General features: G+C 40.6%; 5 protein-coding genes across 24 annotated transcripts in view; 2 read left to right on the top strand and 3 right to left on the bottom strand.

Annotated features, from left to right (window-relative positions):
• The first annotated feature begins 641 nt into the window (after positions 1 to 641).
• PPP1R13B (protein phosphatase 1 regulatory subunit 13B) lies at positions 642 to 97,713 on the top strand. Of its 11 annotated transcripts, none has more exons than XM_089522630.1 (19): positions 642 to 731; positions 28,104 to 28,251; positions 31,461 to 31,580; positions 35,747 to 35,811; positions 59,851 to 59,952; positions 62,858 to 63,032; positions 64,628 to 64,824; positions 72,575 to 72,715; positions 73,397 to 73,577; positions 74,323 to 74,475; positions 80,758 to 80,856; positions 83,590 to 83,756; positions 84,346 to 84,847; positions 87,547 to 88,334; positions 89,367 to 89,504; positions 89,590 to 89,723; positions 89,871 to 90,037; positions 92,275 to 92,474; positions 96,174 to 97,712. In XM_089522630.1, exons 1-19 carry the CDS (start codon positions 723 to 725, stop codon positions 96,213 to 96,215), a joined length of 3,528 nt encoding a protein of 1,175 aa, XP_089378756.1. In that variant the 5' UTR covers positions 642 to 722; the 3' UTR covers positions 96,216 to 97,712. The 11 variants fall into 11 exon arrangements, with proteins under 11 accessions (XP_089378756.1, XP_089378755.1, XP_089378757.1 ...); XM_089522629.1 differs by having other exon boundaries at positions 72,575 to 72,739; XM_089522631.1 differs by lacking the exon at positions 80,758 to 80,856 and having other exon boundaries at positions 72,575 to 72,739.
• A 1,947-nt stretch (positions 97,714 to 99,660) lies between these two features.
• ZFYVE21 (zinc finger FYVE-type containing 21) lies at positions 99,661 to 123,047 on the bottom strand. 3 transcript variants are annotated; one of them, XM_089522626.1, is made up of 8 exons: positions 122,866 to 123,047; positions 113,174 to 113,224; positions 111,358 to 111,526; positions 109,729 to 109,804; positions 107,987 to 108,078; positions 105,353 to 105,406; positions 101,358 to 101,500; positions 99,661 to 100,407 (listed from the first exon to the last, which is right to left on the bottom strand). In XM_089522626.1, the coding sequence occupies exons 1-8, from the start codon at positions 122,995 to 122,997 to the stop codon at positions 100,372 to 100,374; spliced, it is 753 nt and encodes a 250-aa protein (XP_089378752.1). In that variant the 5' UTR covers positions 122,998 to 123,047; the 3' UTR covers positions 99,661 to 100,371. The 3 variants fall into 3 exon arrangements, with proteins under 3 accessions (XP_089378752.1, XP_089378753.1, XP_089378754.1); XM_089522628.1 differs by lacking the exon at positions 99,661 to 100,407 and adding an exon at positions 103,556 to 103,620 and having other exon boundaries at positions 101,414 to 101,500; XM_089522627.1 differs by lacking the exon at positions 105,353 to 105,406.
• Positions 123,048 to 123,845: 798 nt separating this feature from the next.
• On the top strand, positions 123,846 to 140,729 carry XRCC3 (X-ray repair cross complementing 3). Its single transcript, XM_089522625.1, has 8 exons — positions 123,846 to 123,872; positions 124,505 to 124,590; positions 126,696 to 126,833; positions 128,747 to 128,947; positions 131,091 to 131,245; positions 136,209 to 136,421; positions 138,774 to 138,820; positions 140,391 to 140,729. Exons 2-8 carry the CDS (start codon positions 124,536 to 124,538, stop codon positions 140,626 to 140,628), a joined length of 1,047 nt encoding a protein of 348 aa, XP_089378751.1. The 5' UTR covers positions 123,846 to 123,872; positions 124,505 to 124,535; the 3' UTR covers positions 140,629 to 140,729.
• A 2-nt stretch (positions 140,730 to 140,731) lies between these two features.
• KLC1 (kinesin light chain 1) lies at positions 140,732 to 205,370 on the bottom strand. Of its 8 annotated transcripts, none has more exons than XR_016281029.1 (17): positions 192,707 to 192,852; positions 190,022 to 190,283; positions 189,636 to 189,866; positions 185,245 to 185,323; positions 183,923 to 184,148; positions 182,750 to 182,837; positions 181,683 to 181,784; positions 173,209 to 173,382; positions 172,232 to 172,331; positions 170,161 to 170,210; positions 170,009 to 170,076; positions 166,812 to 166,920; positions 164,530 to 164,691; positions 156,222 to 156,352; positions 149,782 to 149,848; positions 146,212 to 147,197; positions 140,732 to 142,664 (listed from the first exon to the last, which is right to left on the bottom strand). XR_016281029.1 is itself a non-coding variant. In XM_089522621.1 (16 exons), the coding sequence occupies exons 2-16, from the start codon at positions 190,280 to 190,282 to the stop codon at positions 147,132 to 147,134; spliced, it is 1,914 nt and encodes a 637-aa protein (XP_089378747.1). In that variant the 5' UTR covers position 190,283; positions 205,260 to 205,370; the 3' UTR covers positions 145,207 to 147,131. The 8 variants fall into 8 exon arrangements, 5 of the variants coding, with proteins under 5 accessions (XP_089378747.1, XP_089378745.1, XP_089378746.1 ...); XR_016281030.1 differs by lacking the exon at positions 140,732 to 142,664 and adding an exon at positions 144,940 to 144,958; XR_016281028.1 differs by lacking the exon at positions 140,732 to 142,664 and adding an exon at positions 145,207 to 145,498.
• A 30,062-nt stretch (positions 205,371 to 235,432) lies between these two features.
• The window catches only part of COA8 (cytochrome c oxidase assembly factor 8), an 11,835-nt gene continuing 3,474 nt past the window's right edge, over positions 235,433 to 243,793 (bottom strand). The window contains exons 3-5 of the mRNA XM_089523618.1: positions 243,405 to 243,468; positions 242,450 to 242,540; positions 235,433 to 237,107 (exon numbers count right to left, since the gene is read on the bottom strand). Of these exons, the coding sequence (XP_089379744.1) occupies positions 237,014 to 237,107; positions 242,450 to 242,540; positions 243,405 to 243,468 (249 nt within the window). The 3' untranslated portion in view covers positions 235,433 to 237,013. The remainder of the gene's footprint in view (positions 237,108 to 242,449; positions 242,541 to 243,404; positions 243,469 to 243,793) is intronic.

Below are 243,793 nucleotides of genomic sequence, written 5' to 3'. Positions count from 1 at the left end.
AGTTTGGGGACCAGTGGCCTAAATTAAACATTAATAAGGGCACATGTTAAAATACAGCCGTGAACCCAGGCCAAGTTAGCACAGGAGTCCGCGCATGCGCCGCGGGGAGCCCACAGAGTCAAGCATTCAGTCCACCGATAAACGAACGCATACGTCGCGCGGAATCCACACAAACCTAGGTCGAGCCAGTAGAGGTGCGCGCATGCGCCACGCAGAGCGCACAGACCTAGGTCAAGCCGGCAGAGTCTGGTGCGCATGCGCCGCGCGGAACCCACAAACCAAGGCCAAGCCAGTAAAGGCGTGCGCGCATGCGCCACGCGGAGGAGACCGACGCAGACCTAGCAGAGGCTTGCCGCGCATGCGCCGCGCTGAGCCCACAGAGTCAAGCCTTAAAAGTCGGCAGACGCATGCGCCGGATCCACACAGACCCAAGCCGAGCCAGGAGAGAGGCTTACGCGCATGCGCCACGGTCCAGGTAAGCCAGTAGAGGGCCTTGCGCATGTTCACATCCCTCGTCCCCTCTCCTCCTCTTTCCCAGGAAGCTCCTCCCCCTTTCTCAGCCAATAGGAAGGCGCGTTCTTTATTAACCCTTGGCGGAGCAGCGCTGAGGGTAAAACTGTGAGGAGGAGGAAGGACGACGGCGTCGAGTGGAGCGGACGGTGCCTCAGTCGCCGGGGAAAGGGGCCTGGCTTGGCTGGCTCTGGAAGGGGGCAGCGGCGGAGATGATGCCGGTGAGCGGAGGGCCTGAGGAGGAAGGGAGGGGGCATAGGGAGGCTGCGTCCACACGGGGGAGATAACCCGGTTTGGTTTCGCTTTTACACCTTATTTATATCCCGCTTTCCATCCCAAACCTTTGGACACGAAGGAAAAGAGCAACGCAGCCGAAGAGATACAGAGACGGGCATTGGCTGCGAATCCTGCTGCCTTTTGCTCTCCAGAAACAGAGACGGATAAGAATAGTGATCACGATAGAGCTCCTAGGGCCAGGAACCAAGGAGGGTCCGCCGAGCCCCTCTCCTCCCCTCTCCGGCCCCTTTCCCCTCCTCCTCTGTCGCGCCGTTTCCTTCCTCCCTTTCCTGGAGCCCTTTCCTGTGGCTGACAGCTGGATATTCATTCGCCTTTGGCTGGAAAAGGCAGGAAAAGCTTGCCTCTTCTCCCCTTCCTTTCTTTTTTGGGGGGAGGTTATACGCAGGTTAGCTGCTCTCTGCCTTTCCCCTCCAGCCTTCTCCACTCCCCCTCGAAAAGGTTGGTCAGCCACAGAGAGAGAGAGAGAGATTTAAGCTGCTCCTGTGAAAAACACACAAACCCCCTCTAATCCGTGATTATTTCCAACACTGGCTCCTTGGGAGCTTATTGGGGGGTTTGTGTCTTTGTGTGTTTGTTGTTGAAGGCCCATTCCTATCTCCACTGCTGCTGTCATCGCTATTATGACTGTGCTCTTGATTTCTTGTTCCAGGGGCCCTTATGGCAGGAGGGGCCTTCATTATAAGGAAAGGGTGAGGCATAGATGCCTTTGGACCTTGCGATCAGGTGGCCATACATGATTCAGTCCCCAGGATACGCACCAAAGAGACCTTGGAGATGCCTGGCAGGAGTAGGACCCGAGTGAGATGCTTGCAGCCTGCGATCCTTGCCTGCGAATAAAATGCAGGTTGCTGAATGCTTTGGCCCTGCATATTCTTCCTTAAGAATGAACCTCATTGGATACAGTTGGGTTTAAATCCGGTGAAACATGCAAGGATGGAGCTGCAGAGTTCCTTCTCTGCTTGCTACCACAGTTATTTATCTAAACGTAAGCTCATCTCACCTTAAAAGAATATGGCCTGGCTTCACTGCTTTGACGTTTCTTGCACTGGGCCAATGATTTATCTCAATAAACGATTGTTTTCTCTGAAAACATGTCCCTTCTTGGTGAGGATTCCTTCTAACGCAGAGGAAAATAATGTACTGCTTCATGTTTGTGTATTTATAATCAGTTCTTGAGAGTGATGAATTATTCATTTGTTTGGCTGAGAGAACTGCTCCTCTCCCCAAATCCTTCTCCAGTATTTGAAAGGAAGGGCTGGAAGAAGAAATGAAAACGTCCCAAATAATTTGACCTCTTAAAAAAGAAAAAGGAAGGGGATTCCCTGCAGTGCTTGATATTAAGGATGCAGGAGACACTCAACTATGAGTAAGGGAGGACACAGCAGGTATAATGTCACTCTTAAGAAAAACGCAGGAGTAGGATAAAGGTCTGTGTGTCCTGATTTAAGACAGCCTGAGAACTACAGAAAATGCCTGTTTTCAGCATAAATAGTAAGACAAATGGACCATCCTTTTAATTTTCAGGAAGTGATTTTTGTATTAGAACTGGCAAAAAGGAGATGCTACAATGAATGGAACTATAGAACCTGTTTATGACTTAAGCCTCTGAACTGGAAAACATTGGAATGCATGCTTGTAATCTTACTGTAGACTCAGTTTGTTAAGCACTTAAGAGTATCTCTGATAACTTCATTGGATCTATTAGTTTTCTGTGGTTTGTATTCCACAAAAATGTGTGGACATATTGGATTTATATCCTGCCTTTCTCCCCAAATAGGATTTCCATATCTAAGAATTTTAGCTATCGGAGCTTTAGCATATAAATGTAAGACACAACATATGTTTTTAAAAGGTAGCTGTAAGACCTCTGGCAAAGGCCTGAATCCTCTTGTTAATTCCAAGCAGAATAAACCCATTGCATTAATATGATTTACTTATGTTCACTTGCTATTTTACAGTTGATTAACTGGGTCTGCTCCTGTTGGGACTAGTCACCAGGGTTCAGACAACTGGGAGTATAGCTTGCATCTTCTGAGGGATGTATAGACTGTATTTGATTTTTAGGAATGGTCCTGACAAACTGATACGTTTGTTATTTTTTGTATTTAGTCATCATTTCCTTGTTGTATTAAAATATTTTTGTGCCATGTGAGACCTTATTCACATTTATGATTTTGGAGTGTTGCTTCAGTACCCTTTATTTTAAGAAAATGATATTCGACAAAGCTAATTTAAAATTGTACTTGTGGACATAGCTTGTTTAATATAAGCATTAAATTGTGAGAATGAGCATTGCTAGTCATAAAACAATGTCTTTTATTGTGTCACAATGCAGATAATTTTGCATAGAAAATCTGAAACTGTTGCAGTGCATCTCATGACCTTCAATGTTGTAATGCTTCAGCATGAGTGCGATATGTAAAAACTTCATCCAGTTGTTTGATGACCTAGCCTTGTGAATAAAGGACTGAGTACAAGCAGAGTTACTTTGATTTGACCACAGTAGTTTTGAGCCTTTGGCAACATTTCACAAACCACATAAAATAATTTAATTCATTTGAAGTCATTGTGACAAAGCTTCATTAAATACTTATGTTCTATAATAAAAAGGCTACTATCATCAGATATCAGTCTTGTTGTACTGCAATACCATAATACCTTCAGAGCATATAGCACCACATAGAAATTTGCAGTGCTATATGCTGCTTGGGAGGAAGGAAGCCTTTGTAGAACAACGCTTTACTCCAAATTCTCTGCCAGTAACCCACAGATTCATCTTCCAGCAATGGAGGAGGAAGCATCCTGTTGTGGGTTGCTCCTCCCATTTAGACCAGTTTTACTTTTCAATCAATGTTGGAGCTTCATTTACTTTTAATAATTACTTTACTACTCCCAGGCCTAATTCTTCCCAGCTCATTCCCCCACTTCAGTATTTTCCAGTCCCTTGCCACCCACATAGAATAGGATGAAGGAATAAAAATAGGCTGAGAAAACTACACTGTAATTTTTTGACAGTGCAAACTCCTACAGTAATTTGAATTGAAATGTATAGAATCATAGAGTTGGAAGAGACTGCAAGGGCCATCCGGTCCAACCCCCTGCCATGCAGGAGCTCTCAATCAAAGCATCCCTGGCAGATGACCATTCAGCCTCTGTTTAAAGATCTCCAAGAAAGGAGACTCCACCATTCTTCGAGGGAATGTGTTCCAGTGTTGAACAGCCCTTATTGTCAGGAAGTTCCTCCTAATATTTAGGTGGAATCTCTTTTCCTGTAGCTTCCATCCATTGTTCTGGGTCCTGTTCTCTGAAGCATCAGTGAACTCCCTCCTCAATATGACAACCCTTCAAATATTTAAATAGGGCTATCATATCACCTCTTAACCCCTCTCTTCTCCAGGCTTAACATACCCAGTTCCCTATGTCTCTTCTCATAAGGCATGGTTTCCAGACCCTACACCATTTTGGTGGCCCTCCTTTGGACATGCTCCAGTTTGTCAACATCCTTTTTGAATTGTGGTGCTCAGAACTGGACACAATATTCCATGTGTGGCCTGACCAAAGCAGAATAGTGTGTCACTATTACTTCCCTTGATCTAGACACTATACAGTCACCCCTCCTTTTTTGCGGGGGATCCAATCAGGACCTCCTCATGAAAATGAGGGGTTCCTCATTTCGCATATATTTAAGCCCCATTGGCTTGAATATAGGTGTGGGTGTGTGGGGGTGTACAGGTGCGTGCCCCATTCATTCTTCCTCCATTCATCCCTTACGCATAAACAAGGGACGGGAATCTGAAGACCATGAGAATGGAAGGAGGACTGTACTTCTATTGAGCCGGCCTAAAATCGCGTTGGCCTTTTTGGTTGCTGCGTCGCACTGTTGACCCATGTTCAACTTGTGGTCTACTTGGACTCCTAGATCCCTTTCACATGTAGTTTCATTCAGCCAGGTGTCATCCATCCTATATCTGTGCATTTCATTTTCCTGCCCTAAGTGCAAGTCTAAGCTTAAGTCTTCTGGGGTATTAGCTACTCCTCCTAATTTGGTGTCATCTGCAAATTTGATGAGTATGCCCCCAATTCTGTCATCCAAGTCATTGATAAAGATGTTGAATAGCACTGGGCCCAGGACAGAGCCCTGTGGGACCCCACTGGTCACTTCTCTCCAGGATGAAAAGAAGCCATTGTTGAGCACCCTTTGGGTTCGGCCAGTCAACCAATTACAAATCCCTGAAACAATTGCCTTCTCTAGCCGACATTTTACAAGTCTGTTTGCAGGATGACATGGGGAACCTTGTCAAAGGCTTTACTCAAATCAAGATATGCTATATCCACAGCATTCCCTTCATCTACCAAGCTGGTCATTTTATTAAAAAACAAAACAAAACAAATGTTCAAGTTAATCTGGCATGACATGTTTCTCTGAAACCCATGTTGACTTTTTGTGATTATGGCATTATCATAATGGAGATGATATCCATGGGAAGAGATCTGGAAGGGAAGAAAATACCATACTCTGTCCCATTTGTACCCCTCCTACTGAGTTTAGGCTGGGTAGGAAAGTATTTGAGGGAAGAAGGGGCATTTCTCTCTTGTTAGGCCTTGTTGTGTATTATTAGTAGGTTGTGTATTGGTGTATAATTGTTACAGTGCTATGTTTACCTTTTTGTATGATTTAAATTTTATGATGCAATCTTTCAAATATGTGGAAATATTGTTTTTGATTGTGCAGTTTTGGTGAAGTTGCTGTAGTGTGACCCATTTTGAGCCTTGGGATGAAAAAGTGGTGTATAAATAAACAGAAGGTTGGGGATGCATAACTCCTAAGTGTTGGATGTAGTTAAACTGTTAAACATATAATCTAACTTCTCTTCTATATCTCATTTATCCCCTAGAAACGCCCGTTCATTATTTAGCATTACAAGTCTGGGGAGGCCATATTGCTAAAGGCAGAGGAAGTAATGTATTACGCTATTCTGAAAGCATTACTACTGTAGTCTTTCTGTTGTGTTTAGCAAATCTTAGAACAGTGGACCCCAAACTGTGCTCTTTAAGGGATTTTGGACTTCAGCTCCCAGAATCCTAGACTATTGGCTGACATGGCTGAGGCGTCTGGAAGCTGAAGTCCGAAATCTCTTAAAGGGCACAATTTGAGGATTACAGTCATAGAGCTTTCAGAATACAACATGGCGACAGCTTCCTGAAATCATAGAATTTAATATGTGGTAGGTTTGAGGGTTATTGGTTTGTTTGTTTTTATAATTACATTGAAGTCTTACCAGAATCATATTTTGTAGATACTTGCTTTTGTGTTTTGTCTGGATCGTCAACATCTGGATTAGAAGACATGTTAACATCATTTCCTACTCTAGCGCCATTGAAAAAGATGAAATATAGATTGGCAGTACATAGATAAAGGGTGAGGTTAACACTACTAGTTCTGTGGGAGAAAAAAACAATTTTTTCTACAAACATTTGGGGAGTCCTGGGAGCTATAAAAACTCATCTGGGAGCTACACGTAGCCTGGGGCCCACACTCTCCCAATGCCTTTCGTAGGACCTCAGACAAGCAAGGTGCAGCTTGTAGGCTATGTACATGCCTTAGGGGCTGCAGTATGGCCCAATGAGTCAATAGTTTACCAGTCTTCCCCCAATTGTTCTGCCCCCACTAGAAATGACTTTGAGGTGCTTCTGGTTCTGGAAAAAAACCCTCCTTGGATTAAAATCACATGGAAGCCTTGTGACATTGTTCCCCAAGGTGGTGCAAGAAGAGGTTATGCTATGCCCAGTGCTGTGTATGTGCTGCGTTTGAACATAGGGAAAGTTGGCTGCCCCAGCTAGGTTGAAATAAGATGTTAGGCAAACAGCATTACTTAAAATTCTCTAGGACTACATGGTGCCACGATGTGTACAGTGTTATTAAATCAAAATAGAATTTTGTTACTGAGGGAGAAACAGGTCATAGTTTTCAATATGTGATCTCTATGCCGCTTTGCTTGTAAGAGTGATATTTGCTGAATATAAAAATACTGAATCTCATTGTTTTAGTTTTTCCAATACAACATGGTTTTCTAAATACTTTTCAAAAGTAATTGTAGGGGAGCATTCACACTACTGAAATAACCCAGTGTGAAATTGGGTTATTTCTGCGATGTTCAGACTGGCCCCAAATATACCTGGCACCGTTTGTGGGGAGGGAGGAGGCATAAAAATCTGTTAAACCCGATGCATTTGACACCAGGTCCCTTACCACATCTTTCTTAAAGTGCTAGAGCGATCTGGATCCTCAGTAGTGTGAATACACTACCAAAGTGATCTCAGTTCTCTACAGTGGGTGTTTAGTGTCAACGAGGACAAGGTTTAAATTGCCTTGGAGAGCTTTGGGGACTTAAAATGTAGTGAGAACATTGCTCTGGGATTGCATCACTGCGGAGATCCGGATCTCTGCAGGACAATAATGTAAGTATGAATGATTCTAGATAAAAAAGAAAAACTGCAATTCCTGTTTTTTCAAGCATTTGGTAAAAAATAGAAGCATGTACACATTTATACCAATGGAGTTTCTTCTTCAAGAAGAAGCACAAGAGAATCCTGGCTAACACTGAACCCTCCTGTTCTCATGGCACATTCTCTCCATCACAGTACTTCAGATTGCCAAGCACTTGCATAGACTGCAAAGTTTTTAAGGAGAGGTGCATCCATAGAGGTGATCCTGCCTATGTAGTTATAGGTCTCCATTACAGCTGTGCTCCCCAGTCTATCAACACAGTTGGTTGAAATGAGAAAGGGGAAAGGAGAAGGAGAATGGAAAGGAAGTGGGTGGGGAGCCATGGAATTAAATGGGTGGGGAATTATGTGCTTGCTTAGCCACCAAGGAGTCATGGTCTATACAGAATGTCAGGCCTTTTAAACCTGAAAGGTTGGTATTCCTCTTCCTGTCCTGAGGGTGTTTCTGCAAGTTGTGAGACTCCCTTCAATTCTCATCTATTGATTTTATTCAGGTGTTTATTTTATAATATTGTATATTACTATTTCGGATGAGGTGCAATTTTTCTAAACACTTGCCTTCCCCATGGCTGTTCAGAAGTAAATGCCAGTGAATCCTTTGTAATCTTTCGTTATTTTTTTAGCCAGTGATGACACTTGCATAGTTAAGTGGATTTTCCTCCTTTCCTCTCCATCAGCTTTAGAATAGGCATGAGGAAGGCAAGGGTTTACTTAAATTACTCTTTGGGCATGAAACAAATAGTTTCAAATCACCAAGCACTCTTGGCTTTTCTTCCAGAACATGGCCACATAGCCCAGAAAATCCACAAAAAACTACTCATGGCTTATTCCTTCCCTCTTAGTTTTTCTCTGTCTTCCTCTCCAATTGTATTTTTCACCCACCTAGTTCTTCAGTGGGTCATACCATTCAAGCAGATTGATGAAGGTGGAAATTAGGCCCGGAATATGCAGATAGTTAAATTCTCACCTTCCCAACTCTCCTTATGTCTTTCATTAAAAATATACTGACAGGTTCCATTGAATTAATGAGAAAAATATGGGCTGCATCGCTGATCTCAGATCATGTTTCTTGATATTGTGTGAGGGAGCAGAGATTTCAGTTGTGCAAGGCGTGATGAGTCTGTGATTCACTTGTGGAGAAAAACATTCTGCATTTTTAATTAAGAATTCTTGATTCACTGCCTGATCTTTGTAGCTCAATTCTATTTTAATGTTCACTTTTGTATATTTTAATTGTGTTCCTCTAAACTGTGAGACACTTTGAGTCATAACTTTTTTTTTGGGGGGGAGTGGGATATAAATAAATATAATAATAATAATGATATCAATAATAGCCACTTACTGTTGCAATGATCAGCGTCCACTGTTGAAATTAACACATCATTCTTCACTGCACTTTAACATTACTTCTCATTAACCTTTAATAAGCAAGACATCTGAAGGCAAGTGGACAATGTATATGTTGACAGGGGATGTTGGGGAGGAGGAGAACATGTTGAAGATGAGATCCCCTACTTTAGGATAGCTTTCCCAACCTGATAGTTTCTAAATGGGTTGAAATCACACTATTCCTGAGTAATGCTTACATTAGGGGCTGTGTAGTCCATCTGAGTGGGGAAATTCCAGGTTGGGGGATAGCATCTGTAAAAAAGAGAAGATCACTTTTGATGGTATCAGCAGAATCGTGATAAGAAACTGGTATGGAGATGGCAGAGACCTCCCAGTGCTACTCTGTGATAACCTTACTGCAGATAGAAGTGGAGTCAATGTAAGTAGTGTTGCCAGACTGAAAATTGGAGATGGCTCCTGTATCTTTAATGTTTGTGTAAAGGGAAAAAAAAATAATCAGGTCCTGCTTGTCATATGTAACCAGGTAACAAGCAACTCCTGCTTAAATTCTTCCTTCTGCACAAATGTTAAAATTACAGGAGCTGTCTCCAATTATTTTCTGGCAATCCTAGTTTTAATACAGTGCCTTCTGTATCTAACCAACTGTGTCCATTTAGGAGGCAGCCACTAAGAAAAAGTCAGTGGAATTGAAAAGTACAGTATTGCATTCTGTTCCTCTGTCTTCCAAAGCAAGTAATCAGTCAGGATGATCAAGGCTGCTTCCTTGATCTGTCCAGGATGAATGCACTGTGCTGTGTGTACAGATTAAATAATATGTTCCAGACAATAAGTTTAAAAGTGCTGTAGCCTAATTCTATAAATCTAATTTCAGAAAAATAGTTTTCTAGCATTCTAAAGAAAAGAAAATAATTGCTGAGGCGTTTCCTGTGTTGGTGAGGGAGTTCTAGGGGCTGCCTGAAGAAACATCTTATTGAACATTTAGATATGTCAGATTTGTAAAGGTTCTTAGTTGTCTTTAAAAGAAACAATCCTCTTCAAGAATATAAATATAAAGCAAGAGATGTTGATTTATTAGGTCAGCAGTACTTACACAGAGCTTTAAAAAATTTGGTTAATTTGTTAGGTCTTTCCCTATGTAGGGCTGAATTCCATATATTTCCTGATTTAGTTCTGAAATTAATCCTTCACTTTAACAAATTAAATATTTTAGATTTGTAGTTTTTAGGGGGTGTGATGGTTCTCTTGCTGGTTGAGTGAAAGACAGGAGGGTCCCTGGAGAAGAAGGATTTACATTGGAGGAAATGAATGACATAAGTTTGTCTTTCCTCAGTTTCCCCTTGTGGTCTTTGTTCTTCCTACACACTCCCTACACACTCTCTTGGCCATTGATCTTGTTTTTACTAAGAGCTGTTTTTTTTTCTGTGTTGTTGTTACTGAATTTATTTTCTCTGATCATCTTGTCTCTTTCCCACTTGCTTATAATCCCCCTTCCAGATGCCCTGTTCTTTCATGTTTTTGACAGACTTTTCCTTCTGTTACTGTTGAGGCCTTTTCTCATTCAATTTTTTTGGACTGAGCTATTTCTTTTATTCAACTCTTGATCATTTTGCTACTTTGTTGACACTGGTTTGCCAGCCAACTCCCAGCCCCGCTTACTCCTTTTTTGGGTGACTCATGCAGCTCAAAGTATTTTGATGAAGAGGACTATGTTCATTACAGATTCACCCTTTCTCTTCTGTTGCTCCACTGACCAACCAGTAGAATCACTGTTTCATGCTAATGAACATACCTGTCTCTTTTTTTACCTTTAGTTGTCTTTTAAAGCCTGCTGCACTGTAGCCTGTCTGTTCACTTTCTGCTAATGACTTTGCTAATTATTTTTAATACTAAAATTCAAATAATCTGTTGTGATACTGCTGTTTTCTCCTGCTGGTCTCTTGATCTTCTTATTTGATTCTCAGTCACTGTTGGCCCTGGTATTGTCCCTTTCCATCTCCGTATTATTTGTCCCATTCTACTGGGTCACTTCCTTCCTCATTTAAACAAGCCACTGTCTCTTTGATACTCAAAAAGCCTTTCCCTGATCCCGCTTCCTTTTTTAATCACTGCCCTGTTTCTTTGTTGCTCTTGCCTTCAAAAACCTTAGAATGTGCTCCCAATCATGTTTTGTACCTCTGTACTGGATCCATGATTTTGCACTCATGGAGATGACCTTCTTGCCAAGTCAAAATGCATATATAGGTCTTCTGTTCTTTTTCTTACAATCATTCTGCACTTCGTGACATGGTTGATCATGCTTTTCTAGTGGATTCCCATTGTGACTTGGGTTTACCAATTCTGTCCTTGGCTAATTGTGTCATCTTTCAGGCTGCACATTTGCTCTGCAGGTCAATGCTATTATCTTCTTTTCCCCTTTGGATTGTGGTTGAACAGGGTTCTGATTTGGGCCCTGTGTTGTTTTCTTTTTCTGTGTTGTCCCTTGGTTGTTGTTGCTTTTTAAAATAATTTATGGCCTTCAGAATCAGCTTTATGCTGATGATATGCAGCTGTATCTTCCTGCCCCATAATTTAGTTCTCATGTTCAACATTATATTACTGTATATATTTCTCTCAGCTATTTCAGCATGGATGCTTCATCATTTTCTGAAAGTTAATGTGGCGAAGGCAGAATTGCTTATTCTCCTCCAAAGCCGCCTTCCCAATATACATTTTCTATTACTGTTAATAATGTTCTTCATTCTGTGGAAGAAGCACAAAGTCTTTTTTTTACTCTTCTTTGTCTTTCATTTTTCACACTGAGGCTATAGCTACAGTAAGTTATGTTGCTTTTCTTTTTATAATAATGTCAGATCCCTTTAGCTGTCTGTTTCCTTTGCAAATACCTTACTTCATGATTTAGTAATTTCTTATCTTGATTACTATAAGTTTCTTTTGACTGGTCTTTCATTTATTCATCTTAGTCCCCTAATTTTTGCCCAGCATTTTGTTGCTAAAGTTACCTTTTTTGACCCATTGTTTTCATCATGCCAGTTTTGATGTTCCTCTATTGGCTGCCCATTTTATAAAATGTAGCAGAAATTTCTTGTCCTACATAGTTTAGTTCCAACCATATTTCAGCTCTCATTTCTCATTATTGACCTGCTCAATCTTTGTTCCTTGAATGACATGACCCAGAGTTTGTTTGCTTCTTAAGTTGTTTTGGCCTCTCTCTCTTGCTGTTTCATACTTTTAAGAATCATAGAATTATCTCAAATATCAAAGGGTTGCTTCTTCAATTATTGTTTGTTAACATCCCAGAAACATTTGTTTTTGTTTTCTAAAGCCATTACAACTTTGGTTTAATTTCACTGTAAAATTGTATACGTGCAGAATATATGTACCCTAACTATTTGCCTCTTGTATTTCTATTAGTCCTTTCGTTCCCCCATATTTTCGATCATACAATAATGAATGTAGAGATGGCTAAGTGAAAGGTTTTTCTTCATGCCACACACCTTTCCTTCTGTCTTGGCTTCACTCTTCCTTCCCACTGCTTGTCTCAGTGAGTCACACATTTAGTAAGTTTTGGGAAGGTTTTGGGTTATTTGGAGCCAAAAGCTTGAACCAGCTACATTCATGCCCCTTCTGCCTTTGAATTTAATGAGACTTAAACCTAGGTAAGCAAGTTTTTCTTAGGTGAGGAGGTGTTTGTTGTTGTGTGCCTTCACGTCATTTCTGACTTAAGGCGACCCTAAGATGAACCTATCATGGGATTTTCATGGCAAAATTTGTTCAACTGAGGTTTGCCGTTGCCTTCATCTGAAGTTGAGGGTTTGTGACTTGCCCAAGGTCATCCAATGGGTTTCATGACAGATCTGGGAATCAAACCTTTTTCTCCAGAGTCATAGTCCCAACTCTCAAACTATTAACCCACACTGGAGGGGTACACAGAAGCTATTAGAGCGTGGCTGCAGATAACTGCTAAGGCCAAGCTATCAGTGTCAGTGTTCTAGGCTCCTTCAGCATTCATGTATACATCAGTTATTGGGTTCCTTTGAGTCATTTCTTAACTTTTACTTTAAGCAATTTACATGGGTCATTTAACATAAAAACAACTGACAAAATGAATTGGTGAATATATTAATTTCATTATCCTTATAGTACACGATTTAATAAGAGATTTAAATAAATGTTGGATCCTGGACTTGTTTTATAGCAGATCTTTCAAATGCTATATTTCATGGATTGAACTTTGAATATCTGGCTCCTGCATGCAATATGTGGTGTACAACTGATCTTTGCAAATCATGTGACCAAACCAAAATCACTTCTTTATTATGAGTGGGGATTAGGCAGTGATTCAGCTGTCCAAAAAAATAAATGTTTTGCATACACGCAGTGGTATTCAAAATATTGCTGATAAAGAAGTCACTGATTGTTCTTTGTATCAGTTACGTAATACTGCCATTGCAGTGAATCATTTCTTGTAAGTGTTCAATACCACTCCTTTGTAACCTTCAACAAAAAAGGAGATTGAAAGGTGAAAGAACAGAATACAATAAAGTATACAATAAGAATACAGTAAAGATGTAAAGAAGAGAGATGTTTATCAGTGTCAAAATGTAATTGACAGATAGTAAGATGAGATATTATGTTTAAGGACACCTTTTTTGCAACCTAACAGATTCTCATCATCCACAGATAACATTTGTATGAGCTTGCAATCTTCCTGGAAACAGATTTAGATTGAGAGAAGGTAGCTTTCAAACAACAATAAGGAGAGAAGAGCAGCCTGGCACAGCTCCATCATGCCTTGGCCCAGTGGTGGGCAAGAAGCCCTCTCTCCATTCAAACTGCCATGACTCTGGCCTCTGAGGGAGAGAAGAGAAGCTAGACACAGCTTCAATATGCCTTGGCCCAGCAGCTGGTAAGAGGCCCTCCTTTCATGTTCCAACTGCCATTGTTCTGGCCTCTGAGGGAGAGAAGAGCAGCCAGCATCTGCGGGACTTAATCCCCTCCCTCACTGCCATTCCCTTTTCCCTGTATGTCTTCTCTTATTTAGGTTGTAAGTCTGAGGGCAAGGAATTGTCAAATTAACTATTAGTAAGCTGCCTTTAGCTAAAGTTTGGGGTATAAATACTCTATAAATAATAAAAAGAGCTCTTTTGAAAATGCCCATTACAAAGCAAGCTCCAGGAATCAACACTGACAGCCTGCATATCATTTTAAAATTCCAGAACCTGTGCCAAACACTAAGGATTAAACAATGAGTATATTAACATTAACCCAAGAATCATTTTCACTTTTTATTCATGTTCATGGCAGCAAAAGCTTCCAATTTCAGATAGCAAGCATTAGTGTTGAATCCTAGCATTCCAGGTTCTCTACTTACACTTTCCTAAACATATCAAAGAAAATAATGGGGGTTGGCTATCCATGTTCTGACAGATGCAGAAATGATAATAAAAGAAGAAGCTGTCCCCATCTGTTTTATTTACTTACATTACCGTGATAACCATAATGGAGAACAGTGGGGTTTGGCACTTAGCTTTGTGGCTCCCTAAGAGAGGATGAGACTGGTCCAGGAAGAGACTTCTGCATGTTCCAGTGCATGGGTATAGGCTACTATGGGCACTTATGAGTTGTCAATGACAAAGCATTCTGTACTATTAATAGTTTGATATGTAGGGATTGCAAAGTGAGGCTTTTCATGGTACAGGTGTAAACACATCTAATGCCTTATGGTTAAGCTGCTGTTAGCGGCTTGTGAACAGTGAAAGATTAAAAAGTTTGCTCCATTATTTATGATCATTTTTGGAAAACCTGCCCACAGTGATAATTGAAAAATAACTTGATTTTTAAATTGTTGCATGGATTTAATACGCTAGAGGTCAATTTTTGTGTACAAAATGAATTCTGCAGTTATAAAACAAATCGAGCCTGAACTCTCCCTAGAAGACAAGATGACTAAAATAAAACTGTCATACTTTGGACATGTCACTAGAAGAACATGTCACTAGAAAAGACAATAATACTTGATAAGATGGAAGGCTGTGGGAAAAGAGGAAGACCATATTGTAGATGGATAGACTCAATCAAGGATGCATTGAATCTCTTCTTTGAGTTGGGATGTCTGTTCCTATAGTTCAGGGGTAGGCAATCTTTTTGAGCCGGGGGCCGGGTTGCTGTCCCTCAGACAACTGGGGGGCCAAAGCCAAAAAATAAATAATTAAATAATTTTTTTTTTTAAAAAAAAATTAAATATATAAATAAACCAGGACAAATGTAGGACAAAATTTTCAAATGGAAGACACTTTTTTTAAAAAAATGGAGGACACGTGAAAAAATTTGCTGATTTTTAAAAAAATGTTAATATAAATGCATGTTTCTGAGGCTTCTATAGACAATTGCCCCCCAAAGGCCCAGGCGGCAATCGGTGGCAGGACCAGGCTGGGGCCGGTCCTAAGGCCTTGCCGGGCCACATCCGGCCCGCGGGCCGCAGGTTGCCTACCCCTGCTATAGTTAAACAGGGAAGGTTTCTGTTAACACTGTTGTAGGGAGTCAAGTTTAAGATAAATATACAGTCAGGCCTCCATATCCACTGATTTTTTATCTACGAATTCAAGCATCCACGGTTTGAAAATATTCCAAAAATATATAAATTTTAAAAAGCAAACCTTGATTTTGTCATTTTACACGAGACACCATTTTACTATGCCATTGTATTTAATGGGACTTGAGCATCCAGATTTTGTTATCCACGGGGGGGGGGGGGGGGGTCCTGAAACCAAACTCCAGAGGATACCAAGGGCCCACTGTCCATACTCTACATTCAGAAGCTGACATTGCCAGGCTTCTCAGGGATTAGGCACAAAAGGGGGCTGGCCAAACCTATTAGTTAAAGAGAAGATATTTGAATGAAAGGCGTACGAGAGGCAGAACGTAGCTTAGAACTAAATGTGGAAGGCTTAAAGTAGACTGCTGTCCAGGCAAAGATCCAGTGGTTCTCAAACTTTCTCTCTGTGGGTCATTTGAAAGTTGCTGATGCTGTATCAGGCTGGATGTTATCAGTATGCTGATGACACCCAAATATATTCCCGATCATCAGCGACAATGACAGATGGCATCTGTCCTCTCAACCAGTGTCTTCAGGCAGTAATGGATTGGATGAGGGAAAACAAGCTCAAGTTGAATCCAGACAAAACGGAGGTATTTATGGTAGGGGCCCCCAAACCAGGTATTGGGCTGCAACCTCCAGTCCTAGAGGGGCTCACGCTCTCCTCAAAGGACTGTGTTCGCAGTCTGGGGTTGCTTCTTGACCCGTCGCTCCAGATGAGGAATCAGGTGAATGAGATGGTCAAGAGCGCCTGTTATCAGCTTCGGCTGATACCCCAGCTGCGCCCTTTCCTGGAGAGGGGTGACCTCAAAACTAGTACATGTGCTGGTAACCTCAAGCTTGATTTTTGCAATGCGCTCTACATGGGGCTACCCTTGTGCATAGTCCAGAAACTCCAGTTGGTACAGAATATGGCAGCCAGGTTGGTCACAGGAACAGCAAGGAGTGACCATATAACACCAATATTGAAGTCACTCCACTGGCTGCCTATTAGTTTCCAGGCACAGTACAAGGTGTTGGTTATCACCTTTAAAGCCCTACATGGCTTGGGCCCAACTTATCTAATGGATTGCCTGCTTCCATATAATCCGCCCCGTACCATCAGGTCCTCTGGGAGGAATTTACTACAACCCTTAAAGACCAGCCTGACGACGACCTCCCAGAGGACATTTTCTGCAGCCGCTCCCAACTTATGGAATGGCCTGCTGGACGAGATCCATCAAATTACCAATCTAGAGAGCTTTAAAAAAGCCATTAAGACGGATCTCTTCTGGCAGGCCTTCCCAGAATAAAATAACTCGGCCACGAATAAGACTTCCCCTCTATTGAACTCTGCCCATGATGATGATTATTTTGATTAGTTGGATTTTAATATGTAGTTTTAATCTTATACTGTTTAATCTTGTTTTAAGGGGGGCATTATGTATATATGGATCCATTTTAACTTGTTGTATGGAGTTTTGATAGCCTGGCAAAAAGTGGGATAGAAATAAAAAAAATATTTTTTAAATTTATTATTATCACTTAACACCTTTTTGTTCTGCAAATCAAAATAGCGTAAAGCTAGACTTGTACAAGTCTTGGTAACTTGTTCAGTAATTGTCCCTGGTCAAAATTCCCTCTGTCATTATAAAAAGAAAGAAAGAAAAGAAAGAAATTGTGGGGTCCAGTCACATATATTCTTAAACACAAATTGTAAATTTCTGCTGTAGTTTGACCTAGAAGGATGCAAGGCAAACCAGTGAATAATCTAGACTAGCAGTTCTTAGCCAGGAAAGTTGTAGATGTTATTAGATATCAGCACCCATAATCCCTACTATTGGTTATGGTGGCTGGGAGTTGAGGTCCAACAACATCTGGAGCCTGCAACAATTATGCCTGCTGTAATTTTTAAAATTCTGTGGCATTGTTTCCCTTTGCTTAATCCTTTAGAGCCTTTGTTACTTATCCCTAGGTTTTACCCTTGATTTACCCAAGGGTCATATCAAAATAGCCCCAAATCTGCCTTCAGTATATACACGAGGTTGATTTATAATTGAATATATACAATAATTTACAGTTAACATGCATGAATTAACAATAATTGAAATTTCATTGGCTATCCCTGTTTGCCTAAACAGTAGTAAACTACTTCCTATAATTTTAACAGAAACAATTAAAAATGTAATTTCTCACCATATCTAAGAAGAATACAAAGGAGTTTCACAATCATGCTGTCTTTTTATATCTGAAGCTAATGCCCCAAAATGGATTTTAGCTGTGGCACCATTGTTTAAAATATGTTTAAAATACTCTTCTCCATTGTTAGAAGACTTCAGTTCTGATTACATAGATGGCTTCAACCATGAATGCAGTAACTATTGCTTGGACTCAAAACCAATCACATTTTTCATTTACTGGACTTTGCTGCCATGTTGTGTTGAAGGAACTAATATAAATGTCTTGGGCCATTGTTTAAATAAGCCATTAAATCATCTCCGCAGATTTGTGTTTTGTTCCTTTATATAGCTGCTTTGCCTCTATCTTTTATAAAAACTTTTGTTATAAGTACAGGCTTAGATTTCTTGATGCAGAAAAGAAGTGTAGTTGGGAACCTAGTTTGTAGTGTGTTTGCATTGCTGTTTAAAGATAAATATATGCATAAACAGAGTTTGTGTGTGTAACATTTGGCGAACTGGCAACCACAGACATAAATATATGAAATCTGGGATTTGTAGTTTTGTGAGATATTAAACCTTCTCTGTCAGAGTTGTGGCTCTGGTGCCACAACAAACTACAAATCCTGGTGCTACAACTATAAATCCTGGTGCCACAACAAATGACAAATATATGTGTAATCTCATATAGTGGGAAAATGTGGCCCCAGCATAAACATACTAGTTGGAGACCCATGATTTTCCAAATGCTAAGCAGGTAGGTCCCAGAGAAATTGCAAGCTCCTGGGAGAAGGTCTTCCACTATGTTTCTTAAATGGATCAGGAGACAGAGCCTTTTCATTTTAATGTAAACAGAAGTAATCATAATTTAGCTGAAGTGTAACTACTTTTATATTTGGTTTTAAATACTATAACTTTGAAATGTGGCCAGTTAATACCAAGAATTGTTCCCTTTTAAGAATTTAAATTTCCTAGTATTTTGATGGGAATTTTGGGGCATATATACTGATGACTATCCTAAGAATGAGTGGAACTACAGATGTAGCAAATACAGTACATAGATGTCAGCTATAAAAAATTGCTCTTAAATTTTAGTTCATTAAAGATTTTTATGACACTTTTTAGGACTAAAGTAACAAATTATTAAAACCCTTCCTCATAAAACAATATACTGTAGTAAAACATACAATATTAGAACTATTAAGTCAATAAAAATTCACAGTTCCTAATCAGCACAAAATATCTGCACACTGATGTCAGAGAGATTGTTACATGACTTTATTGGATTCTTAAGCACTTTCCATTTCCCATTCATACTTGTTTCAGCTAAAATAGTTACAAGTTTTGCAATGAGAGCTCTTGGAATAAATTGGAGTGAATGTTACTTGGTTGCCTGCTTCTGTTAAGTAAGTCTGCAGCTAAAACCTACATTAAATATGATTCATTTCTTCCTTACTTAGGGAACCCTGGTGGCACAGTGGTTAAATGCCTGTACTGCAGCCATTCACTCAAAACCACAAGGTTGCGAGTTCAAGACCAGCAAAAGGGCCCAAGCTTGGCTCAGGCTTGCATCCTTCCGAGGTCGCTAAAATGAGCACCCAGACTGTTGGGGGCAAATTAGCTTACTTGCTAATTAGCTTACTTGCTGTTCACCGCTATGATCTTTGGAATAGCGGTATATAAATAAAACAAAATATTATTATTATTATTATTATTATTATTATTATTATTACTGTGATTCCTTGGTAGGTGCTGTAATATACTCAAAAGATACATTTAGCACCAAGAAAGGGGGGATAACCTGTGTGAACCAGTCTAAAATAGTGCCTTCAATGTGTATGAATATAGATGAAGGGTATACTTAACTATGTTTACTCTGAGATTTCTTGTATAAATACTGTTTACCACTGTCATTTCCCCCTCTTACTGTAAAAATGTTAGTACTTTTGATCATGGGCCACAGCAATCACTGTCACTGAAAATATAGGTTGATATTATTTTTTTGTTGATTTTTTCATTGGTAGCCTGAATTGCCCTATGGCTTTGTTAGAGCGTACTAAAATAAGTTGGTGTGAGTAGCAAGGGAAACAGTTTAGTTTTTTAAACTTCAGTAATGTAAAAGGCACAGGATGGCAACAAACGTAATAATAATCTTCAATTTTGCCCATTGTTTAGATAGGACATTTCCTAAAGTAAAGCAGTGGTTAGCACTGAGCATCTGATGAAGAGAACTCCTCGGATAGCCTTACCTAATTAGGGAAAACACAACCCAGCGTATCTACTTGCTGTCACAACTGTGCTCTGGCTTCTTTCATTAGGCTGTCTTATCTTGGTATGTCATTACCTCTTGTATTCATTTACCAGCAGACCAGAAGAATATCCATTTAAGTAGATTCACACACTATACCCTGTGCACCAAAACTAGTTTAGATTCCAGCATTCTGATTTTTTATTTCTTTTAATTGAAATTTACACATGAAGAACATTTTAAGAATGATTCTTGAAAGCGTATTAAACACATCGAAAGAGAATGCGTGGCAACTGGGAAGGAGTGGAGTGAAGCAAAGAAATAGGAAAATAGGCATAATAATGAAAAGAAAGGTGAGAATGAATTAACATCACTAGCTTTATTTTTGTATCATTTTACATAATGTTTTTAAAATGTCGTCTCCTACCTCTGAGCTTTTAAACAAGAAACACACATTTAATCTTTAGAGGTTTATTTCTGTTTTCTCATCCTATGTGTGTTTGTTTTGGAGTTTGTTTCTCTTGCATGGATACATTATGCCTGTTCACTTCTTTTAGGCAAGGATATCTTGTATGCCATAATTTTTGATATTACAGATTTAGAGATATTAATAATAATGGCCACCAAAGGTTGTGAGAAGTAGCCATTTTTGTATCATATTTTATACAATTTCCAGAATTAGATTCTTGATATTTGTAATCATGGCCACAAGAGGTTTGTGACAAATAGCTTTTCCTCGCCTATATCCATATATCACTCTCCTTTTTCCCATACCTGTAGTATACTGTGAGTTACCCTAAACTTCATTTGGTGGATGTATGACAACCATTCAGTGCTGCTTGTGAAAATAAACTGTTACTCTTTTAATCTTAATATTTATATTTAAATGTTGATATACATGAATAAAACATTTTGAGAGAAAATCCTGGAGCAGGAATTTATTCATTTATTACCCTGAAATTCGTGCTCATGCAGATAATACAATTATGAATATAGCAGTTATGTACTTTACAAATGAGGGAATGCTCAAGAGTTCTATGTTTCTTGACACATATTTGTAGGTTTACTAAGCAATGTATCTTGTTTCAGTGAACAAGGGTCTGTATAGGTTAGAGATAGAGAAGATGGTTTTTTTGTAGTTTAACCTTGGAGCACTGATTTGTTAGGTCATGCCGCTTAGGCTATTTTTCACAAGTGAGAGTTAAGAGGTTTTTTTTTTTAAATCCTGTGCCTATGAATAAAATTAAAACATACATTACCTAGAATATTAATTTAATTTTAAACTGGCTGCCCTGCTCTTATGATGCTAGTTCAGCGATCACAAGTGAGGTGTTTCAAGGTGATAGACACATTTGGATCATTTCATTTGTTTATTGCTTTGTGCAGTTAACTCATTTATTGCATAGGATTCCTACCCTTCTTTGCATAGATTTTGTAAGCTTATAATCTTTATATTGCAACATGTAAAATGCCCACCAGATTATTTTGGGACAGTCTCCCAGACTTTGATGGGAATGGGTTAATCTCAAATGAGCTAATTTTAATTTTACTCTCACTTCAACTCAAATTTGAACCTTGGTTCCATTCTGAGCTAAGGTTCCATTTTGGTTATTTTATCATTGGTTGTGCTCTATAGTGTAAAGCAGTGATACTCAGACTTTTTACCCTTGGTACCTTTACATCTACATGCAGATATCACCTCCCCACTTGATGTAGTATATCAATAAAATACTTTGGTTATTTAGTGTGTGTATTTTCATTCACATATTCTTGTATATTCATATTTTAACATTTTATAAAGAAATAACATTGTTTAAATTGGAACTGTTTTGTTTAAGTAACTTCAATATTTAACTCATTGCATGTGTAAATTGTACACATAAAAAAGTTTGAGAGGAGGAGAGGGGAGATCACGGTCTCCAAGTCTTGTGTCCCCCTTGAGCAACTGTCACCAGAACCACTGGTGTAGAGGCTATAGCACCCCAACCTCCATGTGAACTGTCCATTTCCTTTCATTCCCCACCACTTTTCTGGTGGTGAGATGTCCATTAAACCTTCATACCTATGATGACAGTATCTTGACAGCTAACCATAAGAACTACATCTGCCATGGAAATCTGTACCCAGGATGCTTTCATAAAGTTTTTATGACTTGTGGTGTCCCTGCTAGGATATCAGGATACACTGAAACTACAACTTCAGAGATTTATCCCCTGAGTTATTGATATGAAAGCATTGAATGTCTGGTGCTAGGATTCACATTCTATACTCCTCTATAGCTCTCATTGTGAGTTTCCTGATCCTCCATTGCCATTACTAAATCTCACCCTATCTCACTCTCCACAGATTTCCTGCTGGTTTCATGTAGACTCCTCTTTCCCCATTACTGCTTGCAGTGAAGGAGCAGGGATCTGTATCAAAGATCCACAGCTCTGACAGGATTGTTGAGAGACTCTCCACTCCTCAGTGAAAAATATAAATTTGAGTTTTGTGTTTGTTCCCTCCGTGCCTGAGAATGGGCTGCTGGAAGCAAAGAGAGTGCGGGAACACACAAGTAAAACATTCCTGAGAGATGCCTATCCAATTTCCTTCTAAAGGCTTCCATTGACAAATTCAGACACTCTGAGCCAATCTATTCCATTATTAAACAGCTATTACTGTCAGGAAGTACTTCCACACATCTATGTGGAATCTTTTCTCTTGTAATTTGAATTAATAATAATAATAGGATTTATTTATATGCCGCCTAATCACTGGGAATCCGGGCGGCTTACAACAGAGGGGATAATAGATGGTTCATATTAGGTTTCTGGGGAGCAGAAAACATGCTTCTCCATTTTCTATATGAAATCCTTTCAGATATTTAAAGAGGGCTGTCATATCAATCTCTCCAACCTTTCATCTCCCCAAACTTTCATCCCCAAGATAAACATATCCAGCTACTTAAGCTGTACTTTATAGGGCTTGATTTCCAGACCTTTTACCATCTTGGCCACCTTTCTTTGAACATATTCCAACTTCTGTACATCTTCCTTGAATGGGACACATCTTCCTTGAACTGGGTATGATCAAAGCAGAAATGAATGTTACTACTACTTCCATTAAATGGAATTGGCTGTTTTGGCTGCTGTATCACACTTTTGTCTCGTGTTTACCAGATGTTACACATTGGATGTTTGTGCATTTCATTTTTTCTTGCCTAAGTATAATACTTTATTTATTTATTTATTTAATCCATCCCTGTTGAAATTCACCCAACAATAGCATTGTTCCAGCTTATCTCAAAAATATCACAAGGGACCTTGTCAAAAGCCTTACTGAAATCAAGATACAATATATTATATCCATAGTATTCATCTGGTCCAGCAAAATTATAACTCTTTTAAAAAAAGAGGTTAAGATTAGTTTGACATTATTTGTTTTTGAGAAATCCATGTTGGCTCTCACTGCATTCCTTTCTAAGTACTTACTTTCTGACTGTTTAATTAATGATCTGTACTAGAACCTTTACTGGTAATGATATCAGGCTGACTGGTTGGTAATTGCTCAGGCATCTATCCCCCCACATTGGAGATGGGACAACATTCATCCTCCAGTTTCTAGGACTTGCATTGTTCTCTGCAAATTGTCTGAGGTTATGTCTGTAATTCCCATTAGTGAGGAAGCTTGTGAGTCACCATAAGTGAACCTGATTCGACAGTACAGAACAACAACAATAACAATGGGTACTATTAGTTGGGTGGGGCTATGACTTCCTTTTCATAAGACGAAACATGAATAATCTTGGATCCTCATATACCAATTAGCCAAAAATCCACACTAGACTATCCCCTGATCTTGTCTGGAATATATGTAGCCATGAACTCTAGATTTTAAAGTTTTGGAATGGAATCTGGGAACCTCTCTGCTATCTTATTTTCTCACTGACAAATAAACACTCCAACACCTTTTTAGATATTGGCCAACTTTCTTTCTTTCCTTTAAAAAGAAAGTGCCGGAGAAGAAATGCACAAATTCTGACTTGATTGGAGGCAAGGGCCAGTATCAATTAGATGTTCAGTCTGATAGTATGGAGTAAAGATACCAGAAAGGAGTCTGTATACTTCCCATTCTTTCAACACAAGTGTGCAGTTGCCCCTTGGAACTCAAGGGGGATCCATTCTGGACCCCCCCCCCACAAGTTCCAAATCTCACACATATTTAAGCCCCATAGGCTTGAATGGGACACGTACATGTGGGGTGTGTGCCATGGGTGCACACCCCATTAAAGTTAATGGTGGTCACCCCTCCGTGGATTTCCAAGTCCACAGATTTCAAGTCTGCAGACTTGGAGTGGTGACTGTATTTTAAACTTCTTCCCTGTCCTTTGTTGTGGGCAAAGAGGAAAAAAGATTCTTGGTTTTGCAGTCTAAAAAAGAGGACCTTGGAAATTTTCACCCTGGAAATGTGGTGTAGAGACAATGAAGAGAGCTTAAGTAATAAGTAGTGTTTTCATGTGGAGTATTCGAAAAATATTTTATTTTAAATCCACCTTATTGAAGTAGCAGACCTAATTCATCAGAGATAGTTTGTAGTTTGAAAGTAATGTTTGCCTAGTTTTGTAATGATTCTCATGCTCTGAAAATGAAAGACCATTTTGTCAAATTGAACCAGATTGTGTTTGGAGGACGCTGCGCAGCTGCGCACCCACGTGGAGGAGCCGTCACAGGACTTACCATCTGCAGCACCCCAGCAAGCTAGCGCCATTCCCAGGGGCCTGGAACATCTGCAGGAAGGCAGGGAGAGGGGGCATGTAGGTGAGAGCGGCACGCTCATAACCAGCGTGTCTGGCCCTCCTCCCTCGTCACACCTCCATTTGCCCCCAAGGACTCTGCTGTGCTGCTGGGGCTGCTGCTGTGCTACCGGGCGGCCCTCTCTGTTTGGAGGACGCTGCGCAGCTGCGCACCCACGCGGAGGAGCCGTCACAGGACTTACCATCTGCAGCGCAGCTGCGCAGCTGCGGCGACAGCTAGTGGGCAGGAGAGACGCATCTCTGCCGGCTTCAGACAGAGAATGATCATTGTGATCTCTCTCTGTCTTTATTGCTGTACTGTGGGGTGAGGGGGAGGATATGGAAGTGGGGAATGGCTTGGCTGGGGAGGCAGAGGATAGCCCATCTAGTGCTAGCGGAGCTCCTATTGAGGTAGTGTGGGGCAGGGAGAGGTATGGCGGTAGGAAAACGGACTTACGTTACAGGGGAAGGAGAGATCGATGCTTAATATCTATCTCTCCTTCCTGTCTTTCTCCTAACCAAAGGGACCTGAGGGTCATTCCAACCTTACCACAAACCCTGACTCTGCTCCTGTGCAATGCCAGGTCCATCAAAAACAAGTCCCACATCATCTATGACTTACTTGAGGATAACAACTGTGACCTGGCTTGCATTACTGAGACCTGGCTTGGGCCTGGAGGAGAAGCTGTGTGGGCCCAGGCCCTACCTGCCGGGTACTCGGTGAAGGACCAGACCAGGTTAGGTGGGCGGGGGGGGGGGTGTCGCCTTGATCCATAAGAACACCTTGTCTCTCTCCAGGAACCTTGTTCGTCAAACTTCCCATATCGAGTGTATTTACTTGACCCTGAAGGCCAGAGACAGTTTAGGGATTCTGTTGGTGTACCGGCCACCTCGTGCGCTAACAGACTCCCTTAACGAGCTGACACAGTTGGTCTCGGAGGTGCTGCTGGAGTCACCCAGGCTGCTTGTCCTGGGTGACTTCAACATTCCCTTCGCGGCCAACTATGTTCCATCCGGTGCGGTTCGCGAATTCATGGATACCATGACTTCCATGGGTCTGTCCCAACTGGTCTCGGGTCCAACGCATTCTGCGGGTAATGCGCTCGATTTGGTCTTTTGCACGGACATGGAAAATCCGTGGGCAGAAATAACTAGTATTTCCCCCTTGTCATGGACGGATCATTTCCTGGTGAAGGCAGTGATCAAGGCTTCTACCCAGATCCCTCCCGGGGCTGGCGTACCTGTTAGAATGGTCCACCCTCGAAGGCTGATGGAACCCAAAAGGTTCCAGGAAGCCCTAGAGGGGTATATGGTTGGAAATGACGGCGACTCTGTTGATGCCCTGACTGGTATCTGGGACACCGGTCTTTCTAGGGCTATACACAGGATCGCTCCCAAGCACCCTCTCAGGCCTGCTTCCAAAAGAAAGCCCTGATATACGGAAGATCTCCGGGCAAGGAAGCGGGTCCTGCGACGGCTAGAGCACCGCTGGCGGAAACACCAGCGCTTATCCGACAAGACTCTCCTGGACCACCTTTTGGAGGACTATGGAGAGGCGATACGTGCAGCTAAGAATTCGTTCTATGGTGCACGTGTCGCGTCCGCGGAGTCGCGTCCGGCAGAGTTGTTCAGGGTAGTGAGGGAGCTAACTCAGCTCCCTCCTGCCCCGATCCAGATCCTTGAACCTTCTAAGGCCTGCTGTGACCATTTTAACAACTTCTTCGCAGATAAAATCTCTCGGATAAGCGAAGGTCTTGAGGCCAGCCTTAGAGCAGAACCTAGAGTAGAGGCATCCAGAGCTTCCGTGAACTCGGTTATTCTGGATCAGTTTGAGTCTGTCAGTACCGAGGATGTGGACAAGATCCTTGGAAGCGTTAGGAAGACAACTTGCTCTCTCGATCCCTGTCCCTCATGGCTGGCGGCACAGGGGGGGCCGGTTGTGACATCATTGTTACATCGGATTATTAATACATCCTTGAGGGATGGGCAATTTCCAACTAATCTGAAATTGGCCATAGTAAAACCTTTATTAAAAAAGCCCTCCCTCGACCCCCTGTTGCATAATAATTATCGGCCAATTTCGCTATTGCCATTTTTGGGGAAGGTGATCGAGCGGGCGGTTGCTATCCAGCTTCAATCGATCTTGGATGATACGGATTATCTAGACCCATTTCAAACCGGCCTTCGGGCGGGTTACGGGGTTGAGACTGCTATGGTCGCCTTGGTCGATGATCTCCGTCTGGGCATGGACAGGGGTAGCGTGTCCCTGTTAGTGCTCTTGGACATCTCAGCGGCTTTCGATACCATAGACCATGGTATCCTTCTGGAGTGCCTGGCAGAGGTGGGAATCGGGGGCACTGCGCTCCAGTGGTTCCGGTCCTACCTCTCCGGGAGGTTCCAGATGGTGCAGCTGGGGGACGTGTGCTCCGATAAGAGGGCCCTGACATCCGGGGTCCCTCAAGGAGCCATTCTGTCTCCCATGCTCTTTAACATTTACATGAAACCGCTGGGAGAGATCATCCGGAGACATGGGGCGCGGGGTTATCAGTACGCTGATGACACCCAAATAGTCTTCTCTATGTCTCCGACTGATGCAGTGACTGGGGTTGGCGTCTCTCCTCTCGTGGCCTGTCTGGAGTCGGTAATGGGCTGGATGAGGGAAAACAGACTCAGCCTGAATCCGGAAAAGACGGAAGTACTCGTGATAGGTTCTCCCGGTCCGGGGTTGGCGGTGGTTCCACCTGTCCTGAACGGAATCACGCTTTCCGTGAAGGACTCAGTGCGCAGCCTGGGGGTGCTCCTGGACTCGTCGCTCCACCTCACATCTCAGGTGGATGTGACGGTCAGGAGCACCTGTTATCAGCTTCGGCTGATTCGCCAGCTGCGACCCTACCTCGACCGGGGGGGACCTTGAAACTGTAGTACACGCTCTGGTAACCTCTCGTTTGGACTTCTGCAACGTGCTCTACATGGGGCAACCCTTGTACCATACCCGGAAACTGCAACTTGTGCAGAATATGGCAGCCCGACTGGTCACTGGTTCTGCCAGGGCCAGTCATATAACACCGGTCCTTAAAGACCTACATTGGTTGCCTATTCGTTTCCGGGCGCAATACAAGGTGTTGGTTATTACCTATAAAGCCCTAAATGGCTTGGGCCCAGGGTATCTGGAGGACCGCCTCTCTCCGTACAATCCGTCCCGCACCCTCAGATCTTCAGGGCAGCAACTGTTAAGAGTTCCAGAGGGGAAATACATTTCCACCTCTAGGAGGGCCTTCTCCATCTCGGCCCCCACCCTCTGGAACTCGCTGCCCTTTGAGCTCCGCTCAGCCACCTCCCTAGCCCAATTTAAGAAGGGATTAAAAACCTTTCTATTCGAGCAGGCTTACCCCTGACCTTCCCCTGAATACTCTCCCCCCCCCCCCCCTTGGTCAGCTCTGTTCTGCCGGCATGAATTTTATTATTTTTATTGCACTGTTTTAATCATTTTGTATAATTGTATTATTGTATTGTTGTGTTTCTGCTGTGCACCGCCCTGATTTTAAGAAGGGTGGTATATAAATAAAAATTTTATTATTATTATTATTATTATTATTATTATTATAGATAACCCAGAATTTTTGCCACTTTAAAAAGATTAGTTCTGTATTATGTCCTTCTGTTTTGCAGATGATATTAACTGTGTTCCTGAGCAACAATGAACAAATTTTGACTGAAGTGCCAATTACACCTGAAACAACCTGTCGAGATGTGGTGGAATTTTGCAAAGAACCAGGAGAAGGTAGTTGCCATCTGTCTGAAGTGTGGCGAGGAAATGGTAAGCAGACTCTTAGTATCCTGAACAAGTTCTTAAGTGCTATAACTTTTACTTTTTCCAGTGCATTTATGGAGCATTATATGAAATGCATTGTTCATTCTTGCTAGAGATAATTGCAGTTCTAGAATTTATTAGTTCTGGTACCTTCAGAACTCAGGCTGTCTTGCATTTTTAGGCATACTGTATATACTCGTCTATAAGTCTAAAATTTTATGTCCAAAAATTGACCCCCAAATCACAGGTTGACTTATTTATGGGTCACTATGGTAATGTGATAGCAGCTCTTTCAGATTTCCCCATGCGATGCAGAGAAGAGTTTATTTCTCTCTGGAGCCAAGCAGAAAGAGTCCTGAATTGTTGATGGATATTGCTGTTTGTTTAAGAGTCCGTTGCCCGCCCGTCTGGATGAAAGGAAAGCTGAAACAATGAAGCAAAAAGCCTCAATGAAAGTCTCTCTTGTTATACTCACACGTACACACACTGAACTAATATCCAAATTTTACCCTCAACCTATCCGCAGGTCATGGCAAAATCCGTAATTTTGGTCCCAAAATTATAGTTGAGTGTATACGGTAATCGTCTTCCCTAAGCTCAAAAAGAAGTGTTACTTCCAGAAAGTTGACAGAACTTTGATAATATAAAAAATAAGTGAATTACCGTATATACTTGACTATAAGTCTATCTCATGTATAATATAGCAGTAGCAAGTACATTTTTATACCGCTTTTCAGTGCACTCAAGCACTCTCTAAGCGGTTTAAAACTGTAAGCTACTTGTCCCCAACAATCTGGGTACTCATTTTAGCGACCTCAGAAGGATGCAAGCCTGAGTCGACCTTGAGCTCTTTGGCTGGTATTGAAACTCACAACCTTATGGTTTGTGAGTCGGTGGCTGCAGTACAGGCATTTAACCACTGTGCCTCCTGTATAAGTTGAGGGCAAGGTTTGGGGCCATAGTTGATTTGATATGGCCAGTGGATAAGGCAAGGGTAAAGCTTTGAGGTGCCTCAAGTCCATGACAGCTCCTTAACATTTTCCTCAGCAGTGGATGGAGGCTGTTTCTCTGCTGCAGCGAGGAAGCCCCAGAGAGCCCCAGATGCAGCCATTTTTTCTTTGGAGTGGGATTAAACAGTCACAGGTGCCCTCTGACCCTTCAGTCCTGCCAAGAAACTTACTTTTATAGTAGACTCTCTCTGGAATGGAAGCTCTTTACTGCTTGCCTGTCCATAGTTGTTTACAGTGGCCGGCTTCTTTTCTCACAGAGGGTGAGGAGGAGACAGGAGTGAAGAGTCCGTTGGGGGAGCGCCAAATGTAAAAGGAGCTAAGGCAAGGAGGGAGAGAAAGTGTGTGTGTGTGTATGTGTATGTGTATGTGTATGCTGGGCTAGAGAAAAGTGTGTGTTTGTTTGTGACTGGATCAGCTATTGCTTCCAAAGAAAGAAAAATGGCCCTGCACTCTCTTTGCTTCCAGCAGCCCATTCCCAGGCACTGAGGGAAAGTGGGGAAGACGGTGTATGTGTGTGTGTTTGTCACTGAATGATCTGCCATCATCATCATATTGACCCGTATATAAGCCAACCCAGGATTTGGGGATCAATTTTTGCGCATAAATTTCTTGACTTAAAGATGAATATATATGGTACTAAAAATAGAAGTTTGAAATATGTAGGTATTACATTAGAAGATTGGGCTTTTTCTTCTATAGCAACTATTTTAATAATCAGTTTCCTAGATGGCTTTGAACTGTGTCCCTAAGGTGGTTTGCTGAATTAAAAAATGCTATTACATATCACAAATATATGCATAAATTCATATTAAATAAACACAGCAATTTCAAATAAACCTATAAAAGTACCGTTGGCCCTTCTTATACACAGATTTTTTTATACACTGATTCAAGCATCCATGGTTTGAAAATGTTCAAAAAAAGTATAAATTTCAAATATTTCAAACCTTGATTTTCCATTTTTTATAAGGGACACCATTTTGCTATGTCATTATATTTAATGGGACTTGAGCATCCATGGATTTTGTTATCCACGGGGGAGCTTGGAACCAAACCCCAGCGTATAACAAGGGTCCACTGTAAATACAATTTTAATATTCCTGTCAGCAACTTAATACAGTAAAAAACTTTAATCTAAAATCCAGCTAGAGCAGGTAGAATTATCTATCTTTTGCATGTTACTATTACCTAACTACTAAGTTACTACTGGACACTTGGTATTTCTGCTAATTTCTCCTTCCCTTGCTGACCAGCATATGGGACTGATGTACCATTTTATACTATGAATTACCCATTATGCTTCCATCCTCCCAGCATTCTTCCCTTCCATACAAATACCTTTGTCTGAAAAGGGTTTGTTTGTTTGGCATGTTGGTATAATTGGCTGCCCAGAAGATATACTTATTGTCTAGGCCAGCACAACATGTGATCTGTCATGGCAAAACACTCTTGTCTTATGTTATGACCTGCTTAGAGCTTGTCTTTCAAGGAAAGAAAAACAGCAGAGTTAATAAGGTCCTGGTAGATTGCTGTCCTTGTTTGGTAATCTAAAATCCTAATTATGGTTTGTAAAACTGCAAAACCAAAATCTGAGTAAATACCATTATGTGCAAAGACCTCATGTACAGTCGGACCTCGCCTTATGAGGGGGATCCGTTCTGGACCCCTGTGTAAGGCGAATTCCGCCTATGCTTGAGCCCCATTCAAATGAATGGGGCTTGTGTGTGCGGCGGTGCGCACGTGCCATGGGCACACACCCCATTCATCCGAATGGAACGTGCCACCCCTTGCGCTCCTCGCTGCTTGAGCATATGAGTTCAAAGCTGTGTATAGCGCACCCACATATAACGTGGCCGCACTGTATATGAAAACCTCAGTGGCATGAATGTCATTTGTGCCTTGCCATAACCAGTGCTACATAGCACTCATGTGACTTCTTTTGAATACTTGGATATTCTTTTTTAGAAAAAGTTGGAAATTTTTTTTAAAGGAACTTTAAGAAATCATATTACAGGTTTATGTGGAGGAGGGACTAGTTCATCCATTTGGACCCTGCTAATGTTGTGATTTTTAAATACTGAACTTTATTAGAGGAGAGGAGACTAAATTAGTTACATTTTGCTTTATTTACTCTGCTTAATCTTCTTTCAAACAAATGTTGAATGAGTTGCTCTGATACCAAGCACTTCATATTTCCACATCCAGAACGACACATACCCTTTGATCATATGATGTATGACCATCTACAGAAGTGGGGACCTCGTAGGGAAGAGGTGAAGTTTTTTCTTCGACATGAGGAATCCCCAACAGAAAGCAGTGAACAAGGTGTGTATTCCTGTACTTTCATGTGTTTGTTGCTGTCTTAAGAATTGAACTTTATAAAACTTACTTTTTGTAAACTGAAGTACAATATCAATATGATGACAATGCACTGTCATCCAAGTTCTTGACTTTGAAGTGAGGATGGTTAGAGAAACACAGAATCATTTCTATATGGCAGTAGCCCCTTAGCGAGGCCAGTTCTACCGTTGCTTATTTCTCTGACCGCTTTGCTTCAATCTTGTTTTACCTGTTTACCATTACCATTCGTTTTATCCATTATTTACTCTTGCCCTTTTTGTGTATCCTTATTTCTTTCTCCATTCATTACCACTCTGATTCTTGGAGATTATTCTTTTCTGTTCCTCCCCTATGTCTGCCATCTGCCTACTCACCAGGCACATAGGACCTTCTGTCTTGGGGTAAAGCACATCAGATTAATCTGCCATCTAACCAAGCTCTTCCCCAGTCATAATTTCAAATCTAATTGTTACTATTTATCATGACTGTGAGGGAAAGCTTGGAAACTATTGGATCAGATGCCTTACAAGGCTGAACAAAAATCCTGTGTTACCTAATTTTAAAATAATGACAGAATTTGAGGATGTGACAATGATATGTAAATCACTCATGGTTGTAGAAAGTTAAAATAATAATAATAATAATAATTTTATTTATATCCCTCCTCTTCCGTTTGGGGATTGAGGTGGGTAACAACAGAGTTTAAATGAGACTATTAAAATTAATAAAAATAGCCTAAAATGCTTCCCAGTTACCTACTATGAAACTGTATTGGGAGTTTCAGATTATCACAGGTGTTCCAATACCCTTCAGCAGAATGGGGCTGCCAACTAGCTGGTTATCTAGTGATACAGCAACACCTCAAGTGCAGCTGCTAAGGAAAGCAGAACAGGGAGAGATAAAAGATTCAGAAGCAGCAGATCCAGAAGCAAGATTTGCTAGGTAAAAGTCTTGTATAGGCAGGCCACCTCATGGCTTTAGATTCCGGCACAAGCCCAAAAGGGGATCATTGGCTTGCACTACTCCAAAATGGTACAGCTATACTTACTGATGAGATGTTATATTCCAGTCACTAGCCGCCAAAGCCCATCATCAGGGGGTCAGTGTCTAGCTTTTGACATGGCTTATGACTCTCTAAAGGCTGTGCCTTTGTCCCCTTCACTCACCTGAAGGGACCAGTCTTGTAACTGCTGACTCAGTCTTGATGTCTGGTCCTGAAATAACATGCCAACAATGTTTGTGATCTGATTGAGGAACAATTTACCTAAATCCAGAGACCACATAACAGTAGGAAGGAGGTACTCTTAGGACAACTTATCAGGATTAGGATCCTAGAACAATTTATCAAGAATATTATACTCATAAAGCCAAAGTGCTTCTGGCTGTCAGATCCTGAGACACCTTACCATCTATCTGTATCCAGTCCAATATATGTTAATCTTTTAGTTTGGCAGCTACCTGTTGGGCTACAATGACCATGGTAATTTCCCTGAAGTCAGGTTCAGGTAAGAGTGCTGCCAAACAGTGAGAATTCAGCAACCTGTCTGCAGCCTGAAAGGCATAATAAAATATGTTGGCAGTAACTTAGTGGTCTGGTTTTGTCATGCAAACAGATGTTTATAGTACACATTTCTTCTGGGACAGCTAGGTCTGACAGCAATAAGAAATTAAAGTAATATGCACTCATGATAGTTACTCAGTCCCTTAACATAATTGTCATCGAAATTATAAAAACACCAATTTTAAAAGAGTTCAAAATAATAAGTTGTGGGTAATGAGTTGATATTTAAGAAAATAATGCATTCTGTGGCAAAAACAGTTAGTTTCTCTGGGACCTAAAATGGTCCTTTTTCCAATTCTCACTGTTCCGTAGCATTACTTCTCTCTCTTCTAATCTGAAATCCCTGTGTCTCTGAATGTTTAATCCATATCCGTATTCTTCTCTATGCCTTGAATCATTTTTTGCTATGTCATGCTTTTTGGACACAATTTAATTATAGCTTTCAACACTTCACAAAACCTTACAATTAAACCTGTTTAGTCTACATTCCTATTTTTACCAGGGAGTTTGTTCATTTTGTTTTTCTCTTCCAAGTATTTGTGAGTTTCGCATCTTTTTAGGATAAATTTTGGGCCATGTGGTCATCAATGTCCTGCCTTCTTTCAGTTTTACTATGAGTCTTTAGCCGAAGAGAAATCCTGGAAAAAAACTGCAATCTGAGGTTGGCTTAGAGAGGTCTCCTTATACAAAATGAAAGCAGCCACAGCTTTTACAGTGACAAATAACCTTCACACTGTACTGCCTAAAATAGTAGCTTACTACAGTGGTTCTCAGCCTCTTGTCTGTTACCATACCTGACATACCCCACATTATATTTAGGGCTTCCATATTTTTATATCTGAAGCCAGACATGTTCCTAAAGAGGTCACAGTGATCTTTGGAAAATGAGCATTTCCCTTGGGGAGGAGCCAAGTAATACCAAGGTGAAAGTTAAATGGGTTTGCTGATTGCTGCAGCTTCCCTGCCATGCTCTTTGCATATCCTCTTATCACTAGAAATAAAAGGCGAAGGCAGTAAGCCAGTACTCCCTACCTACCCCTGCTGTGTTCCCAGCCAACTTCCTTATCCATTTATTTTGTGGTTGCCCTAAACCCATCGATCGTTCCGGAATCCCATTGTTGATTCCCTAGGAAAACTATCAAGTTTTTGTTACATTGTAAGATGGCACATAGCACCCATTGAAGCTAGGATCACACATATCATCATTACCAAACCTAGTCTCTTCAAACATAATGTGTGCAGAGAGACTCTTCTACTCACTGTGTCTCCCTCAGACCCCATCTGAGTCACATCCCACTTTCTTTGGTCACCTCTTCAAGACAGGGAAATATTACTCTCTACATCCCCAAAACTCCACTGTCCAATTTCCATACCTCAATTTTGGTTAACTCCAAATGGCATGTCTGTTTGAATCTATCATATATTTGATTGCACTCTTATCTATTTTTAAATAAAAATCATCTTATTCACCCAGACTTGGCGTCCTACTCAGTTAGTATTGGTATAAATAGTGGAAATGATGTCAAGTTATCCAGCCTCTCATAAGCTTCTTTGAGCTAAGCAATTCCCCAACATTTTAAAGAGAAGCTGACACGGTTGGTGTCTCCGCCTTTTCCAGCAACCCCACCTTTTCTCCAACTCCCAGAATCCCTGACAAATGGCATTGCTCATTATAGCTTTTGGGAGATGAAGTCCAAAAAATATGGAGAAGTAAAACTTGAAAACCACTGACCTAGATCATCTATTTAGAATTCGTGACTTAGTCCATTTGTTGGGACAACACTGCCTGATTAATTTTCTTAAAATTTCAAAGTTATACTAACATCATACATAACAAGCAGCACTAATACATGAATACAAAATTTAAAGTTTTGTAAACATCTGAAGTAGCTCTTGGTTTTGCCTTTTGACAAGAAGCATAAATCCCAGATATAGGATCACTCTTTATTGCTCCATTATCCATCATATGTTTGCAATATCAAGCCATATGCATATCAAACCATAATCTAAATCTATAGTTTAAAGTTGATTTGTAAATCTATTTGCATTAACCGTGGTGTGTTGTTAGTTTGCAGTTTTTATCTTTAATCCTGGTTGGTATCCCACACACAACAATTTCAAGAGAGTTCTTAATGAGGAAAGTGCTGAGCAGGTGATGGTCTCCAGTGGTTAGTAGAAACTCTTAGTAGTAGAAACCCACAACAAAGTGGGTTTCTGAGGGGAGGATAGAATAGATGAAGTTTCAACAGCATAATTTTCTGGTCTATATCCTGTGTAATGCATGAGGATAATTACTACGTTTATATCAGAAAAGTGTTATTCAGATTACATCAGTTCTAGCATTATGATATTCTTAACTGAGCTTTAAATACATTTTGAAAAACAAACACCTGACCCCACTGAAAAGATGGAAAACATTTACACATCAGCTTTTCAAAATCATAAATTATTTTTACTAACTCAAAATATAAAGTTGATCATGTTTTGAAAATAATAATAATAATAATAATAATTTCTAAGCTTGTATTTATACTTTAAGTAGCTACTTCATTAGAAACCAGTAGTTTAAATGCATTTGTATTATTCTCAGGCCGTCAGACTCAAAATCAAAGAAATGGAATCAATATACCTGTGGAGAAACGTACTGAAAATGGGGTATGTTGCATATTTCAAATAAAATACATTCATGGTTATTTCAGTTTATTTGTATCTCTATACATACATCTTCAATTTAGAATCTTAAATATTTTATCTAGAAGAAGACTTTACTTAGGAAATGAGAATAAGGAAGTTAAAGAACTGTAAGGTGTGCAAAATTCTGGTCTAAATTAAATCAACTAGATGAGAGCCACTGTGATGTAGTGGCTTGGGTGTTAGCCTATGACTGAGAAACTCGGATTCCAAATCCCCTCTTAGCCATGGAAACCCACTTGGTGAGCTTGGGGAAGTCACTCTTTATCAGCCTTAGAAGCACCCAAATGACAAACCACCTCTGACTAAACGTATGATAGGGGCACCATAAATTGGAGTCAGTTTGAAAGCACATAAAAACAAATCCCAGTTGGAGTAAACCCACTGAAACAACTGCCGGATGGTAAGTCAATATGTATGTAAATCCCATTAATTCAGTGGTCTTTTGTAATTGGAACTAGTACCTAGTTGGATTTAGGCTTCTGTTTCTTCTCTGCCCACTGGTTGCTTGCTATTGTTGATAATCTTCACCTTTGTGAAATTGTATCCATTGTAAAATGGATAGGTCACAGCACCTGAATGAGGTCTCATCACTGCTTGTTGATCTGTGGTCCCTGTTTTGTTAAATTGCAGCTCGGCAACACTTGCAGTCAGTTTCTGTGCTACTCTTTATTGTCGGTTCAACATGTTTGACAGCAGTTTTAGATGAGTATAAGAAGAACAGCACACTGCCACTCAACCTTGCTGAATGTTAGTTTAAACAAAAAATTAGAGTGCTTCTAGGGGATATTATGCATGCTTATATTTTGATGAACATCTAAAGAAAGTAAGTTCCATAGCGGAACAGGTAGTTTTACATGGAAACAGTGAAACAACAGGGTTTTTTTTGTCTCCAATTGGATTCATTTAATTTGCCTTCAAGACAGCCTCTATTTCTTAGTTTAAGTTTGTCTTCCTCCTGCAATTCTGAATTAGCAAGAAATGTTTCCTTGTGAGATTTTCATGTGCTGATCATCATCTGCACTCTGCTTCTTTTAAATGGAGATGCAACAGATTGCAGCTGGTGCTGTCTGCTTGCAAAACATGTGCTCTGTAAATGAACTGTGGCCCTGGAGTACTCTCTTGTTCTGTAAAAAAATACACTTGCAGGATAACCATTCGTGGATTAGATTATTTGCAGATTATTATATTTGTTGTCGCCTCTGCTGTTGCCCTAAATGCGACTGAAAAAAATATATTTTCTCTAGGCATTTGTAGGCCCTCCAGTGGGATTCTGTATTCAACTTCCAGCAGAAGAAATGCACTGGAAGACCTACAAATGCCTAAAGACATGCCTGTTGGAAGATTTTTGCATTCTCTCTTCCCCTCCTTAGATAAATAAGATTTTCCTGCATCTAAATCCTGCTGTCTCCCCTCTTGCAAACATCCCATTTTCTCTTACTGAATCACAGGGCAATAACTTTGCAAAATGATAAACAAAGTATGTGATTCAGGGCACTCCCCTTTTTGGGAAGTTCACACACAAGGATTGTTTTCTGAACTGTTGGGTTTTCCATCTTCCTCCTCTCTCAACTTTCTTTGGAAAGATGGTGAAATAAAGACTTCTTCTTTACCTGAACTATTCATTAGCTAGATTAGGATATAGCCTTTATGTATATGTAGATTAAACCCATTAGTTCTACACTTTTTCTGCAGAAGGAAATAGTGATTCTCTTTGAGAAGCTATATTTTGAGGTCTTTCTTTCTTTCTTTCTTTCTTTCTTTCTTTCTTTCTTTCTTTCTTTCTACAGTGCTGGGTTTTATTACTTTATTTTGTTGTATTGTTCATTGGACCATTTACAAAAATTGTGGACTATGTTCTGTTCTTGATTATGGAGCGTGTAGAGTACAGTGGTACCCCGGGTTACGAAAGTAATCCGTTCCGCGGAGCCCTTCGTAACCCGGAAACTTTCGCTAGCCGAAAAAGCCCATAGGCTTTAATAGCGAAAGCCGCGATTCCAGGTGAAATCGCGCCGAAAAGCACCAAAATTTCTTTCGCAACCCGGAATAACCTTCGTAACCCGGAAATAATTAATTAATTGAATTTTTTTCGTAACCCGGAAATTTCGTAAGGCGGCGCATTCGTATCCCGGGGTACCACTGTATGTTATTTTCTGTTTAGCAGAGCAGTGAAGCTCATATCATTTTATTGTTAGTACAGATATGCACAGCCCTTTGAATATTATATTTGTTTCTAGAAGTATGGTGTGACACTTGTAAAGAAATATGCTTCAACAATGGAATTTTATTTGTAACTTTAAAATGAAGGACATTTGAAATGTTATAAATTGTTGCCTTTGCTGGTAACTGATGAAGGTCGGTGCTACTCCAAGTGGTCATATGTGGACTGGTGCAGGCCAAAAACCATTGGCTATCAATCTGCTGTGAGTTTTGAGGAAATTATGTGAATAACAACACTGATATAGTACAAATATGAAATTGGTCTGTTTCACATTGGTAAAAAAGCTGCCATTCTGCCACATCAGATTGCTTGAGAAGTGCTGATTTAAATTATCATTTTTAGGAAGCATGAGGCAGGGTGAGGAGTGCAACTTGTGATTTCCTTTCGAGCTCTTCTCTCATTACCCCTTTCCTCATGGTATTACTTTACCTTGCTCTCTGATTCCAGTTTATTACACCACTGTAGATCTTTGCAATAAGCATTGACATGGTAAAATGTGGTATACAATGAAGAAATGGCATTTCGGGCAAACATCCAGATGTGCAGAAGAGAGAGAACTCAATCTGAAGCTTTTTCTGGACTGTTAATCTTCAGGCAGCTGGGAAAAGAGGCAGTGGGCTGTGCAAGTTTTCCTCTGAAAAAAAGGTTTTTTGATGCAGGACAACAGTATGCTAGGAAGAACAACATGATAAGTCATTCTCTCTGATATACCTTTTTGTATGCAGGGATTCCTTCACTTCACAAACAACTTTTGTTTCTCACCCATTCTTCCATAGTAATGCAGTCCAGGAAAGTTATTTCTGCTTGATTCTGTTGTTTGCCTATATTGGCTGTTGAGAGATTCCAGGAATTGAACCTTTGGCCCTGCGCATACAAAGCACGTTCTGTACTGCCCTTCTCTGTTCTGATGATATAAGCCTAAAAACAATCTGCGTGAAACCTATCATTCTGATGGAGATGTTATAAACTGCTAAAGTGTTTGTTTAAAAGCTACATAATAATAATAATAATAATAACAACAACAACAACAACAACAACTATAATAATAGTATTTATAACCCGCCTCTCCCTGTGTTGAATCAAGGCGGGTAACAGCATATAAAAAAGAAAAAACAATAAAATCAAAGACACAGAAACGGTAGATAAAAGTACACTAGACTCCAGATTCCCACTCCTTCCCCCCCTAAAATTAACGTTAAAAGCAATTCCCAAACAATGGGCAATAAGATCAGTCAAGAATGAATCAGTCTGAAGAGAACAATTTAAGCAAGTGGAGAGTGAGATTAGGGGATCAGTTTGGGAAGGCCAGCCAGAAGAGATCCGTTTTTATTGCCTCTTAAAGGCCTCCAAAGATGTTAGTTGGCAGATCTCATCCGGCAGATCGTTCCAGATTTTTGGAGCGGCAGCAGAAAACGTCCCTAGAGGTAATTACCAGTCTACTTCTCTCTGACTGTAGTAGATTCTTCCCTGTGGATCTGAGAGTGCAGAAAGGATTATATGGGAAGAGGTGTTCCCTCAGGTAAGCTGGGCCCAGGTAGAGCTTTATAGGAAATAACCGACACCTTATACTGTGCCTGGAAGCTAATAGGAAGCCAGTGAAGGGATTTTAGAATGGGTGCGATAGAATCAAATTTGGAACATGAAGATTTGCAGAAAACAGTTTCTATATTTAGCCAGTTGGAAATAAGAGTATATGTCCGCCTTTGCCGTTTGACAACTAAGAGCCTTTCCAGACAATAAAATGGGTGTTTTTGTTTTTGTATACTATATTCAGTAGTATGGAACCAGACACAATATCATGATACTATGTCACTCTATAATAGATCTGAGGACAGACTTAGTTGTATTTCTCTTCACTGTTTTTAAAATGCTATAAGAAGAATTCAGTCTTCAAAGAATAAAAGAAAATATAACATTTATAGCTTACTCACAAAACAGGTTTGTGCAGTTTGAACCCAAGGTTGGACAGAGAAAGAGGCATAGTTCAGAGAGGGCAATATGATCCCATTCCCTACAAACTCTTGCTTTCTTTCACATAGCTAGATGGTACACAGCACCATCTTGGTGCCCACAAGTCATTTTGACTTAAGGTAAGTCATTTCCGATGTAGGGGTTTGATCTTTAGAATCATAGTCCAGTACTCAAACCACCTTACTTTGCTGGCTTTCACATGCAATAGTTATTATTATTATTATTATTATTATTATTATTATTATGTTTTATTTATATAGCGCTGTAGATTTGCACAGCGTTGTATCTACAAACAATAAAATAGGTAAAAGTAAACCTGCCCATGGCATATAGTCTAAGAAATAATAGCATAATACATATAAAAAATAAATAACAATACAGGAAAGGGGTCAATAAAACAGGTAACAAATTAAAAACGTCAAATAGCAAATAATAGTCACGCAATGCCTGGGAACGCTTCTCTGAACAGAATGGTCTTCAACTCAGTTTTGAAACTGGTTAAAGAAGTGATGACCCGTGTTCGTGGGGGAAGGAGGTTCCAGGAGTGAGGGGCAGCAAGTGAAAAGGGACAAATCTGGAATGAGGCAGAGAAAATCCTGGGCTGAGACAGCAAATTTTGACTACCAGAACGGAAGGCCTGAGCGGGAAGGTGAGGAGAAAAAAGTTCTGATAAATAAGGAGGGGCCAGCCCATGGAGGGCTTTAAAAGTCAGCAACAGGAGCTTATACTGAATATGGAAGGGGAAGGGGAGCCAGTAGAGGGATGATAGCAATAACAAGTACATTTCTATACTGCTTATCAGTGCACTTAAGCATTCCCTAAGCAGTTTACAAAGTGTAAGCTAATTGCCCCCAACAATCTGGGTACTCATTTTAGCGACCTCAGAAGGATGCAAGCCTGAGTCGAGCTTGAGCCCTTTTGCTGGTCTTGAACTTGCAACCCTATGGTTTTGAGTGAGTGGCTGCAGTACAGGCATTTAACCATTGTGCCACCAGGGCACTGAACACTGGGGAAAATGTTATATGGCAGGATAATGATTGACTTAAAGATATCTTTCGTTACACAAACCAAATCTTGTGTGTAGTTGAAAAAACAATTGCTGACAAGGAACAGAAGAATAAGTATTTATCTATATTAAAATATTTATGCCCCACTCTATGTCGTGAGTTAATACAAATAACAATTATATTTTGTTTCACCTATTTTAAATATTGTTTAAATATGCATTATATTGTTGCATGGAAATGAGGAACAATTATCAGTCCAGGTATCTGTTGTATTTGCACTTAAGTGTGTGTTTGTGTGTGTGTGTGTGTGTGTGTGTGCACGCCTTCAAGTTGCCTCTCAATTTATAGTGACCCCATAAAATTCACAGTGTTTTCTTAGGCAAGGAATAATCAGAGGTGGTTTTGCCAGTTCCTTATTCTGAAATACAGTCTACACAACTTGGTATTCATTGGTGGTCTCCTATCCAAGTACTAACTGGGCTGGCCCTGTTTAGCTTCCAGGATCAGGTGGGATCTGGTCCCTTTAGGGTATTTAGGCCCTATGCATAGGATTGAGCTGTGCTTTGCAAGGCTGAGGCTGCATTGGCACTGCAGAAACAATCCAGGTTGACACCACTTTAACTGTCCTGGCTCAGTGCTGTGGAATTCTTGGTACTGTAGTTTGTTGTGGCGCCAGAACAATCCAGCACAGAAGGCTAAATGTCTCATCAAACTACAGACTCTAGAATTCCATATTGTTGAGCCATGGCAGTTAAAGTGCTGTCAGTTCAAATACAGCTTGAAAGTTGCAGTATGGGTTACTGTTGAGTAGACATGCTTAAAATTCAATTACGCTTTGTATGCTTGGTTGGAAAATGTCAACACAGGTAAAATGTACATCTTGTACTACTTCACTTTGGAATTTGAACCCTGGGCAGAAAAAGCTTCCCTGCCCTACGGCCATAATATATACATTTGAGGATAATTTTATAGAGTTGCTTGAACCTCTGTATTAAAGCCTATGGTACTTTAGATATTTTGATATTATAATGCCTTTACTTAATGTTAAAATATTTGAGTATAAATCTAAACCTGAGTATTTCAAATTAAGAGGCAAAACTGACTGCCCCAAAGGGGTGACTTCAAGCCATCCCTTCCGAAGGCTGATTGGGGCCACGGCAACCAAATCTGCCTCAAAGCCGCCCAATAAAAGAACCACAAAGAGCCGCTCCTTTTTCAGGCAACGAAAAGGTGTTTTTTTCTGCCTGCTGTAGCCAGAAGCTGGCTTTAAGGTGCTCTAACAGTGTGTAAATGCTGCACCACCAAATTGCCCAGAAGCTATCCCATGTGTGGGAGCCGGGCAGGTGTCTTGGGGGCATGCATTGTCTGTATGCCAAATACCCAAGCAGTCTGAAAGGTGGTCTATAAAGAAATAAAATAGCCAATAAAAGTACATTTTGGCTTTGATACATTGACAAATGGGTATTGGGAGAGCCAGCATGGCATAGTGGTTTGAGTGCTGGACTGTGACTGAAGACCAGGGTTCAATTCCCCACTCAGCCAAGAAACTCATTGGGTGACCTTGGGCAAGTTGCGCTCTCTCAGCCTCAGGGGAAGGCAATGGCAAAGCTCCTCTGAACAAATCTTGCCAAGAAAACCCCATGATAGGTTTGCCTTAGTCTCCATAAGTTGGAAATGACTTGATGGCACACAACAAAAACAACACAGTGCAATTAAAGGACAAGTTGAAAAATCTTTTTGTGTAATAATAAAGGTTGTAAACAAAACATGAGTGTGCTCCTACCTAAGAAATGTGATGATGGTGTGGAGAATGGGGTGAAGGATTTGAATTGCATGTAGCATAGTGAAATGCTGGACTGGGAAAACCCTCATTCAAAGTCCCATCCAGCCATAAAGCTTGCTGAGAATTGTGGATCAATCACCATCTGTTAGCCTAATCTGATTTTTTTGTCATAAATAACATGTTTGGACAAACCATTAACACCGCTAGAGTTATTCACTATAGTTCATTTATATTTTTAATGCATGTGAATATACTAAAAGTAATAAGTGACCACTGTGGCCTAAATCTTCTTTTATCAACTTTAGCTGATAACACCACCTGGATGGAGATAACAGGGAGAGTGGGTGGAGGTATTTTTACTGGTAGTATGCTGTTTACAGATAGATTCTGTCTGCCTTTCTAGATAGAGTCACCTGATACCATCCTTGTTGAGGGCAGGGTTTAAATATAAAGACATTTCTGTTCATTCAGACTTTAAAATAATTTATGTTGGCTGTTCTTCACTTTTAAAAATGTGCTTACATTTTTGGGCTACTGAATTTTGTTTTTTTGCCATACTTCTGCTGCTTCTGATTTTATGCTTAAAATCAAATTATTGTAACCCACCTTGAAAATTATTGTAACCCTGCTTGAATCCCTTTGTGGGGGAAAGGTGGGATATAAATCTTTCAAATAAATAAAATAAATAAATGGATTTTAAAATTGATTTTTTTTCTCTGTTTATGTCGAGAACATTTCTATAATATGGGGCAGGCCACAAATAGTGTAATTCATGAATGAGCACTTTATGCTCTTGTTTTTATATACTTTGCATCAGTCACTTTATTTTTAAAAACATTAGGTTTAAAACACAAATTCAAACTTTATTGTCCTCTTACAATGTTGAAGAGCAACATGATATCTTCAAGGGGAAAATGGAAAATATCTCATAGGTCAGATTCCTTATTTGCTAAACAAATACATTTTAACTAATTCTACCCACCTCTCATTGGGTTTATGCTAGCTACATCTCTTTTGCTCTCCTAGTACCAGAACTGTTTCCAACACAGCTACAAAATAGCTATGTTTAGCTCAATTTTGCTACCTTATCATTAGGTACCCAATGCTGTGTTTCAGTTTATTTTATGTTTTGAGGGGTAGAAAAGCATTCTGTTATGCATCATTCCTGTGTGTTATAAAATATGCCAAAGGCTTTTAATTTGTTTTTCTCCATAGTTGTTTAAGTGTGGATTATTCCGAAAGGATGAGCAAGTGATTTCTACAATTTTCATTTGGAGTCAGAGTGGTCAGGAGATAAATCTATTAAAGCTGGCTGATTCTTTTTGCTTTCTGTTTTTCAGGATGATGCATCCTCTTGGTTTTACTGCTTTTGCTTGTGTGCCTTATTACTAAGCCATTTTGTATGGCGTTCCATTTTACTCTGTGAATGCCACAAAAGCAGCTCTTCTGAAACTGTTTGCATGTTGTATTTATCTTGTCTTGCACAGTCTGCATCTCTTGATAGGATAGCAAGTTTCAGCGCTTGTCAGTCAACATGGCATCCTGTTAACTCTGAAGTGCAGAAAAAGGGTAGGCAATAATGGCCTTTCACCTTGTTTTGACATGCAGTTTAGCACGACAAGTTAATATGAGAAAAAGACAAATTTAAAACTTAATATTCTGCATTGATTGCAAAGTGTTTCTATTTTATAATAATAATACTTATTCATTTATACCCCGCTCTTCAGCCAAGGCTTTCAGAGCGGCTTATAATTTGTTAATTAGACATTTCCCTGCCCTCAGGCTTACAATCTAAAAAAAGAAAAGACACAAAAGGAGAAGGGAATGGCAGTAGGGAAGGGGAAAAGTCCAGCGGCCTGTTGGAGCTGGCTTGCCTTTCTCTCCTTCAAGATGGTGGATAGAAGGAGGGCTCTTCTTCTTTTCAGGCAAGGCCTGATGGAGCTGGATATATTTTAACTTACATCCGTAATTAGCTACAAAAAGAGAGCTTGCTCAGATTTTCTCCACTGAATATGAAAAGTGCAGTGCATCAAGCTGATTAGACCTGACAGCTGGCTTGATCTTGTCATGATTAGGTCTTTCACTGCTGGCAAAATCCACTAGCCTTTTCTGTTCACTGATTGCTGATGAATGCAGAAAGACAGCTTTCCATATTGATAAATGATGAGGGAGGAGGGATGATGGAGACTTCTCCATGTGGTAGGAAAAGATACAAAGTTTACCTGATATTGACTAATTCTTTCACAAATTAAGGATTAGGGATTATCTCATTTAAGGTTGGCGAAAGGGCTATTTGCCTGCGTGGTTTGTAGACAACAATCAGCACAGTTATAATTTGGAAGACTGGGGGGAAATGGAGCTGAACCATATTGAAACAATGCAAGAGTTTACAGATGATGGGCAATGCCACAGGATAAAAGTATGGTCTTTTGCAGTTACATGGGAAAGTTGGCAGCAGGTAATTATTCATTTTAAGAAATTCTTTCTTTTTCTTGCATGGCATATTATTTTATAGTCATTATGTTTTTCCCCTGGTGAATTTACATATTGTTTTAATAAGCATATTTTGTACTGAAAATAGAAGGTGAAAAACATGAGTTGGAATACTTGTTTATGCAACATTATTGTTTACAAGTACAGAACTTTTTATTTTTCCTCCCCCCATCCCAGCTGAATTGTTTAAAACTTGAGCTGTTTAGAGGGGGAACCTAAAAAATTGCATGGGGTTTCACAGCATCAGCATCAAGTTTAGGACCACTATAACCCCGCCATTGTCTTTGTTTTGGGTATTGTATCATCATCATAAACACAGCCTTAACTACTGTGTTAGGAAAACACATAATAAAGTAATAACTATGTTATTTAAGAATTTTGTAATGAGTCTTAAACAGTTATCTTGGAAATAACAAGATGTTTTTCTCTTAATGTCCAGAAAAATCCAGTTTCAAAGATCAAAGAATGGTTAATGAAACACTTCTATTACTCATAATTGTTTTTGAGTAAAGAATTGTGGTAAGCAAATCAAAACATTCATACCTTTTGGTCTGCACTGCTTCTTAAATTTAATAAATGAAAGATGAAAACATCTTTATTTACCAGTTGTTTTCAAGTTCCTATATCTTTGTATATAGTATTTTCATAAAAAGCATGCGTGCAGCAGTCAGCATTAATTTTCACCTACTTTAGAACTATTTGTTTTCATTTCTTTCACCTGTTGAAACTGATTACAACTCCTTCTATTTTTCCTATAGTGTGGATAGATATCAATGATTTTTGAAACTTTTCTTCTGACACCTAGTCTTGATTGGAAAAAGAACAAACCACTTGTAGTTTTGAATGCCCTGGCAGTTACAACTACCCCTTTAGAAAGAGAAGAGAGGCTGTACTGAAGGAAAAGTTGTAAAGTGTAGAAGATTCCAAACAACTGAAAACTGTCCTACTCTCAGTAGTTCCAAGCCTTTGTTATTTAGAAGACATCTGCATGTGATAGGAGAGGCTAATAGGATGGCTGTTTTTGAGAGGATCTGGTTAAATTCATATTGACTAGGTATGCATATAACTCAGTCACTATGAATTTGGTTAGATATTGACTGAGAATGCATATAAAGAGCCTGGACTGTGGAGACCAGGGTTCAAATCCATGCTTGGCCATGGCAACCTATAGGGTGACCTTGGGCAAGTCACAATCTCAGCCTAGTAGGACGATGACAGCAAACCCCTTCTGAACAAATCTTGTCAAGTAAACCCCATGATAGGGTTGTCATACGCTGGAAACAACTTGAAGGCACACAGCAACTGCAGCAACATATGTATAAAATCGGACATAAACAGAAATAGAATTTTGATTTATCTGGATTTGATCACCCTGTCCATTCTATTAAACTAAAAAAAGACTGTTGGTGTGGTATTAATTGTTGACTTTCCAAATGGATTCTGCTGCTGGCGTTTTCTGACCTAATTAACAAAAAGCAAGGCAGAGCTGTGGATGAAACCATTAAACTGGCAATAATGTCATGCACACTAAAACTACACAGTGTTCTCACTCCAACAGAACTAGTTGTACATTCTGTAACATTCAAACTTCGATGAGTGTCATACACAAGGGTCTGTGTGCTGCTGGAAATAGGAGCTGGGAAATGGCTGAAGATGAAGTACACATTTATACCATGAAAAATAAGTATTTTTAAAAACTTGGTGTGGCTTATTCTTTTTAGTTTATTCTTTTAGTTTTAAGCTTAGTTTGTGCCAGGGCTAGTTAACTTTGAGTGCCAATATGCAGCAGGAAAGAAGAAGTGGGGAGTCCCCATTTTACAAACAAAATTGGTTGTGATTTTTAAAACACACATTAGTAAGTAAGTGCTATAGATACCTAAGAAATGTTATTTTAGAGTAAAGCATCTCTACAAGAAAGATTTTGCATTTATTTTGCTCTTAAGAAACCAGTCGCATCTCACAACTGGGAATTTAACAGTATCTCTGCAATACTGGAGTAGAATGGAGGTCTTGAATGAAATGTTTGGACAAAACTCATATTATTCAGTGATTCTTAGAAGTCAAATAAGCAGAAGTGGGGTTTTGAAGATTGGAACTATCCCTTACATTTGGTTGGCCAAGCCACTTGAGATCTAGAAATAGCGAAGTGTAAATATTACACAAATGACACAAAAATGGAGAAACAAAAGATTGCAGTAACTATAGGACCATTGTATTAATTTCCCATGCAAGCAAAGTCATGCTCAAAATTCTGCAGCAAAGTCTCCTACCATATATGGAGTGAGAAATCCCAGAGATTAAGTATGGATTCAGGAAAAGAACAGTTACTAGGGATAACATAGCAAACATATGATGGATAATGAAGAGGACCAGAGAATTCCAAAAGGACTCAGAGGAAGGAGGAGTGAAGATGGGAGCAAGAAACAATAATAGCCTAAGATATGCAGACAACACAATACTACCAGCATAAGCCAACAAAGACATGAAACGATTACTGAAGAAAGCCAAGGGGGAAAGTGCCAAGGTAGGCTTAATTCTAAACATTAAGAAAACAAAAAATAATGACCATTGAAGATCTACAAGAATTCATCTTAAATAACGATGAAATTGAAATAATCAAGGAATTCTCATATCTTAGATCAAAATATTGATCAAATATTGATCAAAACCAATTTCTGCAGTCAAGAAATTAGAAGAATAGGAATGGGAAGGACAGCTAAGAAGGAACTGTACATCCTAAAGTGTAAAGATATAATTGTGAACACCAAAGTGAGGATTGTTCAAGCTATTGTATCCCCCCTCTCCACATATGGAGAGCTGGACAGTGAAGAAAGCTGATAGAAAGAAAATCATTTGCAGTGTGGTACTGGAGAAGACTGCTGAGAATACCATGGATGGCCAAGGAAACAGATGGATTCTAGAACAGATGAAATCCAAGCTCCCCATGGAAGCCAGGATGACTAAATTGATGTTGTTGTAAATAGGCCACATCATGAGACAGATGAATAACTGGAAAAGACAATGATGCTTAGAAAGGAAGAGAACAATAGAAAGAGAGGAAGACTACATACTGGATGGTTGGATTTAGTTTGAGTAGGCCATGGGCATGAGCCTGCAAGAGCAGAGCAGAACAGTGGAAAACAAGGGAATTTGGAGATGATTCATCCTAGGGTTGCCATGGATTGAGGTCAACTTGAGGGCAGTTGACACCATCACCAAGATATTATTTTCAATATTAAATATATATAATTTGTATGTATTGTACAGCTCATTATGATGTATCTTACCCATTAGTTAAATAACTACAAATCAAACATATTAATGGACTTTGTTGTAGAAATGCCTTATTAGAGGATTTGTTTTTCTGTTATGGCCCCACATAGTAACACAGTCTTCCAATTCCCAGTTGCTAGGATAAGCATCAGGTCAATAGCCCTTTTCCCAAACCTTGGCGAGAGTCACACACCCACACACATGCATGCATGTGCATAAACACACACGTAGAATTCCACAGCCAGAAGAAGAGAACAGATAACACTCACCTATATCTTCAGTGCTGAAGATCTGGAAGATAGAATCATAGAACCATAGAGTTGTAAAAGACCACAAGAGCTATCCAGTCCAACCCCCTGCCATTCAGGAAATCACAATCAAAGCATTCCCGACAGATGACCATTCAGATTCTGTTTAAAGACCTCCAAAGAAGGCGATCCCTGCACACTCCAAGGGAGTGTGTTCCACTGTCAAACAGCTCTTCCTGTCAGGAAGTTCCTCCTAATATTTAGATGGAACCTCTTTTCCTGTAATTTGAATCAATTGTTCCATATCCTATTCTGTGGAGCAGCAGAAAACAAGCTTGCTCCTTCCTCAATAAGACATGCCTTCAAATAATTAAACAGGGTTATCATATCATCTCTTAACCATCCCTTCTCCAGCTAAACACACACAGCTCCCTAAGTCTTTCCTCATAAGGCATGGTTTCCAGACCCTTCACCATTTTGGTCGCCCTCCTCTGGACATTTTCCATCTTCTCGACATCCTTTTTGAATTGTGTTACCTAGAACTGGACACGGTATTCCGTTTGAGGCCTGACCAAAGCAGAATAGAGTGGCACTATTACTTCCCTTGATCTAGACCAGCGGTTCTCAACCTGTGGGTCGCAACCATTTTGGGGGTCGAACGACACTTTCACAGGGGTCACATAAAACCACCGGAAAACATATTTCCAATGGTCTTAGGAACTGAATTTTATGGTTGGGGGTCACCACAACATGAGAAACTGTATTAAAAGGTCGCAGCATTAGAAAAGTTGAGAACCACTGATCTAGACACTGTTACTTCTATTGATGCAGCCTAAAATCACATTGACTATTTTAACTGCTGCATCACACTATTGACTCATGTTCAACTTGTGGTCTACTAGGACTCCTAGATCCTTTTCACATGTAGTCTCCTTAAGCCAGGTGTCCCCTATACCATATCTGTGCATTTCATTTTTCCACCCTAAGTGCAGTGCCTTACATTTCTCAGTGTTGAAATTCATTTTGTTAGCTTTGACTCAGCTTTCTAATCTATTAAGGTCATCTTGAATTTTGTCCTCTGATATTAGCTGCTACAATGTGATTTGGTATCATCTGCAAATATGATAAGCATGCCCTCTATTCTTTCATCCAAGTCATTGATAAAGATGTTGAATAGCACTGGGCCCAGGACAGAACCCTTGTTACATTACATTCATATAACAGGCAATGATTTGAGAGGAAATTCCCTTAAAATGATGGCTCTTCTTTCCCCTTCCCTGTTCCTGAATTGATGGTAATAGTTGTTCTGGGATGGCAGGAGGAACAATCTACCACAATTGGGTTCTCATGTATCAACCCAACTAGGCAGGAACCCCAGTTTTATTTTTCAGTTACTGTTCTTGGGACTCCTTCCCTCCTCAGTCATTTTCAAATTACCTATCCTAGCCACCTGACATGGCTTTCCCCTTTTTCAATTTTGTCTGGGTAACATTTAAAGCATTTAGGTAATAAATTAATAAAAATAAACAGTGAAATTTTGATATATATGTACCAGGAAATGATTTGTAATGTATTTTTCTGAAAACAGTGACTCTTTTTTCCTCTTCCCTGTTCCTGAATTGATACTCAGTGAATGACACTAGCTAACTGACTCAGTTTGGCATCAGAACTCTTTTCTGCCATTGCAGATATGGTAACACATTGCTTGCATACATCTGATTAAGTGAGTCATGTGAATTTCTCCATGTGATCTGCATGGTAGATCATTTGAATTTGATATTTGTTGCCATGCTGCCACATGTTTGGCTGACGAGGCAGTTTTCCTCAGACTGGGTGTTTTCTCTCATAGGGTATATCAACACCAACAGGTGAAAAATGTAGCTTGTAATTCTCAGTCACACTTTATATGGCAGAAATGTTTACTGTTCATATACACTAGAGGAAGGATAGCAAACTCCATAAAGCATGATGCAGGGTTACAGGTTAATAAACAACATGTGTTCAGGGGGTCCTTGGTACTGGCTGGGGTTTGGCTTCAGGACTCCTCATGGATATCAGAATTCGTGGATACTCAAGTCCCATTAAATACGGTGGCATACTAAAATGGTGTTCCTTATATAAAATGATAAAATCAAGGTTGACTTTTTGGGATTTATTTATTTTTAAAATATTTTCAAGCCATGGATGCTTGAATCCATGGATTAAAAAAGTTAGTGGATATGGAGGGCTGACTGTATATGCTAGGTGGCTATATCTTGATAAACTAATTTTCTGTTTCATTGTTTATTTTTGGTACTCTAAAAATGGGTAAAAATATGCTCACATGTAAATGACCAATCAGCCTTGCAGCTAAGCTCAGCAGCAGCCTCCTGTTGGCTCAATAGGTAACACTGCTACCCAGTTTAATACCTTTACACTATGTGTTACAAAACTTGACACACAGACAAAGGGCTTAGGGAGGGTAGTAGCATTTTATTTTATGCTGTTCATCATTTTTATGACAAAACAAAGTTTCATTGGCTGCATTCTGGAGATGTTATATACACAGAATCATAGAGTTGGAAGAGACAATAAGAGCCATCCATTTCAATCAATCAAAGCATCTGCTTGAAAACCTCCAAAGAAGGAGACTCCACCATACTTGAAGGCAGCATGTTGCACTGTTGAACAGCTCCTACTGTCAGGAAGTTCTTCCTAATGTTGAGGTGGAATCTCTTTTCCTGTAGTTTGATGCCATTGCCCCATCCTGGTCTCTATAGAGTAGCAGAAACCAAACATGTTCCATCCTCAGTATGGCATCCCTTCACATTTTTAGATATGACTATCATATCACCTCTTAATCTCTTCTCCAGGTCAAACATAACCAGCTCCCTAGGTCTTTCCTCATAAGGCATGGTTTCCAGACCCTTCACCATTTTGGTCACCCTCCTTTGGACTTGATCCAGCTTGTCAACATCCTTCTTGAATTGTGGTGCTAAGAACTGGATAGTGTATTCCAGGTGAGGTCTGACCAAAGCAGAATAGATTGGTAGTATTACTTCCCTCAGTCTAGACATTATACCCCTATGGATGCACCCTAGAATTCCATTGTCTTTTTTACTTGCTGCATCGCACTATTGACTCATGTTCAGCTTGTGGTCTACTAGGACTCTTAGATCCCTTTCATGTGTACTTTTGTCAAACCAGGTGTCCCCCGTCCTATATCTGCATTTCATTTTTTTCTCCCTAAGTGTAGTGTCCTACATTTCTCCGTGTTGAAATTCATTTAGTTCATTTTGGCCCAACTCTAATCTGTTACAGTCATTTTGAATTCTGATCTTGTCCTATGGGGTATTAGCTACCCCTCCTAATTTTGTGTCAACTGCAAATTTGATAAGCATGGCCTCTATTCCATCATCCAACTCTTTGATAAAGATGTTGAATAGCCCTGGGCTTGGCACAGAATGTTGCCCAGATATAAGAAAATGGCAGGCAGAAACAGTAAACACCAATTTTGACAAAGGGTTGTGTTCACAAAATGCTGCCAAATCCAAATTTGAGGTAATACTGTTTTGGATGTTATGTTGTGGAGCAAAATCCCTCACAATTCATATGAATAAATGTAGTAGTCATCAGAATGTTAAGCTTGGAGTGAATCTGTGGAATTTGTGGGAGTAAATATTTTTGCAGAAGGCCCTTTGTTTGTTTTGAGTATACATTTAAAGGAGGAGGTGCATTTTTCCTTGTCCTGGCAAAAGGGGTGTGTGTGTTTTATATCTTACAGGTTAAGGCTTGTTGTGAAAGGCGAGTGATGTCATTTGGGGAACTACTCATAGCTACTATAAGTAGACAAGCTAGTTGCTAAAACTCTTGGACACTACTAATGTTTAGGGACATATACTGCTGCCTTCGTTGAGCGCAGTCTTCTCATAGAGCTTTGTTTAGAATAGCAATCTCTCCTGACTTTCATAATTCATTTAGACTGAAATTTAATAGGGAATTATAATGAATGAGATTATCAGCTTGAACCTCAGTGATTAACTAGACCTGTCAAGAAAGAAGAGCTGTCTGCTGGTGGGTGCTTTTATTAAGTTATCTCTTGTTTAAAGACTGGGCTGCCCTACTTTGAAGACCTAACACATTGGTTCTGAATTCTGAAAATCAGTGCTGAGACTGAAGAGGAATCTTGCTTTTTGAGACCATTCTTTTGCTATGTGGATGAAAAAGAGGCAACCACGAATAAAGCTACAGGTTAGCTGCTCCCTTCCCCAGTGCTATATAATAATTGTGAAAGGAACTGATAGTAAAAATGTGTTTCCATAGTGAATAATCTTATGGAAAGGATATTTCTAACTAGCAGACATTTGTCATAGTTAGCTATTTTGACCTCTTTCACAAAATGTTTCTTTGGAGACAATTTTTAGTCACTTTTGTATTGTAGAGCATTTTATAGTATGCGTTCATATGCAGATATCTTGAAACTGCTACTGAATATTAAAACTGTTTTCCTTTTGTCTGTAAGTTATATATTAACATTGGGGTTGATTTATGTTTCTCTGTCATACTAGTGTGGAGCACCAAATGTTATCTCAGGAAACAGACTGTTTAACTGAAGCTCTTTTATTTTAAAGCCCAGTTGTCTAAATTTTTAAGGCAAATATATGTTCAGGGGAAATAGATTGGATCCGGAATTAGTCTTACTTGTTCCCTTGCTAAAGTTAATGAAATTTAACATGCATCACTTTGGTTTTAGTGCATCTTGTTGTTGTTGTGTTATCTTTCAGTTGTTTTTTTACTTATGTTGAGCCTAAAGTGAGCCTATCAATTTTTTTTTGAGGGGGGAGGCAAGATTCAGAAGGGGGTTGTATCTGCCGTCCTCTGAGGCTGAGAGAGTGTGACTTGCCCAAGGTCACTGTATTTCCCTTTGCTATTTTTAAAATGCTATAGAACAAAGAGGAACTCAGTTTTCCAAGAGTAACTTGTTGTGTGCCTTCACTTCCTTTCCAACCCATTATGGGGGTTTCTTGGCAAGATTTGCCTTCCTCTGAGGCTGAGAGGGTGTGACGTGCCCAAGGTCAACCAGTGGGTTTCTGTGGCTGAGCGGAGAGTTGAACCCTGGTCTCCAGAGTCATAGTTCAGACTGCCATGCTATGCTGTGTAGATCCAGTGTGTAATTAATATTTTATTGCTAGTTTTACTACACTGTACAGTTAAATAGAATAATGTGATGTATTATGATCCTGCCAAATGAAGTACTTTGATACAGATTTGAGACTAGCTTGGCACTTGATATACCTTTTTTGAAACAGAATAGTGCACATTTTAAAGTCAAGTTTCTTAGTTTTAAATGTACATAATGTGATGCCTCTTCTTCTGTATCTCTTTTTGGTGGAATTCTACCAATGTATCCCATTGTGACTGTTATGTGGTTGTGCATATTGAATACTCAGTTGGCCCTCAGACAGTACCAATATCCACCAAAGTAAAGCAAAATACCCTGAAGATATCTAAGTCTCATGGACAGAGTAGCAAATTTGATCACTGTAGCGGAATGGGAATGTCAGATTTTTGTAGTCAGTACAACCTGCTGTGAACAATTTGTTCCTTTGGTATCTTATAAAAGAATATATTGATTTTTGTGAGTAAGATTTGAAAAATGCTTTGATTTTGCTTTTCAGAACAATAACCGTTCAAACATAAATGAACTCAAACAAGTTTAATGTATAATTAGAAGCATGGTGTAAAGTTTGCATAAATTTAAAGTGATACAAAAATAAATAAATGGGGATATGTTCTTTATTCATAAGTTAAACATTAAGCTAGATTTCTAATGACAAGATGTCTACCATCAAATTGTAAAGAGCATGTCACTACAAGCATATATTATTAATTTGCATTTCATTGCAAGATATCTGCCTAAATTTATCAAAGTGGCAATTTTTCATATAATCTGTAACTGATTTTGTGCAAAGAATATATATAGAATCATAGAATCATAGAGTCGGAAGAGACCACAAGGGCCATCCAGTCCAACCCCCTGCCATGCAGGAAATCCAAGTCAAAGCATCCCCGACAGATGGCCATCCAGCCTCTGTTTAAAGACCTCTAAGGAAGGAGACTCCACTACACTCTGAGGGAGTGTGTTCCACTGTCAAACAACCCTTACTGTCAGAAAGTTCTTCCTAATGTTGAGGTGGAATCTCTTTTCCTGCAGCTTGAATCCATTGTTCCTGGTCCTGTTCTCTGGAGCAGCAGAAAACAAGCTAGCTCCCTCCTCAAGAAAACAACTTTTAGTTGATCTATCCAGGGAATGGAACTGTGTGATTCTCCAGATGTTTAATTGCAGCCCCCACCATTCCTCACTACTGGCTATACAGTTTAGAGCATCTCTGGGTTGTGGCTCAACAACATCTGGAGGGCCTTAATTTAAACAAAGCAACATCAGAGGAACTATGTGGCTGCTGACACAGTGGCGAACTAAAGAAATTTGACTAACTGCTATGGCTCTATCCTATGGAATCCTGAGATCTGTAGTTTGTTGTGCCACCATAGCTGCAGAAATTAAATATCTCACAAGACTACAAATCCCAGAATTCTATAGCATTGAGCCATGGCAGTTAAAGTGGGCCTAATTCTGCAGTGTAGATAGAATCATAGAGTTGGAAGAGACCACAAGGGTCATCCAGTCCAACTCCCTGTCGGGGATGCTTTGACTTGGATTTCCTGCATGGCAGGTGGTTGGACTGGATGGCCCTTGTGGTCTCTTCCAACTCTATGATTCTATGATTCTATATATATTCTTTACACAAAATGAGGAACTCACAATCAAAGCATACCTAACAGATGGCCATCCAGCCTCTGTTTAAAGACCTCCAAGGAGGGAGACTCCACCACTCTCCGAGGGAGTGTGTTCAGCTCCTCCTGATGTTGAGGTGGAATGCCTTTTCCTGTAGCTTGCATCCATTCTTCCGGGTCCTGTTCTCTGGAGCAGTAGAAAACAAGCTAGCTCCCTCCTCAACCTGACTTCCTTTCAAATATTTAAACAGGGCTATCATATCACCTCTTAACCTTCTTTTCTCCAGGCTAAACATCCCCAGTTCCCTAAGTCGTTCCTCATAGGGCATGGTTTCCAGACACTTCACCATTTTAGTCGCCCTCCTTTGGACACGCTCCAGTTTCTCAGTGTCCTTTTGAATTGTGGCACCCAGAACTGGACACAATATTCCTGGTGGGGCCTGACCAAAGCAGAATAGAGTGGCACTATTACTTCCCTTGATCTAGACACTATATATATATATATATATATATATATATATATATATATAGTCTATATCCATGTTATTATTTTTGTTCTACCATGTACATATGAATATTGCTCCCACCCTCCATAAAGATGTTCAAGAATTTAGATAGAAGTATCTCACTTTCCAAACCAGAGCTTTCACGCATCTTCATTCTCTTTTAGAAAAGGACAGATCCATGCACATTCCCTCATAAATTACAAACTAGGCAGGGATGAAGGAAAGAATAATCTACAAATGATCTATACTTTTTTCTATGACAGCAAGATGTACTTTGGCCTCTTGCTGTCATATTTGAAATTAAAATTCTGTTGGCTCAGTAGCACAGTGTATCCAATAGCTTGCAAGGCCATTAACATTAGCCGAGACATAATTTGTGAAAGCCACAGTGGCTGTCTGACATAACCAGATCAATATGAGATTCCCACTTGAGGAAGCTTGTCCGTCAACAGTGAGAATTTCTCTGTCTTTTAAAGTGAATTCTAGGAACAACAACAAAAGGCACTGTCTATTGAATCTTTCTTACAGAAAGACTGAATTGTTCACGTAAAGAGGAAATAATCCGTTAGGAGAGAAAAAACGTACATTTAAGAATTAAATGTGTGACTACTTAATACTATTCAAAACAATTACATTTTTTGAAGTGTTCATATTGTCACTGTTTAATTACATTTTTTTTCTTTGTGACAGTCATTTTTCCTTGTCTTTATGACTCGATCACCAGGGACTCCTTGTATTATGTATTCTTCCATCCTGAGCCAGGGTTCAGAGGACTGTTTTGTCCACTTGTTTGCTCTTGGAGTAAATGGCAAAACAGTAAAGAGCAGAGTTGAACTCAGGCAAACATTTAAAACAGCCTTTTAATAATAATAATAATAATAATAATAATAATAATAATAATAATAAGTTTTATTTATAGACCGCTATTCCGCAATGATCATAGCGGTGTGCAATACAAAAAATTGCAAGGCCTCTCTCCCCCTCAAGATGGTGGTCGGGAGGAGGGCTCTTAGTCTTTCCAGGCCAGGCCTCGTCTCTCCCCCTCAAGATTTTGATGGGGCATAATCTGCTCTTTAAAAATTCTTTATGCTTTTAAATGATTTTATGCTTTTTAGAATTATTTGTTTAAACGCAATGATTTTTTGAATTATATCTTAACTTTTATTGTTAGGTTTTTATGTCTTTTTAAAGCTAATTTATTTTTTAAACTTTTGTAAGCCACCTTGGGCCCCATGTTGGGAGAAAGTTAGCACATAAAATAAGTAACAAGAAAGAAAGCATTTCATATCAGTTCACTAATGTCATGAAGACACAGTGTCCCAAAGAGAGTGAAGAGCAGAGCCTGGATTCAGTAGATAAGACCTGACTGAATGCTCAGTCCCTGTTCAGTGGCTCCTTCTGCCAGCTCCTTTTCCTTGCCTCCATCACTTTGGTCCAACAAGTTAGTTTTCACAGGTAAATTGTACTTTCTTGGCAGAGTGAATCTTCTAAAAAACCCTGTAATGTGTGCTGCCTTAGGGAATTCCTGTGATTCCTTAGTCTTAGGATCATGTTTGAACTCATATAATGGCAGAAATGGTGGGGGGAGTGCTGCACGAGACCTTCTTGCTTCGGGGGGGGGGGGGGCGCATAACACCAATTTTTATTAATACCTTTGTGAAGACAATTTCATACTTAACATTCACCAAGGACACCTAAGCCATTATGCATCTGTCATGAATTTTAGCGTGGTTGGAGTTGTTGGAAAGTTTCCTGAAAAACTGCTTGTTCACTGCTCTCAGAATAATACATGAGGTCCTGGTACGTAATGTTAAGTGAAAAGGACCTGAAAATGATTAAGAAATAGCAATTTGGAGTTGACAACAATAAATAGTTTTAGTAAAAGAATGGAAGACACACAAAAATAAATATTTATCAATTGATTTCTGAGAAACTGACATTAAAAAAAATCAGGAGGATTACTTGGATGATATCCAAAGAATTGTCAAATCTTTTTACTTGGGTCAGGGAGATTTAAGTAAGGAACAGGTCTGATACAGTGATAAATTCAAATTCAAAAGTATACTTAAAGTATACTTAAAAAATGCTTATCAGTTAATGAACAAAGTAGTTAATGTGCTATACACCACAGTGTTTGCTATATAGATGCCTGGGAGGGCATTTAAAACTTATCTGCCATGAAAGGCAAGTTTTTAAACCTTTTTTGTATGTTTAATTTTAAACAGTTATTAGTAATAATCATTTCATTTACTGTTTACTGACTGCATCATCAGCCCCCCCCCCCCCCAGTCTTCCAAGGAGTCACTTCCTGTTGAAAGAAAGGCCTCTCCTGGTCCTGAAATGACACAGTGCCCTCCAAAATGTGGATAAAATGGCCCCCAGATTTCTTTCTTCTTGGGGTAGAAGTGGTTTTGTTGTTGTTGTTGTTGTTTGGTATGGGGCTGGCAGCAGGATGTGGCCCTCCAAGATCTCATAGGGGACCAGTGAGACCACTTAACTAACCTCTTGACAGTTGCCCACCCCAATGTAGAAACTTAAGTAGGCCTAGAGGTCTTTCAGAACTGATTGGAGATGGGGTACCTACAGTAGGGTTCTCACTTTGGACTGCAGACCTGTGCATGCTTTTAAGTTCGGTTGACCTCACAGCTTCCTTTTGCATGGGCCATGTATAGGTTTACTTTATTAGACAATTGCAGCTAATCATCTTTGATAATGAGAACTGTTTGTGTAAAAGTGTCTCCTGTTAAAACTATTAAGATCTTTAAACTTTTGGCTGATGTTTATTACAAAAAAGATTTTTAAAAATCTCATTTTGATACTGTGTTCTGAGTTTATGTCAGATCTTGGAAACTTACTTTTCACAGGTAATTTGTTCTGTTACATTAGTGTTTAGAAAATAAATTGTGTTATTGTGTATTGATTCATTCATACCCTTTCCCTCAAAGCGGGGACTCAGTAAGCCAATCCAGTTACTCCTTACTGATGAAAAAGGTTAATTCATTATAGAATTGTTATACTATTTCATTTCTTTCTGTTAGTTTTTGAGGAGGGGGGAACCCCATGTGATAAGAGGATGGCATAAAATTCATAATTTCCTGCACAAATACCTCTTCAAAATGCACTTAAAAGGGCTAGAAAATGTTAGCCATTATACCATCAAAGTAACTTTGTTCTTACTTGTTAGATTGCTTTTAATGTATCTTTGCTACATTCACATTAAAAAAAATAGTTACGAACAACATTATTTGTAATATATTCCTGCTAAACTCTAGTTTCTGGGTTAAGGTAACAATGAAAAATGTTCATTCTTAGTAATAAAAAAACAAAATTTAACCCACGTGGAATGATTTTTGGTTAATTTGCAGTGGGTTAATTGCATATAGTTGAACTGTAAACTGTAAACCAAGTGTTTCCCACATATCTAAACTATAGATTGAAAACATTCATCAGTGCTACATGTGTTCATGATTTTATGTGCCACAGCCACTGGCTTTTTCTTGCAGTATTGCAGTCACTTTGGGAGTTGCTGTAAAAGTGTGTTTGTCTGTGTGATGGGGAAAGGGAGTGGAGGGAGAGAGACATGCAAGTGGGGAAAATTATGTAATGTTCCAGGTTTTAGTAAGAATTTTTTTTTATGAAACATAATCAGCTGTGCTATCTAAAATGTAGGAGGTAAAAATCTACATTCATAGTGTATATAATGTTTCTCTTTTTTAATTCTGTACAGGTTGGGAATCCACGTGTTGAACTCACACTTTCAGAACTTCAAGATATGGCTGCCAGGCAACAGCAACAAATTGAAAATCAGCAGCAAATGTTGGTTGCCAAGGTAAACTGTACTTCTAGTAACAAGAGGGAGGAAAGAACTGAAAATGTGTTAACTTCACAGTAGGCTTTAAATCCCAGCAATATGGAAAATTTTAGACTTGAGAACTGATATTAATCCTGTGTAGGCAATGAATGTATTCTGTCTATGAGTCTCTGTTGCTCTAGACTTGTATCAGTGGACACAAAGCTGGAAACAGATTCAGTCCGTTCCCTTTTCCTTTGTGTTTTAAATGCTGTGGTCAATAGAGATTCAGTGTTAGCTTATTACAATCAGTTTATTTTTTAAAAATAGCTGTGATTGTAAATGCATTCACATCAGTGGAATACCATGTTTTGTGATGTTGCATCAGTGTAGCCAAACATCCAGATATTTATGCTGAGGCGGCAATTCAATACAGCTGAAACATGCAAGCTAGTTTTGGGTCCTGCACTAGGGTTTATAGTGTTCTGTGGGACTGGATTGCCCCAGCTGTATAAGCTAGATAACTGATCTCAGTTCACATTACACTTAAGTGACCCGGGCGTTATTGCTATCAATAGGTTCCACCTATTGATATTCCCACCTATTAATATTTGAGGAGTCACAGCTGCACAAGGATGTTTCTAGGCTGGGCATTAAAATGGCAAATGCGTTTGGCTGTTACCAAGTGTAAATTATGTACTTTGAAACAATCCCCACCCGCCATCCCCAGTTTCACATATTAGCTGGTGTGGAATGTGAGTTGGAATGATTGACCAGGAAACGGATCTTGAGTTTATAAGGAGTAGCTTGATGGAAATATCAACCTGGTGTACAATTGCTGTGAAAAAGACAAATTCTTAATTAGGAAAGGAATTGAAAATAAAACTGCCCAGTATTCTAATGGCTTTATGCACATCTCTAATATGTACAGTTCTGGTTACAACACCTCAAAAAGAATGTTCAGGTGTAAAATGCACATACATGGGAAATGAAAATGATCAAGATGTTGGAGTGATTCTCCTGTATAGAGAGCTTACAAGGTTTGGGGGTTTTCTACTTTTAAAAAGGGCAAGTAAGGGAGGACATGATAAAACTATGTATGGGGAAAGTGGATCTCTCATAATATTAGAACATAGGCAAAGTCACCCAGTGAAGCTAAGCAGATGGAGAGTCAAGATAGATAAAAGGAAGTACTTCTTCATTTAATGCTTGTTAAATTGTAGAATTTGCTTCCAAAAGATATAGTGGGGTCCCACAGGGGTCTGTCCTGGGCCCAGTGCTATTCAACATCTTTATTAATGACTTGGAGGACAAAATTGGGGGCATACTTATCAAATTTGCAGATGACACCAAATTAGGAGGAGTTGCTAATACCCCAGAGGACAGGATCAAGATTCAAAATGACCTGAACAGACTAGAAAACTGGGCCAAAGCTAACAACATTAGGAGGAACTTCCTGACAATAAGGGCTGTTCGACAGTGGAAGACACTCCCTTGGAGTGTAGTGGAGTCTCCCTCCTTGGAGGTCTTGAAACGGAGGCTGGATGGCCATCTGTCGGGGATGCTTTGATTGTAATTTCCAGCATGGCAGGGGGTTGGACTGGATGGCCCTTGTGGTCTCTTCCAACTCTACGATTCTATGATTCTAGTGATGGCCAGGAACTTGGATGGCTTTAAAAGGAGGCTAAAATAAATGTTTAGGGCTATTGATGGCATTTAATCATAATTTATATATATTCTCCAGTATTAGAAATATATTGTTTTTGATACTTTTACTGGGAGATTTGAGAAAATGCAGTTGTACCTAAGTCTCTTGCTCATAGGCTTTCCTGTAGGTGTGTGGTTGGCCTTATAAGAACAGAATACTAGAGTAGGTAGGTCTTTGGTCTGATCTGGCAATTTCATTCATATGTTCTCATGGAATTTACCATCTGTCCCAAATAGTATTTTTGTGTTGATTTAAGGATCAGAAGTAAAAATACAAAGATAAGAATGATGCTGGAGTAAGCTAATTACCTTTAGTCCAGGATTCTATTCATACTGTTGCTGACCTCTTCCTCCTCCTCTTATTTTACTTCTGCCTTTACATCTTCACCTTCCTCACAATAGCTCAGTTGTTCATGGATGCCTAGAAACAGGCCTCTCATGGGCCAGTTGCACGGATATATCCATCAGAAATACTAGCAACTAATAGAAGCATGCATAAACTTGTCCAGTCCCCTTTGAAAGTTGTCCAATTTGGCAGCTATTACCACTTCTTGTGATAGCTAATTCCACAATGTAAATATGTGTTGTGTGGACGTATAGTTTCCTTTGTACTACGTTGAATTGTACTGAACTCAGTTTCTACAGAATTGAATTGGATAGTTTTTAAGTTATATTTGTTGTTTTGTGCAAAAAAAAATCTCAGGAGAAAAAGGAAGCATTTCCTGTATTTGTTCATTCTAAAGAAGTGGCATTTATCTTGATCCTGATCTCCTTATCTGCCTGTTTGTAGTCCTCTGCTTGCCATTGTTTCCTTTGGGAAATTGTGTAATGGAGGGTTGGAACCTATTTTGCTGTAGGAGGAAGCATGTTTGAGAAGGAGGAAATACAAGTTTCAGGAAACTTCACAGATGTGTTGGAATGAATGTTTCACTTGGACTTTTAAAAGTGTACATGAGAGATTTGATCTGGTTTCACATGAAATGTTTGCTATCTTTTGGAGGATGCAACCTAGTCAAATCTAGGTACCTCTTACATAACAGAAGCTTTTAAAAATTAATTTAATGTTATTGTTAATCATATTTGTTTCTAGACTTAGATTAAGTGGACAAATAAAACCATTACCTAGTTTAAAGGCTGGCTTAGTTAATTTTTTCTTACTTCTGGTAAACAGGCTTGTGATTGATAATGCTCTTCTAAAATAAGACAACATGATTACATGTTCTGCTTGTTTTGGTAGGAACAACGTTTACGTTATCTCAAGCAACAAGAACGCCGTCAGCAGCAGTCTGTGTCTGAGAGTGAAAAACTTCAGAAACTTAAAGAGCGAGTGGAGACTCAGGAGGCAAAGCTGAAAAAAATACGTGCCATGAGAGGGCAGGTGGATTACAGCAAGATTATGAACGGCAATTTGTGTATGGGTAGTTCCTTCACCTTTCTTTTAACTTCTGTCACTTGAGCTCCTTGGTCCAGCAGATGATTCAAAGCCAGGCCACTTAGTAACATACTTCTGTGCTTGAGCTGCTCCTACAGTATTCGTTTGTATGGGGAAACGTTAATGTGAGCCATTCTGAACATGGACTCATCTGGAAGTCATTTCCTCAGTTGTGGCTGCATTTTTCCAGCTACTATGCTGAAGCAAGAATTGCAGTTTTATAGTCCAGTTCACTGCTAATCAAAGAGGTGGCCTGTGGCCTAGTGCCAGTCCACAAACTATTGGCTGCTGGTCTGTGGTGTGTTTCTATGAGAAAAAGAAACAACTGTAGTCAATGGACACAAATATGTTGCCAGTCGCTTGCACTCTGAGGTAAAAATCCCTTCTGGTCCCCCACATCAAATAGCGTAAGATGCACTGGTCTAGATCACACTAACATTTTCTTCAGGTATTGTGGGGACATGTTTGGCTAAGACATGGCTATAGCTGACTTCATTTAGGTACAATATGATATGAAATAGTGAAATAATAAAAATATTAACATTCTGAAACTTTATTCCAATTTTAGAATGGAAAAATTATCCTGTATTTGTGTGTTTAGGGATTTATTTACAGTTGTATTAGCAAATGATCAAGAGCCCTTTAAATGTGGTAAAGGGATTCCCAGATTGCTACATAGTAAGCTAGGTGCATGAACAGGAAAGGAACACTTTCTTTTAATAGTGCCATTATTAGATGCCATTTCAGTTTTTTCCCACAGTCTTGCATGTATGCCTCCTTTTAATGTGAGTTGCTTGTATAATTATGGATTGTAGTATGGAACAGAAATTAATTGGCCCAAACTTCCAATATTACAGGAACAAGAAGGCTCATGGCAAGTTTGTGATGTCCTAAGTATTCTAACAGGGAACCAGAGATTGTGCAACCTCAGACCTCAGAGCACATGTCCATGGGAATACTGTATGTGTATTCAGTATTAGCTCCTACATTTGGCTTATGCTACATCTGATCAGTAGATCAGTTTCTTCTGCCTGCTTCATTGCAACCTTCATGAAGTGATTTCAGAGACCCTAAACTGAGGAGCATGTAATCCAAATCCAAATTTAGGTGGCACCAGACAGAACTTTACCCTAGTCACAGCTCTTTCTTTCTGATCTCTATGCTCCCAGTTATTTCGCTCTTATACTATTCAAGTTTTGCAGGAAGAAAATACTATTGTTGATGGTTGGAGATACAGCTTCCAGGCTTAAAGTGGCCTCCCTGGTGGTGTTACCTTTTGTCTTGCCAGCTTTTATCTTAGATTCCATTGCTTCTCTCCCAGAAAGGTTAAATGCCTCATCGCCCATTATTGATCAAATTTCAACCTGATCTTGCTGTGCATCTAGGTTTCTAAAAAGATACCAGTAGAGATTATCTAAAAGCATAACTGCACCATGATGGGACTGCTATTGAAGAGAGGACTATTCTAAATCCAGTTTTACTATTGAGCCAACAGAAGATTCCCCCACAACTGGCTTATTACCTCTCATACCAACTGATAGGTGTATTCCTTTTCCTGTTGTATTTTAATTGCAGCTACTGAAATTGAACACATCAGTGCCATGTTCCAGGAAAAACAACAAGAACTCCAAGCTGCAGTATTAAAAGTGGATCAGCTTACTCAGCAGCTTGAGGACCTGAGGAAGGGGAAGTTGAATGGTTTCCAGTCTTACAATGGGCAGATGACTGGGCCTGCAGCTGTAGAATTAAAAAAGTTGTACCAAGAGTTGCAGGTAAGTAATGAAGGCATGTTTTTTACTTGGAGCATATTAACAAAACTGAAGGTTTTTTCGACTTAATTTTATTTTCCCAAGACTCAGTAATTTCTCTGGGACAAAATGTTTAGGTTCTATCAGAATAAATAAATTTACTGTAGCTTGTTACATACTTGGCACCCTGTTCTGTTATTACAGTCCCAGCAAGACCATTAAAAGCAGGCCGATCATGGAACACCATATATGCCTAATGGGCAGTGTTGGGCTTAGTGGAACACAGCTGTGCAGGTGTGAGATGTATTATAATTAGTAATGCACGTGAGTGAAACCGTTTTGATATTTTAATGTGCATGCTAGCAGGTCTTAAGAGGATGAAAGTTAATATCGTCATGCCTTCAAAGGTCTTACAGCAGAGGTAGAAAGGAAGGTTGTAGTACACTATGTCCCTGCACAATTTTGGCTGTGGATAACCACACCAAGAGAAAAGTAAAAAGGCCCAACAGCAGTTGCAAAAGATCTGGTATATCATGAACTTCCTTCAGCTGTCTAAGCCTTGTGTAAGATGGAGGTTGACCTTTGTTGCCAGTCTACTCAGGCTTAGCACAAATTGAGGAAGGAATGACGACCAGTTTATGTGAGGCCTACTTTCCTTCTGAAATGGGGTAGGCCTGCTGGTTTGGGAAAAGATGGCAGACTCCCTCTGAACAAATCTTGCCAAGAAAACTTTGTGATAGATTAGCTTTAGGGATGCGTAATTTGGAAATGACTTGAAGGCACACCAGTGAGACACAGCAAGTATATAGATTTAAGTTCTGACCTGAACTCACTTCCTTAGATGTAGATATAGCTGAAATAAATTGGGCTTACTTCTAACTAGGCATTGGGTATATACTAAATTGCATTGGTTTGGCTCCAAATAACTGTCTTGAGCTTGGAAGTCACTTGTTACTTCTGTAACTAGTTATGTTTTGCTGTAGAAGCTGGAATGGTTTTATTTATTTATTTTATCTATGACAGTCAGGGTTATAATTGATAGGTTTTCAGTGTAACTAAGGGAGTGTGCTCCTGTAATTTGGTACTTGGTGTGTTCTGATCTAATAGAAGAGGAGGAAGGTTCACATGGATATTGTGTAGCTAGCAAGGAATAAGGGAACCAGGGGAGACACATTAAAACATGAGCTGTGCTAGAGACTCAGAGTAGTTGGAATTAAGAAAAACAACTAATTTTTCCAATTCTGCCCAGTGAAAAGAACAGAATCCTGCTGATGGCAATGTGAGTATATTGCAAGGGGGGAATGCCTTGCCAGGCCAGTGGCTCCAAATAGTGTTACACACTAGGACTGGGTAGATTGATGTTGAGATATGAAAGAGAGTTCAGAGCAGGAGGAGGTATTTCTTTGCACATCTGAGCCCATCTCGGGTATAATAATAATAATAATAATAATAATAATAATATTTATTTATATACCGCTTTTCCAAAGTAGATCAAAGCGGTGTACAACAGGAAGTACAATACAAAGTAAAACAAACAAACAAACATAACAGGCCTCTCTCCCCCCAAGATGGTGGCTGAAGGGAGGGCTTTTCTTCTTCAGGCAGGCAGTTGGAGCTAGCCTGCCTCTCTCCCCCCAAGATGGTGCCTGAAGGGAGGGCTTTTCTTCTTCAGGCAGGCAGTTGGAGCTAGCCTGCCTCTCTCCCCGCAAGATGGTGGCTGAAGGGAGGGCTTTTCTTCTTCAGGCAGGCAGTTGGAGCTAGCCTGCCTCTCTCCCCCCAAGATGGTGGCTGAAGGGAGGGCTTTTCTTCTTCAGGCAGGCAGTTGGAGCTAGCCTGCCTTTCTCCCCTCAAGATGGTGGCTGAAGGGAGGGCTTTTCTTCTTCAGGCAGGTAGTTGGAGCTAGCCTGCCTCTCTCCCCTCAAGATGGTGGCTGAAGGGAGGGCTTTTCTTCTTCAGGCAGGCAGTTGGAGCTAGCCTGCCTCTCTCCCCGCAAGATGGTGGCTGAAGGGAGGGCTTTTCTTCTTCAGGCAGGCAGTTGGAGCTAGCCTGCCTCTCTCCCCCCAAGATGGTGGCTGAAGGGAGGGCTTTTCTTCTTCAGGCAGGCAGTTGGAGCTAGCCTGCCTCTCTCCCCGCAAGATGGTGGCTGAAGGGAGGGCTTTTCTTCTTCAGGCAGGCAGTTGGAGCTAGCCTGCCTCTCTCCCCTCAAGATGGTGGCTGAAGGGAGGGCTTTTCTTCGCACAGGCAGGCAGTTGGAGCTTGCCTGCCTCTCCCCCCAAGATGGTGGCTGAAGGGAGGGCTTTTCTTCGCACAGGCAGGCAGTTGGAGCTTGCCTGCCTCTCTCCCCGCAAGATGGTGGCTGAAGGGAGGGCTTTTCTTCTTCAGGCAGTCAGTTGGAGCTAGCCTGCCTCTCTCCCCGCAAGATGGTGGCTGAAGGGAGGGCTTTTCTTCTTCAGGCAGGCAGTTGGAGCTAGCCTGCCTCTCTCCCCCCAAGATGGTGGCTGAAGGGAGGGCTTTTCTTCTTCAGGCAGGCAGTTGGAGCTTGCCTGCCTCTCTCCCCTCAAGATGGTGGCTGAAGGGAGGGCTTTTCTTCGTACAGGCAGGCAGTTGGAGCTAGCCTGCCTCTCTCCCCTCAAGATGGTGGCTGAAGGGAGGGCTTTTCTTCGTACAGGCAGGCAGTTGGAGCTAGCCTGCCTCTCTCCACACAAGATGGAGGCTGAAGGGAGGGCTTTTCTTCTTCCAGGCAGGCAGTTGGAGCTAGCCTGCCTCTCTCCCCTCAAGATGGTGGCTGAAGGGAGGGCTTTTCTTCGCACAGGCAGGCAGTTGGAGCTTGCCTGCCTCTCTCCCCCCAAGATGGTGGCTGAAGGGAGGGCTTTTCTTCTTCAGGCAGTCAGTTGGAGCTAGCCTGCCTCTCTCCCCTCAAGATGGTGGCTGAAGGGAGGGCTTTTCTTCTTCAGGCAGTCAGTTGGAGCTAGCCTGCCTCTCTCCCCGCAAGATGGTGGCTGAAGGGAGGGCTTTTCTTCTTCAGGCAGGCAGTTGGAGCTAGCCTGCCTCTCTCCCCCCAAGATGGTGGCTGAAGGGAGGGCTTTTCTTCTTCAGGCAGGCAGTTGGAGCTAGCCTGCCTCTCTCCCCGCAAGATGGTGGCTGAAGGGAGGGCTTTTCTTCTTCAGGCAGGCAGTTGGAGCTAGCCTGCCTCTCTCCCCTCAAGATGGTGGCTGAAGGGAGGGCTTTTCTTCGCACAGGCAGGCAGTTGGAGCTTGCCTGCCTCTCCCCCCAAGATGGTGGCTGAAGGGAGGGCTTTTCTTCGCACAGGCAGGCAGTTGGAGCTTGCCTGCCTCTCTCCCCGCAAGATGGTGGCTGAAGGGAGGGCTTTTCTTCTTCAGGCAGTCAGTTGGAGCTAGCCTGCCTCTCTCCCCGCAAGATGGTGGCTGAAGGGAGGGCTTTTCTTCTTCAGGCAGGCAGTTGGAGCTAGCCTGCCTCTCTCCCCCCAAGATGGTGGCTGAAGGGAGGGCTTTTCTTCTTCAGGCAGGCAGTTGGAGCTTGCCTGCCTCTCTCCCCTCAAGATGGTGGCTGAAGGGAGGGCTTTTCTTCGTACAGGCAGGCAGTTGGAGCTAGCCTGCCTCTCTCCCCTCAAGATGGTGGCTGAAGGGAGGGCTTTTCTTCGTACAGGCAGGCAGTTGGAGCTAGCCTGCCTCTCTCCACACAAGATGGAGGCTGAAGGGAGGGCTTTTCTTCTTCCAGGCAGGCAGTTGGAGCTAGCCTGCCTCTCTCCCCTCAAGATGGTGGCTGAAGGGAGGGCTTTTCTTCGCACAGGCAGGCAGTTGGAGCTTGCCTGCCTCTCTCCCCCCAAGATGGTGGCTGAAGGGAGGGCTTTTCTTCTTCAGGCAGTCAGTTGGAGCTAGCCTGCCTCTCTCCCCTCAAGATGGTGGCTGAAGGGAGGGCTTTTCTTCTTCAGGCAGTCAGTTGGAGCTAGCCTGCCTCTCTCCCCTCAAGATGGTGGCTGAAGGGAGGGCTTTTCTTCGTACAGGCAGGCAGTTGGAGCTAGCCTGCCTCTCTCCCCTCAAGATGGTGGCTGAAGGGAGGGCTTTTCTTCGTACAGGCAGGCAGTTGGAGCTAGCCTGCCTCTCTCCACACAAGATGGAGGCTGAAGGGAGGGCTTTTCTTCTTCCAGGCAGGCAGTTGGAGCTAGCCTGCCTCTCTCCCCTCAAGATGGTGGCTGAAGGGAGGGCTTTTCTTCGCACAGGCAGGCAGTTGGAGCTTGCCTGCCTCTCTCCCCCCAAGATGGTGGCTGAAGGGAGGGCTTTTCTTCTTCAGGCAGTCAGTTGGAGCTAGCCTGCCTCTCTCCCCTCAAGATGGTGGCTGAAGGGAGGGCTTTTCTTCTTCAGGCAGGCAGTTGGAGCTAGCCTGCCTCTCTCCCCCCAAGATGGTGGCTGAAGGGAGGGCTTTTCTTCGCACAGGCAGGCAGTTGGAGCTAGCCTGCCTCTCTCCCCTCAAGATGGTGGCTGAAGGGAGGGCTTTTCTTCTTCAGGCAGTCAGTTGGAGCTAGCCTGCCTCTCTCCCCTCAAGATGGCTGAAGGGAGGGCTTTTCTACGCACAGGCAGGCAGTTGGAGCTAGCCTGCCTCTCTCCCCACAAGATGGTGGCTGAAGGGAGGGCTTTTCTTCGCACAGGCAGGCAGTTGGAGCTAGCCTGCCTCTCTCCCCTCAAGATGGTGGCTGAAGGGAGGGCTTTTATTCTTCAGGCAGGCAGTTGGAGCTAGCCTGCCTCTCTCCCCTCAAGATGGTGGCTGAAGGGAGGGCTTTTCTTCTTCAGGCAGGCAGTTGGAGCTTGCCTGCCTCTCTCCCCTCAAGATGGTGGCTGAAGGGACGGCTTTTCTTCTTCAGGCAGGCAGTTGGAGCTAGCCTGCCTCCCTCCCCCCAAGATGGTGGCTGAAGGGAGGGCTTTTCTTCGCACAGGCAGGCAGTTGGAGCTTGCCTGCCTCTCTCCCCCCAAGATGGTGGCTGAAGGGAGGGCTTTTCTTCTTCAGGCAGTCAGTTGGAGCTAGCCTGCCTCTCTCCCCTCAAGATGGTGGCTGAAGGGAGGGCTTTTCTTCTTCAGGCAGTCAGTTGGAGCTAGCCTGCCTCTCCCCTCAAGATGGTGGCTGAAGGGAGGGCTTTTCTTCGTACAGGCAGGCAGTTGGAGCTAGCCTGCCTCTCTCCCCTCAAGATGGTGGCTGAAGGGAGGGCTTTTCTTCGTACAGGCAGGCAGTTGGAGCTAGCCTGCCTCTCTCCACACAAGATGGAGGCTGAAGGGAGGGCTTTTCTTCTTCCAGGCAGGCAGTTGGAGCTAGCCTGCCTCTCTCCCCTCAAGATGGTGGCTGAAGGGAGGGCTTTTCTTCGCACAGGCAGGCAGTTGGAGCTTGCCTGCCTCTCTCCCCCCAAGATGGTGGCTGAAGGGAGGGCTTTTCTTCTTCAGGCAGTCAGTTGGAGCTAGCCTGCCTCTCTCCCCTCAAGATGGTGGCTGAAGGGAGGGCTTTTCTTCTTCAGGCAGTCAGTTGGAGCTAGCCTGCCTCTCTCCCCTCAAGATGGTGGCTGAAGGGAGGGCTTTTCTTCGTACAGGCAGGCAGTTGGAGCTAGCCTGCCTCTCTCCCCTCAAGATGGTGGCTGAAGGGAGGGCTTTTCTTCGTACAGGCAGGCAGTTGGAGCTAGCCTGCCTCTCTCCACACAAGATGGAGGCTGAAGGGAGGGCTTTTCTTCTTCCAGGCAGGCAGTTGGAGCTAGCCTGCCTCTCTCCCCTCAAGATGGTGGCTGAAGGGAGGGCTTTTCTTCGCACAGGCAGGCAGTTGGAGCTTGCCTGCCTCTCTCCCCCCAAGATGGTGGCTGAAGGGAGGGCTTTTCTTCTTCAGGCAGTCAGTTGGAGCTAGCCTGCCTCTCTCCCCTCAAGATGGTGGCTGAAGGGAGGGCTTTTCTTCTTCAGGCAGGCAGTTGGAGCTAGCCTGCCTCTCTCCCCTCAAGATGGCTGAAGGGAGGGCTTTTCTTCGCACAGGCAGGCAGTTGGAGCTAGCCTGCCTCTCTCCCCCCAAGATGGTGGCTGAAGGGAGGGCTTTTCTTCGCACAGGCAGGCAGTTGGAGCTAGCCTGCCTCTCTCCCCTCAAGATGGTGGCTGAAGGGAGGGCTTTTCTTCTTCCAGGCAGGCAGTTGGAGCTTGCCTGCCTCTCTCCCCTCAAGATGGTGGCTGAAGGGAGGGCTTTTCTTCTTCAGGCAGGCAGTTGGAGCTAGCCTGCCTTTCTCCCCTCAAGATGGTGGCTGAAGGGAGGGCTTTTCTTCGCACAGGCAGGCAGTTGGAGCTTGCCTGCCTCTCTCCCCTCAAGATGGTGGCTGAAGGGAGGGCTTTTATTCTTCAGGCAGGCAGTTGGAGCTAGCCTGCCTCTCTCCCCTCAAGATGGTGGCTGAAGGGAGGGCTTTTCTTCTTCCAGGCAGGCAGTTGGAGCTTGCCTGCCTCTCTCCCCTCAAGATGGTGGCTGAAGGGAGGGCTTTTCTTCTTCAGGCAGGCAGTTGGAGCTAGCCTGCCTTTCTCCCCTCAAGATGGTGGCTGAAGGGAGGGCTTTTCTTCGCACAGGCAGGCAGTTGGAGCTTGCCTGCCTCTCTCCCCTCAAGATGGTGGCTGAAGGGAGGGCTTTTATTCTTCAGGCAGGCAGTTGGAGCTAGCCTGCCTCTCTCCCCTCAAGATGGTGGCTGAAGGGAGGGCTTTTCTTCTTCAGGCAGGCAGTTGGAGCTTGCCTGCCTCTCTCCCCTCAAGATGGTGGCTGAAGGGACGGCTTTTCTTCTTCAGGCAGGCAGTTGGAGCTAGCCTGCCTCCCTCCCCCCAAGATGGTGGCTGAAGGGAGGGCTTTTCTTCGCACAGGCAGGCAGTTGGAGCTTGCCTGCCTCTCTCCCCTCAAGGTGGTGGCTGAAGGGAGGGCTTTTCTTCTTCAGGCAGGCAGTTGGAGCTTGCCTGCCTCTCTCCCCTCAAGATGGTGGCTGAAGGGAGGGCTTTTCTTCTTCAGGTAGGCAGTTGGAGCTTGCCTGCCTCTCTCCCCTCAAGATGGTGGCTGAAGGGAGGGCTTTTCTTCTTCAGGTAGGCAGTTGGAGCTTGCCTGCCTCTCTCCCCTCAAGATGGTGGCTGAAGGGAGGGCTTTTGATATGAGATTTAGAGCAATTGTGTATAGAAGAGGTGATGAGGAACAAAGAGGAAATGAGTGAGTGACAGCTTCTGTGTGCTTACTGCTTACCCAAAGCAGCTGTGTGGCCTGGTATGTTGTGCCTGTGCAAGTGACACTGCAGAGAGTCTAACGAGGGTAGTTAATTGAGGATTATGATAATTAGAGATGAGAGACCTATAGAACACTTTTGTGTATTTTTCAGCCCTAACAGTTAAGGAAATGTTAGGAAATGTTAGTTAAACATAATCTAATGACTTTCTTTCTGAACTGCAGTAAGAATAACAAGTGATGATCAGAGTAACAGGTAACATCGTTAGGTCCTTTTAAACATTGAATCTCTGAAGGTGTACAAATTTTTTCCCAAAGAACCTTTAAGAATATATTCCTCCCACCAAACTACTGTGTTTAAAAAGCCAGTTGGAAGCAACAGCAGAAGAGCCTGCACTTAAAATTAAAACAAAGAGAAAGCCATGGAGTACCTCTAGATGTGCCTAAATTTGCTTTTGGATCTTATCCACATAGTCTAAGATGTTTCACCTTTAAAAATAAAATTTGAAATGATGCAAACTCTGAATGATAACCTCTGTATGTTTTGTAGATTCGTAACAGGCTTAACCAGGAGCAGAACACCAAGCTTCAGCAACAGAAAGAGTTGTTGAACAAGCGTAACATGGAAGTAGCCATGATGGATAAGCGTATCAATGAGCTACGTGAACGCCTGTACAAGAAAAAAGTTGAGGCACGTCAAAAAGAAAACATCCCTGTAAGATAAACTATTAAAAGGGCCACATTTCAGTGATTTCTACAAAGCCCATAACACTTCATAAATCTTCCACTTCCATCTGCCCTAGAATGTTAATAATTGCAAATATTTATGTCTCTTAAACTTATCTGTCTTCTGAGTTGCAATGTAATGCTAAAACATTAGTTCTTGCACAGAAATATTGTTAAGGGCCAGACTGAGTATAGCAAAAGGGTGAGTTGATTTTTACTGACACTGTTGAATTATGTTAGAAATAGAAACTGCCTCGATTTACTAGAAAGCTTGTGAATTTCCTGTAATGCTGGCTGCCATTCTTTTATATAGAACAAATAAGGGGAAATAAGTATTTGGGAATGTACTTTCTGAAATAGAACGAACACTCATTAAAATTCATACTGTCTGGCAGTTAACACATCACAGTAGTTGGGAATGGGGTCATAAAAGAGAAGTGTGACTTTCAGAAGCATTGTCTGAAAAGGACACATCTAGAAACATAAAATGCTCAAAAAGGGTACAGGAAGGGGAGGGCAGGAGAGAACTAACCAGTTTTGCGCTTCATTGAGGAACACTGTATGTATTACATAATTGTGTTACCCTTAGACACAATTATCCATAGATATCCAGATACTAACACATCTTTGATTTGTCATTTTTTAGTTAAATCGAATAAATGGAACATCTTCACCTCAGTCATCAATGAATGCTTCAGGCAGAGTTGCAGCTGTAGGCCCCTACATTCAAGTTCCTAGTTCCAGCAGTTACAGTGTGCCTGTTGACCCAGTGAAACCACAGTCTCTCACCATTACAACCAGTGCAACTCATGGAAGATCTAAATCTGGTAGGCAATTCTCCATAACACATACTATTGTTTTTTGAAGTGGAAGTTGTCCCTTGCAAGTGGTTTTCAATCTCTTCTATCAAATGAGAATTAATTGGGTACATCCTTATTTTATTTCTCATTCTGACAACTGGCAGAAATGCAAGTTGGGTATCTTTGTCTTTTCTTCATTTTATATCAGATATCTCTATGGAGTTGCCAGATATGTAGCACAGCCATATATGAACTTTTAATTAAAACTATATGTAGAATTGCAGGAATTGATAGGAACAGTTCTAATGCCTGCTTTGTGGCTGAATATGTAAAAACAGTTTAACATGCATCTTCATGTGCATTTATGTAAACTGTTTCTGTACCTTGGTGTTTTTTCTTGCATAGTATATCTTTTAAAATGAACATTTGGGACTTAGCCATTCTGTTCATAACAGAAACTTTCTCCAAATACTTTAGCACCTAGTTAACTTCAGTGCTATATGAGATGTAGTCCTAGATATAATAATAACACAATCTTTTAAAAATCTGACCTTTTCCCTTCAAAACCTTACTTGTCAAGAGTTTCTGTCTAGCTCCAGTATAAGGCAATGTGAGGTCTCTTTCTTACTGTGTCATTTATCTTACCCCTTATGTTCCTGTTATCTTTTGCATTTTAATCTGTTTTTTGTTATTTATGTTGTAACTTTTCCCCCACATCCTATTTTCTCCTTTTTTCTTTTTCTGTGTGACTGGATCTGGTCATCTTCTATAGATACAGACTATGGGTGTTTGAAAAAATCTCCAGCTCCCTGGAAGATTTCTGATTTAGACATTATAGTGGATCCTATTCTGTCACCTCCCTCTCTCCAATCTGCTGCTCACAATATCATCCATTCAGCATCTGCTCTTTCTGAGATCCTGAACTGTGAGTCCATAGAAGATCTTTGGCAAGCTAAGAAATCCCATATTTAATATGGTCATCTGAGCTCTGGCACACAGATACATATTAAACAGGGATTTTTAGAAATTCTGTCATGTTCTACTGCATATTGTAGAGCAGTGTGAGAGAGTGTGTGTTTGTCTGTGCATGTGTGTGTGAGGAGAAAGTGTATATGACTTTTTTGAGATTTCAGCCAGTAAACAGTTTATTTTATAAACCTTCACATATTTGAAAAAGTGGAATAGTGTGGTAGGGTTGAATATAGAAGGTCACTAGGTTGTGCACATAATTAATGTACAACATCGTATACATTTTGAAGTACCATATATACTCATGTACAAGTCGACTATGTATAAGTCGAGGGAAAGTTTCAGGTTCAAATCCTGGATGTGACCTGTGGATAAGTAGACAGTAAAACTTAGGGGGCTATATGAATGGTGGAAAGGGGGAAATACCACTTTCATCTCTCCTTCTCCTTCTCTGGACCTCTCCCAACCGGTTCCCAGGTGCTGGAGGAGAGTTTTTAACATTGGATTGAGAAAGGAAGCAAGTGGATTTAAATAGAGAGTTGTTTCCATAGGAAGCAAGGTCTTGCAAAAGGGACTGGAGACAGAAGCAAGTGGTTTTAAATGGAGAGGTTTTTTGATAGGAAGTCAGATCTTGCAAAAGGGACTAGAGAAAGAAGCAAGTGGATTTAAATGTTTTTTCCCCGTAGGAAGCCAGGTCTTGCAAAACAGATCAGAGAGAGAAGCAAGTGGATTTAAATGCGGAGTTTTACCATAGGAAGCCAGGGCTTCTAAAATGAAGCAGAGAGAGAAGCAAGTAGATTTAAATAGGGAGGTTTTCTGATAGGAAGCAATGGCTTGCAACACAGACTGGAAGGGGAAGGAATTGTTCTTCAATGGAGATTGGTGTATCAGGTTTGCTTGCTTTAGGACCTTTCTAAGCACTACTGATGTACTGACTACCCAAAATTTTAGGGTCAATTTTGGGGCGTAAATTTCTGGACTTATAGTCGGGTATATACGGTGGGCAATTTGTAACTTTTTAAAGTTGATTTACTCGTATACTTAGATGAATTATGCACAAGTGTAATCTTAGGCAAGTCACACTCTCTCAGCTTCAGAGGAGAGCAAAGGCAGAACCACTTCTGAGGGAATCTTGCCAAGAAGACCACATGATAGGTTCATCTTAAGGTTGCCACAAGTCAGAAAGGACTGAAGGCACACACCAACAATAACAACAACAGTTCCTCACATGTTTAGACTGCTGTCCTGTGCCCAATTATTTAGAAGTTAATTCTCACTAAACATAGTTGGCTTACTTCTGCATACACCTGAATAGGACTGCACTCTACTGCTGTGGTCCTGAACCAAATGGGTAGATAGTAAGGCCAGTGAAACATATTAAAAATTAATTCTGAGTAATCACTGATTATGATATCCATCGTTAGCCTCTCATCCATCCTTTTTTCCAACAGGAAATGGAAATTCAGTTTAAGTTTTTAACATTTTTAACAGATTGTAAGCTGACAATCCTGTTTAATAACACTGGTGAAATCAAATTTTAGATTCCTGTAAAAAGTACAGATTGCAATTTGATAGATGGTTGTAAAAGAATATCTAGTCGGACATACTGTTGTTAAACAGATCACCGGATCTGAATATGGTTTCAGAAAGACAAGTGCATTTATTTATTTTGCCCTATTTTCCTGCTGTAGTTTCCCTTTCAAAATGGACACCAAGGCCTCAAATCTACTTACTGTCTGACCACAGTTCTTGGCCTCTTCAAACTGCTATAATGTCTGATCCTGAGATTGCTTCCCAAATGGTTGAAATTTGACAGCTTAATGAGACAGTTTTTCAGAAACAGGAATAAAATGAATTGTTATAATACCACTCTGTCTCCCAAGAGCTTTGCAAAAATTGTATGTGTGCAAGGTGCTTTTGGTTTTGTCTCTTGAACAGCAGGTTCCCATGTTGCAAGTAACTGCCTGTTACAGGATCTTTGAAAAACACTTTATGATATGAAATTTAGACCATGTATGTGTGTCTGTGTATCTGTGGTTCTACCTGTCATTTAGAGTGGGTGGAAACAAACCTTTCAGACATACTCCTTGAATCCTGGCTGATATAAATCTTGTCTCAGAAGCTTGTTTTCAGAATAAAGTCTTCTTTTCTCTTTGCACCTAACACTACCAAGAGAGTAAACTCACCTGTCTTGCCTCTAATAGATGCTTTGTGTAATACTGGATTCTTGTCTGTTTAAAAATTATGGAAACAAGATGCACAGATAGGCAAAGAAGTCAGAAAAGAAGCTATACTCCAACATATAAAATTTGTATATTTTATAAAAAAAAATTGTGAAAAGCAATAATTGTTTTAAAATATAGATTCCTTAACATGTCAATTATTCAGAGAGTTGTCCTCCTTTTCAGGTGTTGTCTTACCAGAAAAAAAGAAAATGTTTTGTTTTCTGAGCTGTGTTTGTGGCACAGTATGTTTAAATACCATAATTAGAAGGATAACTGGTTTTGTTACTGTTAACTTTTCAGTGCTCACTAGCTCACTTGAAGAGGTTACATAAAGTCTGTGAACCTATTCATAACTATTACTGTCTTACAATCTGTCTCTGCTCCAAAGCCAAAAATAATAATAAAACCCTAAACTTCATTTAGACAGAAGATAAATTTGGATTTACTAGTACAGTTGCCTCTCCTAACTCACAGATCTGAGATCCGTGACCTTGAATACCTGCGGAGGGGCGACCTCCACTATTTTCAATGGTGTGCACCCTATATGCATGAGCCTCTGTTTTTGCGGAGGGGGAGTCCAGAACGGATCCCCACGAAAACGGAGGGCCAACTGTAGATCTCTTGAAAATTTGCGATAGAATGGAAAAGCTTCCTGGTTCCCTATAGATGTATACTTCTTGGTCACTTATTTCCCAGAACATTTTATAGGTGCTCTTCGCTTGTAAAATAGGTGCGTTAAATGGTTACTTTTGAGCTGACTTCTTTGTCTGCTGGCCAGTTTTTAAGTTTTGCATTTAAAATCCCTGTTATGCAGGGTAGTCATGCAGGTTTCAGACTTGTGTATTTTGGCCATCCTAGTCTTCCCCAGACTAATATCCTATGAATGTTATAAATTAAATTTTCATCACCCCTAACCTACCCTTTCTGACTGGAGTATGTGGAAATCGAGCGTATCTGGAGGGCAGTTGTTTGGTGAAGGTCTGTTATGAGATGCAGCGGTTACTGGGAGCCTTTGGTCTTTCACAGTTTGCTTTTTAAAGAAAGCTATAACAAGTGTTAATTAAGTTTCTCCCAAAGTACAATGGAGAAGAGACTACAAGACTACTTATCTTTATATTTCAGATGTAGGATACTACACTGGTATCATTGGTAACCTTTTTAAAAAACTGATTAATAACTAGTAACTTGGTCAGATGGGAACTCAGGCTTTTATATATGGAGAAAGACTCCTTTTCTAGAGCATCCTATGAACTCCTTAAAAGCAGATCAGATTGTTGGCTGGACAGTCCAGCATATGAGTGATGCTAGCCCTCAGATTGGGCAAAAAACCTACACCATATTTGATTTTCAAGTACAGTACATTTATTCAGGAACCAAACAGTGAAAAGTTTTGAAACATATAAATAAAATAAAATTAAGATCCTAATAATAATTCAGACAGCACATCTTACAGGGCTGATGGAGAGGCAGGGCCAACTAGTGACTCCATAGTGTGGCTTAGTATTGTTTTGACTTTTTGCCAACCGCTTGAGGGCTGAGCAATAATCAGTGAAGGAAATTCAAACTGACCACTCAGTAGCATCCACTACTTTTCCATGGTGGTGTGATTGTGCACTTCTTGAAAGCATGACATTATTCAAAATGGAGACGGGTCAAGAAATCAGATGAGGACTAGGACTTGGAAGAGCAGCTAAGAAGGAATTAGACAAGATCCTCCTGTACAAAGATATGTCATTGCATACCAAGGTCAGGAGTGTCCATGCCATTGTGTTTCCAATTTTTATTTATGGTGGTGAAAGCTGGACAATGAAGAAAGCAGATAGGAGATGTCTGCAGATACCCTGGGCTGCCAAAAAGACCAATAAATGGGTCCTAGAGCAAATCAAGCCTGGTCTCTCCCTAGAAGCCAAGATGATTAAGCTGGGACTGTCATACTTTGGACATATCATAAGAAGACATGTCAGTGTGTGTGTGTGCGTGCGCGCGTGCCTTCACGTCACCTGTCAACCTATAGTTACCCCATGAATTTTGTGTGTAAGATTAAAAAATATTTTATTGGTAATTCAATATTACAGAAAAGAAAAAAGAAACACAAACAACAACAAACAAAATACAACAAAGAAATAAATACATCTCTCTGGCTTTGCTTCGCGAACGAAGATTCAGGAAGGACTCATCCCGCGCTTTGTACAAGTGCGTTAGTGACTAAAAAGGCCAATTCGGGATAAACAGGTCCGGTTGCAGAAAGCACAGCAGAAAGTCTCCTTGGGTGATGTTTCCAGGTTGCGGTTCTTTCTGCGTTGTCGTTTCTCTTCGAGGCTCGTTCGGTGTGAGCTTTCGAAGATGGCTGCAGCGTCATGGATAGTGCATCTTCATGCCTCCCGATGCGAGGCCAGGGAGGACCATTGTTGGTGATCTCTCTGGCCAAGCCTGAGATGTTGTTTCAGGGAGTCCTTGTATCTCTTCTTTGGGGCGCCCCTCTTACGCTGACCCGTGGCGAGTTCACCGTAGAATACTATTTTGGGGAGGCGATGGTCCTTCATCCTAGAAACATACCCTCTCCAAATATACTAAATACTAACTCCCGCCCAACCTCCCCCCTCCTCCTTCAGTCCATGGGAAAGTCAGCAGGGATTGACTCCATAAATTTCATAGGGTTTTCTTAGGCAAGTATTCTCAGAGGTGGTTTTGCCAGTTCCTTCCTTTGAAATACAGCCTTGAGCTCCTGGTGTTTGTTGGTGATCTCCCATCTAAGTACTAACAAGGGTTGACCTTGCTTAGCTTTCAAGATCAGACAGGATCTGGTGTCTTTAGGGTGCTTAGGATTGAGAAGACATGACTCATTAGAAAAGTTAATCATGCTTGACAAAGTAGAAAGCAGTAAGAAAAAAAAAGGAAGATTATAGATGGATTGATTCTATCAAGGGAATCACTGCCCTGAGTTTGCAAGACCTGAGTAGGGCTGTTGATGATGGGGTGACTTGAAGGTCTCTCATTCATAAAACTGTCATAAGTCAAAGTCACTTTGACGACAGTTACTGTATATACTCGTCTATAAGTCAAAAAATGTATGCCCCAAAAATGACTCCAAAATCCTAGGTTGACTTATTTATGGATCAGTATGGTAATGTGATAGCAGCTCTTTCAGATTTCCCCATGCAGTCAGGAGAGCAATTTCTTTCTCTCTTGGGCCAAGCAGAAAGAGTCCTGGGTGACTGAGTGCTGTTTAAGAGTCCCTCTCCCACCCGCATGCCTTGCTGTCTCAGGAGTGAAGGCTGAAACGCTGAAGCAGAAAGCCTCATGGGTGAGTGTGCACACATGCACACACTGAAGGAGCCTCCAAGTTTTACCCTTGATTTTATCCATGGGTCATGGCAAAATCCATAATTTTGGCCCCAAAACCTGCCCTCGATTTATAGTTGAGTATATACGGTAACAATCACAAGAAAGTCAGCAGCTTGGGTGGATCTGCAGGGATTTAATTAATGTAAGGCTGAGTCTTAATGGGTAATGTGAAAGGGAGGTCAGTTTTGAATATACAGAAATTGAGATTGTGATGCCAGAAACTGTTTGAACATACTGGGTTGTGAAAGAAGTAGATTGTATTGTCCTGGTACTAAACTGAATATATTTCCAGTACTGAAACTGGAATATGAAGCTTTTCTGCACTGTTTTGTGAGCTAGAGGTTCAAATTGAATCTTTTAGATGAGTGGTCCAAAAATAAATCTTATCTATTATTTGTTTGTATTTATTTTGAGAATTTATGAACAGCCCTTTCATCCAGAAAGATAATTTTTGGTAGTTCAAGGAACCATCTGAACAGCAGATCCTTGTTTGGAAATTTATTTCTGAATTTGGGGGGCATTTGCTGGATAGGGGTGCTTTTGGTGGCATCTATTTCGAATTCAGCTTTAGTATACTGTACTTATAGCTAGGCACAAAGTTAAGATGGGGCTAAGATGGGAAGAATGGAAAATTTCACTTGACTTTCTGATCCTTTGTACTATCCCAGATGATGGTAAAAGAAGGTCATGGACAGTATCAGATCTCGATGTTGGACTTGAACGCAGCTCTTCATGGCATTCAGGAAACAAAAAACAGTTTCTGAACTGTATGTTACAAAAATATCAGCATGAATTATTTACTTCACCAATCAGCAATCACAAATTAATCTATTCTAAATTAATCATGTTTCAACCCAATAAATCTATAGAATCCAGCTAAAATTTGACATGGAATGTTTAATATTAATTTTAATGTATTCTGATTTCATTATAATCCTATCCTACGGCTTAGTGCACGTTATTGAAAGATTAGTCTTTCTAAGGGAGATTTTATTAAACTTGAAGACCATTTATAATTGTTTTCAGAACTGTGCCTACACACATGTACACACAAATACACATTCTATAAAATTACAAAAAAACAACAACCCTGAAACTAGATATAATTAAGTGTACAGTGGGGCCTCACTATCCACAGGCTTGCCATCTGTGGATTTAAGCATCCATGGATAGCAAGCCCCATTGTCCCCAATGGTGGTATGCTCATGCTGCCGTGTTGCCATTAGGACAACGGGACTTGAGATCCTGCGTTTTTTCATATCCATGTGTGGGATGGAACAGACCTCTCTACAGATACAAAGGCCCAACTGTATATGATTATGACACCAGAATCAGGAAACTGTCATTACCAGAATCATAGAGTTGGAAGAGACCAGTATTACCACAATTTCAAAGCACAGTTTGAAGTTGGTTTAAGAATCTGGTATATTTTGATCTTAGCTATAATTCCCTAGTTTAGATGGTACTGGAAACAATGTAAACCCCCCCCCCCCCACGTAAGGGGAATTCTGCGTATGCTCGAGCCCCATTGAAGATAATGGGGCTTGTGCATGCGTGACTACAACTTCTGGATGCGCCGAGGCTTCTTCTGGTGCGGACTTTCAGCGTATGCTGGAGTCCGTGTAAGCCAGGCATGCCCGTGTATAACACGGGCGCACTGTACCACAAAGGGAGTAGAAAAGGGTGATGTGATACAAGGCACACAGTACAAAGTTTACATATAGCTTAGTTTAATAAGCCAAGATATGTGCCTCTCAGTAGAGATCCAGAGCACCATAAAACATTATGTTTGAAAAACATATGCTAGTTCTAGAGCCTGGATTAGTCCAAGCCATTTTGTTGCCCAAGACAGAGCAGCAAATCCTTCCCTTCCTTACTCCCACTACTAAACCAAGGTGCACAGTACCCAAGGATGGCAGAGTTATTTGGGCATCTGAGGCAAAAGTACACAATGAAAGTAAATGTACAATAATATATTAAAATAGTAAGAAGTAGGTAACTTTTCATGATACTCAGCTGCTTTGGGAAATGAACATACTTATATCTAATGGTAAGACCAATTCTATAAAAGCAAGCCAGACACATGTAAAAACTGGGGTCCCTTGAGTATTTTTGTATAAATTTCAGACAGAAAGATGGACAGATAACTATAAGGAATTATTTAGAAACAAGCCAAGGGATAGAGCTGGATACAAAGTGATTTTCTAATCATTTGGCTCCTTCATAATTCTAGTGGATAAACTTTTGATTTGTAAGAGATTCACCATATCCAGTCTTTTAAGTCATCATTAGCATGTCCAGTTACCTGTTTCCGAATATGTCTATATATGTTACCATGTATTCTCAGTTATTTATTGGTGAGAGTTTTGACAGCCCATTTCTAAACACGTTTACTCAGAAGCAAGTCCCACTTTGTTCAGTGGGACTTTTTTCTAAGTAGTTGTACACTGAGCTTTACCACCTTAAAGTTGTAGATTGTAGAAGATGAAAAGTAGACATTTCCTGGTACAACTTTGTATTATGAAATGTGTAATAATAAAGTTGTTTAAGTTTTGAATTTAAAATTTTAATTAAAATTATGATTTAAAAATCTTTGAAGAAAATGTATTGTGTACAATGGGGATGGGGGACCCTAACTCATTCCAGTAAATGCACAGTTTTTTGAAAGGAGAGAGTCTTTATGCCTCCATATATATTCAGTCTTTTAAAATTATTGTTATTGTTTTAAATTGTTCTACTTGATTTTATTGTACACCACTCTGAGATCTCAGTATATATTAAAAAGTAGAGAATTTTCATTCTTAATCCCATTCCTTAATGGCCTTGAGCTGCAAAATGTAGACTGCCTTCTGCACTTCACAATTAAAGTGTAAAATTTGAATAATGAAATACTTTAGTTTATATACATGGACCTTTTTTTAGAGCTCACAGAAGTATATCCCTAAAATTATGAAGTCTTGCTAAATTGAACATAAAAATGTTTAGAGCAGTAACAGCCAATAGGATTTCCAGATTCTAAAGAGGACACAGTTCTGACCATCTTAATAATTATGCAGTAGATGAAATTCTGCTGTGTATAGCTTGTTATGTTTCTGAAATTCCCTTTTCTACACATTTATGAGCCGTTTGGGTGCCCTATCTATCCCCTTCTACATTGGGCTATCCCAGGATATACAAGTACAGTAGTTTCTTTGTAGACTTGTCTTGTGATTCAATTCCTGCATAATTTTTGCCACCTTGTGGCAGGATAAAAATGTAAACAAGCAGAGAGGGTGCATCATTTTGAAGTGGAAGAATGAGGTGTTAATCTCCGCCCCCAATTTGGACCACAGCCTCTTAGTAGTAAATATTAAAATACGCATGTAAGAAATATTGCAGATTACCAACATGTCTGATTTTTTAAATTTTTAATCCTATGTTTGATTCAATTAATCTGAAAAATTGCTTTGCACACCTGGGAATCAGTAACTGTTTAATAAAACATTTCCCTTTGTTTCAAGCTAATGATGGAACCTGGCCAGCACTTAAGCAGAGCTCTTCTGTGATAAAGCCACCACAAATCTCCAATGCAGACTGGAAGGAATCAAACATGGATGCTGCTTTGAAGCAAGGGACTATATCTAGTCAGCCACTGTCGTCTTCAGCGTTAGGAAGCACTGATAAGCTGGTAAGTGTCTCTCTCCCTTCCCCTCTCACCCCCCCCCCTTTTTTTTTTTTTTTGCATTGTACAGTATCAAAAATTCCACTGCTTCAAGGATTAGGTTAACGTATCTCTTGATTTCTTGTTTGCCAAAATCTTGTCTTGGGTCACCTTTAGAGGTTTTTAAAGAGTATTTTAGGGGCTGTGCAGACTGCCCCTAAGGGGTGGCCTGCAGCCGCCTCCATTTTTGCCAAATCAGGGCTGCAGCAACCACACGCCGTGGCCCCAATCTGGCCTTTGCAAGGCGCAAAAAGGAGCTGCAAAAAGGAGCCACAAAAGGTGCAATAGCCATGCTGCTGTGGCATTACAACACTCCTTTGGTGCTACGTCGTGCGAACACAGCACCAGAGGAGTGCTGTGATGCCATGCACCATGTGGAGCAGTGCACGGCCTCACACCAGCCTGGGTGTGGAGTCAGGGCATGCGTCATGTGGACTTGCCCTGACTCCACCCGCAAGCCAGCCTTTAAGGCTGATCTGCACAGGGTCTTATTTTCTGTCTGGGCTAGAAGAACCACCCTGACACCTTTCTGATACTTTTTATTTTTCATTCACAGGGTCTTGATATGGGGAAAGTACCACCAACCATCTCCGGAGTAAGTAAGCAGTTGCCTCAAAATTATGGGACCTATCCAAGCGCTGTTCCTTTAGGAACAAGTTCTACCAATTCTCTGGAAAGACGAAAGGATGGTAGCCTGCCAAGACCTGGCTCCACTGCAGCAAACCGGCAAAGACCTGTGCCATTACCTCCAGCAAGCAGCATTCATCAGCCTAGTTCCTCACAACAAATACAACAGAGAATATCTGTGCCTCCAAGTCCCACATATCAGCCTTCTGGCGTTCCATTATTTCCAGGAGGAGATGGCAGACCTGATCTCCCTTTAACTGTGGCCATCAGGCCTTTTCTTGCAGATAAAAGCTCAAGGCCCCAATCTCCTAGGAAAGGGCCCCAAACGGTGAACTCCAGTTCCATCTATTCAGTGTATCTTCAGCAAGCGACACCACCAAAGAACTACCAACAAGCTGTGTACAATACTCTAAATAAGTCCGTTAAAGCAGGTAGAATAATTTGATGTTTTCTTTCTTTTCTGAAAATGTTTTAAAAGCTGCTTGATAATTACAAAGCTGCTTGTGTTTGATGGAAACTAGGCTTTTACTGTCATAACTTCCTTAGTTCAGATACTTAAAAAGAAATGGAATGTTCTGCAAATTCAGAAATCATTGGCAAACTGAGTACAGAGCAAGTCTGAAACATTGCATCAGATTTGGAGGGTTAATATGAGGGGTGATTGTTAGCGCCATCTCACTTTTCAGATGGTTTTGGTCAGTATTTTTATGAGTGGTTGTGAGGAGTGAAGCAGTTAACATGGGGTTTTATTAGTATGTTTCTGAAAAAGATGTGGGGGCATTAAGATAGTGATGAAACACTTTGGTGAATATTTTATTTACTTCAAAGTAGAACACTTTCAAAGAAGAAGAAGTAGAATGATTAGAGGAATAGGATTATGAGTCACCTCAGCTATTTAGCCTCTGAAGGAGAAAAAATGTTTCATTGTGCAACTATTTTAGAGAAGTCAAACAAAGTACTGTATATACTTATGTATAAGTCTAGAAATTTAGGTCAGAAAACTGACCCAAAAAAGCTGAGTCGACTTATCCACGGGTCAGTGTAAAGAACTGTATCTGGAGAAAAGAAGATTAAGAGGTGATATGATAGCCCTATTTAAATATTTTAAGGGGTGTCACATTGAGAAGGGAACAAGCTTGTTTTCTGCTGCTCCAGAGAACAGGACCCGGAACAATGGATGCAAGCTACAGGAAAAGAGATTCCACCTCAACATTAGGAGGAACCTCCTGACAGTAAGGGCTGTTCGACAGTGGAACACACTCCCTCATAGAGTGGTGGAGTCTCCTTCCTTGGAGGTCTTCAAGCAGAGGCTGGATGGCCATCTGTCGGGGATGCTTTGATTTGGATTTCCTGCATGGCAGGGGGTTGGACTGGATGGCCCTTGTGGTCTCTTCCAACTCAATGATTCTATGATTTTAATTCTTATTTAAAAGAAGGAACTATCCCCTGGTGACAGTCTGGCCTGGAAACACTGACCACCTCTGTTCTCTCATCTATCCAGCCATAAGAGTGAGCACAAAGAGTTGTGCCTGCTGGAATTTTGTAAGTTCTCTGATGTTGTTTTACTTTGCTTCATCTTTTAAATCCTTTGCTATATGCCCCTAAGTTTTACCCTCGACTTATCCATGGGTTATAGCAAAATCCATAATTTTGGTCCCAAAACCTGCCCTCGACTTATACATGAGGTCGACTTATAGTTGAGTATATACGGTACATTTACTTTGGAAATGTCTGGGTAAAAATCCCAGCACTATGAACTCGTTACTAGTAAATCCATGTTGGAAATTGGATGTGTTTGAACCATTACTGGTTTTGAACTAATGGTTCAAACACATCCAATTTCCAACATGGATTTACTAGTAATGAGTTCACAGTGCTGGGGGTTTTACCCAGACATTTCCAAAGTAAATGTACTTTGGTTGACTTCAAAACCACTCATACACTTTATTCCACCAGCTGTTTATAAGACGATCTTACAGGATTGTATTCCTTTGATTATAAGGGAGTTATGTTGTGCTGTATTTTTGGTGGGCATCTTTGAGTTCATGTACATTGTTCCTTTTGTTTATAGCTTGTCCTGGCTGTGTGCTGTAAATAAATTTGTTGTTGTTGTTGTTGTTTATAGCTTATCTTACCTGTATTTCATACAGTAATTTGCAGGGGTCTGACAGGCAGAGAATCCCAGACAGGGAACTAATTTAAGTATTTTTTTACTGGTGAAAAATATAATGTAAAACAAATTAAAACAAATGCAGGGGTAGCCATGTTAACCATAAAAATATTTCTAAAGTATACATTGTGTACCTTTATTAGGCCATGCCAAAGTGATACCTTTGTTAGGCCAACCTAAAGGTACAACATAAAATCACTCTTAGGTTTGAAGCCCATTAGTTTCTTCATTAAGGTGAGATGGCAAAAATTATGTGGGGCAGGGGAAAGTGATGGTGTTAAAGTCACAGGTTTGTATGTGGTTTGCTTGTTTGCTTGAGGTGTTATCCAGTAAGGGCACATGCAGGCAGAAAGCTCATTCCCATGATGTGAGCGAAAAGAAAGCAATGTTTTTTAAAAAGCAATAACATTTTCTTTTCCCATTTGCATCCAAAGAATACCTCCTTTTGAGATCTGGATTTGTCTCTGTCCCATGCAAGTCCCTAGGCTTCTTTGTGCCCTAAGTATGCCTACAGAGAGGCCTGGGGCTTTGCACAGGACAGAGGCAGAGACAGATCTCAAAAGGAGGTACTTTGTGGTGACAAGTGGATAACAAAATGTTTACTGCTGCTGTTCTCAGACACCTAAGATAACATCATACTGTATCCTTTGGGTTCTGGACTTCCTTTTTCAAGGATCTCTGTAATTCCCATAATCTGGGATAGATCTCTAAGACACATGGTATGCCTTTTGAATATGTCTTTTGAATTGTCTGTGTTTTGACAGTGTGGATATAGCTCATACATAGCTATCAAACTATAGTATCTTTAAAAATTAGCAGATTTTTGTAGTTTTCTTTTACATTAGGAAATGTTAGAAAATCAACAGTTATCATTTTTCTGTTACTTAAAGAAACAGCAACACTGAAAAGTTATTCCTTGTCCCTTTAAAACTGTTGCTCACTCCTACTCTTTCCTCTCAGTTTATGGGAAGCCAGTTGTACAGTCTGGTTCAACTTCTCCTTCTCCATTGCCCTTCCTTCATGGATCTTCTCCTGTCAACACATCACAGCCTCCACCTCTGGGCGATTATAATGAGAAAGACCAAGAGCTGGAAAACATTCCACCTGCTGGTGATAATAGCAATGTGGAAAACATCCCTCGCCCTCTCAGTCCCACCAAGCTCACTCCCATCGTCCACTCGCCCCTTCGCTACCAAAGCGACGCTGATCTGGAAGCTCTTCGCAGGAAACTCGCCAATGCTCCCAGGCCCTTGAAGAAGAGAAGTTCTATCACTGAACCAGAAGGCCCCAGTGGACCAAACATTCAGAAGCTATTATATCAGCGCTTTAATACCCTGGCAGGAGGAATAGAAGGTGCTCCTTTCTATCAGCCAGGAAACTCACAAGACTTTATAGGCACCTTGGCAGATGTTGACAATGGGAACACAAACACCAATGGCAATATTGAGGAACCAATTTCAGTGCCCCCAACAGCTCCTCTACCTGATGAGCCTTCATCAGATGCTAATGATAATGAATTACCGTCTCCTGAAACTGAAGAGCTGATCAGTGTAGAAACTACAAATCAAACATCTGAAATAACTGAGGATGATAACAACAACAACAACCCCGCAGTTGTCCCTTCTATTGAGCGGCCACCAAGTCCAACACCTGAGGCCAATTCTCCAGAAGAAGAAGAGGGGGAGGAGGAAGAGGAGATCCAGCTGCCTCCTGATCTTCCTCCTCCACCTCCTCCTCCACTTCTTGTGGTAAGACACTGTGGAAAAACAAGTTGGGTTGCCAGGGGCACAGGGAGATGTGTTAGAAAAAGCTCCAGTGTGAATGTGTCTGTGCCATGTCATGCAATGTGTGGGTGCATCTACACTGTAGAAATAATGCAGTCTGACACTACTCTAAGTGCTGTAGCTCCATCCTGTGGAATCCCGGGATTTGTTGTTTAACAAGGTCTTTAGCCTTCTCTGTTAAAGCATGCTGCTGACTCACAAAGCTGCAAATCTTAGGATTCTGTAGGATGGAGCCCTGGCAGTTAAAGTGATGTCAAGTTGTATTATTTCTGCAATATAGATGCATCCTGTATATGTCCTCTTCATATGCATACTAGTCCTTATAGTAGCTTCCATCCCAGATACTGATTTCTCAGTGTATTCTGATTTTCTCCTAAACATAGTTACAGTAAAATGCTCCTTAAATGTAAGGTAAAATTGTTAACCTAAGGCAGGTACAAAAGCAAGATTCATATTTATTCTGGTATGAATCTGTTTTGACCAAGCACATCCTTATTCAAGTTGTGTAGGTTCATCAACCTGCTGGTTAGCAGCATTTGGCTCAATGGGCCACAAGTTGCTTTTGAGGCCTTTAGAACCTTCAGCTGATGAGTTACAGTTGACAAACAAGTTGTGACTCAAGGTACCTGACTCATGCCAGCTGCATCCTTTAATCAGAAAAAAAAATTGAGCTGGACATCTGTGAGACAAACCTTGGAAGTCCTGAGTCTAAAAAAAGTGAAGACTGGTATCGTAAAGCACTAGGACAGACTGGTCTTTTCAGTTCTATTATTAAAGTGCATAATGCTGGTAATTTTCTGGATGTGTTATCTGCACCAAAGCTAAAGGTCAATTTTTGAAAGTTTTCCAATCTCCTTATTACTGATCTCCCTTCTCCCCACAAAAATTGAGTAGAAATAATGCCCTTTAATTAGCTCCAAAACAAATATTATGGACAGAATGGACTTTAGAATCTTGTGCTAGTAGTCTGAAAATAACTGTCACCTTATTATTCAGACCAAGAGAACCAACCTGAAGAAACCCAACTCGGAAAGAACTGGTCATAGCTTGAGGGTCAAGTTCAATCCCTTGGCCCTGTTGCTGGATGCCTCACTGGAGGGAGAATTTGATTTGGTGCAGCGGATCATATATGAGGTAGCCTAGTTTTAGACTCTTTTGCTGTTTTTTGAAGGTGGAAAATGTTTTAAGTTTGTGCAGTCATTCTCTGTTTTCCTCTTAGGTTGATGACCCCAGCAAACCTAATGATGAAGGAATCACCCCTCTGCATAATGCAGTGTGTGCTGGCCATCACCATATTGTCAAGTTCCTACTGGATTTTGGTGTCAATGTGAATGCAGCAGATAGTGACGGATGGTAAGAGACAAGCTGGAGCACACTATTACACCAGGATGCGGCACAAAGAACAACAGTGAACAGTTAACTGGTGTGATTCCATTTTGGCACATGGGATCATGTGTTTTGTTTCATCTTATCTTATCTTCTGTGTCTGCTTTGTTTCAGGACTCCTTTGCACTGTGCTGCCTCTTGTAATAGTGTTCACCTTTGTAAGCTTCTAGTTGAATCTGGAGCAGCAATTTTTGCTTCAACCATAAGTGACATAGAAACTGCAGCAGATAAGTGTGAGGAGATGGAAGAAGGTTATATTCAGTGTTCTCAGTTCCTATATGGTAGGTTATAAGTCTTTTATATATGTGTGTTAATTTTGATGTTTGAGATCTTTAGTTTGAATTTGTCCTCCATAACTAGTTCAGCCTCTACATCTGTATGTTCATGCTTATATTATAACAAAAATTTAGATTATTAATTGATTTTTGAAAATGTTCAATTGAATAATCCTCAAGGCAGTTTAGAACAGATTAAGAAATGATAATGCAGCAACAGAATAATCCATGTATTTATTAAGTCAAAAGGATATTTAGCTAATCTTTAGAACATTTAGACCAGGATCCTCTTGATAGTTTACACTGGAATAACTCCAGTAAGCACTTTTAGGTGTTGCAAAAGGAGTTTTCCATTACCTCCTTGAATAGCACCAATGCCCTGCTTGCCCAGGAGTAGCCAGAGCCTTCTGGGTATATTGCCATTTCCTCTTCAGTTACTGATTTTCTATGGGGGTATATCCAGGAGTCATCCTGCTGCCCCGAATGCTCTTGCCTCAAGTGTGCAAGTGGGGCTGAGCTGGAGAGCAGGAATGCATTCAAAAGCATCTGGCTGCCCTTCTACATTCAGGGAAGAAGAAGCCTTTGCATCCCAAGCTCCAGAGTAAGTACATTAGTGGAAATTTATGCTTTGCCAGTAGACTAAAGGAATCTTGGCCTAACTGTGGTTTTAGAGAGAATTGAGGTACCAAATTTAATGGTGAACATACAGATCTGCAGAAACAGTGGTTTTCTTAACTGAATCCCTAAGTCAGATAAAAGGGATGGAAAAACAAAGGCCTGATGTAACATTCTGAACTGTTCGCTGGAAGAGCTCTGTCAACAAGTGATTGAAATGAATTCTCTTTTGTCCGTTGCCTCAACTTAAAAACATCACACTCAGCATGTAAGGCCTAGAACAGATGGGCTGTGTGTTTTTAGATTGAACTCTGGAACGTGTGTGTAATGTGTCACTCTGATGGTATGAGAGATTATGATAAACCTTTGTAACTCTGAAGTTTTTTACAGATGAGGCTTCAAATGTTTTCTTCTATTTTTCTAATCCTCCTGTGTTTTCCTGCTTACCACAAAAATGTCTTAAGGGATAGTAGAATAGCTGTACAGCTCCTTTTCATTAGTATTATCAAGAGCCATCTTGACCCAGTATTGAGACTTTACTTGCTAAACCTGGGTTTGTGGGATGATTGCCTTTAGTAAAGAAAGTGATAGCAGGTTACTGTAAATGTGCAAATTATTATTGTGCAATTGTAGCCCAAGCAATTTTACAGCAACTGGCAACCAGATCGGGATTACAGAGCTGCATGCATGCTGATGAAAATTTTCCTTTCTCAAGTGATATATTTCTACAGACTTCAAACTGACCTACTTCACATGTCTGCTAGTGGGGCAAGGAGCTCAGGGCAGCTTTATAATTGGACATAATGCATAATACATATATTCAGTAGAATGCAGTATGACCCTCATATCCATGGGATACCGTACATTCCTGGCCTTACCATGGAAACATGAAACTGCAGATAATACTGAACCCTATTGAAATGAATGACCATAGTGTTGTGTTGGAAGACCTAGAAAATGACTAGAGAAAACATTTTTGTCCGGTACCAGTCCCATGGATCTGGGTGAGGTTCAATTTAATGTCCCGTGACTTGATTTTGGTGTTCAAATGTGAATCTAGGAACATGAGACACACTGCAGGATGGACCAGCCAGAAAAATCAGCAGTAGCAGAATATGTTATAAACCACTCTGGGCATAACATGCTATTTGAAAACACTGAAATTCTGGACCATGCCAACAACTATCAGGTCAGAATGCATAGGGAAGCCTTTGAAATCCACAAACACATGGATGATTCAACAGGAAAGAAGAAACTCTGACAACACCAAAATGAAGACTCAGCATATATAACTGAACATCACCCAGGGTCAGGGGGTTTCCCAGCAAACATTGGATCATTAGACACAGATCCACCTTGCATATCCTCCCACTCTGAGGCCTTGCCATTCACCAGTAGACCAACACACAGATTAACATACAGATCACTTCCTCTCAACCAAGCGTCACATAGTGTATATATAGCCTGCACACCTCCATGCCACCATTATCTGAAGATGTCAGGAATAAATTCTTCTAGAACACAGCCACAAAGCCCCCAAACCCACAAAGAACTAAAGATTGGGTATGTTCAGGGTGGTAGAGTGATTGTTGCATCTTCTATAATCTTTTTTTGCTTATTGACAACAGGTGTACAGGAGAAGCTGGGGGTCATGAACAAAGGTGTAGTGTATGCACTCTGGGATTACGAAGCTCAAAACAACGATGAGTTGTCATTTCATGAAGGCGATGCAATTACCATTCTGAGGCGCAAAGATGATAATGAGACAGACTGGTGGTGGGCCCGTCTCAATGACAGGGAAGGCTATGTGCCTAAAAATCTCTTGGGGGTAAGTTTGACTGATGTTTCATGTACCGAAGGCTTAATATAGTGCTTTTTAGAAACTCTTTTAAGAATTGCTGAGATAGGAGGCGTTAAAGGAATATTTACTTTAAAACAGGAAGAAAAAACCCCAACCCAGACCCATTAGGACAGAATTCTATAGATACCATGGAATCATAGAATCGTAGAGTTGGAAGAGACCACAAGGGCCATCCAGTCCAACTCCCTGCCATGCAGGAAATCTAAATCAAAGCATCCCCGACAGATGGCCATCCAGCCTCTGGTTAAAGGCATCTAAGGAAGGAGAACATCAAAGGATAAATAAATGGGTCTTAGAGCAAATCAGAGAGCCACTATGTTGTAGTGGCTTGAGCATTGCACTTTGGGAAACCATAGTGACCTTGGGCAAGTCACATGCTCTCACTCTTAGAAGGAGCTAACAAGAAAATCATAGAATAGGGTCACCATAAGGGAACTGACTTGAAGGCACATACCAAAGAGCAAACCAGGCCTGTACTTTCAATGTGAGAGTACCTAACAACCAAGTCCTGGTAGAACTGTTTCACCTCAGACAGCAGGTTAGAGTATTAAATTTTTCAGTTTTCCATACCCAGAAGAGAATTTTATACACTTTGAAAATGGTCAGGTTTTCCTTGGTGTGCTGATATTTCATGTGAAAGATTGTGTATTCAAGCATGCAATATCTTGTACCACTTTTTTTTTTTTTGCTTCTTCACATTTTGTCGTGTTACTATTGAGAATTGAAATAGATTGAACTGGCATTGTTAAAACTTCATGTACACAAGGCACTGGAAATGAAAATGCAAAATATTTTTATTATGACACAAAAGGCAAGTAAACAAAAATAAACTGACACTTAGGATCACAGCCAGAAGGGGCCTGATGGGTCATCCAGTCCAATGCCCTGCTCAGTGCAAGATCCCTAGCAGGTAGTTGTCCAGCCTCTTTCTGAAGAGGTCCAGAGAAGGAAACCCCACCATCTCTTCAGGCAGTTGTTGAACCGCTCTTATTCCCAGAAGGTTTCTTCCAATGTTTAACTACATCTACCCTTCTGTAACTTAAAACAAGTAGACCTGGACCCACCCTCTGGGACATCAAAGAATAGGCCTATCCCCTCCTTTCTGGGACAACTCTTGAGTTATATATAGAGTACATTCCTCTCACCCCTCAGTCTTCTCTTCACCTAGCTGATCATGCCCAGTCCTTTAATCTTTCCTCATATATTTTCTTCTCCATCCTACCTATTGTCCTCATTGCCCTACTCTAAACCCGCTCCAACTTGTGACAGCTTGAAAATATATTTCTAAAAAATTCCCAAAAGCAAACCATTTTACTATGCCACTGTATGTAATGGGATTTGTGCATCCATTGGGTATGTGTGTGCCTTGGAACCAAATCCCAGCAGATATCAAGGGCCCACTGTATAAATTATTAGCTAATTTATGTCCAAAACTCCTGAACAAATTAGCATTCCCACCACATGTTGATAAATGCCACTCATTCCACACCCTGGCAACATTTAGATTGGGATTTGCCATCTATAATTGCCATTTGATGCGGTGTTATATACTATCTACCAATAATTTTCATTTGTTGTTCTTTTAAATGTATATTGTTAACATTTTCTTGCAGCCATATTTTATATTTTTCTCTATCAGTAAATCTTTCTTCCATTCTATTGACAACCACTCTATCATTCTATATTGAGCCATTGGCAGATCCTTATAAATTTTCCCTATTAATTCCTTTTCACCTTCTATTTTTTCCCTGATTAACTTTTCTAGAAGCACATCCTGTATTTCATCTAATAATTTAATTATTCCTTATACTTGAATTCAGTATTGCATTCCAACCAATGAAACCAATTCTTTCCCCTCTATCAATTTCTCTGTTCTGTTATACAAGCCTCTAATTATATTAATCCCCTTTGCCTTTAATTTTTTAAATATTTTCCCAAACTCGTCATTATTACTCCTGTTTAAATATTCTATTGGTAACCATTTCCAATTTTTGTACCCATTTCCTGCTGGAAACTCAATTTCCACTCCAGTCCCAGGTCCTTTGCAGAGAGAAATAGGTCTTACTCCACCATTGTCAGGTATTTGGCACTCTCGCCCTCAATCCTCATAACTTTCCCAGTTCCTGCTGAGGAAAAACATCCTCCCAATATGCTCCTCTCATCATCATGCCATGGAGATGGTGTTTCTCAGGACAGTGAACATCGTTTTCATAAGACCATATAAGCCTTTGCTACATGTTAGTCTCCCAGAAGCCTTTTTGCAGACACCAAGCAGGGTTTGATACTAGTTTCAGCAACAGCTTTCTTCTTTCCATTCTTCTCTGAAGGCCAGCTTTATGGAATATCTGGGTGATACCTGTCCATCTGAGCTGTGCATCTGTCCATCCTCTTCAAAATTCATTGGTCTCCTGATTGTTTCTCTGATACCCTCCTTGCCAGGACACTGAGTTTTGATGGACAGCCTTCTCTAGGCAGCATTATGGTTGAACCATATTCTTTCCATTCTCTAACAGTGGATTTAATGATGCTTTCAAAGATGTTCATAATTTAGCATTTTTAAATTCTTTTTGTAACTTTATCCCAGATTTGGTTTGACTGTCTTTGTGATATTTGATTAGGAAAATCTCTCTCAACAAACTCTGGGCCCTTCTAAAAACAGGGTAATATTTAATCAGAGATCATGTGGCACTGCAGTCAGTCGCACACAGGCTGACTCTATCCAACTAGCTTATTTAGGCAAGGCACAGCAAATGGGGATTAATAGTTAATGGGCATGTGTCAGTTTGTTTTTGTTTATTTTATGTTGAGTATTTTGTGTACAACAAGTGTTAACACTGCTCAGACAATCCATTTCAGTTCCAGGTTCTTACACAAGAAAAAAAAATACTTTTGCAAGGCACTGAATTACTTCATCCTCCTTCTAATGGAATACAGAGCCAGAATTGTACCACGTGAATCTCCTGCAGGTTATAATTGGAGCATTTCCCCAAATATTGGCCATTCCTCACAATATTTTCTGCTCTGTACTTTCTGTTACTGACTGAAGAAAATGTTTCATGGTGGTTTCAATCAGAATTCCACTCCCTGGGAAAGTAGAGGGAGGAATTGTGATTGAAACAACAGCTAGTTCACTAGGTACTGCTTCTGTTAGAGATAAAATCATCTAGACCAATGATTCCCAATTTCTGCTCCTCCGGATGTTTTGGACTTCATCTCCCAGGAGCCTCAGCCATCTTGGCCAATAATCTGGGATTCTGGGAGCTGAAGTCTAGAAGGCCAGAGTTTGGGAATCGCTGATCTGGACAAATATCATTTGGTAGAATGGCAGCTCCATATTAGGAAGATTCCTGATTTTAGAAGTACCTGAAGAAATACAGGCTTTATGCAGCTTTCACCTGCTGCCACGTGCATAAGCCCCATTCATTTAAATGGGGCTCAAGCATAGGCATTATTTGTTTTACATAGGGGAGTCCGGAACGGATCCCCCGCATAAACAAAGGGTGCACTGTACTAGTGGACATTAAGGGAACTACTCATACACATAGAATTATAAAATCATTCTTTACAAGGGTAGCCTTCTATCTCCTAGTGTAGTTTGTCAAATGTAAGAACCCTTCTTCACCATTTATAAAGACTGTGTTTAATCATGATTTAATTTTATTACAGTTATACCCAAGGATAAAACCTAGGCAAAGAACTCTTGCCTGAATCCCATCATTTGGCAATAAAGTATCTTGCTGGTAACTGGAAGATGAAAATATACACTGGAAACATTTTCAAGTACATTTCACCAGACGTTAAGCTATACTTGTTTTTAAATGGTGCTCTTGTTTAATATAACAGACAGCGTTTGAGATTTTCAATCTGCAATTCATAAGTGAGGTCTGCTCCATGTTAACTCGCCTGGTCTCTGGGTGAGGTACTCAAACACAGCCTACAGTATTTTCTGCCAACTGAACTTTTAAAACTTGTGCTACATGTTAAAACCTTTGCAAAACGCAGATATGCTATCCGATCAGTTGTAGTCCACAGTAACTGTCCTGACATGTCAAGATGTTTATTATTAAAATTGTCAACTGAGTGTTGCGTTTGCTGTGTAAATCCTTAGAAGATCTCAGCATGAGTTGACATTTTGGAGTACCAACAGTTTTCTGGAATGGAAGGTGTTACTGATAATGACAAGAAAAGCATCAAGGATGAATGGGTTTTGCACACCTCCCAAAACTGCACTTGTTCCTTCACTTGATGTTTTTTCTTGATATTCTGCTTACAGCACCAGTTAGCTTCCCTGTATTCCATTACACTTTTTCATACACACACCCCAAATTCCATCTTCTGGAGAAACCTGCATTCAGATTTAAGGGATCTGTATGTCGTCTATATGGAAGAAAAGTGCAATAGTTGAGAAGGGTAAGAGTCAGGTTATAAAAAAGCTAAGAGGGTCCACTTTGAGGACCTTGAAATCTTATCTGTGAAAGTAGTTGGGTGACTGAAGGACTGATTAAAAAGGCTGAATTGGTTACGTAGAGTGAAGGGGGGAGAAAGAAAAGACTTATGGCAAAGATGATCTGCTGTTTGGGTTGGGAGAGCGTCTGTGGTTCTGGGCAGCCCTGCGTCTTGTGCCAGGGTAAGTTATGCAATAACTTGATCCACTATCTAGTTTCAAGCAAAAAAAGAAGAAGCACTTCATTGGAATAGAAATTGTACATGATTTTATACACAAAAGTCTATTTTGAATTCCCCATTATGTTGTAGCCATACTTGTTTTATAATTTCCTCCCTGTAAACTGTAGGCCAATTGCCATTATTCATGTACACATTGTGCATAATTTATATCCATTGATGCAGTGCTGTAATTTGCTTTTACCACTGTTTAGCATTAATTGTATATATTGTGGTGATAAGAAGTGAAAGGGTAATGTAAAAGAATATTTGCTAAATGAATGTGAGTGAAAAGCCTACGATACACTGCTGATCCAGTGTGCACAATAAACTACTGCTAAGATACGGTTGTGTTTCTAGGTGCTTCTTTTCCCAATGTTAGAACTGTTTTTTCTAAGAGTTCAGTCAGGGACATTTATTGTATACAGTGGATCCTTGTTATACGCTGGGGTTTGGTTCCAAGATCCCCCGTGTATAACAAAATCCGTGTACGCTCAAGTCCCATTAAGTATAATAACATAGCAAAATGGTGTCCCTAATAAAAAATGGAACATCAAGGTAAATTTATACTTTTTTGGAACATTTTCAAACCGTGTATGCTTGAATCCGTGTATAAAAAATCCGTGTATAAGAAGGTCCAACTGTATATCTAATGTAGTATGTCCTGTTAAATATTGTCCACTATGCATTTTTCTTGTTGAATTCTTATGGTCATTCTACATAACCCAAGTGCATCTGTAGCAATTAAAGATTAGTAATAGTATCAGGCTGTTACAGAATAGAGCAGCTACTTCTGTAATGCAATATTTTTCAAAAATGTATGTAGGAACACTGGTGAGTTTTTAATATGAAAGTGAATAATGGTCGGAAAGCTTCCCGCAACAGTGATTAAGAAAGTTCTAGATGATGGGTAGGTGGGCTACTGTGCAAGACTAGGAGGCTGTATTCATCTCTCAGAAGACCCTGAAGGGCTATACAGTACCACCACTGTCTCCAGGGAGGCATTTTCACACCATGTGTTTTGGGCCCCAGAGTCTATACTGTATTTTCTGGCATATAAGATGACTTTCTAACCTGGGAAAACCTTCTCAAAACTTCTGAGCTGGACTGGTCACGGCATATGGTGGGGGGAGCTCAAAAGCGGCCACAGAGCTTCCCTCTGGACCCCACAACAAACTCCAACTCCCAGAATTCCATAGCAAAGAGCCAGCTCTAGCGTTAACGTGCTGCCAAACCTCATTATTTCTCCAGTGTGGATCCAGCCACAGTTCTCCTCCTCCTCTTTCTGCCCCTGGAGCCCATCCTCCATTTCATGCTCCTATGCTCCTCGGGTTCACAGCAGCAGTGGAGGAATGCAAAGCAAAGGCGAAGCAATGGGGAAAGAGGAGCCAAAGCCTCTCCAAATGGAATGCGCAGGGCTGGGGCTGGAGAGGAGCCTCCTTTTTTTTTCTGCCAAGTCCTGGAAGGGAAGTAAAAAAAAAAGGCCTGGCTTTTTGTAAAAAAAAGTATCCTCTGGCCCTTCTCTCACTCACTCACTCATATAGAAGGAAAGCCAAGAGACAGGAAAAGAGGGGAAAGGGTGGACCTTTTATTTTTAAACCCCAGAGTGGGTTTTGTGGTGCTGCAAGGACCCACCTCAGTCACGCCAAATAGTAATGAGGATTTTGCATAGGCAAGGGAGTGTGCTGAGGGGAAAGGGACACCTCTCTCTGAGGCACCTCTTAGTCTTAACATGGCTTGGAAGAGGGGTAGTCTTATATGGCAACTATATCCCAAACTCTATATTTTAACTGGTAAAGTTGGGGGTCATCTTATACGGTAATCACTTCCTGTTTGAAAAAAGTCTCTTCTGGTTCAAAAAGATGGTGAAAATGTCTGTACAGCCTATAGAGAAGTGATTTTCAATTTTTAGGTCCTCCATTTGTTTTGCTTCAGCTGCCAGAAGCCACAGCCAACCTGGCCAACAATCAGGAATTATGGAAGCTGAAAGTGCAAATCATCTGGAGTACCAAAGGAAATTGCTCAGCATAAGTAGAACAAGTGGCATCTGCATGAGAAATTGTTTGTAACTTTGAAGCCACAAATTTCCCCCAGCGTCAGCCTCTGTTTAACTCTGACTGCTGACTTTCTCTGTAGCAGTCCACTTTGCCCTATATCAGTGATGGCGAACCTATGGCACGCGTGCCAGAGGTGGCACTCAGAGCCCTCTCTGTGGGCACACATGCTGTCGCCCTAGCACAGAGTTTGTCCGAGTTTCTTACTAGAAAGCCAGAGGGACGTGGCACTTTGCAAGAAATAAGTGGGTTCTAGGTTGCAGTTTGGGCACTCGGTCTGTAAAAGGTTCAACATCACTGCCCTATATATACCCTCCTACCCTAGGAAAATTTCTTGTACTTATTTGTTGCAATTGTTGCCTACTTCAGCCTGACACAAAACTGAATGCAGAATTTCCTCATTACTCCAACTAGCTACAATCACCACTAACACAGACTTCTATAGTATTTAATAAGGTTTTATTAGCCAAAGCTAGAATTACCACAAAGCATGAATATAAAAACTTCAAAAATCTTGTCTTTCTGGAAGCTTCATTCAGAAAGATCAACTTTACACAGAACATTTTGTGGTATTTGGTAAATATTACTTTACAAAAAAAAGTGTTTAATCTCATGATACAAACCCTCACCATCAGAGAAAGAGTGGCTTCTATAAAATGATACCTAAGGCAGATTTCATATATATCATTTGGATATGAGGAGAAAAAAAACCTGAGATCTACACACCTGAAAAACTATTCTCTGAAGCATCAAACAAAGTCTTTTTCCTTTTTAAATGAATTACCCAGTATACATAATCTGTACTAGAAAAGTTGTGCTATACATTTAGCCGTAGTGCAGGTCACGCTTCATCTTACGTATTGAGTGCAGACTAGATTTAACAAAATAAAGTCATAGATGCAAGGCTCTATTTAAAGCATTAATAAACTGTATACATATTGCACACTAAATAAGTGAATACTTATAGGTCAAATACTCACATTATAATTGGCCAGTGCTCACATGATAGACCACATTTAGGAGATGAGGGAAGTATGTGGATGGGAAAAGAATTCTTATTACCAAAATTTGTTACCATGTGTCAACTAGCAAGGAATAAGAAGCTTATTCTTAGAGCTGATCTTTCCCCCTTAAGTCAGAGAAGTTGTTTATTGGTCCCTAGATTCATAAAGGAGTTTTGCTGCCTGCAATGAAAGAGAAAGAATAGTGATAATTAAAAGCAAGGAGCCATCCTTAGGTAAGTTTTCAAAGCCAAGTCTTTGCTAATTAAAAAGATAAAGACATTAAAGACAGTGTTATATATTAAGATATAACTATTTACAGAAAAGAGGAGAGTGATAAATTCTAGGACAGTTGCAAGAGAGAGAGAGCTCTGTTTCTTCCCTTCAGTTTATTTTGCTATTGTACAGTGGGCCCTCCATATTCACTGGGGTTAGGGGAGCAGGGCACCCATGAAAGACTAAAGGCTGCAATTTAAAAATACACACAATTTTTTAAAAACAGAGAGAACACTTCTTTAGGAATTTCAGTGCAACTCTATGGTCAACCTCTGCCAGACGTTGACCACAGCTTCACACTGGAAGACCTACAAATGCCTAGAAAAGTGTTCTCTCTAGGAATTTCTAGGTCCTCCAGCACAACTCTATGGTTTCTTTGCAATGGATGTTGACCATAGAGTTGCACTGGAGGACCTAGAGGTTCCTAGAGAACATATTGGTTAAATCTGCAAAAGTCAAAGCCACAAATGGGGAGGGCTGGCTGTATTTATTTTTCTTGAAAAAGTTGGTTGCACCATGACAGACTTCAATAAGCCAATGACGCTGCTGTTTCTGTTACTGCTGTCACTATCCACATGAGCTACTCATTAGGAGATAATTCACTTGGCACTCTGGGAGGGGATCAGATTAGGGGATGATAAGGCTATCAAAAGCCAATTGTCTATGAAAGCAACATGCTATCTCTGAGATAAGAACACCATATTTCTGAAAGCCTACTGCTGGGGAACAGCGCTAGTGGCTATATATCTTGTTTTGGGATTTCAGAGAACTACTGAGTAAAGCCAGGTTCTAGAGTTCAGTGGATCTTAGAGATACATGATACATAAAATACTATGCTTAACATTTCTTCTGGTTACCTTATGCATTGCTGCGAGCCAGGTGGCTGACAACTTCTTATTGGAATTAAAATCTTCACCAGCAGTAAATTTAATCTGTTTGAGTTCCTCTGACCCTGGTTTCTTGTACTGAAGGAGCATGCCAGTAGCACGAGTATTGCCTCCTGGTGAAGAAAGGTAGCATCAGAAGGAGAAAATGTTTTAGATTCTTATGGAAATAGATTATGCAAGTACAGTGTGTACTTGTTTTAAGCGGCGGATCCGTTCCGGACCCCCCCCCCACGTAAAACAAAAAACGAGTATGCCTGAGCCCCATTACAAGTAACAGGGCTTGTGCTCACAGCGGCGCACTTGTGCCACAGGCACGCACACCGTTTCTTCTGGTGCATGGCGCCGGAAGAAGCAGCACTGCTTTCAGTGTATAATGCGCCCGCGTATGACATGAGCGCACTGTACATTATGATGCTTCTTGTCTAGATAGTCTCTAAATCACTTTCCAGCCCCCATCAGTGTCATATAGAATCATAGAGTTGGAAAAGACCGCAAGGGCTATATGTAGCTATGAATGTTATAAGAAGACAAACAATGTAGTTGGGATGATAAGTTCATTGGGATAGGCAAAGCCTAACACAGCTAAATAAATATCCAGATTAAGCTATAGGTCACACACTACTTTTCCTTGGGTTAGTTGTAACAACAAGAATGTGCTATCCTGAATTTCTGACACATAGAGAGCATATTGTGAACAGTACATAGTGGAGACATTACACACTGACATTTGTTTTGAAGATGTATGATTTAGGAGTCTAGAATTTAGTAGTAAATTGCAATGTCTAACTAACCTTATCTAGACAGTACTAGTCTCTCATAAATTTGTCTATTTAGTAGCAAGATTTTAGTTCAGTGTTCTTTATCACAGATAAACAAAAGGGAAGGCCATTCATGAGACATTAGGAGAAGGTGGGGTCTGCAGGAAAGGGAAGAAGGGGCACAGATGGAAATAGAACATGAACCATCATATGTTCCACCAAAATTTCTGGTTTTTCATGTTTAAGCCACCCCCTACGACAGAACAGAAATTAAATCTGCCACCCCTATTTAGCATGCACATTTCATAATCTGGGGTTTTTTTTAAAAAAAAATCTGCATCTAGCACTGAATTGAACTGGCCTTAGCTCCTGGGAACCTCAGAGAGCGGAAATTATGTCAGCTGACTTTCAAAAGGGCAATTGTGAAAGTAGTAGTGGACTTTCAGACATCAGTTTGCTTGTCTGTTTTTGAGTTGTGGGGAGGGTTTTTTGGTGACCTCCTGAGGCAGAAAAGTGGTCCCTGGCCTCTCAGAGTTCATTCATTCAGCCCAAAGGTTTTCAGTTGCAGTCCACCACTACCCTTCTTCCCTTTCAGCCCACTAATTCTGCAATAAATATTATGCAAGATGACGTAATGCATTTATTATCATCTTCCCCCCCAGAAGGGAGACTCATGGCAGATCGCAAATATAAATATAAACATATGAACAAAGTGTTTTTTAAAATGTGGTTAATCTCTATAATTAAACACACTTTAAAATGCATCCATTAAAAAGAGCAGATAAAGAAGATAGTTAGCACTTTGTTAACAATCCTTTAAGTCAGTGTATGAATAGAGCAATTAAAAAGTTGTTGGCCCACATAAAAACAAGGAACCCAGAGCTTGGAATGCCACCAAATAGACCTCTCTCACCTCTCTTCCAGACATGGTTGTGGGAATGGCAGGACTGGAAGAAGGACCTCCTCAAAGATCTTAAAGACTGCGCACACGCATATGGGAATTATGGTTCATATTGGGAGGACATCATGTTTTTAGTCTTTTTGTGAGACTGATGCTAACAGTTCAGGTTTTCTGTTATAAAATGTTCTACACTGTACACAAAAATCACCACAAAACAAAAGCAAAAAAAGACTCAAAGGTAGGTCAAATTAAACCTATGTGATATTTAATGTAAACAGAATCAACAGGAATTTTTTCTATGGAATTAACTTACATAGTTTCTGGAAATCAAACTACATACATTCCTCTGGGCCCTAGAACTTTTTTCAAACTATTGCAATATGCAGATAGTTTGACCGGATGAGAACAGCCAAGGAATGTGAGCATCAGGTACACAAGGCACACTGAACCAAAAAGGGAAAAGGATAGGAGGAAAAAGAAGACGGTGGCTCCACTGCCTGATTGTTTACCAATGATGGGACTTATGAATTTTTCTGTGATGGAACATGTTCGTTTGTAGACAATTCTTCCATTTCTAAAAAGGACAGTGTATCACAAAGTATTAAAAATCATATCCCTCATTTACAATAGCAGAAAATCTAGTTTTTTCCAGTTCAAAATGTTACTCAAGTTCCATGTCAACAATAAAAAGAAGAACTGGAAAAACATATTATCTAGATGCATTAAAACTATCCACAAATATAGAGGAGGCTTCCTAGATTTTCAGTCTGAACAGTCCACAGTGCTACATTTGGAAAGGAGACTGGGTAATTCTTAGAACTAGTCTTGTAGATAACTGCTATGATGTGTCATTTCTAATGCAGTGCATCAATTTAGATAATTCTTCAACCCATAGGCTGTAGGAACTGGATGGCTAAACCCAAATTTGGGTGGGTATAAAAAGTGATCCATTTAGAAAGTTATTTATGATCACAAAACAGCAAAACTTCTTTTAGCATTCAGAAGCATAGTTGCTTGTTTAGTTGTTATTTACTGGATAGTGGCAAACACTAGCGGCTCCACTAAGCAGCCTGCTCCACTTCCCCCCTGACTCCCCCAGTAAGTTAAAATAACTTCAGAATGCCAGCTTAAGAGGGGGGATATTTATCCAGGGAAAAGGCCTGCCCTGGTGTATCAAGCTATTTATTTATTTCAAGGATTTATGTCCTGCCTTTCTTCCACAATGAGATGAAAGGTATGGGCCTGAACAGACAGGCCAAAATAAAGCTGCTTCAGGTCACTTTGGAGGTATGCTGTTTAAATGATGCATGCATCCTAAGAGTCTGAAAGCTGTGTCAAAGTCACGCTCCAGTCCTAAAGACTGGAGCACAGCTCTGGCGCAGCTTCTGGCCTCTTAAGATGCAAGTGTCATGTAAACATCATACCTCCAAAGTGGCCCAAAGCAGGTTTATTTTGGCCTGCCTTTTCAGGTGTTTGGGCCTGTATATTTCAGCATAACTACTACTTGTCTCAGTGTTACTCCATCATGTCTGAAATTACTCAGTGGAAGAACCTCTTCTTCACTTAAGCAGATGCAATCAGAAAAATGGTAACCTCCAATTCAAACCAACCCACCCACCTAACAGAAGAAGAATCTCTGCAGTGGATACGAATAATTAAGCAATAGCAATGGCATTTGCATTTCTATACTGCTTCTCTAAGTGGTTTACGATATGTAAGCCAATTGCCCCCAACAAGCTGGGTACTCATTTAACAACTGGGAGGCTGAGTCAACTTTGGAGTTCCTGAGGATCAAACACGTTGTGGCTGCAGTACTGGCATTGAACCAATGTGCCACCAGGGCTTCTGGCGTGCTCCTAAGTGCACATACAACTTAGATACAGCTTGCTTACCCTGAGGAGTGTGTCTCTGTGTTACACAAACAGAATACTTTTGTGGCCCATTCTAAAGGGGGTACTATTGTGGCTTGCTCCATCAAGCTTAAGTCAATTTTTCTCTTTCAGCGACGACTTGTGGTAAGCAAACCATCAAGGGAAGAGGAAACAGTCAAAGTTTGGTTTGAGGTAGCCTTTCGGTTGCCAGCTGGGCCAGTCTTTTTTATACTAGATTCAAGCTGAGTACAAAATAGGATGTGTGCTTCCCTGGTGATATCACAGATAATGATGGACTCTTAAATATATGATCCAAGCAGAAACTCCCATCCCCACAAGACAAATTTATACTACAGCCTGCAGGAGGCAACATGCATTGAGCAGAAGCTACAAGGGAGGAAAACATGCTTAAGAGAACTGAGCTGCATTGCTGACCTTCCATAATGTGTTCATTTTCCAAGAGGCTGGTGTAAGTATGAATGTCTTTTTCTACATCAAGGCGACAGGCAAGCAGTGAGAGAAAGATCAATCAAAAGAAATGAGTAAGAAAATTGTTCTATTTTCAGTATACAGTACACAACCATCCAAGTATTGTAGAAATCAGTAACGAACAGGATTAAGTCAGTGTGAGAAACATACAGCAAGCTAAAGATGAGAGACATCAGGAAGAATGTGGCTTTGATCCCAAACGTTAGCACACTTCACACACTTTTAATCCTTCATTCTCCATTTCATTTTATGAAATCAAGCTTCAACATTCTAAACATTCAGCCAGTCTGCACACGAAACTTATGTACATCCTAGCTAGACATATTTTTTCAGTCTGGTTAAGGGAAATTGTCCTCATTTAGTAGTTGGCTAGGAACACTTAAAGCTTACAAAAACATCTTCAGAAAGAGTCAATAATGAGCAGCTTACCATTTAAAGCTTGGTAAGACATTTAACCTGTTTCAGTAATGTTCTCACTCAATATCCATTTAGAATTCATAACAAGATTAGCTCAACACTGAATAAAACAGAAATACTTTGTGAGGTGGAAGGCCACAAGTTTGAGATAAATGTGCCATTCTTTTATTAACACTAAAATGTTTTCATTAACAAACATGTCATTAGCACTCCCCTACCAACTGCTAGTGGCAACGACAAGTTTCTCCTAGGCATCCACATTGTGAGTCAAGAGCCCATGGTTTCTGGCATAGTCTACAACATACATTTATTTAATTATTTAAAACCCATTGGACATGTTCAGTCCATCATTGAGAATGTCCAATGTGTCATTAAGCCAGTACTTTCACCAAAGTCTCATTTTGTAAGTAATTCCATGGTTTGTACATTTTTTGAAACAAAAAGCAGACCAAGATCAAATAAATTTAACACAGAATAACTGATTTGTCCCTATCATGTGAATGTGGACTTGGGAACAAGCACTTGTTGCCAACCCTTTACCTTTTTTTTCCTCCATGCCCTCAAGCTAAATAATAGGACAAGTGTGAAGTGAACTTTAATTAGGTGTTTGTGTTTGCTGCAGAGGCTGCCACTGCTCAAAACAGGCTGTTTTACAAAACTGGAGTTCTACAAGAGCTAGTATAAAAGACTGTTTTTGGTTACCCGGCAAGCAACAAAAGAGGTACTTATTAATACTCAAAAACAAATTATCACTTCACATTTTCTTGGGCTAAGCTGACTCTATTAGAATAGAGTCTGTCCAAAGTTCTAGCAAACTCAAATAAAAGAGGGGAAGTTAAAGAAGACATATGTTTACTTCCAAAGTCTTGGAGCTTTTATTAAAAGTAGCAATTGTCTGATCAAATATAATTTAGCTGAAATCCTTCATCAGATTTTAGTGTAAACCTCTGTATGTGAAGTTAAGTGCTAAATATCCAATAACTTTCAAAAGGGAAATTTACCTATGTGTAAGACACTAACAAGAGTCCAGTCTTTGTATTTTTGTCAGTAAAAATCTATGACAAATGGCAACTGTGTAACAAATGACAACTGTGTAATTTGAAAAATACCATCCTTCATATTCTTTTACCTGATCCAGGTTTCCTCCTCTAAAATTCATGTAGGCATGACATGTTGAGAGACAGACTAGTATCTGAAGTTAGAGCAATAGCAAGTACCTTTCTATACCACTTATCAGTGCATTTAAGCACTCCCTAAGTGGTTTACAAATTGTAAGCTAATTGCCCCCAACAATCTGGGTACTCATGTTAGTGACCTCAGAAGGATGCAAGCCTGAGTCGAGCTTCAGCCCTTTTGCTGGTATTGAACTCGCAACCTTATGGTTTTGAGTGAGTGGCTGCAGTACAGGCATTTAACCACTGCGCCACTCAGGCTCATCAAGTTATGCGAAAGGTTGACCAAAGCTGGTATCAAACAACACCTGGCAGACAACACGTTTATTCAATAAACCCACACAACATTTTAACAACTAAATATAGCTTGATATAAAAGTTGGAGAAGAGTGCTGAGGAAACGTGGACAGACAGAAAGACAAACAATTGAGCCCTAGAACAAATCAAGACAGAAATCTTCCTGGAAGCCAAGATGATAAAACTGAAGCTGTTGTATTTTGGCCACATTATGAGGAGACACAACACACTTGAAAAGACAATAATGCTAGGAAAGGTGGAGGGAAGTTGAAAGAGGAAGACTGCACACCAGATGGATGGATTCCATCAGGCAGGTCATGGGCCTGAACCTACAGCATTTAAGCACAGTAGTGGAGGATAGGGCGACTTGGCGATGTCTCATCCACAGGATCTCCATGAGTCGGGGTCTACTCAAAGGTAGGTAAGGACAACAAAAGCATCTTACAAAATGTAGCATCTCTTGTCATCAAAGTAGTATGCATACCATGGCATAGTGGTTTGAGTGTTGGCCTAAAACTCTGGAGACCAAGATTCGATTCCCAGCTCAGCCCCGAAACCCACTGGGTGGCCTGAAAAGTGCTTGGCCAAGGTTTAAGTATCAAAGTATTAGAGAAAGAAACAACTTACTCTTCACTGTACATTAAAACATTATGAGACGATACACACAGAGCAACTAATTAATTGAAAGATTTACCTCCAGGAGTAAATCCCTCTGTTAGTATCTGAACCGTTGAAATCTGTGCAATTTCAATTTCGTAATGGCTCTCACCATCCAGAAACAGGTATCTACACACAAAAGAAAAGAACACTGCTTGTTTCATATATGACAGTCTGCATGTCTTGAAATATTAAGATCCACTTGAAAAAAAACACCTTGTTTTACAATTATTGATTTGACTTTTTTATATATATAAAGACAAATGTGATAGAAAGCTAATTAAACTTAGGTCAAATTCAGAGACACAGCCATGTCAGTCTGGAATATCAGTATGTAAAAGAGATCTTGCAGAACCTTTGAGACTGAGTGAACTGAGTGAAAAACACTGTAGCACTAGTTTTTGTAAACCTGGTTTACCTCCTCAGATGCATGGAGTGAACTGGTGCCCAGGAAGGATCTTTATAATCAGATTGTATGGATAGCCATAGAAATGCAAAACATGTGCATACGGTGATGAGGTGACAAGTTTAGTTTTAACTATGAAGGATCAAGGCTGCATCCGCATGGCAAAAATTATCTGGTTTGACATCCCTTTACCTGCCATGGCTCAATGCTATGGAATGCTGGGAATGGCCGTTTGTTGTGGCACCAGAGCTCTCTGAGAGGCTAAATGTCTCACAAAACTACAAATCCCAGAATTCCATAACATTGAGCCATGGTAGTTAAAGTGGTGTCAAATCAGATTACTTTTGCAGTGTGGATGCAGCCAAAAATAAGTCTAATTGTTACTGAAGTGGAAAACCAAAGTTTGAGTTTGTAGTATTGGGAAGTTTATACTCCCACGTTCACATGGTAAATTCCATCATGTACAATTGCTGGAACAGGGCATATGGACACTGTGATGGACTCAACAGATCTTTTCAAGGGAATGGTAGTATGCTCTCTTATAAAGCTTGGCTGGCAGCGAGCTCAGAAGCACACAGTAGCTCAGCTCATGCCTTAGTAGTGCCATACTTTTTTTTGATGGAGGGGGAAATCATAGTTAAATGTTCCTTCATTTAAAAAAAAAAACTACATAGAAAAAACTAAATGTTACAAACAAAGAGTTCTAGCTTAGCAAAATGATGTGCCAAAAGAAAGCGATGGGCAGGAACTCATTTATATGGAGGAATGGTAGATCTTAGGAACTTCTGTTTGCTGTCCAGACCCCAGAGGCAATCTGTCCAGTCTCAAAAAGGGCTTGGTTCTGTCTCGCTAGTTCTGTTCCAGAAAACTCATTACTGGCTAAATCTGGAAGGAGACCATAAACATACTACACATCTAAAGCCATTTCAACTATTTCTTCAATGTAAAAATCATGTCTTTGGCCAATGATACCATGTCTTGCTAGACATTCTTTGAATAATATGAAAAAAGTCTGCTGCATATAATGTAATTAATGTATGAATGGTATTCTATATTTGATCACTACTATATCTTTTAGGCAGAAAAACCAGTACCCATGGGTAGCATAACACATTTGGTGTTTTGCTGTAAAGCTCTACTGTAAACACAGAGATCAGCAATTTCCCGTTCAAGATAAAGTTCATCTGAGATGTTCTGCAGGACAATATTTCTATAGCCTTAACAGCTAGAACACTAGTTTTTTTTAAAACACCTAGAACATCAGTTTTTTTAATTATTGTTGTTCTTTGGAGAGTTGCTTCAATGGCTCTAGTGTTCTAGATTAGATTTCAATGACAGGCACTTCCAACAGTCATCATACCACTGGTTCTCACCTCTGGTTGTTGGAAAGTCGACAGACCATCATCTCTGCCTTTTCTGATGTTTCTGGAGTTACATAAAATGTAGCACCTTAATATCCAAAAAAGGGGAAAGAATGGGAAAAACTGCATTAAAATACCTAGAATAAATAATTAAGACTGCCTAGTTAATCTGGCTCTAAATCTCTTATTAGATGGAATAGTTTATTAAGCTCTCTCAGACTCATTTTGATTAAGGGGGGGGGGGGGGAGTAATGCCATAGGCTACTAAGATAAAGTGATTTAGGGATCCCAGTTTTGTTTTCTTAATAGAAAAGAACCCTGCAGTTGAACCAATACTAGCTCCTTTCAGCCTTGTCAATGAAAAGAAAATGTAAGTTCCTGTCCTTGGAGTACAGTTAAGAATAAGCAGAAAAATCACTATGAGTAATAAAGAAAACTTTTTTGTAATAATGTCTGAATAACCAGGAGCCCTCGTGGCACAGAGGTTAAATTCAAATTCACAAGGTTGTGAGTTCAATCTCAGAGCTCCAAGATTGACTTAGCCTTCCATCCTTTCATAGGTCAGTAAAATGAGTACCCAGCTTGTTGGGGGCAATTGGCTTACAGACTGTAAACTGTTTAGAGAGTGCTGAGTTTCCCTATTAAGTGGTATAGAAATGTAAATGCTATTGCTATTGCCAATAACAGATTAACTATGAAGATTTCATGAAGACTGAAGTTATGGGGAAAAAATCATAAACTTTAGGAGGAATATCCTGATAGTAAGAGCTATTTAATAGTGGGACTGACTATACTTGAAAGCGGTGGAAGCAATGATTGAAGGGCACTTTAGCTATGGATTTCTGCAGCTGCAGATGGCTGGACAACATGACCCTTGGGATCCCTTGCAATACTATGATGAGGCACAGAAATGTCACCAAAATCCAAACAGATCTACTTCTCTTTTCTTCACCATCACCAAATCTTTACATTTCCCCTTGCAACAGCCATGCTATAAAACCTCTCCTAGAAGAGGTGAAAAACAAAACAAACAGTAACTGAAAGGCAGAAAAGGTCAAAGCTATACATCAAAGTTTGCAGACAAATACTAGGTAAAGGAAACAGTGATTCCGAGTAACACTATGTGCTTAGCTCCCAGAGTAAGACTTTTTTTTATGGATGGTACAAATATGAGGATCAGTATCAATATCATTATCATACAATATCAATTTCTATTTTCCTGCCATAATTATATACTAAAACGTCGCATCCTTTAGGGTTCTACACATCCCAACCTCAAGTCTATCAACAGAAATATGTATATCCTTCTTACTCAGAACTTATCTCCCTCCCTCCCTTATTTTTCAGCCCGAGCAGCATTCAGCAGCAAGGTGTGGGAGCCTGAAAAGTGACTGCAATGACCATCTTTAGTAGGGATGTACTGTATAAGTCTCTCTGCAGAGAGGATTTAGTGGCCATTTTTAATAGGGGCTTACGGTATATAAGCCTCATGAGGTTTGGCAGTCTTTCTGAGGCTAGCAAATCACACTGTTGTTTCCAATGTCAGATTAAATATAAAACTCTAAAGTCAAATTATCCTTCCACATATCAGTGAGACACAGTGAAAACCGAATTAATAAGCATCCCTTGGTCAATACTTACCATTCATAAGTACTTTGAGCTGTTTGTCATAGAACTCTGTTTCTTTTTGAGAAACCAGAGCACATTCAGCGCACTGGCGCACAGGATCAACAAAGCACATACGAGGCAGAGGCACTTTCTTGCTGCAGCATTTGTCACAAAAGCACTTTCCACATCTTCTGCAGTGGTGCTAATAGAAAAAGCAGGAAAAATATTTAGTAGAGCTGGAACTTTGCATTAAAAATTCTGGCATATGACAAGTGCCATTGAACAGAACTGAAATACATGAATAGTTAAACATAGTATGGGTATACATGTGGAGGAGAGAACCTTGAGATCCCTAGTTAAGCCCCTGACTGATTGTCTGAAAACCTAGGATAAAAAGAATTATAATCTATGCAATATTCCCATATGGCTTTTCAGTTATAATGCATTACTCCCTGTACAGTACTCTACTTCTCATAAAAGTCTAATGAAGCCAACTACTTTAACACAGTAAAGTTGCCCTCCCTCTTTCTTGTCCCGATAAATCACAATAGAATTCCAAAACAGTGAAATCTGGTATTTTATGACATCCAAGTTTTGTCTGGGTTTTGAAAAGATGTGTAAAGACCAGCAATTTGACCAGCTTCTTAACACACTTAAGAATCTCCACGGCCAGCACAGAACCTCTCAACTCTTTTTCTTTTCCTTTCATTCAAAAGAGAATGAAACAGCAAATTACTCTCCATTCAGCCCCAAAGAGTCCTATTTCTGTTTCACAGACTCATAGCAACGTAGAATTACAAACAGCCTGCTGGGTCACCTCCCCTGCCAGAAATTCAATGCTTTTAAACTAAACATTTTCAAGTGAGGGACATACCTTATAAACCAAGGAATCAACACAATCTGTGATAGATAACAGTTTTTAGACAGATCGGCTAGATGCATAAACTATAGGATAATGATATTGCACGCACCTGAGGAACTTTTAAGATTACTAGGGATGAGGGCGCAAAGCATTCCCAGAGAGATGTCAAAGCCACAATTATGCCTTACAAGTTTGCCTACCCAGAAAGATAAGCTGTTTAAAGTCCAAGAGCCAACATGGTGGAGTGGTTTGAGTGTTGGGCTAGGATGAGGGGAGACCAGGGTTTGAATCCCCACTCAGCTATGGAAACACACTGTGTGACTTTAGGCATGTCACACACTCTCAAGCTTAGGGGAAGGCAATGGCAAACCTCCTCTGAACAAATCTTCCCAAGAAACCCCTGTGATAGGGTTGCCATGAGGCAGAAATGACTTGAAGGCAGGCAACAATAACAGCGAAGTCCATGAATTAGCCAAAATTGCCCATTCCAAGATAAACAGAAATGAGAGATACCATCCTACTAATGATGCTCACTTGTGGTATTGTCTATGGCTCTGAATGCAAGCAACTCTTCATGAATGCATGAAGAAAGGAACCACTGATTGCTTCCAGAGTGTTTACAGTTTTCAGTGAAACTTTTCTTACAGCAAAGGAGACAAACATTGGAGCCTTCCCATCCATGGGTGTTTGGTTCTGCAGATGGGAAAAAACACGGATGCTGAAGCTCCGTATTATTCAGTGGGTGGCAATGTATGTGCACCCACGCCACCACTGAATAACATGGGCCATGACAATTTGCGGGCGGTCAAATCCTTGGATTGCTAGCTTACCGATAAGGCAGGCCCACTGTATATTCAGTTAAGAGAGACCTGCATCATTAGCTCTCTGGAGTTCTCATTAAAATTTACTACCACACTTGTGACTTTGCTAAAGATATTTTGAACAAAGATTAATAGGTCAGTGTACATGTTGTATCCAACCTCTTACCTTTCTGGTTATGAAGTCAAATTTTGTACTGCACTGCATGCATCGGGGACACTGGAAGACAGTAACATAAAAGATGTGAAGATCTGATATAGTACTCTGGGCCAGAGATGGAAAGAATGCATTGCAAGTTACAGAACAGATTTCTCTCTTCTGATATTTTTTTCTACATTCATACACATTTCTTTGCATATTTATACATGTTTCCTCTCAGTCTGTCATTTCTTCTTTTACAGAGATGTTCTTCTCTGTAGAAAACCATCTACAGCTAAGGAATTTGCAGGAGAAAATGGCTTCAAAGATAACCCATACAGGGTATTTCCAGCTAATCTTTCATTCCTATGACCTCTTCTGTAAACCCCAAACATAGTGAAGTTAGACCTGGCATTGTTTAAATTTAGTTAAACAAGCGCTCTTTATTCATGACTTCCCAGGCAGAAAATAGAAAACAAGCTTGCTCCATCCTCAATATGACATCCCTTCAAATATTTGAACAGGGCTATCATGTCACCTCTTAACCTTCTCTTCTCCAGACTAAACATAACCAGCTCCCTAAGTCTCTCCTCATAGGGCATGGTTTCCAGACCTTTCACCATTTTGGTCACCTGCCTCTGGACATGCTGCAGTTTCTCAACATCCTTTTTGAACTGTGGTGCTGAGAACTGGACACCACAGTTTGACCAAAGCAAAATAAGAATGGTACTATTACTTCCCTCCGTTTAAACAATATACTCCTATTGATGAATCCTAGAGTTGCATTGGCTTTCTTGGCTGCTGTATTACATAGCTGACTCATATTCAGTCTGTGGTCCACTAAGACTCCTAGATCCCTTTCGCATGTACTGCTGTCAAACCAGGTGTCCTCCATTCTATATCTGTGTATTGCATTTTTACTGACCTACATTTCTCCCTGCTGACATTCATTTTGTTGGGTTTTGGCCCAGCTTTATAATCTGTTAAGGTCATTTTGAATTCTGATCTTTCCTCTGGGGTATTAGCTATCCCTCCTAATATGGTGTCATCTGGAAATCTGATAAGTGTGACTGCTATTTCACCATCTAAATCTTTGATAAAGATACTGAGTAGAAATGGACCCAGGACAGAACCCTGTGGCTGCCCACTAGCCATTGAAGTGGAGCCACTATTGAATATTCTTTGGGTTCGGTCAGTTAACCAATTACAAATCCACCTAACTATCGCAATGTCTAATCCACATTTTACTAGCTTATTTGCAAGGATATTATAGGGGACTTTGTCAAAGGCCTTACTGAAATCAATAAACATTCCCTTCCTCTATCAAGCATGTGAATCCATACAAAAAAGAGAGATAAGATTAATCTAGCATGATTTGATTTTTTTGGGTAACCCATGCTGACTTTTAATAATCACAGCAATTTTTTCTAAGTGTTTATAGACTGTCTGTCTAATTATTAATCTTTCCTGGTATTGATGTCAAGCTGACTTTGTGGCAATTATTTAGGTCCTCTTTCCCCCCCTTCTTTTGAAGATGGGAAAGCATTTAGTCATCCCTCCATATTTGCAGCTTTGATATTTGCGGATTTGATTATTCATGGATTTCATTAATATGTTCTCTCTAGGACTGTCTAGGTCCTCCAGTGCAACTCTGTGGTCAACTTTAACTAAAAGTTGCACTGAAAGACCATTTGTAGCTACTCCAGTGCCATTCTATGGTCAGTGTATGTTGGACATTGACCACAGAGTTGCACTGGAGGACCTAGAGATTCCTAGAGAGGTGTCCTCTCAGGGAAAAAGTGTTTTGTTATTTGCGGTTTTTCCATATTCACGGGGGTCTTGTTCCCCTAACCCTAGCAAATATGGAGGGACAACTGTATACTCCTCCAGTCTGCTGGGGCTTCTGTTCTCCAGGAATTCTCAAAGATTATTGCCAGTGGCTCTGAGATTATTTTTGCCAGTTACTTTAACACCTTTGGATGTAGTTCATCTGACCCCAGAGACTTGGATTCATTTAGAGAAGCCAGGTATTCCTGTATTACCTCTTTACCTATTCTGTGTTGCATTTCCCCCACTGGATCATCTGCTCTTTTCCCCAGGCTGAGCACTGTTCTCTTTTTCAGAGAAGACCAAGGCAAAGAAGGTGTTGAGTAGTTCTGCGTCTTCTCTGTTCCCTGTTAGCATTTCACCATCTTCTCCATGCAGCAGCCCTACCATTTTCTTCTTTTTCTTTTTGCTACAGGCATACCCCCCAAAAGCCCTTTTTATTGTTTTTAACCTCTCTAGCAAGTCTGAGCTCGTTCTGAGCTTTAGCTTTTCTAACTTTCTCCCTACATGAGCTGGATATTTGTTTGAATTCTCCTCCTCCATTCCCCCTCCCCCTCATTTTTTGTACATGTCCCTTTTGAGTCTTAGCTCAGTTGAATGTTCTTTAGAGATCCGCAGAACTGTTTACAAGACAGGCAATGCAAAATGAAAGCTCCTTACGGTTGCCTCAAATAGTGAAGGAAGTACAGCAACCAACAATGGGGGGGGGGGGGGGAATCTTAAATGGTAAATAGGGGGGGGGGCGGGGTTTCCCCCCACAAATAATATCTCAAAGAATGACGCCTTTGAACAAATAATTTCTTCTTGTTCTTTTACTTCTGCAGTCAAACTGCTATGAAAATTTTGTGAAGAAATTTCACAGAACAACAATGAATAGAATCTTTACACTCATCTGATTTGACATCAGCCAAATCGCTTTTCCAGCATGATGCTCAACAGAAAAACAACAGAGAGCACTCGCTGCTAGTTAGGTACAGGCTTCAGTGTCACAGACATTTCATCAACAATTCCCAGTTGCATAACAAAAATCTTATGCATGGTTCAAACTTAACTGTATGATGGAAATATCAGAAACAGAAGCATTTTTTTACAGCTGAACACACTAGTTTAGATCCAGGATCTGCCTTCCACTGATAGAAGATGCATTCGCTCATCTTGGTACTATTCCCCTTTTCGTGTGCTCTCCCCTCGTACCTTCTCGGCTTTCTCACAGCAAATGCCAAAATAATTCATTCTCTTAGTTCTGACAACTACATCAGTTCTACCCCTAGGACTCCCCAAGAGCAACAAAAAGAGCTCCCTTCCAAAATGAACTGCTTGAAGTCCACTGGCTGGATGTCCACTTCTGGTCTTGGAAAACCATAAAACATATTAAACAGTGCAGGAAGGCAATGCAATCTCTTTAAAAGGTTAGCTGCTGCTTCTGGACTTCTTCTAAGAGAGACAACTCCCCCTTTTCTGGCCAAAAACTGGAGATAGCAAGAGCTGCAAAACAAGCTAAAGTGGCTCCAGGGCCACAGTTTGCTCAGCCCCCCCCCCCCCCCCCCCATAAATACTTATTTTATTTATTCCATTTATATGCTGTCTTGCTCCTGGTGTGGGACCCAAGGCAGCTCACAAACTTTGAACAAACACTTGATAACAAAAATTAAGACACGAATGAAACAGACATAACAGTTCCGCCTATTTTCCTTTGCTATCAGCTATACCCCAAGCACCAGTGATGTACTGAAATCTTTTAGTCCAAGTCTTAAGTCAAGCTTCTAGTCTCTAGTTCAGTCTCAAGTCCTTGCAAGATACAGTTGGCCCTTGGTATCCTCTGGGGTTTGGTTCCAGGACCACCCGTGGATACCAAAATTTATGGATACTCAAGTCCCATTAAATAAAATGGCAAAATCAAGGTTTGCTTTTTGGAATTTATGTATTTTTAAAATATTTTCAAGCTGTGGACACTTGAATCCAAGGATTAAAAAATCAGTGGATAGAGGGCTGACTGTACTTTCAAGCTGAGTTTCAAATCTGTGAGACAACTTTAACAGGAAAAAAAAAGAAGAGGTGATGCATGTTTCTTGGAGGGGAACAACAGACACGTTAGGCAATGGGATTGAGGTGGGGCTTGGGGTCTGCCAGGCAGTTGTTCCCACTACAAATCAGAGAAGCCTTGTAAAGTTTTCCTAAAACTTCTACCTCAAGCTTGGTGCCTAACATTCCCCTTCGAGAAATGCGCCCCATGCTTTTAGAATGGATCCTGCCTACTGCTAGAAGTGTATGACACCATCAAGTAAGTCACTATGGATATACAAGTCTTGACTTGAGTTGAGTCAGTGTGTCATTTATTGCTGAGTCAAGTCCAATTCAAGTCACTGAAGTGACTTACAGTACATCTGAGTCAATCCACTCATGTCTACATCACTGCAAAGCACCCACCCAGAACATGCAAGAGGAGCTTCTTCTCCTTTTTTAAAAAACTATTGTTGTATCTCTCAAAGCTTCTCTCTTTTGTTAAATCCTTCACTTGATACTGGGTTTCTCAACCAGCATTCCCTGGAACTCTAGGGTTCTGCAGGAAATCCCTACAGGTTCCATGAGAGATCATGACTGAAAAAAACAAAACCCAAACACTTCCTTAAAGCTGTACATATAATAGATTTTATGCACGGTTTCCCCATGGTCTTAAAATTATTTCAGGGGTTTAAAGGTTTAAATGTGGGTGTTTTTTTTCCAAACTGTTTAAAGCCCTCCATAACTGCCATCCACTGGCCTGAGAGGGAGTTCACCAGGCAGGTCCAGCCTGAGAGGAAGGAGACGCCACTCTCCATAACTGCCAGCCGCCAGCCTGAGAGGGAATTCACCAGGAAGGTCCAGCTCCATCAGGGCCAGCCTGAAGGAAGGAGACTCTGCCCTCCATAACTGCCATCCGCCGGCCTGAGAGGGAGTTCACCAGGCAGGTCCAGCTCCATCAGGACTAGCCTGGAAGAAGGAAGAGCCCTCCCTCCAATCCATCTGCCTTGGTCCAGGCCTCAGAGGGAGAGAAGAACCACTGGACCTCATCCCCTTTCCCTCCACCATTCCCTTCTCCTTTTGTTTTGTGTCTTTTAGATTGTAAGCCTGAGGGCAGGGGACTGTCTGATTAAAAATAATAATTGTAAGCCGCTCTGAGAGCCATTAAGGCTGAAGGGTGGGATATAAATACCTAAATAAATAAATAAATAAATAAATAAATAAATAAAGGTTGAGAAATGCTGCCTTAACCATTTGTCTTCATCCCCTACTGACATGAAGCATATCTGTATATAACTCCAATGAATAAATGCATCTTTCCTCTTTTACTGCATCTTTCTTTTTCCTATGGCTATGAACTTTTTTTAACTAGAAGCTCCTTGGGGTAGGGATTTATCGCCTTACCTGTTTTCGGAATACCTAAACCATAAACACTGATGGTGCTGTACCACTATTATTCTCATTTTAAGGCAAAGCTCTAATCTGAAAAAGAGACCTTTGGTGAACAACCATCAAATGAGACTAGAGTCATACCAGGAAATGGGAGACATCAAGTTACTGTAAAGAAGGAAGATACACAGATGAGACTAGAGAACAAAAAAGGGAGTGTGTTAACATCAGAGCTGGGGCTGGTTCTACACATTTCAACTGTAGGGAACAAAGTCTATTGCAGTGGTCCCTCCACATTCGCTGGAGTTATGGGTGAAGGACCCCTGTGAATGTGGGAAAACCGCAAATAAAAAAAAGCCACTATTCCTTTTAATCTAAAAGAACACCTCTCTAGGTCTTCCTGTGCATCTCTATAGTCAACATCTGCCAGAAGTTGATCACAGAATCATGCAGCAAATAGAGATGAGATAAGCTCCCCGTGCTCTAACTGGTTTATTCAGTGTTTATTCAGTGTTCAAAAGGCCCCATGCATTTCAGCCACACTAGGCCTTCTTCAGGGGCTGAAAACAAATATAAATACACTAAAAATATAATATTTAAAAAAACAGGACAACACTTGCAAACTATGATGTCCTTATAGATCTTGTCAAAGCTATACATCCTCTTTGAGAGAAATCTCTGGAGTTATAACCACTCTCCAAATTACCTTGGATATGTCTTGGGTCTGGACACAGGGACAAATGATGCAATCTCTCCTGATACTTGCTCATTCTATTCATGTCCTTAAATAACTATATTACATTCATACCCATATCTGCGTTCTGATATATAATTTCTCTTTTCAGATTAGAGATTGTAGGTTGAAATCATGCCTACAAATGCCTAGAGAAGTGTTTTCTCTAGAAACCTCTAGGTTCTCCAGCACAAATCGATGGTCAACTTCTGGAGGACCTAGAGATTCCTAGAGAGAACATATTAATCAAAAGGGTAAATAATCAAATTCACAAAAGTCAAAGCCACAAATGTGGAGGGCCATCAGTCTACAGAGGGATTGCAATAATACTATTAGGACTGTAACAGTGTCTTCTCCCTTTCACATTACACAGCTGTATATATAGATTAAAATACAGGGGAACTGAACCATAAGGAAACAGAGGCTGTTATATAGGCTATACCTCTCCATTTTACCAAAATATGGTGTATACGTCAAACTAGAACTGGAATACACAGCTCCATCTCTTAAATCTGACTACCTTCCCCCCACCTTCATCTCTGGTTGGGCTGGAGAAAAGTAGGTTTAAACAACCTCCAAAATGTTTTTGATTTTGTTGTTTAAACCAGTTACTTGCATTAAAGTGTAGGACTACATCCAGAAGATTACAAATTATAAACCACATTTGTGTTTGTTGTGTTACAGTATTTGTGTTTGATAAAAAAAGAATTAGAAGAAGAAAGAAAATGAACCAGTAAAATGCAGTCCAGATGTCAGGGCCACTTGCTTTAATAATAATTGTTCTTTAAAGTGCTCTTTTAAAGCAAGTTGCTTTGAATGATCTTACGTTAATTGAGGGATCCATTTCTGAATGTAAATTCTTGCTCTATAAAATAACGTGCTTTAAAAGAAGCGACTGGCACTAACCATGAATAACTGCCAAGCTGTTAACACTGAACTGTTTGAATTCAAACATTTGTTGTTGTTGTTCCAGTATGAGCTGTTCAACAGTGGAAGACGCTCTTTCAGAAGGTGGTGGAGTCTCCTTTTTTTGAGGTCTTTAAACCAAGAAAATTAATCTTAACAGAGAGAAATGTAGGATACTGCACTGACTTGGTCAGTAAAAATGCAATGCACAGATATAGGATGAAGGACACCTGCTTGACAGTGGTACATGGGAAAAGGATCTAAGAGTCTTAGTTCCTACTTCTCGGGCAGATTCCAGATGGTGCAGTTGGGGGACACTTGCTCTTCTAAGAGGGAACTTACATCTGGTGTCCCTCAGGGAGCTATCTTGTCCCCCACTTTGTTTAACATTTACATGAAACCACTGGGAGAGATCATCCGGAGACATGGGGCACGGTGTTATCAGTATGCTGATGACACCCAAATATGCTTCTCTGTCTCTCCGACTGATGCAGTGACTAAGGATGGAGTCTCTCCTTTGAACGCCTGCCTGGAGTGGTAATGGGCTGGATGAGGGAAAACAAACTCAGTCTGAATCCAGAGAAAACGGAAGTGCTTGTGATAGGCTCCCCAGGCCTGGGGAAGGAAGTTTATCCACCTGTCCTGAATGGGGTCACACTTCCCCTGAAGGATGAAGTTCGCAGTTTAGGAGTACTTCTGGAATCGTTTCTGCAGTTGACATCTCAAGTAGATGCGACAGTCAGAAGTACTTGCTATCAACTTCGATTGATACGCCAACTGCGACCCTATCTAATAATAAATAATAATAAATGTTTTATTTGTATACCGCCCTTCCGTAAGATCTGGGCCAAAGGGATCTTGAAACCGTGGTACACGCTCTGGTAACCACTTGTTTAGATTTCTATAATGCGCTCTACATGGGGCTACCCTTGTACCAAGCCTGGAAGCTTCACTAGTACAAAACATGGCAGCCAGATTGGTCACCGGCGCATCCAGGTTTGACCACATAACACCTATTCTGAAAAATCTCCACTGGCTGCCCATTCGCTTCTGAGCACAATACAAGGTGTTGGTTATTACCTATAAAGTCCTACATGGCTTGGGCCTGAGTTACTTGAGGGACCGCATCCCCCCATATAATCCGCCCCACACACTCAGAACAACCAGGAAGAGCTTGCTAGAAATTCCACCTTCTAAATATGTCATTACTTCCCAGATGGCCTTCTCAGTAGCGGCCCCACAAATCTGGAATAGTCTTCCCGACGAACTCCGTCTTATCACCCCCCTGGAAACATTTAAAAAGAGGCTTAAAACCTTCCTCTTCTGTCAAGCCTTCCCCCCGGAAAATGAAGTCGTGTACTCTGATCCCATTGACTCTCTACCTCACCCAATTGATTGATTGAATGATTGTTTTTAGATTGCATATTGTACTTAGTGCTCTTGGTTTTATCTATTTTATGATGTTTTTGTAATTGGTTTTTAACTCTATGTAAACCGCTTTGATCTTTGGAAAAGCAGTATATAAATAAAAATTTATATATTATATTTATATATTAGTGGACCACAGACTGAATATGGGTCAGCCATGTAATACAGCAGCTAAGAAAGCCAATGCAATTCTAGGATTCATCAACAGGAGTACATTGTCTAAACTGAGGGTACCACTCTTATTGTGCTTTGGTCAGACCTCACTGGAATGCTGTGTCAAGTTCTGGGCACCAAGTTCAAAAGGATGTTCAGAGACTGGAGTCATGTGTCCAAAGGAGGGCGACTAAAATGGTGAAGGGTCTGGAAACCATGTCCTATGAGCAAGGACTTGGGGAGCTGGGGATGTTTAGCTTGGAGAAGAGAAGGTTAAGAGGTGATATGATAGCCCTGTTTAAATACCTGAAGGGATCTCATACTGAGGAGGAAGCAAGATTGTTTTCTGCTGCTGTAGAGAACAGAGCCCAGAGCAATGGATGGAAGCTGCAGGAAAAGAGATTCCACCTCAACATTAGGAGGAACTTCCTGAGAGTAAGGGCTGTTCGACAGAGGAACACACTCCTTCCTCAGAGGGCAGTGGAGTCTCCCTCCTTGGAGGTCTTTAAACAGAGGCTGGATGGCCATCTGTCAATGGGGATGCTTTGATTGAGAGTTCCTGCATGGCAGAAGGGGGTGGGACTGGATCAGGGCCCTTGAAGCGTCCGTCTCCCAACCCTTCTATGGTTCTACTTATCATTTGATTATTATATTTATTGGCTTTATTGGTTTTATTTATTTATTTATTTTATTAACTATTACTAACAACATTTTATTACTTATAATTTATTTACTTATTTCATTTCATTATTTATTTGTTATTGATTTTTTATATTTATTAATTTTATTTAATTATGTATTTATTATATTTATTTTATTTATTATTAGTTTACCATATTATTATTATTATTATTATTTATTTCATTTATTTTTACTGGGACTCAAAGAGCGGCTTCATAGTTATGTTCATTCATTATATTTATTGCTATTTTATTTATTATTGTTGTTGTTGTTTATTTAATATATTTATTATTTTCATTTATTTTTATTATTCATCATCTATAAACTGGGAACAATTCTGAAAAGCAGGAAAGAGGTGGGCTAAAAAGAATGTATATAAATAGATATAAATAAACAATGCTTTAAAAAGATTACACTGTTAAAACAGACAGCTATGAAAAGAATAAAACACACTTCAAAAAGGGCTCTGGGACCAGGGTTCGAATCCTGCCTCTCTCTCTCTCTCTCTCTCTCTCTCTCTCTGAGGGAAAGGCCGAGGCGAAGCCCCTCCGAAGGAACCTTGCCAAGGAAGCCCCTGGAGAGGGGTCTCCATAATAGCCCTCACCTCCTTGTCGGGGACCCACGGAGGCTCTTCCAGCCCGAAAGGACTCCGCGAGGCCCGGCTTTCGGGAACCATCCGGAGCCCGCTGGGAGAGCGGACCAACTTCTTCCCATCGAGGGCCTCCCGCCCCGACATTTTTACCTCAGGACCTCCACCACCACCGCAGCCGCCACACGGCGACACGCCCAAACCCCACCCCCATTCGTTTCTGTCCAATAGGAACCCAGTAGCCTGCTTCGGTTATCCAATCAGCGCCTCTCAAAATAGACCGACATCTTTTCTAGCCAATGATAGCCGCTGTCTCCACAGGGCGATACGTCCAAGCCCCACCCACTCCCTGTCCTTACTGCCCAGTAGGGACGCAGTAGCCTGCTTAGGTTATCCAATCAGAGACTCCCGAAATAGATAGACGTCTATTCTAGCCAATGACAACCGTCGCTGCACCTTCCACCCCAGCCGCGGGCACGCCCAAACCCCACCCCTTTCCTACTACTACCCAATAGGAACCCTGTACTTTGCCCCATCTATCCAATCAGCGTTTTTAAAATAAATCGACGTGTGTTTTACCCAATAAAAGCCTTCGCCGCCGCTTCCACCACATCCGCGGATTCTACAGGGAGGCACGCCCAAACCCCGCCCTCCTCCATTGCTGCCCAATAGGAAGCCAGTACCTTAGCGCAGCTATCAGATCAGCGTCTCTAAAAGTAGATCGACGTCTCCTCTAGCCAATGAGAGCCGCCTTCAACACAGTAGCGGCCGCCACAGGGCGAAACGTCCAAAACCTACCCAACAAGAAGCTTCAGTCATCCAATCAGCGCCTCTCAAAATAGATCGACGTCTTTGCTAGCCAATGGTAAGCGAAGAGGGGTGGGGGTAGAAGCATGAGGCTTCTCGCGATTGGCTGTAGCGCAACGTCACTGTGTTTTCGCGCCCTGTGATTGGCGCAGGCCTTGCGCGGGCTCAGATGACTCTCGGCGAGGGCGCCGAGCTGCAGTTCCCTCCGTTGTTCGGTCAGTCGCTGCGAAATGTATCTATTCACGCCTTTTGTGTTTGTAGAGGCGTCTCTTAGTTTAATCGAGCTGAGGGAAATCCACGGGATGATGGCGTTGGGGTTAATTAGGCCACTGTTAATTAATAACTAATTAATCAAGGCGTTGATGATGGCTGGGCGATTGTTGCGGTGCTTTGTGCCTCCAGGGCCTTCCTGCCTCGAGTTGTTTGTTGTTGTTGTTGTTGTTGTTTTTGGGGAGCAGGATTCATTTCTAAATAAACAAATATAAACAAACAAACAAATGTCAAAAGCGGTTTATGCTTTTTACAAAATATAAAGCATTTAAGTAATATTCATGTTTACCTTAATTAAATTGGAGCAACGCTCTGTGACTGTTTCTCCTCCCTTGAGGCTGAGAGAGTGTGACCTTTTGCCCAAGGACTCGAACCACGGTCCCCAGAGCCATCTCCCGGCTCTCAGGCTGCCTGCATTCCCTGCCTTCCTGAGCCCCCAGGAGGGCAGCTGAAGCGCTTTCAAACCGGGTTATTTCTGAGCAAAGTGAGCACTGCTCTTTCTAGCCGCCTCTTTCTGATGCTGCTGCGCATTCGCATTCCTTCCTGATCAATGCTTGCTGTCTTTCCTGTGTTGCAGAATACGTTTCTGGCTTTGCAACTGTCAAGAAATGGATTGGGATCAGCTTGACGTGAACCCGAGAGTGATTGCAGCCATTAAGAAAGGTAATCTCTCTCTGGCTATGTATCCCCCTTGTCAGGCTTGCACACCGTACCATCATTATTCTCTTTCTGCAAAGCTCTCAGGAGTCCTAAATAAATAGACACCGTTTTGTCAGCCCTGGGTTTCAGCCTTGATTCTTGAAAGGAGCTGAGCAGCAAGCGCTCAATTAATATGTTGCATTTGAAGGGTAGTTTGTGGCGGCAGCAACAAAGGTGGAGAATAGTCACCACGTCAACTAACCACAGATGAAAGACCTGGCCAAACATCTGAGAAAACACATTGTAGTAGCATTTATGCAGCTTTCTACAAACTTAGTGTGGCTTAACGCAAGAAAAATGCATATGCAAACTTTTACAGATACTATGGCGCATGACAGACCACCCGTTTGGGGCAGCCTGTAACCGGCCCTTTCCCCGCCGGATCAGGGCCTCAGCTGCCACAACGGCAGCCTCCAAGGCCCCGATCCGCCGCTTTCCAGGCCACAGGGAAGCTGCAAAAGGCCGCTTCTCTGCGGCCTGGAAAGGGGTGTCCTTGGGGCTTAAAGCCCCAAGGACACCCGGTGTCAGCGGGGAGGAGGAGAAAGGGGCCACTTGGCCCCTTTCTTCTCTGCGTCGCTGGCACAGGCATGTAAAGGCTGCGCCCAGCGATGCAAAGCTGGAAGGAGCTCCGAAACGGAGCTCCTTCCGGGGCCACAGAAAGGGTGCCCTAGGCGCTCTTGCGCGGCCCCACTACATCACAACTGCGCCACCCCGTTTAGATGCAGCACAGTCGTGACGTAGTCATGGCGGTGCCCGTGTGCATAGGGCGCCGCCATTTTGTACAGACTTGGGCCGTACTAGGGTTAGTGGCGTCAAGAAGTGACGCCCCTTCCTAACCCTAGTACGGACCCAGTTCGTACTTTTATGCCCATTTGTAACAGGCCAATGATACCATGAAGAACTATGAGAAAATGGAGGAAGATGGGTTTTTTCAGAATATGGGACCCATTCAATTTTATAAAAATAATAACAAGCAAATAAATGCACACCATCTTTTCAGCTCGATCCTATGAAGGTTTGTTCAGAAATTTTCCACCAATTTCAACGGGGCATGCATGGATTAACATAATATTGTAAATAATATTGTTAAAACACTATTATTATTCTTAGTGGGTTTAGTTGTATCTGGATCCAGGGGCACCTCATGATCCAGGTGGAGGGGGCACCCACCCTGATATTGTTACATGAACTCAATCACAGTCAATTGGACAATAAGCTGGTGCCTGCCTCTGTATAGGTTTCCCTATAAACAGGCTGCAACCCTATGCATTTTCCTAGAGTAAACCCCAACAACATTTTGGGACTGGTTTATTTTTATCTTATGACACACTTATAAGATTGCAATGTAATCCTAGTTAATGTGTGAATATGCAAAGGGATCGCGTAGCACCCTTGAGATTAACTAACCGAGTGAAAGAAGTTGTAGCGTATGTTTCTGTTGACTTGATCTACTTCCTCAGATGTGTGAATAGTGACGGGGAACATGTCTCTAGAAGATGTTGGATTCCATTTCTCATCATCTCCATTTGGTATGTCATCTAAGTCTGATGGGAATTGTAGCCCAACAACATCAGAAGGATCAGATGTTCTCTGTCTCTGATATGGAAGTAGGTGGTGGTTAGTGTTACTATGTGCCTTCAAGTCAATTCTAATTTATGGCAACTGTGTCGTAGGGTTTTCCTGGCACGATCTATTCACAGGAGGTTTGCTATTGCCTTCCTCTAAGGCTGTGAGAGTGTGACTTGCCCAAGGTCATCCAGTGGGTTTCCATAGCTGAGCAGGGATTTGAACCCTGGTCTTCCTGAGTCATAGTCCAACACTCAAACTACTACACCATGCTGTCCTCATGGTACGAAAGGATAAATATACCTTAGCACAGTCAGCAAAATCTTATACAAATCTGTTCTAAAGTAAGTCCCTTTTAGTTTTTTCCCAGATAACCCGGCATGTGATAGCAAGATGCAAGAAGAAAGTAATAATATATGTGTCCTCCTATATTTTGCAGCTATTACTTTTCACGTGAAAACCCCAACAAAGCTGGTTATACTTTATCACTCTTCTCATTTCAGCAAACCTAAAATCAATTAGAGAGATTTTCAATCTTTCCCAAGCGGATTTGCAAAGGGTGACAAAATTATCTACTGCGGATGTACAGTACTTGCTAAGAACACTTTCTAGTGCTGTGAGAAAACATCCTGTCCTTACAGGTAAATGACTCCACTTTTTGTGTGTATGTTTTGGTTGTTGTTCTTGCTTTTAAAACGTTTTAGAAAAACAACCTGAGTGTGTTCTGTATGTGAAACTACTCTTGATCTTTTTTCAGTTTCTCAGGTCTTGTCTTCCTTTCCCCTGTAAATGTAGGTGGGGCACCTAACCTTTGAAATAATCTCCTTAGACAGGTTCATCTTGTTCCTTCTTTGTTGTTTTTATGAATTGTTTTATTCTAGAGGTTTTTTTTTTAATGTGAGTTCCTCCAAATCATATACTTATGGTTGCTGGCATATTTCATGGCCTAAATCCATTTGCTTGAACCAACTAGAGTAGATTCATTGAACTGAGGGAATTTAAATAAATGTTGACTCAGCATCCATCTATCCTAGTTTGAACTAGCAATTGGATTTAGGCTGTTACATTGCTATTCATTTTTCTTTAAGATCACTTTTTAGCTTGTGATCTTAAAATTTTATCTCTAAAATATAGCCAGATACTTAAAAAAAGAAGAAGTATAAATACAGATAAAGCACAACCACCTAGAATTAGTTGTACCTTGTAGACAGAGAGAGGTATTTCAGGATAGTAGTTCTGAAATAAAAAAAATCCATAATCACAGTTATGTAAGCAACCTTGAGTAGCTTATACTGTTGTCTAACTATTTAGACTAACCACAACATTGTCACAGCTGGGTAGAGATCAGGAAACGGTTCATCATTCCTGTTGCAGCACTGCTGGGCCTCCCATAAAGGCATAAAATCTATACTTGTTTCCTTTTCTAGATCAGCTGCATGAATTGTAATAGTGTTTGTAGGTGAAAGCCTGAACTAGAAAAAGATTACTACAGTAATATCCAAAATCCACACAGCAGTGACACCTTTATTGGCCAGCAAAAATGCACAAAATACATGATGCAAGCTAGGCCTACATTTTGTTAAGATTTTGTTATAAATGTTCTCAGTTAAGATGGTTGTTCTTGTTAACTGTTTTCAAGTTGATTGCAACTCATGGTGAGCCTGTGGATGAGACATCTCCAAGCATCCCTGTCCTCAACTGCTCTGTTTAGATCCTTCAGACTCAGGCCCATGTCCTCCCTGATTGAGTTTATCCATCTTGTTTGTGGTCTTCCTCTCTTTCTTCTACTTTCCCTAGCATTATGTCTTTTCTAATGAGTCATGCCTTCTCATGAAATGCCCAAAGTATGACAGCTTCGGTTTCATTTTCTTGGCTTCCAGGGAGAATTCAGTCTTGATTTGTTCAAGGACTCATTTGTCTTCTTGGCCATCTACGATATCCTGAGTACTCTCCTCCAGGACCACATCTCAAGAGTTTTCCTCTTATGCACCATCTTTGCTGTCCAGCTCTCACATTCATACATGATGATGGGGAATACAATGACTGGGACAATTCTAACTTTAGTGCTCAGTTGTATATCTTTGCCCTTTAGGATCTTGGCTAGTTCCTTCATAGTTCCCCTTCCCATTCCTAGTCTTCTTCTGATTTCTTCACCATTTTGATCAGTGTTTGATTCAAAACATTTGAAATGTTTAACTGTTTCTGTTTTCTCATTATCTGGACAGGATGGCCCTCCAACTCTATGATTCTATAAAGGTATTGCTGCTGTGTGGATTTTGGATGTTTCTGTACTTTGCTGTATGGCCAACATGGCTACCACTGATATATTTTCTAGAAAACAATGAATCATAGAATCATAGAGTTGGAAGAGAACACAGTATACAAAGGAATCTTGTAGCACCTTGAGACCAACTAAAGGAAGAGATTGGCAGCATGAACCTTCATGGCCTTGAGCCCAATTCATCATATGGTGACTTCCCCCACAAAAAAGCTTTCAAACCCTTAAATTTGTTTTGTTTCAAGACTATTTTTCTCTCTTGAATTGCTGTTTTAGCTCTTCAGCTATTCCAAGACAAAAAACAACACAAGAAGTTAAGCCTCGGCTGTCCAGTCTTAGATGGCTTTCTCAAAGGTGGCATCCCCCTGACAGGAATTACTGAAATTGCTGGTGAGAGCTCAGCAGGGAAGACCCAAATTGCTTTGCAGCTGACCCTTTCTGTACAATATCCATATAAATACGGTGGCCTAGAGTCCGGTAAGAAAAATTTACCTTGGTTTATTTATTTAAAACATGTTTACCTTACTTTTTCTAAGAAGGTTTAACTGATTTAAATCTCTGCTGCCAGCCCCAGTGCCTATGAAGTGATTTGCCTGGGGTTGGCAGCAGAGCTGTCCCAGTGTTACTTCCAGTCTTGATGTTGGCTTGTACTGCAGGCGAAGGAGGAATTACTTACGTAAGGGAATACCTCCTTAGGCAAAGGTGCTAAAACAGGGTGGGCAATCGTGCGGGTTGGGGTGGAGGTTTACGCGCATGCGTGCACACACACACACAGCCTACACTAACACAAGAGAAAGTGAAATTCTTTCACTTCCAGATAGCAGCCAAAGTACAGTCGGCCATCCGTATCCATGAAGTCAACCATCCACAGCTGGAAAATACATTTTTTAAACGATCCAAAAAACAAACCTTGATATTGTCATTTGATATTATAAAGGACATCATTTTACTACACCACTGTATATAATGAGGCTTGAGCATCCACGGGTTTTGGTATTCACAGAGGATCCTGGAACCAGACTCCAGCAGATACTAGGAGCCTACAGTGCAGTCAAATTTAAGTGTTTTGGGGGGCATTGTAGAGAATATTGAAGATGAGAGGGACCTGTACTACCAAGGTTTTGTGGTAGTTTGGATGGGTTTTGACCATTTTTTCAGATGCATTTTAGGCCAGATTTGTTTAAAGAATTTGTGGGGTGTCTAAGCTCCCGTTCCCCCATCTCTTATTTATGGAATACAGTTGCCAGTATAAATAGGACTTAGGCTGGCATAACGTCCCAAATAGTATTCTGGCTTATTTTATTTTAATCCTTTTTAACTGTCTGTGCCAGGGATTGTGTTTGGAACCTTTTCCATATAAGATGTGCTCTACTACTGAACTATGGTTGCTCCCCATCACTGTCTGATGTGGAAAGGCCGGTGGTTGACCATAAGAGAAAAGTAAGGTAGAGACATGCTGAAGGAAAAGAATCTTTAAGGAAATTTTCAGAAATTGCAGAGTTAGCAACTTCTTAAGAGTCTCAAGAAAAAACAAATCATGCAGTTACAGAACATTTTGACCCTATTATTGACTGACTGGCACTACCTAGCAATAGCAGTAACAATTTGGAGATGTTAGGGGGAAATTCGGCATGAATAATTTTCATTTGGTGTTTGAGCCCTAACAAAAATAGCTATGAGAACAGAAATAACTACGAGACATAGCTATGTTAGTCTGGAATATCAGTATGCCAAGGGATCCTGTAGAACCTTTGAGATTGAGGAAAATATTTTTTACGGTATTTATACCCTGCCCTTCAACCCTAAAGGCTCTCAGAGCAGCTTATAATTATTATTATTTTTAATTAGACGGTTTAAATCAAAATTAAACTGCTTTTTAAGGATTGGCTAAACAATATCTGTTATACTCCTGTGTGCTGTTTCTGGGTAGATTTGCCAAATCTTTTATAAATGGCGACATATACGTTTGCTTTGGTGCTGGATTGCTGAGTTTGAATTCTGGCTTCTGGACCATTATGCCATTAAATATACTGTTGTCTTCAATTCACTAATGCCTCCATGCTTGAACCCAAATGGGGCTGGGGGCAGGTTTCCTTACATGTCCACATAAGCTAGTAGATAGAAGCAAAACCAGGACTCCTTTTTTTGGCACAAGCCATACCTATTAATAGTTTTTCTGCACTTACCCCATAAAAAATCACTACTATGTCTGTGTTGTTCACACTGACTGATGATGAGAAGCCTGCAGTCTCAAAAATTATCTTCTTTTTGGTTAGAGTAAGTGTGGAGGGTTACATGGGAGGAGAAGATTGGATAGCGTGTGAAGACTGTGTGAAGGAGAAGGGTTGAGTAGTAAATAATAGGTAGGAGGAGAGGAGGGAGTGAAGGTTTGAAAGGTAGGAGGAGAGAGTTGGAAGGAGAAGGAGATAGGGAAGGGCATTAGAAGGAATAAGAGTGGGGAAGATAGGGATGATTATTAGAAGGTATAGAGAAGAGGAAGAAGGGAAGGAGCAGGGGGTGCTAGATGTTTATGTAATTGTATGTGTGTAATATGGTATGGATTTTTGGAATGGATATTATACTTTAAAAATTAAATAAAAAATTATCTTCTTTATTGCAGGCGCTGTTTACATTTGCACAGAGGATGCTTTCCCAAACAAACGCCTGCAGCAACTGATTCAGCAGCAGGCAAATCTGAGAGATGATGTTCCACCAAATGTGGTGGAAAAGATAAAATTTGGAAATGGTATTTTTGTTGAGCATGCAGCAGACCTGGTGAGTGCCAGAACAATTTTTGTTTTGTTTTGGGGCTTCTTGAAAGTATTGAGGCTGAGATCCTGTTCAATAGTTGTGTAAATTTACACTGGCAGAGAGGGACTGGAGTTGCATTGGGTTGGAGTTATACTGGACTGCATAACTGTACTAGGCAATGCTGCTCAGACATCTGTTACTCAGTCCTGTACTTAATTTCTGTAGTGAACATGCCATCTGCAGGCAGGCAGACAGAATCCTTGTTAGCATCCTGGACAAACATTAATAGCTATCAGTGGCAAAGAAAAGGTTAACTTGCATTTAGTAGACTCTGCTAGATAATTTTGCATTAGCTTGGTAGTTTAAGATTGGGAAAAGAGGTGTGACTGTGAGCGTAAAATTTCCTGCTTGTGTTGTTCTCATAGGTCCAAACCACATAGCAGAAAGAATCCAGTTTGAAATCTCTTTAACTGCCCTGGCTAGGGAATTCTGAAAACTAGTTTTCTGTGACATTTAGCCTTCTCTATCAGAGAGCCCTGGAGCTGCAATAAATTACAATTCCCAGGATTCCCTGGCACTGAGCCAGGGCAGTTAAAGCGGTCTCATACTGGATTATTTCTGCAGTGTGTTTTGGACCATAGCTATTGGAATGGGAAATGAGTCACCCCTACACATTAGTTTCCTGTGTTTGCTTCTTCAGTGTATAAACTTTGGGAGTTGCTCTTCCATGGGCATCACTGCAACTGAGAACCCATAACCAACCACAGGGATCTTGAATTTTTGCCATTGCACAGCCTTGTTAGAACTAACCGTTAAAGACCTCTAGTCCCACCATTTGCTGTAATGGAATGCTGACTCCCTCAGCTAAAGGCCTGGAATGCTTTCTCTGTTATGCATGATTTCCCAGAAGTCAAGCTTATAACAGCGTGTTATCAGTTTGGTACTAAACAAAATCTTGGAGAGTCCTTGGAATGATAGCCATATCTAACAGAGTACACTTCCCAACCACCAAACAGTGTAGAACTCTGGCCGGCTACTAGAATGCATAATGATTATCCTGGTGTTACACTGCTTTTGCACCCCAGATTAAGATACCACCCCTGTGCTAACTCCTAAAAAGTGCAATCCAGTGTAAACCACCAAAGGGATTCCAGTCTTAATCCAGTTTATAGACATGTAAATAAGTTGTGGATATAGCCTTGTTGGGGGGGTGGGGTGGAAGCTGTAAATAAACAACGATTATTAATATTTTACCTTCAGTTTTCTGATACTGGCTGATCTGTCTCATTCCAAATGTCAGTGAGAAAACATCAGAAGACCTTGATAAAACACATCAAATTAACCTTTTCTCCAAATTTCAGTAAAATTATTTTGATGTCCAAAGGGCAAGAGTACACATAAAATGTCAACAGTTTGCTTTTTGTGTTCTGCCTAGAATTTAACAATATCATTCAAAAGGTCACTGTCTGTAGGCAGTAGTTTGGCAATTCAAGTATTCATCATGCTGCAGTTCTTGGAGGGCTAGAACAAAACAACATCGGATAACAGATGCATAATTTAGTGTCCTGGAAATCTAGGCTTTCGTAGTTCTCCTCTTCCCACCCACCCTAATAAAAAACAAAACAGCTGTAGAACTCAGGATAGATAAGACATGCTTGAAAATTGATTAACTATTGTCAAAATTCTGGAGGCCAGAGAAGTAAAATTCCATATCCACCTTTCTTAGAGGAAACCCCATTAAATTCACTTAGTCTTGCTTCTGAGTAGATATGTGTAAGAGTGCACTGGGACTAATATTTCTAGTATTCTGCATAAGTTCCTGTTTCTCTTCACAACTAGAAGTATCAGGACAAATTGAATAGTTAAAACACCATTTTATGAATAAAGCATGCCATTTTTCCAAGCTTCAAAACGGAGTTGAAGACCATTCTGTTCAGGGCAGCGTTCCCAGGCATTGCATAATTGTCACTTGCTATTTGATGTTCTTTTGTTGTCTGTTTTATTGAATCATTTCCTGTATTGCTATGTATTTTATATGTATTATCCTACTAGAGATGCCCCTTCCCCACCACCACTCCCTCTGTGTCGTGTCTTTCTAGATTGTAAGCCTGAGGGCAGGGAACCGTCCAATTAAAAAGATTGTATGTACAGCGCTGTGTAAATTTACAGCGCTTTATAAATAAAGGTTAATAATAATAATAATAATAATAATAATAATAACAACAACAAGTCACTGAAATTTTGATTGCAGAACTTACTACTACTTAAATGTAGATTAAGTAGACCAGTACTACTGAAACTGGTAGTCCGTGGACTGGTCCTGCTTCTGGAAGAGTTTCCAGGAAATAAAGAATTGTAGCCAATGGGCACAACTATGCTTTAGTTCTCAGACACACTGGAAAAAGAAAAATGTGAGTCACTCGCGGCAAATACATAGGATAGCACTATATATTTTTTTTATTTTTGGCAGTGGGATTGCATGCTCCTGTGGGGCAAGATGCTATGCTGATGGTAACACTGCTGCTGCTGGAAGTTCTCCCATGTCAGACAGGCTTTTGCTGAGAAGTCAGACTGCTACTGGGCAGTACCCAGGACAAAAGACCACCATCAGGACAGAATAAGAAGAAACAGAATGGTTTCCATTTGACAAGGGAGTCAGGCAAGGCTGCATTTTATCACTGTTTAATTTGTACACTGAACGTATCATACGCAAAGCTGGATTTAGACTCTGAGGAAGGAGGCATGAAAATTGAAGGTACACAACAAAAAGCATAAATTTAAGGTATGCACCAGGAGCCCTGGTGGCACAATGGTTAAATGCCTGTATTGCAGCCACTTACTCACAAATCATAAGGTTGTGAGTTCAGTCCCAGCCAGAGGCTTAGCGTCGACTCAGCCTAGCATCCTTCCGAGGTCACTAAAATGAATATGCAGCTTGTTGGGGGCAATTAACTTACACATTGTAAACCACTTAGGTAGTGCTTAAGTGCACTAAGTGCTATAGATATGTATACATTCAATTTCTTATTTTAAAATGTCTAGCTTCCCGTGTTTATGCTTCTCACATTTCATGTTTGGTTCACCTTTGGGTCGCCATAAGTTGGCGCCATAAGTTGGAAACGACTTGAAGGCACACAACAGCAACAAATGTGTTGTGCTGCTTTGGACTTTCAGCATATCAACAGCTGAACATCCCTTTTGAGTTCAGTTGTGTTATTAACCACAGCACTACTTGTAATTGTACTCTGCAGTACCCCAGTAGCTTGTTGAGTGCCATCCAACCTGGGAGTCTCATCTTCTTACACTATCTCTTGTTTCATTATAGCGTTTTCATGGCAAAAGACATTCAAAAGTGCTTTACTGGTACCTTCTTCTGCACTGTACTAAGAAGTGTTAGCTATGGTCTCTTGAACGATCCACTGCTAGTGTCACTCCACCACTACTACTGCTACCCAGTAGGTATTTGACATGTTTAGTCTGCAAGAGCCTGTCTGACGTGCAGTGCTTTCATCAGCATTGGTATCATCAGCATACCCTCTTGCCTCACTGGCACACACAATCCCACCACCATGAAAAGGGAGTGCCATGGTGGGAGGCTAGAAATAGCCTTTTTAAAAACTGGAAGTAACCAGGGTGAAAGTGGGAAGTCTACATGGGAAGGCTGCATGCAACCCTTGGGCCAAGCTTTCCCCACTGCTGTTCTGTGGCCCCTCTGTTCTACTTGACATTAATATGGCCTGCTTGCCCCCTCTCAATATCAGGCCAGTTCATTTAAGGGGAAAACTGCCTAGCCACACTGTGATGTCAGGTCAATTTGTTCTTTCATTCCTGGACAATTGTTGGTGCCTCGGGGTTGCAACTGGGAGAGTGGGCAGACTTCCCAAATCTGTTTGCCACAGGCAAGGGCACTGGCAGAACACCCATGACAATATCACTGAGACAGACTTAAGGCATAAGGGACAACAGAGCAAACAAGATAGCAATCAATTGTATTAAAAGGGATGGAGAGGACAAAGAAGATAAAGATAGAATTGTTCTGTGTTGCAGCATATCTAGGCCTAAAGCCAGTTGCTAGAGCAAAGCCAGTGGATTGTTACATTCAAATGTAAAATAAAAAGCCCTTTTGCTGGTTACAGTTGCAGTAAGACTGGTTGAATCAATGGAATTTCATAAGCTCTGATTTATTATTTAGCAATTGATCCAATACATCATCTGTACTTAGGACTAGGCAAACAGATTTCGGCCATGCAGTCTTGCACTAAGGCAGAATTTCTGTCCTATCATAACTTACATTGTTCTGCTTTTAAAGAGAGGCTGACAGTAGCTTCCCTCCCACCTGAAAACAAACATTAAATAAGCTCATGTTCAAACAGTATGATAGCCTGCCTTCTTCCCTAAACTGAAACTCAAGGTGACTCACAAGTTTAACTAGAAAGGTAGAGATAAAAATACTAAGTTAATATATTAAAAACAGACCCCTGTTGCAATTCCTCATCACAGCCTCACTTGCTGGGGGGGGGGGGGGGGGGCAGGATTAGTAATGTAATCCTGCGTGTACCCCAATTTGGCAGTTAAACAGACCCCCTTTTGCTCAGTGACGCTGGAGGTGGGCTGCAGGGAGTCATGCTAGGAGACATTACTTCGTTATGTGTCTATAATTAAGTAGCTGATGTAGGATACTGGCGATAGAGCAGTGCAATCCTCTTATCCATTCAGTGAAGTTTGGTGCAGTTAAGTCCCAAATTAATGTGCAGCGATTTGCAGTATTGTAGTCTAATCCCCACTCTGCTTGCTGAGTCAGTAAATCACTCCTGCATTACTATCCCAGTTTGTTGTGCTGGTTTGGCAAGCAAATGCAAGCACAAAGCACTTCTCAAGTCAAGATTACTCCAGCTGTGGCCTTAATTGCAGTCAAGCTAGAAATGTTAAAGGTGTTGCTCTTGAGCTCGTTATCAATCTGCTTTCTGAAACTTTCTTCTTATTGCAGGATGCTTTCCTCAAGTGCATTACTAAGAGGATTTGCATACTGCTCTCCAGAGGCATGGTGCGGCTTGTCATTGTTGATTCCATTGCTGCCTTATTCAGATGTGAATTTGGCGCCAAAGATTCTGTCCTGAAAGCCAAATATTTGCAGATGTTTGGAGCAAAGCTTCACCAACTAAGCAGCAAATTCCAAATCCCCGTAGTATGCATTAATCAGGTAAGGAAGCAGAATTTTACTCTAATTGACTGCAGACTGTCAGGAAGTTTCTCTGTACTAAAACAGATTCTGGCTTATGTGTAGTTTTGCATCTAAACCAGAGCAACTTCCTGGTGGGGAATTTTTGGAGTTGGCGGTCGAGAAGTAATTTTTCCAGTCTAATTAAATCTCATGATCATAGGTGGCATGGATCTGAGTCCTGTCCTGGGAGAAAGGCAGGATAGAAAAAAAGTCGGCCCTCCATATCCAAGGATTTTGCATCCATGTATTCAACTATGTAATCCTGCCTCAATCCACAGGGAGAGGCGGGAAATATAAATAAACTATTATTATCATCATCATCATCCATGGCTTGAAAATGGTTTTTTTAAATTCCACAAAGCAAACTTTGATTTGCCATTTTCTATAAGGGACACCATTTTACAGTGTTACTGTATATGAGACTTTTGGTATCCACAGGGGTCCTGGAACTAGCAGATACCAAGGGCCCACTGTATAATTAATTTAATTAAGGTCAGAAACGACGTTTCAGGTGGACTACCTGTTGGAATATAACTCTGAAGGCTGCATTTCTAATTGTTGCTCAGCCATGGAAACCTATGGTGTGACCTAGGGCAAGCCATAGCCTCAGAAAACTCTGTGATAGGGTCGCCATAACTTGGGAATGATTTTAAGACACCCAACAATAAATCAAAAGTAGGCCTGGCAGACACCCTTTTCCCTGAAGTACATAACCCAGAAGTGGCAGGAAAGATGTTTGTAGATTTGACACTTTCACCATATTTCCTGGGGTAGTGGGTATAGACATGCTTGTTCTTCCTTGAGTACTCTAAGTGTGGCTTAGTTAAGAGTGCTGTACTGTGTTGGGGACTGGAGATTGCCATTAGCTAAACTAGGAAATTCCCTGTGTCACTGTGAGATTGCAGGCCCCTTACTGTACTCTCAGCCTGACCTTCCTCACAGAGTTGTAGTGAGAATAAAAGTGGGATTAATGAATGTTCTGTGAGCTCACTGGAGGAAAGTCAGAATAAATTTGGGATGTTTAAATATCACTTCACATTCTAAAAATCACCAAGAGGACAATTGCTACCGTATTTTCTGGCGTATAAGACGACTGGGCATATAAGACGACCCCCAACTTTTCCAGTTAAAATATAGAGTTTGGGATATACTCACCGTATAAGACTACCCCTCTTCCAATGCATACCAAATAATTTTTTAAAAAACATCAGATTTGATTTCAATATGGTAATTTTAATTCAAATGCTTATGACATGCAGGTACTTAGCAGGAAAACTTGTTGTATACAAAGCCTGCTTGGATTGGTCAGCTCCCCCTGCCTGCCCAGCCCTCCCTGTCTCCAAGACTATCAGAGCAGTAGTGCAAACAGCTCTTTTTTCCATACCCTGCAGCCATTTTTGAACTCCCCCCACCATTTGCGGCGACCGCAGATTCTCCAGTCCGGCTTGGAAGTTTTAGCACCTGCCCTATAAGACGACCCCCAACTTTTGAGAAGATTTTCCTAGGTTAAAAAGTAGTCTTATATACCAGAAAATACAGTACATTAAAATTCACAAAATGCACTTAAAAACTAAATGATAATGAGGAGAATGCAATTACTAACCTTGCTCTAGTAGAAACATACATGGATGCTGAAATAAAACCTTGCTGCACTCCCTGCCTGCTCAAGTTAAATTGTATTGGCCACGATTTACTCTTAAGCCAACACAAGCCAGTGCTGTGTCCAGAGTGTCTGTTTGTGGCAAGGCCAGTATTCTTTTGCAGTGAAGGGGACTGTCCCTTGCAGAGCATCAGGATAAGAGGACTGCTCCTGAACTCTCCTGCAAGAAATTTCCACCAGCAATTTGCCATAATTGCTTTTCCTCCCTTTCCTAAGAAGAAATGTACCATTTCTTTTACATGTTGTATTTCAAGATAATAATCCACACCTATGTTGTTGATTGGGGCAAAAAACAGCATTGCCTGTCCATGAGTTTAAATTAAAATATTGTCCTCCCCAGTATTTTTTGTTCTTTGAAGGGATATCACATTGAAGATGGAGCAGGCTTGTTTCTTACTGCTCCAGAGACTAAGACACGGAGCAATGGATTAAAGCTAAAGGAAAAGAGATTCCACCTAAACATTAGCAAGAGCTTCCTGACAGGAAAACCTACTCAACAGTGGAGCACACTGCTTCAGAGAGTGGTGGAGTCTCCTCCTTTGGAGGTTTTTAAACAGGCCATCTATTAGGAGTGCTCTGATTGTATCTTCCTGCAAGGCAAGGGGTTGGAATGCATGGCCTTTGGGTCTCTTCCAGTTCCATGATTCTAACATTTCCTTGATCTCTTGCAGGTAACTGACACAATGGATGCATCTGGAGACGCTGCTCATAGTCCTGGGTGAGTGCATCTGGAAAGACAGTGTGTGCATGAAGCTTCAAAAACTAGCTTTTTCACTTGTAATAAACCCTGTGTCCCCACACATCTAAGGAGGGACTTTTCATGTATACCAGAAAAGCAGAGCTCTTATACCATGGGTGGAGAGAAGAAAGGGGATTCTGATAGATACTATGGACAGAATCACGTGCAGCAAAACCCCCAAAACTTCAGTGGCATCATGCTTTTAGAGAGTATGAGATAGGAAAAGCTGGTACTATGTACTTGTGCTTGCCCAATGTACTAGTTCAAGGAGAAGTACTGAAGGGGATGTGTTTTAACATTTTAAAGTTCATGGAGTTTGATGGTAATTGAACTCAGCACTTGGAGAATCCAAGTTTAAAAGTCCAGGGTTCCACCTTAAATGAACAATTATACAACCAAGTTTATATTGAATTCTTTAAAAATGCAGTGGCAGCAACTGAGCAACAATAGGCTATAACACACATACAAACTTACCAATAAGGAGAAAGCCCAGTTTTTGTCACACTTATCTTATTTACATTCTAGCAGTAATCAGCAGATGTCAGGATACTTTAGACTATGGATCCAAATGTTTTGTATGTTTAACTTAGGAGGAGCTTATAGCAATTTTTATGTCTGAGCAAACTGTTTTCTTCAACATGGTACCTCATTTATGCCTTATGGTCAATTTCTGACTTTTCCTCTTTAACCCCCTCCTCCTTTTGATCCTTTCCTTTACAACTAATTTTAATAAATCCTTTTATTAAACGTTTAAGCCACAAAGCATTTTCTTATGCAGGTTTAAAGTATCAGCAAAATCACAGCAGTACGTAACACTCTTGAATACAACAGACAAGATAATAGGAACTATGCTTGTCCCAGCAGCAGACTTAGACATTCTACTTTGAATCTTTTTGTTCCACTGTGACAGGCTAGGAAATGTAAGGGTTCATTGTAAACAATGCAAATGATAAGAATAAGACAGCCTTTTCAAGATATTACCTGCAAAACCCAGCACTGTTTTCTTTGATGCTAGATGTCTTGGATTTAATCATCCTCGTTAGACAAACTCCTTCTGTCTCACAGGAACATAAGTAGCCCAGGTCACTGCTTAACTGTCACTAACAGTGGCCTAGAAATAGCAGTTGTGGTCACTGGAGTAAGGAAGCAGCTTACCATCTCCCTCCTACAATGACCCAGAAGTAGCCTCTCCCCACTTGCCCCCATCTCCATACTTTAGTGCAGGATCACAAGGGTGGGAGCAAAGTTAAAATCCCCACCCCACATACAAGCAGTAATGGATTTGGGACCACAAAGGGTTGTGCAGTGATGCATCAATTTGAAAAGCTCCATCTATATGGACTTTTAGGTTGCTAGCTTTTAATTTGGCTCATCAGCTGGGAGGGGGGAATCATTTTCTTAAATTGACTTCTTTCTTCTCCAAGAGAAAAATCAGCCTCCAAAAAGAAACAAGCCTGTCCTCACCTCTGAGTCAGTTCAAATTGTAGCTCATTAATCAGATGGCTTACATTGCAAGAATCTTTTGTGAATGCAGGTGTTTGTGTTTCAGCTGCATAGCTCAGAGAGTTGCTCCAGCACTCGGAATAACTTGGTCCAATCAACTGCTGATGAGACTAATGGCAAGCCGGACAATACAGAGTGCAGACGATGTGCGTCACCACAGCAGAGGGGTCTTACGGACGTTGGGGGTGGTTTTTGCTCCTCACCTGCCACAGACTTTTTGCCACTACACAGTAAACTTGGAAGGTGTGCGGGGAATAAAGGAGGAAACTTTGACAGCAGTATGAAGAAATTTATATAGCAAGAACCCTCTGGTTACTTATTTTTGTATGTGTATATATAATTTTTTATTGATTTTCTCATAACATAAAAATAAATAACATATACCCACCTTGAATCTATTTACAGAATCTACTGTACATTGTACATTGTAATCTATAGTTTTTCACTGTTCTTCCAATTCAACATTCATTCAACAGAAATTGACTTCTAATCCCATCTCTTTGGTTTATTTTCCATGTATTATATAGGAATACAGACATCACACGCAAAAAATTATTTCTAATTTACTTTCTCTTTAAATATAATCCCTTTGGTTACTTATTGACTAGACTGTGCAAGCTGTTTCATGCCTGTACTTGGGAATGAGCTTGAATCCTGTACTTTTTATCGATGCCGATTCATGAGTTCTTACTGAATATAAAAGCTGCTATCATACATTATGGAGATGATGCATAATGTTCTTCCTCTACAGTTCCACATTCCTCCTGCCCAGGGCACACTGCCTCAACACCATGCAGCAGGAAGTGTCTGATATTGTACTCTTGACAGCTGAGTGGATGCGGAGGTTTGAAGAAGAGGTACTTTGCACTCACAAAAAAAATGAATACATGTGCACTCATAAACAGGCAGCATTACAAAGTTTTGTCTGTTCAAGTATTTTATTTTTACAACTTGAAAATGCAAAGGAAGCATTACATGTTAAACAGTTTTATAATGGGCTACAAGTCTGAAGAAAACATGGTGTTTTACTAAGTAGTACAATGCATTCTTTTGTTCTACATTCTAATGCTGTTTTATAAATAAAAGTACTTGGGGAAGTTCAGTGGCAAACCAAAAAATTAACAAAACAGGTTTAGTTTTGTAGATAAAGGCTGGAGTCCTCTATCATGGTGTACATTATGCAATTACATTTGGCCCTTCTTATACAGAGATTTTTTTATACATGGAATCAAGCATCCACAGTTTGAAAATGTTCCCAAAAAGTATAAATTTCAAATAGCAAACCTTGATTTTCCATTTTTTATAAGGGACACCATTTTGCTATGTCATTATATTTAATGGGACTTGAGCATCCATGGATTTGGTTATACACAAGATATCTTGGAACCAAATCCCGGCATATAACAAGTGTCCATTGTACATATACTTAGCTACATAACAGGAGGACTAAGGAATTGTGCTACTAAATTCCAAATACGTGTAATGGGGCACAAGCAAGAGTGTCCCAATACATGCCACTCTGCTCCCCGATGTAGTAAAGTAATAGCCAGAGATGATACTAATCTACCCAATTCTAATTCCCAAAGAAAGAAGTCCCCAACAGGATTTTGGTTGAAGTCAGTAACTGACAACCACTTCATATTTGCAGTAAGAATGAAATTTAGGGTTTTCTTGGTAGCAGTTAGCTGAAATTTGACTAAAATCACATTTAAAAATTCTTTCTCATTCTTGAATGATGTTGGAGGGGGAGGGGAATTGTCCCATGGCCATTTAATGGGATGTTTCCATTTTAAAGCTGAAGGGTAATTCTAACATAACCACTGAAATACTTCCCTTTTCAAAAAACGAAGACATACGATCTTGTCAGCCTTCTATTGCCTAGGGTAGCTTCAGTGCTTTAAAGTGGATTTCAGCTATGTTGTTTACCTGAAACATTCAAAAGATAAAAACGAACTGCATCTGTACTAACATGTAACCTAGACATCCTGACATTTGACCTTGCCTGCATCCCACTCCTTTTGTAGCCAAGATGTCAAGTGGAGGGGGGAATACAAGTTAGATTTGTTGGGACTTTGCTAAGAGATTTGTATACGGTCTTCTATTTTTGACCACAGCCTGCCTTTTAATAGGCAATGTGTCTTATTGTAGTATTACAGGGATTATGTATTTGGTTTAATTAGAGCCTAGAAGTGACATGAACTAAAATTCTTATAGTACACAGCAGTATTTAGTGTATGTATGATTGTGTAGTGAGATACTTTACATAAGCTTTCTTTACAGCAAGTGCTTGTTCCATATCACTTGTACACAAGATAGCAGCCTTCAGAAAGAAACAAAAAACAAATACATTTGTACATTTTAACTTGACAGTATAAACAATTTCAGTAAAGCACAGCACATTGTTTTCAGCTTATATGTACAATATAAACATATTTCATATTTGAAAGTCAAGAGAAGTCTTAATTTTAATCTTAGATATTCCTCAAACTTCACCTTTTCTACATTAATCTCTGTTCTGTTAACTACTGGTGTGTCTGAATTAGTCCAAATATATTCTGCAGACACTAGCAGAAATCCCAACAGCCCTAGGCATGTTTCAACACTACTGGCTTCAGCATTTGTACACAGAATGGAGCTTCTATCAGAAGAACTCTCTCACTTTTATCTGATTTAATCTTTGCCATCATGAAATCTCTCTTGTAATTGTAATGCCTATGGACAAGCTTGTCAGAATATTCATTCATGTGAGTTGTTTTGTACTAGGAACTCGGCACAAGGTAATAGATCCGTTGCCTCTTCTTTTAAGATGTATTTAACTACAAGTGTGGGCATTTTCAGGGTCTCGCCCACTGTTTTTAGGCCTCTAGTTTTTTTCTCCCCAAAGGAAGTGAGCAACTGATCACCCATTTTGAAAATAGGATTGAACAGGTCAGGCAAGGGATGAGAAGGTGTCTCCAACTGCAGCAAAATGGCAGACACCACCCCCTAGAAGGTCTGGACCATTTTGGACTGGAAAATGCATTGGAGAGTGGGATGGGAGGCCTCAACAATGCCTTTGAGGTCCCCTTTCTCCAAAGAGGATGTAGAAACATAGTAGAAGAATGCAGTTGAAAGGACTAATCATATGTAATACTGCATTGCCACCAGTTAATCCTACTGTCTATGAATTTATATAAAATCATGCCAGGTAGTTCAGGATAACCACCACCTGGGTGGTTCCAAGCAAGCAATTAGCACTGGAACATGCTTTACATTTCATAATGCTGTTTGCAATCCTTCACAAGACTTTGTATAGGAAAAATCCAACAATCTGCACAACTTCTGCTCATGTAGTGAAACTTGCCTCCCACCTGCAAACCCTCTTAATTCGCAGGGGCTGCAGGGAAGGGACTCTTCTCTAGATAGGTGCTGTTCCGCTGGTGAATTCAATCACTGGATTCCTTTCACAGCTTTCACTAAAATGGGCATTCAGTAATATTTGTAGGAGCCATTGTTTAACCAATTATTATAAATGAAGCCTATAAAATGGAGACACCTACTAGGGACAGAAACATAAAACATGTTTTGGAGTTTATCTGGAACAAGGAAGGCTGTCATTCATGGCAATATGGCCTCTTATGGGAAACCACTCCAGATGTATAAGGATTCTAGGCCATTAAGTCTGTACAACTTCAAATGATGGTAGCCTCAGCACCCAACACAAGACCCTAACGAGTGTGTGATAGATGTCTTTATGGCTGACTGTACAAATGAAAAGGCTGAGCTGGAACCTTTTACTTCAAGTATATATATCCTCTGTTGAACTGATTAGAAAGGTTGAGAAATCTATGCTTACAGTTTCTAGAACACCATCTCAGATAAGGTGCAATTTAACCATGGTATACAGTCCTCCCTCCAAATTTGCAGGGGATCCATTCTGGACCCCCCCCCCCCCATTAATTTGGAAATGTGTGTATATTCAAGACTCATAGCTTGAATGGCTGTGTGCACCATTAACTTTAATGGAGGTCACCCCCCATGAATAATCAAAACCACAGCTCTCAAACGGAGGAGGGGTGACTGTATTCAAAAGAATGACAGCTCAGTAAACTGGCATGTTAAGCTGTCCATACAGTAGCATGAGACAACCACAGGGACTGTAAATATACACTCACCTAGAGGTTTTTGGGGAGTAAACTGCCTCTAAGCAGGAAGGGAAAAGAGCTGTCCCCTTCCAGTCACTGATGTGCTAAAAAGTGATGTATTTGCATGGCTGACCAATCTGATGACAGCCAAAACTGTTGCAAAGCATCAAACTCAGCATGATTCTAACAGGTCATTCTTACCACCTTGAAGCAAGCTACTTTATAAATAATTGACACAATATCAAACAAGGTAAGAAAGGAATGTTTTCATTGTGCAACCTAGTAAGATGGACCATCTTCAGGATGGTATCCCAAGTGCAGCTGCATATAGCACTGTTTTCTTGTCATCCTGGAACACAGGATCAACACAGAAGGCACTGAGTTGTTCCCCACACATCACTGTGGCCAGCCCAAAGAATGTCACTTCATGCAAACTTGTTTATTCTTAAGCTTCATGGCAAGTTTGTGAAATCTAATCCTGTCCCAGGACCTATACCAATTTCAAAGATAAAACATGAATACTCCATTTGAAAATGATGGCATGTAAAGATGCGGAATGGCATAATTCCAAATGTTAGCAAGTACAGACTAGCGTCCACAAGTTATTCCTCTTGGAATTATACTGCTAAAACTAAATTAAATCAGAAACTAAGGTGCTAAGCAAGCAGAGAGACTGATGAGAGATTTTTTTTCCATCCTTTTAACATACACCCCAGTTTGTAAATACAGAAAAGACTATTAATCATTCATCTAAAATGGTTTTATTTTAAAGCACTAATGCAGATCTAGTCTTGCTTTCTAAAAGATATTTAGTATTGCATATTTACTTATCAACAGGGCTCCAAGCATATGGAAATAGTCCAAATTTCTATTAGAACTATATCAGTGACACATCCATATCATAACAGTGCATTTACTTCAGAGTTTAGCTCTCTACAGGTTATTTCACATACGTGAAGTCTCTTTCAATGTACAGAAGTACTGAAAGCTGTCACATCAGGAAGAGTTTGACCTTTACAGAAGAGAACGCCTGATGGAGACATTATCAAGGAAAAATATCAGCCAATAGATAGACCACAGTTGTCTAACATACAGCTTAGGGATGGACTGTGTAGACCTTGGGCATTAAATGTTTTTCTTCTCTCATCCCACTAATATTCCAAGGCCAATTGAAATTATATGAAGAACTTCAGAGTTTAACAAAACATGGCAAAGAACAATGTAAGAATGTCCACTATGCATATGCAAGTATTTATTTATTTATTTTATACGCCGTCTTTCTCCCAGAGTGAGACCCGGGCCAGCTCACAGAAAGAAGCCGTTCTCCTAATATTCCACTCAAGAGCAATGTGTCTCAAGAGAATGATCACACAATTATCATTTCAGGATTCAACTGATACAAACAAACAGCACAACTTTATCAGATGCATTCTGTACAAGTCTTCTTAAAAACAATTTACAAAACCGGTATTCACTTTTAGTGACATTAAAACCCTAATTTAACAAATTGCCTACTTTCATTCCACAGGCCAGCATGTTAACTTTTATCCACAAATTATATACTTGTTCTCTATCCTACTTGCAAATAATTTTGCAAAATGGAGATAAAGTTAAAAATCATTTATGTTTCATTAGCTTACAAAACCAAATAATGAAACAATCACCTTCTCCTTCCTGGTCCCCTGAGAACAGACAGTGCATCGACCAAGTGTAAGCAATATGTAATAGTATAAAAATTATTACCTAGTGTAATAGTGAAGAAAAATTGCTTTGACAATTTTAGTAGCGAGTTCCTCGATATGGCCCCTTTGCACAGCAGCTTCAAAACGTAACAGTCGAGTATTGCTTTATCTTTTTGTGTTCTCATTCTGAACAGAGATCAAACTAGGAGATAACCATAACAGTATTTCCAGCCTGAAGAAAATATGGAGTGCTCCGGGTGACTGGCAAAAAGCAAAGACTCATAAACTAGCTAGTTTTAGACTATTTCTTGAGCTCTTCACTCCGAGTTAAATATTGATTGCACTGCTTCCATTGATTTTTTGGGCCCTAAAAGGCCACAAGTGATCAGCCAACAAGTGCCACAATCTGAAGAAGTATCTAAACTATCCTATTCTAAGGTATTAGTATCTTGTTTTACAGTTTTAAAGGCTACGAAGCCCAATCACTAGTGACTAGGAGGACAACACAAGTTTTTCACTGTACACAATCCTGATTTTACACAGTAACAAACTTAATGGAGATGTATCTCATTCCATCAACTTTATAAATAGTTACTAACACGCTAATTTTCTAACAGAACATCTAAAGATGCTTTTGCACCCTTTAAAATTTCAGACATTTTCTATTTTGTGGGTTCCTCCTCCCTTGTTTGCTTTTGCAGGCTGCAATACAGGGATGTATAAAACAATTCCAGATTTTTAGCAATGATGAAACAATAAATTTCGCATTAAAAAGGTAGTCACTGACTCTAGGTCCTTTAAAATTCCACTTATTTTATGGCCTAGGAAAAGGAGTCCATTCAACAATGTCTCTAACCTAGACAGCTCTAAAAAGACAATGATGGGGGGAACCTCCCAAAAACTGTAAACCTCAGTGCTTCATAATGCGCAAGGGAGATATATGTATAAATATGTATTTTAGCTAGCATCTGTCCCAGAATCTCAGTGGGCCAAATCAGTGTGACTGGCACTCAGAGCTCTTGAGTCTGTCAGACAATTATTTCGTCCCTGCATGGGGAAAAAGAATGGAAAGAGTTTATGCACAATTCCAAATTGTTCTAACCATTTCAAAATACAAACTCTGAAAAAGCACAAGAAAGCCCAGGTTAACAATACCAAAAGTAAAAAAGCAACTTGATCCTTTCTAATTTCTCAATAGGTTTACTGCAGTTCATAGCAGTACCATTTCTGTAAATGTCAGCATTGTATTCCTGATCCAAATGAGCTGGAATCCAAAGAGCCCACACCCCGATATAGGCCTGGTTCAGAATTAGCTGAATTGTCTCTTCCCATTACAAGAATGGGCTGACTCCGCTATGCAATACAGCCATGAGATCAGAAGCACCTGCTTCTGTTCCCAACTGAATACTGATTTTTGTTTCAGACAAACCAAAACCATGGTCATGTTTAACTCAAATTACCTGAACAAAGCAGGATCTTATATAGCAACAATAAGCTGGGGTGTTTTTTTCCTACTGAAACTAGGCTGTAAAAATGAAGAAACTTGGGGTACACACAAATGAACTTGTGTGTGAAGGGACTGTGAATTCAGCACTGGTAAATCAAACAAATTCCTAAGTCCATAAGCATTTTGTTCTTTAATTCTAAACATATATCTTTAGCACCTAGCCCTGGACTCTCCCAAAAATAAAAGTAGATCCAGCAAACATGAAATCTCCCCACACTGCCTTAATACTATTTTATAGTCATTTTCTGTGTTTATATCTGTTATCCAACATACAGAAAATCTGTATTTAAAACATTTGGGTGATATACAAATATGCTCAAATTTTACAACTGAACATCACATTATTGGATAAGAGGAGTACATGTCATATCAATACAAGAGCATCTCAGACAACTGGTAAAGCCTCTATATAGACTGTGTTTGCTTTCCTTGTACAACAAGACTGAAGCATTTTCTACTTCTCCATGAATTAGTTGCAGTTATTTGTTAGTTAACAGGCATAACACAGGACACTGATAATTTAGGTAAAACTGTTATATGAAGTACTGTATAGGAAAAGGCTGCAGCACATAAAAAGTATAATTCCACACAATATACAAGGTCTACTGTTTTGAGACCCTGGCTTATCTTAAGGGTTTTCTGGGCCTTATCCCAATACTCTCTATGTCAACAAGAACTTCAAAACAAAGTGTTAAGACTATTGCCCAGTTTCTGAAGAGGACTGTGGCTGTGCAGTTACCTCTATTCACCCAAAACCGCCTCTGGTATTCTATCACATGGTGTCAATTTTATGGCCCCTAGTGATGGCTCAAAAGCTACTATGGACCCTCCCTCCAATCTCTTAAAGTACAGCCAAGAGCCTACAGAAAGAAAGGGCACAATTGTAATTCTTAATACCCATCTGTCACTTAGAACTCAGTTCAGTTTGAATCTACAGTCTACATTATTTGAAAAAGGTACAGCAATTCTTGCTCTTGCTGGATAAACTATTCAGAAGTATCATTTTTATACTAAACAGCATTAGAGAATGTAGGTACTAAAAAGATTGTCTAAAAAGTAGGATCTTAACAAGGTTTGGGGGAAAGTGTCAAGACCCTGTATTTTAGAAACTGAGGGAAAGTGAAAACCAAGTCCAGAGTCGTCGTTCTATCTGTTCTCTGTACACAAAGTTGATGGCAGCTATGAATGGGGGCTATTTTGATGGGCGTGAAAGATTACAATATGAACTGAGCAATGCGGGAATCTTAAGAGGCATGTGGAAGGGGAGACTTCAAGAGCTTTACGGATCTTTGTTAACACCAAATCATGGGTGTTAATCCAGTTATCAGCAACACTGATAAGCTGCATCCTGCCTGTCCAACTTACTATGTTTTGTGTCCATATCAAACTCTGACCCCTTATTAAGAGGAGCTTCATACAAAGAAGTAATATAAGTCCACAGAATGAAGGCATGGTTCACATATAGCTGTCTGTATCAAATTAATTTCCATTCTTTATTTTAGGCAAGAAAATATTCATTTTCTCAAAAAAGGACAAAAGCAAGATATGCATAAAATGCTATCACTGCCTGTACTCTGCAGTGTACAATTACAATTTAGCATCTCATCTTCTGTCTATGGCAGTGGTCCCCAAACTGTGCCCTTTAAGAGATTTTGGACATCATCTCCCAGAAGTCTTAGCCAAGTTGGCCAATAGTCTGGGATTCTGGGAGATGAAGTCCAAAAGCCCTTAAAGAGCACAGTTTGGGTACCTCTGGTCTATGGGAACAAGGACCAAGTATACGATGCTTACTGTTTTGGCTGACTGCTCTAAGACTGTAGAGCTAAATGGGCGTATATGAGCAGGAACAGCTTTGAATTACTTTAAAACATCATTCTGAGGAAGAGTTCACAAATGGAAATAGCTGCTGGTGACCACTTCAAAATATTAATTTTGGTGTACACAACTGCAAAGACTATAAAGCAGTTTGCAAGGTGTTGTGGCAAAAAGCTTGCTGTATGGAGTATATGAACCTCTGAAACTGAATAACCCAAGATTGCTGACACTTTACTTTAAGATACAGCTTTTCAATCCAAGCCCTGCTAGTATCATTTAGTTGCGCAAGAATATTGTAGGGCTTCTTACTTGAAAATGATCTTCAGATGCCTTGCCACCCATGTTAAGAACATTCAGTGAACTGGCACGCTTCATGCTGGACAGTGAACATGCAAGGATAAACCAATCAGAAGGGCTGGAAATGGAAAGCTTTGAACACATGCATACAACAACAACTTTATTCTGATACAACTCCTGGCAAATTTTATACCTGAACTTTTAAGATATAAAAGTTTTTAAACATGCTTTTCCTGTTCCTAAACAGTCAACCAAACACTCAATGTTTGTAATTACGCAGGAAACTTTAAATGTGATTCCAGTTGCAGAGTAGAAACTCTGTATTAGCATTAACAGTTAATTAGTGTATTTTATTTTGTCCTAATACCTCCATCCTCAAGGTACTCAGATATATCCCAGCAGCATCTCATTCACTCAAACAGTATTTAACTAGAGCCTTTTAGCAGGCTTCCACAGAACTGAAGCTTTGACTTTTGGAGTTTTGTTAGAGGATTACTTCAATTCCCAATGGTTGAAGGAAGCATGAACCAAATCAGAACTCTCTCTTACGCAGACTGTGAGATCCAGTCCTGGAAGCTTTGTCTTAATATTCTAATAGTAGTCAAACGCTCTTACTACTCAAAGGACAACTGGGCTAAATCCAACTATTACTCCCAACTCATTAAGGCATTATAAGCTTGACAGGTCAACCCTTTCATTCATTCAACAGGCCTGGTCAAATTAAGACTGCAACTGAGCCATTATTGGTAGGTGATATGTCTCTGTATTAAGTTACAATTGAAACAATGGGTAGGCATATATGTATCACATAGTTCAATCTCCATGGCTGTGTCCCCTGATGCCAACCACCCCAAAATCCAGCTTGCAAGCAGAGCAGCCACACACACCCCCAAGGCAGGCATTTCCATGTTGTTGTTGTTTTGGGGGGGACAACAGGCACATTTCCATCTTTTTTCCTGTATCAGGATACACTGCGGGGTCCTTGCAATATGCAAAGCTACAGGAAAATAGCTGGATATGTAGTTGCTGTGCACCCTGCCCTATAGTGATATGGAAATAACTGTGTTGCAGCCACTGAGCTGCTTACAAGATGTGCTGGGGGGTGATTGTTCACTGTGTAGTTAGAAGAGAATGCAGGAAAGATTGAGCTGAAATGATGTATGTCCAAAGAACACCATCATTATTCACCAACTGGATTCCAACCACCATATTATAAAAAACATGTGGAATTACCATGGTGGCTTTCCAAGTTTTCAAAAATGATAAAAACCTCAAAAATTGGCATGTGGTCTACCATTAAGATTTGTAAGTCAGCCCTCCATATCCACTGAATTTTTACTCATGGAATGAATATATATATATATATATATATATTCCAAAAAGCAAACCTTGATTTTGCCATTTTATGTAAGGGATACTATTTTACTATGCCATTGTATTTAATGGTACAGTACTTGGACAATGACAAGGGATTCTGGAAACTGTAATCCAGAACACTGGAAAGCCAGAGGTTTCTTGTGATGTTCTCCAAAGTATTGATCCCCTTCTCCACTGTCATTCCCTTCTCCATTTGTTTCATGTCCTTTTTAGATTGTAAGCCTGCAGGCAGGGAATGGTGTAATTAACAATTTGTAAACTGCTCTGGTAGAAGAGCGTGGTATGAAAACTCTGAATGAATGAATGAATGAATGAATGAATGAATGAATGGTTATCTATTCCAGTTCTACACCTTCACTTGAATACTGTATATACTCATGTATAAGTCTAGAAATTTTAGTCAAAAAACTGACCCAAAAATCCCAGGTCAACTTATCCATGGGCCAAATGTAAACATTGTACTTTAACTCTTATTAAAAAGGGAACGATTCCCTGGTATAAGGCAAGAGTGCAATCTGTTTTAGAAGCACTGACCTCCCTCTACTCTCTCTTCCATCCAGCCTTTAGTATGAGTTAAAACAGTTATGCCTGCCATCATTTTGCAGGTTTTTTGGCATTGTTTTCCTTTGCTTCATCATTTAGATTCTTTGTTACATGCCCTTAAGTTTTACCCTCAACTTATCCAAGGGTCATATCAAAATCCACAATTATGCCTCCAAAACCTGACCTTGACTTACACATGAGGTCGACTTATAGTCGAGTATATACGGTATCTCTATGAGAACACTGTTATTTAAAAACAGCAAACATCTGCACTAATCCTGTACAACAATACAGGGAGGTGGACATTTAAGTTATACAGAGCTCCTTCCTTCTCCAATGTATAGAAGGTCAGTGGCCACAAAAGCAGGTAATGCATCAATCAAAATGTCCAGACTGAACTCTAGGTTGAGCTACTCTCTACTACACTTTTTTTGTCCTGACAGTCTACTTTCTAAGCTAAAGAATGGGTACCTTACTAATAAAAAATGGGTTGGAATCCTATTGGTTAATCCCAACTGAAGTAAACCTATGAAATCAATTGTGGAATTGTGAATCAACATACAGATAAATCCAATTGATTTGACAATCTTACTCTGGTTGGGAGTAACAATAACTTTTAGGCAACACTCTTTCAAACATCCATAGAATGGCAGAGCTACAAGTGTAGTGATCTAAACTGCTTGGTTTTACAAACAAATGATAAGAAAGAAAAATCAGAACCAAAAGTAGATGAACCTGCCAGACCTTTTTGGCAGCCAAAAGGCAAGTGCTAGCCTCTGCAACCAAATGTATGCTCGTGTATGTTACATTGCAAGCATACACTGCCCTTGAATTCAAAGATACAGCCATGTTAGTCTGCAGAATCAGTACCTAGAGAGATCTTGCAGCACCTTTGAGACTTAACTGAAAAAAAAAAAGAAATTGGTAGCATGAGCTTTCATAGGCTTGCATCTGAGGAAATAGACTGAAGTATATGAAAGCTCATGCTACCGATTTCTTTCTTTCAGTTAGTCTCAAAGGTGCTACAAGATCTCTCTGCATACATTACCCTTGTTTTCATACTACAGTCCTCCACACCACATGGCAAAATGTTCATTGACTCAGATTCTCACAAGTGAGGCAGGTGTCTGCTGTTTAGAATAAAAAAAATCCCACCATCATGCCTGAAGTAGTTCTTTGGATCTCAGAGCAAATGTACCACCAATATTGAATCAGCAAGATCTTGCATTCTCAAATGTTATGTAAACATATCATAAAAATCCCAAATTTTGGAAATCAAGAAAAAAGGTTATTAATAAATCTATATATGCTTTTGTAACTGGGGATAATATTAAAACTATATCTGTAGTATCCCTGCAATTATGTTTCCTTTTAAGCAGTATGTTTTAAAGCCTCCAAAAACTAGAATGGACATACATTAAAATGCAACACAAATGTTAGCAACAGAAAGAAGCAGTAAGTCATGCAATGTTGACACTTCTGTGTTATTTATTTATACAAAAATGCAGTAAAGCATATACATGTTAATCTAAAAATGCATAACACCACATAAAACATACACACAAAAACTCAAAATTCTAAATAAAAATAAATAGAAATGTTAAAACTCCACAGATACAATGCTAAAGTGTTAAATAATGAACAAAAACAATGTTTTATCATGCACATTATTTTCCTATAAAAACATACTAGTTTTAGAACAAGAAAATTATACTCCTGTATATAGAACCATTAAAATATTGGCAAGTGCACTTGTACATTTTTCAAGTTTGAGGCAAGCTGTAACAGCAGTTTACCTGTAAGTTTCCTTCTGTGTTAGAGTCTAACACTGGTTAACATCCATACTACTCTCGCAACACATGTCAAATCTCCTCCAAGGAGCTATCAATGAGGTAGGAAAAAAATTCTCTGGGAGATTTGCCTAGTAAAAGTAGTAAGCCACTAGGTGGAGAGTGAGCTTAATTTCTTTAAGTGAGTCCAGTAAAGCATTTGTTCATACTTTAATAGGGAAGCATGGTCCAGCTTTTCAAGTTTAAGGATTAGAGGTTAATCAGAAAATAATATAGTAACAGGAATAGTAGGTAGAAGTTAACAAATATTTGCTTATTGAACTGAGAGTGCAGATTTGCTAGTTTCACTACTTAACTTGACTAATTTCCCACAGCAATAACATGAGGACTTCATCCAAAAAACCATCCAGCCAACTGTAGTTCCATTCAACTATTACCTGTGCTTTGGAAACAATAGTCCCAAAAGTGAAGGCCAAAAAAAAAAAAAATAGACTTATGTTTTAGATGTAGACTATGGTAAGGCTCAGAAGTCTGTTGCTTAAAGTAAATAATTTCACTGGACATGCCCAAATCCTTGCATATGCCTAAAGCAGCTCCTTGGATCCTAGCATATTTTGGAAAATGTGGGAGCATCCGACTGCACAGGCTAAACAAAAATACAGGTAATGTCAGGGTGGGCACTCTAAAACCCTTAATTACATCTCTATTCAAAACCAATATGTTATTCTTCAAATAATAGAATTTTATTTTACAAAAGACCAGTGCAATACTGTGTTTGGGAGGACAAATCAGTGTTCACAATGCAGAATATGAAACTTTCAGTTACATGGTAGATCATACACAATGTAGTTATCTAAGGATCCCTCCTGCCCATATTTTTCCCCCTTATTTAGATCACTAACAACAAAAGAGTAGGAGAGATTCTGCCTTTGGGAACAGGACCCCCTGATCTGATTAGGAAGTCAGACAGAAAAATGAACTGTTGACCAAATGCTTCCAGGTCTTCAGCACAACATTTGGATGCTGCCACTAAGATAAAGCCAAGATACATGAACCCTGCAGCTAGGGAACAATGAACGACTCTTGTGTGTGGAGAATGATGAAATATGTCTATGTAACAAGATAATATGAAAGAATGACCTTTGAATGATGGAATTAACATTGATTTAACTGTTATATGGTTATGTAAATCTGCATTATAAAACTGTGGAATATTTACTTATAAACTGATTTCAGGAGATTAAAAAGGTATGAAATTAATGAATTATAGTACTGATTTGCATATAAAACATTCATTAACTTCTGGGCGGGAGTGGGATTGTGTGGCTCCCTAAATGTTGCTGAACTGCAGCTCTCAAATCCTTACCACTGATTGTGCTTCTTAGGGGAGCTGGGAGTGCAGTACAACAATGTCTGGAGGAGTACAAAATTCCCATCCTTGCTCTACAGGATTGCTTTTTGAACTGCTGGTCTATTTCTTATTGGACTACTGTTTCTGTACTATTGAGAAGCTCTTTATGATTGACTGCTGAACAACTGACTGCTGAGTCACTGCCTACTCAGCTGCATCACTGCCTATTGGACTTCTTTATGCTGCATTATTGATTGTTTAGCTACTGAATGCCCAACTTTGGGTTGTTACAGAACTAGAGCAAGACTTCTGATAAAAAATAAGGAACCCCAAACTTGACTACAGCAGGTTATACTCTATCCAAACAGATCTATGCTATGGCATTTGTCAGCCGAACAGATTATTTCTGGAGTAGATTCCTGGGGACTATGAGGTTTGGTGGAGGAGAGAAAGGAAAAGTCTATTTCCCATCCATCAACATTGGTGATAGCTTTCCATCTAAAGGGGCATCACATCCAGTGCTGCAAGCCACTGAACAGCAGCACCAAATCTGATGTGTTCTCACTTTTAACATCTGACATTTTATTCTAACGAAGCCTGCTAACACTTCCACCACACCATCAAATACCTAAAAAAACCCCACCAACTTTGCAGACTGAGAATACCATAAACCAACTCAAATTATTTCTGCCTTTAGTGTGGAATCTGTAGAACGAGTTCTGTATAACTCTAAAGCTTACATCCTGCATTGTGATCATCAGTGTGTCCTCAAATAGTTACTTTACTGGTCTTGTTGAATTGTAGCTAAATTAGCAGTGCCACCTGCATGCCAATGGTATTTTAAGGCTTATTTGTAAATCTGACAGAAAAATACAAGATGGCTGTTGTTGGTATGTAAAAGCATGTTTGATTTTAAAAGATGCAAATAAGTATCCAGTTAAATATTTTTGGAGTTTCAATAACCTATTCTAATTTTGTTTTATACCTATGTATTGTAAAAGTATGTAATTTTCATCAACCAAATTTTTTCTGAACCAAATATGCCTTAGTCCCATTTCTCAGAATAAAATAAATACCTCATATTTTATTGTTGTGGGGAAACTGCTGAAATTCAGCTAAGTGCATCACTAATAAGCCTGGGTGGGAAGACAGAATAGGCAATGCTGGGATAATTTTCACTAACGTTTACACAATGCAAAAAAATTGCTTTTATGTCATAATACTGTTAGGAGTAACTTTCAAGTGCCAGTATTACATTTCTGCAAGAACTGCAATTGTTTTGCAATTCACACAATTCACACAAATAGTTACAGCAGAAAAAATTCTTAAACACCTTGATGAGCACAACTCAGCTCCTGAGTGTTCCAGAACATCTAGAAATAAATAATTACCCAGGATTCTTTGGTTCACTCTCTCGTGAACTTCCTCCCTTCAGCTTTCTAACCAGCTTCTCACTGCTGCGTCTAATTGAAGCACGAAGTTTGCTAAAGGAACCACTGCGTTTTAGAGATCCAGTGCCATCCTGAAAAAAATGAGCACATTTAAAACTGCAAAAGCTTTTGCCCTTCTATCACAGTTGAGTAATTACTACAACTAGTAATCAGTTACTTATACTTTACGCTGTCATATGACCAAGACCATATTATTTCTTTTAATCCAAACAAAATGTAAAAAAGTAAGTTTGTTTACTCTGTTATGCTTGTTTAATCTAATTATTCTGGGATGTGCAAACTAGAAATCAGTAAAAATTGTATTGTTTACCATAGTTGTCTACAACGTTCCATTAAAGACAGTCCAACATGACCTTCTCCTAAGACAGCTTCATCAAGAAGATGTATTGTCCACACATTTCAATGAAGCTTGCTCAGGAGAAAGCCCTGATGGATTGTGCCTCCTATCTATAAGGAACAAACATTAGAGAAATCTGAACATCTGTTTATGCAGTCCACTTAGTACTAAAGTGCACAATTAACAAATGTATATCAAAGCCCTAGGTACAATCTCTTGCAAAGTATCTAAACATTCCAGTAGTGGGGCAGATACTTACAAGTCATCACATCACTCCATGCTAAACCAGAAGCAGTCATAGGAACACAGTAAAAGCCCACCACCAAGCAGCTAACATTACATAAAGAGCTATAACTTTGCCGAATTTGTCTAATCTAATCCCCAGGTAATGTGCAAGAAACATGCAAAAGTTATTCAACAGCAGAAGCATATGCTTCCACCAAAAAAAAAATTCTGCAGTTTACCCTTAACATTGCTCAAGAGAAATACAAAGAGAGTCCAGGATTATTACAATCATATATTTTATGGCCTGGTAAATGGAGACAGAGAGTTGGTTTTGTTTTGTTTTTTCCAGAAGACAGTTTGTATGAACAAAGTCCTATCTTCCATCCCTGAAAAATATGTGTACTTGACAGCAAGTTAATAATGCCTTGCTGCTTCTAGAAAACCTCTTTTACTACAGCAGCTTCAGAGAAGGGCAGAAAGTACTACTCAGAAGACAGACACAGACATCAGTTGGAGTGAGTTTATTAGAAGTTAGAAAGACAATACACAAAGTCACCCAACACCAAGATTAGTAGAGAAAAGCATAATTGCTGAAATTTCACATGAAGACTAAATAGCATTGCTACTTTAGTATAAGCATAAGTGAAGACATCCAGAGTTCCATATTAATGTTAGACCATGTTATAGGTCTCTAAATACACTTTAAAGCACTGTGAGCACATGCCTTACTTTTTTGTATTTGTTTTTTTAACTGTTTATTCTGTAAAGGTCACCATCATGCCATTTTAAGAATACCTTGCGAGATACTTTTAAACTACCTTTCACTATAATGAAACATCTACTTTTAAACTTCATTCTTTAATTTTGTTTTCATGTTACACAGCAAATGGTAATTAACACCACATTTTGTAAGACTAGATACATATCTGGCAAAGTTACACATGTATAGGAAAAGAAGAGGACCCCCTATCTGAAATGATAGACACCAGTACTGAAGAAGTGGCATTTTTTTACAAGTAGTGTAGCTCTGATCGGAATATTAAGGAATTGCTAAATACACAGCGGTCAGTAGTGAAGAGAAGTTAAGAGCTTGAAGATGGTGCACACCCGCCATGCAGGAGACAGTGTAAGAATCAGAAAAGGCATCTAGGCCTGTCGGATAGAAATGGAGAGAGAGAAAAACGGAATGAAACTGTTGCGGGGAGAAATTCAACAGTTTTCAATGCTGAGCTTGTTAGTCAAAACAGTATTTCTAGGTCACACAGTTATGCTGGGTGTCGAATTCTGTCAATTGCTCTGTACAAATCCTCAAAGTTAGCCAGCTAAATTTTTCTGAGTACATATATATATAAAACAAATCCAATAAGGTATTTTAGACAAGACTTCAGACATAGTTTTGTTGTCTTTGATTCTGTATTTTATATTGCAAAACAGTTGGTATTTAATTCTTTCCTAAGCAAAGATTGGTGCTTACATTTTTATTTTTCTTTAAAAAAGATGTATATTACAGCAAGTAAGTTTACGTTTTTTAATGTGTGTGTGTGTGTGATTCAAATGAATAAAGTGGTGAAAAGAAAATCAGGAGCACTGATTTCATTTCTATGAAAAGATGTGTCCATAACTAACATGCAGACAACAAATTCTTATTACAGACCTTTACCATATCACTGAAGCAAAGATTTTCAAACTGTGTTCCCAGGAATGCTGGAATTTTTCAGAGGCTTACCAGGGTTTCTTCATGAAGAGATCCATGATAGTGGAAAACCTCCCCTGAAGACTTACCACTTACCACTAACAATCCTGCAGTGTGGGGATATAAGAATACTAGAAGTATTCAAAGCTTCCATACACTAGTGAAGTCTAAGGGACCTGCCCAGGAGGTGGTCTCAAACATGCACTCATATAAAATAGAAGAGGTGCTTCATGGAGTAGATTTTGTGAAAAGTGTTTCAATCAGATGTTAAACCAAACATGCCTGTGATCAACAGGGATCCATAAAGGAGCACAATCCTGTCATCCATAGCAAGGATGCCAAAAATCCTTTGCACATAGCTACAGCACCTCTGCCAAACATAAAGGATTCTATGCAGTGGCTATCAAAACACGCTATCCTACATGTTAAACCACTGTAAGTGAAACAGTGGCTATCCTACATATTAAACCACTGTAAGTGAACTTTCCCATTAAAACAACATGAGGAAGTGTTTTCTTAGAATTTTGAAGTATTTTTTAAAATCAGGTGGTGATCCTGAAACATTTTGTATTTCTTTGTGCCTTGGATTCTGAATGTATATCAAATGAAATCGTGATGTGAGGGAAATTTCTACCCTTTATTCTTTAATGCCACTGCCAGCACTTTCCAAAACATCTTTCCTCTTTTATGAATGTCCATTCACAAGTGCTTCTTTGGAGTGCTTAAATTTCATTTCATGTTTTCAGATAAAGATATCATTTTAAGAGGAAACGGGGTTTCTACTGACTGGTTTTCCCAAAAACTGACAGGAATTTTCATGCGCTAATGAAAAGCATTAGGTTAAATGCACTGCAGTGAAGTGTACTCATGTGAATGCACTAAACATACAAATCAAATAAATTATATCATTGCCCGTTTACTGGGTTCAGTGATCCCACCTCCTGGGCTATCATGCTCCAGATACTATGATTAATATAGACTATACAGGTGTCTTCTGGCAGCCCTCAGCCCTTCATAAGGTGTATGCAGCAGTGCTCTAAAGATTTTGCCTTATATTCTGCTTACTCAATTTCCCTATTTTGAATAATCAGCTCTGGTTTGGGGATCAAAGTAGTGATCAGAGAGAAGCAAGATGTGACAAAGTTCTACTTTTGGCAGATCAGTCCATGAATGGGAAGCCATGTCGTGGTAAGCCACAAGTGAAACTTAACAGAAAAACTGAGTCAAACATTTGCAGAATTACCTCTTCACTAGCAAAACCATGTTTTAAAACAATACAACCATTTCTAATTAAGCAAATCACCCAGTATGAGACTAACTCAAATCATTTTGATTTTAAGTCACATGTCCATTGTCTTCTAGGGTATTTTCCTGAGAAACCAAAGTAGTTTGCTATTGTACAGAGTTAAAAGCATCAAGAAGGCACATGTGTGAAATTTAACATCTTTCTTGGAATTTCTACTCATGTAATTAGGAGCAAGAGGGTGGAACAAGCCATTCTAAAGGATGTTCTGACCTTCTCTGCTTGGAAATATTTGGGAATTTCCTCCTGGCCCAATACTCCTACCACTAACATGCACAATATTTCATTTACATTCTCCTTTCCCTCCATGAAGCTAACACTAATACACAAAAAACTGCCAAGTGAGTACAGTACTTGACCAAATTCAGACCTGTTTAATTTCAGCAACATTTTTGTGTATATGCTTTCAGAACATGTCCTGGAGCCAAACTGCTGACATCAGTGCAGAAGGACAGGGAGGTTATGGACTTGATTGCAAAGCTGATGGAAAACAAAATACAAATCTGCATCTATTATCTTTAACAATTTCACTAAAGGGGAAAAACTCCTATACCTGAGTATATTTGTTGAAATAAACTGAATCAAATTCATAGAATCACAGAGTTGGAAGGAATCTGAAAGGTTATGTAGTCCACCCCCTATTATACAGGAATATACTGTATATCTAAAGCAATCTTGAGAAATGGTAATGCAATCTCTGTTAAGAGATCTCCAATGTAAGAATCTACCACTTTCCAAGGCAGTCCATTCCACAGTGGAACAGCTCTTACTGTCACAGAGTTCTTTATTTTTGATGGAATCTTTTTTCTTGTACAGTCCGTCCTCGCCTTATGTGGGGGATCCGTTCCGGATCCCGCCGCGTAAGGCAAATTCCGCCTATGCTCGAGCCCCATTGGAAACAATGGGGCTTGTGCGCGGCGGCGCGGGGGGCGCAACGGGCGCGCGCGCCCATTTAATTGAATGGGACGCGCCGCCCCTTCTGCCCCGCGGCTTGAGCGCGTATGCTCAAGGCTGTGTATGGCGTGCCCGCGTATGGCGCGGGCTCGCTGTAACCATTAATTCATGCCTTAAGTCTCAGGAACAGAAGAAAACAAGCTGGCTCCATGTTCTAAATTACATCCCTTCAGATATTTAAAGATGACTATCATATCACCTCTTTGTCCTCTTTTTTCCAAGCTAAACATATACAGTTCCCTGAACCATTCCTCATACAGCTTGCTGTCCAAACCTTTTACCATCTTTGTTACCTACCTCTGGACACATCTAGACTGTCGATATCATTCTTCAACTGAGATGCCCAGAACTGGACACAGTATTCCAGGTGAGATCTCACCAAAGGTGGTACTGCTACTTCTCCTGATCTGCACACTACATTCCTGTTATACAGCCTAGAAATGCACTGGCTGTTTTACTCACTGCATAACACTATAGCCTCTTATTTACATTGTGTTCTATTAAGACTCCTGGATTCTTTTCACATGCACTGTTGTCAAGCCAGATATTTCTCATCCTATATTTGTATATTTTATTTTTCCTGCCTAAATGTAGTACCTTAGATTTATCTCTGCCGGAATTCATTTTGTTAGTTTTGATTCAGCTTTACAATCTGTCAAGTAATTTTTAATCCTGTTCCTCTCCTCTGGGGTACACGCCATCCATCCACCCCAATTTGGTGTCATCTACAAATTTTATCTGCCTACTTTCTAATTCATCATCCAAATCATTTATAAAGATGTTGAACACCACCAGTCCCAGAACAAAATCCCAAAGCCCCCCGTCCTCCTGTCACTTCTTTCCAGGATAAATCAGAGAATCAGAGTTGGAAGAGTTGGGTAGGGCCATCTATTCCAATCTCCTGCCCTGGTGAGCACTCAGTTTGTTGTTAGCATAGTTAAAAATCCACCTAACAATAGCACTGTCTAGCCTACTTCTCTTCTGGCTTATCTGCCAGATTCTGCAGGAATATCAGGGAGGATCTTGTTAAAAGCCTCACTGAAATCAAGATATATTACTGTCACATAATTCCACTTATCTACCAAGCTTGTAACTGTATCGGAAAATAGGTAAGATCAGTTTGGTAGGACTTGTTTTTGAAAAAATACTGAGGACAACATTCACCCTCCTCCAGTCTACTGGAACCTTTCTTCCTAGAATCTTCAAAGATTACCAGTAGAGGTTCTGAGATAACACCTGCAAGATCCATTAGTTTCCTCCGATGCTATTCATCTGGCTTATTACGTCTGGTACTACTTGTTGCACTAGGTGGAAATTGAACTGGAGAGCTCCCTTGTTTTTAATTCACCATGAAGAGAGCTTAACCCACAATCACACCAACTCAGAATGAGACCTTATGGAATTTGCATGTAACTAGGATATAAATGTAATACATACTGTGAAAAGTTAATAAAAGTTAACACTGTCCATATAGCATGGTGGATACTAGACTAATAACCATGAACTGGGAAGACCTGGATTGAAATCTCTATTTGATTAAGATATCCACTTACTAATTCTGGGTTGACCCATATAAATACTCAACCTAACCTATGTCTTAAAGTCACTGCAAATTTAAAACTTCCATGTGCTTCTTGGAGAAAATATAGGCTACAGATATGATGTCACTCATTAATAGATAGATTACTTATCTACAGAAACTGTGGTAAGCCTTCTGAATTATTTGGTTACCGAAACGTTCCTGTTTATAAATTACTCTGATACTAAGCTACATTATTTCATTATCTTACTACAGGTTATTGATTGTGTTTCTATTGCATTATATGTTTAATTTAGAGTGTGTGTGTGTGTGTGTGTGTGTGTGTGTATATATATATATATATGTGTGTGTGTGTGTGTGTGTACACACACACACACACACACACACATACACAATGTGCATATACAGTCAGCCTCTGTGGGGATTCCATCCCTAACCCCCTGCCAAAACCCATAGGACCTCAAATCCCGTCGTTTACAATGGTGACATGCACCGCCATTGGGGAGAATAGGCTGGGGCCATTTATGGATGCTCCACTCTGCAGATGGCGAGCCTGCATATAGTAAGGGCTGACTGTATGGTACATTATACATACACACACACACGACATTAAGTGGTGCATTATGATAAATTTTAAAAATTGTATCAAACAAATAGAAATGACCACCTATAGATTTATCAAATAATGTCAACATGAAATGGAAAACTAAATAAACCAAATCTGTTTAGAATTTAAACGCAGAAACTATACCAAAAATTGAAAATAGCCTAGCACCAACTCCTAAGTGACTTAGAAAAAGGTATTAATCACATGCTTCACCAAGCAGATAATTTCATTCTGGGGAATATGATTTTCTAATTTGATTGTTTTATCAGATATGGCTGTCACTGACCTAGAAATACTGTTTATTTGTTTTCTTGAGTGCTCCTGTCAGCCCCAAACCAGCATGCTTTGTATTTATATAAAAAAATGCTTCTCCTCCCCCTTGAAAATCTGTAGGCATGCGAAGTACAGATGAGGAAAAAAATAGGGAAGAGTACAGTACACAGTTCAAATGCCAAGGGGGCAAATTAAGGCAGTAATAATGTGGCAGTACTTGCTTTATATGCTGATTGACTGTCTTAGCGTCACTAATATCAAAGCCAATCCAAAATCAAGAGACAGAGAAACATTTCCAACATCAAAAAAGGAGAAGATATAGACAGTTGCAGGGTCCTAAAACCCTGACAAGTGACAAAACAATTGCAGTTGCTGTAAGAGATGTTTGAGAAGCCTCCCAGTATAGAAGGTATCCTAAGAATTCAAAAGCATGAGAAATTCTGGAAAACCTGCAATCTGATTAAATATGTTGTAGAGTACTAAATGACCACAAAGCAAGCAAAGACCAGATGTGTATGTCATCTTCATCCAGTGTGCAGTGTAGCACAAACAAAATACTGGCTTTAGTTATAAGACACTAAACAGAAAAGTAGCTTCAGTCACATTTTAGCAATAAAGGCAGTCTTGGGAAGGCCTTGTCATACATATTCTACATTTAAGCATCATAAAGGAGAAAAAGCCTCACTTTAATGAAGAATATGGCAATCCTCCATGGTAATGGAAAGCAGTAATTCACTATATGTATTATTTATTTGTTTATTTCTATGGATCTTATTATTATATCAGCATGAGGCTATGAAACAGTAAAAATGCTGCATACAGAAGCCAGGTTCTGCTGCATGACTCATGGAGTGGGAAGACTAGTGAAATTACATTTTGAAGGGAAGCTTATAATCTTATTCTTCCATAGTGATCTCATTTACTTGCATAGTACTGCTTGCAAGCGAAAACCTTTTTAGAAAGCAACAGATATACAAAGAACAAGCAAAATAAGCTAAAGGCCATCCTAACAATTTCAAACTAGTTAACAAACAAACTAGTTAAGATAGGTCCTAGACATAAACCAGGACACTCAATCAGCATTCAAGTGCTTATCCAGATTTTAATTCGTAGAAGATTTTCCTCAAGTGATATTAATGTTATCCAATTGGTCAGAAATTAATTTTAAAGGCTAGGCTTAGTTTCTTTTGCTTTCATTGAAATCAGAAGGTGCATATGAACTAAGAAAATCTCTGAAGGCTCAACAGAACGACAGCTTAACTGCACTGATGTTATAATGAATTAAGTTATTTTCTTACTCTGTGTACTGTACTTACCCCATTCCATTCTACGCTCATACTCACTTCCTCTCCACCATCAGGGCCACTCTCATACTTTACCACGTCAACATTGAGGCTCTCCCGGCTTCGTCTTCTCTCTATACTTTCAGGATCATTAAGGACTTCAGCAACTCTCTGTTTGTGAACATTGTCAAGACCCTGTAAGCCAGGTAAAAGGAAAACAGAGATCTCACTTTGCAATGAGTAGTTCAGTGCCATGAGCAAGAACAGCAAATGCAACCATGTTACAAAAAAGCCAAAATAATATTAAATAAGTGATGCACAGCAAGGAGTTTTCATTATGTGTATATGAAGCATAAATATAGAGAATTACACACATTAAAGGAAAAAATCATTTTCCTGTCTTTTTTAAGCCATCAATACTACTGTTCCAGTAAGGTAAAATACTTAATAAAAATGTTTTGTCTGTAAGGGATAATCTCTCTGACTGTCTACTTGCTATAGCAAGACCTGACAACTTTTTAGTTCAAGTCAGGAGCTGAAGGGCTACACACTGATTATTTTGATAAGCTTATAAACTGAGATATGAAACAAACCCTTTACATCCACAGCCATTTCTCACAAATAAATGAACAAACCATGGTCTTATGTTGGTTTGATATCATGGATTGTTCTGCAGCTGTAAGTATAGCTTTCCACTTTGGATGAAACAAGGAATTTTCTAGGTTTTTTTTTTTTTTGCTCCTACCACAAAGGGAGGAGTAAAAAGGATAGATGTGTAGTCAAGAGTCTATTTCATTTCTTAAATTATTAAGCTGTCATATCACCACCCAAGCTCTCTTGGGTAGTCATCCCTTCTCTGCAGTTCATCCCGCTTCCCACCTACATACACTTGAAAGTTAAACTATCCTCCCAAACAGGAATTAACATGGTGAAAAAAGCTTCAGCTGGAAAGGCCCTCCTCACCCCTACAGTGCAAATGTTTTCTACTTAGTACTCAGGTTTTAACTTTTTCTGCCCATTTTTAAAACAAATTATTGGGTCCAGGTTATTTGAAGGACCATAGTTTCCTTTATGAGTGCACTATAATGTTAAGATTATCTAGAGAGGTCCTTTTCTCTGTCCCACGACTCCTCTCAGGATGGTTTGGTGGGGAAAAGAGAGAGGATCTTCTCAGTGGCTGTTCCCAGGCTCTTGAATTCCCTTCCTAAAGAAGCCGGGATGGTCTCCTTTTGGTGGCAGGTAAAAACATTCTTATGTTGTCAGGCTTTTTTAAACTGATGAAGGTTGGACTTTCAAATGCTGTGCAAGTCAGATGTCAGGTTTGTATGTATAGTAGTCCCTCCAAATTTGCTGCTTTAACTATTGCAGATTTGATTATGTGCAGATTTCATTAATCTGTTCTCTCTAGGAATCTCTAGAACCTCTGCTGGAAACTGACCATAGATTCATATTGGAGGGCCTAGAGATTCCTAGAGAAAACATTTATCTAGGTATTTGTAAGTCCTCCAAAGCAATTCTATGGTCAACTTCCACCTGATGCTAATCACAGAGTTGTGATGGAGGACACAGAGTTTCCCGGAGAGGTGAAAAAATAGTTTATTTGCAATTTTTCTGACTTTCACAGGGGTCCTGTGCCCCTAACCCCAATGACTGTGGAGGACCCACTGTAATTTTTATTACATTTTAATATTTTTAATGCGCAATTGTTTTAACTTTTTAAATGGCTTGTTTTTCAAATTCTATACAGTGCGCCCTTCCACGGGGGATCCGTTCCAGACCTCCGGCGTAAGTCAAATACAGTACATGCTCAAGCTCCATTCAAGTGAATGGAGCTTGTGTATGCGGCGGCGTGGCAGCCTGCGCGCACCACGGGCACGCACCCCATTACTTCTTGAGTGCACGATGGGCTCTTCCAGCACAGCTTTCAGCATATGCTGAAAGCCGCATATGGCACACTGGTACAGCAGCCACTACTTTGTACATTCAATCTTACAGGAGGGCTCCAAGATCCACTCCGCCTTCTATCCTTTCATAGGTCGGTAAAATGAGTACCCAGCTTGTTGGGGGCAATTGTGGCTTACATACTGTAAACCACTAAGGGAGTGCTACTTCACTGATAAGTGGCATAGAAATGTACTTGCTATTGCTATATTGTCATAAGTCAGCCTAGTTTAGTGGTTTGAGCACTCGACTAGGACTCTGGAGACCAGCGTTCAAATCCCAGCTTGGCCATCTAACCCCACTGAATGACCTAGGGCAAGTCACATGAAATTTTAGCAGAAAAAGCAGGAGAAGTGAAAAAAAATGGTACTTGCCTGTTTGCGGGACCTCATTGCCGCTTCTTCTAACGTTTCAGCAGCTTCAAATTTGCCCTGACGTCTGTAAAGTGCCCCAAGATTCTTTAAGGTTGTTGTGACTGTTGGACTATAAAATTAAATGTTAAAATTAATTTCAGCCAACAGAGCATCCCAAAAAGGCCTTAAAACAATCCTGTTTTATAAATATTCACTTACACTCACCCCTCCACATTTGCCACTTTGACTTTTGTGGCTTTGATTATTCACAAATTTTATTAGTATGTTTGGATTTTGTTGATGTGTTCTCTCTAAGAATATCTAGGTCCTCCAGCACAACTCTATGGTCAACTTTAACTGAAAGTCGTATTGAAGGACCTAGAGATTCCTAGAGAGAACACTCCACTAGGCATTTGTAGCTCCTCCAGCACAATTCTATGGTCAATGGCAGATGTTGATCAGAGTTGCACTGGAGGACCTAGTGATTCTTAAAGAAGTGTTCTCTCAGGTAAGAATATACTGTTTTTGTTATTTGTGGTTTTCCCACAATCACGAGGGTCATGTGCCCCTAGCCCTTGTGAATGTGGGTGGAGGAATGAGTGTACTTTAAAAATAAATGCTTACCAAGACTCGATAATGGATTTTTAGAGGGTGTCTCCCTTATCTGAAATGCTTGGGACCAGAAGTGTTTGGGATTTTGAGTTGTTCAGAGTTTGGAATATTTGCATATGCATAATGAGATATCTTAGAGATGGGCCCAAATCTAAACATGAAATTTGTTTATGTTTCACATATACCTTACACACACATTCTAAAGGTAACATTTTTTAATAATTTTGTGCATGAAACAAAGTTTGTGTACACTGAACCATCAGAATGGAAAAATTTCCCTATCTCAGCTACCCCATGTAGAATGATTTTGGAATGTTTCAGATTTTTTGTATTGTTCAAAAGAAGTTCCTAATAGTTCTGCGAATACACCCATTATCCTGTAGAAAGATGCAGTAAAAAAGGACAGTATTGGTACAGCTACATACTTTGCATTTGGTTTCTAATGAAATGGCATTACTGTTGGCAATTAAATGCTCACATACTGATGAAATGTCCATGGTGGCAACCAGTTCGTGTCCTTATTTTTAGTGGTTTCTAGGAAAGGAACCACTATTTGCTAAATAAGACCAAATGTTTTTACAGCTATTCCTTCTCATTACATAACTAGGCTAATTCTTAATCAGTAGCCTTGAAAATGATTCATGCTTCGTGTTAAATTTTCTCTTATCAGCCCTGCTCAGCTTTCCAGTCCAGAAAGATTACCCCCCCCCCCCAAAAAAAAAAAAACCACTCCTGTGCAGAAGATCGTCTGGAGCAAATCTCTTGTTGCAACAAACACAAAATTTCAGTTTTTATTCTAATGTAAAAGGAAGGAGAGAAGATCTGCTGGACTTTTCCCCTTCCCTACTGCCATTCCCTTCTCCTTTTGTGTCTTGTCTTTTTAGATTGTAAGCCTGAGGGCAGGGAAATGTCTAATTAAAAAAAAAAGTAAGCCGCTCTGATAGCCTTTTGGCTGAAGAGCAGGGTATAAATACTATAAATAAATAATACTCTCAAATATGCTGCCATTTTAAAAGTTCAGAACTGCTACAACACTACACAAACACATTAGGAGAAACAGAGGGATGCAGCAGCAAGGATGTCAGGAAGTGTTAGAAGTGCTACTTCTTTCAATATACCTTATTTCCTGAAGAAGAACAAAGGAAGGGGGGATAGAAACTGAATTTTGAAATTCGGAAGTTAAAGCACAGTTCTCAGAAGGAAAGTAAGCTCTTTTTTTTAAAATGAGGCAGTAAGAAGAGAGAAGGGGGGGGGGGGAGAAGCCCAATGTAATAGGCTGGAATGGCAACAATGAAGCAGAGCCACAACAAACATGTCCCATCACATCCAAGCAGGAAAAATACTGGCCTTCTGGGGTCAGCTCCACCCATGTAGGGACACTAGAACATCTTTCTTTTTCCTATTTGGACTAGGAGGAGCATAACCCAAACTACAAGATGTTGGGCCACTTATCTATTTTTTTTTTTTGGGGGGGGGGAGAGAACTACTTTAATAATTACAGCCACTGAGCAGTTACAGATCACTTCTGATACTCTGTTCCTACCTTCAGAAAAACATGAGTCCTGCTACCACAGGGCTCAGGTAGAACTTTATCAGCACTAATAATGCTGCGTAAGTCTAGTTAATTTGGAATTTAGGCTAGCATCCAGTGGTGCACTTCTGCTGGATCTTATCGCTTTTGCCAGAGTAGCTGATTCTGCCTCCGACCTGCAGCCCCATGTGTAGCTGCTGTGGAGGGGCAGAAAAATCTCTGTAGCAGATTTTTACCTCAACAACTATCTATATCAGGATGGGGAAGGGAAGAAAGTCCCAATACTGCTAGCTTTAGTTACAGAAATACAGCATTGGATTTTGGTCTGTTTCCTACTTTTCCCTGCAAAGGCTTAATAAGCTCAAAAAGTTCTTAAGAGAGCTGCACTATCATTCTATCCAGCTTGATCTCTTTAATCAAAATCAAAGATGAAACAATTAACACAGGGCAATGCTTCTAATACTTCCAGGTTAATAAGAAAGAAAGACTTAGTCAAATTTAACACTATTCATATTATAATTGTGGGTAAATTTGAGATTTTACACCTGTCAGAACTTCAGGCATGAAGTTCACCTGATCACAGAGACTAGAGTTTCAGCATAATGAAGGCTGCACAACTGAACTGGGCTATTAAAATTCTGTTGCCTATTCATATTCTCACTTGGAGAGAAAACCACTTCCAGTTCCAGTTAAAAATTTGTTATCTTCATGGAGAAGGTACATTTAATACACAACAACATTTGAAAGAAAAGTTGATATCTACAGTCGCCCCTCTGTTTTTGTGGACTTGGAGTCCGCGTCCCTCGCCCATTTGTGGGTGGCAAACGGAGGGGGACAAATGGGGCTTGAATACTGGTTATTTTCCATTTTCATGGGTGTGTGTGTCCAGAACAGATTCCCCACGAAAATGGAGGGACGACTGTAGTTCTACCAGAAAACAGTCCTTATGATGTTGTGAATGTTCAATGATTTATGACTTCTCTGCACTATAGAGACTGTTCGTAACTTTGAAAGTTTAGTGCACTGCAATACCAGCTTTTTAAACATTACAAATGTTTTGAGGAAAAAAAATTACCTATCAACTTTGCAAGCTTTGTACCATCCTCCATATTCCCCAAAGGACGTGCCATCTTTCTGCTTCCCCTAAATTAAGAACAATATATTAAACTGTGTCTTTGATAATGTTGTAAGAACAGAAGGAAATTTCCATTCTTGATTTTCTCTTACTTTGCTTTCTTCTCTTTCTTCAGCATGCATCCAGATGGGCTTGTTCTCATCTATATAGAAACAAAATATTAGATACTATGTGAAATAACTTTATCTTCACATTTGACTAGACTAGCATTCCAGAAGAACAGATGCAGTGGACTCTCACTATCCGCAGGGGATCTAGTCCGGATCCCCACACAGATACCAAAATCTGTAGATACTCAAGTCTCATAGTACTCAATGGTGGCACAGCCACATGGCTGTGCCACCATTGAGGACAATGGCTCTCATCACGGCAGAGGGCTACCTTTTCTTCCTCCTCTTCCTTTTACTCCTCCCCCCATTGCTGCTGCTGTGCCCCTCCTTTTCCTCTTCCTCTTCTTTCATCCTCCTTCTCTTCACCTAGCCTCCATCTCTGCTCTTCCTCCTCTTATATGCCTCCATTATCACGGCCACCTCTTGTCCTCCTTTTCCTTCCTATCAGCTCCTCTGCCACCACCCTCCCCAATGGGCTTGCCATCTGTGAATGTTCAAATCCGCCGATGGCAAGTCAATGGATACAGAAGGAGGACTGTACTATGGAAAGGTGCATGAGACATATACCATTGTTGTGTACCTTTCAACTTATGGCAACCCTAAAACTGGGGCTGGGTTTCTGGGGCTGAGCATGTGTGACTCATCCAGTGCGTTGCCACAGCTGAGTGGGGAATCAAACCCTGATCTTCAAAGTTGTAGTCTGATGCGCAAATCCCTACACCATGTTGGTTCCATATATGCTATCTACCCAATATATTCACATTTCTAAGGCACACTGTGTACTCATCAGCAACCAGTTACAATCTTACTCTGGATCAGGGTAACCTTCATTTTCTGAAGAAATACAGTTATAAGTGAGCGTATAACTGTGTCACAACAAGAGATATAACAAAGAAGTATCCTGGTTTTTTTCATGTGAATCAAAACAGAAAAGCTATCTATAAACCAGATGCAAAGCTGTTAAAATGGCTTTTCAAGGAAACTTTGATGCCAATGAAATGGCAAGTAGCATATGTTGACAGAAACGCTGCTGCTTCCTAGAATACAGACATACTTTGCTTTTATCACAGTGATACATTTGACATCTCATGCAAGCTGCTTACATAATTAAGTTACCGCAATGAAGCTACAGTTAGAAAACCATGTTCTACAGCATAAGTGAATAATCCAACAAATGACATAAGCTGCATAATCAAAGTCTATTTTTCATGTTTACCTTGTCATTCTTTCTACTGCCATTATCTAAAATACTTTGCAGAATTCTGTAGAATTTTGATTCGACAAACTAGGCCAGGAGCCAAATAGTCTGATAAGCATGCCCAGCAGGATTTGATTTCTTTGCTTTAAACAGCAAACACTATCTTCATTCCCTCATATTCCAACTGCTTTTGAAAATGCCCTTTAATTCTTAACATAATTTGCCATGCAATATGGAATATTTGTTTGATAAACATAACAATATGTCATCCATGAAACTCATTTTGAGGTTCTTTAGACTCTGGACAAATAAGTTACTACAGTATATACTCAACTATAAGTCGACCTCATGTATAAGTCGAGGGCAGGTTTTGGGGCCAAAATTATCGATCTTGTTATGACCTGTGGATAAGTCAAGGGTAAAACTTAGAAGCATGTAACAAAAGATATAAAAGGCTGAAGTAAAGGAAAATGGTGCTAAAGATCTTTAAAAGTTTTGACAGGCTGGATGGATGAGATAGTAGAGGGGGCTGATGCTTCCTTTAGGTGCTCCATGAAGAGATTATGTTCTCATTTTTCACCAGAGTATAGTTCCCTTTTTGATAAGAATTAAAGTACAGACTTACATTGACCCTTGGATATGTCGGCCTAGGTTTTTCGGGTCAGTTTTTTACTAAAATTTCTAGACTTATACATGAGTATATACAGTAAGTGCTACCATGAAGCACTTCATTAGAAATTGCAAAATAATATATTTAAATATGTTATATGCCATTTATTCCCTCATTTGGACAAAATCCATGATCTTCAACAGCTCAGTTTCTCAGCAACGTTCTTTCACTATGCAAATGCTTACCGTCTACAGAGCCAAATTCCCTTTCATGGGCACGGGTTAGGATCTCTTTGTATAAAGTTTCTGCTTGCTTAAATTTTCCTTGTTTCAGGTAGCAGGATGCCTGGAAGAGATAACATGTGCATAGCAAGCTTTAAATTAACTTCCCAATATTAAGACACATTAAATAAATAAATTAAGCGTAGTATCTTTCTGAAACGAAATATAGGGGAGGAAAGGAACTAATACAAAAAAAACCCCAATACAATGCAAATGCAACTTGTCCAGATATTAAACGTATTTGAAAGTTTATTTCCTCAACACAAAGCAATACCTTGAATCCAAATGTGCTTTTCTACCTTTGAGTTACAAGATGTCACTTTACACCAAATCAGATCACTGTTCTATCTGAAAGAGTACACTGGGGAAACCTGCAGTCTATGGATTATGTAAAGCCTTATGGGCATGGATCCTTGTCTTCCTTTACTTTGAGATTGCATTAGCTTTCCCTGCTATTCTGGTTGGGACAGTAAGCATCAAAGACAGTGTACAATCCAGACAGCTCCTCGAAATATTAATAAGTGCAACAGGCCTGTGCACAAGCAAACATGCATAACATAAAATGTAAGGAAACAAGCCAGCTGTGGCTTCTGAGCACAACCTACTGCTGCCCTGTGGCACAAGAGCCAATTTTGTCCTTGGGTCTACAAATTACAGAAGGCTTACAGTCTGTGGTCTAACTGGTCTATAGGCTACAGAATCTCTTTGTTACATCTTACACTAAAGTACTGTGCAAAAAAGAACAAGAACAAGGTCTAGAGATTTGCTTACATTTGTATAATCAGAAGCATAAAAATTAATATAATGCCAGTGTGGGATAGCACAAGTACCGGCAATTATGGGTTTTTTTTGGCTCACAGTTTTCTATATTTTGTTCAGTATTTCAGCAGATAAAGTAAAGTATTTCATTTCTCATTGTTTGCTCCACTGTTCAGACATACCAAGTTATTCTTTGTCTTTGCTACATTTGGGTCATCTGGCCCCAATTTAGTTTGGTAGATCTCAAGTGCTCGTTGATAATAGTATTCCACTTCTTCATATTTACCCTGGTTCTGACATAGCAAGGCCAGATTATTTAACTGTTTGGCAACATCAGGATGGTCTTTTCCTAAAACCTAGGAATAGACACAAAATACTGTATTAACACCTTTCTGTATCACACGTATACATTTAGAGCATCCAGGCATGCTATTTGCATTAGCATTGATTCACTAGATCACCGCACTACACTCTTATAATACTGCTATTCCACTTTAACTGCTCTGGCTGCCTCCTGTTGCATTTTGGGATTTGCAGTTAAAGGAGGGGCATTTAGAATTCTCAGCCAGAGAGCTTTTAGGCATGACTGAACTACATATGAATAAGAGTGCAGTGCGATAATTCGATCAGTTAAGAGTCAAGCACCTATTTATATCCCATGTTATACACATCAAACTAATTCAACTCGGCTAGAATTATAAATATGCAATGCAAGTATCTGGAAGAAACTTCAAATCACAGCTCTCATGTTATAAAGTCCGCAGATTTCCACTCTCAACTGCATGACTGCTTACAAAAAGCAACAATATATCAGAACTGTGCATGCCAGGAAATACACTTGTCCCTCCCAATTCGCGGGGGATCCGTTCTGGACACACACACACACACACACACACACAAATTGGAAATATTGTGGCTATTCAAGCCCCACTGGTTATAATGGCAGTGCTCTCTTGCATGCACCATTTTGTCCTTCCTTGAAGGGCCAAAACTGCAGACTCCAAGTCAACGAACAAGAAGAGATGAGTGTAGCTGTATTTTCAAAATTCTGTGCAGGCTCTAGCTTCTCAATCTACTAAATGCATATTTAGAAACATTAGCAAAATTTCTGGATCAATCATAGGATGAGTTTAAGATTCATGTCAGTAGTCAACACCAGTAGGTTCCTTTTGTAGAATGCTGAATAGAAATACTTTTGTGAGGAAAGTAAGCAGACGGTCATCATCTAGTTACACAAAGTCTCCTGATTCTCCTGACCATGTAAAGGAGACATGGGAGATGTGTAACCCATGGGCTGCGTGCTTCCCCAACAAGTCATTTTGGAAGTCCCAAGAATCAACCCCCAGATTTTAATTTAAAATGCCCCAAATGTGTTGATCATAAAATAATTGATCCTAAATTGAACATGACCCAGCAATGCAATCTGCAGGAAAGAAAACAAACACTTTTTTAGGGTGCACTAACATAGCCATAATTTACTATCAAGGGAAGTTATAGTCCCACTGTATTCTCTACTAGTCAGGCCTCACCTGGAGTACTACAATCAGTTCTGGGCATCTCATCTTAAGAAAGATATAGACAAGCTGCAGCAGGTTCAGAGAAAGGCAACAAGGATGATACAAGGCATGGAGAACAAAATGTATGAGGTCATGTTGAGGGAATTGGGAATGTTCAGCCTGGTAAAGAGCAGACTGTAAAGTGACATGATTGCACTCTTTAAATATCAAAAGGGCTGTCACAGAAAAGAGGGTGCAATTTGTTCTCTGCTGTCCCAGAGGTTAGGTAGAGGTCTAATGGTTTTAAGTTACAGCAGGGTAGATTTTGACTGAACACTAGAAGGAACTGCTTCATGGTAAGTGTGATTCAGTAATGGAGCCAATTACCCAGAGGTCTCTTTCTGCAGATATCTTCAAAAAGAGCCTGGATAGCGACCTGCTGAGGATGCTCTAGTTAGAACTTCTCCATGGCATGGGCAACTGAACTTGATGGCCTATGGAGCTCCAATTGAAGTAGTGTGGGGCAAGGGGAGATATAGCGGTAGGAGGGTGGAATTATGACATAGGGGAAGGCAGGATCAATGCTTAATACCTATCCTGCCTTCCATCCACCCTACTAACCCAAGAGAACCGAGGGTCAATCCAACCGTACCACAGACCCTGTCTCTGCTCCTGTGCAATGCCAGGTCAATTAAGAACAAGACCCGTATCATTCAAGATCTCTTAGAAGAGAAGAATTGTGATCTGGCTTGCATTACAGAGACCTGGCCAGGGGCCAAGAGCAATGCAGTGTGGGCACAGGCTCTCCCAGCTGGGTACACCGTTAAGGAGCAGACCAGGGCACGTGGGCAGGGGGGAGGTGTTGCCATAGTACATAAAAGCACCTTTACCTTGACCAGGAACCCCATCTGGAAAACAGACTATATCGAGTGTATTTACCTGACCCTGAAGGCTAGGGACAGTCTGGGGATCCTGTTGGTCTACTGTCCACCCCGTGGGCTAACACTCCCTAGCCGAGCTGACACAGCTGGTCTCGGAACTGGTGTTGGAGTCTCCCAGACTTCTTGTTCTGGGGGACCTCAACATCCCTTTCGGCTCACAAAATCTGACGGGTGCAGCTCGGGAGTTCATGGCTTCCATGATGGCCATGGGCCTGTCCCAGTTAGTCTTGGGCCCAACGCATTGCGCAGGTAATACACTTGATGTCGTCTTTAGTACGGATTGGGATAATCCATGGGCAGAGGTATGTAGTACCTCTGCCTTGTCATGGACAGACCATTTCCTGGTTGAGGTTCGACTTAAGGCAACTATCCAAATCCCTCCCCCCCCGGGAGTGGAGGACCTATTAGGATGGTCCACCCTCAAAGGCTGATGGAACCCAAAAGGTTCCAAGAAGCCTTAGAGGGGTTTATGGTTGGATCTGACGGAGATTCTGTTGATGCCCTGACTAACATCTGGGATAATGATCTCTCCAGGGCTATACACAGTATTGCTCCTAAGCGTCCTTTCCGGCCCGCTTCTAATAAGAAAACCTGGTATACGGAAGACCTCCGGGAAATGAAGCGGTCCGTGCAACGACTAGAGCGCAGCTGGCGGAGACACCAGCGCTTATCCGACAAGACACTCCATGAGGCTCTTTTGAAGTCTTATGGAGTGGCAATAGGTGCAGTAAAGAACTCCTTCTATGCTGCACGTATTGCGTCTGCAGAGTCAAGTCCAGCAGAGCTGTTCAGATTGGTTAGGGAGCTGACTCAGCTTCCTCCCGCTATGAACCCTATTTTAGAACCAACTAAGGCCTGCTGTGACAATTTTAACAACTTCTTTGCAGATAAAATCTCTCGGATAAGGGCTAATCTCGATGTTGGCACTTCATCAGAAACAATAGAAGAGGTGTCCAGAGCTTCCGTGGACTCTGTTAAACTGGATCACTTTGAGTTTGTGCAAACCGATGAAGTGGACAAGCTTCTTGGAAGTGTTAGGAAGACGACGTGCTCTCTCGATCCCTGCCCTTCTTGGCTGACGGCCCATGGTGGCGATGTGGTAACACCATTATTGCGGCGCATAATTAATGCATCATTCAGGGAGGGAAAATTTCCATCTAGTTTAAAACTAGTGATAGTCAAACTGCAACTTAAAAAACCCTCCCTTGACCCCCTAATAAGGAACAACTATAGGCCGGTCTCATCATTGCCTTTCTTAGGCAAGGTGATCGAGAAAGCAGTTGCCTTCCAGCTCCAATCTGTCTTGGACGAAACCGATTATCTGGACCCAAACTGGCTTCAGAGCGGGATTTGGAGTTGAGACTGCCATGGTCGCCTAAGTCGATGATTTCTGTCTGGGCATTGACAGGGGAAGTGTGACCTTGTTGGTGCTTTTGGACATCTCAGCGGCTTTCGATACCATTGACCATGGTATCCTTCTGGAAGCCTAAGGGAGTTGGGTATCGGGGGCACAGCGCTCCAGTGGTTCCGTTCCTACTTCTCGGGCAGATTCCAGATGGTGCAGTTGGGGGACATTTGATCTTCTAAGAGGGAACTTACATCTGGTGTCCCTCAGGGAGCTATCTTGTCCCCCACTTTGTTTAACATTTACATGAAACCACTGGGAGAGATCATCCGGAGACATGGGGCACGGTGTTATCAGTATGCTGATGACACCCAAATATGCTTCTCTGTCTCTCCGACTGATGCAGTGACTAAGGATGGAGTCTCTCCTTTGAACGCCTGCCTAGAGTCGGTAATGGGCTGGATGAGGGAAAACAAACTCAGTCTGAATCCAGAGAAAACGGAAGTGCTTGTGATAGGCTCCCCAGGCCTGGGGAAGGAAGTTTATCCACCTGTCCTGAATGGGGTCACACTTCCCCTGAAGGACGAAGTTCGCAGTTTAGGAGTACTTCTGGAATCGTTTCTGCAGTTGACATCTCAAGTAGATGCGACAGTCAGAAGTGCTTGCTATCAACTTCGATTGATACGCCAACTGTGACCCTATCTGGGCCAAAGGGATCTTGAAACCGTGGTACACGCTCTGGTAACCACTCGTTTAGATTTCTATAATGCGCTCTACACGGGGCTACCCTTGTACCAAGCCTGGAAGCTTCACTAGTACAAAACATGGCAGCCAGATTGGTCACCGGCGCATCCAGGTTTGACCATATAACACCTATTCTGAAAGATCTCCACTGGCTGCCTATTCACTTCCGAGCACAATACAAGGTGTTGGTTATTACCTATAAAGCCCTATATGGCTTGGGCCTGAGTTACTTGAGGGACCGTATCTCCACATATAATCCGTCCCACACACTCAGGACGTCTGGGAAGAACTTGCTGGAAATTCCATCTTCCAAACATGTTTCTACATCCCGGATGGCCTATTCAGTGGCTGCCCCACAAATTTGGAATGGTCTCCCCGAGGAGCTCCGTCTTGTGACCTCCCTGGTAACATTTAAAAAGAGGCTCAAAACCTTCCTCTTCTGTCAAGCCTTCCCCCCTGTAAAATGAAGCTATGTATTCCCATCGATTCTCTGCCTTACCCTGTTGAAGACATTAGGAAGAACTTCCTGACAGTAAGGGCTGTTCTACAGTGGAACACACTCCCTCGGAGTGTAGTGGAGTCTCCTTCCTTGGAGGTCTTTAAGCAGAGGCTGGATGGACATCTGTTGGGGATGCTTTGATTTGGATTTCCTGCATGGCAGGGGGTTGGACTAGATGGCCCGTGCGGTCTCTTCCAACTCTATGATTCTATGAATAATTGTGTTCAGATTTTGTATAATTTGTATTAATGGATTTTATCTATTTTTATGAGATGTTTTAAATGGTTTTTATATGGTCTGTAAATCGCTTTGATCTATGGAAAAGTGGTATACAAATAAAATTTATTATTATTATTATTATTATTATGAGGTCCCTTCCAACTCCATGCTCCCACATCCTCTGCCACGTACACTTGGGCTGTTTTATGCTGAGAAGAGACCTTTATGTAATCAGGAATTAAACCAAACATTGGCCTATATCTGTGGCAAAATTACCCCCCTTACAAATTACGGAGTGTGTGCAGGTGGGGTTTTTTTAAAGTAAAAAACGAGGGGAGGTGAAACATTCTGAAGGGGTGAAGCAAGTGGGATGCAGCCCTTTAATGACCTATAGGGGCTAATATAGCTTCCTGGCTCCTGGCAATTGCTAGCTCCTGATGTAAAGTCAAAGGCCCACGAGTTACCTATCTTCCACTGTATTTCATTTAATGCTCTCTAATAAAACTCATTTCTTGGCTTCCTCACTTTCACTCATGAAGCTGCCTTGCTCTGAATTAAATAGTTTGGGCAAAACATTCAGGAAGATTTACCCTGGTGTCTTGCTGACCAAGAAGCCACCCACTACCATGGAATCGTAACTGAATCTCCTCATGTCCCTCTCCCTTACTATTAGGGGCCTCACTTTTGGACTAAGGAATCACAGAATCATAGAGCCATCCAGTCCAAACCTCTGCCATGCAGGAACACACAATCAAAGCACTCCCAACAGATGGTCATGCCTCCAAGGAGGGAGACTCTCCAGCTCTCTGAGGCAGCGTATTCCACTGTCAAACAGCTCTTACTGTCAGGAAGTTCTTCCTAATGTTGAGATGGAATTGCTCCAGGTCCTATTCTCCAGAGCTGCAAAAACAAACTTGCTCCATTCTCAGTATGGCATCTTTTCAAAGATTTAAACAGGGCTATTATATCAATGCTTAACCTTTTCTTCTCCAGGCTAAACATACCCAGCCCCCTAGGTCTCTTCTTATATAGGGTATAGTTTCCAGACTTTTCACCATTTTGCTTGCCCTTCTCTGGACACGCTCCAGGTTATCAACATTCTTTTTGAATTGTGGTGCCCAGAACTGGACACAGTATTCCACGCAGGCCTAATCAAAGCAGAATACAGTGGGACTATTACTTCCTCAATCTAGACACTATAGTTCGATTGATGCAGTCCAGAATTGCATTTGTTTTTTAGCTGCTCCATCACACTGTTGACACATGTTCAACTTGTGGTTTAATAGGACTCCTAAATCCTATTCATATGTACTGTCTTCAAGTCAGGTATCACCCATCCGATATACGTGCATTGCATTTTTACTGCCCGTGTAGAATCCTGCATTTCTCCTTGTTTAAATTGATTTTGTTAGTTTTGGACCCTCTTTCTACTCTATTAAAGTGATTTTGAATTCTGATCTTAACCTCTGCAGAGCTTCTCCTCCTAATTTGGTGCCATCTGCAAATTTGATAAGCATGTCCTCTATTTTTTCAACAAAGTCATCAGTAAAGGTGAATAGCACTGGGCCCAGAACAGAATCCTGTGGCATCTCACTGGTCACTTCTTTCCAGGATAGAGAGGAGCCATTAATGAGCACTCTTTAGGTTTGGTCAGTCAACCAAGTACTGTACAAATCCACTTAACAGTAGCATTGTCTAAGTCCACATTTTATAAGCTTGTTTGCAAGAATATCATGGGCGACCTTGTCAAAGGCCTTACTGAAATCAAGATAGGCTACATCCACAGCATTCCCTCATCTACCAAGCTGGCAATTTTATCAAAAAAGAGATCAGATTAATGTGGCATGACTTGTTTTTGAGAAAGCCATGTTGACTTTTTGTGATTATAGTATTTCTAAATGTTTACATACTGTCTGTTTAATGATCTGTACTAAAATATTTCCTAGTACTGATGTCAAGCTAACTGGGCAGTAAATGTTAGGATCCTCTTTCCCCGCCTTTTTGAAAACATTTGCCCTCCTCCAGTCCACTGGGACCTCACCTGTTTTCCAGGTATTCTCAAAGATTACTGCCAGAGACTTTGAGATTATTTTTGCCAGTTCTTTTAATATCCTTGGAAATTGTTCATCTGGCCCTGAAGACATGAACTCGTTTAGATTATCCAGGTATTTCTGTACTACCACTTTCTTATTCTGTGCATTTATTCTTTGAGGAGCGTCAAAACGACTTACTTCGCAACCCACACTTTGATCCCTTTTCAATTATCCTGCACCTAGAGGAAGTTCTACTGGAATTACAAAATACTGCTGCTTTTTCACTAGACTGGCAAGTTTAAACTATTAATAAAATAATTGTTTTGAAGACAAAAATTAATACATTTGCTTTATTAATAATTATTTTTGTGGTATATTTTGGAATGTAACAAAGATCTTCTTTTTTAGATAAGCATTTGTTTCATCAGTGTTATTCTGTGCTTTCATTTGATTTATTGTGCATTTTTAATTTTGACCATAATGATGTTTTGTGATTTCATGGTATAGTGGACTTTCCACATTGACTGGCGTTAGGGATGCAAGACCCCCATGACGGTGGAAAAAATGGAAATAAAAACATTTTTTTTAAACTTGAGAGGACACATCTTTAAATCCTTCAGCACTGTTCTCTGGTGAACAACTGCTGGATGCTGACCACAGAATTACACTGGAGTACCTACAAAAGCCTAGGTAACTGTTCTCTCTAGGAATCTCATGTGCAATTTCTTGCAGACACTGACCACAGAGTTGCACTGGAGGACCTAGAAATTCCTAGAGGTAACATATTAATCAAATCCACAAAAGTCAAAGCCGTAAATGTGGAGGGATGACTGCATCGTTCGGGTTTCAAATGTTGTAAGCTGCCATAAATGGTGTGAAGAGGAAAAAAAGGGTAGTAAACAATTTCTTGTATAAATAAATGAATAAAATAAATATTAAAATTCTGGAGGATTTTCTCATGTAGTGCATGATGATGCCTTCCAGTATTATTTTTATCTGGTATGCTTGTTTTATGACACTGTTTGGTGAAAAATACTTCAAAGACTTCAAGATGTTCCTTGTTACTCAACCTCCATGACATGTCACAAATATTTTTTCCCTCATCACAAGTGTTTTATGATACTGCGGGGCAAAGAATATTTCAAAGATTTGAAGATGTTCTTTGTTAGTCAACCTCCATGCCATGTTATAATGATTCCCTCCCCACCCATGACAAGTTATGCCATACTTTCAAAACACACATAAAACATTTCTATAAGCTTAAGATAAACTATTTCAAATATCTGTACTTCAACTGGCACAGCCATCCAATGTAATGAAAATTCAGACCATTTAACCATCAGTCAGCAAAAAGTACAAAAAAAGTTTTTATGTGTTACCTTCTCTCTGATTTCTAAAGCCCTTTTGCACAAAGGCTCAGCTTCCTTGTATTTGCCTCTTTTCCCATAAAGCACAGCAAGGTTATTTAAAGTCGCTGCAACCTGCAAAGGAAGAAAAAACACTGCATCTACTACTATGATTCACAAAAAAGTTTGGAGTAGGAAAGCAGATCATTTAATTGCAGTCAAATTGTTTTTTTAGTACTGCAAATGTGTAAGTATGACTGGTTTATTAAAAAAAATCAAGTTGAAAAATCTGTTGATCTAGTATGCTGATGCTTAAATTTAAAAGACTTACACAAATGATGATACAGATTATAGTAAACATTGTTTGCTCAGCCCACGAACCTAATTAGCTACTTTAATCATCAAAGGCTAAGAAATAGATCAATAACTGATTTCTTCTTCAGTCTGTATCACAAACTCCAGCAGGTATGCAAAAAGGGTTCAACAGGACTAGGACTAGCTCCCCACAACAAACTCTAGCCCAAAGGCTCAACGCTTTATTGGGTTTTCAATGGACTAAGTTAGATGCTTCATATAGGATGGGAAACACTAGGATAAGATTTCAATTACTAAGAAATATATGTGTTTACTTTAATTGAAGCAAAACAGTAATTGCACAAGAGAGAAAAGAAATAAACAAGCACTCAAATGAAATTATTTTAGAACTCTGTTGGGGGGGCAAAAGTATTTCATTTTTCTCAAAAAAAAATTCTAAATCTGGCTTGACTTACTTGGTCACTTATACAAAATATATATTTCTACTATTTCTCATTAATTTCTAATAGGAACCTAGCAACATTGAAATATTTTTTTGACTCTGAAGCATATTCAAATCATGCAAATTGATTTGGAATTTGGATCACTGTTGAAGTGATTTGTGCTTAATTATTAAAAGTGCAAACTTTCAACAGGGGGTCCCATACTTTAATGATGTCAACAACAAGGCAGGGTTTAAGAATGTTCCTGTTGAGTTTCACAGCAAAATAATTGGTACTTACTGATAAAAAGAAACAAAAAAGGAAGAAACAAAATAAGCCCCAATCCCAATCCTATATACAAACCGCAGGATGATCTTTGCCCAAGGTCTTCTCACGAATAGCCAAGGCATCATTCAGTAAGTTTGCTGCATCTTTGTACTTATTCTGATCCCTAAAGTAGGGAAAGAGTTGTAAATAACACACCCTAACTCTCAAATGTAACATTAACACTTTCCGTCAAAGTAATCAATATACGTATTATCTAGAGTTGGCTTGTACAAGCAGTCAAAGCAATTTCTGCTCCTTTCTGTATTAATGAAGTTTTCCTGATTCAATTGAGCTACAACAAAATGCAGAGAAGGGCAACTCATTCCCCCCCCTCCAGCTTCTATTCACAACAGCAATTATGGATGACAGCATTTGGAGAAGGATCAGACCACTTAGCCCTGAAACAGTAGTTATTGGAGTGAAAAGAGTGCTAAAAACTAGGAGACAGACCTGTGATCTGGGCCAAGCTGCCTTCTACATACTACTTCTGAATAGTACAGGATGAAATTATAATTTTGTCCAATTTTTCACCCCATTTCCACCAGTTCACAAGCCCAAAAGTAAATCTGGACCTATCATAAGCACCAGCGAGTGCCCAACTAAAGGCTGAATGCAGTTCCTTGACCTCTCATTGCTACCAACTAACAGAAGCAAGAATGCCAGTTACCCAGTTCTAAATGTTAAGTATTATTCCATAAGAAATTGCAGAACTATTTTCATCAAAAATCTAAAATGAAAGACTTTCCAAAAGTTTGGTGAAAACATGGCTGTTTATCAATATCTTTGGGGTCTTTGGTCAAATCTGTACAAGTTTTAAATATTTTAATTTAATTATTAGATTGTTTAATACGTTTTACACAGTTTCAGTTATTCATTATTTGACATTTAAGATGTTCTAATTTGTTTTAAATTGCTTTTATCTTTACACCACCAAAAGATAAAGAGTAGGATATTTCTGTATTTCTATATCTATTTCCTACCTTTTCCCAATCTCTTGGACTCAGAGTGGTTTATATACTTTTAATAAATGATTAAAATGAGTTAAAAGGGACATTTTCTCAAATTAAAATGAATCAAAACAAGGCACATGAGATACCAAGACTACTTCATAGTGTAAATAATTCCCTCCCCCAATACAACAATACTTTAACTGTAGTTAACATTAAAAGCCCTCCAGCAGCTTTTTAAAATAATGTTAGAAGTACCAACCTGTATACTAATGCAAGTATATTCAACATAGTAGCAACATCAGGGTGATCGTGGCCTGAGGTTTTCTCCAGGTCCTCAAGTGCTTGTTTACAGAGGGGTACAGCAACTTCATATCTACCCTGGGAAGCATACTGTATGACAAGGTTATGAAGAGTCCTTAATCTTGCTGGAATCTCATAGCCACCTTGTTGGGCTGCAGCTGCTGCACTGCTATGTGGTTGTTGAACTGGGAAAACAAAACATTACCAAGAGAAGTAAATGAGATTCATGTCATTCACACGAAGGAGATAAGCTTCATTAAGACCTCACAAATGTTTCAAGTCTATGAGAATCACGGTTGAGTGCATTTTTACCACCTTGCATACAATCTAAAACGTGATTTGTAAGCAAATTTATATGCATTTTATTCCACCTGCTCTTGAAACTATCTCAGCTCTTCAGAGACTGCGATGGGATATCGCCTAACCCATAGGAAAACAGGAATTCAAGAAACCCTCCACTTGCAAATGTTATCTTATAGGATGAGCCCTTGTAACAAGGAAAGGAGAGTAGTCCTCCTAACCTTTCACCTTGGAGAAATGACGATATTTTCCAGTCTAGTGAACTTCAGAAATGAATCTGTTTCAACATCTCCTTTGAGAGATAAGTACACTCAACCCAGTTCAGAGAGCTTAATGTGCGCATTGGGTAAGCCACAGTTATCACGAATGAAGCAACTGAAAGAGCAAATCCATACTTAACAGGGTAATAGCTGCCTAGTAGTAAGTACTGAAAGGAAGAAGGGTACCATGACAATCTCCAGTCACACATATGCGAGTTTTTTGAAAGAAAAACAAAACCCTGCAGCCACCTCTGTTGATCTATATAAACCCAGTTCTAGCAATTTTCATCTCCACCAGAAGCAGGTATTTCGTAAAACTAACAGGTCTCAGTAGCCTATTCAAATCCCCCATAGACTTTGCTTTACTACAAGACAGCTTGCAACAACATATTTTTGATAGAAAAATCTACTCAGAATCCCCACAAAATAACTCAGGAAAACAGGATGGGAATGAAACAAAATGTCATTGTGCCTCTAAACAAATAATGCTAGCAACCCTGTGAAGAAATCTCATATTGAAATAGGGCATTTGACTACTTGTCATGACAATCCACTGTCTACAGAGTGACTGTTTGGGGAAAACCATGTATGTGATTTTGATATTGTGTACTGTGCACTAATTACATGCAGCTGTCTAAGAATTAAGGAACAGCTACTGCCCTCACTATAAATATACAAATAATAATAATAACAAACATGCATATACATTAATTCCCCTTACTTCCTTGTCCTTGGTCATCTTCATCATTTGGAAATAAATCATCCAGTGGTTCTTTGGTAGAATCTGTATCTTTATCTTCCTAAAAAAAGGAAACCAAACTGTTACATTTAAATGAACCCATATGTATATGTACAGCTTCAATTTCCAAATAAAACTTTGATCATGCAGTGGAAATACCAATTTGTGATATGTGGTACTACAGTTTGGACCGGAATACTTCACCCATGGGTAACAAATTACAGAGTAAGGACAAGTTGCTTACCTGTAACTGTAGTTCCTCAAGTAGTCAGCTGTGAACTCACACAAATGGGTTATCTGTGCCTGCACAGTTTATCATTCAGAACTATCTAGAGCTATTATATAAGTGTTTTGGCAGTAGCCCCACCCATTCCCCGCATATTTAACTAGCATGCTTCGCACCTAAAACCTCAGTTCCGTGGATGCCAAAGCAGCACCAAGGATCTATGGAAAGGCAGGATATGATGAGGGAAGGATAGATGAGCTTGTGTGAGTTCACAAATGACCACTCTAAAAACTACAGTTACAGGTAAGCAACCTGTCCTCCTTCTTTATGGTCTCTGTGACTTACACAAATGAGAGACTAGCAAGCTACTAGCCATGAGAGGCAGGAGCATCATGCTAAGTAGGAAAACAACACAACCATTGATCTTACATCTACTCTATAGTAAGAAATGAAAGTTACAAAAGCCCGCAGCACTGTCAACAAAAACACCTAGGACCCTTCTGCCATCAGGGCAATCTGTTCCAAGTCTGAAGATGAGGTCTGCATTGATGCAGACAACACAATGTTCTGACTGACATGCAATGCAAACATAACTTTATGGAAAAACTGATGTCCGGTTGGAGAACAATCCCTGTGGAATTGGAGGTAAGGCTGGTCCATCTGAGGATACATAACTCTCCTACCCATATAGCTGATGCAATTGCCACCACAAAGCTGCCTCCCAGGTAAATAGGCGGGTATCACAGAACACCATTGGTTCAAAAGGTTTCCTGGACAGCTGAGAATGTACCAACACCACACTCCAACAATGGAGAGTGAAGATTCTTGTAATCCCTGAGGAACCTTAAAACGAACAAGTTTAAACTGGAAATAAGAGATCTGAAAATAGGAGATCTGGAAGTTAGCCAACATTGCCTCCAGGTATCACTTGACAGAAGGAAGAGAGAGAGACCTTTATTTGACAAAGAGAGAAAAAATTTGAGCACATGATCAACCTGTGCTTGAACTGGACAGATTGCTTGAGATGACCAGAAGGACAGAAACAGCTTCCATTTATATGCATAGAAACCCTGAGTCCTGTGTGCTGCAGAAATGACGTTCTTGATGGCATCAGGAAGCGATACTAGAGAAGCACGCTCCATGCCATCAGTCTAAGAGTGTCTATGTCTGGGTGCCCTACCTGCTGGTTGTGAATGGTAAGAAGGTCTGGGCTGAGTAGCAACTTCATATAGTGATCTCACAACAGATGCAAGAGGGACACGGACCATAACTGTCTTGGCCACTACAGGGCCAACAGTATGCATTTGGGTTTGTCCTGATGGATCTTGTCAATCACCGTGTTGATGAGTACAAACAGCAGGACAATATATGTGACAGACCCCCCCCCCCCCCCCCGTTGAACAAAAACACATTGCGGTACCTATCAAGCCCTTCCCTTTGCAGACTCTGGACCAGAAGAGCTTGCTTTGCTTGTTTTGAGGAGACACAATGAGGTCTATGGATTGTGTAAGATCTTCAAGCTATGGGAAACACCGAATTCTCGTGTGCAATTTCTACTTCTGGCAGGACACAGGTGCTCAACCTTAATGCATCCACCAACGTGTTCTCATCTCTTGGCAACTTTATCACAAAGGCTAGTATGCTGTGAGGAATGCACCAGTTCCTCACAGGAATTTCAGGATCATGAGGTGTAATAGGATATCTGGTCTTGAGCCCCTTTGCTTGTTCAGGCAGAAGACAAAAGTCGTGTTGACAGACACTACCTAAACAGCCTTACCTGGCGGTGTTTGCTAAAAAGTTCAATATGTTTTTATGAAAGCAAGCAACTCTACAGTATTGATGTGAAAGGCTCTGTCATCTGTGGACCAGTGACCTCTGACTGTAAACCTGGATAACTGGTGCCACAGCCCTCTAGAGACACACTTGTGTCTAGCACCTTAAGTGGAAGAGGAAGAACAGCATTCCTGCTTATACATTCCTGAAATTAATCCACCAGCTGAGTGAATGGTGGATATTATGGAGTCTCTTGTGAGGAGAACTGGTAAGTAGGACAAAACACAATACAAACCAGACCTGCTGTGGTCTCATTCAGAGCCTTGCATATGGAGTGACTAACACTATTGGTACCCATGAATTCTAAGAGAACCAGGAATGTACAAGCACGAATACCATTCCTCCCTCCATCACTCAAGGTATCTTGCCCTCATGCACAGATATCAACAGGTGATTCTTTGAAAGATAAAATTCCTATCGTTGGGAAGAAAAGCAACCTGTGCAGAAGGGTCTATCAATGCCTCAACGAAACACACCTCCTGAATCAGTTCCATGTGGGATTTCTCAATGTTTACAATGAGGCCCAAACAGTCTATTAGCTGAAGAGTGGGGCAAATATCTAAAAGAAGCTGCAAATATGTATGTGCAACTAACAACAGATAAAATGATGCCTTGCTGGCAAAGCCAAACAGCCACTAGTCATGCTTTTAGTAAAAACCCGAGGGGAAGTGCACATTCAAATTGTAGGATAGATACGCATACCTTCCCACCACAAAACAGAAGAAACACAAGACAGTCTGATCGTGCTATGAAAATATGCATCCTTCATGTCCTCTTTTGCCAATCAATCACCCTTCTGCATCAGAGGGAGGAAAGAACCAAGTGTAATCACCCTGAAACACCCGGGTTGAACACAGAAGTTGACATCTCAAAGGTCCAGAATGAGATACAACTCTCATCTTTCTTAGACACAATGAAATAGTGGGAGACCAACCCCCAACACAGAAGAGAGAGGGACAGGCTCAACAGCTCCCTTGAGCAGCAGGAGCCCCAGCTCTACTTCCAAGGGGAGTGAGGAAAGGGTGATGTGATAGACCCCAACAGGGGGATTCTTCCAGACCTCTAAGCCATATTTCTTCCTGATGATGTCAAGGGCCCATGTCTCTGAGGTGATAGAGGCCCAAGCATAGTAGAAATTTTGATGCCTGTCTTTGAATAGTGGTAACTGAAGTGGCATACACTGAGCATGCAAAGTGCTGCTCTCCTGAAGTCAAACACGCTGCTTAGCCTGATCCTGAGATTTTTTTCCTGAACTGTTGCTTGTAACTACCGAAAACAAAGCCTTGAATGAAGGCAATGAATTGATGTTTGCTAGGAAGAATTCCCTGGGCTGTATTGGCGCTGCTATGATCGTGTATACCTCTGCCAACAGGGCTTGGACCGAGACAGAAAATGTCGTTGGGAATGGAGGTCAAATTTCTTAGCAATAGTTCTCATTTTATGAGCGAGTTCCAATCTGGTGTCAATTTCCCCATTGAAGAGTCCACTCATCAAATGGGAAATCTTCAATCATTGTCTTAGGATGAATGGAAAGTCCCGAAGACCATAACAAACTTCTGCTTTAAAGATGGACACCAGACTACACTCTTCTTCTGTAAGCCTGTCCAAGTAAGAAGATACCTCTTTAACAATTCTGAAGAACAAGGCAATAGTCGAATAAAATTTTCACCCTATGATGGCTTTCTTTTTCCCTTCCCAATCAGCTAGAGTAGAATGAATCTTCTGGGAAGGCCTGGGTCAGCTGGAGTGGAGTGGAGTGGGTTGGGTAACATCCACAATAATGGAATTTAGGATGCTGTACCAAACCGACAGCACCAGTCTCCACCACCTAATACAAGCCCTCCAGTTTTTTTGAGGTGGACGGTACAGGAGGGTTAGTCAAAAAACATTGCATGACTTGTTGAAGACAAGGGTGCATCAGGATCAATGCAGGAGCCCATTATTGTACCTTCTTGAAAACTGGGCCTTCAAACGACAGGTCTGCTTTACTTGCAGACCTTCACCATCTTTAACATTTCATCCACAAAGGAGTGCACGTTATCAGTGGGTGATGGAGAGTCAATCTCACCCACTATGCACACTTGTTAGGTGTACAGGGAGTGGTTGGGACACCCCCCCCCAAAAGCTCTAGGTTCCGAATGATACACTGTGCAAGCACAGATTGTCCATGTGTGAGTCACAGAGACCACAAATAAGAAAGATCAGTTTTGTGTTCTCTCAGAAGAAACAAATTAATTTGACTTATTTCCATTCAGCTTCTTTATAGGATATCATCAGCTAGCAAACAGAAGTAAAGTTAAAAAAAAATACTTACTGAAGGGGACATATCATCATCATATTTTTTTAACTGGTTCATAAATTCAAGGTGCTTCTTTTCTTCTTCCAGCTGAGCCACAGATTGTTCACTCTTCTGTAATTTCTGCTGAGTATTGGCTAGTTCATCCCTTAACCACTGATTTTCCTGGCATAGCCGACGAACCTGAGCACGTAATTTCTGCTTTTCCGATTCCACTGCATTTAAATGATTTGACAAGGCCATCATTACCTACAAAGTACCAGAGATCATTAGTACTCTTTCTGTGAAGCTCATGGTACTTGACCGTATATGTGGGTCAACATCAAGTTCCAGTGCTTTACAAGATTTCTATTTGTTAAAATCTTTCTCAAAGCAAGATAACATTTTACCACAACCATTTTTACCTGTGCTTCACTGAGTCCCAGTTCCAACATTTCCAAAGACTTGCGAATCATGTTTGATTTTTCTTCCACCAAATTGGTCTCATCATCTTTCTTCAAACATTTCAGTGTCTCTAGTAAACTCTGTAAGATGGAATTGTGCTCATTCTTTAGTGCTTCTAGTCCTTGAATCACTTGCTTAGTTTTAGAAATAATTTCATCTTGAGTAAGCTTCTCCAACTTGTCTTCCTTTAGATACACCATTGTGGACATGTTGTCATACATTCTGGGAAAACACAAATACAGATGTTCACCATTTAAAGGCCTTCAGCTTAAAGATTCATAACCATGGTTTCTCCTAGTTTCTAGAATTTCATTATTATTTTTTCATAATCTAGGACTCAAGGTGGCTTACAAAGGTTAAAACAGATACAGGTAAAATTGGTATTAGTTGAGATCTTAATGTTCCTCGTGTTGTGTGCCCTTTAGGGTCTCCTTAACACATTTCTATCATATCAGGACTTTGTTTTTAGGTCTGCTTTAATGGCTTTTGGCTATGAATTGTGCAGTTGCTGGTTTCTGAATATGACCCTATGTCTGAATTGAAATAGTATATTTTTGCTGTTGAGCTGTTTTTTTTCTGTGCTGTTCATATTTTTTTACATTTCAATAGCGTATATTTTTGCATATTATGTTGTGCAGACATGCAAATATACTTGAAGTAAATATAAATGAAGTAAATATTATTTAGTCCTTCCCCCTTGTCACCACCCTTCCATTCAAGGGAGGGCATTACCCATCAACAAAAACAACAGTAGGGCCTCCTACTGTTAACACACATTTAAGGCTTTTCTTTATCTTCACTGTTGTGTCCTTCAGAAGCGTTTTGCCTACAATTCCCATCAATCCTATCCAGTTAATCAACTGTCATAAATGATGGGAATTACAGTCCAAAATATCTGGAGAGTACCTGGTTGAGGGAAGGATAAGTAGTTTAGAGTTTCAATTCAGACCCCTAAAAGCAACCATCATCAGCATCCTCCTCATCCCCAAAGTAACAAAGGAAGAGAAACTCTTGATCTCCAAGCATCTAAAAAGCTAAGCAATGTTGCAAAAACTAGCACACGTTCTGTATGTTGTTTTTTGAGCAGAACCACCAAATAGTAGCAAACCACTAGAATTTCTTCTTGCCATTGAAACAGCATCAAATTCTGAGTTCTTCCAATACCAAAATGATTGGTTTAGCTAATTCTTTAGCCCAAGACTACAGTAAGTATCACTTATTTTCTGAGGTCTTAAAACAGTGATCCCCAAACTGTGCCCTTTAAGAAATTTTGGACTTCAGCTCTCAGAAGCCTCAGCCATGTTGGCCAATAATCTGGGATTCTGGGAGCTGAAGTCCAGATTCTCTTAAAGAGTGAAGTTTGGAGACCACAGTCTTAAACTATACCAGTGATCCTCAAATCTTCTCAGGCTACCACCCCCTTTCCTCTTGGGTAACAACCCTAGTGCCCTCCTAATCGGTATATTTTTTGGTATTAGATCTACTGCTCTACTGCAAATTCAAAACAGCCAATCTCAGTCACTGCTACCTTCGCACTAAGTCACCCTGGGAGAAATAACTGAGCAACTGGCTGAGCAGCGACCCAGATGTTTCTTGCTTGTGCTAGTCTTGTAGCAAAGGCCAGTACAGATGAGAGTCTTTTTGGTCGCTGTTTGAGGGGCTGCTCAGTCGCTGCTCCCTTTGCACCCTGTCATGCTGGGAGCAGCAACTGAACAGCTGGTTAAGAAGCAACCAAGAAGTGTCTCAGCCTTGAAGCAAAGGCCAGTGTGGACTAGATACCTCTTGGTTGCTGCTCAGTCAGCTGCTCATTTGCTGCTCCCAGGGCAAGGAAGAAGCTTCTCCCTAGAGAGGAGAGACTCTCAGTCCTTCACTGGGGCAGAAAAAGGCACAGCCTGTGTGCATGTAGGGGGTTTACAGAGGCCACATGCTCTGGACTGGAGAGGGCCAGGAAAGGGAGAGAAGTCTTGAAATTTTAGTCAAAAAAATTAACCCCAAAAACCTGGGTTGACTTATCCACGGGTCAAACTACTATACTTTAACTCTTATAAAGAAAGAAACCATCCCTTGGCAAAAGGCAAGAGTGTAATCTGTCCTGAAAGCATTGATGCCTTCTACTCTCTCACCCATCCATACTTTAATGTGAACACAAATAGTTATGCCTACTGGAATTTTGTAAGTTTTCTGGCATTGGTTTCCTTTGGTTCATCCTTTAGATCCTTTGTTACATGCCCCTAAGTTTTACCCTCAAATTATTCATGGGTCATACCAAAATCCAAATGTTGGCCCCAAAAACCTGCCTTTGAATTATACATGAAGTCGACTTATACACAAGTACAGTATATACTGTAGCTCTTGTAAGCTATTATTTGGGAAAGGCAAAATACAGCACCAAACCAAATACAGAAGAAAGAAATGAGGACATAGTTCTGGCCAAATACATTAGAGGAAAATCTAGAATCAAAATGAGTAGAAAAGGGAACAGAAAAGTCATCCTCTACACAGAACCTAAGGTTCATAGTGCATGATGCAAACTTTCTCAGGAAGAAGGAAATTTTGCCAGGCATCTTCCTGAAAATATACTTTCTTTGGTGCCCAGTCGCTTACTAACAGCATGGAAGCCAGTTCCCCATGGCACTATTACGTACTGTTGCCATAAGAACAGTAACTGGATAAGAAAGGCTGTCCCCCAGAGCCTGCTCATATGATTCCTGTATAGAGATGCTTGTCTCAGCTCATGTAATCATAATACGGAAACATCTTCCACATCATCAGCAGCCAGGTATAACGGGCTTCAACTTCCACCAAGAGCCTCTTCCAGTCCTACTGGGGGAAGTATCTGAAATGAAAACGCTGCAAGTGGATTTTATTGTAAGTCATTTCGAAACAGGATCTTCCTGCTATACATTGAAACTAAATACTTTTTTGTGGGTTTTTCAGCCTTCAACTTCACATTAAATACATTTTGTAAAAGAGGTCTTTGCCTTGAAAGGTTGCATGTAAACACTTACAATAAATAAATGAATTACAGTGACTCAGAATGTCAATAAAACTGTCCCCAAACGCTGCAATGCAGAAAACTGTCCTTTTAACTTCTAGCATCATAGCCAGATACCTGGTTTTTAGGAAAAGTTGCTTTCTTTCCACATTTGTGTGGTTTGGATCCTTCACTGTGTTTGCTTCCAAGGTAAGAGTGTGCTCCCTTCTCTGGTTCAAGTTTATTTGCCTAGTATCAGCTTGGAAAACTACCTCTCCAGAGGGCTTCATTTCATTTATGTCAGTGAGAACTGGAAACACCAAGTAATCAAGCTTTGGGGTGAGGAAGAATTAACTGCAGGGTATGTTACTGAGATCATGTTAGGAAGTATCAAGGAAAATGTTAAGCTTTCACTAGCAATTTTATTTGTTGTTGTTGTTGTGTGCCTTCATGTCATTTCTGACTTATGGCAATCCTAAGGTGAACCTATCACGGGGTTTTCTGGAGCTGAGAGCGTGTGACTCACCCAAGGAATTTTTATGGCTGAGCAGGGACTCGAACCCTGATCTACAAAGTTGTAATCCAACAAGCAATTTCATACCCATAAGAAAATATAAAGAACCACCATGCTGTATTGGATTGGATACTGGATTAGGATTCTAGGAGACTATGGTTTGGAACCCATTGGATGACCTTGGGAAGTCACATTCTCTCAACCTTAGAGAAAGATGATGGCAAACCTCCTCTGAATAAATCTTGCCCAAGAAACTTTGATAGGGTCATAAATTGGAGTCAACATGAAAGTCAACAACAACAAGAAGAAGAAAATGTAATAATTCAGTACATCCAAGTAGAATTTAACTATGTCATAATAGGTATTCCTTTTGGATAAGGAAAGTATATTCATTAAAGCACTAAAAATAGCTACCTTCAATCTGCTGATATTACATCAGAACCATCCAAACTTTCCATTAGAAAAAAAAAGTGAAACAAGAAGTCATGGGCTTCTATCAACGCTGTCAAGTATAATAGGAATTAGAATAATAGGAACATAGAGTTGGAACTGGAGTGAACTACTCTGGGATTCATTTTGTCTTCACAAAACCATGGTCCTACCAAGAAAACCATTACTTTAATTCCAAAATTAAACAACTGAAGGCCAGGTACAATTTTAAAATGATGCCTATGTAGGGTTGCCATAAGTCAGGACCTCCAAACTGGGACAAATGTAGGACAACATTTTCAAATGTAGGACACATTTTTTTTTTTAAATGCATGTTTCTTAAGCATGATCAAAATGGAGGAGGACAAGCCTAGACCGAGGACGCAGGCTCCTCTAAGGGGCTTGTGTGCTCGGCCCAGGCCTGTCCTCCAAGGCCACTCTCCTCTTCCCGGACCTCCCCTTTCCTCCAAAGGGCTCTTTGGAGCTCTTTGAAGGGAAGGGAAGGGAGACAGGAAAGGAGAGGAGAGACCTGGGCACTAGCCCAGTCCTGCTCTTCCCAGACCTCCCCTTTCCTCCAAAGGGCTCTTTTTGGAGCCCTTTGAAGGGAAGGGAAGGGAACAGGGAAGGCGAGGACGCGGCGGCTGCAGAGGACAGCCCCAGGCCTCTCCTCAGCGGCTTCATTTTCCTCAGGCCAAAGGGAGCCTGCAGAAAACACAGCCAAGGAGAAGCCTGACCCAAGCAGGAAAGGTAAGTAGGGAACTAGGGAGGGAAGGAGGGAGGGAGAAGGCAAGGCAAGGGACTTTTGTCCCCAATCCGACGTCCCATGCTTCTTCACCGAGACTCTACAGTACACAGAAAGTGCACTTGGGGGGGGGGGGACCTTTGAAAATGGGCACCCACCACCTCCTCCTCCTCCTCCTCCTCGCCATGCACTAAGAAAGGGCGCTTTTCCCTCGCCCTGGCTGGCACAGAGTCTGTCTCCTCCTCCTCCAAAGATCCACCTCCTCCTTGAGGCTGGCCAATAGCAGAGTGGGGCTGGAAACAGCTGTTCTGCCATTGGCCAGCCAGCCTCAAGGGGACGAGTGTTCCCTTTAGGCATGATGGCTGCTGGCTGGGGCCCAAACCTGAGATTTAGAGTGAACCAGACCGTGACCGTGCCAGTACCCTCAAAACCGTTACAATCATGGGCGCAGCCAGGTTATGGCATCCCTATGCCAAGAAGCAGAAACACTTATGATTTAATCCCAGCAATGTTCTAATGAACAACAAGCTCTATAGCATCTATAGACACAAAGCTTAAGAATTCTGATATCCCTCCTATATAGAAGTACACAGAAGGAAAGTAAAACATGTTTTCATTGTGAACTTGTTTCTAAACTATTAAGTTTTTCAATAGCAAAATACTCTGACATTATCCACGCCGGTAATCTGTAAACTAGCCACTTATGAATGTAAGAGTTTTCATCATTGTCTACCCATTTATTAATGGGTAATTATTATTAATTAATTAAAAAGGAGCAGGGGTACATATGCATCCAACCAACATAGGGCAGGACAGTTCAGAAAGAACACAAGACAAAACTAAGATGGGGGAAATGCAAGACTGGTACAAGGACTTGTCCTAACATATGATAATACAGTAAACCAGTGCACTCAGTAGGTGGGGGGGGGGGGGCGCTATGGATGATGTGCCAAAAGATCGAAAACCAGCAGCTTCACCATCACCATCCATCATGACAATCAAAGCTATGCCAAATCCTACAAGCCCAAATAAAATGTGTTTAGTGATCTTTACACAGGAACCCTCACCCCCCTCCCAATTTTAAAAAATTATTTTGCTCCATATGGGGATTGGGGTGCAACTTTTCCATGTCTTCAGCCTTCAACAGGCTGTTTTAGTCCCAGTAGAGACCTTAAAAAAACAGGAAGTGAACTAAAAGTTAATTCGGGGACAATGAGAGGCATCTGGGGGCATTTCCCCCTAAAAAATTCTAATAAGTTCTTGGGGGATTGATGGCAGGAGATACTCGCAAAAAGCCCTTGAATAGCCAACACAGCTCCAGCTTCCAACACCTTTCAGTTGTCCACCTCTGATTTAACCTGTTTCATTCATACAAACCTGGAGCTGAACCACCACCAGTATTTTGTACATCTTGTGAGAAAAAAGGGAATGTGTATGCAACATTTTTAAAACCATTTGGGGCCATCAAGTCTCTCTCCCCTTTTTGGTATATACTTCATTTATACAAATTTAATACAGTAAAGGAATTATTCCAAACCCACTCACACCTTGTTAATCTTCCCCTCCTTCCTCTCAACAGTAATGTTATGTATACAACAGCAACTGACTGTACAACATGTAATTCAGTAACACACACACACAGAGAGAAAGAGACTTACAATGAAAAGTAGTATTTAACAGTCAAGGAACAAAAGACAAGAGGGTGGGGAGGGAATACAACCTCTGGAAAACAATTTTCATATTCCTTCACAAATGAAGGCTAACTGTTGAACAGTTGTAAGAATGTGGACTCTTTTGTTTTGCCCCTGCCTTTAAATACCACTTTCCCTTTTCTGGGCAGGTGTAGGTGTTCCTTTGTATATCAGGATATACTAAAATCAAATCAAAAATGCAGTTTACCTCGCAGAGGCCTACAGAAATAAGATGGTCGCAGTAAGAGATGTGGGACAAAAACATCTACCTAGGGCAATCTGGGCATGGCTCTTCTTGTTTTTTCCAACCATGCTTCCACATCTAGCAAACCATCAAGATGGCTCTCTCATTCAGGTAGTGACATGTAGGGAGGCTTATAACACAATTTAAACACTAGCTTTGAAAAATCTTGCTCACAGTCAGTTGGCTTGTCTCTTAACACAGATGTCCCCTTCAGTACATACTAGCAAGACTGTATGCTTTGCAGCATATGACAATGATTTCATCCTCCATTCCTATTCATTTTAACGTGAAAACTAAACTACGCAAGTCACTAGAAATAGTTCATTAGCTATACATACACAACTATAGCTCCAACCCATCTGTTGCCACAATCCTACATAAAAATGCCTAACTGCACTCAAAGATTCATCCAGCAAGTCCATGAGTGCCCAAAGGACCACTACTCTGTTAATGGGAATGCACATCTTCATCAAATATACACATGCAATTCTACTTCTCTACATGTACTGTTCCTTTCCTGAAGCAGGGTGTAAATTGGGAGTGATCAAAAGGGACCCTCCTCCCAAACTGTTTTTGCAATAAGCCCACTTCAACTTTCTGCAAAAATGAGCAAAAACTGATATTTTCTGTTTCTTAAGCAGGTGCATTGCATGCAGGTGTGCATGCACACAGAAACCCCTAAGTAAAAAAAGTTTTAGTTTCAATTTTGAAGACATCTCTAGACCTGGTATAACCTACAGTACATCTCTGGAACTAAGAACTAATGGTTTTTAAGTGTTTAAAATGGCAGGTCTTTAAAAAAAAGCATTTTCAAGAGCACACTATACTATTTTAATTGTATTTTTTTAGAACTGCTTTAACACTTTTGAAGTGTAGGTTTTAAACTGTTTTTAGTGTTGCTAACTGTTTGGTTCCATTTTAGTGCTAATATTTTGTATGTTTTAACTATATTACAGTCTTCTAAATTTGTAATCTGCCTTGAATCCAGGTTTGGGGTAATAAGCAGGCATCAATAAAGTTAAGAAAAAGAAGATGCTGAAGAGGAAAAGTTGGTCACGAGATCATTAGAAGTTTCTTCAGTGTAAATGTCTGGTGCAATGAAACATAGTGAAACTGAAAATTAAACATTGTTAATATGTATCCCAATGAAGCCATGGAATGTATGTATGTTTTGACAGCATACAAATGACAAGACTACACTTCTATGGAACTATCCCACAAGAAACAAATCCTAGAGATATATTCATGAGAGGTCAGGAGCAACAGCGGTCTAGGCAAGCATTTTTTCCCTGCTCAATGTAGACATTTTTAGGTCAATGCCAGTGAACAAAATATCTAGGCTGTAAAACTATATTTTTACAAGTCTATACAAATACTGACACTTTTTAAAAAGCTACCCTTAAGGCATCCTTAACCAAATCAAAACTGGTGGTACATAACATAAACAAGTCTAAATGAAAACATGGATCTGAAGTGCAGATTTGCACATACAGAGTTGTTTTCATTATTTCTTCTGTTTAGCAGCACAAGAGTAATAAAAATATAAGGTTAACTACATTTGATTAGTTATTAAATTTGAATGTCATAAATGTAGAATATGATTCGCTCAAACATGTATTCATTTCTCTTTATTCCCACACTGTACTGTACTACATGTCTCTGTTCCTATTTTCCATTACATTTGGAAGCATCCTGAGGAGTGTGGAGCCCAGTCACCAAGCTAATAGAGACATTAATCAAATATGAGTCAAGTGTTATATCCTCAACATACCACTATGCAGATTGACTATAAAAATTAACTCATTATTCAGATACACCTTGAGGGCAAGCAAGAAGCATAAGGAGATATAAATAAGGTCAGAATTCGGAACACAACTGTTCAGCAACATGTGCAGAGGAAGAAAGAAAACTACTATAACAATCAGTGCAAACAAGCAGAAGACAAAAACAAAAATGTAAAACAAGACACTTCTTCCAAAAGATCCAAAACATTAATGGGAAATTTAAACCAAGTGTAGAAATGCTATGTGACCAGCAAGGAAACACAGATATGATCAGAAGAAAACAAAAAGAAGCAATGCACTGAAGAACTATAATGAGATGGAAAGACAACAGATTTCTTCAAGGAAGAATGGTTTGACATGGCAATCACAATGCTGGAAAGTGAAGTGGACGAATCTCTGAAAAGAATTGGAAGAAATAAAGAACAAATGCATACCAAGTGATAGAGGCAGAATCCATTTGAATTCTAACAAAAATCTACCAACAAATATATAAAACAAAAGCAATGGCAGACAGACTGGAAAGGCTCAATATATTCCAATCGCCCCAAAAGAATTGAACCATTGCATTCACCTGCTTTGCAAGCTAAGTAAGGTTTTACAACAAAGACTTTATTTTCAAAGAGAGAAAAAAAAAAAACCCAGGATCCATAAAGACACAATTGAAGAGTATTAAAGAGGGAAAAAACTATTTTCCATGGGACCTTCTTCACTGTAAAGAAGATTAGTGCCGTTTGGGGAACTCTGCTGAAACAATTCCTTGTATTTAAAAAAACCCCACAAATTCATTAAAAATATTTGTTTTAAAAAAAATTGCATGTGGATCAGCAACAAGACACAAACTATACAGTCTGGTAATAAAGGCATACTTCTTTAGGTGATTTGTTTCTTACGCAGCAATACATGCAACCCCATGAGCAGAATGTCCCAATTAAGAACAAATTTAAATTCAGCTAGGAGGCATGCTTCCATTTTGTGACAATAATTGCAGTTCAATTCCCACTCTAAAAAAAAAAAAGATCCTATTTTATTTCAATAGACCTTCCAGACCAACAGTGACAATTCACATTGCCTTATATACTCAACTGCTGGTTTTCAATCTGAAAAAATCCTAAAATATACAGAAGCCATGTTGACATATTAGGAGGGATACATACTAAGGAGTCAAAGCGAACTTATATTCTAAGCTAACTGTGCCTCAGAGGCAGATCAGAAAGGTAGGGACTGAAGAGCTGCACTAATCCTCATGTCCAAAGGGAATTTTGCCTGCAGCAAAAAAAGCCAGAGACTGCATTAGAGGGTACAATGAAACATCCCAAGGGCACCCAGCTGAGCAAAAGAGACCAACAGATATACCACAAAAGGAGAGGGGTTGGCGAGGGTTTTGTCGGAGTCTGATGGAAAATGCCTCAAACATAAAGCAAACTGTTTTCTTTTTTTATTTTGAAATTATAACCCACTTCATTCTTTTTAATGTTCAGATATTGTTCTGTGTTCTTGTTAAACATTTATAGACTTCCTGTGAGGTTATAAATGCACTTACTCATATACCAATGACCTAGATTTCTTTTTTAACCTCCTCTTTCTATATCATTTTTGCTATTCACTCTGCCTTAATTAGGCAGCAAGCATAAGTACCGCAAAGTACAATTATTTCACAACAGGATCACATTTTCCTTTATTTGAATGCTATTATATGATATACATTTTTAAACAAGTACACAACTTTATCAGTATCCCAGTAGCCATATAGATCCATTCCGTTTTCATATTGACAGGAAGGTTAGAGAGACTGCTGTAACACAATATAGAAATTTTATTGAATCAATGACTTTGAAAAAATTGACCATTTAAATGTCTTGGCATCTAAGCATTTCTAAATTAGTCTACACTGCTGCCATACAGTTCCAGGCTTCTTCAAATCTGAAATCATCTCAGTAGTTTCCTGTTTTGCAATATGCCTGCTATAACACAGTTGTTCTGGCTTACAACACATTATCGCTTTGCCTAATGGATCTGCTTTAACAACACTATTGGTGAATGGTGGACTTATTATTTCAGATGCATTTAAATTCTATGACTAATACCTTTTGGTCATTGCACAACCAACTTCTGGCAGTTGTTAGAAAGTGATTTGGTTGTCATGTGAGATATTTAAAAACTAACTTTTATAAAAAATATCATGACATTTTAAATCAATGTTGGAGAAACAAAGGGAGTTCTAGCTTTCTTCTAGAGAATCATAGTTTGAACGAACGCAAAAGGCCATCTAGCCATGTTATGTAGGAATCCATAATGAAAGAACTTCTGAGAAATGGTCTCACAATCCCTATGTAAAAACCTCCAACAAATGAGAGGTTAGTCTATCCCACTGTCAAACAGCTCTTATTTGCTTATTCAATAAATATGTGGTTCACTTGTTCATATACTGCTCAGTTCACCAGTACATGTCTAATTTCATTGACAACTTATCCCTGTCTATCCACAAGTAATATCATTTGAGTTTAACAGGGCTTTCTCCTGCATACGATGGTATTAGTCTGATGCCTTATTTGTTGGTTTTATTTCACTTTACTATGATGTGGTGAATTGTAAGCACCACGTGTGAAATGTTTAAGCAAGGACACAAAAATAAAATGAAATACTTTGATTGTTTTTCCTCTTCAAATGATTTGTGGCATTTTCCCTATTAATAAAGAAAAGATGGCTCCATATTCCAGAAAGCCTCTTTAAGATGTAGACATAAATGTGCACTAAAGCAAATAATTTTTGTCTATGAAAAAATTAAAGCTCTCTTTTAAAAAAAACACCACTTAACTGAATTGAAAGCAAATATCACAGTGTTTCTGGCTTTTGTATACAGAAGGTTTTTTAAATTTTATTAAATAATTTTAAAAAGAAGCAAACATACATATCAACAAACAATACAATAAAAACATTAACACACAAGTAACACATATATACCATTACATTCACCTTCACACTGATCTGTATCTTCTTTCTATTGGTTACAGATCTGTATACTTTCCATCTTCCATTTCACTTTCTTTCTCTTACTTGTACCCTCTTACTCATCTTATTCCTCTTTCCCTGTCAACTTTTGCTTCAGTTCATTTCCATTGTTCAAAACCTTATGGCAATTAAAATGACTGAAAATAAAAACAGGTCTGATGTCCCTGGAGTTACAGACTCAAGAGACAAAAAAGTGAGACAGAATTGCCCCTGTCTTCCTTCCTTATTTCAGGAAAAAGCAAACACACACACAAATATCTATCCACCTTGCAACTATAGACATTATGAGGAAAATAGGGACCCTAAAGGCACCAGATCCTGTCTGATCTTGAAAGCTAAACATAGTCAGCCCTGGTTAGTACTTGGATGAGAGACTGCTATCCAGGAGCTGTATGCTATATTTCAAAGAAAGGAACTGTCAACACCAGCTTTGAGTATTCAAAGCCCTATGAAATTCATGGGGTCACCATAGATAATTGGAAAACACGTATAAACTATAGGTGATATTAATGTTATTGGATTTGACAGTTAGGTAAGTGGTATCATCATCATTATTAATATTGTTATTATTATTATTTGTATTGTGGTGTTAAGGAATGTGGGAACGTATTATGGTAAATACTGGTGTTAAAAGAGGAAAACAGAAGATTAACAGGAGAAATAAAGCTTTATTCAATTAGAGAATAGGTAGGAAGTCTTTTGTTATGTTTTAAGGGGGGAGGGATCGGGGGTAGTTTGTCTATGTTTAATTCTTAGTTTGTTTCAGTGACTTTGGTTACTGTGTGTGTTGTGTACGTTTAAGTCTGTGTGTTCAATTTTTGTATTAATAACATTTATTATTTTTAAAAAAGCAATTCATGGGGTCCTCGTAAGTCTATAGGCAACTTGAAGGCACATGAATATAGACACATCATCCCATGATTTTCCTTAGTCCTGTGTGTTGTCAGGCCCTAAATAAATACTCACATGAAGGCCAAGAATAGGAACAAGTAAGCAACTTAAGGAAGGAAAGGTGGCTGGGTGGGTAGTAGAAAACCAGCACATCCCCTACACGCAGAGATCCAAATGCTTCCTCTCCTGCATCCCTTCCCTGGGAGTCATGTCCTCCACTTTGCTCATTCCAAACGATCCACAACTGAACATCAACAGCCTAATGAGACTAGCTGTTTTCCTCAGGGACCAACCCAGACTAACAGGAGCCTGGCTCAGCCTTTTCTTCTGCATGAGTAAGAGAAAGGAGACTCCATTGAGGGAAGATGGAGGGCAGACGCACACTTAAGACAAGAGCTACAGACCCTATCGCCTCTTCTCCCATCTATGTATGGCCCCTACCACCTGCCTTTCCTCCATCTTCTGGGATGCTCCACACAACCCACCCCAGGGTTACACACCCTTCACTATCAATCACTCACAAATTATTCACACCATAATGGCCTCATCTTCCACAAAAGCTTCTTTCTTTTCCTAAGCCTCAAAGGTGCTACAAGATCCCTTTGCATACTCATCTTCTTAACCAACCCTAAACAGCAGCATCTGAAGCCTTTGCCTCACCCTTCCTCCTAAGCAGCATCGTTTCCTTCAAACACATGCCTCCCTCCCCTAAATCACAGATTTAGGGGCTACAGAAGACATACACACACACCCCATCCCAGGATTTTCCTTAGCCTTGTGGCCCTAAACAACAACACTCAAAGCCAGAAATGGGAAGAAGTAAGCAACATAAGGAAAGAAAGGCTTTTGTGGGGGGAGTATTAGAAGAAAGCAGCACATCCCTTACACACAGATTCAATCCTTAAATCCTTAGGCAAGGAATACTCACCCTTCCTCCTAAGCAGCATCACTTCCCTGAAATACACACCTCCCCCCACCTCTTCACACACACTTAAGCGCTAAAAAATAATGCTGGTTGCTGTCAGTTTCTTATTGCCTCTGCCTCCTCCACACCTGCCTGTCCTCCATCTTCTGAGATGATCAATACAACCTTTTTTCCCAGAGTCACACCCTCCTTCCTCCATTTGCCATCCACAATCCACACAACCCCAGTGAAGTACCCTATCTTCTTAAAACCCCCTGATGTACAACACCTGAGTCCTTCCCCGCGTCCCTCAGGTGCAACACTGTCCCCCAAAAGTCTCCCGAACACACCCCTTCACCCCAAATTCTCTCTCTCACACACACAAATTAAGTGCTCCATCTTTTGAACCCCCCTTTCCTGGTGTGCAGTGCCTGATTCTTTCCTCACCCCTTAAATGTAACACTGTCCTCCTCTAAAAGTCTCTCCAACATGCCCCTTCACCCCAAATCCACGCACACACGCTTAAGTGTCCCTTCTTCTTAACCCCCTCCTGTTGTGCAACACCTGAATCCTTTCTTTTGCCCCTTAGATGCAACTTTGCCCCCTCAAAAGCCTCCCCAACACACCGCTTTACCCCAAATCCACACATACACCCCAGTTGAGCCTCATCTTCTTAGCCCCCCACATGCAACACCCGATTCCTTCTTGTCCCTGAGATGCAACCCTGTCCCCCTTAAAAGCCTCCCCAACACACCTCTTCACCCCAATTCCACTCACACATATATACACAAACACACACCGCAACTAAGTGCCTCATCTTAACCCCCTCCTAGTGAGCAACACCTGAATCCTTCCTCACCCCTTAGATACAACACTGTCCCCCCTGCAAGTCTCCCCATAACACCTATTTCACCCCAAATACACACACACCCCAATTAAGTGCCTCACCTTCTTAGGTCCCTCCTGCTATGCACCTTACCTCTTCACCCCAAATCCACACCTTATTGTTCTCCTAAGTGTGTGACAGCTGATTCCTCACCTATTAGATGCAACACTGTCCCCCCAAAAGCATCCCCAACACACCTCTTTCACCCCAAATCCACACACATATATATACAATGCTTCATCTGCTTAACCCCCCCCTTCCTGGTGTGCAAATCCTTTCTTTCACCCCTTAGATGCAGCCTTGTCCCCTTCAAAAGCCTCCACTACACACTTCTTCACCCCAAATCCACACACACACGCCTCAATAAGTGCCCCATCTTCTTGACTCCCCCTCCTGGTTTGCAACACCTGATTATTTGCTTTCGCCTCTTAGATGTAACACTGCCCCCCCAAAAGCCTCCCCAGAACACCTTTCACCCCAATCATACACCCACACAAACAAACACACATATATACACAAGCATACACACCCCAATTAAGTGGAGGACTTTATTAACCCCTTCCTGGTGTACTACACCTGAATACTTCCTTTCGCCCCTTAGATGCAACCGTGTCCCCCTCAAAAACCTCCCCAACACCCCCATTACACACACACACACACACACACACACACACAGGTGGAGTGCCTCATCTTCTTAACCCCTCCTGGTGAGTTCCACCTGATTCCTTCCTCACCCCTCAGATGAAACATTGCCCCCCTCCAAAAGCCCCCCAAACATACCTCTTTCACCCCAAATCCACACACCAACACACAGAGATACACAAAGACACACCCCAATTACGTAGACCATCTTCTTCACCCTCTCCCATGGGATCCAAGACCTGAATCCTTGCTTTCGCCACTTACATACAACACTGTCCCCCCCCCAAAAAAATAGCCTCCCCAACACACCTCTTTCACCCACAACAAACTACACTTCCCAGAAGGCCATGGCAGCTTAAATCGGTATTAACACGGATCATCCCTCCAATGCGGATGCAGCCATGGGCAAAAGAGGCCGTTGGGACGGAGGCGCGAAGGAAGGTCCACACGGGGAAGAGGAAGCGACGGGCCCCCGTTTCATGACTCACCCCAGTTAGGACCTCCCCGCCCGGGCCGGAATAGCCGGCTGTCAGCGGCGGAGCGGAGCAGAGCGCTTCCTTCCTCCCCGGCTTCCGAAGCCTGACTGAGCGGCCCTTGGCTCCGCCCCCTCTCCTCACCCAAAATGGCCGCCCCTCCCAACCCACAATCCCCCGCGCGAGGCCGGAGCCATGACGTCACCGCTGCCCTGAGGAGAAAGGGAGCGCTGCCTGACAGACAGTGTGAGGCGACGCGCATGCGCCAAAAGCCCAGATTGTGGGGCCTGTAGAGAGTCAAATACTGTGCTGTCTTCCTCTTCTTCACACTCCCCTCACACACTAGTTACCTTTGTTTACACACAGAGGGATGATGTCCCCTCACCACAAGATATGTAGGGCCTCTTGCACACTGTGAAAGCTCAAAGCAGTCATTTTTGGAGAGGAAAGCGGCGTAGAAGTGAAATAAATAAGCAAATAAAATAAAAACACACAAATCCCTGGTCCCTCGTGCTCAAAAATGGAGGGCATCACAAAAGAAAAGCTGAAAACGCCAGTATAAATGTACATTCCTGCTCCTTGGTCATGCTCAAAAGTGGAGTACGTTGTAAAATAACTAAAAACACCAGTATAAGTATAAATTCATGCTCCTTAGTCATGCTCAAGATGGAAGATGTTACAAAATAAAAACTAAAGACACCAGTAAAAAGGCAATTCATGCCCCTTAGTCATGCTCAAAACTGGAGGGCGTTACAAAATAAAAAAACACCAGTATCATTATTACTATTATTAAGCTTTATTTATAAAGTATAAATCTAAATTCACGCTCCTCAGTCATGCTCAAGATGGAGGATGTTACGAAATAAAGCTAAAAGCACCAGTATAAGTATGAAATCATGCTCCTTAGTTTTGCTCAAAAACGGAGGGCATTATAAAATAAAAGCTAAAAACACTAGTATAAATTCCTGCTTCTTAGTCATGCTCAAAAAAGGAGTACGTTACAAAATAAAAACTAAAAACACCAGTATAAATTTAAATTTCTGCTCCTTAATCATGCTCAGAAATGGAGGACATTATACAGTGGACCCTTGTTATACGCTGGGGTTTGGGTCCAAGCTCCCCCATGTATAACAAAATATGTGGCTGCTCAAGTCCCATTAAATATAGAGACATAGCAAAATGGTGTCCCTTATAAAAAATTGAAAATCAAGATTTGATATTTGAAATTTATACTTTTTTAGTATATTTTCAAACCATGGATGCTTGAATCCATGTATAAAAAATCTGTGTATAAGAAGGGCCGACTGTAAAATAAAAGGTGAAAACACGAGTATAAATATAAATTCATGCTCCTTAGTCGTGCTCATAAAGGAGGACATTTTGGAATTCCTCCTGGACCTGGGTGACCAGATGTCCCAACAGCAAAAGAGGACAAAGCACCATGATTATATAGAGTATTCAAGAAAAATGTATCTGTGTCTCAGTTTACATTTATAAAAAGACTGCCAAACTTATTCATCCACTTGCCGCCCCCCCCCCCCCGCAATCCAAAACATAACAAATGGCACTCACATAACATCAGAACACGCTGCTATAATTTGCCTGTGTTTATGTAACTAGATGGATCAAGGCTGTCTAGCCAAAGGTCCCAAATGAGTTTATCACAAGAAGGAGATTGGGAGTTTATCCCATGAATATCCTGGAAAAATTGCGTAGTTAAGCAAAACGATTTCACATGACGTCACACAAAATCTCCTATTAAAGTTGTCACAAAGAAGCATTAATGCACATCTTTTTACTTTCAGACTTTCAGTGACAATGCATTTCCAATATCACTTTATTTGCGCAATTGCGTGTGATAATCATTCATGCAATTACTTGCCATTTTCACTTTATTCGCAGGATGCTTTAAATGCACTTTAATCTCTCTTTAATGCCAAAATCAGCTCCTGTGTGATAAACTAGAAGGAAAACTGGTTGTAGGGAAGGGAGCAAAGAAGTTAAATAAACAAATGCACTATTTGCTTGTTCCTCTGGAATTATTTTCTCTAGAATAGAATTATTCTACATTTCAGAGGAACTCAAAGCGCCACCAAAGTGCCACCATCAATAATTCCTGTTGACAGGTGTCAACATGAGGAAGGCAACCTGGGTGTCAGCACCTCTTTGACCTAGAAGTCAGTCTTGAAAGACCTGTTGTACCAGTAACTTGTGGTTTGCAACTCATTATTTAAATACCATCAGGCTCATCCAGTTTCCCAGAGCCAGTATGGTAATGGCTGAAAATGTAATGCTGGGAAACTTCCAGAACTTGCAACAAATATCTTTTCCTTTTCGTAAAGAGGCAGCTGAGCTGTAAAATTAGCACTTTTCTTTGGAACCATTATTGGGAAGGGGTTAATAATCTGCAGTTTGATCAGATTCTGAACAGGGAAACAGTGTGGGGGAATTAATAATATAGTGCCCGTTGATATCTCCTGAGGTTCCTGGATCCCACCGTGGATATCCAAATCTGTGGATGCTCAAGTTACATCATATACAATGGTGTAGTTAAATGTTGTCCCTCATACCAAAAGGCAAAATGAAAGTTTGCTTTTTGGAATTTTTTTTTTTTTTTGGGGGGGGGGTATATTTTCAAATTGTGGGTGGTTGAATCCATGGATGCAGAATTTGTGGAGACAGAGACCTGACTGTATCTCGGCTTATATGAGTCCTGTAGACAGAGTTCAGTTTGAATAAACCTGGAAAGATTTGAATTGACCAAAATGTCTTAAGTTGTAACTACAGTTAGACAGAACGATACTATGTGCATAAGTAAACTGTATTGCAAATAATAAACATATGGTGTATTTGAGTCCTATGTGGGGAAATGTTATTTTTGCTTGCAAATATTACAGTCTGACAATTTCACCAAGGCAGTGAATGTTTCATGCTCATTCCTCTGGCAGGCAGCAGTCCTTTGGCAGATTTATAAATTACAGCTTAAAGGACAAACTCCTGCAATTACAACACAAACATAACAAACACATGGGAACAAATATTTATTTCTCCTTCTCTGCTAATCAGGTATGCATATAAATGAATTCAGTATGCATTGCATAGGTGATAAAAGCCTCCACATATTATTCAGCAGAACAAACTTTAACTCCATCCTTATCTCTCCGCTGAGTGACTTCACCCCTACCAAGCTAAACCAAACAGTATTGGGGAGCTGCGTTGGCAGGTGTACACCCACCAACTGTCTTGGTTTGGCAGGGACATGTCTGGTTAACCTTCTGTCATTCTACTTTCTCAGCTGCTTTTTCATCCTGCATTTATTTCAGATATTGGAAACTGAGCTCAAAGTGCCAAAATAAATTGCACTCAGCTCACTAAGCAGAAGGGAGAACAAAGGAAGGCTCAAGTCTTGCCCTTCCCAAATAGCTCAGGCAAAAGCAAAGTGCTGCAGCACCTCCTAGCTTTGTAACAGAACATCCTATGCTGTGCAACTCCAAAGTGCTTCAAAGTAAAGGGAATAAACATGCCTTGTAAACAGCAGGGAAAATTGAAAGCCATACCACTTTAGAGAGTGTTTCCTTGAGGAGGTCCTGTTTGAATTACAGCCCCTCTGGAACTGTCCACCAAGTGCTCTCTCGGTTTATTCAAACGGTGAAATTGAAAATAATCTCAGTAGAATGTGAGTTGAATCTTTGCTGTTCACATGCATTTCAAATGTACCTGAGTAAGTTTGGGAGAGGGGTGCCAAAAAACCTCTTAACCCATTATAACTTAACCCCCCCACCCAATTTTCTTTAAAGATTTACATTATCAACTGTGTGAATAACTGATGGGAATAGACTCAGGATAAACCAGGATAAAACTCCTCATGCCTTGAATGTATTTTGAATATATCCATATCATCCACTCTATCCTTATTTGAGTGCTGACACATCTGAGCACCAGAACTTGTAGAGATGCACATTGATGCAGTTCCAATTAAACAAATAGTGTGAACAACAAAACCAGAATGCGTGAGTGAGATTATTTGGATAGTCAAGCTAAAAACAACGTCTGAATAACCTCTGAATCTCTCTTTATCTTAGTCACATGGATTCCCCCACTAATTTCCTTAAAACAGGAAAGAATATTGCAAAGAAGCATTCCTGATTTGATTTTTCTTTCTAATCTTTCAGTTCTGATTTTTGTTTGTTTCTGAGATAAAGTTCAAGGCTTAATTTTCTGGTTTGCTCCTCTCCACACTTCTTTTTGATCAACTAATCCTCTGTATGAGTTAGAACTGCACAGTGCCACAGGAAAGAAATGGCAACTAGTAAAGGTTGAACAGTGGAATTGATTTTACTGTCGATTTACTTTGAGAGAGTTTCCCCCCCTCTAGAGCAGGGGTAGGCAACCTGCGGCCCGCGGGCCGGATGCGGCCCGGCGAGGCCTTGGGACCGGCCCCAGCCCGGTCCTGCCGCCGATTGCCGCCGGGGCCTTTGGGGGGCAATTGTCTATAGAAGCCTCAGAAACATGCATTTATATTAACATTTTTTTAAAAATCAGCAAATTTTTTCACGTGTCCTCCATATTTTTTTTTAAAAAAGTGTCTTCCATTTGAAAATTTTGTCCTACATTTGTCCTGGTTTACTTATATATTTAATTTTTTTTAAAAAAATTATTTAATTATTTGTTTTTTGGCTTCGGCCCCCCAGTTGTCTGAGGGACAGCAACCCGGCCTACCCCTGCTCTAGAGCAATGATCCATTTACATTAACAATGCTATCATACACATATTTACTCAGAAGTAAATTCTAATACGTACAGTGGAACTTACTCCTAGATAATTATGTACAGGATTGTAGCCTGAGATATTCTAAAAGCCATTGGAATGCATTTATTTGTTTATAACAGTCATGTTTTTTCCAGTTAAAATTTTCTTAACTAATTAAATTGCATTAATCTCCTAGACTAGAGCTAAAGTATTGTACTGCACATTGCTTTCCCCATACTCCACCTACTTGTATTCTAAGAAAAACCTGTGAAGTTGGTTAGGCTGACAAGCTATGAATGGCTGAAGGTGGCCACATGATTGCTATGTTATGGGGAAGCTGAGATTTGACCTGATCTATCATGTGTATAGAGCAGAAGAAGTGGGTATGAACTGAAAATTCATACAGTAGATCTAAGAGAAGCCTATAATTTTGAGCTACATCTGACAAAGGCATTTTGATTTTACAGAAATGTTATTATATAATATTCATTGCAATGCATGTTGTATGCATGCATGCACATTTTATGCATTCAACCTGTATAGAGAAAATGTCTTACGCAGAGCAGGCTTAGACTCAGAGGCAGGAGAACAGAAGATAGAATGAAAGAACATTAACAACCTAAAATACACAGAGAACACAATACTACCAGCACAAACAAACCAAGACCCTGGAGCAATTACTGAAGAAGGTCAAGGAGGAAATTGCCAAGGTTGAATTAATGCTGAACATTATAAAAACATTATAAAAACAATGCTCATGGAAGGTCTATAAGAATTAATCTGAGATAACAAGAAAATTGAAATAGTCAAAGAGTTGCCATACCTTGGTTCAAATATTGATTAGAACAGAAACAGATTGGAAAGGGCAGCTATGAAAGAACTGGACACTAAAGTGTAAAGATATAACTCTGAACACTAATTTGAGGATTGTCCAAGCCATTGTATTTGCCATCACCATGGATGGATGTGAGAGCTGGACAGTGAAGAAAGCCAATAGAAAAAAAAATCAATGAATTTGAGGTGTGGTGCTGGAGAAGAGTGCTGAGGATACTGTGGATGGCCAAGAAGACAAACAAATGGATTCTAGAACAGATCATGTCTGAAATCTTCCCGAAGGCCAAGATGACTAAATTGAGGCAGTCGTACTTTAGCCATGTCATGAGAATGAATGTTTCACTAGAAAAGACAATGATGCTGGGAAAAGTAGAGGGCAGCAGAAAGAGAGGAAAACCACACGGTACATGGCTAGACTTGATTAGGAAGACATGAGCAAAAGAAAACAAAATGCATTAAAAATCCTGGAGTAAAGACTACTTCTCTTCCCCAGGTGTCAAACTGGCATTGTAGGCTGCTATTCACAGATAGGCTGCTATTGTAATGCCACATATGGCTGAAACATTATTATTACAACCTTGCAGTTTTAGCTATGTTTGACATTACAATAGCAGTGAAGTAGTTTTTACTACAGGATACAAAACTTGAACTTGCTGTGATAAGAGACAATTCTTTCCATGGACTTTTATTTAGCACCTTAGCAGTTGAGTCAGGTATGGTACTGTAAGGTCTATTTGTTAGTAAAGTTAGTTTTGCAAAACATTGTCAGTTACATTTCTGTTAGTTACTTTCTTGATAATTCCTTTTTGGTTGTGTAATTTTTGTTCACTTTTGTTCATTATATAATTAGTAGTTTCTGTATGTTATTTAGGCGCGTTACAGACCACCCAAAATGGACAGTCTCGCGCCGCTGCCGGTTGCTGCATCCGGAAACCGCAGCAGCCAAACTGCGTGGTTCCCGGGCGCAGCAAGAAAGAAGCGCCAAAATGGCGCATTTTTCTGTGTCCCGGAAGTGGCGCCGCAAGGCGTGAGGTGCGCACTCACGGCGTCACTTCCACCTTGCGACGTCCAGATGCTATGCGTCTGTGATGTCAAAATGGCGACGCCCATCTGTATAAGGCACCGCCATTTTGACACATTTGTTACACGCGAAGGGCAAGGCGTGTGAAGAAGCGCCGCCTCTCACGTGTAACTACGGCACCACATGGGCCCGTCTGTAACGCGCCTTAGTTACTTTATAGGTTTTCCCCTACATTTGTTAGGTATAGATTTCTTTTTGAGAACCTCCTGTAGTTTTGTGGGGTGGGGGAGGGATTTTTTTTTTACCTGAGAGAACATTACAAATAGTTAAAACCGCAAAAGTCAAAGCCACAAATATAGAGGTCCAACTGTAGTCCCGTTCTTCTAGGTGCTCAGAGTGCAGCCTTTTCTTTTTCACATTAAAAATACAAGAGTGAGATACTACAAAGCCTGTTTTTAGAGTAGGATTAAATTATTTTAGCCTTCCATTTTTAGCAACTTTTAACTTTGTTTTTAATGGTTTAAAAAAAATTGTGCCTGTATGTGCCTTTAAATCGACTATTGACTTATGATAACCCCATTAATTGCAAAAGGTTTTCTTAGGCAAAGGATACTCAAAGGTGGTTTTGCCAGTTCCATCCTCTCAATTATAGCCAACAGCACCTGGAATTTGTTGTTGGTCTTCTAGACCATCCCCCCCCCATCACCCTAATTAGTATTTGGAGTCCAACTCACATACAGTAGGCCCTTTGTATCTGCTGGAGTTTGGTTCCAGGACCGCCAGTGGATACCAAAGTTGTGCATCCCTGGATGCACATGTCCCATTAAATACAATGGCATGGTAAAATGGTATCCTATAAAATAGCAAAATCAAGATTTGTTTTTTGGAATTTACATATGTTTTCAATATTTTCAAGCCCTGGATGCTTGAATCCATAGATAAATATTATGTAGATATGAAGGACCAACTGTACAAAGGGAGAATTTTAAGGAAGAAACCCTTATGTTCCCCAAGCAGGAAGCATCAGAGAATACTTAATATTTCAGTAATTTATCTCACCCCTGTCTCCTGGTGGATGTTGTAGAAAGGCAAAATGTAAAGAACCATGGTTTCTATTGAAAATGCAGCGTCAGTCTGAGACCCTAAAGAACTCTGCTCTCAACCACAGTAAGCCCTACCCTCACACCCTGTAAAGAGACTGAATTTCAATCACGAAAGGTGGCCAGCTGGAAAACAATGGTGGATTTAAAACAGAGGTGGGCAACTGTTGGCATGTGGGAGCTGTATTGCTCCCTGCAAAACTTTAAGAGGATCGCACAGCCTGCTGTACCTGCTGGGGGAAAAGTCAGGTGTATGGGGAAATTTTGCCATTTTGGGGATCCCATAGCCTGCTGTGGGAGCTGAGCTTCTTGTTGTTGTTCCTTTAACAAGAAGAACTTACCCTGGCATTTTCTTCTATGAAGAGATTATTGGAAATTGTATTTTGTGGGGACTCCTTATGGCACGTTTTTTCCTGAAAAATTCAAAAGTGGTTCATGGACTCATGGAGATTTTGATCAGGATAGTGTATGAACATTTGTATTGTATCTCTTATTGCTTATGGATGACTTGATTGTTCATGTACTTATATGTCCTTTCTGTTTATTTATGCCAGGTTTGTTTAAAGCATATTCAAACTAGTTTACTTGCAATTAACAATCAGATGTACTTTGTTGGATATCATGCATTTGTAATTTACCTTTAGACATGCCATGGTTGTTTTCAGAAATGTATTATAGTATGTTTTTTTTTTACATAGGCTAGTATGATACTTTAATTTAGTTTAACTTAATATTTTGCTAGCCCCTTTTTTTCTAGGTTTTCCCTCTTCAGCACCATCATTAAAAGTTCAGAAACCCTCTCCGGTTTTCATTCTGTCAACCCTACCCCTGAGGCAAAATAAAAAATGCATTAAAAATCACTTATTGGACACTGCAGGGGCCTGGGAAGCAACATATGGCCCATGGACCATATCCATTTTCTCACCCATGCTTTGAAAACTCATGCCAGCAATACTTTTTATACTTTAAGCTGGGGGATAAGACACAAAATGGAGCCAAGCAACAACATGTAGTCTCCAGGGACCCCTCAACATACACTCTTATTTTTATTTTTATATTTTACCCCAGTAACTAAAATGCTGCTATTACACACACAAACACCTGAAGCAGGGGAAATTCAATGTTTTAGAGGGAGTGGAAGAATCTGTTTTAGGTTCATGAAAGACCATTTTTAAATGAAGAAGTAAACTGCAAGTTGCAGCCAACACACACACACCCCAACCCTGGGTATTTGCCCTCCCTTTTTTTTAGGACATTAGTTTAATCTGTGAATAGTCACAGCTGATCAGGGATGCCTAGCCACGCTGGTTCCCTGAAAGCTAAATGCAGCTGCCTCCTTAGTTTTATTTCTTGACTGGATGCTCAGCTGGCAACCTTGAGTGTTCTCATCAAATGTATTGACTGCTTTTTTTGCCAGCTGTGAAATTTATTAGTATTCCATAGAGAAGAGCAGACGTTAAACCCCTGAAGTTTGGACATTTGCTGTTCAGTACAGACTTTCCCTCTTCTATCACAGCAATCTCTTATCTATTTTTACTTACATGTAAAAATCTCATCCTCAGTTACACCCAAAGCTTTGCTGATCCCACTGAACTCATGACCCTGCAAACAGGAAAATAAATATTACAAAAGAACTATTGTCCGATGCAAGTGACTGCTGTTTGGGGCAAGAGTTTGTTTTTACAAAGGCAGTAGGCTTTAAAGGAAATTGGGACTCCTTTGGTCATGTGAGATAACATAATTTGTACATTGATAATTCATTTATTTGGATTTATAATCTGTACCACTGCTAAGGCTGTTAACAGCGTGTTCTTTATTGTACCATGTCCTTGACCACCACAAGTTGTTTAAACAATAACTTATTTCATTTCTTCCAGAAGACACAGCTCCAGCTTTCGTGACTCTTCACAAAAAGAACATTCCAAAGCTGAAAAGACACCATTGAGGGCATCTATCTGTTCTCCGTTATAGTCCTGGCTGAACACAGTTGGTGGACTGAAGAAAATGTTCACTATTTGTTTAAAAGTAGATGCTGGAAAACTTCCTTTTTAAGATGACAGTTCCCAAAATCCCCCACTCAGTGTGGCCAGCAAAAACATTTTCTAAAAAGACCAATACATTAAAAACCTTTGTTCTCCTAGACTTTTGTTGCAAAATTATTAATTAGTGCTAACTTGAATTACTATATTACTTTTGTTTGAAACTGTAACCTTGGCATTGCATGAGAACAAGGACATGAAGGGAAATATATGGGCCCAAACAGACAGGCCAAAATAAAGCTGCTTCGAGTCACTTTGGAGGTATGCTGTTTAAATGATTCATGCGTCCTAAGAGGCCAGAAGCCATGCCAAAGCCACACTCCAGTTCTAAGGACTGCAGCATAGCTTTGGCGCAGCTTCTGGCCTCTTAAGATGTGTGTGTAATTTAAACAGCATACCTCCAAAGTGACCAGAAGCAGCTTTATTTTGGCCTGTCTGTTTGGGCCTATATAATTTCTTCCTACAATTTAGCCTCTATTTTTTCCATCATAGTAAGGGAGTTGGAGCTTGGATGAGTCCCTGGCTCCTTTTCCCCCCATATAGAATCTCCATGCCTGCCTGCTTAGGCTCTATGTATGTCAATCACATAATAATAACATTATAGAACTGGTTGTCCTCATCTGGGCATATTCTAGCTTGTCACTATCCCACTTGAATTGTAGTGCCCAAACTGGACACAGTATTCCAAGGGAAATCTGACCTAAGCAAAATAGAATAGCATTGTATTATTATTTCTAATTTTCTTGACCTGAGAACTATACCCTGTAGATAGTTATAAAGCCAGGTGCCATCCATTGATGTGGTGGTGATGAAGAGTGCCGAGGATACCATGGACTGCCAAGAAGACAAATAAATGAGTCCTTGAACATATCAAACCTGAACTCTCCCTGGGAGTCAGGATGACTAAAATGAGGGTGTTGTATTTTCATCACAGCATAAGAAGTCACGGATAACTAGAAATGACAATAATGCTAGGAAAGGTAGAAGGTAGCAAAAAGAGGGGATGACCAGATGCCAGATGGATGGATTTCTTCAAAGAGACCACAAACCTGAGCCTGCAGTACCTGAACAGAACAGTAGAAGACAGGGGGTCTTGGGGAATTATCCACAGGGATGTCCTGATTTAGGGTTGACTCAAGGACAGTTAACAACAAAAAAAATTTCCTGACTCAGTCTGTTTTATTTATTTCTAGTAAAATTGATTTTATTAATTTTGATCCAAGTCTCTAATCTGTTATGTTAAAAGGGGGAAGAAAAAAGAAAACTGGAGAGATGCAGAAAAATAGATACTCTGAAGTTCTTGTAGGAAGAGTGTATTGTTATTATTATTATTATTATTATTATTAACTTTTATTTATAAAGCGCTGTATATTTACACAGCGCTGTACATACAATCTTTTTAATTGGACGGTTCCCTGCCCTAATGCTTACAATCTAAAAAGACACGACACAAAGGGAGTGGTGGTGGGGAAGGGGCCTCTCTAGTAAGATAATACATATAAAATGCATAGCAATATAGGAAATGATTCAAATAAAACAGGCAACAAAAGAACATCAACTAGCAAGTGACAATTATGCAGTGCCCTTAACAGGATGATCTTCAACTCCGTTTTGAAGCTGGTTAAAGAAGTGATGGCTCTTGTTCGCGGGGGAAGAAGGTTCCAGGAGTGAGGGGCAGCGAGTGAAAAGGGGCGAATCCAAGATGGGGCAGAGGAAATCCTGGGCTGGGACAGTAGACCTTGACTACCAGAACGGAGGGCCCGAGCGGGAAGGTGAGGAGAAATAAGGTCAGATAAGTAAGGAGGGGCCAGCCCATGGAGGGCTTTAAACGTTGACAGCAGGAGCTTATACTGAATGCGGAAAGGGATATCTCTTATTCTAAGAAGCCAGATCCTATGGTTCTGTCATACACTAGTGTTGCTTAGAGATAGCGACAAGCTTCGGTGTTCATATCTCCTGACTGTCCAGATTCATGAGGAACAGTCCTGATTAATCTTCTGCCGTCCCACTTTTTCATCTCCCTTTAAAATGTGCCAATTTCCCTCTTCCCATCCCTCTTTCCCCCTTTGTCAACTTCCTTCAGTTCATGCAAACTGAGTTTTAAAGTGCAAAAGTAGTTTACACTCAGCTTACAGGGAGGATAGGAGAAGAAGGGAATCGAATCTTGCCTTTCTCTGTATACTTGGACAAAAGCAAACTGCTGCAGCCTCTTATAGTTTATGTGCTCTTCCTCATGAATAACATTTGCCATCTTGAAGCATTTTGATGCATTTGACCACAAGTATTCACCGATTTCATCTGTGAAATGTTTGAGGTTGGGAGCATAGAAAGCCATGTTAGTGGATGAAAGAGGTGGCAGGGAAAAATATCTTCACATACATACCTTTCTGAAAAATATACTTCCTTCATGATGACTAGCAGATTATTTTGTAATGAAATCTGGGTAGTTTTGCATATGAAGAAACAAATGTTCTGGAAAAGAAATCACACTTTTAATCACATTCATGCTCATGATGTAGCAGGCACTATCTTAGAAGATGCATTCCTGCCTATCTATAAAAGGAATACCTCTTCTACACATAAAGCAATCTGCCATTTTTAAAGTACCGTATTTATTTTTGCATAATATACTTGGATACAAAAACTGCAGAATTTTGGACTTCAGCATGTTGCTATTGTGTGCTTTTAATTCTGTTTGCCAAGGAGCCCTGCTTTAGGAGAAATGTGCCTTTTGACCTATTTATAAAAATAACTTGTTAAAAATTAGACAATCAGCCAATTGCATTCTTTATTCCACTTTTTAAATAACTCATTTGCAGTGTCAAAGTGTCTGACTATAATCAACAAAAATCTTGAGGGCCACACTGGTCTACTGAATAAGATGGAAGGTGATTGTGGGTTTGCTACATATAGGAAAGATGGAAAAGGGCAGCTATACAAAGGAAGGACAAATGTCCAAAATAAACTGCACTGTTTTACTTTTTCTGGATTGAAGAATAGAATAATAAGGGAGTCTCTGTTTTTATAGGAATGTACTCCCCTTTTTCTTCAATCAAAAAGCTTTTAGAAGTGAAACTGTGGACACAGGATGTGATTCAGCAGACAACGTGGTTTATTTTTGCAAACAGCTAATACAGCCAAACCACTCTGGAGGCATAATTTCTGATGCAGAAGAAAGGAATCCTTGCAGCCCTTATTCCAAAATGTGGGGAGTGGGCAGGGAAGAGAGAAAACATGCATGAAAGAAAGAGCTCACATTTGATTGCATGAGCGGCACACCTCAGTGTCCTTCATAGGCCTTTGTGCAGACATTTGCTACGGCCAACATTGCTTATCTGTCGCCACCTCTGCTTGTTACTCAGACTAGTTCGTCAGCAATCCTGCAGGGAAGTCTTGCTGACTCATTAGAGATTATATGCAGGCAAAGCACGTGGAGCCTCCTCCTTCTGAGATGCTAGCAAAGGCTGCAGGTGTACTTCTCTGAAGGAGATTCTTTTATGTCAATAGCTGTATCTGCTGCAGAATTATATGACAATTCTACTGGGATGTAAATTTAGATCAAGCCCTCCTCACATCCTTGTGTGTGTGTTGCTAATCTCCCTTTTGTCCTTCAACATCTGTACTGCCAGCTTTTTATATTCTCACATGACTACAGCTGGGAGGCTGGAAGGTCAGTCTCCGCTGTATGCAGCTATGTGGTGTATCCAGAACAGTTAAACAGACACAACTGAACTCCCAAGGAGACACTTCGGGTATGATTCTGCACCATTTTCATGCGCAGAAAGTAAGGTTACAGGGGCTTTCACAGGCATGAAACAGGCAGAGATAAGAATTTAATATCCACATGCCACCAAGTGAGCAAACAAAAATTTCAAAAAAATTTTTCAACCATTTCCACAAAGATAAGACTGTGCCATGTACAGATAACTGTGCACGTGTACAGATTATTAGCAATCATATTTTAACTGTTGCAAGGGGATAGTGTATGTCACCATATCTGAGACAGCAGGTTTTTTAAGGCGCCCTTTCATATTATATTAATTGTAGTACTAGTATATAGTTGTTATGGCTACATTCTAAGGAAGAACAGGTTGCTCACCTGTAACTGTGTTTCTTCGAGTGGTCATCTGCGAATTCACACAAATGGGTTTATTCTGTGCCTGCGCAGCAATCCTCGGAAACTTCTAGAATCTCCAGGCAGAAAGCGATGTATCTTTCTGCAACTTTTTGGCGGTAGCCTCGCCCACCCATATATAAGGCCCCTGGTGGCCCGCTCCTCTTTAGTTCTGAATGAGCCGCTAACAGCGCGGCAACAAGCGTTGTCAAATGAGCAGACACTGAGGGGATGGATGGGCGGGTTTGTGTGAATTTGCAGATGACCACTCAAAGAAACACAGTTACAGGTGAGCAACCTGTTCTTCTTCTTCGTGGTCTCTGCGAATCACACAAATGGGTTTAGACTAGCGAGATGTAGTCTGTGGAGGAGGGAGTGTCAATAACCAATAAATCAAACAACCAATAAAGTATGTAAACCAAACAACTGTGTTATTTATTGACAGTGCAACAGGTTAATGCATGGCAGAAAGCAACACTGCCCTCCCAAAGGCTGTGTCCTGTCTGGCCCTGACGTCCAGCCTGTAATGCCTTATGAATGTCAATGGTTGGGACCAGACAGCAGCCTTACACACATCCTCAAGGGGAATCCCCGTCAAGAAAGCTGAGGAAGTGGCTACCGCCCTGGTTGCATGGGCTCTAACCCGACCTGGAATGGGCTTTTTGGCCAGTTCGTAGCAAAGGCGGATGGTATTGGCCACCCATTTAGAGAACCTCTGCGGTGAAACTGACAGCCCTTTTTTGGCTTCTGAGTAGCAGACAAAAAGTCTCTCCGATCGCCTGGAAGCAGCAGTTCTGTCCAAATAGAACGCCAGTGCCCTCCGGACATCCAGGGCATGGATCTGGCGCTCAGAGTCTGTGGTCGGATTAGGAGCCAAAGTCGGCAAAACAATGTCCTGGTTGATGTGGAAAGCAGACACTACCTTGGGCAAAAAAGTAATGTTTGTACGGAGCACCACCTTGTCCTTGTGAAAACGAAGGAAGGGTTGGTCCACCCTCAGGGCACACAGTTCACCAGGCCGAAGGGCTGACGTGATAGCTACCAGGAAAGCCGTTTTCCAGGTCAGGAGTCTCAGGTCCGTGGTAGCTAAGGGCTCAAATGGCTTAGACACCAGCTGTGCGAGGACGGTGTCTAGACTCCACTGCGGTGAAGGGTCTGCGACAGGTGGATGCAGGTTGTTAAATCCCTTAAGGAACCTCTTTATGAGAGGATCCCCAAACAGGGAAAGTTTGTTTTGAAACAAGTAGTGCGACGAAATGGCAGACAGGTAGCACTTGATAGAACTCAGGGAGAGACCTGCCTCTGCCAACGTCATAAGGAAGTCCAGGCCCACAGGGATGGAGACACGGGATGGTGGAATGTCTTTTGTCTGCAGAAAGGCAAGGAACCTGTCCCACTTGTAGGCATAGGACCTCTGTGTAGATGGTCTCTGCGCTGCCTTGATGATATCCTGTACACCAGATGGAAGCGTGCTCAGGATCGAATCCTCCATGCCACCAATGGGAGAGACTGCATCTCGGGATGGTGGACTTGCCCGCCGTGAAGCGACAGCAGGTTGGGCTGGTGTTCTAAGCGGAGATGCTCCTGTGCTCGTTGTAGGAGCGGGGCGAACCAAGGTTGCCTGGGCCACCATGGAGTTATCAGGATTGCTTCTGTGTAGTCAGCCAACATCTTTGAGAACACCCGTGTGATCAGAGGAAATGGGGGAAAGGCATACAGGAGGCCTTGAGTCCATTTGAGTTGAAACGCGACCCCTTCCGATCCTGGTTCTCTGTACCGGGAGCAGAATCCTGGGGTGTGAGCGTTCAGTCGAGAGGCGAATAAGTCCAGTAGAGGGGTCCCCCATCGATTGAAAAGTTGGGTCACCACGTCTGGATGCAGCCTCCACTCGTGGCAAGTGGAGGATGACCTGCTGAGCTGGTCTGCAAGGTCGTTCTGATCGCCGCGCAGATGGATGCACTGCAATAAGATCTTGTGCTGTATACACCATTCCCAGATGCGGATGGTGATTGCCAACAGAGTCCTCGACTTTGTACCTCCCTGCTTGTTCAGGTAGTACATGACGGTGGTGTTGTCGGTGAGAAGAAGCACCACCTTGTCCGTGAGGACCGACTGAAAGGCTCTGAGTGCCTTTTCCACGGCTAGCATCTCCAAGACGTTGATGTGGAGAGTAGCTTCTGCTGGTGACCACTTGTCCTTTATTGTAAGGTCCAGAGTGTGGGCGCCCCATCCTTGCAGGGAGGCGTCCGTGGTCAGAGAGAGGTCTGGCTGCGGGGGCAAGAATGGCATCCCCACGCAGACATTGTCTGGCTGGAGCCACCATCGTAGGGACTTCTGCACGGTCCTCGGGATGGTGAGCAGCTTGGACCTCGAAGGAGATCTACTGCGCCTTTTGGGCGAAAGGTCAGTTGTGTCCAAATCGTCCAGCCCGTAGGAGGTGGCAACCTGGCGACGGTCCCGTGAGTAGGCTCGGATGTTACGCCGTAGACGGGATGGGTCCACAGGGATAAGGTACTGTCCCGTGCGGTGGTCTTATACCAGGTCTGGGAAGGCCTCAAATAGGTCCTGGTCGTGAGAAGGACTCTGGGCTCGAGAGGCACCATCCGGGAGGCAGCCGGTACAGGAGTCGGGGTCTTCATCAGCTCGGTGACCGGGGGTGTAGACGGTACTGGCCTCGACTCAGGCGGAGGCACTGAGACTGTACTTGGAGGGCTCTTCCGACGGCTCTTGGCGGGCGGCGATGACAAGCGAGCCCGCTTCTTATCGCGGTCGGAGCGCTTGTCCCCTTTCCTCTTGGGGGCTTTGGGGGCATCCGCATCCCCAGAGGCTCCAGAACCGCCAGGCTGGCTCAAGATCTTTTCATAGAGCGCAGCCTTAAGTGTCCGGTCCCTATTCTTGAGGGCCTGGGCGGACATCGCCTTGCAGTGGGGGCAGTTGCCCGGAATGTGGGACTCCCCCAGGCAAAGGACACATCTGTCGTGGCCGTCGGCCTTGGGGATTTTCACCCCTTGAAGGAGGCCATGGTAAGTGAGATCCGTTACCAGTCCGTACGTCAAGCCAAAGGTCAGAAGAATGGTCAAGCCGATTAGTGAAAGTCCGAAAGAATAGTCAAGTGAAAGTCCGAAGGTCAAAGCCAGAGATTCCATACACAAGAGCAAGCGAAATGCTAGCGAAGTTCCTTGAGCTGCTTAGCACGGCGGAATGAAGGAACTAAAGAGGAGCGGGCCACCAGGGGCCTTATATATGGGTGGGCGGGGCTACCGCCAAAAAGTTGCAGAAAGATACATCACTTTCTGCCTGGAGATTCTAGAAGTTTCTGAGGATTGCTGCGCAGGCGCAGAATAAACCCATTTGTGTGATTCGCAAAGACCACGAAGAAGAATCATGGGCTTTGTGAGACACTTGGACTCTGTGACTGAGATTTCTAAATACCCCTTCCTACATTGAAAATCCCCGGATCCCATAGGATGGCACTTTGACAGTTAAAATGGAATCATGGTGTTCTAACTGTTGTAGGACAAATTAGGTTGCATCTCTGTCCTGCAATAACAGGTAACAATCGGATAATACACAAACTTGAGGAGGAAGAATGCCACTAGTGCCTCTCAAAATCATTTGCCTCACAAGGGATAATGTTAGGGCGAATCCTAGATATACATGGACCTGAAAGATTTTCCTAGACAAAGGAGGTTCTGTTGCACTAAGGTGAATAAGACCATACTACCTACCTACCCCCTGACATGGTCTCAGTCAACTTGCCTAACCATATATCCTGGGGTTGTCCTAGTTCCAATCACTGTTTTGTTAATACAAAGTTAAGACAATTAGCTGGGATCACCTTTTTGTCAGTTCTATGCGAAAACACACAAACTCTTTGTACTTCATATAGGAATGTTATGTACCCCATGAGGGCACCAAACAGTATATAGTCACCCCACACATGTCCAATTTGCAATTGCGGTGAGCAACCACTGGAGCTCTGTCCAACTGTCATGGCCAGCCAAGAGCAGCTCTCGGAGGAGGAGCCTCCTCCAGAGCAAGAGCTAATTGAGACTACACCAGGTGCTAATCCTGCTCTGCCAGGTCCCAGCTGTGATCCCCCAGCCCCAGAGGAGGAGGCTCAACCAGGTCCTAGTGCTAGTTAGATGCCTCCTGTGGTGCAACAGCCTAGTGGTGACTCTGGGGAGGAATCATGCCTGGATGTGCCTACCTATAAACAAAGAAGGGCTGAGAGTGCTTGCAGGTGCAGATCCAGGAGAATTGCAGAGAGGCAATTAGCAAACCAGCCTCAGGTGGCACGGGGGAGAGTTTCCCTTATTTAAGGTGCAGAGAGGCATCAACTCAGTGTCAGAGTTTATTGTATGATCCTTTGGTGTAATTGCTGCTGGCCCTGGTTCCTTGTATCTTGACTCCTTGTTGCTTTGATCTCGGAATGGACTGGACCCTTGTTATCTTCTGGCTGCTTTGACCATGGACTGATTTGACTACTCTGACTTCTGGTATCCTGACTTCGGCTTGGCTTTCGGCTTGCTCTCTAACGCTGACTCCTTGCAAGGTCTGTGGACTGCTTCCATTTGCTGCACTAAGCCATTCTTATCGGCATAGTGTGGGTGTGCTGGCCGCAGTCTAGTACACCAACCGTCGAGAGCCTCCTTTTCCCATATCTATTTCTTTTTAATCGTGATTGTAATTTTAACTGTTTGATGTTTTAATACCTGTTGGTTCCCCTATAGGGAAAAGGAGGAACAGAAGTTAATAATAATAATAATAATAATTATTATTATTATTATTATTGGGCCCATACAGACAGGCCAAAATAAAGCTGTTTCGGATCATTTTGGAGGTATGCTGTTTAAATGATGCATGTGTCCTAAGAGTCTGGAAGCCATGCCAAAGCCACGCTCCAGTCCTTAGGTGTGGCTTCTGGTCTCTTAAGGCGCATGCATCACTTAAACAGCATACCTCCAAAGTGACCTGAAGCAGCTTTATTTTGGTCTCTCTGTATGGGGCCATTATTATATCACCCTCAGAGCCATACCACCCTTTCTGTGGATTCCTCTTCAGTACCAGTAAATATTACCCTTTCTAGAACTGTAAGCTTTCATTATCCAATTTTCATACCTTCATTTTGCTTAGCTGTTTATAATATCTTAGATTTAATGTTATTGTGTCTTTGTGTGCTCTCTTGCATATTTCTAAATAAAATCTTCTTTACTCACCAAACTTGGAGTCCTCTTGCAGTTAGTATTGGTATACACAGGTGAAAGGGTTCCATAGCTTACCCAACCTTTCACAGGCCTTTCTCTGAGCTAAGCAATTCCCCTAACATTTAAGGAGACATTAACACAGTTGGTGAGGACCTCATTCCCCCTACTTTTTGGATAACAATGTTGAAGATTAAGACAAAATTTCTAAACACAACCATAAGGTAAGCCCTATGAGCGTTCTGGATCTTACCTTAAGATTTAAATATAGTGTATATATGATGGTATGCACCTGAAACAAGAGCCATTTCTTTGATGAATCCTAAACAGTATTAGAACTGGCTGAGTATCTTCTCATCTCACCTAAGGAAAGGCGAGAACTATAGTTATGTCAATGCAATAATTCAGTTTCCAGGATTCTCTGAAAAAATTGTGAATATTACAGTAAATGTCTCGGATCTTTCTTTTGTCCCCCACTCCTGGCATTTTACAGATAAAAGACTGGGATATGTGTGAGTATATGTGTGAGTAACATAAGAGTATGGACAAGAGGGCCAAAGATATCAGTGAGAAATAAGAGAATCTAGGAGGTAGTGCAGCAGTTTGTGTTTATCTGAGTCAACAGGAAAGGGCAAGATACCAAGTCCTGATTAATCCTTTGTCCTCCTACTTTTTCAGCTGCTTTTAAAAGATCCCAGTTTCTCTCTTCTTCCCTCCCATTTTCTGTTTTGTCCTCAGCTTACTTCAAGTACTACAAACTGATTTCAAAGTGTAAAATGGCTTAACCATGGGGCAGAGGAGGGATCAGAATCCTGCCCTTCCCTGTAAACCCAGGCAAAAGCAAACTGTTGCATCCTTTTCTAGCGTGTGTGTTCTACCTCATTTATAACGTTTGCCATCTTGAAGATACTGATGTTGCTTGGCCACATGTGTCCTAGTTTTCATTTGTGAAATGTTGGAAGGTATGAAACTGCCACTAGTTGTATTGTTATCCTCCCCTGCAACTAGACTTATGCAACTAAAATTGGTGGGATTTCCCTCCTTCCTAAATTGGAATCCCTGTGCTCCTCTCAAAAGCCCCAGAGAAGATGATTGTACAGATCATTGTGGAGGGAAAACCTTTCTGAAAAATGATGGATGACTTTGGTTTCCTTCATATTTGTTGTTCTGATGCTGATGTGTACATTCATGTCCTTTATGATGTATGGCAAAGCTGTCATAGGGTTCTCTTGGTAAGATTTCGGTCCAAACAGACAGGCCAAAATAGAGCTGCTTCAGGTTACTTTGGAGGTATGCTGTTTAAATGACACACACATCTTAAGAGTCCAGAAGCTGTGCCAAAGCTGCACTCCAGTCCATAGACTGGAGTGAGGCTTTGGCATGGCTTCTGGTTTATTAGGACACATGCATCATTTAAACAGCGTACCTCCAAAGTGACCTGAAGCAGCTATATTTTGGCCCATCTGTTCAGGACCATTTATATAAAGGGGCTTTGGCATTACCTTGCTCTGAGGCTGAAAGTCTGTGACTTACTCAAGGACCCCTAGTGGGTTTCTATGACTGAGTAGGGATTTGAACTTGGCTCTCCCAGATCCTTAATCCAACACTCAAACCACTATACTACACCATTGACTCTCTTATACTTTCTCACATATTTAAGCACTTACTTGGGCTTTGAGAAGGGACATCTTTTAACTCACACTCAAAATGAGGAAAAGAAAAATGGTTCAAATGTGTTGGCCAGCTCTTGCTGTTTATGTTGCCCAGAAAAAAGAAAAAGAAAAATAACTGTTCTCAAGAAAGATGTGCTTGTGAAATATGTCTGCCAGGTTCTTATATATTTGTTGCAGGACACTATAGATAACACATGTTTACTGATATGCTGTTCTAATGGAAAAGCATAATGCAGCTGAAGCCTGGAATATAAATGAATGACAAATGAACTGCAGAGGTCCAGCTAGCTGTTGGCCAACGGCTGTAGCTGGTATGAATTCAATCTGATAGAAATAATGTTTTGTGACAGCTGAGACAATATAGTTCTTCTGGGCTTCATCTGCTTTATGCCCACTCTGTACGCAGGGTTTATCTCTTTTGTTATCTCGAGACTACATGGATTATTTTTATATCTGTTGTTAGGCTAGGCTAGTGTTGCCCAAAAAATGGTCAGAAATTAGGATATTATTTTTAAAAATGTATACTATACTGCTTTCAAATTGGCAGACACATGCACAGTTGATATTGATTTTCCTCCTTTCCTCCTATTGTTCTTTTAGCAGTAACAAAATACAGTATAGCACATATATCAATTGACCACATTTAAAGAGTGCTAATATTATCATGTAACTTGTTATTCTTTCCCACTTTGCTATATGAACAATATAGTAGACCCTCTCAATTTGTGGGTGATCCGTTCCAGACCCTCCCCCCACAAAAATGGCAACTCACATTCAGTTCCCATTGAAAATAATGGTGTGTGTGCTGCCATTTTGTGCCTCCCCGCTTATCTAGCCCACGAAGAGCAGGACTGCGGACTCCAAGTCCACGAAAAGGGAGGAACAATTGTACTTCTTTCCTCTCTCCTGCATTTAATTTAATACCATACAAACTGAGATTGTAAGAAAATCATTGAATAAATGTTGTTGCTGATGACAATACATTTTGTTGCATCAACATCCATAGGTAGCAAGATCAGGGGAAGATACAGGCATCTCAGCACATAAGCATAATATATTATTGGCCATATGGCCAAATAATAAAGGTACCAGATCCTGTCTGACCCTGGAAGCTGAGCAGAGTCAACCCTGGTTAATACTTGGATGGGAGACTGCCAATGAATACCAGGTGCTGTATGCTACATTTCAGAGGAAGGAATTGGCAAACCCACCTCTGAGTATCCCTTGTCTAAGAAACTCCTATAAACTTTATGGGCTTGGCATATGTTGATAAGTGACTTGAAAGCACACACACATTATTCGACATAGGCCAAAGAGAATGTGTGAATACTCAAGACCTAACAAAAACTGGATAAATGCCTGTTTATAGCATCCAACGCAATCATTCTGACTAGTCCATTTGAACATGCAATTCCTAACATAGGGCACATGTAGCGCTCCAGATATTTGTTGACTGTGATTCCTATCAAGAAGAAGAGCCCTCCTCCCGTCCACCGTCTTGAGGGGAGAGAAGCAGGCAAGAAACAACAGGCCTCTGCCTGCCAAGAAGAAGAGCCCTCCTCCCGACCACCATCTTGAGGGAAGAGAAGCAGAGTCATGATGTGTTATGTATTGTTAATCTGATATTGGAAACCGCTTTGATCATCCAAGGAAAAGCGGTATACAAATAAAGCTTATTATTATTATTATTATTATTATTATCATTCCTTACCAATGGCTATTCTTGGTCAAGACCTGCAGCCCAGTGTCTGTAGGATCCCATGTTGTGAAGACGAAGCCCCGATCTGGTGCTCTCCCTGTGTTTGGGACAATAATATGATAGTTTCACCTTGGGATCGCCATAAGATGGGAATGATTTGAAGGTATACAACAAATCCATCAGACTGAGCATATTAAAGGGCCATAAATGGTGGGGAATGTAGTATAAATAAACAGAAAAGCCATAGATTGTTATCTTGTATAATATAGAAGGCTAATGTGAAGTATGTGCTGCACAAGACTCCATTAACAGGTGTTTGTGCCTTTGTGCCACATCTAAGCAAAAACAGGAAGCCCTGGAGAGATGCTAATTGCACATGCCTACCTGCTTTTCCATTGCTACCCTGATGCATGTCATCTGTTTCAGATTATTATTAGGAAAGACACATCATTATTTATGATACACAGTGGGACTATATCATATATCAGAATCTGCTTTCAACACAGTTTCCACTATTACTCTGTCCTTAATCACTGTTGTGAAGCAAAGTACATTCTGTCAAAATTGTATTTTGCCTTATGGATTTCTGACTCAGCAGTTCTCTTATTTTCATGTTTCAGGCATGCTGATGCTGCACATTAATATTTTTAAGCTGCATGCTCATCTCTGTTTTGATCCCTACTTGTCCACAAGGCAAACAGAAATTGCATGACAGAGCTTTCCACTAATTTTGGTTTAGTGCTAAATGAAAAAGCACATCTCTCTGTATATGTGTGAGTTATGTGCCTTCAAGTCACCTGTTGGCTTATGCTGACTCCATGAATTTCATTGGGGTTTCTTGCTGCTCTTGTGTGCCTTCAAGTCATTTCTGATTTATGGTCACCCTAAGGCAAATCTATTATGGGGTTTTCTTGGCAAGATTTGTCTATGGTTTCCTCTGAAGCTGAGAGTATGTGACTTGCCCAAGGTGAGTTTCCATAGCCCAGTGGAGATTTGAACCCAGGTCTCCAGAGTCATAGGTCAACCCTCAAATTACACCACACTGGCTCCCTTAAAAGTGTTTTCTTAGGCAAGGAATACTCAGAGGTGGTACTGCCAGTTTCTTCCTCTGAAATATAGCCTATGGCACCCAAATACATGTACAAAATTGTGAGGAGGGAATGTAAAATTGAATACATAATATCTATATCTATACACACACACACGGAAATAATGTTAAGAAGGATCATTTCACTCTTGACATAATCTAATATGCTCTGGTTTATGAACATACACTCCCTACTAAAAGACTAGCAACTATACACACATTCACATGAATTTTCATCTAAGCTTTAATCAGCTCCTTCATTCCTTCTCCTCCTCTTCTATTATACCACTAAAAAAAATACTTCACTGGAGAGATCCAATGAATAGTAGAAAATAAAAACATGTTCAGAATGCAGTTATCCCTAAACCATCTTGAAATACAATTTGGGCTTTCTAAAATAACAGTTTTATGATATCCTCACAAAAAGATTGGCAATCTTATTGAAACCCACAGAAGAGATAATTATGTGATTTTTTTTGAACTGATGTATTTAAAAATGCCACTAGGAAAGCAAATTGGTATTTTTGTTATTTCTGTAGATAGTGCCAATATTGCTGTCCCCATCTGGTTTAGACAAGAAGACTATTACAGTTACGAACCACATGCAAAATTATTGGGAAAATCCAGAGGGAAGACCATGTTCCTGAATGCTTTGATGTATGATTTATAAGCAGCAATTATAATGCAGAAGGCAGTAACTTAAAAGTGGACCATGCTGATGACAAAACTGAAGTGAAAAGATTAGGCTTCTTACTGTTCAGATGAGATTTTATATTTATTTTATTTTACACACCACTCTACAAAGATTACTATTAGTAATGTCTTTTATGACACTTTTCCTGCATTCTGCTTCAAAGACAGTTATAAATTATGAAAGGCAAAACTTGCAAATAAGTATAATCAATGGTACTGCATAATATGGGTGCAGTTATCTACACACGCAAAATATCAGAAGTCAGTAAATACTAAATGCCCTAGAAATCTAGGAAAGCAGATTTTAAAGCTTATTTCCAAACGAGGAATTTAAGAATATCCTTAACCACGGATGGCTTAATCAGGTGGTCAGATGTAAAATCATCCTATGGGTCATGAATATAAAATACATTTCAGTACAAAAGAAAAGGAATAGTGAAATCAGAAACATAGCCTCCAATAGCATACTTCTAATTGTTGAGCTGTTACTAGTGTGTATTTACTACTGAGGAATATATCAGCTTCCCTTCCATAATGTTACCCTTGGGAAATATTCCACAACTCTGGCGGGTTACAGACAGGCAGGGGAAGACGTCTTGAAGGTGTCTTCCCCTGAATACGGAGCCTCCAGACTGCCCGCCCCGGGGGCGTGGCTAAGGTGTATGGGTCTTCCACACTGGGGGTAGTGAAGACACCTCACCTGGGGCCGTTTCTTACCCGCAGCTTCCATACCGCCGCCTCGCAGGACGCTGCAAAGAGAGAGGCAGCTTCTGCATGGGCGACCAAAAACGCGGCTTTTTTTCTTTTGCCAGCTGGCGGATGCACAGCTGCGCAGCTGCGGTGCTCAGCACCGGCGGCAGAAAGCATATGTGCACATTTAAAGCGCCCAGGCCCCTTTAAACTTTTCCCCCCGCCCTACCCAAGAACAATGGTGGTCTCCTGCCAGCTGGTGATCAGCTGGTGTTGGCATCCTTGTCCGCTTGCACGTTGCCAGTCTCACCGGCATCATGGATGCCTCCTCTCCTTTGGTCCCCGTGCTCTTGCTGAATCTGCAATGCACAGCCACAGCTGTCGCCGCTGCCACCGCTGCCCCCCTGCCATCCCCCATCACCTCCCTCGTACATATGTAAATATTTAAAGTTTTAGCGTTTTTTTATTGTTAGGTGAAAATGGCACAGGAATGTGTGTAGGGGTTCACTTTAAATTCCAAACTTTCCACAATTCTAGCAGCTCATGCGTACATGTTGCTCTAGGGTTAGGGTTACGAGCATTAAAATAGAGTGCAGCTGTGCTGCAGCTTCCACATCTGCATGGCATCTGACGCTCTAATTAGAGCCTCGGTGCAAACTGCGCATGTTCCAGGACCCCGACTCATTATGCGACGCAGCAGACATGGAGCTTTTAAATGGGCAACTTAAATTAGCGGCGTAACAATTCTGGCGTACCGGTGCAGCAGCTTACAGACGGAGATGCGCAGCTGCGCAGTATATAGAAAAGAAGCGGGGAAAAGCGGCACCTTTTTAATGCCGCTTCTGTCAGGGATGATGGGAGTTGTAGCTCTTCACCTCTGGCTCGAACTCACCACCTTGTTACGCACCGGCGCTGACCAGTTTTGGCCAGTGGTTAAAGCTTTGCTCTAAAGCAGCAGAGTTACAGAGAATAGGCTGAAGACCCTGACAAACTCTCCAAGCCTTCTCACTCTTGCTTCCACAGAAGTCTTCCCACTTCTTCAGGATCCAGCTGGCTCTTGTATCTTTATCCAAGACACCAGACAACTCAGTAGTCTTATATAAAAGATCTACTTTATTCTACTATATGCAGCTCCAAAACTATCCAACACAACTTCAATACAACAATACTCCTCACTCCTACTATCCACTGCTACTACCCACAAAATACATTAGGTTTCATTGCCATTATTATAGTCCTTAGATAATACCACCCACTCTTGTCAGTTTCCACCCAGTGGGCGTGTACATCCACTCTCATTGGTTCTCTTGTTTCTACCCAGAATTAATGATTTCATCATCTCAGCCTTGACCATTTAACAATTCTCAGGTGTGTTCAATTATCCACTTTACATTTTTGTCCTTGGCATTTAGGACTTGTTAATTGCTTTACCTTATACACCTGTGTGGCTCTTAATTGCTTCTGCTGAGTCACCCTGACTCTCACATACATGTTTTATTTCAATCACTGTATATCCCATGTTGCATTTTCCTTAACAGCTTCTTCCCACTTGGGGCGTGCGGGCAGCGCGTTCATGACGGCATTCAGGTCAGGGCCGTCTGAAGGCTACACCTTCATGACGTCATGAACACACCCCTTTTTGCCCGTCTGTAACCCGCCTCTGTTTCTCTTCCAGAGAAAGAAAAATCTTGCATCTGAGTAAGCCCTTTTAGTGCAAATAGGCAGGATATATTTGGAGGCCAATTTGGTTAGCTTTAAAAATGGATCAGATGAATTCATGGAGAATGGGGCCAGGGGGGTTGTTCTCACTAGGTGAAACCCCGCGTTCTGAATCGAATCCAAGGAGTGGCGTTCCTATTAGGATCCGATTTAAACCTAGAACGGTTCTAGAGCAACCCGCAATCGTCCCCACTACAAATCGAATCGTAGAGCGGGATAAAAATTTAAATCGAATTTTCCTCATTTAAAGCGTGTTAAAAAAACACTAGGGTCCGACCTACATTTTTCCCTTGATTCGAGTTAGGAACCGGAGTATTTAAATAGGAACGACAGCCTTTGAATCGTGTTAGATGGATGGGAGGAGCGGACTGCGATGGGGCTGGCCTTGGGGGAGTTGCCCTTTCTGTCCCCATCCGTCGTGGCTGTGGCCATTTTTGCTTCCCTCACCCCTTTGTCCGCTGTGGTCTTTCAATAAGAGGTGGATTGCAACCTCCCCTCTGTGTGGGGAGAGCCCATTTCTAACGGAGGAGAGGCAGGAAGGGAAGGCTCCTCTCGAAGAGGCATTCCCTGCCCGCTTGGGCTCTGATCTCGCCCAGGCAGGGAAGGGAAGGCTCCTCGCGAGGAGGCATCTGATCTCGCCCAGGCAAGGAAGGGCTCTGATCAATGGGGGGGGGGGATAGAGCCTTTCTCCCTCCATTTCTCAAATGGATTCTGCCTTCTCCTCCAACCCTGGAAAGAGAATCTTTGGGAAGAGTGCTCCCTCCCTGCTTTTCCAGCAGCCTCCTTCATTGATCTCTGGGCTCTCTGAAGGGATTCTCCCTGGCTGTCTTGGGAGACATGAAGAGGGGATGCTGTCATGCAAAACCTATCCCATAGTTCCTCTGGAAAGAGCTTGGGTTTCTTAAATTCGCTTTGCCAGAAGCCTCCCCCATTGATCTCTGGGCTCTCTGAAGGGATTCTCCCTGGCTGTCTTTTGGGAGATATGAAGAGGGGATGCTGTCATGGAAAACCTATCCCATAGTTCCTCTGGAAAGAGCTTGGGTTTCCTAAATTCGCTAAATTCACAAACAGTCAATGAAATGGAAACGATGCCAAAAGATAAATCGCTTCCAAATATTCCGGATTAACGTTACGTCATTCTGACGTACTATTGATTGACAGCTCCAAATAAGGTATGGAGGAGAAGAATCGCTTTATTTAAACACCGATTTCATGCCAAGTAGAAACGCTTGCAGGTAAAAACTTCGATTTAAATAACCAGATGGGAACGATGAACAAAGCGATTCGGATAGCGGGATAAGAACAGTGTTATTTTGAATCGATTTTATTAAAACTGTTGTATCTTAAATCGTTTCAAATCTTAAGTGAGAACAACCCCATAGAATGTTAGACTCACATATGGTTGGTCCCTGGCTGAGGAAATTGGAGCTACTAAAACAGTGGTCCCCAACCTTTTCTATGCCTCACACTCCTTGAAAATGTTTAATGCTTACACCTCCTACAAAAGTAGTATCATATTTGAAAATGAAGAAGTCTAATTTCTGAACCACAAATTGAGCCACGTACAATACTGTGAACAAACTGAACTTAAAAAAAGCTTTTAACTCAGTGTGTAAAATGCAAATCTAAGCTGAGCAATTGGTTTCTAATTTATTCAGAAAAAATTGAGTGGTGACTCATGACTTGTTACTCGAGGACACAAGCCATTTTTGTTGTGCCTCCTGAAATTCCATCTTACACACCCTGGAGGTGCAGACACACCAGGTTAGGAACCACTATACTAAAAGGATTGGGTGATAAGAGTGAATAGGATGAAAAATAGATTGGATGTGGGGCTGGGTGAAGATAGAGGGGAGGGTTTGAATGCTAAAGTGTGAGATCGTGTCAGGGTGGTTTTTAAATAGTATTGGATTGGTTTGTAGTTATTAAAATAAAAGATCCATAAACATACTCCACTGTATATAATTTATATTGTTTGCTCAATATAACACCTACCATCTGGTAATATGTGCACCACATTCCAAAATCCCCTCCATCTTTCATATAGTCATTCATCCACCCTTCTGCCTTTATGATCATTGTTCATAGACTCATAGAATTGGAAGAGACCGCAAGGGCCATCCAGTCCAACCCCCTGCCATGCAAGAACTCTTAGTCAAAGCATCCCCGACAGATGGCCATCCAGCCTCTGCTTATTAAAACTGTACTTGTCACCTCATCGTCATACCCATAATGTTTGCATTTCTATGGCTACCCATACAGTCTGCTAGAGCTTCCTGGGCACTAGTTCACTCCATGCATCTGAATGAGTAAACTCAGGGCCGAAACAGATGGGTCGATAAGGCCAGCTTCCACACGGCTTGTGGTGTTTAGATGCCGCACACCCCCATGATGCCCGGATGTCACGCTTGTCAATTACATGAGGGCAGCTTCCAGTTACTGTTTACATGCCACATACTGCCAGAGCGTCTGGAAGCCATCTCAGCAGGTCTGTCAAAGGCAGCTTTTTACTGTCCCAAATAGCAGCAGATCTTTTCCACTCCTATTTGGGCAGCCTCTGTGGTGGATTTCAGCTGTAACTTGTGGTTGCTGTGGTGCTGGAACAGCCCCAATCCATCCTTTTCAGGCAGTCTGTTTTGCCCCTCAGTTTATGAAAGCTTGTACAATTTTTTTGCTCCATCTCAAAGGTGCTACAAGATCCCTCTGCATACTGATAAACCAGATCAACACAGCAATGTCTTTGAATTCTATCCCCATCTGGTGTCTAGCAGCCTTAGAGTTTAAAAGCAAATAAAATAAAATAAAATAATCAGTACATCAGTTATACTAAGAACAGCTCCATACTGATTTTACAGCCTTCCAGAGGTTTTTGGACCACAACTCTTAGCAGCTCTGGCCAGCATGGGCAATGGTAAGCAACTCTGGGACCTGTGGTGCAACAACAACATATGGAAGAGTAAAGAATTCTACTACGTCATGATTACTATAAAGCTTGCAGATCCTTAAATTTCTGCCCCAAAGGTTAGATCTGGAGATACTGTGGTTGTAAAAACCAGCAGGGCTATACAATATTTCAGATACCTAAGCTTTAAAAATCTATTTAAAGTTTGCACAGAAGTCACTGATAAATTTAATATTTGAGCCCAGAAATCTGAAAGGGAAAAAAAAAATTCCCAAAAAGCACCATGATTCGACCTATTCGATTTCTTGAGATTCTATGTGTCATTTCTGGAACTTTTTTCCTTGCCAAGCTTTAGATTTATCACTGTTGATGACTAAATTATTCTCTGACAAAGCATTGAATTATCCTAATCTTCTCATGCCTACTTGTTATTTTGAAAATGACATCAAATCAACTGCATTAAAAAAAACATAAAGCTACAAGCTTATCCTAAATCCTGGGCATATACTGTAAAAACTTGGTTCAAGCCAATCTTGAGACAATTTATACAAAAACTGAAAAGAAAGAATGCTAAAACACAGCCTTTTAAATGAAGAATCCTGGTTCAGTCAGACATGAGGAGTTCAGAGCCAAGTACAAACAAGTGGAGAAAAACACACAACTGTTTAAAATAAATATTTTTATTAGCGGGATTTTTTTTCACAGTTGTTCAATTTTGCTGCAACTGTTAAGCCTTTCAATTGAGAGTTGTATGAAAACACCTTACATGCTTTATTTTTACTATTATTCATAGTTTGTATTGACAAATAAGATGTAAATTTGGATAATTTCAAGCCTATTCACATCATAATTAAGGAATCATCAAGCTCCGTAATTTATTTATTACAATTTAATCCGCATATAACACCATCCTGAGGTCTGTAGCACTACTGAAAACATGCAATATACCTCTGTAGCAGAACTGTAGAAAAACTATACAATGTTTTTTCAAACCACATCTACAAAAAGGATATACTAGAATGTTTTAATATAATTTAACAATAACTGGTCTGGCTAACACTGGAAGATGTTACATCTTATGTGTTTCTTGCTGTGCTGATTTTATGCATCTTTCAGTCACTGAATATTAATAAAAATTGGAAAAAAATAATTTTAGTAGAACAAGCCAATATTAGGTTTCATCTTTGGTTTAAAAAATGAAAGGGGGGGGGGGAATAACCTGAGGTCCCACTTAGACTAATTAAGTTGGGGGTATATATTTGCTTTTAAGTCTCCATATTTATGTAATTAAAGTAGATAGATGCACTCAAAATAATGCAGCAGTATGCCTTTGATATACTTGCCTGGTATACATTTTTCCTAATACATAAAGCCAGAAAAAAAAATACAAGTAGAATCTGCCTAGAGAGAAAATGAGGACATTTCCTATAACATTATCCCGCCTGTCTTCAGTAATGAAATTAAATTAGTACAGAGACTTTGACTATGCACTTCTCCAGAAAACCCTGAAGACTGATACATTTACTTATGCGCTACTTACAGTAGGAGGCAAACCCTGGTACTTAAGTGATGGTTTTAAAAACATAAGATACAGCAATATAACATGAGAGAATTAATATAAACAGCAAGAAGAAGGACTACTATATTTTGTTCTCGTCAAGGGAAAAGATGAAACCACACAGCATAGTGATGCAAGCTCCAGAAAAAACTGTCTTCTAAAAAATTAGAAGGTCTTCTTTGATGTTTATAGTATGAGGTATTAATGTGTGAAACCAACCTGTTGACATTTTATATTGGCTGGAAAACACTGTCAGGTCTTCATTTGGTACATGGCCACATCTGGTTGCTTGCAGGTCAAGATGGCAATTATCAGGGCAGTATGCAAACTGATTTTTCAGTGCCACTGTTAGGTACAGTTATCATCCCAATGTTTGCTTTCAGTCAGTAGGATATTGCCACCTAAATCTAACCTCTTTTCCCAAATAGAGTAATGGGAACTTGGAAGGATGACATTTATGTAAATCGTCCTGATTTAACATGTCTACTCTGCTTGAGATTAACACCAGATTTAGCCCGTAAATGTAAATAGTAGCAGTTGGCTTTGTAAAGGCTGAACTTGTAAAGGCTGAACCTAACTTAATTTCACCCAGCTTCCATTTGAACTTAGAAACAGCACTGCAATTTAGATTCTGGAATGGTGAAACCTTTTTTTACCACATATATTCAACGTTGTGACTTTTCCACTTTAGTCTTTTTTCAGTCGAAGTCTCTTCCAAGCTTTCACAAATGCCACTTGTCCCATTAGGAATGTGATGGTAAAATTCCGTTTATACCAATCCCTACATATCAAAAGAGCAGCATCAACATTTAATTAGCCATCATGAAATACTTACTGGCTATAAAAAAAAAAAGATTTTGAAAAGCCTTAATCAAAGTAGTATTTTGCACAATTAAGAACATCAATACTTCTAGTCTTTCAAGTACCAAAAAAGATGTCCCAGTGTATAATCTATGTATGGCCCCAGGCTAGTAGCCAAATATTGCAGATATAGGCGTGACAAAAAACTGATGACTTGTCATATCTGTGATTATATAAGCTGTGGTAATGTAATGAGATACCAATGCAGTAAGGGAAGAATTAGCTTCAGGGACACTCCAGCATTTCTTTTTAAAGGAGTGTTTTTATTATGTAGAAAAAATTAAAGGGTCAGACATTTAATCCAGCATATCAAATCATTTGATCTAAGGAATATATTGGTTCAGGGCAGATTTTTCTTATTAACAGTTGCTTGGTCCAGACTTATATTGTGAAGTATGGCACTTATAACTTGTATACTAAGAGTTTTTAAAGTTTGTATTGTGTTTTTAAAATATTATACACCTCCTTGAATCCCATACTGGGAGAAATGTGGGAAATAAATTAATAAACAACAAAGGAATGTACCCGTTAGTGCCTAGGATAAAGATAATTTCACTCATTAGTTAATTAATCTGATGGTGTCCACAATCCTTAACATTTGGATTGCTCCAAATTCTATGCAAAATGGACCGTACCCAGCTATTTTTTTCCAAAAAGAGCCAAAGTTTGCCAACCAGTCTTGAACTTACACAAAAATGTTTGGGATGTCCACCTAACTCTAAATGTCAAAGTGGTAAAAATTGATTCATAAATGTGAATTCGAGGGGGGAAAAGTAGAATCTAAAGTGTTTGATCTGGAAGTATCAAAAGTAGTTCAGGGTTTTATTATGGTCTTTGTTTTGATCCAATTAAATAACATATCAAGTTTGGTGATTCTGCGATCAAGCATGGGGATTGTATAGCATAGCAGACAAACACTGTAAATTACAGTATAGATGTTATAATATTAATATAATTACTACATTATTCATTTTTTTAAAAAAAATCTCAAAGCTGTTTATAATAAAACCAGTGGCTAAAATAACAAGACAACAAAACAAAAAAATATGTTTTTAAAAAAAAACAATGCATTAAAAACTAGGAATAAAAGCAGGGATAAATGCCTGGAGAGAGAGAGAGAGAGAGAGAGAGAGAGAGAGAGAGTGTGTGTGTGTATATATATATATATATATATATATAGAGAGAGAGAGAGAGAGAGAGAGAGAGGAATTCAACTAAATGAAGTCTGCCACAGTTTCTCACCTCTGGAAGCTCATAATCCATATGATTTAATATTGTTCTCACCTGATCCTTTGTAGATACTCTTTTGCCAGGATTTATTAATTAATCGCCTTTTTATTAAGTCTCAAGGCACTAAACTAGATAATCACACAGAGTCTGTAATAACATATTGCAATGGACTTCTGCCTGAAAATAGAAGTGCTCCAGTTCAAAACTCCAATCAGCTTTGAACAAGAGCCTCAAGACAGAAGAGGAAAGACTGAGACAGGATAATTATCTTCTTAGTTAACCCACCCTGGTTTCCTCTCCTACTGGATAATTTATGTTTGTTTTGAATCTTTAAAAAGTAAATATAAAGAAAGAATGTTTTGAGACTGTTCGTTTCCAGGGATTCTTTTCTCACATTAAAATACGTATTGCATGCAAGTGGTATAATAGGCTATGGCTATTCAGTGAGGTCCAAAATACCCTGCAGAAACAGTCCAGTCTGAAACTGCTTTAACTGCCCAGGCTCAATGCTATAGAAATCTGGGAACTATAGCTTTGTGAGACATTGAGTCTTCTCTGTAGGAGAGCTCTGGTGTAACAGTAAACTACAATTCCCAAGATTTCCTAGCAGTGAGCCAGGACAATTAAAGTGGTCTCAAACTGGATTATTTCTGCAGTGTGTTTTGGACTGGAGTTTCTAATCTACTTGCTTATTGTTTCAAATAAAGTGGTATTTTTCAGACTGTAATTCCCATTACGATTCTGACTGTCAGTACCTCAGAATGTAAATGTGATAATATATATCTTATAGATTTATTTTCAAGAAACAAGCAACTGAATCAGCCTTCCATCTTAATAAAAGCTGCTCTTCCCTCTATAAGAAAGACTTGCTAAATGGGTTACTAATGGTTTTGATGTAGAGTCAAAGTAAGTCAGTCATACTTAAGTCCCATTGGAATTAACTTATTTAAATACCTTGAGTGAATTCCCAGAAAGGTGGGAAACAGACATCTACAAAACAATTTTAAACAATCATTGGAAGTAAAGTAAGTCTGGATTGTTGTTGTGTACCTTCAAGCCTTTGTGACTTATGGCGACCCTAAGGCCTGGCAAGTTTCTTCAGAGGGGGTTTGCTATTCCCATCCTCTGAGGCTGAGAAAGTGTGACTTGCCCAAGGTCACCCAGTGGGTTTCCATAGCTGAGTAGGGACTTGAAGCTGGGTCTCCAGTGTCACAGTCCAACACTTAAACCACTACACCATGCTGGTTCTCTAAATCTCTGGGGGTTTAGCCCCCTGTAATAATGAAAGACAAAAATTGCTGTCATATGCCACAATATATTTGTTAGCATCAGACTTGATGAGGGGGGTTATGGGCAAGGGCTTGCAGGACCTGAGCAAGGAAGCAGAAGATAGGGATTCTTGGAGATGTCTCATCCACAGGGTCACCATGAGTTGGAATGGACTTGAGGGCAGCTAACAACAACAAATGTATTCACGCACACCCATAGGTCCAAGAACAAATACTAAGGCCTGTTACAGACGGGCACCCTAGGACGGACTCAGTCCGTGCTAGGGTTAGAAAGGGGCGTCTCTTCCAGACGCCTCTAACCCTAGCACGGACTGAGACCGTATGAAATAGCGGCGGCCGTTCCACACGTCTGCCGCCATCTTTACGTAGCGGACGCTCTGCGTCCGCACGTCGCACCCTGGATATGATGCCGTGAGTGCGCGACTAGCGCCTCGCGGCATCACATCCGGGGCCCAGGAAGGAGCGCGATTTTCGCGCTCCTTCTTTGAAGCGTCCGGGAACCGCGCTGTTTGGCTGCTGCGGTTCCCGGATGATGCAACCGGCGGCGGCAACAGACCACCGCTTTTCGGCGGTCTATAACCCGCCTTAATTTGTATCCTATTAATCTTCTGCAGTGAAAGATAATCACACTTTATTAACTTTTCTGATCATTTTTTACTGTTGGGTATTGCAGAATATTAAGTGTTGTTTCACTATATTTTGCCTTTATTTTTTCCAAGCTTACTTGGAAAAAATATATTTTGAAAGAAATGATAACAATGCCTGAAACAAGTCCCATATAAAGCGATGTCAAAAGCCACGTTAAGCACAATATGACTTACTACAAGGTATATATAGGCGTGTAGCCAAAGTAAATTAATGCTGTGCTAGTCTGTTCAAGGTAGTTGCTCTGTTTCCTGATTAACATTTAATGCTGTTCTTCTATCTCTCTCTCCTTGTGAGTCTGTGGATAGGACTATGCCTTTTAAATCTTTGATTGGCATGCAGTATAACAGACAAACTATAAATAATAGATGGCAAAGTAAAGATTCTGAATTTTCAAAACAAATGCAGAATGGCGTTTGGACTGGATGGATCTGCAAACTCAGCATACAGCTCTACAATTGTTTAGGCCAAAGTGGTCAAACTGCAGCTCCTGAGATGCTGTTGGGACTGCAATGTCTATCAGTCTTAGCTAACATAGCATTTGGAGCTCTACATTTTACTCAGCCTGATTTAGACTAAACTCCTGAATCAGGAGTAGCAACAGAGATGGGAGGGAGGGAGGGAGGGCAGAGTGGTCCTCTAAGGGGCCTTGGAGGCCTGCATCTCCTGCCAAAGAATAACTTGTCCCCGTCCCCCCCCCCCCCACATGCCTTAATGACTCAAACTTTGGTCATCCAGATGTTGTGGACTTCAGCACCCAGAATTTATGATCATTGGCCAAGCTGGCTGGGGCTTATGGAAGATGAAGTCCAAAAAACCTAGAGGACCGAAGTTTAGGAATCATTGCCTTAAGGAATGTAGAGGACAATTCTGTCAGATTTTAGAGCAGTTTAGATCTAAAAGAATCCCATTTTTTCCAATAAGAAGTGCTGGAATTCAACCTCTAAGTCACTTCATGTTGGAAAAAACACCTTTCCTGGGACTAAATGGTCAAGTGTGGAATGTGACAAAACTGCTCCCAATGCACCTGAGGGGTCTGAGGGACAAAAACAATTCATTCTGGAGTTACAAAAATGAACCTGGGTGGGCTACATGAAGCCAGGGTGCACACGTTCCCTCGTCATGTCTTAAACACTCTTATGACACAACCTGTATATTACTATTAAACATTTCCATTGAGGTTGTGGGCTTACTCCTATGTAAATTGGCATATGACCACAGCTATAGATGGCAATCCTTTCCATGTTCCAAAACACATTGCAGAAGTAATCGAGTTTGTTGCTGCTTTAACTACCCTGGCTCAATGCTAGGGAATTCTGGGAAATGTAGTTTTGTGAGAGATTTAGCTTTCTCTGTCAGAAAGCTCTTGTGCCATAATACCCTACAGTTCCCAGGGTTCCCTAGCACTGAGCCAGGGCAGTTAAAGTTGTCTCAAACTAGATTATTTCTGCAGTATGTTTTGGGCCCATGTCTAATGAGTGAGCCTCATGAAATGCTATGTCAGCTTCTTCTCAGTAAGTATACAAATATAAATCAGACACAAATAATAGGCAAATAAGGATCTTTTGTAATCAGAAATGATATATTCAACACAATGCATTACTTAAAATAATATGAACAAAAATGATTCAACTTCTAAATTGGTCTGTTACAGGAAACTTACAAAAAGCAAGGTCAGTTGTAAAATAAATTGGTTAAAACTTAAATTTTTTCCTTTTGAACTTGGGAGGTTGCTATTGAAAAGGATCAGAAACGTAAATGAAAGAGTAATTACTGCTGTCGCTTTTACTCCTGTGATTGAAATCTGGCATGCTGCTATACAACCTTGTGCCAAACGCAATATGCCACAAGGCTTTATAATCTCTGCCTCCAGGGCTTCTAGTCTTGGACAGATCAAGAGAAATGAATAGAGAAGGGTGAGGGATAAACAAAGAACGTTGAGAACAGACCAATGAGGACTGAGGTGGCAGCTGAAAATGAACAAGGTGGTCCATAGCATTGTCCATAAACAGTTTTGTTAAAGCAACAGGTAGAAAAGAAAAGAAAATTGATTTGACATAATAAAATTACATTTCAGATACAGAAGTGATATTCTCACCTGTTGTAGTATATATGTTTTTTGAAGTTTTTACTTAGAAAAACTTTGTAAAATTCTGCCATTTCTTCTGCATTCAGTGTAGCTTTTTGGCCTGGAAAATAAAAATCATCACCCGTCATCCCTAAACCAAAAATGCCTCCGACTTATGCCAGTACATGCTTTTAAAGACTAATCTTGCATGATCAATTATAACAAAGTTCATCTAAATTTGGAGGATGGGGGGTGTGCCCACTCTGCAGAATTAAAACAGTTTGACATCACTTTGCCATGACTCTATCCCACAGAATCCTGGATTTGTAGTTTGGTGAGGCATCAGAGCTCTCTGACAGACCAGGTTGAATACCTCACTGAACTACAAATCCCAGGTTTATGTAGGACAGAATTATGGCAGTTAAAGTGGTGTCAAACTGTATCAAATTCTACAGTGTGGCTGCATCCTGGGAGATAAGGGTATTTTACTCTTGGTTTTGCTGTGGTCTCTTGTTTGGCTTGCTCAGATTTGGGCAAGTCACTATCTTTCAGTCGCTCTCCTTAATACAAAAGGAGTAAAAGTGCTATGTAAGTAATAAGCAGTAGCATGGGTAACAGCTGGGTTGAATAATACATTATTATGGAGTATCTGTCTTCTTTGGAAACTGAGTAGCTGCAGTTTAGGAGCAGAATTAGAAAGAGGCTAAAATTATACATTTTTAAAATAATGCTAATCTTTAACAAAAGCTCACTGCCTGGGGGCAAGTGCAATTTGAGGATAAGAGACTATGAGGATATATAGTATTAGTAAATCCATATTAAATATCACTGATAGATACATTTTTAAAAAAATGAAAATACTTCATTGCTGTTTCCCTATAAAGGTATGGTGTAAGTATTTGGTCTACAACATTTTCTAAGGCTTAAAAACACATACCACCTGAACCTTCCTTTTTTAATCAATGTGTAGTAACAGTAATCTAACCTCTTTCATCTCTCAGCTGTAGACCTTTGGCTTTCAATCTGGAGCAAACAAATTCTTCTTTTTCCTGAAATGTGATTGGGAAATAGAATAATGTACAAGTTGTTAGCATATTAGTTGGCTTCATTTTAATTTATTCATAAATGTTATGGGATGTGAGACTTAATGTTCACAAATCCCTTCTCATCAAGTATATGAAACTGGGTCACTAAATGTTCTTCAGTAAACAATTTATTTGAAATCCTGCAAATGTAGCAGGAAATTCACTGAGGTAACTTCCTACTGGCCTAATTACCTATTTGGCTTGAGGGGAGTAAAACTGCTGCAAGATTGGGAGCAAGCTTGTTTTCTGCTACTCCAGAGAACAGGACCCGGAGCAATGGATGCAAGCT

The sequence above is a fragment of the Sceloporus occidentalis genome, unplaced genomic scaffold (assembly GCF_023333645.1).
Source record: "Sceloporus occidentalis isolate IW3139 unplaced genomic scaffold, rSceOcc1.0.p SCAF_4, whole genome shotgun sequence".
In the NCBI taxonomy this organism is placed as follows: domain Eukaryota; kingdom Metazoa; phylum Chordata; class Lepidosauria; order Squamata; family Phrynosomatidae; genus Sceloporus; species Sceloporus occidentalis.
Note: the sequence above shows the minus strand (reverse complement) of the source record. Positions and strands in the feature narration are given on the sequence as shown.

What these genes read in the sequence shown, in the direction of transcription:
- XRCC3 (XM_089522625.1), top strand. Translation starts at nt 124,536, where the DNA reads ATGGATTGGGATCAGCTTGACGTGAACCCGAGAGTGATTGCAGCCATT. An exon ending in AAAACATCCTGTCCTTACAG is followed by an intron (nt 126,834 to 128,746) that starts GTAAATGACTCC and finishes TTGCTGTTTTAG; the next exon opens with CTCTTCAGCTATTCCAAGAC. An exon ending in ATACGGTGGCCTAGAGTCCG is followed by an intron (nt 128,948 to 131,090) that starts GTAAGAAAAATT and finishes TCTTTATTGCAG; the next exon opens with GCGCTGTTTACATTTGCACA.
- PPP1R13B (XM_089522640.1), top strand. Translation starts at nt 19,891, where the DNA reads ATGAAGAACATTTTAAGAATGATTCTTGAAAGCGTATTAAACACATCG. An exon ending in AGTTGTACCAAGAGTTGCAG is followed by an intron (nt 64,825 to 72,574) that starts GTAAGTAATGAA and finishes TATGTTTTGTAG; the next exon opens with ATTCGTAACAGGCTTAACCA. An exon ending in TAGGAAGCACTGATAAGCTG is followed by an intron (nt 83,757 to 84,345) that starts GTAAGTGTCTCT and finishes TTTCATTCACAG; the next exon opens with GGTCTTGATATGGGGAAAGT.
- KLC1 (XM_089522619.1), bottom strand. Translation starts at nt 192,762, where the DNA reads ATGAGCAGGCTCTGGGGGACAGCCTTTCTTATCCAGTTACTGTTCTTA. An exon ending in CAAAGACAAAGAATAACTTG is followed by an intron (nt 172,332 to 173,208) that starts GTATGTCTGAAC and finishes TATCTCTTCCAG; the next exon opens with GCATCCTGCTACCTGAAACA. An exon ending in TGAGCGTAGAATGGAATGGG is followed by an intron (nt 156,353 to 164,529) that starts GTAAGTACAGTA and finishes CATTTTTTTCAG; the next exon opens with GATGGCACTGGATCTCTAAA.
- ZFYVE21 (XM_089522626.1), bottom strand. Translation starts at nt 122,997, where the DNA reads ATGTCGGGGCGGGAGGCCCTCGATGGGAAGAAGTTGGTCCGCTCTCCC. An exon ending in GCTCAAAGTACTTATGAATG is followed by an intron (nt 109,805 to 111,357) that starts GTAAGTATTGAC and finishes TTGGATATTAAG; the next exon opens with GTGCTACATTTTATGTAACT. An exon ending in AAATGAACACATTATGGAAG is followed by an intron (nt 101,501 to 105,352) that starts GTCAGCAATGCA and finishes TTTCTTCACCAG; the next exon opens with GAGGCAATACTCGTGCTACT.